The sequence below is a fragment of the Nymphalis io genome, chromosome 4 (genome assembly GCF_905147045.1).
Source record: "Nymphalis io chromosome 4, ilAglIoxx1.1, whole genome shotgun sequence".
In the NCBI taxonomy this organism is placed as follows: domain Eukaryota; kingdom Metazoa; phylum Arthropoda; class Insecta; order Lepidoptera; family Nymphalidae; genus Nymphalis; species Nymphalis io.
In genome coordinates this window covers 6,352,396-6,634,975 of record NC_065891.1, presented here as the reverse complement: position 1 = coordinate 6,634,975, position 282,580 = coordinate 6,352,396, and the positions used below count along the sequence as shown (strand labels likewise).

Below are 282,580 nucleotides of genomic sequence, written 5' to 3'. Positions count from 1 at the left end.
CATTTCAGTGGAACTTCGAGGCTCGTGTATTGACCGAGTCGAGGACAAAGACGCTTGCTTTTATGGCACCATAAAAGTAACTATTGTACGAGGCAGCCCCGCACGAAATGCATCGCGCTTATTGTTAAAACTTAAATAAGATCTCCATTTTTTTATTGTTTAGACCATTACGGTCAGAATTTGTACATATTTTGACTTAACGCCTTTTCAGAATTATGTCTTTGAGTTACACCGACTTTTTTTTGCTTCTTCGCAAAATTAGTACGTGCTTACGTTGCCCCTTGTACCATCCCTTAGGTCTCTATTGTTCTAACCATAATTCAACATAAAGCTAAAAGAATACAAAAAATAAAAGGAAAAACAAGCTCTGTTTACTTTTATTATCTAAGTATATCTTAAATTGCCGATCAAATGCTAAAAATAATGGCGTTTGAAAAGCAAGAATTATATAAACTGATTTATGAATATTTTACAAAAGCATGGTACTAAAATTATTACATTTATCGATACATATAATAAAGCACTAGAAACCGTGTGTGAGTACATTGAATAAGTTTATCAACAAACGAGTGTGGACGTTAAAAAAAAACGTATTTTTTTAATATATATATAAATAAAACAAGGGCACCAACTCATCAAAAAATAAATAAATATCTAAGACCCGCGAAGATCCAACGAAAGTAAGTAAAATTATTGAAAATTTTTTAAACGGTTTCTTATAATTATGAAAGTATACATTGTCGTACAAAACTATTACCAACCCTTTTTTTTTTCTCGCTGGAAAAACACATTTATGTGTTTCCCCCACATGAGGTGGGGGGGTATGTGGGACTCGCCGGCGCTGAAGGCGCCGGAATACCCACTAAAAAACCAGCGGTACCCACTCCATCTTGTCGGGGGACGTCCCGGGATCGCTTGCGCATACTACCGTGCTGTCCCAACGGTTGGCCCGCTTCTGCGGGCCTCCAAATCCTAGGGGGTACTCGGGGTACAGAGACCCCCTGGCCCCGGCGACACTCACGGCGGGAGGAGAAGATGCGCATAGCGCCGGCGTCTTCTCCCCGGTCTTCTTCGACGAAGCGGGTCAGCGGACGCACTCTCCTCGCGCTCCCGCTCCGCGGCCTCCTTCTGCGACATGACATTTTCGCAGAAGGAGACCATCTCCATCCAGCACCTTTCGCTACCAAGCATGGCATTTATCACGCTCGGCAGCGAAAGGTCTCCGCCGATTAAAGTCGCCAGAGAAAGGCGCTGAGGCCCCAAAGCGGCACACTCCATCAGAGTGTGGCATGCCGTGTCCGTAGGCACACCACACTCGTGGCAGGAGGGCTTTACCTCCCGCCTGACTATTCCGTGCAGGTACTTACCGAAGTACCCATGTCCAGTAAGCACCTGAGTCAGTCTGAAGGTCAGTGTGCCGCCTTTTCTCGTTACCCAGCGACTCAAGTGGGGACGAATCGCCTCCACTGTCGCCAGGCCTGCTGATGGGGACCTCAGATCCTCCTCCCACCTGCGAATCAGGGCTTGCTGGGCGAGAGTCCTGATTCGCAGCACCTCCTCCAACCCTGGACGGTCGCCACGCGACCTCACTTCCGCCCGGAACCGGTACACTTCCGCGAGCACCTCCGCCTGGAGCTCCCAAGGCGGATCGCCCGCGAGAAGTGTTGCCGCCGTCCACGACATCGTACGATATCCGCGTATCACCCTCACCGCTATGATTCTCTGCGGCCTTCGCAAGAGAACCTTGTTCCGAGCGGTGAGAGCGTCCACCCAGATGGGAGCACCGTACAGAGCCATGGACCGCACAACACCGGCGTATAATCGCCGGCATGGCGTTTCCGGCCCTCCTACATTTGGTAGGAGCCGGCTTAAGGCAGCAGCAGCGTTGATGAGCTTCGGGCCAAGTTGGACAAAATGCTGCCCGAAGCTCCATCTTCCGTCCAGGGTCAGGCCCAGATACTTCATGTGGGCATGCACCTTAATCACCGTCCCCTGGACGGTGATAAACGCCCCTCGAGGGGGGCCTCGACGTGGACCGTGGAATAAGAGGGCCTCCGTTTTTGAGATGGAGACCCTCAAGCCCAACATTCCTATGCGGTCCACTGTGAGCGACGTACCGACTTTGGCCAGGCGAGCCGCCTCCTGATAATTCCGCCCTGTCGCCGTGATGAGAGTGTCGTCCGCATAGCACAACACCCCCATTCTGGGAAGGACGGATGTCCGCAGGAGCCAGTCGAAGCCAACGTTCCACAGAATTGGGCCGAGAACTGACCCCTGTGGAACGCCACAGCCTACCCGACGCCGGACAAGACGCCCATCGCCCCCCTCCCAGAGGACTACCCGGTCCTGGAGGTATGCCCCCAACAGCCTCCTGAGATAGGAAGGCACCCCGTGGTATCGGAGTGCCTCCCCAATAGTCTCGAAAGGTAGACTATTGAAGGCGTTCGCAACATCTATCGATACTGCCAGAACTACGTCCCCTCGGGCCACCGCATCCGTGGTCCGGGTTTTCAGGGCGTCCAGGGCGTCGATAGTTGATCGAACCGCCCTGAACCCGTACTGAGCCTCTGACAGACCCGGCCCCACCTCGTCGAGGTGCTGAATAAGACGGGCAGCGAGAATTTTTTCGAAGAATTTGCCCGTCTCGTTCAGCAGCACAATCGGCCTGTATGCCGAGGAAGAATCTGGCGGTCGACCTTGCTTTGGCAACAAGACCAACTTTCCCTCTTTCCAAGGCTTTGGAAACTGCCCGCTGCACAGACATTGGTCGAACAGCTCCCGAAGCCTTACGCCTAGGTATTCCAGAGCGTCACATAGAACACGCCCTGGAATCCCGTCTGGGCCCGGCGCAGTATTTTTGGCCCTCAAGCGGCCGAAGGCCACCTCCATCTCCCGCTCCGTGATCAGTGGTGGAGCCACTGTGTCGTCAATCATGGAGCGAGGGACCATCTGTGGAGGGACATGCTCACCTGGATGGGGGAAAAGTTCCCCGACCAGGCGCAGGAGCAGATCCGATGACATTGTCTCTGTCACGGGGGCACCCTGCGTGCGGAATTTTCCACGCACACCGCGGAACGGACGCCCCCAGGGGTCCCGGTTCAGGCCCGCCAGTAGTTCTTCCCTAGCTTTCTCCTTGGCCTGACTTATCGCCAGCTGTAGGTCTTTTTTCAGCTGACGATAAGCGGCCAATAGCTGTCCCTCCAAGTCCGCATCAAAACCGTTGCGCCTCCTACAACGCACGTAAGCCCTTCGCGCCCGGCTGCACGTCGCCCGAAGCTCTGCTATTTCGGGCGACCACCAATACACCTGCCGGCGCGGAGCTCTATGCCGGAACCTAGGCATGGCAGCATCGCAGACCTCTTTGAGGGCACTGCGCATGTGGCCCGCTAGCTCTTCTGCACTGGTGCCCTCCCACCTTCCTGTGGAACCCCACCGCTGTACGATGGCAGCCTCCCTGGCCAGCTCACGATCTAGCTGGCTAAGAGACCACCTCGGAAGCGTGGTTGGCACCCTAGAGGGTTCCACCGACCTGCGAGAGGTAGAGATCTCAAACCGGATGTACCTGTGGTCCGACAGAGTCTCCACCTCCTCCTCTACTCTCCAATTCAACACTCTGCGTGCTACAACATGGGTGGCGAAAGAGAGATCCACCACGGATCCCCCCTGTGGCCGCACGCACGTGTAAACCTGCCCCCTGTTGAGTAGGGACAGGCTGGAGAGTAGTACCCACACCTGAATGGCCCTTCCTCGCGGATTCGTGGCAGGGTTGCCCCAGGCACGTGATTTAGCATTGAAGTCGCCCAAGACCAGTATTGGCCTCGGTGACTGCCTGGTCACCGCAGCTCTGATCGAGCCGAGATAAATCTCGAACTCTGCCAGGCCGCGGTTGGGAGAGAAGTACGTACCCACAACAACGAATTCTCTCCACCCTGCCACTACGTAACCCGAGCCCCTCTCAATGAGTGAGAGAGAACTCGTTTCACTCCGGGTAGTAACCACCACGGTGCCGTCCAAGTCTCCTAACCAGTTAGGTAGGGGAGGGACATAATATGGCTCGCAGGCCAGAGCCAGGTCGATCTGCCACTCCGCCATGGACTGCAGCAGCAGGTCCTGCGGCGCGGCGCAGTGGTTGACGTTCGTCTGGAGGAACTTTATGTTTGTGCTCATGTTGATATTGAAGCTTCCTCCTCGGCCTGGCGCCATCCGACATTGGTGGTAGTCTGGGTGCCTAAGACCACCGTACCCTTTGTGATGGGGGGGTTGCACTCCCCTGATCCCATCACGTGCCCAGAAGGCCTGCCAGCGTCTGCACACACAGCACAGCGCAGTTTCTCGGTACAGCCCACAGACTTGTGGCCATCTACGCCACACCGGAAGCATAGACCCCCCCGTTCCGCTTTGGATGGGCAAAGCACCTTCGTGTGGCCAAGGCCCATACACTTGAAGCAGCGCAAAGGGCGCTGCTCCAATACGAATACCTTGGCCGAGCTCCACCCTACGAGGAGGCGACCGGCATCTGATATCTTCTTCGCCGCTGTGAGAGGTCAGGTGACGCGGACCATTCCCATATATCCGGGACCACGCTGCAACACTCCGCATCTGACTGAGTCAGGGGAGCAGTTCCCTGCACGAGCAACTGCAGCGATCGATTTATCTTTGGTGACTGAATCATCCAATCCCGTCACCTTAAGGTCCACTCGCTTTACAGGTCGAACGACGCTTGCGACTCCATCCAGCACAGTGCGGAGCTTCTCAGCAAGCTTATCCGCCTGCTCCGCCTGTGCTTTCGGCAGCTCGAGGAGTCTGGCTCCCGTCGCCGATCGTCGAACCCTAAGGCCGCCACAGATTCCAATATCCTGAAGCTTAACGCCCTGCTCCGCGCGCTCCAGGATGTGAGTGTATGTAACGCCCTTCTCCTGCGCATCCGGCTGCAGAGTAACCATTACTGCAGCTCTGCGAGGAGCAACCAGCCTCGGTTTGGCCACCGGCGGAGCCTTCGCCACTGTTGATGGTACTGTGGCGGACGCTGCGGCCGAGGGGGAAGCCTTTTTCTTCTTTCTCCCCTTTTTAACCACGGTGGACCATGATGTCACCTGGGCCTCCCGTGGTTGGGACTCCGACGTGGTCGGGGTGGCTGATGGGCACGTAGTCGGTGCCAGCGGGACTGACTCGACTGCAGGCACCCGTTTCGGCGCCTGTGCGGGTTTCGGTGGTGGGGTCGGATGGACCACTTACGCGTATGTAGGTGCAGTTTTCTGCACTACAGCCTGTTTCTTGTCCGCGGCCAGAGGGGGACGAAGCACTTTCGCTGGAAGGAGACGGTCCTGAATTCCTTCCATTTGAGCTTTAATCATAAAGCCCACCGACGACATTATAGAGGCCTTAAATTCCTCCAAAGCCTGTGTGTCCCGCACAGTGCTGGTGGACGCCTCATTTGCCACTGCCACCGTGGTCCGCATTTCCGCAAACTCACGGCGGTGGGCTTTTAACTCAGTCTTGAGGCTGTCCACCTCCTTGCGCAGGCGGCCATTATCAGCGCGAAGCCTGCGCGTCTCTTCCGCCTCGGTCCTTGATGCCAGAGCATCTACGATGGACTGGAGCGAAGATGCAGATTCTTTGAGCTTCTTGATGAAGCCACCCTTCAGGTTGCTGGATTTCTGGGCAATCTCCAGAATAAGTGCTGCATTGGGACCAGCCTTCGCACGCAGCTCCTCTGCACCCAATTTTAGAGGATCCTCAATACGGACCTCCGAGGTAGAGGATTCCTCAGAGTCAAGCGCGATCACAGCCGTCTCCTTACGGAAAGCCCGACTTCTCAAGGAGCGCTCAAACGCCTCCTCCCTAGCCTCGGCGGCCTTTGCCTTAAGCTCGGCTTTGGCGCGAGCGAGGCCAGTTCCGCGTCCCTTGGAAGTGAGCTTCCCCCGGCTAGCACTGTTACGTTTCGCCACCGATCTGATTTCGGTCTCCATATCCGAACCGGAATCAAAGAGCGCGAGGCCCACAAGTGGGCGTTTACGCCCAGCATTTGCGTCGGACGACGACAACTCCGTGTCGTCGTCCATCAGAACAAAAAAAAAAAAAAACCAACGAACAATCAAACGAAACAAAAGAAAACAAAAATACCCTATATAAATTTAAAAAATGAAAATAATTGAACAACAAAAACAAATCAACAAACAACAGTGAAAACCAACATAACCAATCTCAAGACGAAACAACAATCCATTTGCACAGCCGAGTTCATAATATGTCACAACAGAAACAACAAAAACCCTTAAAGAAAGCCAAAGTAGTCGTAAAAACATCCACAACGCATAGATAACGCAGCCAAAGCCACGATGTTTCGCTTCAGTTATTATTCGTAACTTGCTTAGCAACATTCGCTCGAGATAACGAACACGTCCGCACGCTACGACGGTCAACGACGAATCAACCAAACTATTACCAACCCTGTGTAGTAATAGGGGTAACAAGTTTATAGGTATACTTGTTTCTCGTTTTAATAATTTATACGTCAGAGTTAATATTACACTCCTTTATGCTTTTACGAACAAACGCATGATCAAATACATATTGAGAAGCGAATTGATTTTTTTCACCAAAATTTAGGTACATTTTAACACAGGTAACAAATATTCTATAGGACAAAAATTATTTAATATGACATAAGATTTCATAGATCTTGCTAAGTGTTTGTAGTACTGAGATACGTCTATAGTTATTAGTTCCGAAGTACTCCCGATTAAGAAAAATAATAATTTCTTGATTGACATTATGTCAGGAAATACGCAAAAAAAAATTGTGGTAGGTCTTTGGGTAAGCCCGTCTGGGTGGGTAGGTACCACTCACTCATCACACATTCTGCCGCCAAACAGGTATAAATAGTATTGTGTTCCAGTTTAAAGTGTGAGTGAGCCAATGTAACTATAGGCACAAGGGACATAACATAGTAAGAAATAATTATTTATCATTTATTTTTTATTTACAAAGAACGATATGTCACTAAAATATGAGAGAGGACACTGATTTCTGTAATACAGGTCTTTGAGCCTAGCTCAGAAATCAGGGACTTCATTATAATTTGTTACTTTTTATGTGAATAAAGATTATTATTATTATATTATCATATTAGTTCCCAATGTTAATGACGTATTGGCCATGTAGATATAGTTAATATTTTTTACAGCTTCAATATCAATTGATGGTGACCACATACCTGATCTAATGGCCACCTGGTCCATTTGCCCTACAAAATAAAATATGGACTGTCACCAAAGAGATTCCGATAAGAGTTGCAAGATCCTGGAGCACCTTTCGAGCCTTTGTTCCTGGACCTCAATTCTCAGTGTCATCAGAATATGAGAATGAGTGTATAGAGTGCGTGTTTACTCTGTGTTTGTGCACACGTGCACATATTAGGTATCTAATGCGCAGTTATCTAGTCTCCGTTGGTTTTGTAGACCGAAATCAATCAAAATATATCTAAATCAATATGTACCTACAACCGCAACATTCATCTTATTGACAATTTTGCTTGCTTGTTTGTTCAGCAGTTTGCAGTTAGCATGAACTGTGTACTAATCGAAACATATAGTAATTTAATATTATGAAAGTTTGAAATTAACTATTTAGACAATATAGTAAGTTTATATATTGGATATTTTTTATGATATCGTTTATGTACCAAACCAGAGTAGCCAGAGAGAAGAGTTGCGCTTTCCACGTGAACGAAAAAAAAAGGGCAGAAAATAAAGTATAAGCAGATAGTCGATTTCACTCGATATTTCATACTTTGTGTGTATTATCTTTATATCTTATTATGTATATAAAAATTTCATTAATAATATACATATTACAACCTTACATGTACATTTGCGTTGATTTAGAGCGAATGATGAAAATAACTTTTATTTTTATAATGTTGTTTTAATTAAATTATTGATTTTTATAAAAAAAACATAAATAAATTAAAAATATTAATAATAACCCAAACGTACTCCTATATATCGACAGCTTGAGACATATTTTATAGCACACTATAAATTAGAAGTGCCGTAAACATAAATCTCGACTCACGTCAAATAACATAAAAAAACATGCTTTGGCTTTAATATTAAAAATCAACCTGCCGATGCCTCGGAACGGTAATTGAAAAATATAAATTATACGTAAATAACATGTCACATATGTATAGGTATCTAAATGTTTGCATTGCGATAGTACTTTTGTAATAATACCCTGCGAAATCATCGTAATTTTTTCGCCTCATTTTCATTTATTGAATAAGAAAAAGTTCAAAACGTCGTTTACTCCACGATTGGATTGAATATACTACTTAGATTGTTAATGATTATAGTAACTAACTATAGCTAGTAAGTAACTATAATCATTAACAATCTAACTGGGTAACCTGATTTAACCTAAATATAAAATACTTTATATTTGTCAAGGAGCGCTCAAACGCCTCCTCCCTAGCCTCGGCGGCCTTTGCCTTAAGCTCGGCTTTGGCGCGAGCGAGGCCAGTTCCGCGTCCCTTGGAAGTGAGCTTCCCCCGGCTAGCACTGTTACGTTTCGCCACCGATCTGATTTCGGTCACCGTATCCGAACCGGAATCAAAGAGCGCGAGGCCCACAAGTGGGCGTTATATTATGTCGTAATACATAATATAACTAATGGTATACGCATTTTTTTCCGAAATCATTAACAATTATTGTCATATTTCAGCCAATTTACATAAAATATTAATGAATTAAACTCTTAAACCTCGTGAATCACTCTATTCTTTGATAGAAACGGTATGAAAATCCGTTCGGTAGATTTTGTTCGCGTTCAGACAGACTGACAGACGCGGCGGGGGTAACTTTCTTTTATAATTTACGGTGATAATAAGCTAACATCGTTTGATTCTTAGAGGGAACGTTTTTGTATATTGTATGTTGCTGTTGCCTTACAACAAAATTGGTAAAAATAAAAGCTTAATAAATAATACTTATTTTAGTTTCTATGTTATAATAACAATAAATATAATACAGGACAAGTAGATTTAAGTTAAATAAGATAGGTTTCACTCTGTGCTGGTTGAAGAACAATTTATTAAATCTACTTTTTCTTAAATACAAAAATGTTTTAAGTTATCAATTTAGCGGAATGTATATGTATATTACCGGTAATCACGGAGGGTTAATTCCACGGAAATTCTTTTTTGATACTTAGCAATCAGAAATATAACTTGGTTTTTCAGAATTTCTTATATAATTTTTATCGATTTAACGTATATTGATTTAATTAATTGATTGTTTACCGGTAAGCTTACGTACTAAGATATAACATTATAAGTGATGAAGCATGAACTCAAGAGTAGATACTAACAATTTTGGTTTTTGCTTTTATTTTATTGGAGGACAGGAACTCACTATCCTTCATGGGTTGTTTAAATGACCTGTATTAAGGATAGCTTTTTACCAACCCCGAAATGGATAAGCAGTAAGCGTAGAGGTTCATATATGTAAATATTAACTTCTTAATCACAAATTTGTTTCTACTCGACACAACTCGTACCTCCATGATAAATCAATGACATCAATTTCCCAATGTTTATGGTATCTTTTATATTAATTTTAAATTGTAAAATATTATGTTTGTAAAAATGATAGATAATCGTCATTAATATAGTATATAAATAGGCAAAGACAATATAGTATAGTGGTTTTCTGTTTGTTAACCGATTTGCCGGTCATTAGTGTTAACAATAAATTAAAAGTAAGAGTAAACAATTGACTCTTCCAAACATAAAAAATCATATTATGTGTTTTCCTCAAATTTTCAACAATGACTCTAATCGAATTTCGACCACTGAGCGAACAATAGTAGTAATAAATCGTATAATATCTAATATTGATTATTATATACTGGTTGGTCACTTGTACAAATCGAAATCGAAATAATCACTTAATTAAAAATAAAAATATAACCCTGTGACATTATTCACGCACGGCCATCAGATCCCAAGCTACGCAGAGCTTGTACTTTGGAAAGTAGACAACTAATGTACTACAAATACTACTTTTCTTTTGTAAATACATACTTATATAGATAATTAAACCCAGACTCAGGACAAACAGACATGTTCATGCACACAAGTGTCTGTCCTGGGTGGGAATCGAACTCACAACCCTCGGCGTGAAAGGCGAGTATCTACCAACCACGCCAACCGGCCCGTCAACACGACTACCCCACCCCACCCACAATAGCCAAATAACTCAAAAGAAAAAATTATACCCAGTATATGTATACAATTATACACCCAAATCTGTCCAGGAATTTAATTAAAATTTATGATGGAATAATAAAAATCTCATACATACATACATAAACCCATACTACTTTCATGGGCATTCGTGTAAAAAGTTAAAACAAGCGCGTATGCATTGCAAGTTTATGTAAAAAAAAACATAATATTACGCCATGTTTGCTATATAATAAATGGATACTAATTTGACAGAGCAAATTAGGGAATTCCCATACAGTCTTATCAAAAATTTATATTATAATCAAATGTAATCATTTAAGATAGCAAAGTTTTACTCGTAGAATAGTTTTACCATTTCTTATTTACAAAACATAGTATGACTAAATACAGTTATATAATGCGCTATATGCTTTACTTCTCATAGTAAATTTAGTTCATATAGCGTCTCTGAAGAATGTCACATAGTATTTTTAACAAAAAACAAAAATTTTAAATATATAGAATCCTATTGTGAGAAATTCTCTCCATATAAGTCGCAAGTGAAAGCTCTTTTCACAAAAATTATAGATACCTACAGAAATAAATTAATATAGATATCTTACGAATAATGGATAATTATAGAACAAAATACGGCTTACGAAATATTTAGAAAATATTTAAATATGTGACGATGAAATATCTTGAAAAGCACATTAACTTGTCGTGTTAAACGATATTTGAGAGCCGATTCTGTTAGACTAACTTAGTCTAGTTAGTTTAGACTCACTTTAGACTAAACTAATTTAATATAAACTACAACGAAAACATATGTTTCTGATAGTAAGTCATATTAATTTATTTTGATCACTAGTTTCATATCATTCCAATTGGATGGAAAAAACGGGATTGGAAAAACAGGGATTGGAAAAAAAACATAAAAGACTGAATTAGATATTAATAAACTAGACTACGATTACCTACAAAATTAATATATAAAATGGTTGAGCGCCTAAGCGTGACCCTTAAGGCAGTGTCCCATTAAGACGATGCCAATTTGGTTATGTTCAATGCATCCAAGATGCAGGCGTGTTTGTTTTCCGCCAAAAAGAGGAAATTCCAGCTACCTCCCTCTTTCCAAAATGTGTCCGTATCTATAACTGACCACCCTGACCTTCTTGGCGTTACTCTCACGTCGACTCTAAATTTCGGCTCTCCAAAGTTTAAATAGCCGTTCGAAAGCTTGGTTTCCTGTCCAAAGTGAGACGTTACTTTACTCCAGAACAACTGCTCAGCTTATATAAAGCACAAGTAAGGTCATGTATGAAGTACTGCTCTCACCTTTGAGATGGCTCTGCTAAGTAACACCTTCTGGCTCTACAGTTAATTGAGAGGCGTGCCAAGAGGCTGATAGGAGACGACACATTGGTCGAGCCTAGGCTCCAAAGTCTCGAACATCGACGTGTGGTTGCATGACTTTCAGTCTTCTATCGGATACATTTCGGAAAATGTGCTCAGGAATTACACGAACTGATTTCTCCCGCCCCCTATTATCGAACGGCCAGGCAAACGCGAGCAAAGCGCCATATGACCATTCGCACTGCGAAGCTGTGGATTGCTTTGCCTGAGTCCGTATTTCTTGATAGGTACAACGTTGGTGTCTTCAAATCCAGACTAAACAGGTTTCTTATAGGCAAGCGTGCTACATCCTAGACAGTGTCGATGCTTAACATCAGGCTAGGTAACGGTCAAACGCTGGTCTATTAAGTGTAAAAAAAATAAAATGTATACCTCAGATGCCGAAAGCACGATGTCACTATTTTCAGTTTATAGGTTGAGCGTGCTGGTTTCATGATAATATGCTATAAGCAATTAAGTTTGTGTTCACTTAACAATATATAATTCATATTCACGACTCTTATTCGTGTAATCTGTAAAAGTGATTTTAATTTAATTTTTAATGATAATTATTAACAATCCTTAAATGTAATGAATATAATGTATTGTTTCATTTTCGTAATTACCTACTGAATATATCTGAAGGATCGATTCTACTACCTAGGTCATCTTGATCATCTTTTAAGGAATGGCTCCTTAGGTCTTTTAATCGTAAGAAGTCAAAGTACGTACGTAAATTTTATTTTAAATTGTAATTTAAAGTACCTATATTAAATTACAACATTATTAGAACCCCAAATAAAATGGAAACCTCTCTCTTGCTGCAATAATAATAATTAAAATATTATCTAAACCTATAAAACAAATCAATCATTATTTATATATAATATATATGAAAATCTAACTTTATTAAATACTTTTATTTTATAAACAAATTTAATATATAAAATCTCTTCTAAATAATATTTAGAAGAGATTTTATATATTAAAATGTTTCCGATTTAAATAGATAAAATTTACGAATTTTGCAGTTTGAAGAACATGTTACGGGGATGAAAATATTTGATAATATTTTTTACAATAACTTAAATCGTGTTAAAAGAATAAGAAGACAAACCATATGTATGCGAGAATTTACTTTTAAGACTATTATTATTAGTTATTAAATACATGAATGAAAGTACTTATTGTTGAATTTTTTGAAAATTATTTGTTTGAAATGTATCCAACAATAGATAATTTCGGGCGCTAAATTCGAATATGGTATTGTTTTTTTATCACTTAAGGGTTCTTAGATAAGAAACCATTATTCGACAGACAATTTTACCCATGCATACCTGTGTAATTGTTAACTGCAATGTACTGCATCAATAAATGAACGTAATATATTGTACAACTACAATATTTTTTGGTTTTGTTTATGAAATTTTATTTAGGAACTACTCTACTAGGAAAACGATGTTTTCGAAAAGTGTATTACCTACAGGCAAATTATAAATTGAATCTAATAAAAAAAGACACTATTACGTTCCTTTAAATTTAATTTTACAAGCTTTATAAATTTACTTTAATACCATATTTTAAGATTTTCTTGATTTTACGACGGGCGGCAGGCGGCACGTTCCCATATCGCGACTCATATCAACGCCTTGCTTCTACGTAACAAAGATATGGCTGTGACGAAGGGAAAGAGGATTAAAAATTCATTTAGCCGCTTTTATGTTCGCCGATAATCCAGACATTATCAAGATATCAATTCAAGAGGATTAAACTCGCCTAGTTAAATTGAATCCACGCGATAACAGCTAATTATCTAGTGTTGATAATATGTATTTGACAAAAATTACGTTTAAATTTTATGAATGCAAAAGAAAGACAAATACCTAGGGTATTTACACGTTATCCGATATGATGCGATATGCATTATAAGCATTAAAGTGATAAGGTAAATGTAATAATTTAAAAAAACAAAGCAGAAATGAGTTAATATACTTACTTTTTTTTTAATATTTTCGTATCTGCGATTGGTGATTTATAATAAAATAAATTATAATTTATTTCCTTTGTTAGAAAAATATATGAAACGTGTCTGAAAATATTACCTATATATTATCGACTAATGGTAATACTTTGAATATAAAATGCTTTTTGAAACATTCAACTGCATTATCTTATTGGTTTATATTAGACCTTCCTTGTTTTATTGAAATTACTGCTTGGGTTTGAACAAAAAGAACTATAATATGACGTAAAAACTTTAATGGTAATTGCATGTAGGTTTACTTGGTAGAAGCGCTCTGTACAAGCCCTCTATTCCGATATTCTATCATCAAACTGCAATACTAATCGTCAGTATTTTGGTGTGAGTCAACCAGTCACTTCAATCTTATCTAAAATCACACATCAGGCACAAGGGACTCAACCTCTTAGTTCCCAAGGTGTACCAACCAACATGGGCGATATAGGGAATTATTAATATTTGTTACAGAGGCAATGTCTATAGCCGGTGGTGCCAATTTACCATCACGCCGTCCATTAGCACGTCTGCTCACGTATTTTATAAAAAAAATATTACTACCTACCTACAACGAGACGTATAAAAAAGTACTGACTTTCTTGCTAGTTCGTTAAAGCTCTCGGTAGAATCGACAGTTGGCGATTTAACTTCATTTTTTATTTTTTATATATTAAAAAAATAATTTTTGAAATCAATAAAACCCAGCCAACTAGAGATAGCTCAGTGACTAGAACACAAGGACCTTAACCGAAGATTAAGACGCACTGCTGAGTTTTCATGTGCTTCATATGTATTTATAATTTATCTCAGACACATTCTACATCTACATTTATCAGCTTACATCTCTTTTGGAAATTAAGATCCAGAAATTAAATTAACACAGATAGCTACCGTTCCAGTGTGTGATGTATGTAGGTGATACACGCCAAGCCAAGTTCCGCGTTTTCTATTCACTTATCCTAATTCGTCTCGTCTGTTAAAGTCAATCAACATGTATATTGTTGTAGTTGAGTCTATACCTGGCTGGTAATAAAGAAATAAAGTTAGTTGTCAAAGAGGTCTATAATTTACAACTTGGTGGCAACGGTTTTGTTAAATATTAATTATTAATATATAAAATGTAAGAAGTGCGCTAAATTTATAAAAGAAACGTGTAAAAAGAATTACTTATTTTCGAGGAAATGTGATTGACTATTATAAAGCAAGATATATTTATTTCATTCAAAATGGAACACGCGCGACCACCATCTGAACTAAAAATGGACGGCGGAGGTCTCGTCAGCCGGGCTGGTGCACGGAAAAAAATGTGTTATTAAAAAAGTTTGATAGCCATTTTAATGTTAAATCAAATGTCACATTGATGAGATATAAATTTTTCTCTCAGCGCTGCGCCTTCTGAGTAAAAGTTGTGAATTCTTGACATTAGAAGAGCATTTGATCAAAGATCGAATTGTACGCGGTGTTCATCAAATTACGGCCAGGGATCGTTTACTGAGATGCGATGAGTTAAATTTAGAAAAAGCGATAAAGATTTGTCAGGCAGAAGAAATATCAAAGGAAAGTGAACGTCGAATGAGCAATAAGAGTGGTGTCGCGGGCACCGCGTACGTCGATCGCGTACTGAGAGGTCGCAGCCAAGGTGCAGTTCCGGGTTGGAGGGCTCGAGCGCAGACTAGTAAGACTGATAGCAGTTCGACTTCGGGACGCCAAAGTTAACGTAACATTAATGCGGGTAAAAGGTCTTGTTCAGGGTGTGGTTTTATATAATGTGAAATAAACGGTGAGTGTCCGGCGCGATATCTTCGGTGTTTTTCTTGTGGTAATCAAGAACACGTTTCGCGTATATGTAAGTTGTATCGTTTTTCAAACAATGCTCATAACAAGGCATGTAAATGGAATTGAAAATATCATAACATCTTCAATTTCTTTAATCCTAGTAACATCAAAGCCGATGATAATTTTTTAATTTCTGTTATAGCAGTTATAGACTCAACTACAACATATATAAAATGACAAAACTACTGTTTTATTGAAAACAAGTCACGACTTCTTGTAATTTTTGGATTAAATAAGAACGATGTACATCATAGTATAAATATCCGGTGCATTTTAATAATATCTACTACATTACATTACACCGGTAATGACTAAGTCTGATGATTTAATTAAAAGTATACTACGTCTTGTGTTGATATTGTCCACCAGTTAGGCGTGACGTGTTAACGACCTGCAAGACTGCTGTCAAAGAGCAAATAGAGTGAGGGTAAACACGTGGGTTGTGTTTGCGGAGAGTCGGGCCGCCGTGTGATCGTCAGTGAACTCGGCGGTGGTCGTGTCTGCGCCAACGCGTTTGTAATCCTACGCCTTTTAGGTATTCTCAGCTATTATATCGCGCTACGGATTATTTACAATCACCTTTCGATAATACCTTACTACACAAGAGCAATATATTTAAGATTTGCTTTTGAATCTTCTTTACACTGTTATTATTATACTCTAGATCTCACTCATAGAAAATAAAACACGAAGTATTTAATCCTACAAGCTACAGCGGCCTTAGGTAGGACTTAGCTAGGACGTGTATTAATACGTAGATATTTGTAAAATGTTATATACAGTCTTATTCATAAGAGTACCCTAAAAAATGAACAAATAAATAAATCGACTATACCCCCACCACAATATCAGTCTTTATTATTTGGTTAAGCTTAGTGCTTAAATAAGATGAATTTATAATTATTTTATTACATCTAATATTGCATCAAAATTCGTTATTTACCTTTTTTTTAATACATCCACAGGCTCAAAGGTGCCCGTGCCTTTTTTTAATTACAATTAGTTTTTTATATTTAAAGTTCAAATAGGTAGGTAATGTTAATCTGTTCAGATAATTATTATTTCAAGTTATTTTGTCATATTTTTATATGACGGTAAATTAATATTATGAAATAAAAACTTCAAGATGTAATCACTAAATATTTATTACGTCCTTGAAATATTTACTAGATAATACTATGCACAAATATACTATGTGTAAAAACTATCCTTATAGTAAAATTAAATGTTGTCGAACTTTCCTGTTGATTATTTTATTTATTATGATAAATTTTGATTTCTCGACGTCGACATAATTAACTGTCACGTATATGCATACATAGGTACATACACGTTTTAAATCATAAACGCAAAATCTAACTAACATTTGCGTAGAGATTTAAATATGTCTTCGTAGTATCTACTGTGTTAACTTTTATTATATATTATTGCGAACATATGAAAATATTGGAAGCCAAACAAAAACTTCTAAATTCTAAACTACAAATTAGGTAAAGATTAATTAAAGAGTCCCTTTTATTCAATAAAAAAAAGAAAGAGGTTATCACTCCCTTACATAAGTTTTATATTTCGAGAAAACAGTCTGCAAGCCGTCCACTGCAGCTTAAGTCCTGCAAGCTCATTTTGAAAGGAACATTTAACAATTTTGTACCACGCTGCTTTAGTTTGCATGGGCAATGAGGGCTTAGCGATGTTTTGTCTCTAGATGGATTATAAATAAAATTAAGCTTGTGAAAATTGACAAAACAAGTCTAAACAGTGTCTCTTGCTCGGAATAAGTAGCTTTATTATTATTTAAATTTTATAAGTAGGCTTACTATAATTTATCTTACTTTAAAAATACTTTTATTTTATTATTTCATTATACACTTACCCCATATAACTACTAAATACACATTTGAAACAATTAGTGACAACCGACGTAATCCCTTCAGGTAAAAAGTATTGTACACCAAACAATAAAAACAATATGGGCAGAATACAATTCCAATACGGTTTCTATGTCTTTCTGTAGTTGGAGTAAGCATCTATTGTTTAGATATTCAGCTAATGCTGAACGACACTTTAAAATATTTAAAGTCCCTTTAAAACTAAAAAGATTTTTTACCTGTTATCATATTATACATGTTTGTATTAGATATATAAGTTCGACATTTATTTGAAACAAAATATAAGTATTAAAAATAATTAACCTTTGCTTGTAATATTAGTATGTTCGTAGTTTCGTACCTACACATACTTATATATTATTGTTATGTTATATTATTTATTCTTATCAAATAATTTTATTATAAGTATGTATTTAGTAAAATTTAATTTAAAAATTACGATTTAAAAGTGTTCTCCAGAACCTAATTTAATAAAGTAATTTTTTTTTGCATCCGTTTCCCACACAGTACACGCATTTTGTGAACATAATATTTATTGTCATATTATTATTTTTAATTATTATGACATAATAATATTTCAAATTACTGATAACGATTTAATCATTTGGCGACGTATTTTCATTGAAAAATCCTACGCGGGAAGCGATGCGGCGGCACTTTTGAAGCTGCCTTCAAAATGCCCTCAATAAGCATCAGTTTACATATCAGTTAACAACATTCCTACGCGCCTTACTTCCTACTATTTAAGGGTAAGTACAAACCAAAGGAAAAAAATTAACAATTCGACACATAGTATAGTCAGCCTTTTATTCCACATCAAAATGTTTACAATTCAAATGTTTCTTAGTCGTGTTAGTATATTTTAACTTATTAATCTAGTGTTAGTGTGGTTAGTTATTTTCTTGTAATGTCGATACCGTTTGGGTGAAGGCCTCCTCTTTCTCCTTTTAGAATCCTCTATCTCTGACGAAAATCATTCAATCTTGCCCTGTTTTCTTAACAATATCATCAGCCCACCGTTTTGATCTACCGATGCTTTTTTTCCCTAATGGCCCCTTCCAACGCGTCACTATTGTTGTCCATCTATTGTCTTTAAGCCTTGAGATATGTCCAGCCTGTGTTAAAGCATCCGTTACTTTAGTTTTTTGCCTGATGATTGATCACATAATTTTATGTATTTTTCTAATGTTTGTATTTCTCTCCATTGATCTTTGTGTTAATATAATTGGTTACATACAACATTATTATTAGGAATTTTTAAAACGATAATCACAATTTATTTTAATTTGAATCATTATTATGAAATATTATTCAATAGTTATATGTCTCATTCAACAATCCACAATCATGAACTTCCACGTGTAGTTGTATGCCTTTTTTAAATGATAAATATGAAAATATTTCTTTGTAAAACCCTCAACGTTAACTTAGATAGCTTCCACGAACTACAAATCTGAACTATATAACTTATGATTCAAAAGTTAAATTTTAGTATATATTTTTATGTTTCAATAAATTTTATAATTGTAACGTTTAGGTACATACACGCTACATTAGCCATACAACAGAATTGGTAAACATCTGAAATAAAGGTCGACTTGGCTCTCATAGACGGAATTAAGTAGGTATTTATGAGGTATATTTGGTAAGTCACTAGTTAGGCAAGAATCGTTTAATATGCAGATCATACATAGATTAACTAAAGTAGCGGATGTAATACTATATGTGTGTAGTTATATATATATATATATATATATATATATATATATATATATATATATATATAGTGTACCTTGAATCTATAAAAAAAAGGAAGTATCACAAATTGATATATTATTCTCAGGGCCTCCATGGTCTCAAGGCAGCTTCCAAAACCCGTAGGCTCTTGTGTGCGTTGGTTACATTGTCAATGTTACATATTCTGAAACTGCTGCCCTCACACCTCCTAATTTTAAGTCTATATATAATTTAGTAAGGGTGCGCGATGATAAATATAATCAGTCAGTCAAATAAACATACATACTTATATAAATCGGACGAAAATTAGCGAACTCTAAGGATCACGTAACCACTACAATAATTAAAATTTATTTCTAGTATTATTTAATAATACAAGATTTAAAAAAATTTAAAAAAACAATGTCAACTAATCTATTAAAATAATAATTTATTTCACAAGTTACCTATACGCTTAAAAACGCGCGGAACAACTAGTTAATAATTGTAAGAAAAAATGATTACGTATCAACGTTAAGTCACCTTAATATTTAAAATATTATGTTAATAGTTATAGGTACGCGTACACGCGTTTTGATTAGCTTTACGTAAGTACCTACTAGTAACTAATGTCATGTCATGAAAGTCGAGTTAAACATACTTTTAATAAATAAATTGTACCGGTTTGAGTTTGCTAGTAAGTAAATTTATATAACAATACAAAATGGAACCAGGAGAGGGTACCTAGTACTTTATATAGAGTCAAGTTATTCGGACCAAGAATATTTGCGTACGCAGAAAAACTCGCCAAGATATTCATCACACTCGGATGAATGTTTCAGAAACGCGATAAAAACAAATATACAAAAAGACAATAATTTCTAATTATAACGATGTGTTATATATTTTAGATTTATATTCATATTGTTCTTCTTCTTGAAGGAAATGTCTTCATTTATATATTCCAAATATGATAAAATTAATAAATACCCGGGGGTTACCCCGACACAAAAAACAACTCTAAAAAGTAAAAAATGTGTTTGTTGACTCATTATCTTTATTATAAGTACCTAGTAGTAGTTATATTTTAATATACGCGTCGTCGCGTCGGGGGCGCCATTTTAAATCAATCGGACCTGTATTCGTTTGTAAGACCCCTTTTTCAAGTATTATGATGTATAATTATGATCTTCAAACTCCTCAACAGATTTTATAATTTACTGCTAAGAACAATATCGAATACATCAATCAGAAAAAACAGCATAAAAATCGGTTGATATATTGATAGTTACAATACCATCTATATACAGATGCCCACACGCTTACGTCGGAGTTTAAAAATATGAATGAACACGACAAATTAAAAAAATAAAAATAAAATAATAATAATAATAATAAACACTAACATTTCATTTACATTTTATTTTTCATGCTAAAACACAACACATGAATGTGGTTTTTGTATCAGTTTTGTCTTTAGTCGAAAAGAATAAACACCTTTTTCTACAAATAATGCACTACACGTAATTGACCTTGTAAGTCTGCGAAGCTTGTCTTTCATGAAATACCTACCTGATTTCTTGCGATTCACGTGAAAATAATACCGCTTTTATTCCCAATAGGTTTATAGCAATTTTCTAGTTTGTAATATATCCAGAAAATAAATGTTAACCGAAAATTATATTCAAAATTAGTAGGTACATATTTTGACTGTATCGGCCAAAACTAATACGTTAAGCTAATTGTATTAATGACGAAAGAAGAAGACCTACAGTGAGAAATCTTAATAGGTATGCAAAATATAATGAAAGTTTGCTTCAGTATAGCTTGTATGTACACGAATACAACAGTTTTTTGTTTCATTCAAAAAAAGCAAGTTGTTATGATTTTAAAAGCACTTAACATTTCTAATAATAATAAAAAAAAAACAATTCTGAGACTGTTAGCAAATATTGAATAAAATAAATATTTTTTACTGATAGGTACGACAGATGAAGTCGAGATGGCCCAGTGGTAAGAACGCGTGAATCTTAACCGATGAACGTGGGTTCAAATCCGGGCAAGCACCTCTGAATTTTCATGTGCTTAATTTCTGTTTATAATTCATCTCGTGCTTTTCGGTGAAGGAAAACATCGTGAGAAAACCTGCATGTGTCTAATTTCATCGAAATTCTGCCACATGTGTATTCCACCAACCCGCATTGGAGCAGCGTGGTGGAATAAGCTCCAAAACTTCTCCTCAAATAGGGAGAGGAGGCCTTAGCCCAGCAGTGGGACATTTACAGGCTGTTACTTTAGGTACCACAGACTTGACATTGTATTGGGTGATTAATAGAGGGAATGTTTCAGATTTATAATGTCTTATACTACTTACTTACGGTACTTTTAGTACCTTCTATATTTTAATACCTTTCACATATAATGTTATAAGTAACATTAAAAAAAATGATAAGGTGAATGATTGATTACTCTTTTATTAACTTCATATACATATTATTAATAAGCACATATATTTTCATAATATAGATAGGTGGCCATGCAAACGACCAAGGGAAATAAGATGATATATCCCTTGTAACTGTAGTTACACTAGCTCACTGACGCTTCAAACCAGAACACAACGAAACTATGTATTGCTTTGTGGCGCGAGAATATATTATGTACGCGCATAGTTGAAAGCTTATTTTGATATTATAACTATTTTTTGATAATTCAGAAAAAAATGAAAAAATGTGCAATGAGCATTAGAAATACCGATAACAAAATCATCAAAAAGTATAGTTACGTTACCAATTTAAAGAAGTTTATTAATTATTAAAACAATAACGGCCTTACTTATAAACGTTGTTAAGCTAATGATAAGTTAAACAATGCTGTGTCTTCGTCTTTAGAATTTCAAATCAATAATGACAGAAAGAGAGGATTCAGTATTCAACTAGGTTTAATAATTAAGGCCGTAAATCATTAATATTATAAAAAATACCTATCGGTAATATTGGTAAAATGAGTAACTATTTTGCTGCTCTTGTTTATTATTTATATAGGGATACGATGTTTTCAGGTAAAAATGAAAATAATAAAAAAATCGATTTACATGAATTTATTTAGTTTATCAAATGTGTTTCGTGGTGGTACATACAATACTTTTAATACTGTGTTCAAAACAATTTGCAATATTTCCAACGCAACATACTTCTATTACAACAAGCGCGATGCTACAATGCCCTGTGAATACTTTATAACATATTTATTCAACAATATTAGGCGTACTTGAAACTGTAATGTTAAAGATGAATGTAGCGCCAGAATAACATTGTGACAAGACAAAACGATAAACATAATAATAATATAAGTATTTTCAAATAATACCTACTACAGTATTTCATTATTTCAACAACACAAGAAAAGGTTCAATCAATCAAAATTAAATCAATTCTTTATAATAACGCGTGTGTTGAAAATTTGAAACCTTATTCCGAAAATTGAAAATTTATTCCGAGATAAAATTATATCTACTTTAAGCAATTATTTTCTAATATCTATTTACAGACACTTTAAACATTAGAAATAATCTCATTCAAATTAAAAAAAAAATGATTATATTTGTTTATTTCTCAACGCTACCGTGCAATAAATGTGCCATAAAATATGGTATATGATTTTATAAAGTTTAATGAGATTCTTAAAGGCATTTATAAATATAACGGCCATTTATTAACTATGTTGATTTGCCGATCTTTTAACAGACCTATATTTAAGCAAACAACTAGGCATAATTATATTCAAACTGTTAAGTAGTAACAGTTGCGCATACAAGTTTATATGTATTAATCTCATCAACGGCATTCATAACGTTGAGAAATATTAATGAATTTGAATAATACTTAAGGATTACAATATTATAAAAAATATAATTATCTATATTTACAGACACGGAAATACATTTTAATTAAAATAATTCTTATTCTACCTAGTAATAACATGCTAGGAAATCCTTACGGCGTGACCGCGTAAAAGGCACCTACTGACTTAAGTAACAGCACAGAAAATACAAATGAACTTTCACAACTCTTGGGTCTAGACTTCTCCCATTAAACACAACATAAGGCTACCATATCTCGGCGGAAAGAATCGTCATTAATGAAAAAGCCTAGAGCCCAAGGTGGTCTCCTATAGGAGTATAAGATGTAACGACTATTACTCAAAATAATAAAACTTACTTAACGATACTAGAATAAACTAACTAAGTGTATTTTCGCACGAAATATTCTTGTAAGAAAATTTCACTATCTATCACAAGACACAGAAGTCCTGTTGTGATCAGAGGAGAGAAACGGGTGCGACGCCCGGCACTAGAGGTTCGGCCACTCCTTGAAAAACCCCTTGGTGATAGTGATGGTGCATCATACCGTTCATCATCTGTTGATGATGCAACATTCGCACGAAATATTCTCGTAAGAACATTTCACTATCTATCACAAGACACAGAAGTCCTGTTGTGATCAGAGGAGAGAAACGGGTGCGACGCCCGTCACTAGAGGTTCGGCCACTCCTTGAAAAACCCCTTGGTGATAGTGATGGTGCATCATACCGTTCATCATCTGTTGATGATGCAACATTCGCACGAAATATTCTCGTAAGAACATTTCACTATCTATCACAAGACACAGAAGTCCTGTTGTGATCAGAGGAGAGAAACGGGTGCGACGCCCGTCACTAGAGGTTCGGCCACTCCTTGAAAAACCCCTTGGTGATAGTGATGGTGCATCATACCGTTCATCATCTGTTGATGATGCAACGTTTGCACGAAATATTCTCGTAAGAGCATTTCACTATCTATCACAAGACACAGAAGTCCTGTTGTGATCAGAGGAGAGAATCGGGTGCGACGCCCGGCACTAGAGGTTCGGCCACTCCTTGAAAAACCCCTTGGTGATAGTGATGGGGCATCATACCGTTCATCATCTGTTGATGATGCAACATTCGCACGAAATATTCTTGTAAGAACATTTCACTATTTATCACAAGTCTAATAAACGAGTAGTTAAAAATTAATGCACAAGCACATACGTTAACCCGATGGGGTATATTTTAATCACTGAGATTGAACTATGTGTACGTATCACTGTGTGCACAGAAGTCATGTTGTGATCAGAGGAGAGAAACGGGTGCGACGCCCGGCACTAGAGGTTCAGCCACTCCCTGAAAAACCCCTTGATGATAGTGATGGTGCATCATACCGTTCATCATCTGTTGATGATGCAACATAGTGGCACGGTGCAAATTTGCGTGTTGTAGGGATGCGTGATCACCCTTCTCCTTCATCGCGGCTTCTTCACGTTTTTTTACTTGTTTTCGCTCCTTTGCGCGGCGGTTTTGAAACCATATTTTGACCTGAAAGTAAATAAATAATTTAGAACGTCCAATTTTGTACCACACATAAAAGTTAAATATTGTATGAACATAGGTATACATTATTTAACGGTCGAAAAACAATATGGCAAATAAATTAGATAAGAGTTTGGTAAACACAGAATTGTTCATTTCCTATTGGTGTTTATGATTTATTTTAATTTTTATTTAGTATAAAAGACCGAGATGTAACATTTTAAATGCAATTAAAACGGACGGAAAAACAAATTTATTTTTGTATACACATGACTCACACAGAGTGTATTTTTATAAACATTATTACTTTGATGAGAATGTTTTTGTGGCCGATTGTAATGAAGATGCTCCGGCTCTTTATGAATATCAAACTGCGCACCAGATTTCATAGACCAGGCTTTTGCTCAAACCAGGAGCACTCTATATCCTAACTCTTAGGATCAATTCGTTTAAAGTCTTTCGAGGCACAGGAAATTTACATTGGGCCCCCTTTCTTGACAGAAAAATTCAATTACATTACTCGTCCCAATCTGGGATTATGATTTGCTTATCTACTTACTACTTACTAGTCATTAGAGCAACAAGCTAATAAGAATTATTATTAATATTTTAATGTAATTTTAAGCTATATGATATTGATGTACAATGTACATGTATCGTTTTATAGTAATTGATAAGTTGTTTGAATACTTACTTGTCTATCAGACAGGCTCAGGCTAATAGCGAGCTCAGACTTCCGTCGTACAGTGATGTATTTGTTATAGTGAAACTCCTTTTCTAGCTCCAGTCGCTGATGGTCACTGTACACCACCCGATATTTATCTTTTGTGCGTGTTTTCCCTGCAGTAATATATATTATTTTTATTAAATAACTTTATTACACACTCACAACGAAAAAAGAATAGACAAACACAAGTAAAAAATAAGAAAAACAAAAGTTCAAGAGAAGCGATGTTATATAAAAAAAAACTGTAGACCTCAACATGATGCGCGCAAGGGCGGTCTTATCACTCAAGTAGTGATCTCTTCCAGATAACCCTGCATTAATATGCTGGCAGGACCTAACGGGCGAGTGCATTGTACATACATATATAAATGTAAACAATACATACACAAAGATACATATATACATTTTTAAACATACAACATATATCAATACATATATACATAAATACATATATCTATTTACAATACAAATATTTATAACATTAAGAGATTTTTTTTTTATAAAAGAGGAAGAGAAGGAGCATATGGGCCACCTGATGGTAAGTGGTCACCAAACGCCCTTAGACATTGGCATTGTAAGAAATGTCAACCATCGCTTACATAGCCAATGCGCCACCAACCTTGGGAACTAAGATTTTATGTCCCTTGTGCCTGTAATTACACTGGCTCACTCACCCTTCAAACCGGAACACAACAATAATAAGTACTGCTGTTTTGCGGTAGAGTATCTGATGAGTGGGTGGTACCTACCCAGACGAGCTTGCACAAAGCTCTACCACCAGTAGTGGACAGATGAAGTGTGAAAGAAGTAGATAGGTTACAGAGATAGCTAATAGTTTTTAATATATTTCAATTAGTAAAGTTTTCTGATTATAAATAATACATATAATATAAATTCATGTCAATAATTTTTTTTTTTCATAAAGTTAATTGACTAATTCAAATCGACGTTTTTGTCCTTTGTGATTGTACTCGCCATTAAAGACTATATCTAAAGCCAATCAAGCGCAAATGAAATTCAAAGGATCTCATAAGGTGTAACCATTTACATAAGAGGGGAAAGTGTCCTCTCTTGGGCTCGATAACATTAATCCAGACGGTAAAGTACAGAGAAGCCGCGCACGTCGGCTTAGAATCATCAAGGGACCACACGGTGCGATTTACAATACTATATATTTTTGTATACCTTTAATTTTGATTATATATATTACATTTTTAGGTATATTGTTATTCTATTAATAAATAGTTATCTTTACTTACCGTTTACGCACTTGGATTGGTAATGTGGTAGAAGTAAGTTTTTAGTATATGTATAGTTAAACTTGTTTGTTTTATGAATTTTATGCATATTATGTTTCGTTTTTTTTTCTCTATATATTATCCAATAGAAGAAATTTTGAATGAACCTATTTCATTTGAGTGATTTGCGTCACAATAAAATAAAGGTTTCTACAATAATTATATAAATAAGGATTTTATTTTGTATGAACTATGTTTTTTGAATGGGTTTTCAATGTTTCATTTTTATGTTATCTGGTTAACTTGTAAATAATATCTGATTACATTATTTAAAAGCCCGAAAGAAATATTCATTTTTTAATAATGTATAGGTCCTACGCTATGGACCGTAATTTACACAAATAAGTATATAAAATAAGTACATTAAGTTGCGCCACCTATTTCTATTTATAAAATTTCCTCAATCTATCTAATTTAATATGATTGTTGTTCATTTTCATTCACGTAAATTATATATAACACATCTTGTGATCCATTTTTCTATAATATATTACGAAGAATACTTTATGACGATTAAATCAACTTTATCATCAACATGATCATCATATCAGCCGAAAGACGTCCACTGCTGGACAAAGGCCTCCCCAAGGATTTCCATGTTGGCCGGTCTTTATCAAATCAAAGAAATAAGTACATATGGCATAGTTATTAGTATTATTTTTTTTCTATAATCAATGCCGACTGATCAGAAATGTCGTGTAAATAGTGATTTACCATTAGGTATGTACTTACTTGTAGGTAGTGAAAAATAAATTCTTAAGATATATATATTATTTGGTTCCTGATTTAATTTCAAATTTCTCGGGTCAAACAGGTATATACTCGTAATAAACCATTCTTAAAATATAATGACATAAAAAAGTAGAGGTCAATTTCCACTACCGATGTCTTAATTTATCTACTCGTAGGGATTCTTTTTTGAATGGAAAAAAAACGAAAAAAAAAAACAAATAGAATTATCGTTAAGTATAGACTCGGGATAAGTAGGACTTATTATTCAATTAAAAAATAAAATCATTGCTGCTTACCACGATTGAGAATGATTACTCAAAACTACAATTACATATCTAATTATTTAAATGTATTCAAGAATGAAGAAAGTCGATTATGTATTAAAGAGTAGATTATTGTAGAGTATTGTAGAGTATTGTAGAGTAGAGTAGATGTGTTTCGAGTCAACATTTTAATGCCTAAAAAGCTAGATGATGTCATCCTCAGATTAGACAAGACGACAATCATAATTACTTCGTCGTTGTTATCCATTTGTAATCTAACGGTACGTACCGAGCGCTATATGCGTAAATGATCCTAATAAACAGGGAAATACATAGGATATTTTTACTATTCCGTCGAAAATGGTAATTTTTATTTACATTTTTTATCTTTACCTTAGATTTCTCAACAGTAAAATTACCAAGATACGTAGATCTGTTGACACGGCACTAAGACAGAGCTGAGGTGTCTGCTTGTATACTCAGAGTGTGTAAATATCCCTTATCTCGGTATTAGGGACTTCATAAATTATGTTTGTCACATACAAGAATGATACTTGAATTAGGTATAAATAAATGTTACGCAATTCTTTCAAACGTTTTATCTATTTTATTTGCCTCAAATAATAAATGTGTTATTTGTTAATGAATATTTAATTAAACTGCTCGAGCAATAATTAATTTTTAGAAAACAACAAAAGCAAAAATAATTAACCTTATATGTATCACCATATAGTAGGTAAATAACGTTATAAATAAAATTATCATTGCTCAAGTCTTGCGCAAGTTTATATATATCAATACAATTTGTTATGCTACCTCCTGCAAGGATACGTATGTCAGTATATCTCCGATATAAAAGGTCAAAAGTCAACACCGTGACATGTTTTCGTACGCGAGTTCGAAAAACTATAACAATATTGTTCATATAGATGTAAGGAGATAAACTCTTTAGATTTCCCGAATGACAGAAAATTATAACTTAAATAAATTTCCTGTTAAGAAAGCAAACAAAAGACGAACTAGTAAGTTAAACAAATATCCCTATCTATAGGCGATGCAGTGTTTGATAGGAGTCGTTAATTTTCGTGGTAAACAGTGGCCGGCCGGGCACCTTGTATCGTCTGCCCTCACACATTGCGGTGTGCTTTTGTAATCTCAACAGATAACAGTTATAATATTTATATTGTTTTGTTAGTTCATACAGGTCTTGTAACTGGATCGTTTCGATGTCAAATCCATATTCATTCTTTCAGTTAATTTCATTACATGTATTCTCACTATTCGAAAAATCAACTACGACCAAACCACATATAAAATACAGTCTTCATAAATATATGTTAACATAAACGTTTAATTACATGCAAGAAGGAAAACCAATAGCGAAACTAAAACTGGTTGAACCAGCTTCTGGCACGTTATTTAAAATAACTAGGGAAATAATAATTGTTCTTTGTGGTGACGAATTACATTGAGTATTTTTGACCTATTGACATTATACTGAAGTGATAACTATTAAACTAAAAAGCAAAGGATCGTAAGAACGACTGTTATCATGGTAGATTTAAAAAAAAAAATATTGTTTGTGGTGAGCAAACAGCGCGGGCGGGCGCGGCGTTCGAGGGCGGATAGCACTTTTAGTCAGCTGCTATCATAGACAAATACACTGCCAGATAAACCAGCTCGGGACGGGGTGCATTGTAACCGCCATTGTACAAGCCTCGATTTCATGTAGATATATAGCTAGATGATTACCGTAACAGCCTGTGAATGTCCCACTGCTGGGCTAAAGGCCTCCTCTCCTCTTTTTGAGGAGAAGGTTTGGAGCTTATTCCACCACGCTGCTCCAATGCGGGTTGGTAGCTAGATGATTAATTAATATAAAAACATAACATCTGTCCTAATTAAAATAGTAAAGTAAAAAGTAAAAAAAAATGGTAGATTTGATAGGATTTTTTCAATTATGGGGCCAAATATATTCTTTTGCTTTAGTTAACTATAAAGCTACAACTATGATAAATATAAAAAATTAACGATGCATAGGTACAATAATTAAAAGTACCAAAGCGTAGTGAATAGTAAAAAAATATATATTTACATAAACACGCTCTGTGTGATTTAAAATGATGAAGTTCAATATTGGTAAATAATGATCGTCGCTGATACACATATCTGACGATGGGATTACATGTGTTCATAGCTGATATCAAAATCAGGCGGCTGCATGTTGAACACGATGTTGAACACGATTTGTAAAAGGGAAACAATTACTAATCGACAAGTTATCGGTTACGCTCAACGCTTTGTCGGTCTGCCGAAATCCACGCTTACATTAATACGCGATAATCGCGACTAGCTTGTGATAGCGGCGCCTTTGAACATGTTGATCCAACAGCGCATATCGCTCGGTTACCTTCTTGTAAGCGCTTGTAATGCGTTTTTGATGGAGAGGGCGCGGCCGCTATCAAGTATCACGGCGATAAACTCGTTGGAGAACTATTGTGATATGTTTTAAAGTGACGCTGATCCTATTTTGATAGAATTGGTGAAGATCAGATTGCAGATATTGCAGGAATCACATCATCGGTTCGACATCACACGATATGAGGTAGCTGTCGAATTAATCCATAAAATTCTCGAGGGACGTAGGGCCTGTTTAAAGGGCTCTATAGGAGGCGGGTCGTAAAGCGGCAGTTCGGCAACTTTATGTACTGCGTTACGTTCATTTAGGGCTCGAATTCGACCCGACGGCTTCGGCGAGTCCATCTCCGCCTACCTAAATCGAGTTCTAATAGCCAAATAGTTATTTTCATATCTGAACATGACAACTTTGAATTTAATCAAAAAAAAATATTATGTGATACAGTAGCAACAGTAACAGCCTGTTAATATCCCACAGCTGGGCTAATGCCTCCTCTCCCTTTTGAGGAGAAGGTTTAGAGCTTATTCCCCCACGCTGCTCCAATGCGGGTTGGTAGAATACACATGTGGCAGAATTTCAATGAAATTAGACACATGCAGGTTTCCTCACGATGTTTTCCTTCACCGCCAAGCACGAGATGAATTATAAACACAAATTAAGCACATGAAAATTCAGTGGTGCTTGCTTGATCGTGGGTTCAAGCCCGGGCTTGAATCCACGATCATCGGTTAAGATCCACGCGTTCTAACCACTAGGCCCTCTCGACTCATGTGGTCTCATATTTCTCTTGAAAACAATACAATCAACCATAATATGTTTACAAAATAAAAGGCAAAAGATTAGAACCATTAATCAATCATTGTTCTTACGACAGACGTCACGCGTAGTTTTACACAAATTCGCAAACCAAATAACTCGACAGAAGAGATTGATGACGGATAATGGCTATTAATTATCCAAGTTTGCAAGCTGGGAGATAGTTGTCAGCGTGATGTCATAATACAAAAGAAGCGTTAAAACATCGATTAGTTACGAACTCAATTTACACAAACAATAATCTCCTACTGTTCGCTTCTGAATGTTTTTGGCCAGCTACTGGACTCCCTGCGGCGTAGACACCACGCGATGAAAGATGATTTCAACACTAATTTTTTTACTACCCATAATTTCAATATACCTATTAAAGGACAACAATCACAAAAGAGCGTATTCGTCATACCTTGGTAGGCAGAACGTCGATACACTCTCCTGCTGAGCGAATCCTCTACTTGAATTTGTAAATAGACAATACTATAGACAAAATATAGAGAATTATTTCCAAGAACGTTCCCGCGTTTGTGCAAACAAAACAAAATAAATAAAGACAGAAAGGTTATTGTATACATTAGACTCTAGTTATGCATTGTACATGTGGTTACATATTATAAATGAAAAGTAAATAAGAGAGATTATTGATATAACATAATGCATTGTTGAGATGTTATATTGAAAAGTGGAGATATATATATTGATGCAATAGATAATATGTACTGATTTTAATGTAACAAAGATAAAAGCTTGTTCTAGAACTACGTGTAAGTAGGTAACGTTCGAGCCTATTAATGTTTTAAAATCAAAAGTAATTCGAAAAATTTGATCCTTTTACCTTTTTTCCGGCAGTAATAATATATTTTAACTATTCCAAGAAAATTTTGCAGATGTGAAGCAGCGAACAAAGTAAAGACAACAGCTAAGTGCGATTACAATAGAGTGCGCCAAGCGAAGTTGGCAAAGATTTAACTTTTCTGTCCCGGGGGCGCCATTGGCGGTGATTGTCGCCGGGAGCAGCCCCGCTTTTCCGGACCCCGGGCTTCCGGGATTAATTGCTCTCACAGTGCACTCACTCCCTTGGCTCGCGTTAAAACGGAACGTTACAGTAAGCGCAAAATAACATCTAAGTAATGTTATGCCCAATAATAATTGCTGCGCATAACAATCACTCCAGCGGGAAATTTTAAACAGTGCAACATTTATAATTCCGTTAAATTACTTTTGCTTTAGTTTTATATTTAGTTTATTTATGAACATTGCGATGTTTTTTTTAATGTATCTTAAAAATTTTATTCATCAACTATCCCATAAGTTCAGCGTTCAAACGGATCGGGTTACAAAGCGGTACTCCTAGAAATTACATAAGAAACCCAAAACTTCACACTATATTTATTTATAATAACAACGTGAATGTACTGATACAAAGTGAACTTCGATATTATTCAGTTCCTCCTTCTATTTAAAGGCTGAGAAACACGAACAATAATAACAGCTAAGTAAGGCAAGAGAAACCTACCTAGAAACTAGAAGAAAGTGTACGTAATATGTATCGAAAACAATGATCGTGACTTATATTTTAAAATTAAAACCTTTATTCGTAAATAAACAGAAGAAATACCTCAGACCTGAGAAGATCCATCAGAAGAAACGTAGAGACAGAAGACGTGTATATTTTTCTTTGATTTATTCTATTTCTTTCTTTTATTCTATACATAGCGATTGCACACAATAAGAATCAGATCTTAGTGTATTTCCTTTTCTTGCAATTAACGTTGCGTGAAATAACAGCCTACTGGCTACTATTATAGTAAACCCACTATTCAATTAAAACTGATACAATCTTTAACAGTACATAACAGTTTATATATTTGATACAAATCTTGATAAATTAACATAATCAAATCGTGATGTTTAAATGTGTTAAACATTTTTTTCATAATTTATGCATAGTTCATATTTATTATATATGTACCTATATTTACATATGTATTTTTAGTAGTGTATTAAACGCGTAACTTCTTTCTTTATAAAGTATGTCAAACCAATTAAAAAGAAATGAATCGTTTTGTTAATATTAAATTCAGACTCCATTCGATGACATTGTTTTAACAAATTATGACAACACGAGAAGAACAAAGTTTACGAAAAAAACCTAACAAGAAACCGATATTATCTGCTAATTTACTTTGTAAACGACGAGTAAGTACCTATAGCAATACATTGTCGCTCTAAAAAAACTGGCGCTTAAATTAATTGTTCATTATTTTTATTTACTTATTTAAATTGTTCTACGTTTTTTTTTATTTAGGAGGCGCTGTAGCAATCTCGCCTAAAGCGCTGATAGTGCTAAAACCGCTGAGCGATTATCCACCCGCCTTGGTAAGCGCTATGTGAATTTGAAGTAGTTATTTTTATAATTATTTTTTAACTAAACCTAAACAAAACAGTATTCTACCTCATATTCCATGATAGGACATTTAATATTTGACGTATTTTCATAAATACCGCTTAGCCGTTTAAGCGTGATTGATGGATCAAAATCCTAACAAAGAAATAGATTACCTACAAGGTTCTGAGTATATTACTGGATAAGCCAACACAAAAAGAACTAAAGTAAGCAGTGTTACTCCTATTAAGCCTCGGAAAGTATACATAAACCCTTTGGTTCCCTTCTTAATCCCTCCTTGATCTCTGGTGAGAGTGAAATAATATAAGAGCGCACATAAGCCAGATTATATATTTTTGCATTATAATGTTATCTTTGCTTAGTTGTGGCAAAAAATGTTCAGTACGTCATCATTTTTCTTACCAATTATTAAGAAAAATAACATTTAAAAAAATGAACAAATTATCAAAAGTTTAAATCTTAACTAATCAACCGATCATCATGAAATACACGTACATTTGTATACACGTTGTCAGCCTTTCGGAAAAGGACATAGTTTCCTAACAACTCCCTGCCACCTCAAACGTGGACAAAGCCGCGACCGAAAACTAGTATAATATAAAACTCTACTAAACTTCTTTAAAAATTATTTTAAAATCGAAACTGCATATTAATTACTAAAGAATATGTTTTTACCGACCATAGTTTTTCCAATAATTCAAGAATGTTTAAATAAATAACTGCATATAATGAAGACCTCTGCGACCTGATGAAGCAATAAACACAAATTTGGGGTAACCTGTATAAGTGACCCACACATTAAATATAAGTTTTATGTACATGTACCTATTTTTTATTAAGACCGAGAGTATTTATTCTCACATTTAAAATTGACAAATGCATTTAATTTTTTTTAAATAATAGGAAACCATACATTTTTTTAATTAACTAGGATACAATATCTTCGTATTATATTATCGAGGTATTAAGGTAGGTATATAAATACGAAATAATATTTCTAACTTGGCTTAAAGTGTAAAACAAAAGGCAAAATTTAAGTGAATTTAAGTATTTTTATCTAGTATTGGCAATAGAATTATATCTATTAATTTTAAAATTTATATTAAATACCAGATAACGTTCACTATTTCACCTTTAAAAATAAATACAGATTAATAGCTGCATTCGATTCGGAATAGATAAACAATAAAGAAACAATCGATACGAAACGTAATATTTATATCTCGTTAGCATTTTAATCAAATAATTGTTATGCAGTCCGAGTCAAAGGCAATACGACCGTCAAAACATAGCCGGAAAAATTGCAATCTGTCTCGCAAAGCTCGTCTTGTCCGTTCTTTCGACCTTCCCAATCCGGTCCACATTCGAATGTATTTTAAGAACAAATCAAAATATTTACAATTACGTATTAGAGCGTAATAGTGTTGTTATTTGACTCTTATATAAAAATAAACCCTTATGGGAATATTAGGTGACTAGCTGACTCTGTTCTTGTCTTGTCTTAACTAATAGACAGACGGACGTCTGTCTATCAGTTAAGACATCAACATATTGAGCAAAGTTAAAAACTATCTAACTAGCATATATTTGAAATGAGTGAGTTGGAACGTCGCTCACGATGGACCGGATAGAAATGTTGGGCTTGAAGGTCTCCATCTCTAAAACGGAGGCCCTCTTATTCCACGGTCCACGTCGGGGTCCCCCTCGTGGAGCGTTTATCACAGTCCAAGGGACAGTGATAAAGGTGAAGGCCCAGATGAGGTATCTGGGTCTGATCCTGGACGGAAGATGGAGCTTCAGGCAGCACTTTGTCCAATTGAGCCCGAAACTCATTAATGCCGCAGCCGCCTTAGGCCGCCTCCTACCTAATGTGGGAGGGCCGGAATCACCATGCCGGTGATTATACGCCGGTGTACTGCGCTCCATGGCGCTATATGATGCACCCATATGGGTAGACGCTCTCACCGCTCGTATAGCGGTCAGAGCGGTACGAGGTTACCGTACGGTGTCGTGGACGGCGGCGACACTTCTTGCGAGTGATCCGCCCTGGGAACTCCAAGCCGAGGTACTCGCGGAAGTGCATCGATTTCGGGTGGAAGCCAGGGCGAATGGCGACCGTCTAGGATCAGCGGAGGTGGGGCGAATCAGGTCTGTAGCCCAACAAGCTCTCATTCGCAGATGGGAGGAGGATCTGGGATCCCCATCAGCAGGCCTGGCGACAGTGGAGGCGATCCGCCCCCACTTGAATCGCTGGGTAACAAGAAGGAGCGACACACTTACGTTTAGACTGACGCAGGTGCTTACTGGGCACGGCTGCTTCGGTAAGTACCTGCACGGGATAGCGAGGCGGGAGATATCACCCTCCTGCCATGAGTGTGGTGCGCCACTGGACACGGCACATCACACTTTGACGGAGTGTGCTGCGTGGGGGCCCCAGAGGCATACCCTAGCGGCGATAGTTGGCAGAGACATCTCGCTGCCGAGCGTGATTAATGCTATGCTTGGCAGCGAGAGGTGTTGGATGGAGATGGTCTCTTTTTGCGAGTGTGTTATGTTGCAGAAGGAGGTCGCGGAGCGAGAGCGAGAGACGAGGTCAGCCGCCGCTGATTCGCTCCGCCGAAGAAGACCCGGGAGGAGGCGCCGACGCTATGCTCACCTTCTTCCCCCACCGTCAGGGCCGCTGGGGTTAGGGGGGTACTCAGTACCCCGAGAACCCCCTAAGAATTGAGGCCGCTTGAGCGGGCCAACCGTCGGTGCGTCACGGTAGGATGCGCAAGCGATCCCGTGACGCCCCTTCGACAAGACGGAGTGGGTACCGCTGGTTTTTTAGTGGGTATTCCGGCGCCTTCAGTGCCGGCGAGCCCCACATACCCCCCCACCTCATGTGGGGGAAACGCATAAAAGCGTTTTTCCAGCGAAAAAATATATATATATATATATATAAAAATATAAATATATATGTATATATACAAATAATGTATGGCATTTGTGGTCTACGAGAAAGCCAAAGATGTCATATCGACTGGAGATATATCGAGGTACTGAGATGTCAGTACACTGTCAGTAGACTGTAAGACGAAGGCGATCCAACTGCGCTGAGGGGTGAGACAAGGGGATGTAATATCCCCGAAACTGTTCACCAACGCGTTGGAAGACGTTTTCAAGACGCTGGATTGGACTAGGTATGGAGTCAATGTAAACGGCGAGTACATCTCACACCTTCGATTTGCTGACGATATCGTCATCATAGCAGAGTCGCTGGAACAACTCACCGAAATGCTGCGTAGCCTAGGCGAGTCTTCCCGGTGTGTCGGTCTCGGTATAAACTTGGACAAGACCAAGGTCATGTTCAATAGGCATGTCGTGCCGGGACCGATATACGTCGAGGGGAAACCTCTCGAAGTTGTTAGTGAATATACCTACCTAGGACAGATAATACAAGTCGGTAGGAACAACTTCGAGAAGGAAGCCGATCGAAGAATTCGCTTGGGATGGGCAGCATTTGGCAACCTTCGTCAAGTGCTCCAGTCGTCTATACCGCAATGTTTGAAGACGAAAGTCTTCAACCAATGCGTCTTACCTGCCATGACATACGGTGCCGAAACGTGGACACTACTGCGGGACTAGTCCACAAATTCAAAGTCGCTCAGCGTGCTATGGAGCGAGCTATGCTCGGAGTATCTTTGAAGGATAAGATCAGAAATGAGATTATCCGGAAAAGAACCGGAGTCACCGACATAGCTTGCAAAATTAGCAGGCTGAAGTGGCAGTGGGCTGGTCACGTATGTCGTAGGACCGATGGCCGTTGGAGCAGACGAGTCCTAGAGTGGAGACCGCGAATCGGCAAGCGCAGCGTAGGGCGCCCTCCAGCCAAGTGGACCGACGACCTTAAGAAGGTGGCGGGCACCAACTGGATGCGGAAGGCGGAGGACAGGGAGCTTTGGCGCACCTTGGGAGAGACCTATGTTCAGCAGTGGACAACGATTGGCTGTTGATTGATTGATTGATTGATATTGTTGATTAATAATAATTAAAATACTTTTATCAGTACGATCAATAATAACAAAATAGGTAAGTTTGTCTATTACTATACCTATTATTATTTTTAAATTTTATATTTACCAATTATATTTTTCAAGAAAATAATAAGTATTATTTTTATTTTTTTAAGGCAATTACCTCGTAATGTAAACGTAAACTACATATTATTATGTGGATTTACTAACCACGCGTACTCGTAACAAAATAAGTAATGATTCAATCACTATTCCTCAAGAACTTCTCATATTATAATTAGAATAATTGGTTTGTCAACAAATTTGGAAATTTGGCATGAACCTATTTCTAATGTTCGTGTTTATTTGAAATTTTGCAAGTATTTCATTCGTATGACAAGACCTACCAAATCTTTTTTATATATTACAAAACTGATATATGGGACAAAGGCTAAGAAAGTATTTTTTAGATTTTTTAACATTAAGGGGAAAATTGGAGGAGTAGCTATGATGGATTTTACTCGTACTAACGTAAGTCGAAAAGGAAAACAAGGATAAATAAATCTTATTGTATCATAGAATAGATCCGACGATGGAACTTTAGCGTGTAGGCTATCTTGAGATACAGAGGCGTATATTATTCAGAGGCGAATCCAGGTGTGAGGCTAGCCAATACTCACAGACCAAATTATATAAATACCGAAATAATATTTTTTGAGAACCTTTTACTGACTGATCAATACATTATAATAATCTAATAAGAAATTATTATGATTTCGTCACCATGCCAAATATGAAGTACAACAAAAAAGGCGATATGCTGACGGCAAAGAACCAAGAAATTTAAAAATGGAATATTTTCAATGTCTACTAGTGAAGCTGTCGAGTTTGGGTCACTTTGTCTTGACTAGTTCTATAATAAAACATTAAACATTAATAGACATAATAAAACATTATACAGTCGTTTTTAATATTATTTTTAATCTTTTTCTTTAATTATTAACATTTAATTAAAATTACAATTGAACTAGATAGATATACTTCTTTAAAAAATATAATTTCTATACTTCGAAAAGGTTTCAAATTAATATGGCTTACTTTTTAATATGATCTTTTTGTCTTTTTCGGAAATTAAACTGTTTGTACATCACAATACAATTTTCAATTAAATTACAGTAATAGATCAGTATGTACCTAGAAAAGATACATATTTATAATACCGTTAATGAATTGCATACATCAATTTAAACAACTAGTAACTTGATATATTCCTAAATAATTCTAGTTTAAGCAAATAATACTAGAATAATCCACTACTATGTCTGGCCAGTAGTATTATACGGTAGTGAGGCATGGATTTTGCAAGCTGATACCCAGAAACGTCTAGAAGCTTTTGAGATGTGGTGTTACCGCAGAATGCACCGTATTAGCTGGACACATAAAGTTTCGAACGAAATTGTCTCCAGCGCGTCGACAGTAGCCGAAAGTTACTGCAAACCGTTAAAAAGGGAAAAGCCGAGTATTTGGGCCACGTCTTGAGATACGAGCGATACCAACTGCTCCAAATTATAATGATGGGCAAAGTAGAGGGCAAACGACGCGCTGGAAGAAGAAAAAAAAGTCCTGGTTGCGCAACATCCGCGAATGGACGAAGATCGCCAGCGTGGAAAAACTATTTCGCTTTGCGCGACCGCGAAAAATTCGCTGAGCCAACGGCCAACCTCCAGTGGTGGAGAGGCACAAGAAGAAGAAGCAAATAATTTTTCGATGACAAAAAAAATAGTTTGTTATTCGTATTATTTATATATTTATTATTAATAAATCACCAACCCGCACTGGAGCAGCGTGGTGGAATAAGCTCCAAACCTTCTCCCCAAAAAGGGAGAGGAGGCCTTAGCCCAGCAGTGGGACATTTACAGGCTGTTACTGTATTAATAAATCTATTATTTGGTACCAGATTGTAATATAAACTTATTAAAACTGTTTATAATTAATAAATATTTCGAACCAATGGTAACTTTAAAAGTAATTCATCTTGTAAAATGACGACTGAAATTGCTTATAGGAGATGAAAGAATAATTTGATTTCTAGTACGTACAGGTATGTAAGTAACAGTCTGTAAATGTCCCACTGCTGGACTAAGGCCTCATCTTCTTTTTTGTGGAGAAGATTTGGAGCTTATTCCACCACGCTGCTCCAATATGGGTTGGTGGAATAAGCTCCAAACCTCCAACCACACATACAGCAGAATTTCAGTGAAATTAGATACACGTATGAGGAAACCCTTACGATATTTTCCTTCACCGTCAAGCACGAGATGAATTATAAACGCTAATTAAGGACATTCAAATTCAATGGTGCTTGCCCGGGTCGAATCCACGATCGTCTTGGTTTTTTTTTTCGGGTGCCAAAAACTGTGTTCAAAAGCTTTAAATGAAATTTTATATGTAACACAGTATCTAACTAAAATAAATAACAATTTATATAATTAGGTACCTAATGAAATAATTTAATTGATAAAGTTTTATACTTTTTTTTTATAAATGGAGGATGAATTTGAATACCTATCTAGCATTGTATAGAAAGACAATTTTCTTAATAGGTAAAGTCTATTGCAATTATGTTTTAGATACATTACTGTATCTTCTGTTTAGATAAATTTAAAAGAATGTCAAGATGTACAATATTTATAATATATGTATACTATATTACATTCATTACGAATTATATTATTAAGAGTTTATATTCTATCAGTATTGTGTGTACATAATAGGTAATAATAACTTTATAAATAAATATTTTAAAGTGTTGGATAAATATTTTGGGTAACTTAATAACGGTCAATTATGGTTAATCAAGGTATGGGCATAAAAAACAAACCTTCATAATAAATCATTTATAATAAGTATGTATATAAACAAAGAAATATAATTATATCGGATGAAATGTTTTTCTAAGTGACATATTGTGCTGAAACAAGGGGTATGAGTTTCTTTTTTTCGGAGATAAATTATTATAATTCGTTAAACTTTGGTACCAATACCAAGATAATATATATATGCAATGATATATAAATATAGTTAGGGCCTAAAACTCAAGTTTTAATTCTTAACACTGTTTACATTTTTCTAGCTTTGTATATATGTCTAATAAAAAAAAATACAGATCCCTCCATAGTATTTTTTTTTAATTTCGTTGTGGATAACGTTTAATTTTCAGCAAAAGTTTGCTTAGGAATGTATATTGCAATGTAATAATTAATTATTCAAAGAACATGAAACATCCATTTTTTGTGTTTCTAAAATATAGGTGCACCTAGGACGATCATTAGAAAATTATCAGTGTGTGTTGGTCAAAAGAGCTTTTCCGAGTTCTATAAGATACCATATGCCTGTATGACTATACATACTTTTTTTAATAAACTTAAATATCCAAGGTAAATGGAGAAATGCCCACCTATTGGCATTGATATCTTTATTATATTGATACCTTGATATCTTTATATTTGAAACCTAACCTTATTTATTATCGTTTATAGACATATTGATAAACACAATTAAAAAAAAATTGATAGAAGGTAGATGAAAATAAAAACCTGGATTGGGTTGTGTCTGGTAGCTTTGTTTTTTCATCCACTGATAGGGGGACGTTGAATTAGCCGGCGGCTGTGAGGGCCTCGACCCACTGGATCCTGGACTGGCTAGGTCTCCACGGGCAGGAGATGGCATTTGAGCGATATCTCTTTCCCCTGGCTCTCTCTTGAAATGATGAGGATCCGGATGGGCCGGCCATTCGCCTCCCGCCGGAGTTCCGTTCCAAGCGCACCATTGTTGATCCTCAAAATTTTGGTGTTGCCACCCGTACCATCCCCCCGCGCCGTACTGTCCGCCCTTGCCCTGGTACATGGCGAGCGAATTAACGTAATTCACCATCTTTTGACCACCGTCCGAGCACCGCACATACACTCGCTGTCACAACACTACCGAGTCGGAGTACGGCTGTCTATGAAACGTTCAATACACAACGCGGGATCTTACTCGACTGAGGTGAGGACGGATCTGTCGACTATTGCGATACGGGCTGGGAGAGGGGAGAAGGGCGGGTGCCGCACGACCAATAGGAAAGCGCCTACTTTAAACCCGCCCCGATATCAAATCGCCCGCCGCGCCCCACGCTATCATTTAATTTGCCTAATTAAAACAAAAATAATGGACACCGCTGTAATGAACTCGGACTAAACACGACTGAAATATTTTTACTTTTATTAAGTTGAAATTGTATGAAAAAAATATTGTAACAGTTCATTTAATTAAAATAATACTTTTAAATTAAAAAAAAAATTACACATAACTAATATCAATTTGATTACCTACGTATTATTATAAGTATATACTTTAATATGGATAGTCTCTCTGTACGCAGACAATTATTAGATCTCTCTTTCCTATTTAAGATAATTCGTAACGAGATCGACTGTACTTACTTTCTTGAAAAGATATACTATCGTATTCCAAGGCGCAATGTTCGTAGTTTTCTGGGCACTTTTGATGTCAGAATATCAAAAACGAAATTAGGATGTAATGCACCAATGCCTAGATCATCACGGTTGTACAATGGTTTTTGTCAAGATCTATATATTTTTAATGACTCTGCCATGATTTATCGTAAACGGGCGCTAGAATTGTTGAGAGATGCAAATAAATAATAAATAAATAAATAAATAATAAATAATGTTATCTTAATTTTATTTTGTATTAATTAGTATATTTTTAGTAATTTTTTGTAACGTAAACTTTGCATGAATTCAATGAATTATTTAATTTTAATTTGTACCTATATCAATTCAAACTATTTGTGTTTTTAATTTTATTAAGTGCATGTTTATTTTTTTATGGTCTTTAATTTGTACCAATTTGGACTTATTTTTTTTTTTTTAATCTTTCTACTCATTTTGCTATAATTATGTGTTAATGTATTTTTAAAACAAATATTGTAATTGTTGTGGCTACTTTAAAAAGCTTCACATGTTAGCTATTTTCACTAAATTGTTTTACATTTGTCATTAAAACATGTAGTAGCTACTAGTGGTCCTTAAAATAAATAAATAAATAAATAAGAATATATATATATACGTATTTTAAGAAAACATGTACTATATAATATATAAAAAAAATCGAACTGGTGGGGTTTTCGAAGCCTTTAATTTAATTTTATAACGTTGATTTCCTAAAAAGGGCAGGTAGACACATAGTAGACTAAGGTTTTAAGGTTAAGGCAAACATTTTACCAGCTTTTAATTGACCAAATCCAAATCACTGAACCACCGGCCTATTTATTCAACAACAGTCACCGTAGACTTCATTGAGAATGTGTAGGTTGCGTTTTAGGATTTATGATAGAATATTTACCTATAGGCTGTATAAGTAGGTACCTATCTATATATAGATAAAGATAGATATTAAGTTTAGTTCCTTTTCCTTTACCTACTTAGTTAGATACTTACTATAAATGTAGATAGGTAGGTATAGTTAAATATAAGTAGATGGATGTTTACAACATCTCTACATTTTTTTAAATTTAGTTTCGCTATAAATTATTATTGAAACATCCAACGAACGAACACATTTTATTCCATTGACTATTTATTTGGAAAATTATTAGATACATGCACTCCTTTATTGCCCCTGGCCGCCAGAATTCTAAATCCGGCCCTATCGATTAGTTGTTGTTGCAAAATATGTATTTATTAGTATTCCAGAGCCAGTTGTTTAGATATTACTGGTGGTATATAGTTTACTGGTGGTAGTGCCTTGTGCAAGCTCGTCTGGGTAGGTACCACCCACTCATCAGATATTCTACCGCAAAACAGCAGTACTTGATATTGTTGTGTTCCGGTTTGAAGGGTGAGTGAGCCAGTGTAATTACAGGCACAAGGGACATAAAATCTTAGTTCCCCAGGTTGGTGGCGCATTGGCTATAAGTGATGGTTGACATTTCTTACAATGCCAATGTCTAAGGGCGTTTGGTGACCACTTACCATCAGGTGGTCCATATGCTCGTCCACCTTCCTATTCTATATAAAAAAAAAAGCTATTCTTTTATAAATACATCGTTATATAGATAATTACACCCAGAACAAACATGTTCATGCATACAAATGTCTGTCCTGGGTGGGAATCGAACCCACAACCTTCGGTGTGAAAAGCAAGTATCTACAAACCACGCCAACCGGCCCGGTCAAATCAGATAGAGTAACTTTAGCATTTATAACATTAAGTAGTAGGTATAGATAAGGTTATTGCTTTAGGTAGACTGATACAGAAATATCGGTGGATACGAATTATAAAAAGATAAAATCAAAAATCTTTTTATTTATTAATTTTAAAAAAGACTTAACTACCTTCTTAATTAGTTACTAATTCATGTTTATCACTATACCTACATATTATTTCAATATGCACCTATAAGGTATACATAGGTACCCATATCTACCTATTGTTAGGTTGGTATAGCTATATTATATGAACCTATCGAATCCACTAACGATATTATCAAAGTTGAAAGTAAATCTTTATTCAATATAAAAGCGTTACACTTGCTTATTGTTAGTAAAAATCTACCAAATTAAAAACATCCTGATTGAATAAGTACCTAACTGAAATTATCGTACAAGCGAGGTATCTACGCTACATAGGTAACGTACCGTTTTTTTTTTTTAAATATAAAGACAAAATAACAAATTATGTGAAAAATATTCACATTCAATAAGAATATGAAGTTATATTATTTATGTGATCAAAATTATATACCTATATAATATAATTATCAGTTTAAATTAAATGACGAATTAACCATTCATTAGTAGTTAATGTGCTTCAAGCCATACCTGTATACATATTTTCTATTTCCGTGACCCTAAAGATTATCATAGAGACACGAGAACGCAATTTAAATTTTACCTAATTTTACTAAATGACAATTAATTAATATAGGTATCTAGGTAGATAGGTACCTACCTACGTTGACGCATAGATATTACCTCTATATCGCGTAATTTTATCACTATAAATGCATAGATCCTGTCCTTATAGATAATTCGCTTAATATGCTGTCAATAATATATTCACTATTGGCGACAACGACGTTCGCATGATCACCTATACCTATTGCTTTCTTTATTCTTCTCTTCCTTTAGTCCTTTTTGTTTTTATGTTAACCTCATTGTACTGATTCATAACTACAAATAAAGAAGCTATTGTTATTTCATTTCAATGGTAAAATATGTATTTACAACCTAGCCAAACGGGACTGTCCTGTCTAGTGATGTTTTGTCCATAAATAATCAATAAACTTAATTGCTTCTCCTTTTGTTTTAAAAATAAAACAAACTGTCCCAAGAAAATGCAAATGTTATCTGAGTTTCGAACATTTCAATAGCAATAAAACATTTCAATTTTCAGGTAGATACCCATAATGTGAGGGTACGTCTTTACAATTCAATAACAATATGCTTTTTAAAATATTAATGTGGGTAAAGCTTTGATGTGTCCGCTGAAACGGCTTCTTAACTAAGCTTTAACGAGGTTGCCTTTGTAACTACTACAATTTATTGTATGTAAAAGGATACCTATTAATTCTATCCTAAAAACACATTACATTTTTGTGCAAGACTTGCGAAGATGAATGCTAAAAGTCCACGACCGAGATCGATATTGGTTAAGTTCAGCAGTCCTAGGTTGCGCGATGAATTTTTAGCAGCTACTATTAAATACAACAAAAATAATAGTACGGATAAACTTAACACTAGCCATTTGCGAATCTCTAATACCAAGAAAACTCCAATATATGTGGTAGAAAATCTTACACCAGAAGGAAAACTTCTGCATGCTGCAGCTCGCCGTAAAGCAAAGGAGCTGGGTTTCCGCTTTGTCTGGGTTCGTGATGGAAAAATTTTTGTGCGTAAATCTGAAGGTTCAAACTATGTATATATACGAAATCATGACACTGTCAGTAATTTGTCATAAAATAACGCTAAGTTTGATTATTGTATTTACTTTTACTTAAGGGCCCTTTACAAAATAATATTTCTCTATACTATCAAAATGTCAGGGGGTTAAGATCAAAGACAATTGATTTATTTAATAACGTAATCTGTAACTCATACGATGTTGTGATTATGACGGAGACGTGGTTGAATGGGAGTGTTTTTGATTCTGAAATCTTCGATAGTTGTTATGTTGTTTATAGACGTGATCGGGAGAGTAGTGGATTCCACGCTTCGAAAAATGGAGGTGGTGTACTCATAGCTGTATCTAATCAATACAATTCTTCGAGAATGTTCAGTTTCGAGTCCGAGTGCGAGGATCTTTGGGTTTGTGTAGAGGTATTAAACGCCCAAGAAAAGATTGAAAAACTTTACATCTGCGCTGTGTACATTCCACCTCCTGTACAAAAGCATATATTTAAACATTTCGTCGATAACTTGAATCGAGTACTAGAGTCCGTTACCGTTAATATACTTATCGCTGGCGATTTTAATCTCAGTAGCATTACATGGTCATTGGATCCACATAGTCATCTTTGTGCAGAACCCTCCAACAGTTATTTACAAAACCTTTTAACAGAATTTCTCTCATGCAATGAGTTGTATCAATTCAACTATATAAAGAACAATAAAAATAAAATTCTTGATCTTGTTTTATCGAACATTGAAATTCATACTACTTCATGCCTTGATCCTCTAACATGTGTCGATCCCCTTCATCCGCCTTTAATTCTTTCTTTCGATTTAACAAATTCTACGTCGCTCATCCCTAATAGCAACATTACAAAATTTTGTTTTCACAAGGCAGATTACGAGAATATAAAGAAAGAACTAAGCGAAATTGATTGGAAGGAAATTTTGAGTAAATGCCCCTGTGTTGATGATATGGTCTCATTATTTTATGCCCAAATTCGTAAATTGATATTAAAATATGTACCAAAAAAGAAACCCCGCAGTCATAAATATCCTATTTGGTTTACTTCGTGTCTGATTAAGTGTATTAAAGAAAAATATAAATATAGAATAAAGATTCGAAAATACAGCAATCCTCGCGATAAACTAACTTTTGACTTATTGAAGAAAAGGTGCGAAAAACTCTTGTCATATTCTTATTCTAAATATATAGATCGTCTTGAGTTATCTTTAAGGTCTAATCCTAAGTTAATTTGGTCATTTTTAAAACAAAAAAGGGGGAAGAGTTCTTATCCATCAAAAATTAAGGGCGACAACATAATTGCTTCCAGCGGAACGGACATCATTTTTCATGTTTCTTTTTACTTATCAAAGCTGAAAGGAAAACCTACTTAATTTGCTGTAAGTAGTCAAATATACCTTGTAGGTGCATTTAATTCGTTCACCATTTAGGTATAGTTCTTAAAGAAATATGAGCTATTATACTTATATTAAAAAGGTAGGTATTTTTATCGATTAGGTACTTTAAGGTAAGTATTTAAAAAATAAAAAGAATTGTTACATAGTGGTACTCAATTAATTAATATAATAACTACAAAAGTCTAAACAGTGGTTAGACTTTGTTGTACAAATGTGAGTTAAGTACATATTACAAAACGAAAAATAAAGTTTATTTAAATAATAATAAAAATTAAAAATAATATAACGAAAATAATAATAATAAAACTTACAAGAAAAAAAAACGTTTTAAATAAAAATCAATGCAAAAAATTATGTATTAAAAACAATTTTTTAAGATATTTTTTAAACTTCGATAATTCTGAGGTATATATATGTCTAAATCAGCATGATGTTTAGAAAGCATTTAAAAGAAAGCATAATATTGTATTATAGTCTGCAGATCCTTGTCAAAGCATCATAGTGTCCAAGATATGAATTAGATGTAGAAATATAAAAATGGTTGTAGACATTACGAGGTAAGCGCGAATGCACATTAAGGTTACTTTGTTGTAGCAAGGCCCTGCAATAAAAATAAATATAATTATATGTTTATACTATATGTCATTTATAGAAATTACTTATACAATTTTATCTTAAGTTTCAATAATAGAAATTTAGGTGGAAACGATTTTTTTTTATTACAAAAATATTTTGTAACTAGAAACATTTATATTTACATAAAATACTCTATGTGTGTCGCTAAGCTTGGAAGCATTCTAAATATATAATCTATAATTCTTACTCTGTGGAAATGCATGGGATTATTTGATCTACAATTTTACAGTATAGTGTCTTGTCGGCGTCGTTTATTTGGTTAATTAAGAGTACTTATTTATTAGTTTCATTACCTTTTACTATATTACCACGAGTATTTAACGTTAACTAAAATGTCTGCTGATAATATTGAAAAATTATATCAAAATTATGGCATTCTTGCTGATGCTAAAGATGACATTTCAAAGGTAACCTCATAATATCTTATTTAAATGATTCATCTGATAAATCTTTGGTCGTAATCATATTATATTCAATTATCTTGTTTTTTTATTAAAGCATGAAAAAGAATACTTGGAAATACTTGCAGCGGTAAAGGGATCAGATAAAGAAAAACGCTTAGCGTCGCAATTCATTGCAAAGTTTTTTAACAGTTTTCCTAATTTGACGGACCAAGCTACTGAAGCTCAGTTTGATCTTTGTGAGGATGATGATGTTGCGGTAAGTTGTGTTGAAATACGCAGCCAATATCCCTATAAAAATAATATTTTCTTTGTAGGTTATTTTGTTTTACATTTATCTAAAATTGTAAAAATTATTTCAGATTCGTAAGCAAGCGATCAAAGATCTACCTTTAATGTGTAAAAATAACAAAGAACATACTACTAGAATTGCTGACATCTTAGCACAGCTTTTACAATCGGAAGATACCACAGAAATTAATGTCGTAACTAACTCCTTGGTCACCATTTTAAAAAATGACCCAAAAGGGACTTTAACTGGTCTATTCTCACAAATTCACCAAAGCACGGATAGTGAGACACCCAATGAAGTTGTAAGAGAGAGATGTATTAAATTTTTGGCTACAAAAGTAAAGCAATTAGGTAGGGATGTTATTGATAAAGATGCCGAAGACCTTATTATATTTGAAGGAAAGAAAATCTTACAGGTTTGATATTTTATATTTAATAGATAGACTATATTGTTTTGATAGTAAATTATTTGTGGCAAGATCTCCTTAAAGTATGTGATTTTGCTGTTAGTGACTATTCCTAATACAATATAGTGTAGATTTGCTAAGAATTTCATACCGTAACAGCCTATGAATGTCCCACTGCTGGGCTAAAGGCCTCCTCTCCTCTTTTTGAGGAGAAGGTTTGGAGCTTATTCCACCACGCTGCTCCAATGCGGGTTGGTAGAATTCACATGTGGCAGAACTTCAGTGAAATTAGACACATGCAGGTTTTCCTTCACCGTAAAGCACGAGATGAATTATAATCACAAATTAAGCACATAAAAATTCAGTGGTGCTTGCCCGGGTTTGAACCCACGATCATCGGTTAAGATTCACGCGTTCTTACCACAGGGCCATCTCGGCCTTTTCGGAAATTCATAGTGATTGGTTAAAAAAATGCAGAGATGGCCCAGTGGTAAGAATGTGTGAATTTTAACCGATGATTCTGGGTTCAAACCCAGGCAAGCACCACTGAATTTTCATGTGCTTAATTTGTGATTATAATTCATCTCATGCTTGACGGTGAAGGAAAACATCGTAAAGAAACCTGCATATGTCTAATTTCACTAAAATTCTGCTACATGTGTATTCCACAAACCCGCATGGGAGCAGAGTGGTCAAATAAGCTGCAAAACTTTCTCCTCTAAAAGGGCGAGGAAGCCTTAACCCGGCAGTGAGACATTCACAAGCTGTTAATGAAAAATAAAAATGCTAAACACTATAGCTTTAAATAAATTTTTTTTTCTCATTTAGGATTCTGTGGCTGAAGAATTTGAACACATAATGGATTTATTAACTTGGTCGAGACTTGGAAAGACACCAGCAGGAAAAAAAGAAATGACACAGTTGATAGCTGCACTGGCCTTTACCCCAGGGGATTGGCATCCAGAAGATCCTGAATATGTTGACAGGCTCATCCAATGTACTCAACATGCAATACCTTTATTCACTGTAAGTATTCTTAATAAATCTCCACTTGACATTTTATCTTTGTTAATGAAATGTGTATGTTAGAGTCAGCACTCCTTTGTCACAACTTCACTAGCAACAGAGGGGCTTTTGACGTGGTTGGTAGATACTTGCCTTTCACCTTGTGGGTTCGATTCCCACCCAGGATAGATATGTTGTGTGCATGAACATGTCTGTTTGTCCTGAGTCTGGGTGTCTATATAAGTATGTATTTACAAATTAAAAGTAGTAAGTATATGTAGTATATCTGTTGTCTGGTTTCCATCGTACAAGCTCTGCTTAGTTTGAGATCAGATGGCCATGTGTGAATAATGTCTCAGGATATTATTATTATATTATTATAAAACTGTTAAAAATACTTATGATTTCCTTTATAGATATGCCATGTTAGATCTACTTCTATAAGAGAATTATTGTCACCTAATATTAAAGCGAATTTGAAATTTGAATCAATGTGGTTTTAAATTTTGACAGAATCAAGTGGACTCAACACAGTTTGTCAACATATTCTGCGACCATGTCTTGCTTCGATGGAATGAAATTGCAACCACAGGTGGAGGGACAGATCTAAAACTCGAAGTATTGAAAACCTTTGCTGAAATTACTGAGCACTGTGGAGAAATAGAAAATATTCAAGACAAAATTAATATTGTTTATGATGTTCTAATGGTAATTTTAATATTTTAATATCTCAATAGCATTATTGTACATTTAGATGATTTATAGAAACTATGTGTGAGGTTCTTCAATTTTGTATCAGCAACAAAGTCACATTCACATGCATTTTTATTGTCAAATATTGATCTTATATTATATTTTATTTAAAACCATACTGTACCCTAGCAAGCTTCAAAGTAATTCAGTAGCAAGACCTATCCACTCTTTGTTATTACTGTATTCCAGTTTGAAGGGAGAGATATCATTTACATCTGTATATGTTCCCAACAATCCTCGATTAATAAATCCTCTATCACAGTGGATTCACATTACTTTTCCACTTACTACATTTATCAACTTTTATTTTACTTCCAAAGTTCCTATAACAACTTGGTTGTCATAGAAAATTCCCTTTTTTATACTAATGCATTATGTGTGTAAGTATTCTATAGATTATTCTGATTTCGACCAATAATATCATGTCAAGTTGAGGTTGTAATTGTTTTTTAATCCTTAATGCTGCTTTTGGAATGAGCTGTACATCTCAAATGCCTATAAATATGGGTAACAGCAGGAGGTCGATTTATGCCTTTCTGTCATAATTAAAATATAATTAACTATATTGTGACAAAAGTGCTTTCACTAATTAATAGACTATTTCAAAAGTTCTCTATGACAATTCATTTCAATCAACTCAAGGTTGACCAATGTAACAAATAAAAAAAAATATCATTACAATAAACATACAAACATGTGTGCATAAATTATTTTTAATTTTCTTCAGAATTATTTACCTGAAGCACCAGTTGAAAATGAAGAAGAAAATGCTGTTAAAGGTGAAGAAATAGAATGCAAACCAGAAAACCCCAAATCTACAACAGCACCGTCATTACAATTTTCTCATGTTGAATGTGCACTTTTTGCCATTCACTCATTGTGTAGGAAAGCACCAGATGCTCTTGGAGCAGATACTGCACGACTAAAGACTTTACGCTTACGACTTCAATACACAGCTAGGCTTACTCAAGGGTATATTAAAAAACTAAAGGAAGTTACACAGGTAAACATTGCCAATACACACTTTTCAGCCACAAATCTATATATTCATATTTACGTTATATTATATTGTATGAACCTGTTTTAGAGCAAAAAAGGTGAAGATGACAACACAGAAGAAAATAAACTGAAAATAGCTGCTTTAAAAACAACATCAAATATTAACACACTTATTCGTGATATATTTCGCACACCTCCCAGCTTCAAGAGCAAAGTACATCTTTCATTCCAGACAAAAAAAGTTGAAAAAGAGGTAATGTTAAAATAAACTTACTGTTATTTCCAACTTTTGTAGCATTTATATCACAGTAATATGAATAGCATTGCAGGCCCAAAATTAGTCTACATAATCGTTGTTTATGTTATTCTTTTTCTTTTTTAGATAACAACATCTAATGATACAGAAGATAAAGATAAATCGTCATCAGGATCAAAACGACACAGACCCATTACCTTTGATAATGGTGAACAAAAGGAAGCATCCGAGAAGCGTGCCCGTAGTGGTGATAGAAATCTTAAAATGTATACACCACCCTCTGGAAAATACAGTTCCAGATTAAATAACTCTGGACGTTTCTCTGGCCCTAACTCTGGGAGAGGGAGAGGCAAAAGGGAATTTTGGAACAGGGGCACACCCTTTAGAAAGCGCTACTAGATTATTTAACACTTCTATACAATCCTAAAGACTACACCTTTCATTTAAGGACATGATTATAGAATTAGTCGCTCTTTAAAAAGAAAAACACAACACTTTTTTTTAAACGAAGTATGGGCTGATTTTTCAAAACAAATTTAACAATAAAAAGTTATTCTCTTCGTGATCAGGCGATCGGCGTTTATTTAGTTTCGTCATATACTTCGTTGATTAGTTCTGTTTTCAAAGTTTTTTAGCGGTTCCAGAAGAAATATTTTTTGAATATTTCTTATCTGTTGCAGTAGTTTTCATGGTACTTCCAGCTACACAGAGTATGTAGATTTTATTTGACAAATTTATTCGTAATATAATGCATGTTAATCGAATTAATATTATAAGTTCTCATCATCATCTTTTTCTTCATATGTAAATGGTAAGTATAAATATCTACAATTAATTTACTATGTTGGTGACTTGGAACTTCAGTATAAGCTGTAAGTATACTATTTTGTAGTATTTAAAATATTATATTAACTACATGGTACTACATATGAAGATGACATTGGCTGCCAACAACTCATGATTACGGTAAGTCATTTCAAAATGTTTTAATATATATCATTTAAAGGGGATGATCTATCAAATAAAGCAATTACTAGAACATGGCTGCAATTGAATATTGTTTCAGATCTGTTTGTCTCGCTTCTTTTTTAACCAAAGAAGTAACCACCTGGAATAAATTCATCTTCATATAATAAAATGATTTTTATGCAAACTTGTGTTATTTTGTCCCTTTATTTAACAATTACCATTATATCCCAATTAAAAATTAAGTACTGTGGTTATGCCTAGTCTCTTGAATAGAGTTTGTTTTGTTTTTTTTTTGTGACTTGTCAATATTTTTTTAAAAAATGCAAAAAATTTTGCAATACAATAGTTAATAATGAAATTGTATAACAAATACTCTTCAGGTGAAAATTTTAAACAATTTTTTTTTTAATTATACAATTTATAACCTTTATGTAATGAGCGAAATTTTTCTGGATATAAACTTAAAATATTAAATAATCCAAAACAAAAAAGTATGATTGACAATAACTGAATGAATTAGTAATTTATCGGCTTTCAACTATCCATACTAAAATACCATAAATGCGAAAGATACTATTTGATGTTCTCACGTCTCATCATGAAAATTTATTATTGTTAGATATGATGAAAAATAGCTTTTAAATTTAAAAAAATAAAGAAAACAAAATTACTCTTTTAAAATCATGTTTAATTCAGCTCTTGCTGTTGTATAAATACCATAATTACACTAATATACAGCTATGAAGAAAAAAGGTTTAGAACTTAGTAATTAGCCATATAAAATTTGAAAAAGTGTTTTATTAATATGCCATATTTTCCAGATTCACTTATCTCATATTATCAACTACATTACACATAATTCTATCAAGCTCATAACAGGGGTCTAGATTAGCACTATCAATTGGGCCACAGTCCATATGTTCTAATATCTCTGCAGGTACTTTAAAGTTGGATTCCATATCATTTTGATCTGGTAAGCTCTGAAGTGCATTTTGTAAAATATCCTGTACTTTATCCAAATGCTTTTGAAATCTGAAAAATAAATTCATATGTAGCATAAAAATGTAGTATGCAATTAATTTATCCAACAGTACAAGTATTTAGTTAGTTGAGCATTTAGTTAGTTGAGCATTTAGTTAGTTGAGCATTTAGTTAGTTGAGCATTTAGTCAGTTGAGCATTTAGTCAGTTGAGCATTTAGTCAGTTGAGCATTTAGTCAGTGGAGCATTTAGTCAGTTGAGCATTTAGTCAGTTGAGCATTTAGTCAGTTGAGCATTTAGTCAGTTGAGCATTTAGTCAGTTGAGCATTTAGTCAGTTGAGCATTTAGTCAGTTGAGCATTTAGTCAGTTGAGCATTTAGTCAGTTGAGCATTTAGTCAGTTGAGCATTTAGTCAGTTGAGCATTTAGTCAGTTGAGCATTTAGTCAGTTGAGCATTTAGTCAGTTGAGCATTTAGTCAGTTGAGCATTTAGTCAGTTGAGCATTTAGTCAGTTGAGCATTTAGTCAGTTGAGCATTTAGTCAGTTGAGCATTTAGTCAGTTGAGCATTTAGTCAGTTGAGCATTTAGTCAGTTGAGCATTTAGTCAGTTGAGCATTTAGTCAGTTGAGCATTTAGTCAGTTGAGCATTTAGTCAGTTGAGCATTTAGTCAGTTGAGCATTTAGTCAGTTGAGCATTTAGTCAGTTGAGCATTTAGTCAGTTGAGCATTTAGTCAGTTGAGCATTTAGTCAGTTGAGCATTTAGTCAGTTGAGCATTTAGTCAGTTGAGCATTTAGTCAGTTGAGCATTTAGTCAGTTGAGCATTTAGTCAGTTGAGCATTTAGTCAGTTGAGCATTTAGTCAGTTGAGCATTTAGTCAGTTGAGCATTTAGTCAGTTGAGCATTTAGTCAGTTGAGCATTTAGTCAGTTGAGCATTTAGTCAGTTGAGCATTTAGTCAGTTGAGCATTTAGTTAGTTGAGCGTTTAGGTAGTTGAGTGTTTAGTTAGTTGAGTGTTTAGTTAGTTGAGTGTTTAGTTAGTTGAGCATTTAGTTAGTTGAACATTTAGTTAGTTGAGTATTTGGTTTTTAAAAGCAGTTATATTTAAAGGAAGTCACTGTTGGCAGTAACTTTTGCTAGCTGCTAGCGATATCAGATCATTTTATTTATCAATTACACATAATCATCAGTTTGTGGTAAATAATAAAAAAATTGAGATATGCACAGTTGGAAGTGTCAGTGTCTGCATTACAAACATGGTTAAACAGGCAGGGGAGATGCAGCTTTTACTGGTAATAGGTCTTTGTGTAAGCTTGTCTGGGTAGGTACCACCCACTCATCAGATATTCTACTGCAAATAAGCAGTACTTGATATTGTTGTGTTCCAGTTTGAAGGGTGAATGAGCCAGTGTAATTACAGGCACAAGGGACATAACATCTTAGTTCCCAAGGTTGGTGGTGCATAGGCAATGTAAGCGATGGTTAACATTTCTTACAATGTCTATGGGGACTACTTACTCTTAGGTGGCCCATAGGCTCATCTGCCTACCTATACTATAAAAAAAAATGGAGGAAAACACCACAGGTACTCTATAATAATACTAAATGGTATTTACTTAGTGACCTACAAACATTTGTATACCAGCCACACCATCTTCTACCATTATTTCAATATGTATATTATTAGATTTATAGACATTATAAATTTACCTCATAGCGGTTTCCACTCTTTGACGCTTTTGTAATTCCATCATTACTCTTAATGTTTCTCTCGCCTGATGTGGCCTGAATTCATTTAAAAGGTGATGAATGTGTATAAATAATAAACTCAGATCTTCAACTTTCTCTGCTCTTTTAGGTGAATCAGGACAATGAACCAATAAATCTAAAAGGTCTAAAAAATTTGCTAATAATGAGTGGTTCAATTTCTTCAACTCTCGTCTTCTTTCAAAATGCATTGGGTAAAGGCGTCGAAATCCCTAGAATAATGTATGTCATGTTATTAAAAAAGTAATATATAAATGAATAAAGTTATTTGCAAGATCTTTAACATACCTGGCTTTCTAGAGATCTTATTATCGTATCATCAGCATTAAATGTATGTCCAAACATTTGGTAAGAGTCATGTATAGGCCTTGGAGGCAAAGGCGCTCTATTTCTTCGAACATTTTCATCAGTATAAAAATTAATATATTGCAAAGGAGGCAATGGTAACGAACTAACTTGAGCTGTTTCTGAAGACATTATGTACTTACAATACAGACAGAACGTTTTATTCTAACATAAAAATAATTCTTTATTTTGTTAATTTAGGTAAAACCTCAAGACCAGTGTCTAAAATAACGATTAATAATCACTACGACTTACGAGCGTTATACACATTCATAAATTATAATTAAAAACTCTTGTCAAGTTTGACTTGTCACTTGACATTCGTGGGCACAGATTATACTTCGTGAGTAGATTGAAGTTTTATATACAGCGGCTTAAAAGTACTGCCAGGTTCAAAAACCTTGATTTTATAAAATTATATGTATCTCAAAAATAGCTAGATTCCGGATTAATTACGTTACTTTTGACTAATACAAAACTATTTTGGCTAATATAAAAAGTACACAGTCATACAGAGGTGACAAATGACAACATAAAATAATAATAACGGTTATTTTCGGTCTTCGATCCTTGGGATACCTATCCCAAGCATGTACTTTAAGACCGTAATTTAAGCACCAACCGATGCTGTAACTGCTTGTGCCCACTACCTGCTTCCTAATCCTTGTTACTATCGTCGCTAGTTAGTATTTTTGGTGAAATAAGCGTATAGGTACCAAAGGTACCGAAGTTAAAATTACTCAATTATTTTTTCAGAATGAAAAAATATATATTAAATAATGTTTAATACATAGCTTTTTGTTTGTACAACTTTGATAGCTTGTAAACGCTGGTTTTCGATGATCATAAAAAACCACCTTTTTAACGATACAAATTAATAAAATATTATATTAGACCACAATAATTGCCATTATAAAAATACATGTTAAAATAATTATTTTCACTTACTTTTATCTTATATATTCTTTTTAAATGAATGTGCAAGAATAATTTACTGCTCTTTTTTGTTAAAGATATAGTAATATGCTTTTATTTATGTCATGTTTTTTATGCAATTTTAATACCTAATAATCTTTAATAAATATTTCCCATAATGTGAAAAATTACTTACAATGTTACGAATGTGGTCAATACATTGAGGATAATTATATTTAATCTAATTAATATAAAATTAATACCGTATGTAAAATGAAAAAAAAAAACAGTACAGAATGGTCTTTTCTTTTTCTTCTGAAGTTCTGAGATTTGTTTCTAATTTCGTGAGCACATATTATACGGACAGCTGTGTATTTGACAGTTCGTGAATAACTAGCTTTAATGAGTCTTGTCTATACTTGTAACTTGATTACTTGTTTTGTGATGTGAATAACTTTGGATATAGTTTAGGATACTGATTTTAACTTAAAAAAAACTATTAAATTATCTTTTATTGCTCGAATATTAAAGATATAAGTTGTATTACAAGTTCTTATATTTAATTTTAGTTTTTCTAATATCTTCATCACAGTAAATTCGGAATATAATATAATGATAAACTCATAATTTCCGTAGGTACGTATTTGTACATAAAGATTAAAGTTGTCATTATGCCTAATATTATTTATTAGCCGGTAATTTTTTTTGTTTATTGTTCGAATTGTTTTCTTTATACAAATATTGATTCAGTGTACTGAAAATAAACAATTATTGAAAACTACTAGTTTAGAAATGTATTTTTACATATTCTGACACAAACCGCCTGCATCATATGGCTTGTTTACTTTATATTTAAATATTCCGAAAGGATATATTTACTTACATTAATAGATATTATTGTGTTTATAATTAATTTCACCCAGGATGTTTTCCTTCATCGTGCTTGACGGTGAAGGAAAATATCGTGAGGAAACCTGCATGTGTCTAATTTCTTTGAGATTCTGACACATGTGTATTCTCTACTAACCCGCATTGGAGGAGCGAGGTGGAATAAGCTCCAAACCTCCTCCTCAAAAGGAAGAGGAGGCCTTAGCCCAGCAGTGGTACATTAACAGGCTGTTACTGTTACTGTTAATAGTTATTGGTTATTTTGTCAAAAATATATAGCTGTTTATTTCAAAGTTGACAGTGCTTAAACTTAGTGGCTTGAAAAGTACTTAGAGCTGTTGATCCTGGTCTTATTACACTTAGATCCTACAAGATAGCTAGCTCATTAGACTCGGAATAGGTAAGAAGGAGATTTTTATTACTTTCAAAATTGTTTTAGGAACAATGGCTTGTAATGAAGATGATGAGGTTATTCGACAGGCCTTTATGGTGAAAAGGTCTCAAAATAAGAAGATATTTACACCAGTCAACTACAAGGAACGCTGTTTTGTACTCACAAGAAAAGCACTAATATACTATGATTCTGATGGCCAAGTAAGACTTTAATTATGTTATAAGATAACATTATTTATTCCTGAACTACATTAATATAATAATTTCAAAGAGTTAAGCTAGATAGGTAAATTCTAACACTTAGAAAGGCAGAATTATTAGTTTTTTTTTAAAAAATATCTTGATGATTAGTTTAAAAAAAATATAAATATTTAAATAAATGACATCATTAAACTAGTAAGTAGTTGGTAGGAATGTGATACTAATTATCAAAATAAATAAATGGATGTTCAATTATAATTTATTTCAAGCATAAATATTAATATCAAGATTTATTTTAAAATATAACCAATTTTCATATATATAATTATTTATAATTTGCTTTATAATTATAAAACAAGACAAATGCATAAGCTTACTAGGTCAAATTTCACTATCCTAGTTCTCATACATTTATTGTATTCTCTGTACATATCTTAGCATACTTCCTTAAATAAGCAGTTTAAACATTTGAAATAAAATAATTATCAGAATATTAAAATAATTTAATGAAATAGTTAAATTTCACATTCATGAACTCTTTTTCAAATGTGTAAACATTTAATACACACATTTATTGTTTATTAAATACTCATGTACAAATAAATAAAATACTAGATACTTAAAGTTTTGTCTGTTGTCTAAATATCAGTATTGAGTTTAGTTTAGAGATAATTTTTCAGCAAATGATCTTGCATTTATGTCAATGCATCAAGGTATATTACATTAAGTGTAAATTTATTAATGTGTTATTATTAATGTTATTTATTGTATAGTTCCTTAAAGTAATGTATAATGTAGTGGCTTGATGTAAGGATGCAGACCCCGAGGGCCTGGGTTCAATTCCCAGGGCCAATAAAAAGTTCTGAGGTTTTTCGGTCAGAAAATTCTAAGTAGCAGATCAGTGTCTGGAATTTGGAAGTGTGTACACTCCCGTGCTTTGGAAAGCACGTAAATCCGTTGGTCCTGAGCCTGAACTCTTTCTGGTCGTGTCGGATTGCCGTCTTATCGGATTATGAGAGTTAGGAAATAGAGAGTGCACCTGTGTTTGTGCACACACTTGTGCACTATAATATCTCCTGTGTAGTTGGCTCTCTCTTGAGATTCACCGCCATGGCCGAAATCGGTCTGGAGAACATTATTATTAATAATGTAGAAATATGATTAACCAGCTGAATTGTAAAGTCATTTTAGTCTTAACATACTTACCACATTTATTACATTAAAAATATATTGTGATTTCAAGTGTGTCAATTTTAAAGAATATTTTGTGAAATTTAGTTTGTGAATTGGATTAAGAGTATAAAAGATGAAATGACCTTATATATATATTATATTAATCTTGTTAGGCTATTAAATAATTAAAAACTAAAACACTCATATTCACAAATAAGATGAGATTGAAATCTATTAATAAAACATTTTCTTTTTGCTGCTTATAAAAGAAAATGGATTTTTACAATTAAAAAAGGTAAGATATTCATTTATAATAGAGAACTTATATATTTTTTTTTTCGACGACATTTCATAACTTGTTTTTTGTGTTATTATTTTTGGTGAACTGAACAAATAAACCTTTTTTTTAACATTCTCACTATATATATGGTCTTCGTATTTCGGTTTTTAGATTTTTTAAAAAATAATTATCAACTTAACAAATCGGGTACTAAAATTAAGAACTGCAACAGGATTTTTGCAACAGGATCAACAATTATGGGGAGATGTTTCAAATTCGATGTATAAATTTCTTAAATGAATACACGAATTTGAAACTGTAGAGTGAACTGTTAATATTTCTAAAGAGGGTTAGTAAACGCATGCGCGATTTGGGCGTGTCTACTATCCGGATCGGAACCCGGCAGTCCTGCACTGCCGCCCGTCGTTCACCCGTTCTTCGCTTGCGTTATACGGTAACGATATTTTTATTACTTTAATATGATACAGACAAAAACTAAGTGCTCTGTTTTAAATTTATACGTTAAATAACTAAATAAAAAATATTACTAATTAATTATCTAAAATCATTGATTTGAAGGAAACTCAGTGTCAACCCACGCATACGTTCTCGCTGATAGATAGGCTCCATACATGGTCCCGGTATTTTCGAGTTTAATTGATCGTGTCTTTCGGTATAATTTTTAGTTTCTTATTTTAGATTAATTAATGCTATTTTCATAAGATTATGTATAATATGATTACGATTCAAACCATTAGCTAATTGCTTATCTCCATATTCAGCCATCTCGGTGTAGGCATTTCTTGTCTTCGTGTTATGCGAATATGATATTTGATGCTAACTTCCTATCCATGCTTCTTATATTTTGATACCTACGTAAACTATCAGTAAATCCAATATTAGTTCAACAAAACGTTGTTTATCCTATTACAGGATTTGTAAAACCTTCCAGTAATTTCGACATTGTGGTCATGAACTGCAGAATATTTTAATGAGTGTTATTTAAAAAATAAACGTTCGAAGAATAAAAGTAACGCGTTGTTTTATCTAGAAAATCACCTAAACTATCCTCACACGTAGTAGTAGTGTAGTACTCTTCAATCACTTACTATAATAAAGGGCGCGCAACCCTCATTCTTTAATGTATGTACAGTCACGCCGCGGTCTCTACTATCCCTCAGTGAGCGGTTAAAATGAAGAGCCCTTCGTGTCGCACTAATTGTTTGTAAAAGGCCTTCTCCATAGCAACAACTACATTCTTCTCGCAAAGTTATCACATGTGGTTTTAGCTTTGACGCGACTGTTCTTTTTTGGAATAAATGGTCATACAGTTGATATTCCTATGGAGTTAGATTATTGTGATTTATTTTTTCTATTGTACTAAAACAGTGCTTCTACGAGATTCGATTCAGTAGTTTTTGTTCATAGCTATGTTCAACAACAGAAACAAATCAACATCTTTGATAATGTTTGTTTTCTTTAATAAAGCTTTTTTGTTAGTACGATCACCATTCACCACCTTATATCCTAATTACAGTACGAAAAATTTTGGTTATCGATGTTCTAATTTCTTCTTTAAAAAGTAATTCAGAGTGTTACATAATCAAATGACAGTTTTTTCATTCGACCTATAATATATTGATTATAGTTTTCATTTTAATTGAAAATTATAACTACCCAAATGCTGCTGAACAACCTTAGTGTACCAACAGTGAATAATTATTATTGAGAAGTTTCCAAATTATGTTTTTAAAAGCAGTTTGATAAATTTATTTGAAATAATTTATTTTCCGCTTGAAGATTAAAATACTTTAATGTTTTTTTAGTATTTTTGATATATATTTTTTATTAATTATAGCATAATGTGACAAATATGCAAAAGAGTTAACATTGGTTTGCTTAATTAAATGCGGATAAACTAGTACGATTACATTTCTTTACCTAATATTGCGGGTTCACACCCGGCCAAAGACCTCTAAACTTACATGTGGTAAATTTGTATTTATAATTCAAGTCTTGCTTGGCGGTGAAAGAAATATCGCGAGGAAACCTAAAGTATAAAAGTCAAATCAGTTGTACCTTGTCAAAATTGTCTATTTCATGAGTTGTTTTGAGGCTCAAAAATACTCTCTTAGAATCGTATTCATCTTCTTTCTTTTGGCATCACCAATGTTTTTAACACTGTTATTTTAATCTACTATTTTAAATTTCTTAAATTGTATATTTAACAAATTTATGGAACTAAATGATATTTAAATTTATTTTTTCTAGTACTAAAATAAAATAAGGATTATAAGAACTTTTCAATTTAAAACCTCATTCATTCATCATCATTGATTTCTTTTTATATAAAATTACTTTACCCTTTAATAAACTCTATAATTAAATGGTTTAAAAGGCCAAAAATTATGATAAAATATTAGAGAGAGTGTAGTCAACGGAAATACCGTTTCACTTATTTCGGAATTCTCATAGCAGAATCTCATATGAAACAATGTATATACATTATGTTATAACAAATCAAAATCGTGCATTAACGTACATAGTAGAAATCATTTAGGACTATTTCAGCTCGAATTGGCAGTTTTAAATTGGCGACTACATCCGTTGGCACCGGAGTTTCGCAATGAGATCGAGTTCCTGCTATTGACGCGATCAACCTCCCGATAGGAAATCCTCTTAGGTTTTATTACTTCAATTGTATCAAGAGCGATCAGCTTCCTATACCGTTAGATTGAACCTTTCTGAAGTTAAATTGTTCTGTTTGGACTCTATAAAATATGTCAACAAAATTGTACGAATTCGTTTTTTTAAATTTAGGAATCGTTTCTCGAAATTGGGATTTTTAAGCAAAATAATAGTGTGCGAGCGTTTTTAGCATGTACTTATGTTCGTCAAAGTTTTTCTTGACTGGAAAAGAATATGGCTATGTTTATTGTTTATATTAAATAACGATGGGAGTAAAAACATTATGAACAACATAAACAGGGCTACTATGTTATCTCGGGATATAAAACAACGTTGCAATTATTATTATTAATTATTTGAATTCCTTAAAAACTGTATTATTAAGATTTCTATTGGCCAAAATCGTCTTAAAAAGCTGATCTTTTAAATTAGGTCCGGTAAACGTATGTATTTATCTTATCGTAAAACGGTAGACATAAAATTACAAAAGTGATACATACAGTAATATTTAATTTTATTTATTTCATTAATAATTAAAAAATAATATTTTTATGTTTGTCCTTTAATATAAACATATATGTACCAGTTCAAAGCCGAACCGGAGAACTAGTATATTTATAAAAAGAAATGTATCATTTAAATTAATTTTGTTTTGAAAATTCATGTTCAAGTAGATATTGCATTTTGAATAAATTATATAGTTCACGTTGACAACCTATCAAGTTGAACGAACAGAAACAAGCTTAATTAAAATTTAATAAAAATTAGAGCTGAAATGCAGCTCTCGGAATGACTTTAAATATTAAATTATTTCTACAATTTTAACACTGAAGTTGCAGTTTTCGTTTTTGTTCAGTTATTTTGTTACTGAATTTTCTTTCGATATTTTTCAAAATTTTAAATTATGTTTAAAAAAAAATGAACAGTTTCCGTATGTATGCATTTTTCTTTTTGCTGAAATGCTTATGCTATGATTTCGTTTGAAGTGCTTTGTCAATTAAAACATGTGTTCAAGTATGAACTTAATAATTAAATTATTTTAAAAAGATGACTTCTTAAAATAATTTAATATATAAAATGAATAAGTTCTATAAATAAGATAGTAGTTTTGCTTTTTGTCTTCATTTTTATCAATTTTCACTGTTTTTAATTAAAATTAAATTTAAAATGATAACTTTAATTTTATACATATTTAATGAATTATTAATAAAGGCTCAATTTAATACGATTTATAATGCCTAGGAGTAACAAAAGAATTATGTTATAATAATAAAGGCGAAAAATATACAACGATTCATGTCACGGGCTTTTCCTTTTAATAAATAATAAGCTTTGTTTTCAGAAACGTAAAGAGCGCGGACGTATACCAACGGATGCTATTCATACTGTTGAACAAGCGCAGCTAGGAGAGCTGAGTAAGCAAATACTGGACGGCGACAACGAAAAGAGTCCTGCCTACAGGTATCCCTTCCAGGTAACGCATTTAAAATACCATGACGCATCGCTCGCAGATGAGACGCTTTTTGTTTTTATCGTACTCCAAAAAAATAATGTTTCGACGCGTATATTTGTTTACAGATTTTTGGAAACAAAAGACTGTAATGTTTACGATGATTTAAATTAAACATTTTTGACTTAAAACAGACCTTTTTTTTAAAAAAAGAAAAGGTCAGCTGCAGCTTAAACCATATTTTTTAGACTGTCAATAATAAATCATTTAACACACTATTAAAATAAGTTAAGCTCCGTTTTATTTAAAGAGACACATGTTTTTTTTTTCTTCTTAGTTCCATGTATACTAATATTATAAATGCGAAAGAAACTCTGTCTGTCTGTTTGTTACTCTTTAATGGCTAAACCACTAATCCGATTTTGATGATATTTGGTGTATAGAAAGCTTAAACCCAATGACGTAGGCCATTATTTTATACCCAACACCTGATTTCATAGGCCGGTCAGTCATATTGATATTTTAAAATGTTTTAATAGCTGTTTAATTATTATTAATAATAGTTTAATTAGCTGAACGGCTTTTAATGGCGCTGCTCACATGAAAAGTCCCTTTAGAAAAATAAACTATGACTATATGGCGTTAGTAATTACCTCCTTCTTTTGATGCGGTTATAAATATGTATCCACGACTTAATATTGAATGTTCAAACTTACCACGCACGCACAAAGCATAAAAATTATCTTTTATGTTAAAAGATACGTCAATTATGATTACGTCATAAACGAAATAGTACAGTAATTTTTTTATTGGATCACTACACGTTACATCAATAAACAGTGCTCTAGAGCACAAGTATGTGTGCAAGCATAGGACACAATGTCTCATAGTACAATGGGATTAGGTTTGGCAAACCCTTAAATAAAGGCTCGACTCGAAATTAGGCTGGTCTTATCATACATTTTATTTAAATCCAAATGTTCTCTTTAAATGTCGAAAAAACGATTATAATCTAGACATAACACTAGACATAAACAATATATTTATGACTGTGCCATTCTCATTGGTATATTATTGACTAAAATATAAATGTTTCTCTAGACAAGATTGTAATAAGCCGAACATGTTCGGTATGGGGTGGCAATGCGTCATAACCGGAGACGCAGGAGTAACGACATCACGTGCTTTCTAATACACACAAAATAGTGTAGCGCTTTCAAATTCCTAGCTGAGAACATCGGCAACTAACGAATCGTATTTAAAAGTATTGAATATAGGTCTACTAACCATCTACCTAAGTTAACTTTATGTATGAACACAGTTGTAATGATTCAGGTTGTTTGCAGGTTGGTTACACGGAACAGAACACAGACTATACCTTATATCTTGCAGCTCGAGAGCATAGTGAAAGGTTGAGCTGGATTCACGAAATTAGAACTAGTAAGTTTCTTATTAAATAATTACATATATATAGCATTTTAATAGCCTTGATGGTCCCGTGGTGAGAACACGTGAATCTTAACTGAAGATATCGCGTTCAAATTTACTCTAGCACCACTATTTACATATCCTTAATTTGCGTTTATAATCAATCTCGTGCTCAGTGTTGTAAAAAAACAACGTAAATAAATGCATATGTCGAATGAAAATGTGACACATGTGCATTCACTAACCCCATTAGAGCAGCGTGGTGGAAAATCCTCTAAAATTAATTTACAATCTGTTACTTTTATATAACATTTGCTGCAATTTAGTATGTATACACTAAAATTACGATAAATAAAAATTAATGTTCAATTATAACATAACATACATATGCTTATACATACACAATCAAATATAATTATTATTTACTGTAAATATACTACTTATTAAAAGATAAAGATTAAACGTATTAGTCGCATGTCTAATATGAAGATGGATATTATTCGACCTTCTCTTTGATTTGTGGAACACGAACTATATCGCCAAACCATTTGTCAATATAAAACGGTATTAATTTTCATTGAAACCCCTTTCGAGAACATGTCTCCTAGTTGTATGAGTATCAGACATATTGCGGTTTCAAAAATATTGCAATAGATGAAAGGCTTGTCGCTTGAGTGCACCCGAGTACGCATACGAGTCGAGTTATTGACATGGACAAAGTACCGCGCGCTGCTTGTGAGTTAAATATTAAAAATCGTTTTGTATTAAGTCTTGTTATACCTTAAATTTCACTTTTTTTTTAACTTAACGTTTAATATTGTGTATTGAATATAAATAAAACAATTGAAAGGCTTCAAACCGTCTGTATTTTCAAGAAATCTGGACATAACAATATTACTAATAGAGTTCACCTTGTGATTATTCATTTTCAAAAACATTACAACTGGTTGTCATAGTTTGTATATCAAACACTCGTCGCGCGCGTTACCATCCTGAGGTTTGGTCGGCGCGACGCTGGGCTTGCTGTGACGCGGAGCGTCGGTCCGCACCAGGCTGCGCCCTAACTGCTATCTGGCCGCTACCGGAACCCGAGCTAGAGCTAATTATCCAAGATCACAAACCGAACAACGAAAACGGCTTACGTGAGTATATTTACAATTTTCTTTTAATTATATGTCTCGACAATTATAGCGCCCCTTTTTTACACTTATGTTATTTTGCAGTTATGGAGTATGCCTAATTTCATATCCATATTTAGTATTAAAATAGTTATAATTTGTTCGTTGGATAAATTTCCGACGAAATGTTATTTGATGGGTATTATGTTCTTTTCATTTATTACGTAAAACGACCCTTAATGGTACCCTTACTTGTAATTAATGACTTGGCTTTTTCTGTCACTATTCTCAAGGTTTATCGGTTTCATTATATATATATATATATATATATATATATATATATATATATATATATATATATATAGTAACTACCTATAAATTAAATTCACGTATATAATTATATATTTTTTCATATGCATATCGATAACTTCTAACTGAGAAGAAAGAGAGAGAAAGGGAGAAAGAGAGAAAGAAAAATTGGATTTTATAAGCAGCGCTTTATTAATAATAAATATGAATAATTAACACGCGTAACGTCTAATTGCATTAATTTAAAAACGACGAAACGGCTATTAAAAAAGGATGCATACTGGAATTATCATAATTTCCTTATAAAGAAACAAAACCGGATTGTAGTAGACCTGAAATATTTTATTTTTTCTTTAGTTATGGCCCGATTGGGTGAAATCATTGGCCAGAAACTAGCTGTCTCTCGTAAGCAAGAATTCAATGTTTCCGGTGAGTATTTCGCTAGTGCCGCAATGTGCTCTTCATGTGAATTGCTATAAATACCTGTAAGGTGTTTGAAATGAATGCATCGGCTTTCTAGAGAGATATAGTTCCTAGCTTTATTGTTAGACACGTAATTAAAAATAACACGATAAAATACAAGCAGACATGTTCTGCTGATTGTATGTATTGATGTTAATTTCAAGAATTAAAATATTAAAAATAATTAATATTTGTATACCGAAAATGGCTTTCATAAGTAATTATTATTTTTTTTAAAAATTTCGTTGTCTTATTCCATATTTTGAGAAAAAATTTGAAATTAATAAAAATGACATATAATAGCCCTTTCATTAATAAGCTGGATTTGTATTTCAATTTTGTTTGAAATGACCACGTTTAGTTCAGAAAGTGGATATTCATCTTATTAGGGAGCGATATGACGCGAAGCAATGCATAACTGATTTCGTATGACGCGGCGCTGACGTCGGTGGTATAAATTATATAAAGCATTCTAATTAGTCTATAATGAATCGTAAATATTACGTTATTAGATAAGTTTGTGTCGGTTTTTTATAAAGTTTTAAATAAGTTAATTTACGCTTATACTTTAATAAAAAATCAAATTCATTTATTCAATGTAAAAACATTAATTACACGTCGAAGTTAAAATTACCACTAGTCCGAAATATAAAATACTCTGTCCTGAAAATTAGCGCGATTTTTTTGTGTCTTTTTTTAATTGTTTACAATTTATACTAATATTATATACGAGAAAGTAACTGTGCCTGTCTGTAACGCTTTCACAACTAGAACACTAAACCGATTTTGATAAAATCTGGTATCATGCAAGCTTGAACACCGAGAAATGACATAGGCTACTTACTTATACCCCTTCCCACAATATCTGTGTGTGTGTTATCATCCATGAACTAATTTATCGCATAATAACCAAAAGCAACAGATTGATTATTCGTATAGCCGTCCGTTCAAAAATTGCAGCTAACTAAGCTAGCTTAGTTCGTTCCCTGATGCTACAGCCACGACGCTCTCTTTGCAAGCGAACTCAGTTTATATGAAGGTTTAAAACACTTTGAACCAGTAGGGGAGTAGTCTCTAGATGACTCACGGTGTCTAAGGATAGCCAACTCGGGGCGTTATTGATCGCTTTTTTTTTTCGTCGAAATACACACGATGTACTTGTTGGAAGTAGCCTCAAGTTAATTATTTGAACATAATTTAAAATATAAGAGGACGAAAGGAAGTAAATGTATAGGAACTGGGTCTAATAGTAATATGTATATGAAAATTCATTTTTGAAAATGTCTGCACAAAATGAAATTCTTAAAGGAAGTAGTATTCCACAACACAAAACAGGTAAAGGTAATGTCCCACTGTTTTCTTTCTGTTTATGAGGAGAAGGCTTGGAGCTTACTCCATCAAGCTGCTCTAATGCGGGTTTGTGGATACATGTATCAAATTTCATCCACCACATGCAGATTTCCTCACGATGTTTTCCTTCACCGAGGTTATTTATAGTAACTCACAAATTAAGCATGAAAATTCAGTCGTAGTTACTCGCCCAGTTTTGAACTCGGTAAGATGGCAACTGGGTCAACACGGTTCTTACTACTTTTTTTTACAACAAATGTTAAATCGTATTTTAAGTATTATATATTTTAAAGTATCAATTCATCCATATTATACAGTATACAATCATGTTTACAAGTTCAGTTATTCGTCAAAAATATACATATACCTACTTAATAGATTTCGATGTAAATCAACCAGAGCTATGCCATGATTAATAGTCACGGGTGGGCCTTTCCATTGTCCTTTTTCGAAATTATTAGATTAAAATTCTGTTTACGTACGAGTAGATAAACTTTGCAAAAATTGGTGGATTGTTTTTTTTTTATATTTTTCTTATTTCTATAACTTGTATATAATATGATATATCTTAAATTATAATGCTCATTATGAATATGAAGTCAGTTTTGTAGTTTACTTTAGCGATGTTAATCGATTCCTGTGCTTATTTTATGACTTTAATCCGATCATTAAAATGTATAAATATATTTAGTGGAATATTTTTTCTTAATTTATTCTAAAATGGTAAAGAATAAATATTTTAAATTATTTCTTTATAATTTTAATATAATAAATTTATATTAAACGATGCTATAATATGGCATAATTTTGAATAATTGCTATTCTTGATTATGATTAATGGACAATGCGTAATTGATTAAATGAAAAGTTACCCGCGATGAGTAATAATTATAAGTGGCACTCGTCTCAAAACCTGAACGACACGATCCCATTTTTTTTTGCCTTCACATTCTTATTTGAAAGTGAAATGAGTAGCGTTATTAGCAAATGCATATTGTATTGTTAAGTTATAATATTATATGATAGTTTAAAGTGTTCATTTTAATATTAATTATCTTTAGATCAAATCTGCTCATCTTCTAATTGATTATTAAAATCTTATATCGTAACGTATCTTCTATTTGTTCGTGTAAATAATGTAATATTATAGTAATAAATCCTTCTTCCCAAATAAATAAAAAACAAAATCATAACCATTTAATCAAAACTAAGACGTACAAATATGGTAAAATATTTGGAATAGAGCCTAAATTATTTTACAATAAAGTACAGTATTATAGAGCTGCTTCGCAAAAAAAATGTATATGTTCTTTTCGTTTAAATAAAGTTTTACTAAAGAGTGAGCGAGAGAGCTTACACTCGCGTTACGAATGGTGAATGTAGGCCGTACGACCATCTTTTCTGCTCTTACTCGCTCGTCTTGCGAACATAAATCCATGTTTACCATGACATTGTTTTAAAATAAGCTAAAAGTTTATAAATTTAATTTGTTATGAAATTAATGATTGAATTAAATGTTTTCCAAAAAATATTATTTTGTTTATTAATTTAAAATTAATATTATTTCGAATCTAAAGACAATTTCTTGAACACAAACAAAACTGAAATTAGTTATTATTATATTTTTCGCAAAAGGTTTTTTATTCGTTGATATATTAATTGTCATTGCCTCGTAATATAGCAATCGAAAAAAACGCAACAGATTCGTGTCAGCGCGGCTCTACGGTGTACTGTGTATCTCGCTTTAGCTTCGACACGGTACATTGACACGCCAGTCGGCAGTCTGTTGGCAGTGTCGCGCGCGGACGTCCGGCTGTGTTGTTCTGTTCCCATGTTGCAGACTAAGTCTGAAGACGAAACGATGGTTACCAAGAAGAAATCTAAAATACCATGTTTGTCGCTGTCGTCCTTCCTCCCGGCTCTAGAGGGTACGAGACATTTGGATTGACCTTTTTTCTGTGGCCTCGCAGCCACCGGTTGCGTTCACTAGTTGCACTCACTTTCTTGTCTTGTCAGGTGTAATGTAATGCGTTTGTGTAATGTTCACAGTGATTCGTATTTCGTCAATGTGCTTGTGGTATAATTTGATTAAATTTAATTATCCGACTTTATTAACATTGACGATCAATCAAAAAAAACAATCCTTGTTTTGTAGCGATGCTTTACAAGAATCTTAATGATGGGTAAATGACTTACGACTAATAATAACACATGTTTTTTTTTTATTAAATTATTATTTAGTCTAGTTTTTAATTAAATCTTCCAAGTTACAGGGAAATGCTCTTCTTATAATTAATTTTTATTGTTATCGAAGCTAAAATAATGTTATCATCAGTTAAGAGCGAAGTTCAATGAAAGTTGTTAATTCAATACCCACGCACAGTAAAAGTTAATGGTTTATTATTACTTTCTCTTCGATGTAATTATTATTATACATGAATTGCTTAACATTTCATTGCACTTTTCAATTCTCCCTCCTAAAACATTTTAATTTCATATTATATTAATAATGTTCTGTTGTCGTATTTTCTGCTTATTTTCATTTATATAATTATACATTATTTTGTTCAATTGTTATGTAATTTTTTGCGTAATAATGGAAATAGTTATTACATGGTTATCATATTAGGTAAAATTATACCCTAAAGTTAGTTAAGGCTAGATGTCGTCACGCAAACAATAATAATGATATATCCATTAAAAAGTACATAATATGAATTCAACTTGAAGACGTTTTATAATTGTATTGGCTAATATCGTGAAAAGTTATGTCGTATTAAGTCTTATCTATATTACAAAGCCGAGTTTGTATGTTTGCCCTAATCTCGGGAACTACATGAATGCATGAATAAATGATGAAGGTGAATTGCAGAAAATCATATGCTACATAACGCTGTAACACTACCCAAGGTTGGTGGCGCATTGGTGATGTAAGCGATGGTTAACATTTCTTACAATGCCAATGTCTATGGCGTTGGTGATCACTTACCATCGGGTGGCCCATATGCTCGTCCGCCTACCTATTCTAAAAAAAAAAGAACAGTTGCTATAAACGTCAATGTATATGGTAAAGCGAATGAAATCGGAATAAGTATATTTATAGTAAAATTTGATGCAGTCGAAACCACGGGGAACAGTTTATACTTACAAACATTATCTAATAACATTAAACGTATTTAATTATTATATTTTAATAAAAATTGATTCACTATTAATCACATTTGATGAAATAATGTGAATTTGTTTTAGTTCAATTATAATGTATACGACAGGATGTGATGCAATGCAACTTCCGTTTTATATGTAAATAGGAAGCTGAATTATGTATTGGATCTCTATATTACCTACCTAAAATAACAAGTCCTTCAACTTCAACTAATAATATGAATAATTATATTAACTTTTTATATTGTTAAGTTTTTATAACAACACAGTCAGTTGTTGCTGCTAAGCGGATACTGTATCGGATATTTTTAAATTAATGTTATTTTTCAATCAATTTTTCTGTCTTATTTTATTTATTGCTAGAGGTATGAATCTTGATGAAATGAAAAAATGAAAAAGTCTTGATGACTAACGTCTATTTAAAATAAGATCTGCCAGCGACGACGTTTTGTTCTGGATGGTGAGTGTGACTCTCCGACTCGAGGCATACATTGATGAAGTTCTTTGTCGTTTTCTTTGCCAAAGTCCATGGGCAGACGATGACGACAACCCATCCATATGCTGCTCGTCTGCCTTTTTTGGCAAATAAAAAACTCGTTAATAATAAAGAAACGTTTTTAATAGTTAGTGATCTAAACGCTAACATTTAATTTAGTTAAGCTACCAAAAAAGTATTTTATATAATAATGGGTTATGTGTTTATTTTTTGAATAGCGGTCACGGCGGCGGTCACCATGCCCGGAGGAGGCGGAATTCCTCCAGGGACTCCATCGGCAAAGCCTAAGGTAAAAATCTATCATTAATTAACCTCATTCGTATGTGTTAATTAAGTAATCTCTAGGTTATATTTAACGTAAACAATTTTTGTGCACGAAATATTATACTTTTTAAATTAAATTACATGTTAAAAACACATTAATAAATTATACTTTATTTTATGTGTTTTGTTTATAATTTTTGTAGTACCAATTACATGAATATCTGTTTTGCCGGCAATTAAGCTCGATTTAATTACACAATTTTGTTAGTCAATTATATAGGGATAAAAGTAAAATTGGACGGATTTTTTACCGTTTAAACAATTCTCTAAACATTGCTAAAATCTAACGATTGCATATATTTAAATACCCGATAAAAGGTTATTTAATTCTCCGAACAAAAACGATCAATAATTTTATGTTTTAAAAACATATAGAAACTTTTTACCTGTTTAACCCATTATCAGTCAATAAAACTAATTTGTAGACACTAAATATAAATAACTTTTTGTGTATTTTTTTTAATTGTGCTTAAAATCAAATACTAAGGTTGAAATGAAACATTGTGTTAATTTTATATTATTATCGTATTTTTAAAACCATGGGACGTATTATTAAATAAGATTTTTCTGGAACATTAACTCACGGAACAAAAAATAATAATAATAAGAACCGGTTTACCTTTTATCTCTTCGTGTAATGTAAATATTTTCTTTTACAATAAAATAATCGAATGTAAATGGTGACCTTCAGATTAATTTTAATGCGAGTCTTAATTGAATCAACATTTTGTTTAAGGAAAAACAAAGAACTAAAGTCGTGGTGGCTTTATACCCCTTCAAAGCCATCGAAAGCGGCGACCTTTCACTAGAGAAGGTAAGGTTTTTTTTTAATTGGTCAATACATCTTTAAATTTATCGCGTAAATGGCCCAATGGAGACGGGGATCTCAAAAGATGGCCGTGCTAAGCGCTTTTTTTCATGTGGATAGTTTTTGTTTTAATAATAATATTCTGAGGGATTTTGCCATACGACGTTATATATATGCATTGTGAGCATATTGCTTTTGAGAGGATACCTTTGTCTTTGAAAATTGCAATGCAATAAAACAACCAAACCAAAACCGTTATTATAGGATGAAAAGTTCGCATATCAGTTTTAATCTTCACTTTCTTTCCAGGGCGCAGAATATGAAGTAATAGATGATTCACAGGAACATTGGTGGAAAGTCAAAGATGAAAATGGGTTAGTTCGTAGTTATAATATTTCAAACAGCTTTCAAGTTTGTATGTAAAAATACACCATACCGACACAAGTCGGTATGGTGTATTTTTACATACAAACTGTTTTGTAACAGGCTTTAAATTTTATTTTCGTTTTTCAGATCTGTTGGATACATTCCAAGTAATTATGTCAAGGAAAAGGAAACTATAGGATTACAAAAATATGAGTAAGTTGTTTTTTTATATAAATAAATAAATAATAGACATTATTACTTTTTAATATATTTTTTTTTACTATGGTGAAAATTGTGTATGTGTATGGAGAATTTTTATTTATGCAATAAGCAAACTTAATATTTACGAATTATCGGATTGCACAAAGATATAATAATAATAATAATATCCTGGGACATTTTCCACACACGGCCATCTGATCCCAAATTAAGCTTGTACAAAGCTTGTGCTATGGAAACCAGACAACTGATATACTACATATACTATTTTTCTTTTGTAAATACATACTTATATAGATAATTACACCCAGACTCAGGACAAACAGACATGTTCATGCACACAAATGTCTGTCCTGGGTGGGAATCGAACCCACAACCTTCGGCGTGAAAGGCAAGTGTTCTACCAACCACGCCAACCGGCTCGTCAAAGTATATAATATATCTACAATATAATATGTTAATATAAGTAATGTTTTCGTGGATTTAGAAGGTCACAGTTCGGTTGAAGTAAGGGACCTTGATCCGTTATATTATACCGGTATATTTTAAGATAGAAGCAAAATATTATGTTAATATAAGAATAATTTTATGTCTGTTATTTAAGTACGGTAATATTTAAAAATATAATAGGAAATGACATTGAAATGTTACACTGGGAATCATATTTTTTTGTTCTTTGTCAAATAAAACGTTCGAAGTTGATGCATCGTACCCACCGTTCAAATGATAAAATTATGTAAAGAAATTTCCGTGTATGAAACTTGACTGACTTGTGGTGTCGCAATAATTTTGAAATCGATATATGAATAATCAAATTAACGCAAAAGAATATGTAATGCATACAAAAAAATAACCGTAATTTTTCGAAACCTGTGTACGACCTTTACAGTTTGTAAATTTGACTGAATGACCGACTGACTTACTTTGTTTTGCAGATGGTACGTGGGTGAGATGTCTCGACAGCGAGCTGAATCATTACTCAAACAAGAGGACAAAGAGGGTTGCTTCGTCGTACGAAACTCCTCGACAAAGGGAATGTACACGCTCTCGTTATATACCAAAGTGTGAGTCTCTTTGTAACGACTTCGATTTGAATTTTAAATTAACGGTTATTTTTTGGGTCGCCACAGATAAATATGGAATACTTTGTAGTCAACGTTACTATTATTTCTTGTGTATTCAGCCGAATGTTTTTTTTTTATTTTACGTTCAAATCTTTTTAATTGTTTTGGTATTGAAATAACTTTGTAAATAATGTAGACTTGTGTGATAGTCTAATATTACGATAAGTGCTAGGTATGAGTGCGGATTGCTACAAGGCTTTAGAGAGATCCAAAAGAAACAGGATTGATTGACTTGTGATGTATGACATGTGCAAGAATGTTGAATGAATAGCTGAGGATAAATTTAGATAAGTGGCAGAGCTACAGCACACTGTGTAAACCCTAAAATTCAATTTAGTATATATGATATTCTACCGCAAAACAGCAATACTTGATATTGTTGTGTTCCGGTTTGAAGGGTGAGTGAGCCAGTGTAATTACAGGCACAAGGGACATAAAATCTTAGTTCCCAAGGTTGGTGGCGCATTGGCTATAAGCGATGGTTGACATTTCTTACAATGCCAATGTCTAAGGGCGTTTGGTGACCACTTACCATCAGGTGGCCCATATGCTCGTCCACCTTCCTATTCTATAAAAAAAAAAAAAAAATGTTAAATAAAGTTTTTTTATTCAATCGTTTTCAGAAATCATCCACAGACTAAACACTATCATATAAAACAGAATATTCGAGGCGAGTTCTATTTATCGGACAAACATTGCTGCGCGAGTATTCCCGAACTAATAAACTATCACAAGCACAATAGCGGCGGACTTTGCTGCAGACTCAAGGCGACGCCTTGCGACAGGCCAGCCCCTCCTACGGCCGGACTCTCTCACGGTACGACATCTCATAAAGTACACGTTAAATGTTGCTGTTTCACAACACGTTTTAAATCCCTTGGGAATGGACTGCGATCTTGAAGGTTGCTGGAAGATTTCGATTTGATATTCTACCGCAAAACAGCAGTACTTGGTATTGTTGTGTTCCGGTTTGAAGGTTGAGTGAGCCAGTGTAATTACAGGCACAAGGGACATAACATCTTAGTTTCCAAGGTTGGCGGCGCATCGGTGATGGTTAACATTTCTTACAGTGCCAATGTCTAAGGGCGTTGGTGAACACTTACCATCAGGTGGCCCATATGCTTGTCCGCCTTCCTATTCTATAAAAAAAAGATTTAAAGTATCACAGGTCTACAAACCGTTTCTGCTATGGTAACTAGCAGTTGACGGTATCTAATGAATTCTTAGTTCCTTATTACCTACATTATCGCTTCGTGAAATAATTGAGTGACGGTTTAAGTATCGTAACGTTTTGATTCGGACACGACCTACCACGCTCACTAGAAAATTGATTTGTATGTTTATAAATATTTGTCGATATTTAAAATCCCAGTGGTAAGAACGCGTGAATCTTAACCGATGAACGTGGGTTCAAACCCGGGCATGCACCACTGAGTTTTCATGTGCTTAATTTGTTATTATAATTCATCTCGTGCTGGACGGTGAAGGAAAACATCGTGAGGAAACCTGCATGTGTCGAATATAGCTGAAATTTTGCCACATGTGTATTCCACCTTCGGAGCAGCGTGGTGGAATAACCTTCTTTCCAGTGGGTGAGGAGGCCTTAGCTCAGTAGCAGTGGGACATTCACAGGCTGTAACTGTAAATATTTGTGTATTCCGCCTTCCAGTCCAGTCGTAGAATAACAGCTTTACATTGTAACAACAATTTACGAATGTAACGTGAACGTATGTAATGTCCTGAGCGACTTAGTGGTCTTGAAGTCATGCGGAGTGGCAGCGTAGTGCGATAGTAGAGACGGTGCATGCGTGTCCGCAGACAAGTGGGAGATCGACCCCGGCGAGCTGGTGCTGCTGGAGGAGCTGGGCGCGGGGCAGTTCGGCGTGGTGCGGCGCGGGCGCTGGCGGGGCCGCACCGACACCGCCGTCAAGATGATGAAGGAGGGCACCATGTCCGAGGACGACTTCATCGACGAGGCCAAGGTCATGACGTGAGTGACGCCAGTATTTTATCACACTATAACGTTATATATTCTTAATTCAAAACTTTAAAGTATGGCAACACACACTGGTCGAAGACTTTCGACTTGAGACACTGCGGTATTTTGGATGAGAATATATCGTATAGCTTCCCGAACGCTGCCCAGCCGAGTTGAATTCGACGATTGACCTCTTTCTCGTAGTTGGACCTACCTAGTTGGATGGTCTGACCTAGGTAGACATAGTTGTCTACAACTTCGAGTGCAGAATTTCCAACCTTGACTTGAGTGGGTGCAACATGGATGTTCGACATGATTTTCGTCTTGTCCATGTTCATTTTTAGACCCACTTGTTGGGAAACCCTGCCGAGGTCATCGAACATTGTGCCGAAGTCTTCCAAGGTCTCAGCCATAATTACAATGCCATCGGCAAATCGAAGATGAGTGATGTACTCGCCGTTGATATCGATGCCAAGTCCGTTCCAGTCCAGAAGCTTGAAAACATTTTCCAATGCAGCGGTAAACAGTTTCGGAGATATCACGTCTCCCTGTCTTACACCTCTCTGCAGTTGGATAGGTTTTGAGTTCTGATCCTGGAGTCGGATCGACATGGTGGCGTTCTCGTACAAGCACTTTAACACCCTGATGTGCCGATAATCAATTTGGCACCTTTGAAGAGAATTCAGCACGGCCCAGGTTTCGATCGAATCAAAGGCTTTCTCATAGTCCACAAACGCTAAGCAAAGTGGCTATTCCTCAGTCTTCTGTATAACTTACCGCAGCGTATGTATGTGGTCTATGGTGCTAAAGCCTTTCCGGAACCGGCTTGTTCGGGTGGCTGGAAGTCGTCAAGCCTTTGCTCGAGACGTATTTGTTTATATAATTAATTATTATTCAGGCGAAGCGATTTCGTACACAATGTCAAAATTAAAAGTACAATAATGTTTATTGATTACTTTTATTGTATTATTAATTATTTATATATGTTGTCGTTCCAGGAAACTCCAACATCAGAACCTCGTCCAGTTATATGGAGTGTGCTCTAAGCATCGTCCTATATACATCGTGACGGAATACATGCGGCACGGTTCCCTCTTCAACTACCTGCGACGCACCGCACCCGACCAACTGGGGCCGGCTGTCTTACTCGACATGTGTATACAGGTTTGTTTAAAATTATTAAAAAAAACTTTAAAAAATAACTATTTCGAATTAAATATAATGAATATTTACTTGGGAGAGAAACGATTATATCAAATAAAACTTAGACGAATAGTATAAACAAAAGAAAATAACTATATATAGGATTGCATGGTCATATAACACAATACGCCGACGATACTTGCTTATTCTATTTCGGAAACACATTACAAGATATTCTACCACAAGCAAAATCTGACCTAGACACACTTTTTTCCTGGCTTCAACATAATCTTTTGACAGTTAACATCTCAAAAAGTTGTTACGTTATTTTTAAGGCTAAAAACAAATCAATAAAACCACACATGCCATTAACGATTAATGGCGTTACACTACAAGAAAAAGCCATTAATCGTTAATTTAAAACTTTAAAAAAAAAAGTTAAAACTTTAAAAAATAACTATTTCGAATTAAATATAATGAATATTTACTTGGGAGAGAAACGATTATATCAAATAAAACTTAGACGAATAGTATAAACAAAAGAAAATAACTATATATAGGATTGCATGGTCATATAACACAATACGCCGACGATACTTGCTTATTCTATTTCGGAAACACATTACAAGATATTCTACCACAAGCAAAATCTGACCTAGACACACTTTTTTCCTGGCTTCAACATAATCTTTTGACAGTTAACATCTCAAAAAGTTGTTACGTTATTTTTAAGGCTAAAAACAAATCAATAAAACCACACATGCCATTAACGATTAATGGCGTTACACTACAAGAAAAAGCCATTAATCGTTAATTTAAAACTTTAAAAAAAAAAGTTAAAACTTTAAAAAATAACTATTTCGAATTAAATATAATGAATATTTACTTGGGAGAGAAACGATTATATCAAATAAAACTTAGACGAATAGTATAAACAAAAGAAAATAACTATATATAGGATTGCATGGTCATATAACACAATACGCCGACGATACTTGCTTATTCTATTTCGGAAACACATTACAAGATATTCTACCACAAGCACAATCTGACCTAGACACACTTTTTTCCTGGCTTCAACATAATCTTTTGACAGTTAACATCTCAAAAACTTGTTACGTTATTTTTAAGGCTAAAAACAAATCAATAAAACCACACATGCCATTAACGAATAATGGCGTTACACTACAAGAAAAAGCTAATGAAAGATATCTGGGATTGAGACTGGATAGCAATTTGTCGTGGAAAACTCACATAGAACAAATCAAAGCAAAACTTTCTTCATGCATTGGTCCCATTCGTAATGTTGTTCGTTGTATTCCACGACCACTGCGCTATAACATCTATAACTCCCTAGTTAAACCACATCTTTTATACATGATTTTGACGAGCCGGTTGCCGTGGTTGGTAGAACACTTGCCTTTCACGCCGAAGGTTGTGGGTTCGATTCCCACCCAGGACAGACATTTGTGTGCATGAACATGTCTGTTTGTCCTGAGTCTAGGTGTAATTATCTATATAAGTATGTATTTACAAAAGAAAAGTAGTATATGTAGTATATCAGTTGTCTGGTTTCCATAGCACAAGCTTAGTACAAGCTTAATTTGGGATCAGATGGCCGTGTGTGAAAAATGTCCCAGGATATTATTATTATTATTATTATTATTGAGGTGTGGGGTACTGTCGCTAAAACTCATTTAGCAGAGCTTCAAATATATATAATAATTTTGTTTTGAATAAAACAAAATTATTAAACTTATTTTACGATACCCATATTTAACACCTACTACAAAAATTTATACAGACACTATGATACTCAAATTATGAATATTAAACTATTATAATATATAATAGTTTAATATTCATATGCAATATCTGCATAATAATACGCAAACCACTAAAAAAATCTCTCCATACTGACTTATCATTCACATTTAAACACGAAGTAACAAAGCGAAGTTGTCCCCGAGCTAGTTGGTTGGTACTCCCGAAGACTCGAACAAACTACGGTAAAAAAATGATTACCTTCGAAGGTGCGCAAATTTATAACAAATTACCCCCAATAATTAAAAATTGTAAGTCAATGCAAGCGTTTAAATCTAAATTATCACAACATGTTATAAAGACCTATTTTTAATTTTTAATTGTGTACACACCTACTACCAACGTATTGTTTACCACTTTAATTACTATTTTCTTTTGTTTATACTCGTAACGATACTACTTTTTTTTTTTCTTTTATAATTTGATTAATATTATATAACATACATAATATTGTATTACTCTCACAAAATTATTGATATCCCAAGAACGACGAACATAATATTTTCTTTAAATTGTAACATTTCTCATGTAAGTGATTGTATTGTCTTTTTTGAGGAATAAATATCTATAAACTGATAATAATAATTAATTAATATTATATACGAGCTAATCGCGATGCATCCCTAATCACCCCTGTTGCCTAATAAATCAGTGCGGGTGAGACGTTGTGCTCAATAGATCTGTGTCACTTTTCTCCGCAAACACAGCGCACAGGGTGTGCGGTTTCCACGTAGCATATTTATCGGATACGACCAATCCAGCAAAGTCAGCTACGCATATCAACTTCTTAACCTCGGTTAAGTGATTGATTATACGTAGCTTACGTAGCTTGCTAATAAACATAAAGTACTTAAAAAAGTGCCTAATACCATAAGCGACCTATAATACAATGGATTCATATACAGTAACAGCCTGTAAATGTCCCACTGCTGGGCTAAGGCCTCCTCTCCCTTTTTGAGGAGAAGGTTTGGAGCTTATTCCACCACGCTGCTCCAGTGCGGGTTGGTGGAATACACATGTGGCAGAATTTCGATGAAATTAGACACATGCAGGTTTCCTCACGATGTTTTCCTTCACCGAAAAGCACGAGATGAATTATAAACAGAAATTAAGCACATGTAAATTCAGAGATGCTTGCCCGGGTTTGAACTCATGTTCATCGGTTAAGATTCACGCGTTCTTACCACTGGGCCATCTCAACTCAATGAATCCATCCAATACAATGGATTCATATAGTATCAAATAATATATTAATTTTTTCGCTGGAAAAACGCATTTACGCGTTTCTCCCACATGACGTGGGATACCCACTAAAAAACCAGCGGTCCCCTAGCGGTCGATCGCTTGCTCATACTACCGTGACGCCCCGAAAATAGTATATTATTTAGTTTAAGGTATACAATAATAAGCTTGAATATTTTTCAGGTTTGCAAAGGCATGTCATATTTAGAACGACATAATTATATTCATCGAGACTTAGCTGCAAGAAATTGCTTAGTAGGAGATGAAAATGTAGTCAAGGTAAGCTAGAATTTGTTTAGTCCAATATTTTATTTGGAGTGAAACGATTGTTATATTTTATCTTTGAAATATTTTTCTAATTTTGATATTTTTTATTTCCAGGTTGCAGATTTTGGTTTAGCGCGATATGTCCTAGACGATCAGTATACAAGTTCTGGCGGTACAAAATTTCCTATAAAATGGGCTCCACCCGAAGTTCTCAACTACACGCGATTTTCATCTAAATCCGACGTTTGGGCATTTGGTACGTATTTGTATACATGACATATCAAATATTAATATTATCATTACATTTGTTCTTTAAAAACAAATAATTTCTAAAAATACTTGATTTTACATGAAAAATTTATTTATACTACATGCGTATTCCATCCAATATTAATATATAAAAAATTATCGAAATCGCCTTTATCACAGAGCTGAGCATGTAACATTGATCATACTTCTCCGTAATAAAAGTTCCGAATAAATATTTCATAATTATTATTTTATATAATTATTATATTTATCTTTAAGTAACCTTAAATTTAAGCATAATTTAAATGTCTAGACCGTAAAGCTACCACTAAAATTATAATAAAATTGATTTAACATAAAATGTAAATAATTTGTAAGTTTATAATAATATGTTTTTGTGATAATTACAGGAGTCTTAATGTGGGAAGTATTTACCTGTGGAAAAGTACCTTATGGTCGAATGAAGAATTCGGAAGTAGTAGAAATGGTCCAGAGAGGACAGGTGCTCGAAAAACCTAAAGGATGTTTAAATGAAATTTATAATGTAAGTGCAATTATCGGCCATATCTAAAGTACACTAAATCGTTAAAATTTCAAATGGGTTTACTACTAGATGTAATTAATTAATTTCTGAGAAAATATTATTTTAATCCCTTGATTATTATTATATTTATGTAATAGTTTTAACTTTTTTCTTTTTTAAATATAAATGCATAAAAAAATTGCGTTTTTAAATTTTAGTGCTAAATAAACGTTACATAGTTTAAATAATCGATATCAAAAACCTTCCTCAACTCGCTGCTCTAATGAGGCAGCTCCGTTTAAATAAAAAAACAAGTGACGATCGTCTATTTTTGTAAAGAGCTGGTTTTTTTTCTAGACATTTATGTGAGAACCTATATTCGCAGGTAATGAAAGCGTGCTGGAGACACGCGCCCGAGGAGAGGCCTTCGTTCCGGCTGCTGAAGGAGGAGCTGGCCGGCGTGGCGCAGAGCGTGCTGGCCGATTGACTGCGCCTGCTGCTGCTGCTGCTGCGCCCGGCGCCCCCCGCGCCCGCTCCCCCCGCGCCGCCCGCCACGGCCACGCTGCCGCGCGCGCGCCGCGTGCACGCCGCCGCGCCCGTGTGAGACCGCGCGCCCGCGACGACTCGTGCCCGAGATAATCAATACTAATTCATTAGGCATCTGCTCGAGCCCGGTGTTTGATATGTGAAATGATTCGAATCTGTCGCTTTAGTTTTGATTATCTTTTGCACGAGTCGTTCGATATTGGTCCCTATGAGACTCGATTTACATGATCGATTCGATTTTGATTTTAAAATTCTTACTTAATTTTTTATTTTCTGACTAGATGTATATTTTTTTTTTCAATTCATTTCATGCTTATCATTTATTCGTAAAATAAAAGTTGGTTATACATTCATCTGGTTAAGTCTTAGCTATTTTTACAACAAATATTAAATGGCGTACAGAGCATATGAGTAATTATTGTGACACTCAAGTCAATTATCTCTAATACTGTCAATGAAGACTCAGATGGGATTGCCATTAGATAATTAGACATGTTTGGATGTTATGAATATGATCAAGAAAATGATACCAGATTTTAATTATTGTGTAATTGAACATGCAAATCGAGTCCTGTCCTTTGTTTTAAGTTTACGACCTCTACCATCGTACCTTCGATCGAATCAAGCTTAAAAATTACCTTTTCAATTTTCATGCTTTCGATTGTTTACGATCGTTTTTAATTATGTTATATGGCTACTCGTGTCCTATTTACACAGTATGGAATTGATCGCGTTTATAATTACATCTTGAACAGCCTGGTAATTGTTTTTCCATTTTAAACATTTATTTTGCATTAATTTCTTTTGACAGTTTTTTTAATGTTAATAGATATGCCATATTAATCCTTGATTATAAAAGAGCATCACTACTCCAGCGAAACCTCTTTATTATTTGAGGTAATTAAAAGAATTGTTGCAACAGCAGCTTCATGATATTTATATGAAAGTATTCAGAAGGATCATTTTTAGATTATTATTATATTGAATCGATACAAAACGTCACAATAGCACAATATATATATTTCTTTAGTGATTTTGAGCAAAATTTACAAGTGAGTAAAAGTTTTACAAATGCACTAATGTGTCAATTTAATATAAATATTACATTAGCTTCTTACATGTAATTCAATTGATAGATTTACAAAAGTGCTCGTTGATTTATGAATTGTATAACGAAATAATTTCTCTATATGTTTAATAATTTTAATAGTTCATAAATGTAACATATCATTTTTTTATGATAGTATTAAATGATATTGTTTTATTCAGAAAAGTCATTTCCGCAGACAATATACATATTATTAATATTAAATTATACCGCTTTTGTGTTCTATTCATGAATGTTAGCATTTTTAATAATGATTAAATGAAAACAATATCATTTGAAATCATAAATTTATCTACCATGAAGAACTTTCGTTTTATATAAATGTAAGTTAGATAAAACAAAAATAAAAAGTCCAATGTGACGATAAAGTTATGATTTCAAAAATAATTTCGTTCTATGCTACAATGTCATTTTACGAAGCCTACTTACATTATAGTGAAATAAAAACAGCTACAGTAGTAGGTAGACATATCACATCACAGACGAGTTAAAAAAACCATAAGCGTTCCATGTTAAAATACTGCCACTTAAATAATTATTTTTTCTCAGTTATTTATTGAAGGCTTTCATAAATATCTTTATTGGTTTATAAATTGATTTTATTAAGTTGATTATGTAGTTACATACGTATATAATAAAATCAATATTCAGAAATAAATAAACCAGGCAACCAGTTTAACCGTCCACTGCCAAAATTACAATCTAATTATTTATAAAAACGACAACAGAATGCTTATTTGTCTATGTTTTTGTTTCGGTCGTATAGTGTTCAGTATTCTTAATAAGTAATATTCGATATATCTAGTCGCTTTATGTAACGCACATTCAATACAACTACCCCTAGCTATTGTGTATATGTTTGTTCAATTATTATTGTAACTTATATCATTATCCAATATAGGCTTTACTGTGTAAATGTAGGTTTCAATGTAAAATGACAGTTAATAAAAGCGTACTACGTTCGTCAAAACAAGCCAAGACATTTAAGAATATACGAACTATCATTATAGATGCCGCCATTGTTAGACCTGATTGTATTTTTATGTATCTTTATTTAAACTGTAAATTAATCTTAAATCAGCCTCGTCGATTAATAAAAAAAAAAAAAAATAGTTTGTCGTTATATATTCAATTATATAAATATATCGTTAATATTATTTTATCGGGTTAAATGAAGCTGTACAAATAAATAAATCGTAATGTACAAATACTATAAACAACGAACAGTAGTTTTGAAACATTACAACATAACATTGAACTAAGTTAGAATAAACGAAAGGGAAGACTAGGTTTCAATAAAAAGTAAATGTGTGTTTAGTACACTCTAGAAAATGAAAACTTAGCTGAAAGCATTTTTTCCTTTTTATAAAACTACACAAATTTATACTCTAGTTTAAATTCTTTTAGGGTTATCTGAAACCATTGCAGTTCACGAATTCGTATAAAATTAAAAACATTCCTGTAGTTTTGTAAAATATTCATTTGTGATTAAAAACCTAGTCATATTTTAGCAAATGAAAATAAATACAAATTTGGTTTTATATAGGTGAGTTGCATTAGGCACATTAGTAAAAGAATTTTGTTTGTCGATTTAAAAGTTAAATCAATATTAGATTCCAACACTTTTAAGCTTTCAAATATATTAATCATCACTGTCCAATAATTTACAATATTATAACATAAAGATTATATATTAACAATTGTCATTGTCGAGCATATCATTGTGTAGCACAGCAGTATTTAGTTATCGTGAGGCTTTTTATTCACTAAGCAGTTGTTTAGAGATTCAGAAGTAGAACGAGTAATGTATATCTTATATAGATGCTTATGAATCTCTAGCTAAATATATAATTCAAAGTGGATAAGTAAATACCGTCCCAATAAGGCAATGAGGAAAGATGATTGTGATAGAATGTTTATTGTAAATTATTGTGTTGGTTCGCGATTTACTCCACATTGAAAAAATCTCTATGATTTTTTGTCGGAATTGTGATCCATCACATTGTAGCGACACAAATGTGCCAATTATTTATATAGGTACTTTGTATTGACTTTATGTAGATATAATTTTAAGTATTTGCGACTGAATAATGTTATTTTAGTTTTCGATGAAAATATTTTCATATTGCGATATCTCATGTTGTAAAAATATAATTCTTCATTATCATATATTTATTTTATAATGTTAATGATTAATTTACTCATATTACGTAATTTAATGATTAATTACAACTATTAGGGATGCTTGTAATTATTAGAAATAATTATGCAAATATAATATGTATCTTTTATGCTGCATATTAAATTGTAATAAAATCGAATTAATCAGTCATTATCAACAAAACCATACAAAATAGCAATGCAACAAAAATATTTAATTTTAAAAATAATGATTGCTTTGGAATTGTACAGCAATTAATTTGTATACATAACAGTTTTGTAAGTAAACATATTATAGAAAATACTACAGCGTTATTTTATTGCCGCCATTTATTAAATCCAGTATACAAAAAAGGAAGGAGTTACGTAAAAAAGTCACGACAACTTGCAATATTAATTTATTTCTTAAAAATACGTCTTAAATTATTATCTATATCCACACATACAGATAATGATTATAAATATAAGTTATATCTAAAAATAAAAAGACAAATAAAACTGATATTATAAATTGTTAGTTCTTTGAATATTAGTTTTGTTACAAAAGTTGTTCATCTTTTTGACGACATACTTTCGGAGTATTACTACCACTTCGGAGGGTGTTTGAAGAACAACAGATAAGTTTTGACAAGTTTATGGGCTTGTACACAAAACTGCGATGCGACGTCGCATCGAAAAAATCTGCGAGCTCCCTCTACGCATCGCAAGAACTTGCGAATTGATTCGCATCGCGCATTCCTGCGATGTTGCGTCACATTTGTTGACGCCATTTTAGTTCGCTCAGGGACAAAATATGAAAAGAAACTCAAAGATGCAAGTAGGTCAGGGTCTGGATCCAAAAATATAAAAGAATACCATCTGTACAAACAATTACAATTTCTTAAGAAAAATTTGCAAAATGAAACACTACTAGTATAAATGAGTCAGAAAATGAGCAAGATAATCAAGAAGGTACATCTAAAATACGTTACCAAAGGCAGCCACCAAAAAGAAAGATGGTTAATAATAAATTTGAAGATGATATTGTAAGGATTTTAAAGGAACTTGAGAATAGACACATATCTTTTTTTAAAGGTATTCTACCATCACTTGAAAGATTAGATGACAATAAAACACTAATCTTTCAGAGCAGAGTTCTTCAAATTTTAACAGAATTGCATCAACCTCATGGCTACTACTATCCGAATAGCAACTACCAGGGTGGCTATCAAACTCAACATTTTGCGACATCTCAACAAACGCCACTGATACGTCCACAGTCATCTAACATACCAGATCAAATTGACTCACCCAGTAATGATTTTTCTAACTCAAGCATATTAAGCACACTTTCAACTGAAGAAGACTTTGATTTTTCGTAAATTTTATGGATTGTAATATTTTAAAAACTCTTTTCTCAATAAAAACTAATGTAAATAATTATTGTTTTACTTTACTTACCGGATAGTGAGGCCAATCATTTCCAGAGGCATAACAGGAATTCTCCCCTTGTACGATTGTTTCTGAAGATATGGTGAAAATAAACTTAAAAGCTCTCGAATGAAGATATGCTCATTCTAAAATACTCCAAAAATTTTTTTTCGTCGGTTTTCAAAGCTTTATATTTTTGAAGAAAATAGTTTCCATCGGGATTCATAATAGTAATAAATGGATGAACCCAAAATCTTCTTTGTTTCTTTTTCCTGTATCTCCTAAGCAATAATAAAAGTGCACACTTCTTTTTACGATCCATGTCACGACCTAGTTTTCAATTCAAAATACATTATTACGGTTAACGGTCGTCGAAGGAATGGTCACCCTGGGAGACGCCTTGCCGCACGAAATCGCATCGCAGCAATTCGTGTCGTAATTTTCTGCGTTGCGAATTCGCATCGCGTCGCATCACAGTTTTGTGTACAAACCCTATGTTAGCATATTTGGAACGGGAAACGATTAAAATTAAAGATAAAAGTGATAAATATAAACTTCTAACTTTTTTTAAAAATATGGTAATAAATATTTTTGGGCTATATATTTGTATACATTAAAAATATTAATTTTAATGATGAATAAGGTATATTTAAAAATACATTCTTTGTTACAAAAATGCAATATATAGTAAACCTATTTTTTAAAACATTTACTACAAATAACGGAATTGTTTATTTATTACTTTTAATATTTTGAACAAATAAGAACAAGCCTTGTGTATACCTCAGTTTGCAAACGCAAACATTAAAGGCATTTGTGCCTTTAATGTTTGTCTAATATAATTGTTTTAGATACATTACAAATGGACCGAGAAACATTTTTCTCAATATTTCAATAATATTATTAATCATAATCGTCGAAGTTATCTGAACGTTTAAATTAACAATTAAATTATAATGCGTTTAAAAATAAGGTTAGTATTTATATAAATAATTAAACTATCCTTGCAATAAATTAAATACTAGTGTTTCGCTTATCGTCAGTCGCTTAACAGAGCAACGACTTTCGTAGTTGTGAGGTATGAAGGGGAGCGAAGTCCTATCCAGCCCGAAACGCTTGCGGTACAAACCTTAAGCGGCCGTATTAGCACTTAAGGATGTCACTACACTAAAATCATATGCTTAGTGCATGGTTACAATTGACAACAAAAAATATTATGTCAGTTCAAATATGTACCGATTAGCATATAATATTAATCATGAAATTAAAAAGTATAAATTTTTATTAGAGATAGTAATGCAAAACTTTGAAGGGGTTTTTATAATTAAGTTAAAAACAAATAAGTCCTTCTTAAAATATTATATTATAATTCAATGAAATTAATATTATGTAAGTACTTATGTACAGCTCTATTCCACATAAGAAAATCTAGTATAAATAAAAAATGATTTTAATTATTTGTTTCTAAATTTTATATTATTTGGAATAGTAAATCACTCAATCAAATATCATTTCACCATACTAGATAATAGTACTTGTGTAAGTTGTATGCTTTAAACTAGATCATAATATTATTCAATTAAATAACGGCTTACCCTGTATTTCTTAGGAGAACAATCGTATATATTTTTTTATAATTAATGATTGTATTTTTAGCGTATATTACGATTTCAGGCGAGTATTAAACTAAAAATAAAGTATCAGTAAAGCTTCATGAACAGCAATTCTAGTGTGAAGTTGTTGAAACGGGTCTCATTTGACCAAAGTCTAAATTGTTTCATTTCATTATTAAGCAATAGAGTATTCGCTATGTAATACAATATTATCTTATTTAAAAAGAAAAACATTAGTTAAGTATGCTAATTTCCAACATTTCGAAATGGCAACCCTAATTTATTCATATACAGACAATGTGTGGCTGAATTTGTATTAAAAATAAACAAAACTTTTAACATTATTAAACAATCATATTATATGATGTAATTCAAATTGATATATTTTGCAAGATTTATTTTTATTGTGTAATACATTTAAGTTAAAAAAAAAGAAGTTTAGAATCATTATTTTCAATGATTAGTCTTACTGAACATAATCTCTTTCCCATAATTTCCTATTACTTTTCCTAGGCATTTTTTAATCTATTTATTTAAGAAAAAATACATTCCAATATTTAATGTTGGATACGAATAAGTTACAAATAGTTTTTATTAATATCATGATTTATTATCATTATAAAATTACTCTTAAAAAACAAAGTAATTAAAATGGCAAGAACTACATGACTATTTACTGTAATATGGAATTTAATAGATAATATTTATTTGTTCTTAGCTGAATAAATTATGAATCAATTTGAATTTAAAGTTAATCCTTTGGTTTAATGGCCTTCAGATATGTCAACAAATTAAATATAAAGTTAAGTGACTAGGCAATCATAATCTTGATATTATAAATAAATTATAGTATATATATAATAGAATTTGGTTCTGTAATGACACATGGTTATAGTTAAAATGTTTTTTTTGTTTTATATTTAAAGGCATTAATTATTTAAGCATCAACTAAAAACCCTATTTGTAATCCAGTTATATTTATTTATACAGATTTACCGTTTTTTAATTATTTATTACATTATTAATTATATTGGGGCAATTTACTTAAATGCTATGACTATTAAATAAAGTAGTCTGGTGTAACATCATTATGTTTTTACCTAAATGACAACTTCAATATATTATAAAAAACGTGTTTAACAAATATCCAGCTCTTTTATATTTTGTGAATTATGCAAAACTTGAAATTAATACATAGTCTCATAATTTACGGAATTAAAATAGTTACATATTTTAAAAATAGAAAAACTATAACAATTCTGCGTATTTTTCTACACATTAGACTGTTTAATTGGATCTAGCTTATATTTTAGGTACTCTAGCGATGTTTAAAACTATCAACAAAACCTTTATTACATATCGGTGGGTAGAATATCCGGTATCAGATACTGACAAAGGTCCATTTCTGAATTCACAAATGTCACTTTCCCCGCTGTGTTTTCATTGAGCCTACAAAAATATGAGAATGTAAAGCAAGGGAATTTGTACACATGAAGTTTGAATGTATGTAGGGAACTACTAGTTATATATTAAATTTAAATACCTATAGTATTAAATTTATATTATTGTATATATATGGTAAGTTGTTATTATTGGGTTAATATATCCAAGTATATAAAAAGTACAGAAAATATTTAATCTGGTATTTTTAAAATTAGTTTTGTTAAGAGTTTGTCGAGTTAAAATATTCTAGGTCAAGATATGCACTTACCATCCCTTTATAACCGCCCAGCATCCAGAAAAAAAAGTTGGTGCATTTATTATAAGACAAACACCGAGTCTCTCTGGATAATGTCTGCTCAGGAGCCAAATCAAATTCTTAAGAACTTGGTAATCCATACATGATAATGTAAAATTGCTCAAGTCAAATACAATGCATAAATTGTCTACAACCTCTTCAAAACATTTTTTGCTGGCATCCTCCTGTTAAGATATTTAATTTATGTTATATAATGTCCAGAAAAACATAAATATTTCGAAAAATGTGTATTTACTTACCAAGCAGTACACAATAAACTTTGTGAGGTCATCAATATTTCTATCATTAGAACTATGATTTTTGGCCGGAATGTAAATAATTGGTCTGCCAATAATATCTCTATGACGGAGCACTCTTGCCTTATTTGCATACTTTTCAATAATTTCTTTGTTTTCATGTAGGTTAGAGACCCCATATTCAACTCTCCATTTGTTGGTTTTTAATATTGCCTTAAATTATTATTTATAATTAAGATAAAATTTGACTTTAGAAACATGTTTTGTCCTTTCCTGTATTCTTAATGTAACATTTACTAATATTTAACAGTTGATTTTAAGGAAAACTTTGATGACTTATTTCCTTATTAACATTATATTAAAACTTAAAAATGAAAATTACATCGTAAAAAATTGCATTGTATTTATAAATTATTAATACTTATTAGATGGATCATTTCTTTACCTGGAAAGCATTATCAACTGTTTTAAAAGCTCGTAAATATCTTTTAAGGGAATACTCATTGTGGTATTGCGCTGGGTCCGCATCGGCAATTAATTTCATCCTTTCCTTTAATTGCCTGAAATCCTCTTCTTTAATAGCTGCTAAATCTTCTGTCATGGTCAAAATATTTTAAGGTCACTTGGTGTTGATGCCTAATTATTTATATTTATGAAATAAGGAAAACAAAATTACTAATAACTAAAAAACAACTGCACTATAACTTTATTTAATTATACAGGATTTGACATATAATCACACCTCACAATAAGCACTCATAGTCAAGAGCGTTGACATATGTGACGTTGACAGTTCGACATGTGTAATAAATATTGACATTATACAATGCTACCATTGTATATTTTTGAATTCCACGGACAGTTTTATTCAAATATTTTTCCCGCTGCTCGTCGCCAGAGATTTAGTGGGCGTCATTTGGATTAAATGCGAACACAAAACAAAGTTTACACTGTTTCGTATAATTTAATTTATTTTACAAATATCACTTCACAGTTTTATTAACTGAAAGTTAGTTTACTAATAAGATAAACAATTACTAATAATTTAACTAATTACTAATAGTTTACTAATAGGATAAATAATCGAGCAGCGATTTTTTTAAACAATATAAAAATTGTAACAAATAAAATGAAATTAAATTTAAAAATATAACTTATTTAAATTATAAAGGATTATAGATCCTCTAAAACTCGTTTTATGTAACCAACAATCAACTCCATTCCGTCACTTCCTCCAACTTACTTAATATTAATTGTTATTTTTTAAATCTAGAGTGTGTAAGCTGAAATGTAATTGTGCATTAGAAAGATTTGAGTCATACCAACATTACCAACAATATAAAAAATGTAATATACGAGCAAAAAGATTTAGCAAGAGATTCTTGACGGTGATCAGATCAACCATTATATAAAACTAGTGTAGTGTTTTGTGTAAGCTCGTTTGGGTAGGTACCACCCACTCATCAGATATTCTACCGAAAAACAGCAGTACTTGGTATTGTTGTGTTCTGGTGTATGTTTCTTACAATGCTAATGTCTATGGGCGTAGGTGACAACTTACCATCAGGCCCATATGCTCGTCCGCCTTTTTTTTAACGCTGGAAAAACGCGTTACTCGTTTCCCCCACGGGAACAGTGTGGGGAAGGGGGTATGTAGGGCTCGGCGGTGCCCAAGGCGTCGAGTGCGCCACGAACATCGGAATACCCACTAAAAAACCAGCGGTACCCTTTCCGTCTTAACGAGGAGCGTCACGGGATCGCTTTCGCATGCTACCGTGACGCTATGAAATATACTCGTCCGGCTACCTATAATATAAAAAAGAAACTATTTAAGTCCACCTGAGGCTCCGTTAACGTGTTAATGGCACCCCCATTAGGTAGGGCGGTAGTTATGTATACAAAAGTAGCCTATGTCCTTTCTTGGGGCTTAAGCTTGCTCCATATCCAATTTCATGTAAATCACTTCAGTGGTTTAGCCGAGAAAACGTATCAGACAGACAGATTTACTTAAGTATTTATAATATTAGTACAGATTACTATACATCATAATATTACAATATGACTTATAAATTTTATAATAACAAAAATAATAATTTTTTCAAAGTTAATAAAATTAATAGGTATTAACCAATAAAAAAATTAATAGGTAGTTAATAACCAGTACAATAACCAAGAAATGTCTTCAAAACAATTTCTTATTTAATTAGAACGAATTAATTTATAATTCCTATATTTATACATAACTTTGTTGACGGTGTAAATAAGTTTTGACATTTAGAATTAACAATAATATTAGAGAATTGAAACACTAAATTGACATAGTCAGCTAGTAATTATATATATATATCTATATTTAATAACTTAAAAATTTTTTATATCGCTGAAACTATTAAGATTATTTCGTTAGTAGAGGCACGAAACAATTTTTCGATCTAAAAAAAAAGACTAGCTGAGTGAAAGGCTATTTATAATTCTTGTTCTGAATTTTCAATAAAAACTCTATTTAGTATTCTGAACGATGCGAAAACAACAAAGCATCAATCAACAAGCTTACAAGTTAAAAATTAAATCGTTTTCTTTTTTAGAGCATTCCTGCATATATTTATGCCTATCTATTCGTTATAAATTCGGATATAAATTGATGTCTGCACTGTCTTTTTAGTATAAAATGCTTTCTTAAATAGGTTTAATGTATATTAAGTCTAGTAAAAAGAAATAAATATGAGTCTAATTTATTGTAATGTTGTTTTCCCTTGCTTTGCTGAATTTTCTACTTAAAGTTACAGTGACATGTACGTTGTTGCATTATTATTATATTTTTGCGAAAATGAGTTTCCAAAATTTCCTACGAGATTTAAGAAAGCATTAATGTGTATTGCACAGTCAGCTTCATATACTATATAATTATTGCAATTATTATAATTATTGCAATTTTTTTGTGTTATGCTTCCATCCTAGCCAAAATCAGTTTACGCGTATTTGCACTATAAGCACTTGATTGGGCTTAATGTGGACTCGATTTAATAGTTTTTTTAAATATTTTATTTAGCTTCAGTTGCCTATAGTCGTTAAATGACTACACGAAAAACTTAATATGACTTTTGTTCAACTTTTGGGCTTTGGGTCATATTACTTCTTTTTTTTTTGTTAATCGTTCTGATACAGTAATTATCGTCACTCTGGAAGTTACGCTACAAAAATAAATTAGCCCGTACCTAATCAAAACAAAAATATGCTATTACTTTCTCAACAGCAATCCCAGCAAGTTCTAAATGTTGTTGATTAATCGGTACATTAGTGTATTAACATTCTACCAATGATCTAATTAAAATGTTTTCTAAGAATAATATTATAACTGCGAAAGTTTAGGTGGATATTTGTTACTGGACAACACAATAACGGCCAAATGGATCTGGATGAAATTTTGCACAGAGATACTAGAGATAGTAAACTGGAGTATGTGCTTTTCCAGACTATAATCTTAGTCTGCAATGGCACAAAATGTACGGTTCCCATGGGATAGACATGATTGGGTTTTTCACAGAGCAAGGGATCGACACGATTGTGTGCATTTTGGTAGTTGAGGTTTATCAGAGAATGACATAGGCCATTTTTTAATCCGAAATCTTAATCTTAATAAGTAAGCGATCGACGCGATGTAAACAGCATAGTGGTAGTTTAGGCTTATCAAGGAATGACATAACTGATAAACCTCAACTACCAAAATGCACACAATCGTGTCGATCCCTTGCTCTGTGTGTGCAGCACGATTGTGTGCATTTGGGTACTTGAGGCTTATCAGAGAATGACATAGGCTATTTTTAATCCGAAATCTTAATCTTAATAATCTTAATAAGCAAACGATCGACGGCATGCAAACAGCATAGTGGTAGTTTAGGCTTATCAAGGAATGACATAAACAAGGGATCGTCACGATTGTGTGCATTTTGGTAGTTGAGGTTTATCAGAGAATGACTTAGGCTATTTTTTAATCCGAAATCTTAATCTTAATAATCTTAATAAGCAAGCGATCGACACGATGCAAACAGCATAGTGGTAGTTTAGGCTTATCAAGAAATGACATAAACTACTTTTTATCTCGGAAAATGCACGGTTCCCATCGGATAGTTATGTTTTTATTTTTCACGGAGCAAAGGATTAACATTATTGTTTACATAGACACGACATAATGTTAGTTTATATTTATCAGAGAATGACATAGTGCACTATTTATCCTGGAAAAATGCATGGTTCCTATGGGATAGCATGATAATTGTATCCTACAGAAACAATGTATTTAAAAGGAGTAACTTAATCATTTTTATTACAAAATAATAATATCTAAGCAATAACTTGGCACGATTGCAGATCTGAAACATTAACGTGACAAATTAAATGCTACGCGGGCAAAGGCGCTACTATCTGAAGGAGGGCTTAGCTAGTACCACATAAATATTTTTTTTATAAATGTAAGAAGAAATCTTAGGATTGTATTGTAATATTCGTTTATTTAATAATTAAGTGATACCTATTTGTTAATGTAAATCATGAAAATATAGTCTTTAATAAAGTACTGCAGCTTAGATCTTATGTTCTGTATTTAACTTTTAAATGCTGTTTTATATTTGGTTAAATTCGTACTTTTCCGATTGATTTTAAGAAAGAAGGCCATTAGATGCGTCGAAGTTTGGAATATGACCAACACGATTTCTGAAGTCTGCGATCGTGCAGCAGAAACTGTAGCCGATGTCTACGCGGTCAGGCTGCCAGTTGATCCAGTTGAAAGCGGCGTTATTACGACATCTGTCCGTGCAGAATTGTAATCCTCGAGCCTCAGCCAAAGTGTAGTAAGGGTTGTTAATACTAATAAAGGCAGTACCACGGCGTCTAGATGCATCGTAAGCGACCTAAGAACGTATTTTTTTTAGTACCAAATATTATTATTCAATAATAAATAAGCATAAACTATCAATAAGGACACATAATAAATAAAAATATCATTAAACAATTTTAAACAATACTTGCCTTGTAGAAATATTGAGGAACTGGCACTCGATTATTGGACTCTAAGAAAATATTTACAAAACGTCCATTGCCGTCACGTAATTGGGTTACACCGAAGGTACCAGTGTAGATGACGGTGTTGTATCCAGCTACGCCAATTCTTCGGCGAAGGTTCTACAAAGATACCACAAAATACTTCAATGATAACTTTATAACATAATTGACTATGTCGATGGTTTTCTATGCAATTATTTTCTTACTTTTCATTCTATACCATCACGATAAATAAAAAAGTTCTTAGAATGCATAAATAATAAACGTAATTCTGTTTGTTTCTGCAAGAAGGAATCAGTACAATACCTGCTCAAGGTTATTCCAGTTACCAGCATTGAATGGTTGCCATTGTGGCGCAGCGTTAATAAAGAAGAAGGTGGATCGCTGTGCAGATGCAAATACATGGTCACTTTTGGCAGTAAGGTGACCACGAGCCAAGAACTGAGTGGAAGTGATGTATCGGCCCACCATATTGGTTCCTACCAATCTTCCGATGATATTTCGTTGGTTATTTTGTGTGTAGACATTGTTTATGTTAACACCAGGGAAGAATGAACCCGCTGAAATGAAAAAAAAAATAGATCAGCCCTTATTTAAGTAAAATAAAATTATATTTTTTATAAAAAAAATTAATATTTACTTACGTAGCCAGCTTGGTCTGTCGACACCGGTTTGGTGAACGGCATTAGTAGGATTTTGGTTATACCAAACGTATAAAACTTCCATTCTGTTTTGGTCGAAGCAGGACCAGTATACAGTGTGAAAGACATTGTTAACAATAAATCCTGACCTACAAGGCGTTTAAATAATATATAAAATATATTCAATTTACCACTATATAGTTATATTTATAATAATTTAATAGGGATACCTAATGACAATGTTGTTATTAAAACATCTTTGGTTCGTTTGCTGGGCTTCAAAGAAAGGATGATTTGAACACGTCAATTGTCCGAATGCTCTATTTCCATTTAACCATCCCGCACCTGATACGAGATTACCGCTAACGCATCTCGCATTCTAAATAAAAAATATTCAAATAATTATATTCACTTCAAATATAATATGACGCATACTTAGAAAAAAAAGTAATTTCCTTACAGCAGTTTGAACATTTGTAATAATATTGGGATGACGAATGAGTCGGCCTGGTCCTGGACAGGATACGATGATTTCTTCATTAGCATTGAGGCGGACTTGACCACTGTTTCCAGTGGGTGCCAAGAATGTATTTCTTGATCTATGGATATAGACTGGCTGAGGCTGTCCAAGATCACCATTAACTCGAAAAGTGCATGCTATAAACAAAATTACTTAATAATGAATCACTTTATTTATTTTATACAGATTAGTCGCTTATTTATTTAACCACAAGTAAACCTTAAATGATTTAATGTTAAGCTGTTATGATATTACAATAAGACTATTTACCACTACGTGCTGTAGCAGCCGATGATACATTAACCCATTTCTTTTCTTCAATCTCAAGCCACTTATCAAGGTAGTCTTCAAACTCTTCTTCGCCTAATTTGAAGGCTAATTCCGCAGGGTTTGGTAGCGTGGCTGGAATGGCGCTCACGGCTATGGTGGCTGACACGATCGCAAGGATCAGGCGAAACATCGTCGTTCAGTTGTCGGTTGCCAGAACCAAAAGTAAGGGCCCGTCGGCGGCTTGTGTGCAACAGTATCACTGACACACCTTTTAGTATGATATTTATACGATATCCATATCTTTTTTAAGCAAATAGAAAAAGTCTCAAGATTTGAGAAGATAAAGAGATTATTTTTACGTAAATCATCATGGTAGTTGATTATGATAAATTATTTGGTAGGTTCTAAAGCATTTAATTAAAATAAATACATATCAAAGTCATATTTATCATACTACTCCTCCAGGCTTCACTCGCAGAAAGTTGAAAATTATATCTATAATAGAACACTATCACACCCTTCAGTCCCTTCGAGAGGTGCAGTAATATATATAGCACGACAACTCTGTTTACTACTTCAAACGAGGCGTGAAGAGGCATCTTGCGGGCCGCTAAGGCGGGGGCGGCTAGTGCAGAACATTCTTCCCGACTGTACTGGCCGTCGTCGCGTTTGGACTCTATTACCACTTACCATCAGGTGGAGTAGAGTCATTTGCCCTCCCGGCGCATATTTTAATGTATTGAGTGTTAAAAGAAATGATAGTTTGAACGGAGTAATTAGATAAGGTAGAAGATTGAAAGAATGCTTAAAGTTAAAATTTTCTCAATAACATTTCTTAGTGCGCCTTTAAATTATAATATCAATAGTAGATCTCTTCTTAATTTCGAGTCTCTTTTATAAAGATTACTTTGTATTAAAATTTTTTAACGTATTTCAGTTTTGTGCTCCCAAGGCTTGAATTCGTGTTGCATGTCTAAATGTGTGTTCGTTTTTATATAATATAATAATGACGTATATTCATGAAAGTTTCTCTCGCTTCACATATCTTTGTAACTAATATTTTTTTCTTAATTTAAAATCATAAATATCCATCAATTTCTTGTAACAAAACTGATGCAGAGATGTTCAATTGACTCATTACTTAACGTTGAATATTAGACTTAATATTTAATTTAAGTTGATACTACGACAGTTGACAACTAACACGCAGATTATTTGTCTTATTACGTCAATTATTCGATTTTTAAATATTTGTCATTAAGCTAAGGCTTAAATAGATCGTTGTCGTTTGAATCTAATTCAATTTCATTGTATAACTTCTTAGTTATGTTTTATGAATAGCTTGGTAACGAAATATAATATTTTTATAATAATTAGAAGAAAGAACCGGCAAAAAATTCAGTGATTACCTACTTTTCCAATATCTCAATTACAAAAGTATATCAATCAAATCTGCCTGAAAGCAAAAAGGAACTAGCTGTTAAGTAACTATTTTTTAACAAATTATTTAAAACAAAGTAAAATTATTAAAACATATATTGAGATTATAAATAATTGAAATTTAATGTGTTATATATTATTATTAAGCAATTAAGAAAAGATTAATTTTCATATCAAATCTTAAATTGTAAATTCCAATTGTACTTTTATATCTGAATCATATCTCAATCGATTACTCATGACAAATATATATTGACGTACTAATCTAATGCATTAATTAAATTACTTGTAAAATTATTTTATAAATATAAAATTTGTTAAAAATTATTATGTATTATTTATGTAAGTACACCACAGTTTACAAAAAATATATAGGTAATACAAAAAGAAAAACAGGTAAATTGCAAAGCATGCGGAGGCGGAGCGGAGCAGACCTACACTTACAGTGATCTTTTCTAGACAACTTTTTTTTTTTTTTTATTTATAGAATAGGAAGGCGGACGAGCATATGGGTCACCTGATGGTAAGTGGTCACCAACACCCGTAGACATTGGCATTATAAGAAATGTTAACCATCGCTTACATCACCAATGCGCCACCAACCTTGGGAACTAAGATGTTATGTCCATTGTGCCTGTAATTACACTGACTCACTCACCCTTCAAACCGGAACACAACAATACCAAGTACTGCTGTTTTGCGGTAGAATATCTGATCAGTGGGTGGTACCTACCCAGACGAGCTTGCACAAAGCTCTACCACCAGTACTTTTATTAAGTTAAATTATTCATAATGTATCTCAAAAATAAAAATATATTTATTATATATATTATAAATGTATTCATATATTATAATATTAACGATACATTTCTTAACAAATCTATTTTTTTTATAAATTAAGATCTAAAAATGTTGATTGTAAAACGACGAAACAAGCTCAAAGTAACCCACTGTGATACAGAGTAATCGATTTTGATGAAGTGTCGCGATTACTGCCTATCATATAAAAAATTACCAAGGTTTTACAAATATATTTTACTAATGACTACTTATTATTTTATGAGTTTTACATATTTTAACATATTTTGTTCTACATATTTTAGTTTATTTGAGGATAACGGATATATCCAAAATCGCCGACTGGCGATAACCTCGTGTTTTGTGTACAGATGTTCGTGCTACTCGTAGAAGGAGGTGGACTCTGTGATCTGACGTCATTCCAAGACGTTATAATTTCTACGGTATTTTAAATTTTGCTTACTATTACTAATTTAGGCCCACAATGTAAATTATTCTTATGTAAATAATGATTCGGCTCAATGGTTCTAAATTCATTGATTTTACGTTTAAATTTAACTATAGACTATAAAAAAATGCGCCGACAGCCTAGTGGTTAGAACGCGTGAATCTTAAACGATGATCTTGGGTTCAAACCTGCCTGGGTTTAGCACTACTGAATTTTCATTTGCTTCATTTGTGTTAATAATTTATCTCGTGCTTGACGGTGAAGAAAAACACACACACACATCGTGAGGAAACCTGCATGTGTCTAATTTAACTGAATTCTGCCACATGTGTATTCCACCAACTCGCATTGGAGCAGCGTGGTAGAATAAGCTCTAAACCGTCTCCTCAAAAGGGAGAGGAGGCCATAGCCCAGCAGTGGAACATTAGCACGCTGTTACTGTTCTGTAAATAATGATTCAATTTAATACATGTACATATAATAAAAAATATATATTGTAAAGTCATCCACTCTTGTGGTTTAGTCTGTCAAACAAGGTTTGGGTTGTTTTAATTCTGATGGTCACCACAAAAGCGCCCAGACTAACGATTTTTCATTTGTGTAATATTTGAACGATGTTTAATTAAGTAATATCAAATTTCATTAAACAAAACCCTATTGTATCATGAAATTCGTAAAAGGAAATTTCACTCTCCTCTATTCATTTACAACACAGAAAGTAGCTATAAGAATTTATTGTTATTTCATAGTAATCGATTCCGATGTTCGACGCTTAGTATAAATATAACGAAGCTGAGTATAACGACCCTCAGTAGGATATGTGGAAAACGTGAGAAGTAATAAACTCATAGTAGACGATTTTTTACATAAACCACTATGCGGGCACTGTAATAGTGATAACAAGTTTCGGGTACAACTTGTCGGCGACATAAACGTACAGGCGTTATATTTTTATTACATAAAATATTATATATACATATTATGTATTATATGCTATGTATATTATATACATAAATGCATGAAGGTAGTATTCATTGATTTTCATGCAGAAAAAATGTTAATTTAAATGCAATTAATCAATATACGTATGCAATTTAATTATCGGATAAATACTGAGTTTCTTGCCGACTCTCCTCGATAGTATCTCCATTCCGAATCAGTGGTATATTTATATTAAATTTATTCCTAAAAAATGACCATTTAAAAGTACTTGTTCTGCAAGAACTTGAATATCAGCATAAGAGACAGATGTAAGCCTGTAGTTTACATTAATGGAGAAAGTGTTCTGGGTGTATCGGAGTTCGTTATATCGTGATTTTTTCATCTTGACTTACCCCCACGGTAAGACTTCTGACTGAGGAACGTCCTCATCCACTTGAGTTTCATTTTAAACAAACAAAAACTTAAGATTACAAAATACTGTAAGACAATTATAAGAGGTATTGCAGAATTTGAAAAGTATGAAATGAATGAGTTAAAAAGTATTCTATACCTAATAGTAAGGCTGCCATCCGACCGGGTTTCCCCGGATTTGTCCTAGTTTGGAAGACGTCCGGGGAGCGTCCGGGCGGGGTTTAAATTGTAGTCCGGGTGCAACCCGGATTGAGAATTTATTTAAGTGTGTATTTATTTAGGTACATTAAGTGTTACCAAAAAGTTAAAATTAATAATTTAGTCATTTAAGTTTAAAATCAAATGTTATTACTGTAAGAGTTGCCAAATAATTAAGAAGTATTGTTTTATTTGATTTAAATATTGATTTAATTTAGTTACATAGATCTATGAATGAAAACAACAAATTGTATTTTGTTTCTTGTAATATAAAGAAATAAACATGTAAGACTGTTAAAATTGTTCCTTAGTCTAAGTTATTATAACTTTCTGGATTTGATTTAAGATTTAAGTTTTTTTAAAACTGAAGTAATATTGTTAATTGTATGGAAAAATAAAAAGTTATCTTTTATTTAATACCTAAGAAGGTTAAAAACAAAGCAAAATTACTCGCTCATCGTCACAAGAACGATAAAACACACTATTTCATGCAACAAAAGAGGATTAAAATTAAAGTTTTCTTCTATCAAGTACGGAATAAAATATATTTTAATCAAGATGTAAGCAAATGAAAAAAGTATTGAAATGTCCGGGGTGTAAGCTGCAAAATCCGGAGAACTTACGCTTCCGGTTCTGGGGAGCAGGTTTTAGAGATGGCAGCCCTAACTAATAGCAACAAAACTCGCTTAAATTAATTCGAAAACACTACGAAATGCGTATAGCATTTAAAAATAATCTCCAATATATTATAAATATGTTATAAAATCTATATGTTGTTAAAAAAATTCTCTGTTTTTTTCAACAAAGTAGTTCAATTTTACAAAGTAATATTGGCCGTTTCGCAGAAAATGTTCAGCTTCTTGCACGAAGAAAAATATTCACGCTACGTTTTTAATTATATTTTATTGAAACGAGTGTCTGTTCAAAGATTTGTTTTGTATTCATTAAAATATTATTTATTACTTTTAACGATGTTTGATATATAAAAGTAATACGTCGCTTAATATAAATTCTATGTAAGCTCGTAAAGCTTTTCATACCGTCTAACAAAATTGAAATATATTTCTTATTCAATAAGCTATTATTACAAGCTATTTTGAATCACCATTTTAGATCGTTTGATGTGAGAATGTTGAATTTAGCGAGAAGATCGGACAAGAAACTCAGAAATAACTCTTTTCATAGTAGCATTATAGTTAGACTTTCTTTTAATCGTATAATGTTAATTTATCACAATATTTAACAGCTCAGGTTCGAATCGAATCGGATATGTACCTACTTCCGCGAACTTACTTACTTCCTTTTGGCAAATCCGAAACAGAACCTTACACGACCCTGTACAGTTACTGAAAATGAGAGAATCTGTTTTAGATACATAATATAACGTTTAACGAATCCTGTAATTTATTGTATTTTTTCATATTAAAAATAATTATGTAAATTTCTTACAGATCTCTTCAATTCATATTATATTAGTAATAAAAAAAAACAAATTTTCAACCCAAGTTAGTATGTAATTTTTTTCTACTTTGTTACTATATTCATTTATATATCTAGACTTTGAGTACTTAGTGGGCGTATGTATCTGCACCGGTGCTGATAAATAGATTTTCCATCTTACTTACGAAGGTGTTCGGAATAAAGTACTGGTTACTAAGTAACAGTCTCATCATAGACGCAGATCATTTTCTTATTATTGCGTAGGAAGTATCTATCTGAGCTCCGCAAATACCTCAAATGCACTGTTGAAACGTGGCAGCTACAACAGTACTCTGAAGCCGTCATTACGCGTACGTCATTATGGGCTTGTGCTTATCACCTATATTTATATCACTTATAGGTGAACCTGTAAATTTTTTGCCAATATACGTTACAAAAATATGCTATCTTAAATATACAGTTAACTTTTGTCACGGGGTTCTCGTGTGTACGGGATTCGTTCCACCAAGACCGTTACATTAATAAAACTCGTCATAAAGATTATAAAATTTTAATTATAAAATTGACAACATAACAAAAACCAGGGGGTGGGCCGTTGACAGTATCTGGTCAATTAAGTTAACATTAAAACAATAAAATATTACAAGTTAGTTGTAGGTGAGTTGGCATCGGTTAAAATTAAGTGATAGATATAAATAAATAAGTAAGCAGGATAGTGCAAGCCCTGAAAGTAGTGTTACAATGAGTGAGCAAACAAATAAAAGTGCGAAGCAGCAAATAGCACCAGAGCAACAGCAGGCCACTGCACAAGCAGCTTCTCCTTCATAAAACAGCAGAGCCTTCAACAGCTCCAAATCGGCAACAATTCCTCGGTTGAGTCCACCGAACAATATTATATTACTTTGTAATGCAATATACAAAGTATATATAAAATTAAGAAAAATAAACACTCCCTCAGGAGTGTTTAAATATGAAATAAGGCAATATACGCCTTATATTGCACGTGGCACGGTTTTGATACAAAGAGGTTTGGTAACCCGAACCTCTCAAATAAGTTTTACAAAGTAGATTACGTAGGTAACCCTCCGTTAACATAATTTTGTATATAATAAAAAGGAATATATTTAATCGTTTAAAACTGACAGCGTCGTAAGCGACCGGCGCCTGCTCAACGATCAAAAGGACACCAACATGCTGCCATCTCTGAAACAGCATAGATAATAAATGTCGAAACAATGAATGCCGATTCGATAACCGTAATTTATTTTATAAACCGGTTAGATTAGGTAAAATAAATACAATATTTTAATAAAAATTAAAATATTGAAAAATTAACATTTTTAGGGTTACACTGTATGTAGTTTAAGTAGTTTCTACTAATGTATTGTTAACTACACTTAGATTATTTACCTTAATTTAAAGTTAAGTGGTAAATTAAAAGATGCCTGGTATTTAGAGCAAAAATTGTAGATAATGAAGATATGTATGCAGTGGCATAATTAAATAGGTTATATAATAATAAAAAGTAAAAGTAACATATTAAATATTAGTGCGCTATAATAAGATGTCCTCCCATTTTAATTAAAATAATTTTAAAATATACTAAGTATTTAATTGTTATTTTTTTATTATATAATAATATTTTTATTATTTTACACACAAATAAACACATTTTAAGTACACTAATATATATGTTGATTTATAAATGCATAATTAATTTAAAAAATATGGACTTATTTAAGTTTTTTCAACAAATATTATCACGTGATAAGCAGTACCTTTCACCGCGTATCCAGACAAGGGGAGGGGGGGAATTAATACAATTTACAATAAAAATAAAATCTGCGTTGTGTTTCGGAGGTAATCCGGGGACGGAGCAATGGTTCTAGGACATTAGAAGACCAGACGTCACCACTTGCTAAAAGGAGGTTTCGAACAAGTATCTTTAAAAAGAGCGAATAATAAAACAAATATAATATAAAAAAATGGTAAAATATTTCTTTAAACAACTAATATGTCTGAGGGTGAAGCGACGCCAATGTGCTCGTTTCTTAAAACTTATATATTATAATTTATGAGCTTTATTATGAGCGAAACTTGTTGCAAAAAGTTCTGTACAGTTTTATTAGATATTAACAAAGTAAGGTATTTATGATGATTAATCTTGACATGATTTAGTTTCTTGTTATAGGTATGTAATAAGAGTAGAGTATTGAAGTACTTTTGCACACTTGCATATAATGTGTGTTAATTTTAAATATAGTGCTATGTTCTCATGTAAATGAATTTGACTCTTATAAAAATAATAAAGATATAAACCAGAAATCAGAAGGGTATATATGCATATGTATGTATATACTTCTCTGGTTTCTGGTTAAAATTTTTTAACATATATACATATGTTTAAAAGTTCCTCCATCTTATCTTTCGTAAAAGTATTCTAATAAGTTATTTTGAAACAAAATTTTATCTTATATTTTTATTAGAGAAATAATTTTCAATTTGTATACATATATTTTTTAATCTATATATATATAGACGATGACAAATCAGTTCGGTACGGTCAACCAATAATTTGTGAGTCGATTTGTCGTAGAAGGAGGCCGCGGAGCGGAAGCGTGAGGAGAGTGCCTCCTTTGAACCGCTTTGACGATGAAGATCGGGGAGAAGACATCGGCGCTATGCGCATCTTTTCCTCCCACCGAGTATCGCCGGGGCAGGGGGTCTCTGTACCCCGAGAGCTCCCTAGGATTAGGAGGCCCGCAAAGGCGGGCCAACCGTCGGGACGGCACGGTAGTATGCGCAAGCGATCCCGTGACGTCCAACGACAAGACTGAGTGGGTACCGCTGGTTTTGTAGTATGTATTCCGGCGCCTTCAACGCCGGTGAGACCCACATACATCATGTAAGAGAAACACGTAAAAAAAAAGCTATTGACGAGCTATTGTTATTTATAATACAAGAAACAAGAAATAAAAATGAAATAAAAAGTAGAAAAACATTTTATATTTTTTTTTGGAATTTAAATTTTAAATTTAATGATTATGGTCAAATTCGATCTCTGGGCGAACATTCATTTTAATTTGAAGTTTCTCTTTGTGCTTTGCAACACTTTATATACATGATTTATTTTGCAATGGAAGTTTGATATAGAATCGTTTGTGTATCCCTTAAATACACTTTATTTGTAAAGACAAAAAGTATGCTAGATTTCTCTGAGTCAACTTTTTTTGTTCAGAGCATTGACGTCAGTGAGGTTTATTTCATGACCACCTATTTACTGGAAAAAAAAACGTACTGAAATGCAATAGACTAAGCATGATCGATAAAATAAAATTTCCAAGTGACGCAATCGTAATCATCATGCTTCGTTGTCATGTGGTTACTTTCACCGAATAAAAGAGTATATTTTTCTGAAGACTTCTAACGCGCTATCTTTTCACTAGATGTTTTAACAGAAGTAAGATTACGCTTTCGGCTTTACACTTCGGTTCAAAGTAAAACCTTTAGTTTTATACCTGCTATTAATCGACAAATGTAGTCAAAATATTTTTTTAGCACAAAATAATTCTTAATTATAGACCTTAACCATCCTCGTAAAGTAGTATACTACAGAGATTAGGATGATAATCAGACTAACGCAGCAGGGGACTTTTTATATTATACAAGCCTTAACATTACATTCAGTAACATTAGGTAGATATACCTATAGAATAGGAATAATTCCACCCTACAAATATAAATATTATTTTTTTTTTTATAATTTTTAATTTAACAATTTTATGTGCCTACTCGTGTCGTCTCTCCCGATGTCAGACAGTGCTTCTTGCGCCTGCCGCGAGATGTAGGACCTTCATGATTAGGGCAAGCCATCGGTTTCCGACATAGTCCGGTGGTCTGTGTCTTAAGTGGCCAAACTTATGTAGGCGGCTTTCTTGCAACTTATCCGCTACGTCTCTTAATTCAGAATATACTAATTTATATTATAATATACGTTTATACCAATATAGTATATATATACTACTTCGCCTCTTAGGGTTGTAGAACGAAGTTACATTTATACCACTTTCCTGAATCAGATTATTTGTTGTTGGAATTTGTGCCTTTAACCATACAAACTCTACTAAGCGTATATAATTAAATATATATTTAAATATATTTCAAATAAAAATCAATATAAGGCAGGTGAAGTTACTGCAGTTAACTGGGAAGGTTTTAAACAAATGCGTTTTACATTTCATTCGTTGTCATTATTGACGTTTTGGGCCGTGGTCTACGATGCGGCACCGGCCGCCGTGTAACGGCACGGAATCGCTACCGGGAGAGGCGCGGCGTCAAAAGCGTTATGATAGATGTGAGACATGTGGCATATTCATGTAAAATCTTTAAATTATTCTTTTATCTTCGAGGACAAAATTAAATACATTTAAGTAAATTCTAATCAAGAACTTGAATCTTCAATTAAGATTCACAATCAAGATTATTCAAGATCATCGAGCTATTTCGACCGAATATTTTCTAAAATCTATGCTATATTTCATTTAAATTTACAACATTTATTTAAAATTAAAGTAAATATTTTATAAATATTATTCTAACAAGAAAAATATATATAAACAAAAGCGCTTTCTGGTAAATAAGTATAGGTTGTAAAAAATATAATACAAAAGGTCTCAGACAAATTAATTCTTGGCAGTTAAATTCCTAGGTAATAAGCCCCTGGCGATGTTAATACAGCTCGAGACGTTCATCTGCAATAATTATATTGTGGATGATGAAATAATAAATAATATATTTAAGAAGTATCAACAAAATGCCGTAAGCATTTCGTGGCGGTAAAGTTTAACGGAGCTTTGCATAGTATATGTGTGGGCAAGCGCTGGTGAATATTTTAGTCCCCCACTGTCATAATCTGATAGAATGGTAATTCGACAAGACCGAAGAGAAATATTTCTCTCTTTCTTTAATGAAAAACAAACCCAATAAGTATTTACGGTTTCGACCAAGGGCTTGATCCCAGATCTTCGGGTTAATTGACTTTATAAGATATGCTTTTTTTTCACGTAGTGGCAACCTTCAGAAAAGTACCCGGCTCTCTTAGAGGGCGAACCGGGATTCTTACCCACTAAACCACTGTGATGGCCATTCTCGGCACGGATCGGAGAGGCTGCGGGATCATTTTGATATAACGCATCCGTGGCCCCTCTCGTGGCTCAGTGGAGCTCTTCTCAGGGGGCGAAGGTAATCTCGCCCCCTCGCACTTGCCTCCTAGTGGGCCGGCTGTAAAAGCCTCGCCCTGCCGGAAATGAGGATATTGCCGTCTGAAATAGCACACGCGAGGCCTCCACCTCGCGCATCCATGACCCCTGGGTTAAGCCCCGTGCGTCAGATCTGTGGGAGGGCCGAAACGATCTTGACTGCGTCTTCTCCGAGCAGGAGATATTTATAAGATATCCTAGACCAAAGGGCGTATAGAATATTCTTGGTAAGTGACTTTATTTCATATCGTTTGCATAACTACACAATAGTCTGACATGTCATCGTTCAAACTAAGTAAAGAATTAGATTCAAATATAATATTATATAACATAAACGAAAATGGTGTTTCAGTGTGCCTAGTGCGAGTTTTTTTTTACTTATTATAAATTTTATTTTAAGTAAAAATCTTTTTAACAGATTGACTAATCTCAAATACAATAAATAATGACTATTTAATTGATTAATCCAAAGACATGGTTGATATATAATCCATGCATCAGTACCATGTATGACGAATATTTGCGATAATGTTGTAATGTCTTAATTTCCGCTTCAATTTATAATTACGTGATAAGAGAAACGCTAATACAAAAATATACTTTAAATATAAAGATTTAATTGATAGAAATATTTTTATTTCCTTAAAATTAACTATAGGCTAGATTCTGTTTTTTTTAATTGTACAAACTTTTTTAGCATTGTTTTTAGATCATGTACCCATTTCCGATTGTATTTAAGAAAGAAGACCATTAGAAGCGTCGAAGTTTGGAATGTGGCTAATACGACGTCTAAAGTCAGCGATTGTGCAGCAGAAACTGTAGCCGATGTCGACGCGATCAGGCTGCCAGTTGATCCAGTTGAAAGCAGCGTTATTACGACATCTATCCGTGCAGAATTGTAATCCTCGAGCCTCAGCCAAAGTGTAGTAAGGGTTGTTAATACTAATAAAGGCAGTACCACGGCGTCTAGATGCATCGTAAGCGACCTAAGAACGTATTTTTTTTAGTACCAAATATTATTATTTAATAATAAATAAGTATAAACTATCAATAAGGACACATAATTAATAAAAATATCATTAAACAATTTTAAGCAATACTTGCCTTGTAGAAATATTGAGGAACCGGCACTCGATTATTGGACTCTAAGAAAATATTTACAAAACGTCCATTGCCGTCACGTAATTGGGTTACACCGAAGGTACCAGTGTAGATGACGGTATTGTATCCAGCTGCGCCAATTCTTCTGCGAAGGTTCTATGAATATCGAGAAAAACTTTAGTAGTATTTTTTAATAACATTATTTTTCCGAAACCAATGTTAAGCTTATTGACACATACGAGTATAAGGAAACCTCATTGTCTTTTTGTCAAAAATGTTTAATGAAAATTTTAAAACTTTTAGCATTAGCCCAGCAGTGGGACATTCAAAGGCTGTAGTATTGACTTTATAAGATAATACGAAACCGTAAATACTTATTACTTAGTAGTAGGCTATTACTTTACCAATAAGAAAAAAAATCATTATGCAAATTGTTAATAAGACTATTTGTATGTATAAGTAAGAATCCACAAAATAATACCTGCTCAAGGTTGTTCCAGTTACCAGCGTTGAATGGTTGCCATTGTGGTGCAGCGTTAATAAAGAAGAAAGTAGATCGCTGTGCAGGTGCAAATACGTGGTCACTTTTTGCAGTGAGGTGACCACGGGTTAAGAACTGAGTAGAAGTGATGTATCGGCCCACCATATTGGTTCCAACCAATCTTCCAATGACATTTCGTTGGTTATTTTGTGTGTAGACATTGTTTATGTTAACACCAGGGAAGAATGAACCCGCTGAAATTAATAAAAAATATAGATCAGCCCTTATTTAACTAAAATAACATAATATTTTTTTATAAAATATTTAAATATTTACTTACGTAGCCAGCTTGGTCTGTCGACACCAGTTTGGTGAACGGCATGAGTAGGGTTTTGGTTATACCAAACGTATAAAACTTCCATTCGGTTTCGGTCGAAGCAGGACCAGTATACAGTGTGAAAGACATTGTTAACAATAAATCCTGACCTACAAGGCGTTTAAATAATATATAATAAAATATATACAATTTACCACTATATAGTTATATTTATAATAATTTAATAGGGATACCTAATGACAATGTTGTTATTGAAACATCTTTGGTTCGTTTGCTGGGCTTCAAAGAAAGGATGATTTGAACACGTCAATTGTCGGAATGCTCTATTTCCATTTAACCATCCCGCACCTGATACGAGATTACCGCTAACGCATCTCGCATTCTAAATAAAAAATATTCAAATAATTATATTCACTTCAAATATAAAATGACGCATACTTAGAAAAAAAGTAATTTTCTTACAGCAGTTTGAACATTTGAAATAATATTGGGATGACGAATGAGTCGACCTGGTCCTGGACAGGATACGATGATTTCTTCATTAGCATTGAGGCGGACTTGACCACTGTTTCCAGAAGGTGTCAAGAAAGTATTTCTTGATCTATGGATATAGACTGGCTGAGGATTTCCAAAGTCACCGTTTACCCGCAAAGTACATGCTGTAATAGATCAATAAATAATAGATAACTTTAAATTTCAAATATATACACTTCTTACCAAAACTGGTAATTTGACATTTATTTACCATTGCGTGTTGTAGCAGTTGATGATACATTAACCCATTTCTGTTCTTCAATCTCAAGCCACTTATCAAGGTAGTCCTCAAACTCTTCTTCGCTTAATTTGAAGGCTAATTCCGCAGGGTTTGGTAGCGTGGCTGGAATGGCGCTCACGGCTAAGGTGACAGATGTGATCGCAAGAATCAAGCGAATCATCGTTGGTCAGGTGTACGTTGCGACGACCAAAAACAAAAGCCCGTCGGCAACTTGTGTGGAACAGTGTCACTGACATCATGTTTGCTTATGATATTTATAGGATATCCATATCTTTCCAAAAATTAAAAACAAATCTATGACATCGGAGACAAGATAAAGAAGATTATATGTAATTATTATATAGTAAATGATTATGATAAAGTCTTAGGATTTCATTTCAAAATTGGTGACATTTATAAATTGTATTTTGGGCATATTAACCTATTCACCTTCATTGACATTTACCTATTTCTGTAATTAAATTTGTAATAGCTTATTACGTGTATGGCTACGCGACTTTATCTGTGTGAAATGTTATTTCATTTTTGATTAATAGCTGTTTTAAAAAACGCCAATAAACGAACATTTACTTTTTATATATTTTACATTTATTTAAAAGGATATAAGGATTTAAAAAAATATTTTATTTACCATTTGTTTGCGATACTTTTTCCCAAAAGTTTTAGGTAAAAACCTTATGTTCCTTCGAATTCTTTCATACATACATCACACTTTTTTTAACTTATGAATTCCAACAAACTTTTAAGTTACTTTTCATCACTTTTTCTTAACATCTTTTCTTTTTCATAACTTGAATTTCAAATAGCGATATAATTTCGTTTCTTGAGAAGATAATACTTTAAGGAATATATCTCTTATGTTTTATACAAGTTATACAAACCTTTCACATAAGGGTTAAAAGTTTAAATTGCGGTGTTTTTTTAAGAAGTTTTTGGAAAATACTCGGGAAGTTTTTGGAATTCAATAAATGGTTCCTTAAGTTCACGCTTATTCACGCCAAGCATGAACATTTTTAGGGACACTTAATGATGAATGAAACAAGCAGTAGGACATATAAGCGTGGTTTTAAGGATTAATATCGCTGGGAAACGTGGAACATGGTAATACAATCATGGGAATGGAGAATTTCTCCCGATATGTGCAGGTTTCTCACGAGTTATCACAAATCATGGACGTGAAAACTTGGTTTTGCTGCTGAATTTGTGATTCTCTCCCTTCCCTCTCTCTCTCTTTCTTGGTCTCTTATTACTATGAAATTACGGTTGGATGGTATTTTATTAGTTATAAGAATAATTTTTAAATAAAAAAAATATATAATCATACGTAATTACGTATGATTATATATTTTTTTAAATATATATAGTTGTATATATATTAATACAATTTTAAATATTATCAATTAAAATACTTGCATTTTTTATCCTATTACTACCATTAATATGATTTAATTATATTGTTTTCATTAATCAGTATTGTATAAATCATTCAAACCTTAATATTCCAAAACATCTTATCATAATATATATAATAATATTTACATTAAAAATGTACAAAATTAAAAAAAAAAAACGGATAGTTAAAATTACATAATAAGTTCAAATTTCTTCTCTATTGTTTAGCTTAACAGGCTTTTAATCGTGACTTGTATTATATCTTACTAATCTTGGGATTATCGAGATTTGTCAGGGAACGTCGTCATGCGTGCCCATCAATTTTGATAATACAATGATTTCATATAAACACGCCCCCGGTACATGCTAATTGTTGATAATAAAGATAATTTAAAATTAATCGATATTTGCTATAATAATACATTTTTTATAATAAGTGTACTGACTGGTAAGGAAGACATAATATCATTTCAGTTGATTAGAAGTTATCATTTTAATTATTTTGATTAATTAAAAAAAACTTTTACTTTTTCTACTATTTATTCAAATGCATTTTTGAGCATCCGAATATTATTATTAAGTGAAATATCACTTCACTTTATTTCGTATTTATTTATTAATTTAGGATCACCAACATGACATAAAATAATTACAAATCAAAAGTTTAAAAATTAATAGGTCTAATAGTAAAAGTTGCTATACTTATAGTTAACCACGAAATAAAAATATATTCAATTCAAAAATGCAAATAGATATATACATATATCAAAATTAAAAATTAAAGGGAAAGGTGACAAGAGCACTAAGTTATAATGTACTAGTACGTTATAACTCAATGAATACTCACAACATTTTCCCGTTAAAGAGCAATTCAAATTCTTTGGGCCATTAATGAATCAGCCTTCTTATCACCAGTGGGGAGTGCCTAAGATGCCTCGCCTTGTGTGTTTAAATATTTTGCACTATTATGGTATTTAATGACTGAGTGCCGATTAACAATAACATAATATGTTTTATATAAATGAAAAGTTTTAAATATCCGAATAAATGACATTAAATAAAAATTATTTATTTAAAAATAATATGAAAAGTATAAAAAAAAGTCGAGATGGCCCTGTGGTAAGAACGCGTGAATCTTAACCGATGATCGTGGGTTCAAACCCGGGCAAGCACCACTGAATTTTCATGTGCTTAATTTGTGATTATAATTCACCTCGTGCTTTACGGTGAAGGAAAACATCGTGAGGAAACCTGCATGTGTCTAATTTCACTGAAATTCTGCCACATGTGAATTCTACCAACCCGCATTGAAGCAGCGTGGTGGAATAAGCTCCAAACCTTCTCCTCAAAAAGAGGAGAGGAGGCCTTTAGCCCAGCAGTGGGACATTCACAGGCTGTTACGGTTACGGATAAAAAGTATTTATATGTCAATAGTTTTTTTAACGAAATAATTTAATTAAGACCTTTATATGATTTTATGTCTTTTAATCTCGTTATACGCAGCTGATATACCTTTGAAAATTAAAATAAAATAGAATCGAATAATAAACAATATTTGGTTTAATAGTAAAATTTCAACTTTGACTACAAATATGAAGAAAAATTTATAAATAAAAAAGTAATTTGGAACAAGCTTATTTTAAGTGTCATTATTCAAAACATTTAGATCGAGATATTTGATCATACAAAAAATATACAGAATGAGATGAGCAGCGGAAAATTCCCTCGTGAGTAGATACAAGCATTAACTTGATACATAAGTCACAGTAACCATTTTCATGTTATCTCTTCGAAGTCTCTTTGATATCTAACGTATTCGAAGGGAAAATTATCGGTCTATGTGCTTTTCAAACGAATGCTGCCAAACTATAAAAGATGTAAGAAAACTTTGTAAGTAAGATTTGTAGGTTGTATAAATCTAAGAAAGTGAGCGTTTTATATTTAAAATAAATGGGAAAATAAACGTAATAATAGTAAGCGTATTTTTTTCAGACTTTTACCGTCTATTGCTGGACGAAAGCCTCCCCCATCGAATGCCAATCATCCCGATCTTGTATCTCTCTCTCATCTCGTACCTTTTTTAGATCGTTGGTCCACCTTGCCACAGGGCGCTACACTACGTTTGCCTAAGCGTGGTCTCCACTTAAACAAGTGTCGGATCTATCGGTCATCAATGCGCCTGGAGACATGACCAGCCCACATTTTCCATCAGTTCAACCACCGTTGTCCATCTCTTACATAAAAATAATGTATAAAAGTTTCATATCAATCGGATTAGTAGATTTTATGTAAATTCGAAAAAGAAACAAAAAACCGCTTTATAATGTTTTTTTTCATCCGAACGGTTGCTATACTATTAAATATATACTATTAAAAAATATTAAAAATCACTTGTCTTTTGTAATCTGTAAATCCCGAAAAAATTCGTGAACATTTTGTCACCGCAACAAGCTTTTGTTACAACGGGGTTTTGCTTTCTCATTTTATCGCGTGAGAAACTTTCAGGTAGGGATGGAAATATTTTGCGGAGATACCTATTGTAGAATTCCACGGGACGTTGTAATGCTAATATTTTAGGGCGAAGGTCAGGCTTCATTAGCTAAACAAGGCTATACCACCCCACATTGTTTATACCGAGATTAACTTGTTTCAGCAACAAAACTTGGATAAAGGTTTGTTGAATAAAAGATTGCTTTTTACCTTCGTCATGATTCACCTGAAAAGTTGATAAATTAATTTAATGTTATTTGATTTAGTTTGTCCAAGCTCTATGTAGATGATATTAAAATAATGAATCTGTCAAAACTATGAGAAAATAAATGTCATGACAATTTATTTATAATTCTTAAATATTCATGTGGATATTTTGGACGGTTCCGATTTTATAATGGGCAAAGATAAATCGACATGTTTTGAGTGAGATGTTTCTGTGTTTCTATGGTTTATTAATGTTTATTGGTGGAAAATGCGATTGAGAAGTAATGAAGGTTCTTGAATCGATTGCGAGTATATTTATAGCCTATATATATTTTTTAAATTTATTTTAGAAAGGCAAATGGTCCGTCTGATAGTAAGTGGTTATCATCACTCATAGACACCAATACTGGGAAGCTTAAACTTCTTACACTATCAATGCGCCGCTGTATCCCATGAATGATAGGATCTAAGATTACCTTTTCTTAGCTTACTAAAAAAATTTATTCAAATGTATTCAGAAGGTAGTTTTATAATAATTGATGAATATGATCTGCGGGAGTTAAATGCGAAGTTCATATTGTTTACACCAAATCATAATCAAAATAAATTATAACCTACTTATCGACTATTAAATATCAATTATATGAAAAATACGCGGTTTCATCCGCGTATAACTTAAATAAGTCACTAAGAGCAGACTTATAATATTTCAGTATATATAATGATAAAGCAATTTAATTATATTTTTGTTAATTATGTGTTTGTTTTGTTTTAATATTTATTGGTTTTCGCCGCACCCGAATGTAGATAGGGCAACATACAATTGGCCATGAGAAAAACACCATTCCTTTGTCTTTCCCTGTGCTTTATTTATTGTGACTGCAAACGATAACTTCATAGGAAATTGTGTTCTTTTAAAAACGAAAGGTATAAATTTAACAAAAACAAAAAAAAAATTGTTTTATCATTGCCATAAGTAATAAAAATAATTATTTGAAAAAAATAAATCAATCAATCGCACGTTATCGTGTTCAATAAATATACGTACATACATAATATAGGCGATTCGAATTAATCAAAAGTAAATACCTAAAGCTGAATGTAATGAATTGTTACGTTTAATTAATTACACTATTTAGTAGCTTACACTGACTATAGAGGTAAACTATTTAACGTTTTCAATTAAGCTAAAATTACTTGCTTTGTCAGTTCAGGAAAAAAACTCTTTACATTAATTCATAATCATTTAATGATAGGTATGGTACTATTGTCTTCGCTGATCCTGTTACAATAGTAGGGATTAATTTCCAAAGACTTTTGTGTCCGTGCGAAAGAACTTTTTTTATTGGTATACTAGTTCTTTATCCACGGTTTTGGTCGCGTCGTAATTTTACTAGTGGTAGGGCTTTGCGTAAGCTCGCCTGGGTAGGTACCATCCACTCATCAGATATTCTACTGCAAAACAGTACTTGGTATTATTGTATTCCGGTTTGAAGGGTGAGAGAGCCAGTTTAATTATAGGCACAAGGAACATATCATCTTAGTTCCCAAGGTTGGTGGTGCCTTGGTGATTTAAGCGATGGTTAACATTTCTTACAATAGGTTATGGGCACTGCGTTATGTCAACACGATGGGTACTTTTCTGAAGGCTTACACTGCGTAAAAAAAAGGATATATTATAAGGCGATGGAGACCACTTACCTACGGCGGTATTCTATTAAAAAAAATAAGAATAGATTAATACTAATTTCCATAGCTCTTTGTTCAAAAATGAAAGGTTTTTTTTTGAAAGACAAATTTTCATACTTATCATCACTACCTTCAGTTAAATAAATTAAATCCTTCCTTAGTGCTCACCTACTGTTTAAAAAGAACCCATATGCAAATATTTATCTGCTGCTGCTCTGCGTTGAAATCTCAGTCCTTTTATATATTTATAAGCACTGTCTATTTGGTAATAAGCTGATATGAATATCTCAATAATAATAATAATGTCATCCAGACCGATTTCGGCCACGGCGGCCAATCTCAAGAGAGATTAGCCAACTACGCAGGAGATATTATAGTGCACAAGTGTGTGCGCAAACACAGATGCACTCTCATGCAATCCGACACGACCGGAAAGAGTTCAGGTGCAGGACCAACGGCTTTACGTGCTTTCCGAGGCACGGGAGTGTACACACTTCCAACTTCCAGACTCCGGGCTGCTACTGAGAATTTTCTGTCAGAAAAACCCAATAATTTTTTATTGGTCCGACCTGGGAATTGAACCTAGGACCTCCGGATCTGCGGCCTTATATCAAGCCACTAGACCAACGATGCAGTATATCTCAATAACAGCACGGAGTTAGAAAGTTGGCATTGTTATATTACCGTGCCTCGGAAAGCACGTAAAAACGTTATCTCTACTCCTAATATATTTCCAGTCGTGTCGGATTGCCATCCCACCGGGTTTGTCCTTGAGATTTGTCGCTGTGGCTGGAATTTAATTAGACGACTTTATTAATAAACTTTCGAATGAAACATAATATAGACAGTTAATTAAATTTACTTTCTGGAAATAACTCTGTTCATTATATGTTTGTTTAATTTTTTATAATTACATTCTTTGAAAATGTATTGAATGAGAAACAAAATTCATGTAAGGTAATGTAAATATTTAATTATCTAATTCCCAAATGGGTTTCCTTAGCCACAGGTAGATCAAATAAAACGCACAGATTTTTATTGAAAAGGAATTTTCTTTCACTTTAAATAAGTGTAATGTTACTTATTATTATTATGAAGCAGATGTTAAAGAAATTGATTAAAATGTTGACGGTCATCATGTAAAGTGGTTTGTATACTAAAATTCAAATTCTTGATTTTCAGCTGATATTACAAGGTACTGATGGAAATATTCAAGTATTATATACTTTTATTAAAACTTAGAAATCAATGTGTAATAAATATTGATAAAAATTAAATCACATGATCAGTGCTTTAAATCAAGTTATCATGGCATGTTAATGTGATCGCGGTTGTAGTCCCAGATAACGTCTCAACGGTCTTCGTTCCAGTGCCAGGCCGTTACTGAACGTTGGTCGCTAGCTTCGCATATTTTTTCTGTCTTCAGCTAGAGGAGTTATTACGTCAAAAATTGATTTTAATATTGTAATATACCACAGCTACGTCCTTTTTCTTCCATTAAGTACTAATAGCTTGGTCTTAAGAACAGATTAACAGGTTTATTTAAGACGTAGGTAATCTAAACACAAAAAGCTGTTTCATTTTCTACAAAATATACAACAATATTACAAGGGATAATCAGAAAACGCATACTAACAACTGCACAGAAATATAATAAATATATATAAATAAAATTAAATAAGCAACGTATTTGTAGGTGAGCGCAATACGAGTCAAGTTTTAAAGTCTAATTTAAGAGCAACATAATATCTAATATGTAACATTCTGAAGCAAAAATGGGGAAAGATAGGTTTTACTTCTGGGACGAGTGAGTTTTAATAATAAAATGTGATATAAATGCATACTCTCCCGCTTCCTATTACACCCAAGTGGAGCTGTGAGGCAGTACTCGCAAATGCAATTATAATATTTAGTAACCTTTTTTGTTTCAAGTTAAATACTATACATTAATTTTAAATAATAAATATACATTTATCAACCGAAATTGACTTTGGCTTTGTTTTTAGCAACTTGTGTTGGTTTTCAATCTTCATATTGATTCGTAAATCTAACATTAGTTTTAAATAATAAAATAATCAAAGTAAATTGTTGCTATAAAAATAAATTAAAAAATGGTACAAGAAATTGCCTACACATTTGTATACGTCGTTTGTACATGATTATTTTAGTAAAAAACTAAAGGTACAAAGTTTTCAACATTCAGGAAGAAGAATAATCTGCAAACAATAAGAAAGAGTAATGTACATAATCATTCACTGACGTCGTATTGTGAAAAGCGATATACAAAATGCTGCCATCCCTCCTTAGCCGGGTATTTTTGTGTTGCGACTCCGCTATTCTGTGAAGACAAATTAATTTGATTTATTACAACCGCAGTTTGCTTCAAAATCAGCTTCTTAGCTCTTTCTTCATTCTTTATAACAGTTTAAAAAAAAACTAATTTTATATTCACGCTCGAGATAAAAATTTACAAAATAAATTCAACGCGTTACTTTAAACGATAAATATATTAATCGATTGATTTTAATACCTTGTAATGAAAAATATATCTTATCAAATACATATAATACAAAGGTTTATTTTCACGCACCGTTAGGCATCCTAATTAAAGATTGACAGCCTAAAGATTAGCCCTAATCGAATCAATCGAAAGTCTATCACGTCAGAGCCATGAATTAAACACGCTATCTTAACTTACTACATACTGAATAATTGAATGGTATTGTTTTATAATATAATATTATTATTTTATATAAAACTATAATTTTAATGTAGGTATTTTGTAAGTGATTTGAATTCGCCTTTTTTTGTTAAACGAAATTCGACCAAATATTCTTGATTTGTGTGAAACATCTTAGCCGTGTCTTAGCGCTCGGCAGGGGCAAACTGAGAGTTTGAGCGTCAGATGACGTCAGCGTAAGGTTTTGAGCGTTAGATGACGTCAACGTAAGATTTGTTATTGTAAGAGCTTTAATGTGGGCGTGTGATGAACTTACATGCTTACGCATCAATTCTCGTGAGTACCTTGGCACTCACACCATTTTGTGTGTCTGGCAATTCCTTCTATTTATGATTCATTCCCCCTCCTTTTTTATAAATACTTAGAAAATATATAATTCTATACAACTTTTATGAAGAGTTATTTTTGTTTGTTTGTTGGTTTTTTCACTTTATGCAGTCTGCTAATCGAAATGATAATTAATCGATATGAATGTTAATTACATAAACATTATAATAGGTCATCGTTTCAGAGCGGATAGGTATGGGTTGTATAATATGTTTATTTTATTATGTATTTTTTTTGAGATATAGCTAAGTATGTCAACGTCGTCGAAGAGAAAATTCTTGGGCGCTGTCCAAACAAACACTGATAAAACTTTACGGGATAAAAGATAACAACAACATATCCAAAATGTCTACAGAAAAAAACACTCTAATCATAAAATCAGATTTAGTATTTCAATAGTAATAGAAGCAATATACATATTATAAGGCAATGTGTACAAAAATATTATGAATTATTTAATTTTGTAAGGCTCCTAAAATTAAAAATAAATATTGAACTCGCCTTTATTTTTGGAAATTTATAACAATTACTATAAGGATAAGGTGTGGCTATTAATAATGACTAGTAAAGTAATAAATCATTTAATTTTGTCTTGAAAAATAACAGTTACAAAAAAAAATGATTTACAAAAATGGTGATAATAAATTTTACTGTATGACAAATTACTGTATTTGTCACAAAACGCTATAAAGAAATAAATAATATATTGATTTGAATTGAAAAACTCTCATTTTCCCTGAGGAAATTGGAACGAGTAGGCTATTAAATATTTAATATTTATCGTATTGATCAATATCCTTTTAGTCACTGAAACAAAAACTGCAATACTTAATATATATGTATATATATATATTATTTTATATTTTGTTTGCCATTACTAGTACGTACATACATGTATACGGCAATCGTGCTTAAATTTAATAATTAAATAAGGACCGTGTGAAATGATAACAAGAATTAGAGCAGCTCTCGTCGAATTACAGTTTCTCTGGAAGAAAAACCTGTTTCATTTTTCTTCTGCAATTCAAGATGTCTGCCTCTTTTTGGCAATGGGGCAACAAAGCGGCGCCAGTCACTATCGTGTTAAATCTTATGACATTTTGTTGACATTATTCAACTATGTCAGCGACAAACAAAAATATATGGTTTGAAATAAGAGATGAATATTTGTTTAGTTTGCCCACTACTAGATAGCGAGTCCTGCTCTGATAATCAAATCATACGATTATGAGATATAAAAAGAATCATTGGAATATTTGCGGATCCAAATTATTTGAATTTCGATAACCTTTAATAAAAAAATGATTTTGTTCTTTTTGACAATATTTTATTCAAAACGACATAAACAATGCGACAGTACCATCAGAATTCGACTAAGATACATAAGTTAAGTTTAACATGATACGCAGTTAATTTGTCGCTTACAGTAATCCCTTTTTACAAAATAATATATTTTAATGGAAAACTATTCCAACGACTTTAATGGAATTTTATTATACTAACAGGATTTCGATAAACTGATGTAAACAAGTGTCACCGAGAGAAAAGTTGGTCATGAGTTAAATTGACTACAATCCCAGTCGTGTCTCATCCAGCTTGTTGTTACTGTTAATTATTCTCTTTTCTTTAATAATTATTTTAATTTCATTAAAAAAAGAATGTATATTGATTTTTTTATTTAGCATAAAAACTGTTTTGTAGAAATCAATTTATTTAATAGATAATATCAACCTTGAGACCGCACGATATCGACGTTCGTTCTCATCATCAATTTGTAATTTCCCATTTGGACGTATATTGTAATCGGGCTGATTTATAGAACATAAATGTTGAATACATTGACGTATTGAGTTCTATAGAGTTTGCTTGTATTATTTAGAGAATTTGTGTGTGTTTTTATGTATATCATGTAGGCACATGTACCTATTGAAAACACCTCTAAACGAATTATCCAATCATGTGCTTATTAAATTTGAATAATGTTTTCTATAACGGGAAATACTTTTACTAAAGGAAGACGATCATTATTTGCTTCCTACATATTTTTTCATGTGCTTTTTGTGTTTATCAATTTTACTTTGTATTCAGACTACGTATCAACTTTAATAGCATTATTCCATATTTTATTAAATATTAAAAAAATATAATACTGTACAATTATATGAACGAAATGAAATTAAAAGCATATTTTATAATAAGCTAAAATTCATTGATTTTACGTTTAAATTTAACTATAGTCTATAAAAAAATCCGCCGACGGCCTAGTGGTTAGAACAAGTAAATCTTAAACAATGATCTTGGGTTCAAGCCCGGGCATGCACCACAGAATTTTCATGTGTTATTATTTAAAGCTAAATTGTGATTATAATTCATCTCGTGCTTGACGGCGAAAGAAAAAAATCGTGAGGAAACCTGCATGTGTCTAATTTCATTGAAATTCTGCCACATGTGTATTCTACCAACCCACATTGGAGCAGCGCGGTGGAATAAGCTACAAACCTTCTCCTCAAAAAGGAGAGGAGGCCTTAGCCCAGCAGTGGGACAGTCACATGTTACGTTACGTTACGAAGACTTCAATTAATTTGATTACCAAAAGTTAAAAATATATTTTCAATTTTATACAGCTTAGTAAAGTGTTGCAAAATTAACCTTGGTCTTAGGTTACTCAAAAGATTATATTTTATTTTACCAAAATTTGAAAATTATAAAAAAAAAATATTCTAAACCATTCACATCTGCAATTTGTATTTTAAATTTTTTTTGTTCGTTTAAAGCAATAATAGACGTGGGGGTTGAGCAGAAGCAGTCAAGTATTTATGACCCGTAAAAGGCGCATTTCCACACACTTGTTGTAAAATTTATATACGAAATAACGATAAAAGCTATGTAACTTTAATCGAAGGCTATTTTTAAAGAAAACATACAGCTCATTTTGTAAGTCTAATATTAGAAATCAAAACATTTAGCATTTATTTCAACATTTAGCATTTTTTTTTCTTCCGAAAATACGTTACGTATTAATGAAATATAATATATCGACCCCTAAATAAACAAAGAGAAAAGAAAAACTAATTGTAGTAATTAGTTTTAGTAAATATAGATTGTTTTTAATCCCCTCCCCCAGGCTTCTTTTCTCTTTTTAAGATTTATTTTACTGTAGGTACTAAATCGCAAAGACTTCGTTTGTGTTCATGACAAAGACTTGAATCTTGCGCAATTGAAGCTTAAGCAAAATAAAATCGAATTAAGCATCGCATCTTTCAGCTTAAGTCAGTTCCTCGATCCCTGTTGCGTCAGTTTATTTATGTAAAAGTACCGTCCATTCATAAAGAAAAGCGTTCAACATGTTACATCTGTTCGATTTTAGGCCTTAACTTACTTGCCACCGCGGACCCGCTTCGCCGAAGAAGACCGGGGGGAAGACGTCGGCGCTATGCGCATCTTCTCCTCCCACCGTGAGTGTCGCCGGAACTAGGGGGTCTCTGTACCCCGAGAACCCCCTAAGATTTGGAGGCCCGCAGGGGCGGGCCAACCATCGGGACGGCACGGTAGTATGCGCAGGCGATCCCGTGACGTCCCCCGACAAGACGACGTGGGTATAACGGCGCCTTCAGCGCCGGCGTGTCCCACATACCCCCCCCACCTCATGTGGGGGAAACACGTAAATGTGTTTATCCAGCGAAAAAAAAAGGCTTCAGGCCTTACTTGTAGACTGAGAAGTCCTGGTCGGGACAATAAAAAGTTATTGTTTTTTTTGGCGAAATACTCGCTTCATTCTTTTAAATTTCGTAGTGTGCAGGTAGTGGTGCCTCGAATAGTATCTACTTTTAGCCACTGATCATATTTGAACTTTTTCTGGTTTTGTAGGATTAGTGGTCACGTCGGATGATGAGAGTTAAGAAAAAAAGTCAATTGTGGTGTCATACACTTGGAAATACGCGCTTGGCCAAAATCAGTTAGGTGGTTCATTGTATCATACATGCATGTTAAATTGATTTTATTTACACACATTGATTGAATTGATTTGAATTAGGTACTGTTGCATGAATATATTAAGTTGCAAAAATTTGTTGAGAAAAAAAAAATCGGATATGGGTATATTAAGTAATCACATATGTTTTGTATCATGTATGTAATAAAAATTGTAATTTTAAATCATTGATATTAACAAAAAAAAAAAAACAATAAAAATAATAAAGAATATATTTTTATGAATACCTATCTACTTACTTTATTTCCGAGCACACAAAAAAGATAATGCATTGTTTATCACGGGTTATAAAGATGTTCAAGACTATTAAAAATAATAATCATGTTGTAACATAAATTTTACGAGGAGGGAGAGATTTAATAACATTTCGAATATACGACATACTCGTAGGTGCCATATTGAAAACCTCTACATAGACATGCGGCAGTTAACACCTTACATTTGCAATATTATGGTCATAAACAGGAAAAAAAATGTCGTTTCAAAAAGCTTAAGTACAGTTGTAGAGGTACCGTAAACTAACCTATTTATTTTTCGTATAACATTTGAATGCTCTGTTGAAAATATTTTGTGATGCTATGCTTATATTAACCAAGTATTTTTTTCCTGATTCACATGAAACGAAAGGGAATAATTATCCACTTCGTACCTTCGTATTTACTATATTTCATGTTTAAACCGCAATCCTACCCTTTTTATTATTTTGCCCAACATTTTGAAAGTGTTGCACGTGTTCGCGGTTAAACCCTGAATATAAAATGGATAGGAAATATACATCGCAAAATATTATATGTTAGAGCTTTTGTATTGTTATAGTATTATACAAAGACTCAGATACTAAGGTCCAAGGAGGTTATTGGATTTTTCTGTCGAGAATTTCTCGATAGCAGACTGTATGCATTCGTAGTGTTGACTACAATCTCGTGCTTCAGAAAACATGTCAAGACGTTGGTGCTGCGCCTAAACTCTTACCTGAATTGTCAGATTTGCCATTTTATCGAACTATGAGAATGAGGGAATAGAGACTGCACCTGTATCTGTGCACACATTTGTCACTATAATATGTCTCGCGCAGTTGGTTAATTCCCTTGAGAATGACCGCCGAGGCCGAAATCAGGCAGGAGCATGTCATCATACGATTTTATAAATAAAACACAATGTATTTCATAATTCATTTATTGTTTGCAGTGTACTTCTTCAAATAATGTTATTTAAAATAGTGAGTTTTTGAGTGCAAAAATAAGTATGATACAAAGAAATGAGTGCTCTCGAAATTACTTTAGTAAATTGATTTTTTAATATTTTATAAAAGTCAATGATTAATAATTACCTACTAAGTTCAAAATGGATTCGGATAAAACATTATCAATAAATTCTACGATATTATTTAAGTATCTACGTCTTATAACCAGTATTTAGTAAATTTTATTACTGTATTTCCACCATATTTGTAAATTCAATGACTTTGTACTGAATATAGGTTTATACACCTAAATCTTCGTCATGAATTATTTCGTCCGGTAGTTTTTGAGTTTATCGCGTTCAGACAAACAAATAGACAGGCGCGTCGGGAAACTGTTTTGATAATATATGTTATACTCGTCTTGAACATTGTCGAAAATTCTATCTTAACGATTCCTTTATAAGACGTAGATACTTTAACAAATATTTATACAAACTACAATATTAATTTAAAATGAATTAAATTTAAAATAAGTGTCAAATTTTATTTATATAAGTGTAACCGTATATACATAGGGAAAGTTTGTCAAAACGGCGTTTATGTTTTTTTTTTAAATAACAATTGTTAACAATTGACTATGATAAATTAAATAACAATATTTTAAAATAACACGAACTATAATATATAAGCTGTTAGGTTTTCAACCTTTCACAAATCACAAATTGAAAATGAAAATCACATTAATATACTTTTTTAATTGCCGCCTTTTATTTTTGATTGTACTTTAATTTTAACGTTAAGAAATGATCAATTGTTTAATATTCCTTTCATAAGTTATTTAGTTTTTAAGTTATGCGAAATTTAGCCGTAAAAATTTGGTAATTACTGTGAAAAAAATTACAAACTGGAATGCTGTATGGCTTTTCAAATGGTAAACATTTTTTCAGTATATATGTTTGTTACTTTTATTAATAAGATATTAAAAATGACAAACATATGAATGCACAATTTAATTTATTTCATTTAGAAAATGTAAAGATATTATTGATAAGTAATATAACATTGATATTTGTTACGAATTTTCTAAATGTAGTACCTGGATAAAGCCTATTGTTTGATAATAATTGACTACGGTTTCAAATTTTTTTTATTACTCCACTTCTTTCTTTCCAAACAAAAACAAGAATTAAAAAAAAAAAAACTAAAAGCTTTGTCAATGATTTGTTGAAGTTAAAAAAATTAAACTGTGCATCGAGTTTCGATTATTTCATAAAAGAAAAATTTCAATTCTCCGTTTTCAGATCATATCCTTAAACTGATATTAAAACACATATTTTATTAAAGCAACGATACATCTTTCGATAATATAACATCTGTGTGTATCTTCGGATTACTAAAACTATGAAGTATTTGACAATATACTATAACCTAGTGATATTAAGTTCAATTTAAATTTCACATAAGTTAGAATTTGGTCGAGAGAGTATACTAACATTCTAGAGTACTTTATAGTCGGTGTATATGTTACAGCCAAAGATATTAATACGGATATTATGTATAACATCTAACTATTATGCATAATATCTAGATAAAGTGAATAATTTATCACATTATCTACGAAGTTTAGGCATTATTCATAATATCTAGCGACCATGTAAAATCGCTAATAATTAATGACATTGTCTTTAACATATATACTTGAACCTTAACACGATGAAGGCCTCCAATACAATATTTACACAGACGAGTTATATCTAGTAGGAAAGTACCACTAATATAAATATATTATTCAATATTATTCATATAACGTGTCAGCGTGTTTGTAAGTTTAGTATACTAAATATGGAAAAAAGTATTTCAAATTTGAATTGATAAATTTATAAAAACGTTGCATTAAAAATACGTGTGGAAATAGGAAAATATTGCATTTTCTATTAGCATGCATCAATCAAAGAACACACACAGCTAGCACAACACAGCTCTTCATTTATAAGGTATATTCGTTTCGAAACTTTTCGTATTAAAATATGTATCATATTTTCCATAACTATAAATTCAAAGGAATTAAATGCTATGTTTAAAAAAAGAGGGATTGATAAATATTTAAGTCGAAAATAAAATTTAACTTACATTTACATTCTAATAGTAACTATACCTCGAAGGAAGATAATTCGCATGTATAGCAAATGCGATTACGAGACATAATTATGTACTCGTATGTACTTCATAGTATATGAACCTCAAGGTATATATCTACAACAACAAAGTATACTCACAAACGGCATTACGGTGTACAATCGCACTTACGATAATAAATGAACTTACTTTTTACATTAGATCAAAATTCTCACAGCTTTGTCTTTCATTGTTCGCTTATAAGCGAGTACGAGTAAATTCGTTAAACACTAAAACTATTCGGTACATCTAGTACGTAGAGGTATTCGATACAGTCACAATAATAAACACAGCAATGACACTACTCGTACGAGTGACCGTTAAAATCATGTGAGGAATAAACGCGAAACTGACCTTCGATAAGAAGAACTGAACCAGGACCAGAGTTTATTGCTTCAATATCGATTCAGTCGAGGGCTAGTGAGGATGGGGTCAAAGTGGAATTAATAGTCCTATATACTATGCTTAGTAACAAATAGCAGCTGGGGTTATCTGCATTATAACAACTCATACGATATTCGATTTTTAAAATAAGTACAGGAAATAACTATCTTAGCTACCATATTCGGGAGAGAATGATACACACGAAAAAATATTTTCTTCTCTACAATAATATAAATCAAAGTAAACAAATCTTGAGATCGTATAACTATGATTATATGTTATGTCACAAGTGATTTAATATACGACACGAATACTCAGTTTACAATTATTATTTTACAAAAGTTACATCTCAACGATTGGTAAAATAGTATTAAGTTATAAGGCTCACTTAATTTGTAATTACGTGTAAATTACATAATTACGTAACTACTAATTAAGACGAAACTACGTTTTAAAATAATTGAAGTGTATGTTTTTTTTATATACATAAGATATAACTACACAACCACACAGCCACACTACTATATATTTTTCAAAGTACAATTTTTAATAGTAACTAAATAAAAAAGCAGTGTTTTATTTTTGATTTCATAATATTAATACTATAATTGTATCTATAAGATTCTATACCGATACCTAAATATCATCATTTTAAATTATGTGAATCTCAAAATGCCTTTACGCTAAAGCAATGTAAAGGCCCCTAGGCACTTTGACATTTGAGGCCTTCCCATGCCGACGCGGTTGGAGTAAAATGATATTATTTTTGGTTGAGGTTATTTTGGGCCCTCGGCTGGCCTGGACAAGATGCCGATGCCATGTAAGCCTAGGCATAAATCCGGGCCTTAGTAATAAATTTATAATGTTTTAGTTTTGGATCGTATGATTTCATTAATTATTTTTTTTATTGATTATGACATGTCAGAAGCGTTCAAATAAATCATAAAAAATATGTCACGTTATTATTTAGAAATCAATATATGAGTACAAAAATAAAAGAAGTTTTGTCCATTTAGAAAAATATTCTTAAGAAATTCACATAATATTCGATTTTCAATGTAACAATTTAGGAAGTAAGCATATATCTGAATTTTATCTGTATTAATTTTAATTTTAAAATATACATATTTTAAGTAATTTTAATGAGTTTTACGAAATACTTACAGTGAAGTTTTATTAGTTTAAAATACATTTGTTATCGCGTAGAACTAAATCACTTTAATGAAAATACTAAAAGTGTAACTGCGATTTGAATTCTCAATATCACTTTGGTATTTGAGTATATAATCTTTATCGTCGATTTGATTTTTTAGCGCAATGAAACTGTCCATTTTTTCTATTATTAGAATGAATATTATTAACAAATTCACACAGGCGTTTCTAGATCTTCTGATACGATTTGGAAGTGCTCTTGACCTGGAACAGAAATATTTTTATACGAAAAGGCAGACGAACATACTGATAGCTGGAATAAAATAGGTATCACGTCATTTGAAATATTTATATAAGTATATAATATATCTGCAAACAGCGTGAAGGAATAATAATTTATTAACAGTTTAGTTTAGTCCGAATCATATAAATTAACTTACGACTGCGACCTTTACAGCTAACTTATTCTTTTATAATAAATATTGTTATTTTCGCCAGAGAAAAGAAACTACGCAAAATAATATATTTTCCTTCAATACTGATTCCAGCATGTACATATGTATTTTATAGTTTCTATTTATTCCCTAATATATTGTAAATATCGGGGAATTCATTCGGCACTGATCTCGTATAAATTATCATGAAAGCCAAAATATTTATTCTCGAGCTACAGTGTCACGATTCATACTCCGTGGGCGTCACATAAATGTTTTTATTATACCCTGGGAATCCTTTCAAGTTCTCCGAAAAAGTATCCTTAATAATTCTAATGTTACATCTTTTAAATGAAGCTCTAAAGAAATTCGTCCTCGATGTCGATATGCGAGGCTGCAATGGAGTACTTACTCTCTAAGTAGGCGGCCAGGTCGTGGTCGTCGGCGCGCAGTGCCAGCAGGCGCGGCGTGAGGCCGGCGCGGTCGGGGCGCGCGAGCGCGGCGCCGCCCGCCACCAGCATGCAGCAGATGGCGCGGCGGCGGTGCGCGGCCGCCTTGTGCAGCGCCGTCTGCCCGCGCTCGTTGTCTCGCATATCGAGGATGGCACTCGGCGCACTCGCTATCAGGTACTTTACGATCTCCTTGTTCCCGTAGCGCGCCGCAATGTGCAACGCCGTCTGTCCGCTCGCGTCGATCGACAGCAGTGAGTACCCGGCCCCGTGCAGCTCTTTCATCTGCAAAGTCAAAAACTCACTTACAGGTCCCGGGCGGGTCCTTTTTGCTGTATGTTCTGTTACAAAAAGGATTCCGGTTCTACTATCCTATTTTATCGTCGATGCAGAAATCTAAAACTACTTTATATCAATAGACTTGATATGTAACGGAAACAACGGTCACACTTATAAGGAATCGTTATTTTGAATTCTGAATTTTCCTACTGATCGGTACGAGTATTAGACTGAAAACATTAATTCATTTAATTTATAAATCTTTTGTACTAGTTAATCTACAGAGCTTGAACGGTATTTGAACGAGCGAACAAATAAACCGATAACCCTGTCCGCTCCACCGTCAGATTATAATGGATTTGAATAACAGTAGAAATGAACTATTGTTAACGCGTACCATTTTCAAGTCACCGACTTTAGCCGCTTTGAGGAGCGCGTCCGTTGTTTTCTCCAGTAAGTTTCTGAAACAATATTGAAGTTAAATTGCTGCCCTTTTGTATATATTGTAACTTTAAACATAACCAACCCATTTTATGGAAAGCCTAGAAGTTTTAATTCTAAAGTATGATACCCAAGAGATAACTACAGAAACACATCTCACCTACAGCCAAAAACGTCTTGATCAAATCCAAACAGTTTTTCGTGAACGCTGCATGCAATAGAAGAAAGAAGAATAGAGTGCAGATTTTAGGACGCGGAAGGTGGACATAGCTTCAATATGCTTACGGTGCTTTCTAAACTAAAATGTAACTACCATTTTAAAGTTTATAGGTTTTACACAAATCTATTTTTTATAAGAAGTGCTTTTTTCGATTCAAAACACACAATGCATTGTATTAGCTCTATTATATAATATTATCTTTCATATTTTTTAAACAACAAAGAGTTTAGAAAGGTCGTAACTATTTATTCATAACGGCTAAAATACTGTCGTGGCATATCATCTACTCGTATGACGAAATTGGCGCCAGAAGTAAGCGTTACAAAATTAGTAATTATAAATATAGCCAATATTTTATGTTTTAAAACTACTAAACGACTTTTACGTTAGCGTTCTATTTATAAATTTATTAAATATACAGTCCTCTTTTTTGGTTCGAGCCTAGAAGATAGGAAAGATATTGTAAGATTATTGTGGTCGTAAAAATTTATCGATGGAGATGTCTTAGCTTGTACTTACGTTTTAAATCGTGCAAGTGAATCTCGACTGGGCTGTAGGTCCTTAACTGGAGGACTAGTGCAGAGTGGTGGGGAATGGGTATCTTGAATTGAAGGGATTCTCGGAGGCTGTGGTGATGTTCTCGGGGGGAGAATGGATATTTTATTTGTGGAGTGTCCGCCCGGTAAGCCTGAAGGCGGTGTTTGAGGTGTAAGAGGTTCATCTGATGTCCGTGCTGGACTCCCCAAACCAGACTCACTGTTAGATAGAAGAATAGCTCATTAAATTAAAAAATATTTCTTAACGTTCTGATTATGTTAATACCATAATTAGATTTATTTTCGTTTTAAAATATAGAATAATCGCATCTGTTAATATTTTAACTTCGATTTTGATTTCGATCGATATTGGAATCTGTAAAATTTCAGTAATTATATATATTTAAGAAAATATCTTATTATTCTATTTTATAGGACAATAAAAGTCTATTACACTTTCATTAGAAAAAAAGAGTAACTTCGTTAACTTGCGCGCCTCGTGTTCCAATCGATGTGATTATCTAATATTTTGTCTATCGAGTATCGTGTCCTGTTTTGAATGAACTACAAAAGTAAAAAAAAAAATATTTGTTGTTTTTGATTTCCATTAATTAAATAAATGGTTATGACATTATGCTACTTTATAATTCGTTTTCATGGCATTAAATTGATTTCATAAATGTAGTTAAGATTAATTTATTTATTTTTAATTTAATGGATTCCATTACAAAGATAATATGGTAAAGTTTTATTTTTCTGTTTGCAGTGATAATCTATAAGAACTCGTATTGTAATTAAATCGTGAAATGATGAAAACCGACTTACGGTGATACGCTTTATTAAAGAGACTTAATGTAACTCGTATAAATTATTAAAAACAAATCACTTTTTGACATTTCACGACCGTGTTATGGTAAATATAGAGTTTGTTCTTTAGGGGCCCATAAAAAACCACATAGTGATTTTCGATTTCATTTATTTTATTTTATCAAATAGGAAGTTAACGTTATTTTAAGAAAAACTAAAATTATTGTCTTCTTGCGTGTATGAAAATACTAAAAAAACAAAATATAAAAAATATAGAAAACACCAAGACGATTTATGAGGTGGTCGTCTATTGATGTAGCTTAGATTAATTATTAATTTTGACCATTAGGCTACATTTTCAACATTACGCTATAAACTATCTTAATATTATGCAAGTTACATAGTAAGCAGATTAATAAATTATGCGTCTATCCAAAATAAAAATTAAATAAATTTGACATGATCATATAATTGCGAATAGTAATTCGGTAACTGCAAAATATAAGAGTCCAAGTAATTAATTTTGTATTTGCCTTTGCGTCATATGTTTTGTCAGTCGCTAAAAGAAAACTTTTTATGTAAGTTTACGTAAACAAAATAAATTGCAATTTTTAGAACCATCTTCACTGCTCAGCTAAAAGGATCATAGAAAGCTGTTTTCTCAAAACTTCCAAGTATACGAATTCATATACGAATCATTGAGGTAAAAAAATCGCATGTAACTCTTTCGCGGACGGTACAGTCCCTAGGGATTACTCGAATTCGCTCTTAAATCGTCACATACTTTTAGTTTTTGACTTATTCAAATGTTTTATATCGCCCTAGAATATTATATCTGAACTCGTCATACAACGCATTTATAATATTAAGTTGTTACTTTATACGACTAGAAATAAATGAATAATTGACTAACAAAGAAAAATAATGCTTAAAATAATAAAATTTAAAACATTTCAAAGAATTAGAATTATAATAATATCCTGGGAAATATCCTGGGACATTATTCACATACGGCCATCTGATCCCAAACTAAGCAGATATTGTACTATGGAAACCAGACAACTGATATTACTACATATACTACTTTTCTTTTGTATATACATACTTATATAGATAATTACACCCAGACTCAGGACAAACAGACATGTTCATGCACACAAATGTCTGTCCTGGGTGGGAATCGAACCCACAACCATCAGCGTAAAAGGCAAGTATCTACCAACCACGCCAACTGGCCCGTCAAATCAAATAAGTAATCTTCTTCGGTTAAATATAAAGCAGTATAATTGTACCATATGCACTTTAGACTTGAAGACGTACATATACAGTGTATGTATATCCAATAAATACATATATGTCTACAGCATCTAGTGATCGATCAACCTTACCTGGCATGAGACTCCGGAACGTCCAAAGACACGCCAGCACTCGGGGTGTCCACGCTCTGTGATATGTCCAGGGAGACTGAGAGGCCGGTGGTGGTGTCGAGGGAAACGGAGGGCGCGGTGCGGTCTGGGGAAGCCGTGGTGGTGTCGGGGTGCGCGGTCGACTCCGTGTCGGGCGTCACGGGCGCCGCATCCAGGATGTACACGTGCTCGTGGCCGATGTCAGTCGGGTAGTGGAGGTTCTCTTGCGCCTTGTCAATGCGGAAGAATCGTTCCGCGGTCACGGCTGAGAGTGTAATTATGTTAAGATTCTAGGACGCACTATACTATTAACTTAGGGATGTTCGTTCTTTTTATTTAAAATATATTTAAAAGAATTAACTTTTTGATTTTGTAGGCTAAAACGAGCTTAGTTTTGTCATTATAGAAAGAGTAGTATTTTAAAAAATGAAAAAAATTAAAGACTGCGGCCGGAGTAGAACTGTACTGTGAGTACTGGTGGTAGAGCTTTGTGCAAGCTCGTCTGGGTAGGTACCACCCACTCATCAGATATTCTACCGCAAAACAGCAGTACTTGGTATTGTTGTGTTCCGGTTTGAAGGGTGAATGAGCCAGTGTAATTACAGGCACAAGGGACATAAAATCTTAGTTCCCAAGGTTGGTGGCGCATTGGTGATGTAAACGATGGTTGAAATTTCTTACAATGCCAATGTCTAAGAGCGTTTGGTGACCACTTACCATCAGGTGCCCCATATGCTCGTCCGCCTTCCTATTCTATAAAAAAAAGAAACGATCATGGCTACGAGTTTCCCTCCACGCAATTTGTATAGACAACTTTTTTTTTCTGAAAATATTTTATTAGCATACACACACGGCCCAACGACGGGCTTTGGGTGTATACATTATTTAACATAAATAAAAAATATAAAATTCAACGCCGAACGAATTAAGTTGTCATTTTTGTACTTACAGTCGACGAACCACCAATCGACGAGGTTTGAGTATGTATGAGATTCTTTGATCATGTTCTGAATGAGAGCTCGCATTTGCTCCAAGTCGGCTGCCGGATTTACGTCCAAAGTGCCGATCCGTTCCGCTGGAATGAAGTACATTTTTTACAAATCGACATCAATAGGGAACGGGAAAGGACTCTTATGTACGTTATCTGGCGTTATCGATGTTTAAAATGTCGTCAAATTATTTGAACGAATACTCTGATATATTTCGCCTTTCACGCAGAAGTGTAATAACACAATTCTTCTCTCCAATTTGTATTTTTGAGTCTCAGGTGCGGTAAAATGGAGGATATAAAGGAACTGTCCGTTCAATGCGGTGTCGATAAAAAGCGTAAATTAGTTGTGTTATAAAAGTGCTGCGGGTGTCTTGTTATTCTGGTAGTACGTAAAGAGTATTTTTTACCTGTTTTCGCTAACAATTCCTTGTCGTAATGATGACGTTCGTAGTCCGCCATTGTTATGAGATTCACGGTGAGTGTAAGTTTATCAAGTGTTGTTTGTCTACAAAATATATTCGAATCAGTTTTATGTTAGAAAGCGTAAACTTATTAAGGTAATTTTCACAAGCATATTATTTTATTAAAATTATATTATGAAAAAACATTTCAATGGATTCAAATTGCATAATTAATTTAATTAGCATTATGGTTCACGTCGGCCATGGTGCTATCCAAAAGTTAATATTACTTTATTTAATTTATTTATAATAGGTAGGCAGACAGATATGTGATGAGGGGGTTACCCGGGGGCATGTATAAAACCCTATCACCAGGTAACTACTGGAATGTGACTCTTACATTGCAAGTATTCGTAAAAAAAATTATAAGAAATTACATGATCAGCATAAAGATATTTAGATTATTTATCTCTTGCGTAACTTACGGCACAAGAACTCTGCCGGGTTTCTTCTTTGCGAGCATGATGGCCTGGTTCAGTATACATAGTGTTATAACCGAGGGGGCGAGCCTGCACGCCTCACCGTCAACTTGCATCGGTATCACCTTAGTGGTCACGATCTTCGCAGTTTTACATTGCGTGATGCAAGTCCCGTGACCTCCCGCTTGGAGTAAAGGCTATACAATACAAACATGCGTAACAGTTACAAATTTTACTATTAAATATATTTATTCAAAATGGTTGACTTATATTAAACACAATTAATATTGTTTCATTTATAATTAATTTCTATCCCCACAGACTTTTGCCTGCATGCCGTTTTGAGTTTCTATTTTTATTGTTTTGATTTTTTTACTTTTATGGCTTCGCTGGAAATTATTATTATGTACTAATTACAAAGAGTACTGCCTGATTATTTGATGTAACCTTTCCAAAGTATATGTAATATTACACCCGTTAAAGCATTATAACAATCGGGTTAGTTAACTATCATAAAATATAGAAAATTATCAATAATGAATATACACGATCAATACACTTCATAGTTATACGTACATTAATTTCATCAATAGCCATTATCGTTGAACGCGTGACTAATCATATTCTAAGATTATTTTATTTATTGTATTTTATGTCCTGGTTTGTATAAATATAATGATTTGATTGATATGCTTATTTTATATTTATAAGTTATTTTTCTTTTATAATATGAGAGATGTGATGAGAAATTTCGTAAATAAACAAAGATTAAACCATAGGTAGGTTTAATTTTTGAGTCAGTTAAAAAATTACAATATTCTCATTTATAGAGACGAGAGACGAACAAAAATACACAAACCAGCAAAAATACATGAACACACAGAGAAAATCAATGTATTACTTAAAATAACTTCCAAGTGGAAAGTTAATAAGTAATGGTTGAAGTGCCTTTATATAAAATATTATATTTATTAATTGAAAAATATAAATAATTTATTCACTTAATATGAATTTATATATTTTTGTTAACATGTATTGATCGTATCTAAGAAGGATAACCTATATGTTTTTTTTAAATTTTTGTTTGGTAAATATGTGTGGCTGTACACATGATATATTTTTTGTGTTATATCGTAAAAAGTCAATTTTGATTGGATTTTTATTGCATCCGAAGTTAAAAGTAATCACATTACAACTTGTTTACGCAAAAACGTTGTTTTTTTATAATAAACAATGTACACTTTACTGTGATTTTCACAGGACTGATTATGTAACTTTTAGATTGAAAGGGCGATTAAAATCACACAGTCGAGTCAGAACAAAGACGCTACTGTGAGTTGATGTTTCCATTGAAATGATTTAGATTACTTTTTTTTTCAATTTATTATCTTTTGTGTTAATTAGCTAATATTATAATTATTTTTGACAATTAAGACAAAATACATTATGCCTCTTTGAGTGCAATAACGTTATTTGAATAAAAATCCGTTGTACTCAAAGTCAAAAGTCAAATATCTTTTTTCATGTTGTAAGAAAGGGTTGCGCTTGCGAAAGAAAATGACTGTATTTCCATTCACTCAATGTTAATGGTTTATACCGCTTAGGGTTTTGCTATTTGTTTGATGATAATTTTGATAAGTCTAATGAAATACGAATATAGGTACTTTGCTATCACTATTTAATGGAATACGAACATTATCGCAGCAATCCGCGTAAATATATTCAGATGTGAAGTTGTCTCATACACTTTCATATAGTTATTGGTCGAATTATTTAGTATTGAATGTTAATTAATATTGAATGTGATGAACTATATCATTCATTTCATAATTAAACTGGTTTTATGTCCTAATAAGATATTACTTCAAAATGAAAAATTTAATAGCATATTTTAAACTCATAAAACTTAATCATAAACTTAATTAAACCGAGCTTTATTTTTTTAAAGAGTTTTCATCATTTTATATGGTTACAATTTTCATTTATATTTTATATTTTAATACGATCAACCAAGGGACTACAAAAAAACAGTGGCCCTTAACTAATTTAATGTGTTTATATTTGTTGGTGTGACAAGTTAAAATTACTAACTTAGTAAATAATATGGGTTTACCAATTGGTAAGTTGTTAATCCTACAACTTCTATAAGACCATCTTCGGTTGAAGGTTCAGAAGTACCTCCAGATTTATTCCATGGGTGAGTTCCACCACCGTAGCTGCAACAATATTATTAACAACTTTTATTTTTATTTGAGATGTTTAAGCACAGTAAATTGAGTTGGTAGTCTAATCGATAAGCGCTACGCATATTATATTATAAAAATTAAATGATTGATCCCAGTGGTCTAACCTTGGAATGTTTAAGAACACAATTGCATGCACTTTATGTTCCCTCAACACGGGCGTGTAATCCTTGCCGTCACACTCCATGGTGACGAAGTCGGCCAGACCTTTCCATTTCCGCTGCATCAAGTCCTTTCCACCGGCAGTTCCGTAAAACAGCTTATTCCTGATCCGAGAGTTGAATTTTTCGGGATGTGCCTCTAAACCAATATTGGAAATTGTTTAATAAAATCATCATTATGTTACAAATCAAGTAAGTATTTTATTACTCAATTAAATAATTCTGCAAGAGAATAATTAGCATGTGTTTTGATTTACTGTCATCTGTGGCTAATCTTTCTAATTAAAAGTGACTTTCAATTATGAAATGTTAAAGAGACTCCGATATTTACCTCTCGCCTCGTGAAATTCAAGAGCAATATGCGCGTCAACGCCGAAGGAGAAGTAATTGTTGACGACATTAAGTGGCAGTTCCGGCTTAGCGTTGCTCGTATCTTCTCCAGAAGCCGCTTCGTTGGGCTCGACTTTTAACTGCCACCGATCCAACAATACTGTGTCACTTTCGCCGATATGGGCTAATATTTTGGATATTGGCTCGTCTTCGTAACCCTTTATACAAAAATACATACTTAATATACTGATAGCATATAAAACGACCTATGAAATATTAATATAAAAAACGCATGTATATGAAACCCAGTCCGCGCGGATAAATCACAAAAGATCTCGTTATGAACGTTATAAGAAAGTCTATCTAAAAATAAATCTATGATCGTATCTGAAGCCAAATAAATTGCAAAACGTCACTCGCTTTTCTCAGGTAAATATAAAAATAATTGTATTTTAATCATACATCATTCAAAAGAAAAATATTAATTCGCTTTTACATTTGCGTTTATAAATAGAATAAAAAATATGGACCGAAATATTCAATGATGATCAAGGGTTAAGCCCGGATAAGCACTACTAATTTTTCATGTGCTTTTGTGTGGGTGTGAAATATTATTTCATACTTGGTAGTAAAAGAAAACATTTTGTATTAAATGGATAAAATTATGAGACATGTTCGCTTAACAGGAGAAACCTTTGTCCAGCAGTGTTATATATGTATAGACTGGTATCGATGCTTGATATTAGTCTGAATATTGCGAGTAAATGTTGAAAATATGTTATTTTCTCTAACATTATGAAAAAAATAATAATAAATATAAATACACAATTTACATAAAATTACTCGTTTAATTATATTTCTGATGTGAAATTATCCGATCGGCTTATATTAAAGACTGAAATATAGTTATATGCTCAAATTAAACTATTTATACAAGAAATTTTAGTTGAACGATAATTAATTATTTCATAACTTTCTTTCCAGTCTTCGGCTAGACTGTTTAACAGTATTACTTACAGTCGCATAATTTTGAAAATTGCCAAATAAGATAGAATAAGCTAATAAATATACATAGGCGGACTGACAAATGGGTCACCTGATGAAAAGTGTTCAATATCACCTATAGACATTGGCGATGTTAGAAATATTAACCATTCTCCATTCATTCACTAACTTTGGGAACTAAGGTGTTATGTCCTTTGTACATGTAGTTGCACTGGCTCACTCACCCCTCAAGCCTATCCAGACGGGCTTGTAGAAAGCGATTTCGATGTAACTTTGGTATGTTGTTGTATACACACACGCGAACGTTTTAGATATAGTGCCATTAACGTACAATAGGTGGCACGCGAGTCGTATCCGATAATTATTTACATAAATTTAAAGAAACAATGTAATGCTTTCCGACCATTAGGTACATAATGTTTATATAGTAACACACAGCAACAAGAATAATAGATATTTTATATAATAACATAAATATCCATTACGTTCTTAAATAAAAACTTTGCCTTTTGAATTATTGCAGCTTCGATAAATTGATTTATAAATTCTATTAGCAATAGCTAACAATAGCTATCTTAAATGATACATATATATATCATATCGTTGTTCGATGATGCGGTTTAGGTAAGGCGCTTAACTATGGCCAAGAGCACACACCGTGATTTCCGCTCAATGCTGTAACTGACGTACAGATCCAACAAGAGGAACATCGTGGAATTTTATTATCAATTTAGCGCTGGTAAGAAATATTAACCATTCCTTACATCGCTAATGTGCCACGAACCTTGGGAATGAAAACTTTATGCTCCATGTGCCCATGATACTAACTCAGTACGGGTTAAACAAGATCTTTATTATTATTATTATTTTTTATTGAAAAAAAACCTGGATCCCGATTGCAGCGCCGCCAATCAGGTTCAATCTACCCAATACTATCAAAACTACCCTGGGAACCCTTCAAACACACACACAAATTTAATTAAAAACGGCCCAGTACCTAAACAAGGATGAGTTCAATGCAATTCATAAGTACAGAAGGATTTATAAAGACAAACGAATAGGCGCGGCCGTATCAGTCTACATATCAGTATCGTTTTACTGTTGTATATTAATAAATAAATAATGAAGAACGAACCCATGTATATGAATATCTATTAAAATAAAAGATTGGTAAATCACTGAAATAATAAGTATGCCGTCATTTTTTTTGGAAATCTAATATAATATCGACGTGTCTAATAAATACAAGGCCGTGCGTATAATATTTATGACAATATAAATCGAAAGGGAACGGTTTCATTTAAATTTATAATATATTAGCTGAAGCTTGATATGACAGCACATCGGCTCGTTTAACTGTGAGATTTTATATATCACTCACCCCGCCCCAGCCGAGTGCTCTCGCGAGGTCGTTTCCTGTGCCCAGTGGAAGCACGCCCACGGCTGGCCGCGACCCGATCCTGTCGAGCACGCTTAGAACCCATCCGACAGTACCGTCACCACCACACGCGAGCACACGCAAGTTGGGTACCTTTCGAAACATTTCCAATCTGAAACATTAATATAGATTAGATTTTTTATAAATAATTTTGAATCAGGATTAAAACAGAATTCATTCCACTTGTTTCTAGTTTTTACAAATTATATTTTATTACATCACCTCGTGACCACATAATTGAAAATCCAGCTTTGTTTCTAAATTTAATGCAACGTTACCAATTTATTTGAAACAGTGATATTAAGTTTGCTTAATAAATCCATGATTGAATATCTAAGTGTAATCAAGTAATTACTCTAACAATCCTAATCTGCATTTTGTTACAGTTTCTATACTTATAGCATATGTATGCTGGTTATAGTATATGTATTTTGTATGTATGTATATTATATGTTAATATTGTTGATGGTATTGCGGCGTGTGAGAACAACGAACACGTGTATTAAACATGAAGTTACTTAATATAAAATATCAAGTTAAGTACTTAAGCGGAATAATAAGGTAACAATTTTAAAATTAATTTTGTGTAATTATATATTTGCGTTGTCACGTTAGCAGGCGAATAAAAATTAAAATATTATAGAACTGAGTAAAAGTTGACACGGAATTGTATGAATATCTACAGCCATCAAAATTCGCGATTAGTCTGGATGAAATATTACTAAATGCATATTTCAAAATGACTCGTACAGTAAAGCCTTTCGATGAACTAGAAATCTCGAAGACAGTTATTGAACAACCATAAGGTATATTGATGACATTATACTTTTTTATAAAAAATAAAATGATAACAGAGTTATACAATTTCAGTAGTAGGATTAAGAACACACGTCAAAAACAAAAGTTCCAACTAGCTATAGTACTTATCAATGATGATGATGTACAATGCTGATGATGTAATACTTTTAGCAGATTAGGCTTTTAGCAGATCGAGGCACAAAGACGAGGTTGTAAGGAGAATCAATATGGACTTTGGAGTATGAAGTATGAAGGAAATACTAAAATGTACATTTGGATGTCCTATTTGATTGAAATTTTACACTGCAATTTATTATTAGTCTAATTATGTCCTTGACGGGTTTACTAATATTATTCAAAAGAGTAATTTGCCTTGTGAAATATTAATTGGTGAATAATTAACATTTTAGAAAGCAAATAATTATCTTCCAGCTAACAATGATTACCAAACGCGTGTGATAACAACCGAGACGAAGACAGAATGTTTACAAAGCGTTAGTTTGCACTTGGCATTATTAATAATACGGGACTTGAGAAACTTATAAAGTATGCAAAGTTTGCAAATGTGTCAACAGTCTACAATGGGAAACTCCAGCTTTGTTTTGTAACAGTTGGTCTATATCACTATTCAAAACAACTATCCGATGCAAAGATATTTATTTTGTGGATTTATTCCTTTTTACCTTTTGATATTTATTTAAATAGTGATATTTTATATTGGCTAACAAATTAAAACAAAAGAGAGCCCTAATGGAAGATCCAGAGCTCAAACTTTCCCAAGCAAACATTTATGTCTTAAACTGCAACGTAGAATAAGAATATAAAATTATAATTTTGCGTTTGTAAATTAACTTGGTGTCTTCTTTATTTTTGTTGGTTATGCTCGCATTTTGATATTAGTTCTGGGAATACCAGAACTAATTATACGCGCGGCCTTAAGAAGCTGTTTGTTGCTAATATGTTAAGCCATTAACAAAACATAAACATAATATTTGATTGCTTAGGTCGAGAAGAACTCGATACCCATTTGTTTGTTATTAAACATCACAAATCTATTCCTATTATTGTTGCTTCTCAGTTTTCCTTCAACGTTGACAAATGATTTTTCCCAACGAAAGTAATCAATCCACTTCATTTGAAAGAAATTATCAAATATCTCGTTATCCTGGTAAATTTGATTAAATATTTTTAGTAATACCCTTATAAATGGTCTGATTATGATTTATTATATGACTAGCTGTTGCCCACGACTTCGCTCGCGCTTAACTATGAGGGAAGGATAAATTATAGTTTTGGAAGTCTGTGATTTTTAAAGTAAGAAGCATGAAAATAATGTTAATTAATTAAAACAATTCAGGTTAGAAAAAAGTAAGGGTAAGGGGTTTTTTTATTTTTTGTTTGATGATTATTTTTATTAAATGAGCAAGCGTACCATTTTTTTTATTCTATCAAATTCAGGTTAAACAAAACTATTCAACTCACTAAAAACTTTATTTATAATTAATAATCGAAGTGCCTCTTTGTAAACGGTGGTAGGCTTTGTGCCCTACAAAGCCCGTCCCTAAAGCCCATCTAGGTTGGTACCACCCATTCATCGGATATTCTACAGCTAAATAGCAATACTTAGTATTGAATGAAACATTTGCTTCAAAATCAATAGCCGTTACATCAATAGTACGACTTTCACATTATTATATTTTTATACATTTAACGCATATTTTCATATTCAATTAAATTAGAATCAAAATCGATCTTATACAGTGCAAAGATATGTACATTTACCGATTAGGTACGTAAATACTAATCATACGTTGCTTTATGATAAAAAAAAGTTTTAGTAATGAATGAAAAAAAAGGAGAAAAGTAAACGTGACAGGAAACATTCAGGTACGAGTAATTAGAAGTTTGTGCGTCATTTATTATTACGGAGTAACCTAAAATAGTTTACGTGTATTTGACTAGCAAATTATTATCTATTCGTTTGTTATTATTTAAAGTGAAAACGAGCCATTAACATGTAACCGACAATTACTATAAAATAAAAGACATTTTATTCAGCTATAAAAGTATAAACCATCGGCAAAATTCAATATATAAAATGGTTACATTTTCGTAAAAACTGTATAGTATAATACAATTTGTCATGTCATATACACACACATAGTATAAACACAGACACGTTGATTAAGCCAACAGTTGATTAAGCCAACAGTTGATTAGTAAATATATTAAGTAATACTTTATATCACAAAAATAATCTTCAGTATTTAAACGCAGATGTTTTTTTTCTGGTAGCTCTTGACTTTTTTACGTTCCACCGTTACATATTTTTCCAGTTTTATTAATTAAAAATTAGATTTTAATTTTAAATGTGAATTACAAATAGTTGGAAAATGTAAATTTTAAAGAATAGCATATCATGTATTACAATGTATGTAGTGTATTTTTAGCGTGTACGGTTGTTATATTAAATCAGCTCTATTTATTTTCATACTAAGTATTTAAATTTTAATCACAAATTTTTCATTCTATTATAATTATATTTTATCAATGTTTTTAATTCGACACATAATATAATTTGCATTATGTATTAATTTATAATTTTGTGCGTGTAGTTGTAATTTTTTTTTTATTCTTGCGATTTTGCAATGGTGGATTTTATGGATATAAATTTTTTTGGAGCTGTAACGAAATATATCATACTTTGACGCATTATTGAAATAAATGTACAGAAGCGCTTCAAAGTTTAATAAACCTTAAATTATTGAGGGTTCTAAAAAACTGCTTCATTTATTATTTATTATATTTATATCTTCACCGACTTGTTGTTCGTGGCCTTGGTGCATTTTATCGCCAACTTGTATCAATGTTATTTAAATTTGCCTGTTTTATATTACCAAGCCGCGACGACAATCTAAATTTTAAGATTAAAAATTAATGGAAATGTCGTATTCATATGCAATATAAAAAGTGCCTCTTGAAAGGTTGCAAATTCGTTTTCCGTTTATGACATGGATTTAAATTTACGGTGTACCAACATATTTGCTGAACGTGAGCGTATTATGCACGTCTTAGTTATTTCCTGTAGTTCCAGCATAAGAATGAATTTCATGAAAAATTTAAAATATTTAAATTGTTAGCATCATTTCTATATATCTCGTGAGTAAAACCATTTGGCTGATACTTATTCACAATTTTATAGTGGTATTTAAGAGTTTATCTGTGGAGCGTTAATGTTAACGATAAAATAATAAGCAGATAACTATGTTATTCGTTTATTATATACTACGATTTTCCTCTAACTGTACCGTACTGTACGTTAAAGTTTATTCTTTTTAAAACAAATTAAATAATAATAAAGGCAATAACTAAATGATTTACCCTGGTCCCGGTCCGCCTTGAGTAAGATCGAAAACTTGTCGGGGATTAAGTAGCCATTGGAATTTCTGCAGCAGTCTCACACCTTGATTGCCTCCGCTCTTGGGATTTATAAAAACCAGAACTGGTTTCACATTGGCGGTTGGAATTGGTTTAATTACGAAAGTCTTTTGTTCGCCTTTGGAATCTTTTCCTTTTTTCTTTGCTGTGTTTTTCTTTTTTGGTGATTTTCTCAAAGAAGATTTAAAACTACCTCTTCTTGGCAGTTTTACTATCCACGATGGAGGCACAATTATATTAGATTGCGTACCTAAAAGTATTTTTTATTCATAAAATTCTTCAGAAATTAAAACTTTATTCGTCATCATCATATTCAACGTACCCAAGGAACATTCTTCCCCTATCCTTTGCAAATTGAAACAACTTTCTTTATTATGGTAAGCGTCTTTACACCAGGAGCAACTCAACGCGACGATTTCCTTTGAACTAAAAGATAATTTGGCTTGGAGAGACTGAAAAATAAAATATTATGTAATATTGTAATATACAAAGCTACATGGAAACAACTTAAGAAAGCAAAAAATATATATTAATAGAGTTAAAAATAGCTCCTAATGGTAGCAACACAGCAGGTATACGCACACTATCACCAATTTCATCGTGTAATTCTATAGCCTTGTCTACAGATCTTTGAGGTATTAGACACCAGCCACAGCAACTGCGCCGAAATGACTGTGACAACAAAATATTCATGCAACAAACATGCAAACAAATACTAGTTACAAAAAATAAAATATACAAAGCACAATATCAGCTTAATTTCCTCCAATTTCAGAGTTTTCGTTGTTCGATGGCAACGGTGACGCAATATGCGACCAACGAACGATCAGAATCTAAATTAGTTAATCTGACTTTAACAAGCGTTTTTTAATACTGGAGGGTAAGTACAATATATTATGAAGGTTGGTAATTTTTAAAGGATTATTTTATGTACTGTTATTGTCCTTTATTGCAAGAGTTATGCATATATGAAATAAGATTGATGTATATTAAATGAAAACAAACTCAGTAGTAGGTTGAAGTAAAAAATGTTAAATAATACATTGAAAATGTTCTTTTCCTATTTAATGGTGGGCTTTGTATACAATATGCTAACATGTCATTAAAAATGAAATTCTAATTTTGCTTTAGGGGAACCGGACAATGTTTTTTCGTGCCTCATGCAAGGCAAATGCAAATAATTTCAACTCGACAGAAGGGTTTGCCAGCTCAGACTCGCGAGCATGAAACTATATTTTACACTAGAATTTGTCGAGTGTGAAATATCGTATTATTTAGAGTTTAGACTATAATATAATACTTTATATTGAACAATACGTCAGCTTAATAATAAAATTTGTTTAGTATACATTATACAATCATTGTTTCGGCAAAATGAAGTAGATAGGATGTAGAACCAATTAAGAGCGCGCCTATTGAAACCAAAAATTCAGATTTCATTTGCGCATCCCTTATACTCCCGATCTCACTTCTATGCTTCTTCTTTCTACAATTAATGAATGATCAAGAATTCAGCGAATGTTTTAAGAAACAATTATAATTATGTTTGAAATAGGTATGTGTGACACGAGATGTGGTTTTACGCGGAAAGAAAGTGTAGTAAGTGCCAAAGCTGTATATGTAAAGCCAAAAAGTTTATGTATTTATAGAAAGTGTATAAATATAATGATTTATCTGATATTTGTCTCGATAATCTATATCATTACAATAATAAATTAGAAAAATGTAATGATTTCATTATTTTTTTTATACAGAATATTTTTTTAGCTTTGAACTGAATTAACCCACTTACAATATCAAATAAAAGCTTAGCAGTTTTGCACTCTACACACTTAAACATCTTTTTTTACCCACACCTATCTGTTGATTTTCTAATCCGTATGCTTCATATGGTATCGGGAAACCATGAAAACTAACAAGGGTTAGTTAGGTTTTCCACCGAGGGTTTGTCAATCCAGACCAACAGGAAAAGTCAACCAAATTTTAATTTAATATTTTCCGAAATTAATGATATAGGTACTAGAGAATGAAAACGGTTCTATTATAATTACTGTAAGAACTCATCATCAGAGCCAATAGATAAAACACGCGAATGTTAACAAGAAATATTTGTTGTAATAGGTAATTAGTTTAAAGATTTACCTCATTTTAGTAGTCAATTTATTTCGCACTAATAAAAAATACTGCTGAAATACCTTTCATTGTGTTACAAATTATATGAGCTGAGCAGAACATTCGAGAATTCGCAAGTTGTGTAGCGGATTAATTTTCGAATTTTCCGAATTCTCTTTGACTACAGAGGAGACATTATAGCCAACAGCGTTAAATTTTAAATTCCGGCTCTTAGTCTACATTTCTATTACATTTTATTTTAAGTAATCCTACATATATATGTATATAGATATAAGTATAAGTAATCCTACATATATATGTATATTAAAATATATATATATATATATATATATATATATATATATATATATATATATAGGTAACTGACTGACATATTAACGCACAGCCCAGCCAGAAAATTTACATCCCGTATGTCTTTTTATAAACTAGGTTATCACGAAGGAAGGACTTTTAAAAATTGAAATCTTGAGGTAATAAACGATAGAAATATATATGGAAATTGGCAATTTTGAATAATGTGAAGCCGTGGCTAAACATTAAAGCTACGAATGCATGTTTTATACAATTTTCTGATGCCTGGTCTAGACCAACTATTGTCTAATTAAGTAATTTTACTTACTTTTCGTAAGTCTATAAATGGTTAAAAATGTTCCATAACTGGACTAAGACCAGGCTGCTTGAGATGTTTTATTAAAACATATGAACATTAGGTGGTACTTTGCCTGTATTTGAACACACATGCTTCGGCTAAAATTTCGGTTCTAATCGCTGAGCCATCCCAGCTCTTGTCTATTTACTTTTGTAAAATCTTATCATTTTATACTATGTAGTTATTATAACCTTTAAAAAAGGCAACGAGACATGAAGGCTACAGCCGCCTTGTCCTGTCTTATTAATCCAGCGGAATTTGCCTTCACAATAATTATTACGAATACACTTAAACTTTAAAATAATTTACTAATTATTTCACCACAAACCTTTAACATTTAATGAACACAAGGTTGAAATAAAATGTTTATTTACACAGTTACTTATGTAGCAAACATCGCAGAACAAGTTTTTTAAACTATCTTGTTCTTCACATTTTATAGGTATCGAAGTATCAATAAATCAGTCTGCACATGTAACTTTCTATAGAGTTAAGTTAGCAAAGTTTGTGGAGAATCTTTATCATAAAATGAAGAAAAGTTCTATGTGTATTTTTTAATTCAGCGCCAAGAGGAGGAATGACAATACTTAGACTTTCTTGAACGAAGTTATCTTGTAATAACAGCTGGTAACAATTGTTAATCAAAAGATATGTAACTGGTCTCGAAAAAGAATTGTTATTTTAAGTAGAATAACTACATTTTGGATTTGACCCTTATACAAGGTATTATATCAATGAAGCAGACCTAGCGACAGTGACATTCACATTTACGCTGACCCTGGAGCTTACTCGGTAGGTTGGCTTTGCTAATTAATTACTTAATGTTCAAGTGGAAGTACCTCCTGCTACAAGTATGGCGCGCCTGTGAATAGACATTGGAGGCTCGCTTAGCAGGCCAGACTTTGCGGCGTAATGGTAGCATGTGTAAGCAATCTCGTGGCGTCCTACTATGACGGAAAGCATATCAATATATATAATAGAAAGGATAGTTGGTTATTAGGGGGTAGACTGGCAGTAAGCCAGGAGTATATACGTATAATGCTAAAGAGTTTTTTTACAGTGTCAAAAAAATATTACATGTGATTCATATTGCTAACATCAAAAGATTAATTTTTATAATAATTTACAAATGCTACATTTTAATTAAATTTGATTTATTCGATACATAAAGAGCACACATAATGCACAATTATAATGTATATATACATATATACTTATAAAGGCCTTAAGCGACAAAACATCAAAGTAAACGCAAAGTTCACCCGTGAACTTTGAAGGTTGAAGGAATGAAGCTGACCACAAAGCGAATCGCTTCATTGAAATATACAATTGAAAATACCTATAATATTAGAGGTGGGAAACGGATTTAAAACCAAATATTGTTTTAGTAGCACAATATTGATTTTTTGGTTTATTCCGAATAATATTCAAGATTGAATAAACTAGACGAATTGTAAATATATATCTTGGGATTCTTTGAATCGTCCTAAAATATCTTATTAACAATTGGTTAATAACATTTCATTTAGACATAGTGCCTATCATTGATTAAAAAATATATAAAATTCTTATATATAAATATTTCTCGGTACAATCAGGTAAATATAATATAACAAATTAAATTAAATTCAAGTACAACACTACGTTGCCAAAATAATTACGATTTGCAGAACCATGTTGAATAAAGATCATCAACTAGGCTCGTCAGTACGTTACAAATGAACAAATTTAAATAATCAACCACATGGAAACTAATCTTAATGGATGAAGTTATTTGTAAGCAATTTATAACGGAGTATAAATATTTAGCAACATTTTCTGTGGCCCTTTTTGCTGTATCATAATATTATAAATAAGTAAATATATTTTACAAGATAGTTGACATTATAAAATTATTGAGGAACTTAGAAATGTGAAAATTTGCGTAATAAACGGTTGTACGAGTTCAAATGAATTTAGATTGATAGTATTTAGAATATAATATTCGGATATAGATTATTTTATGGCGTCAGGTGTGAGCTATATAAAATTATCTAATGTCTTCCCTTCGGGGTTTAGACTTGCTTTACTTGCTTTGCTTTTTTGGCATACAAAATTTCATTTCATCAATTCCCAGGTCAGTCCAATAAAAAGTTATTGGGTTTTTCTGTCAGAAAATTCTCAGTAGCAGCCCGTAGTGACGTAGTCTGGAAATTGTAAGGGTGGACACTCCCGCGTCCTGAAAAGCACGTAAAGTAGTTGGTTCTACGCCTGAACTCTTTCCGGTCGTGTCGGATTGCCGTCCCATCGGATAATGAGAGTTAGGGAATCAAGTGCACCTGTGTTTGCGCACACATATATGCACTATAATATCTCCTGCGTAGTTGGCTAATCTTTTTTCTATAGAATATGAATGCGGGCGAGCATATGGGCCACCTGATAGTAAGTGGTCACCAACGGCCATAGACATTGGCATTGTAAGAAACGTTAACCATCGCTTACATTAACAATGCGCCACCAACCTTGGGAACTAAGATGTTATATCCCTTGTGTCTGTAATTACACTGGCTCACAAGTAATTAAGTAAAACATTATAGATTACAGGACAATCTAAGAAGCTGTTTTGTTATTATGTTACAATTAATGATTGACTAATGTTATGACTTTCCTTTGAAAGGTATTTCTATGATTATATTTCAATTTTTTTTTATACGTAAAAAATCTGTTCTTGTTGAATGTTCTACGACTGAAACGCTTTGGTTCTACTATATTTAGTTCGCAAAAGGGTCGCGAAGTGTCGCATATACATATATACCTGTGGCTTAATAATAATAAAACTCTCGTAGTCACCTTTATTTCTTCAAACATTTGCTTATAAATTACATTATTGATGTAATGATTGCATTTGCATACATCAAAGGTAATTGGCACCGAAATTATCTTTAGGGGAGCAGACGAGGAGCGGCAAATAGCGACTTAACATTTACATACATCGTCGAATTCGAATTGAAATTCTTGCTTGTAAATTTTACCAAATATATCCTGCTAAAATTCTACTCGGAAACAATTTGGGGAAAATATGATTTAACATCGTTTAAGTTTTTGTATTATAAAGTAAAAGAAAATAATGCAATGTAATGCAATTTTATAAAACACATCTAGTTATGACATTCTCGTAGTACATTAAAATTCACTGGATTCTTAAATAAAATAACTATTTAATTTGAAGTTAAGAATCGTAAAGTTTCTGTATATGTACTATACATCAGTTTGCCGTGAATTTTAATTTTATTTTGTTTTCTAAATTTGAAGAATATAGATTTGATTTAATGTCTTATCAATTAAGATATATTCCAGAAAATGCAAGCCAACATATCGTCTCATGACCAGCGAACCCTATCTAAGTATAAATTCAATTATGTAAATATTTTGAATGTAATGGTTTTATTTTTACACAGATACTTCCTTTCGCCAATTCCATGTAAACATAATAATATACTAAATATTTAAATTAAATATTATGGAAGAACCAGTTGCTGTGCAACTAATAATATAACGTAAAATTTATGTGAATTCCTAATCTAAATTTCAAATCTAACGTCTCATATGAGGATGATATTTTACTTGCAAAAGATATATGGTTTTAATGCATATATATGATTTGTAATAATTTTTATTTGAATCCTTACAATTGAACATAATACAATGTAAACTCATTTTTACAAGCTCTTAATTAACTTCACCTGTCAGTATATGTTGCAACTGAATTTTAAATCAGTTCCACTCAACCGGTTGTACTGAAATTTTGCACACCATTTAGCTGCTGGTGACAATACAAGCTAGTGTTATAAATATTTTAATTTGTCCGAAATGTTCACCGTATTAATGCTTGTTTTTTATATTAACTTATTTATTTATAAAACAATTTCAATTTACATAGCAAACGCATGGATGTGTGAATTACAAAAAATGCAGTGTTAAAATATTAAAATAGATAAAGTAAAAAACTATGAACACACAAATGTTAAATACAACAAAAAACAAAAAATACATCTAATTCAATTAAATACAAAAACATTCCACAGCAAACATACGAAAAAGGTTTTAATGTTACCTTGCCGCAAGCCTTGCACTTGCCCTTTTCGGAGCGCCGGTGGACCCAATGGTGGTGGGTCAAGGTCTGCTCTCTGTACTGCCGCACCCCCACATCTCGGAATGTAGGTTTGCAGGTGAAGTGAACGCGGTCTATGAGTATGTCGATGCACGCAGTGTGCGCCACGATTTTACACGCTGAACATTTCATTCGTGCTCCATGTTTCTGTTAGAAAAAAAAGGAAACAATATCATATATATTTACTTTATTCTCAATGCACTTGCAAGCATGCCTGCAAAAACATAAACCAAATTTGTTACTCTAGAATTTTATTCTAATAAAGACGTCACGAAGTCGAGATGGCCCAATAGGAGGAACGCGTGAATCTTAACCGATGAACGTGGGTTCAAACCCGGGTAAGCGAACCTCTGAATTTTAATGTGCTTAATTTCTGTTTATAATTCATCTCGTGCTTTTCGGTGAAGGAAAACATCTTAATGAAACCTGCATGTGTCTAATTTCCTCGAAACTCTGCCACATGTATATTCCACCAACCCGCATTGGAGCAGCGGATACTTGAATTGTATTACTTAAACGTCTAAGATCTGGAATTTTTCTAATTTTTAAAGAAATAAATATTGTTTAAGTACCTTTCAAGCAGATAATCTATATACATAGATAGAAAACTGTACATAAGATTTGTGTACGTGTAAGAAAGTTTATAATTGTTTAATTAAAATCAACTCAGCCTGAATAATTTAGTACATATGACAAGTAGAAAATGCTTTATCTTTACAATAAATAAAAATGAATGTTTGTATGTTTATTTTCGGTGTTTTCTTCAAATATTCATCCGATTGTGATGAAACTTTAATGAGGTGTCCTGCGTACGCCATAGATGTGCCATTAAAAAAATATATTTTCTTTAGATATTTGTCCTTCAACATAAATGTTTTATATAGATCCTTACTTTACCGCTGCGAAGCCGTATTCCAAAACGAGCTACCTATCCGGGTAGCTAGTTTTGGAATAAAAATACACGGTGAGTTAATATTTTAAAGCGTAAAATAAGCTCTGTATATTTCAATATAAAGCAATTGAGTTGAATTTAATAACATCATCGGCTGTCAACCTGTCGATACATGTACATTAATTTACGATAACATCAGTAAATATTATAAAAAAATAACATTTGTATCAAAATATATTGCGTGAACCGAACCAATACACTAAAGTATTAAAAATATATCTAAAGAAAATAACAACGTTTTGAAAAGTAGACATGTTTGTCAAAGTTTTTCAACTCATGTTAGGTGCCTATTTTCTTATATAAAAATACTATCAATTCTTTTCTTTCTTCGTCTGCTCAAAGTAATATATATATTAGCGCGTTTCATAATGAAAATCTACTCCTCAAAACGAATATACCCTGAATATTATTTGTCTTGGTGCGCTTAAGAGTCTTTACTACCCCAAGTCGAATTTGGTATTAGTATATATCCCTACTATATAGTATTTAATTGAAAAAAAATCATTGTTATACTGCATCAAACGTAACCGTTCGGAGTTATCCCTTAAAAGAATAACATTTTGAACGGGTCAATTGTGTAGAAGAAAAAAGGAGAAGAATTCTTTAAAAAAATCCTGAATCGGATGCATTCTCAAACATTTAAAACTATGTTTTATAATTTAGGATTCGCGTTAACAGCCGCAATCAGGATATTGCCATTTAAATATGTATTGAATAACAATCATAAAAAAATAAACTTTAGCAACGAGACAATGAAACGACCATAACGCTCCTTCCTTGCACGCAATATTATAACAAATAAACATTTGAATTCGTGGCTTCACCTTCGTAACATGTATAGCGTTATCTTACTTACGTCGCTCCGCTAACTTCAGATCTCAATTTACATCATGCCTGGGGTAACGAGGTAATCTTGACCCAGCGCTATTTACGCTCTAGTCGGATAATTACATTATAATGGGTAACATACCCATACGTAGGTATATATATATATATATACGTTTTCCGTAATATTAGAAGGATAAAGTGAATCCATTCAAGTTCATAGTTTAATTGTTAACGTCGAAACACCGTTTAGACCCTATTTTATGGGTCACGTTACCCCTGATAATGTCGAAGAGGCCCATTGTTCATATTCAGTTTGATCGAATTAAATTGACTCAGTAAACATCTCTGATACGCGTAATATTATAAAATAGATTTGTAATTAACTCCATTCATTACGCACTCGTAATATGTTTTTGTTTTGTCTTAATAACCGAAGACGGGAATAATAAGATATTCGTCAAGAATGGACTCGAGGTGAGCATTTAATCAAATGGAATATACCTAATAGGCCAAATGAATTAATACTGATATTTAAAAATATTAATGCTTGACAAATTTCACGTCACTATCTTATTTTTAATTTTTGATATAATTAAACCGCAAAACAGCAGTACTTGTTATTGTTGTGTTCCTATGTAAGCGATGGTTGACATTTCTTACAATGCCATTGTCTAAGGGCGTTTGGTGACCGCTTACCATCAGGTGGCCCATATGCTCGTCCGCCTTCCTATTTTATAAAAAAGAAATATATTTTTAGAATGTATATATTAGATGTTGTACTTTGTCATGCTATGTACATATATTTTAATTAGCTAGCGTTCGCTGTGTGATTGAACGTAATCATTCTTGAAAATTTCAGGAAAACATTTTTAAAGCAGAATGACCAAAAATGTATGGACCTTGGCCCAAATGTCCGGTCCACTTTTGGTCGTTCTCTTTTGTGTGTTTCGAACATTCAATATTATTCCCATTTTTATATTGATAACACTAAATCCCTTCAATAGCTACTAAGCAAAAAAAATGGTTGACAAACCGAAAACAAAGGCACTGAACTGTTTTGTCTTCGCCTTTATGAATATATATTCAATGTATTTATTATTTATTACCGCTGCTGCCCAATCCTATCCGTCTTTTCTATTAACTCAATCTATCTCCAGTTCGGAGCTTATTCCCCAACGTTGTTTCTTCAACGGGATATCTTACAAGATTAGGTCAGTTAGTTGTTAAGTCCAGATTTGGTCTACCGAATTTAACTTAAATCTGCATTAGTTTTGTATTTTTTTTTTTTAAGATATTATCTATTTTTTAATTTTTTATAAATTAATAGCGAAAATTAGTAATTAATATCAGATATTTTGTTTCTAAATATTCATTCAACTATATTCATATTATATGTCTGTGTGTAATTTTTTTTCATTGTTCATTGTTGTAGCGATGCCCAGTTGACTGGTAGAAATTTCCTTCAGGCACTAAGTCCGACTTTTGATCAATTTTTTCGGTCACACAAGTTTCTTTAAATATAAACTCATTTATGCTATTTTCTTTACAAATGAGTCGAACAAGTCGATTGGATGAAGTTAAATGTTTGAGAAAACGCCAACGCCATCCATAAATTCTTTATTTTACAAAATCGTTTCTTATAACGAAATACAAAAGTCTTCTCCATTTCACGTATCTAAGTTGTTTGAGCTGTGCTTTCGTAATCAGTCAGTCATTCATTGCCTTTAATATAGATATAACCATATAACACAATATGGCCTGTTTTGTGCGACTTAATCCGTATAAACTTATTCTCCGTGAATACAACTGTTCTCATCCGGGTGACAGTTTACCTTCAAGTCTTTTCTGTTTATTCTAATAATGTCCGTTCATTTTTCGAGTGTTTGTATCTTTGTTTGGCCTAGCATTTTGATCGCGAATGTCTTATTCATTACATATAAGTATATTTCACGATGTAAATGTTTTATAACGACTACAACGCGTTTTGAGTTGTAGTATCGCTGTTTCTGGTGGTAGGGTTTTGTGTAAGCTCGCCTGGGTAGGTACCACCCACTCATCAGATATTCTAACGATATTATAATATATAACGATATTAAAACAGCAAGCAGTACTTGGTATTGTTGTGTACCGGTTTGAAGGATGAGTGAGCCAATGTAATTACAGGTACAAAGAACATAATATCTTAGTTCCCAAGGTTGGCGACGCATTGGCGATGTAATCGATGATTAACATTTCTTACAGTGCCTATGTCTATGGGCGTTGGTGACCACTTACCATCAGGTGGCCACTATAAAAAAGTATATATCGCTCAGTGAGCGTTTCCATTCTTCGAGCGTAACATACACATATGTTTAAATATATAATGTAACAAGTTGTAGTCGCAAAGTTTTGTTTCGTTATTTATTTGTACTATTAACATGTACGAGCATCCTATAGCTTTTCATTAAATTTGTTCCTTACGCCAAATTACCTACTAACAAGCTTTAATTAGTTTTTGTTACTTGTTTGTCCCCAAAAGTCATGTCTCTAATGTTAATGGAGAAACGAAATGTTTCATGATTTCGTTTGAAAAAAAAAACAAACGAACGCTAACAAGATCTAAATTACAGAGTAGATACTCGTTTTTGAGAAACTTCAATCTTTAAAATTGTTTTTAGTGATTTTAATTAGTGTAGCATATTATTTATGTTTATTTTTGTTGTTATTTTAATATAATGACTACATGTTATAAATAAACTAAAGTAAAGTAAAGGTTATGAAGTTCGTTTTTTTTTTTATTTTGCTACCTTACCTTAGCTTTGACGTTAACTTACCTTACTATGACTTACCTTACCTTTGTCGTTAACTTCACTTTTGTGAATTTAATGTCAAAGGTCTTTATTATGGATTCGTTTGAGTGACACACCTGCCGCCGTCGATCGTTGTAATAATGTAATGACAAAGGCGTTTGACCAAAGTCATTTTATTTTTGTGATGGTGCTTATTAAAAGTGAAACACACTTATTCACTATCGGCCTTACTTAGAAACTTTGCTTAGCGGGTGTTAAATTAAACAGTGATTTATCTCATAATTGATTTGAATTTCAAATGAAGTAGACACAACAATGTTTTACTTATCAATCCCTAAACAACATTTATAGATATATCCGTTGACAACTGCCTGACACTTAGCTGCATTGAACATTATACCATTTACTAGATTATCAGCTCATTATATTAAACAATTTAGTTTATACTTGCAGCAGTAGATTGTTGGCATAAATATGATAAGAACACTTTATATAAGAAGTGAGAAAATTTATAATAATTAAAAAATTATAAAAGATAAAATACCACATTGCGGTACACCAATTACGTGATCAAGCTATTTTAAAAGAGATTATTAAAGTTATGAACACATTTTAAAAGTTATAATTATAATAAAGGTAATTTAGCACAGCCATGTTTAAGACGGGGGATGTATTGAAGTCTCCTATTCGTAAACCCGTATAAAAACCCTGTCCGACCCGTGAAGTGGTTATTAGGTATTGTTAGTAAGTTCTATTTATGCAACCATGAGTGACTTCACATGTGACGTGCCGACGTCCGTCCCACCGCGTCTTTGAAGAAACCGACACCGCCTTTCAGCATGAACCGGTGTCTCGCTTAACAAGGAGAAATTTGTGCGAACGAAAAGAAATAAATTATTGCAAGGTCGTGATAGTTTAGGGCAGTGTTCCATCACGCTCTAATTTATTTTCATATTATTTTTTCTTTCTCTTTAGTCTCTTATAAACTGTGTGTGTGTGGTTAATGTTATCGTTTATGTTTTAGTAAGTCATGGAAACTTGATCGTGTTATGTGTTAAATTAAAATAACATTTTTATATTAATGAATATTTGACTTTTAATATTTTTTTAGTAATGTCTATAACATATCAATATGCCCTTTTCGGGACGGACAGGGTTTTTTTGACACGTTGTATAAAGTGTGGCCTACATTTTTAAAACGGATCGTTCATGTAAATAAAATATAATAAATTTTTAATTTCATAAAACATCATATTTTCTATACCATTCCTACTTTAATGAGAATTGTTTTTTTCCTTTTATATTACTTAAATATATTGCAGAAAAAATAACGGTTAGTCATGGTGTTTCAAATGTTTATTCATTACGTAAATAGAGCGAAACACCGCAATTAGTAAATGATTGTCGCCGTGCACCCCGAGGCAGTCTTTTGTTGTATCGACAGTGACAGGTCATTGCGGCGTTAATGGTGGAAGCAGCTCATTAATCTTACATTCAACTAACGACCGCAAATACACAATAGATAGTAAACTCGATAATGGTATGACGAATTTATAATATCTTGGCCCTTTCTTAAAATTCTTTGACGAACATGAATGATACCCAATATGTATTTGTAGTGAGTATCCCGTAAAAATACGTTTTAGCAAAATCAAAAGGTATGAAAAACGAATGTACGCATAAGGTTACATTTTCAATGAGCCTTGTTATTAAAGGATCGAGAGAATTTGAAAACACGAAGCATATCAATTTTCAAGGGAATAAAAAATATTGTATTGTATGGAAAAATATATTATTTCTCTTTAAAAATTTATCCGAAAGTTATTGAAATTTAAAAAAAAACGGACAGCGTTTATATATAGGTATTATATTATAATATTTTATAACGTAAATTTACGTGCTGTTGCATATTTTTTTGCAACGTATAATTAAGCTGCTCTGCAAAACGCTTCATCACGGTGGTAAGCAAGTTTACGCATTCAGACAATATAATATACATATTAGTATTTTATTATATTTAAATATTAATTATCGCTTAATAAATTAGGGGGGTTCACAGTACCCTGGAAACCCTCCCTAGTGAATGGAGGCCCGCATAGACACCGGCGAGCCTCACATACCTTCCCACTGTACCAGTGGGGGAAACGCGTAATGCGTTTATGTTTATACGTTTATCCAACGTTAAAAAAAAATAAAAAATAGGGGTCTACATAAAACTTTTATATTGAAGAATAAAATATAATTAATATTGTATGTATTGTATTAGTGCATATGTTTGTCAATAAATTAGATTGTTATTTTATTGTTGCTATTGAAAAGTGTACTGTGCTGTAGAAATAGCATGTAGTTAAATAAATCACACAATGTTTTCAATCATCCAGATAAAATCATAGATTATTCTATCAGAAACTTGAACAAAACAAATGAATGTTTTAATATTTAATTTGAGTTAGTAACAATTTTACGGTTTCTAAAATCAATCGTATATCTCACAAAGATATGAATGTTTTTCAATGATTTAAGAAAAACTCTTAAACATATTTGAAAAGCACTTGAAACATTGGAACAAGAATAATAGTAACAGCCTATGAATGTCCCACTTCTGGGCTAAGGCCTCTTCTCCTTTAGTAAAAAAAGGTTTTGGAGCGGTTTGGCTGAATGTGGCAGAATTTCAGTGAAATTAGACATATGCAGGTTTCCTCATGATGTTTTTCTCTAACCGTCAAGCACGAGATAAATTATAAACACAAATTAAGTACATGAAAATTCAGTGGTGCTTGCCCGGGTTTGAACCCACGAGACGAAATCTGCATGTATCCGATGAAGTCATATAGCATGTGTATCCTCTGACCCTAAGCCCTCGTACTGCGTAGTGAAATAATCTTCATCACCAGCCTTTGAACATTAATGATCTGTTTTGGGCTACTGATTTGGGCTTTATTTAAAACGAAAGTAATTCCCGCCTTTTTTATTATTAACTTAAAATTATTATATGTCTCAATCTTTAATATATTGTTAAGTTATTATACCGCAATGTTTTAAATGAAGATAAACAAAAATTTTAAAATAATCCAAGAGATTTCCCCGCCCTTATCTAGACAGTCTAACTGCTAAAATACATACATCTTACCGCACGTCCTACGCCTTTATTTATTGTGTATCTTTTAAAGCTCTGAAAGTATCTGCTCCATTTTATAACGCTTAAGCGACATTTTTATTTACACAGTGCTTAGAATACAATAGATATCACACATATTTCAAGTCTCTTCTATAAAATAAAAAAAATACTAATACGAATATTTTTTTGGCGTGACTATAACAATACGTGTCGCTTATACTATATTACCTGTTCGCCAAAAAATTTTTAAAAATAAATCCATCTTAATATTATATAAATAGTTTAAATAGCGCCAACGTATGTTTTCTTTGTTATAAGAACATTAAATTAAATATTTTCTTTGGGATTCCATTTGAACATTTTGAGTGCATACTGAGATGTATAATAAAAACATTCACAAATGTTGTGGTTCTCATGATGCTTTATAAGGGTACTGTACCTGACATTCAGTTTCTCCAACATAGCAGCAATCTCCGGAAACGGAGGTTGGAGACCAGAGATGTTCGCCGCTGATGGCAGTGTCGCTCCAGTCAGGCGTGGAGCGCAGGACACGCGCCCCTCCGCCCGCGCTCTCGCTTGTGCGTCTGTTGCCAAATAGCATTTATTAATAAAGTGAGAAAAGAAAAAAAAGCATATTTAAAAATTGAAAATGCTTCAGATAGAAATAAAGCCCCCTTATTTACTACTAGTATTCGCCCACGTGTTAAGGGGAGACGTAGGGATTTGGTAAAAAAAAGTAGCGTGTCCACCCTGGAGTTCAAGCTTGCTTCATACCAAATTTTATATAAATCGGTTCATTAGTTTTTAGCCTTGAAAATGTAAAAGACAGACTGAGCTACTTTTGCATTTATAATATTAGTATATAGATTATTTAATTCTTTTGTAAAATATAATTGTGCCTCGCGAGGACGCCATTATTGGGTTGTCAAAAGTCAAATAAAAATATACGATTATTAATTATGTAAAACCTCAATACTGGATTTTTTCTTCACCGTATTTAGAGCGAAATAGTAAACTATATCTCAATTTTAGCAAAAAATAAACAAATCTTAAAACCAACATTAATTATATTAAAATATAAATGTGGCAGTTGATTAAAATATTTTCCCATAAAATAAAAAGTTCTACATCAAATAGTATTATATATACAGTATATATATACAGTACGACGAGGATTTTTTGGCGCTCGAATGACATTGATAGGAGCGTAAATGTAGACTTAGGGTTACTAGTTAGTAAAAATTCCTTATTTTTAGAAAATACCTTATACATTATTGTCTAATTGATGGTGTGGGATATTAGTTTCGACTTCCTGTTAATTCTGTAGAATTTGGTTTACAGTTTTTAATTAATAATATTTTTTGTATTCAGGCCTTCCCAAACCATTGTTTACATGAGACAGCGTCGCTTAAAGTCTATCTAGTTTTCTTTCATTACATATACTACGAGTATACTACTAATGCTAGGGCTCTATTTATAATTATACTAATATGATTCTAACCATACTATTCTATAGAGGAATTTCAGAAATATTTCATACAAAATATAACAACGATACTGATAGAAGTTATTTCAACTATGTAGAAATTGGAATGTGGTATATTAAATTGTTATTGCTTTAAAAGGCAAAAATAAAACATTTAAAGATAATAAGTTCAATCTAAACTATTAATAAAATATTGTCAAGACTGTTCAAATGATTTATTCAAACTATGTTTATTAAAAAAACACATAAATGTTTACAATCGAAGTTTACTTTATGTTTTCTCCATTTATTTTATGTAGAACCATTCTCGTTTTGGAAATTTCGTAAAAATTTGAAGTGTATTTTTAAATAAATAAAACCGATTGATTGTTTTAGTACGATACGAACGTAACTTGTGTATTCGCTGACACAAAAGGTCTTTGTTTGTAACTTTTACATATAAAACATTTCAAAAAACAAAAATAAAATAGAAACAAATACATTTAAATGAATAAGAGATGGCGCTGACATAAACAGAATAGAGGATTGTGCACAAATTAAGTGCCGCCTTTGTACAAAATATAATATACTTGCACGACTAAATTAATATACCGAATATAAACCGTTGAAAATTTTGCAGTGTTCTACTTTTCTGAAATGGCAACACAGGTTTTGTATTGCAACTTAGAAAACTGTCATAAGACTAGATAAATATATTTTATTTGTAACTCTAGGTAATTGCAGCTAAGCGAGGGTTGGTATATTAAAATAGAATATTATTTTTTTAAATTAGAAATAAATAAAAAACTATTACATGTCTTATTCAATCGTTATATATTAAAATTTTAGTAGAATCGTGATTGTTGTAATGCGATTGCAAAACGAAAATTCAAACACACACACACTAACATAATTTTAGTAAAAATACCATAGCACACATAAAAAAAAATTGGTGCGTTTGTTTTTATTAATTTTCGGAAAGTACAGTAGCTTTTCTCTTCTGTTTGTTATCCGTTTTTTTTTTTCGTTTGGTAGCCGTTATAAATGTTTGAAACATGCGAATTTATATATGTATTCTTCAAATTTTCAATATTGAACACTAGTATTATCAAAATAAAATTCGTCAACTCATTCAAAACAACATCAATTCAGAATAAATATAAATTATGGAATCTCGTCGAAGAATAAGGAATCAACAGCTCCCACAATTCTTACAATTAATCTTACGACAGAATTATTATATTGTATAAATAGCCAATTTATGGTATTAAAGCAAAGACCTTTATAATACTCTCTTCACCAAGTTCTTAATGGTAGCTTAGCGCTGGAATCCTTTCTAATGATAGCCATGTATTAAGAGAGTTAGCTAATGTACCGTGATATTTACTAAGTATGTTCTGGACGCTAATGAACATCGCATCTTGACTGGTATATTACTGTGTAATGCTCTACCGTTGTTGTTTTAATAAATATATTAAAACAAACAGAATTTCTTCAGGCTATAAGTTATTTAATTTGTTGATACCTATTACTACTATAAAATTAAATAAAAAAAAGTAACAAGAAAATATATATTTTCATGTTTTTTGCACAAAATTAAAATATACTTTATTCAAGAAGACTCTTACAAAGTCACGCGTATTTTGTACGATAATTAAAAATTCTGAAACCAGCGCTCTTGAAATTTAAAGAAGATAAGGTTCCCTAAATTGTCTTTAATAGACAGCGGCCTCGAACAATAAACAGGATAAATAAAAAGCCTCACGTGAACTCTATGATAAAATATTAATATAATAATTTGAGATACTGATATAATTTTTTAATAAAGTTTCACAATGTTGTGATCAATTTGTATAGGTAAGGCGCGTTTATATCATTATATTTTAGTCAAAGGTTTTACGAAAATTCAAAACATTTTATTCTGAATATAATTTTACATATTATTCTAATACATTTTAAATTTGAATCCATTCATCAGTTTAATGAATTTCAATTAAAATTATTATCAATACCAAGTACTAAGTATTTTAATTGAAATATCATATTGTAATTTTACTCTTCCCTTGTTATTTTTGCTCTATAAGAGTGGTTTTATTTAATGTTATCATATGTTATTTATTAATTATTAGAAAATGTTATATTATTAAGTACCTGGACGATCAGTTTTAATAATATTTTTATGTTTTGAAGTTTTAGCTGTCTTAAAAATGTTAATATATTTATATATAAAAATATTAGATGATAAAGAAAAATTGCCATAACTTTTTTTAAATAATTAAAATTTTATATTTTAGAATATAAAATTAATTAAAAAACTAACCTTATAATCTATATATATATTATAAATTTGATTATTTACAAGATGGTTTTGTGTCGTTGATTCAAAATTTTAGCTTAAGTTTTTATTTTTCAGAAGAGAATATTCAGTTTAGCAAGTTGTCTATCAGGGCATTATCTCCGTTATTTCCTCATCTATTTAGATTGGATGCCGATGTTTCTCTTTATTTATTTCTATTAATAGTAACGTTTAATTTTATTTGTCATTCAAGGTATACAGTTGAATATTATACAGCTGATTAGTTTGTTTATTCGTTTTAATACTAATCTCAGAATCAGTCAGATTTGATAATGTCCCTTTACATCACGCTACGAGCGAAGTACGAGCGGTTAAAACTGCAAGTATCGGCTATATATAAAATATCTTCTATTGTTCGCCACAATACAAATTAAGTACGATAAAATATTTTTATTGCTCAATAGACAACCTAAAGACAATTAGTGGTATATTAGACAATATATATAATATACATTAACCTAAACTAATAATGTCCTCCTGACCGATTTAGGCCACGCCGGCCATTCTCAGGCTAGCCAACAGTGTCTAACTTATTATATATTCCTTTACTCTCATAATTACATGGCCTGGCAAATTCAACATGACCGGAGTTTGTCTAAGCGCATGACTAACGGCTTTACGTGCTTTTCGAAGCACGGGTTTGTAAATAGTTCTACTCCGTCACTAAGACAATAAATTATGAGGTAACCAGTTCAATTAGGAGGCGGTTATATAAATATAATATACATTCATGAACAGACACAAGTATTTAAATTACTTAATTATTCCTATGAGAAAGCTAATAAATATAGAAGTTATTTTATTTGAAGGAAAAAAGAAATGATCTGTATGTAATTAATTCTATTGATTTTATTTTGAGTAATGTTTTAATTTTTATATATTGTTGTTTATATTGTGCTAAGTATTAAAAAATCGTTATATCTTGCACGCAGCGAATATGAAATTGTTTGCTAGTTAATATGGTTTATAACAATTCATTGTCTTTGAACTGCGATTAATTCCTTTGGTGCTCAAAATTCCAAGCCACGTTTATAGTTCGGGTCTCATATTAGAATCCTGGAGTAGTTTTACAACTTCTATTTGCATAGTAATACGTTCATTTTGTAGCAGGTTTCATTTAGAGGGAAACTTATAATATTTCATATCCTTTGTGTATTAGAATTTCTAATAAATTAAGATACCAATCATTAATTAAATAAATCTAAATTTTACTTTGCTTATTATAACAAAAACAATTGAATAATAAATGAACATCCATAAAGATTTTTCTTACCAAACGGAACGATAATTTACCTTTGCACTCTGAATAGACTAGAACCGAAACTTAAGCGAATCAACAACAGTTATACTCGATCATATATATATATATATATATATATATATATATATATATATATATATATTATATTATATATATATATATATATATATATATATATATATATATATATATATATAATATAATAAATAAAAAATAAAATAAATATATAATAAATATATATAATAAAATAAATAAAAAATAAAATAAATATATATAAATAAAATAGGAGGATTTTTTCAATCCTCCTATTTTTAAGTCGGCTTAAAAGTGGGATTAATAACTAGTCGCTGTATTGCGTAACATTTTTAAAAAAAAGTAGTAAACAATTGTGTTGCTGATATATTTTTAGGCGCTATAGTATTTTTATTTATTGTGCTAGCAATAATGTAACCTCATTCATCTTTTAGTAACAAAACAAAAGTAAATAATTAATATGAATAATAATAATATAAAATTATTATTTATTATTCATATAAACAACCTAAAATGTTAAAAATATATAAATTTAAAAATATATAATATATAAAGTGTTTTATATTTGTTAGCAAAAGAGAAAAAGAAGAGTGTTTTTTTTTCAGCCTTTTGCCGTCCACTGCTGGACGAAAGCCTCCCAAGCCATAGAACGCCAACCATCCCGATCTTGGGCAGTCCGTATCCATCCCGAACCTGCCACCTTTTTCAAATCATCGGTTTATTTTAAGAGTGTAATAGGCTTGTATTCTAATCGTTTTTATTTTTATTTTTTAAGTTTTATAAGGAATAATAGGGCATGGGGTTCATTGGGATTACAATGGAAATGACAAATCACCATTTTGCGGCGTCCACCATTTTAGCTTTAGAATAATGGCACTTTGCTTATCGCATACCCCTCATCAAACTAATTAATTTATTTCCAAATCATATGGGTTGTTTATAGTTAATCGTGCATAATCACAAGAAACAAACTTGTTTGTAAAATTCCAGCTCAATCGAACACCAGGAAGTTAATCATATTTAATTACAATTTCCAGCACATGAGAAAAAATAAAGGTTGTAAGTAGAATGATTATATTAATATTCCATTTTTTTAATTAAATTCAATAATATGATAAAGTAATATAAAATAAAATATTGATAATATTGAATTATAGTCTTTTAAGTAGCTGCAAATTTAATCCTGCGTTACGAGGGATAAAAACAATTTCATCTTTTTAACTCTTGTCTTTCGCATCTGTGACATGCTTAACTATACCCTTTATTTTTTTTTAAGGAAAGTAAAACGAATTACGAAGTTATATCCTTCATATTAATTTTCACTTGTCTTGTCACATACGTTATATTGTTAACAAAAAATCATATTAGTATTTGAATGTCAGATTGAATATACAACGATTTTGTTCGCGTTCTATATGTCGTTGAGTACTTTTGTATTGTTACGTCTAATATGAGATTGACTTTTTTATACTTTCCTGAAGTTAGTATTTCTTAAGCTGACGTCTAAATTATTCGAATAACAACGTGTATAAATCAAAAGAGCTGGGATGCATATTATTAATGCGATCGACGTGATTGATTAGTGTGACCACAGATACACAGGTACTTACGTAGCGTGTCTTCAGCTTGTGCGAGGTATAATTTTGTACGCATCCCATTTTTGGCCAACTGTGCAGTAACGTCAGGTGAAAAAAAAATCGCCCCATAGTAAGCTATTTAGATTCATCGGTAGATAGTTTTGTAATTATTCTATGAGCGATGGAACACTTAGAACAAAAACAGAAGAATGATGATAACTTTCCAGTCGGTTAAAATTCGCCATATTTTTTCAATGGTATTTTGTGTTTTCGAAAATAAAGTTGATATGTACCGTATTATAACAAACATAAATTTGAAGAATGCTTTTAATGAAAAAGGATCGGCACGAAGGGTACTAAGAATTTAGTTCCCAACAAAATGCAGCACGTTTTGTTGGATGCAATTTGATAAAGCCGGCTTAACTGGAACAGATAAACTATAATAGAAGTTTGACGTACGTGTGCGTTCCCAACACTAAATTGGTCTAGGAGGTACAAAACATATACAAGTTTTATTTATATACAACTGCCTTTTGTTTAGTGGTTCACTTCTAAGGTTGATTCCTTACGTCATGGGTCCAAACTTTTGATTGGGACAAGAGTTATAAGGTTCTTGTCTATAAAAATTCTCAACATCAGCCCTAAATTTGGAGGTTGGTGTTTATACTCTCTAAAGGGTTTAAAAGATAAAATTGTTTTTATCCCTCGAAAAGTTCTTAAGGTAGTTTTTTTATGGGCAGAAAATCACCGATCGGATTGTCGTTCCAACGGATTGTGAGAGAGCGAGACAGATACAGCGCGAAAATGTGCTTGCGCACATTTAACCACTCTAATATATCCTGCAGAGTTGGCTCCGTGTCCGCAATCATTCAGGAGGACATCATCATCAACACATGGGGAAGAAATAAATATGTACAATAAATCATGATTATAATACAAATATCTTTAATAATAAATAAAATTCCACAAACTATAAATCCTACTTTTAAAACACAAAATGTATATTATTTTATAAACATACTTTGAAATCGATTGTTTATGTCGACATAGTCAAAAGGAAAGCATTTGTAACGAGGTGACTGCCTTTGACATATGCTCGTATTTTAACTTTCAGAAACTAAACTAGTGACTATAAAAGTATATAGCAGTAAGTGAATATATAATATGAGTAATATATAAAGTACAATATTTGCTTCCAAAAAATGTAATTTTAAATAATTTATTTTTATCTTGAAACGTAAACAATAATTTCATATTTCAATATCTATCTTTCTATCCTTTTTTCCCTTAGGAATCATTTGATCGTACCCGGATCTTAGGGAGCCGGATTATGTGAAATTGGTAAGCATTAGCTATATATGTAATTCAAACATATTCTTAAATATATGCGTAAATTATTATCTCCGAAATTACTGGTTTAAAATTCATAATTTGGAACAGTAATTTAAGCTGCCTAAAATTGCTACTTTGGTATTTACAGTTTTAAAAACAGAATTGTTAGTTTTCTTTATACATAGACATAATGTTATCATAGTTTTCTCTGTCGATAGTTTAGTAATCTACAATTATTCCAAATAAAATTAATTCCACGAGCGTTCACCTGAAAACATGATCGTCAATTTTCTTTCAAACCATGATAATAAATATATATAAACTTTTATAATTTAATAAATCCATGTCAAGAAGATTAGAATTTTACGAAAAAAGCCGAAACAAATAAGCAAATCGCAATTCATATCAAAACACAGTTCTAGCTTTTTAGCTAAAATAAATTGAAGAAATATGTCATTGTTTTTGTTAACAACAAAATAAACTGTAAAACGAAGGTTCTTTTGTACAAATAGATATAAATCCCTTGTTTACTAGGTTCTTAACAATAGTGAGTTTATCCGCTCATTTTACTGAGTGTTTAACGGGCTCCACTGATTATTTGCGGAGTACAGACAGTGTTAGCATGTTGACCGTGAAATTTTGGATATGTGGGGTTTACGGATATTACGGATTCAAATTTTATTTGATAACAACATTCTAGATAAGTGAAAATCAGTTGACAGTGAATTAATTGATATGCATTTACAGCTTGGTAAGGTTATTTATTTTGAAATAATCTGTAATCATTTTCCTTTAGCAAAATAAATGTAGTTCATCGATTATGTATTCAAATTTAGACAGCATTATTATGTGGCATCCAATCGCAAGTGTATTGATGGGGCTGCATGGGGGTAAACCGACTCGTATGTCGTGACGGTAAACGGGATGACGCTCTATTAATATGTCTGTCTACATGCCCGCTCTTCGCCGCCGCTCTCTGTTTGTGTGTTTACGTGGCTATATATTATTATAATAATAGAGAAAAATGTATTTATTAATGATACTATGTTTTTTTAAACTTTATTCCATATATTTATTTCATGATTATAAATTATTTTACTAACTCTCATTTTTTATTTTGTCTGTAGAAGTTAAACTTAAGTTGGCCGATCCATGTGACTGCGTCTTTTCTTTTCATATCTTATACATAAAATTTAATAAGAACGAATTATTTAAGGAAATAATTACGTCACATTTATTTTAGTTCCAGAAACAGAAAGTCTTTAAAATCGCAAGTAACTAGCAAGGAAAAACTGCGAAATGCTATTTTATTACAACTGATAGTGAATGAAGGTCTTAAACCAGTTTCTTTTGAGCTGAGCCGATAACTCTGAAATAATACGTATTTTACTGGTAGCTTATTGACTATAACTGTAAAATAGCTGAACACTCCACCAGTTTACCTCCAAATGTTTCAAAGATATGTTTCGAAATCACAAGAATTAGTCAATAAATACATTTTCTTAATAAATTAAATATTACTTTTTCTTATCACGATAACCTTAACCTGAATGAATTGATATAAACCTTTTTTATAAAATTGTGTGGAATAAATTATTGAATAACATTGAAAAAAAAATATAAATATCAAAGTTAAAATTAATAAAAGTAAAACTTGTAAATATCTCGACTGAGAAACGACTTGCACTCCTATTAAAGATTTCTGAAGGTCTTATTCCTGCACGCTACTGTAATGCAGATTAGTATAGAAAAACATATGGAAGAAATAAATATATAATCATTACACCTACTTATTAACTGTCAAAAATCTACTACCGGTTTGGAATGAAATATCTGTAATAATAGTAAAAGCTTAGCGGGATTATTCATTATTTTTTTCAACAATTCTCGTTTACAATGTTTGTATTTGAAAGGACAGGAAAGCGATTATTTCATTCCCAATGTGTGTTACCATATCAAAAATTTCCTACATGTACATATGCAGGTTTTAATCAATGTTCTCTTTTACTGACGAGCACGAGATGAATTATATACAAAAGTGTAGCATATTAAAACGTGGTAACGTGGATTTCTTTAGACATTTCCTATATAAATACCAGCATTCGAATCCCTTACTTCCAGCTACAGTTTGACTTTTTCTTTTCAATCAGCGGTTATTTTTGTTATAGCTTCACTTGTCATGACACTTATTGACCTTTTTATTTGTATTTTTATTTGACCTTTTTATAGGCATTATTCGGAATTTATTCATCAAAACAAATCTTATTTTCTCAGGATTGAAAACATATTAAAATTCATAAAGCTATATTTCAAGGAGGTTCACCTGGAAATAACATCAAAACGTTATGAATTTTCTCGACTTCTTTATATACATATCTTTGTGGATCCCGAGCAGAGATTGAATAAATTTACTATTTCTCCCACTTGATTATTTAATATTAAACATAATTATTTTGTTCAAACTATTATCACAGAAAATTCAAAATTAAATAATTTACAAAAATATTACTTTTGTTAAGAACAATTTATTTTTTAAATGTCAGATTACTTGTTCTTGATAGTCTCGCGAAAAGAACTACTGTTTATTTCAATTAAACTATAAACAATGACTCACAACGCTTATTAAATATGGAGACCATATTTAATATACCATTTAAAATACATATAACTGATACCACTCACGTATCTTGGCCCAGCTGGTGATGAATAGAAAAATAAAAACACTAAAAACGCATTAGTTTGTTTATATACTATCATGGACGTACGGATTTACCTAGAATCGGATTTGGACATTAAAAATAATAATATTATCTTATACCCATCATGTTGCATATAAAATAAAATACTCACGGTAATAATAATACGTTTATACAATATGTTTTATGTGTAAATTCATGGTTTATAACTAAATATACGAACGAATATTTTCCTTACTTTTATATATAATAAATAGTATTTAGCCTTAAATGTTGTAAGTAAACCTAAACGAAAATCTGAGGGCTTTAAATTGCCGTGAGAAACGGAATAGCATGAAACTCTCCACACGAATTGAACTCGCACGGTTTTTCATACTTGCAATCGACTACTGGGACCACTCGGGTTGGAATATATAGAATAACGTTCTTGTGTATCCGAAGTGTCTGTGGTATGTGTAAGTATGTCTTTATCAAATATAATAGCATTAACATTCGGTATATATATTTTGTTTATGCTTGAAACTTGAATATACTCGTTTCATTTTGAATTTAAATGAATTCTATAACTATTTGATAATTCTTTGCTATTTTAAATAATTTATTGATTTATAGATTCTCAATTTTGAATGTAACCGAACTCTAGTAAATCACAAGTATTTCAGGGGTTATTAAATGTAATAAATAATACTTAAATCAGATTACAAGGTCTCAACATGAAGGAGCAAATCAAAACCAGTGCATACTACGTAATAATGAGAGTATGTAGTAATTGCACCCACAATGGCACGATGGAGGCTGACATAAAGTCTAGTGCTCAACAGTTAACCGGCTCGTATAACTTTGTTCGACAATTCCCTGCTGTGTCAACTGCAGAAGTTAATTATCTTCGGGCCGAGACAATTGCTTCACTAAATAATCTATGCATCTAGTGCCTCGAACCTTATAATTAATTGACTTTGTACTTTGTACACATGGACCTCAATTTTATTAAAGTATGCTTTGCTCGCCTTAATTATTTTTTGTCGGTCCAGAATTCCAATGTAATTAATTTATTTTATCTAAATATTCCTATATTATAATTTAATATGATTTTTGCAAGCATAATAATTTATATTTAAATACATCCGTGACTCTCTTAATCTTACTTTTCTCAGCTGGCTTATAAAGTCGCTTCCGTTCACGGAGATGTCTCACTAGAATAGAATGCGGTTTAGCCATTCCACTATTGCTCCTACAAGTCGCCCGCAGCGTACTCTTGATTCAAGATGGGGTGGCTCCGTACAACATATACTGTTATCTTATGTGCATATTTTAAAATATTATACATAACTAATATACCGTTGTTTTTACAACTTTGATAGTTTCATAGAGAATTGAGAACTTGGAGAACATAAAAACAACATTAATATCGCTTTATTACGTTTTGATTGAGGAGAAAAATTAATCTGAAAATAGGTTAATTTAAAAAGAAAATGTTGTTATTTAATCATTTTTTTAATAAAGCTGACAAAAAACGTAGTAATTTAGAATGAGTATAACTTTTTTTTTTTTATAGAATAGGAAGGCGGACGAGCATATGGGCCACCTGATGGTAAGTGGTCACCAACGCTCTTAGACATTGGCATTGTAAGAAATGTCAACCATCGCTTACATATCCAATGCGCCACCAACCTTGGGAACTAAGATTTTATGTCCCTTGTGCCTGTAATTACACTGGCTCACTCACCCTTCAAACCGGAACACAACAATATCAAGTATTGCTGTTTTGCGGTAGAATATCTGATGAGTGGGTGGTACCTACCCAGACGAACTTGCACAAAGCCCTACCACCAGTTTGGGGGTCCTGGTATCCTCGGTAAGTCGTATATCTGTGTTAAAACGTAGATACGACATGAGATGATTTCACTTTGACCAAGTCATGATAACTAAAGTTACTTTAACTATAATTTCTTAAATGGCATGTAATTTTAAAATTTCCTTTTATAATGCGAGTTGTTTATATTCTTTATAACGATGTTTACTAGCTAAATTAAAAAAAAACAATTACAAAAAAAATAATTAAAAAATACCGGGCAAGTGCGAGTCGGACTCGCGTACTGAGGACTCTGTTATACGGTTATTTTAATATTTAGAATTTTCACAGGTTTTCTTTTAATTTGTTCGTAAAAATTTATATCCTTATTTTTTTAATCATGTCCACGCGAACAACGTCATCGCAATCCTTTTTTGTAATGTAACTACAATTTTACGGTTTTCGGATTTTCCCATATACATATACATGCTACAAAACATTGCTTCTTGCCAAATTCAATGATTTTAAGTCAACGAGAAGTACCCTATATAGGTTTTGATTCTCTTGCGAGTGAGAGTGATATGGTGATATGCAGTACAAACGACCTATCCACGGGTATCATTTGTATGTACATTATAAGTATTTGATATCAATTTGAACTTGATAACACCACGCGTTCTTGAGAAAAAGAGTTTTGACAGACAAACAGACAGATACAGAAACAGACACTGATGTGACAAAAAATACAGTTTTTTCTATACTTGTGTGACAAGATATTGCTTCTTGCTAAAATTCATGAATCTAGGTCAACGGGAAGTACGGGAAGGTTTTGATTCTTTTTGCCAATGTATCGGAAATGCGACATGAACTGTCATATCTGTTTATTGCGTTGGTTTGATTTTTTCACAGCTCCAAGGGACCACAGATCTCAGTATTTGGTATTAATTACTTCATACGTCTTCTTGTTCCTGAGAAAGAGGGCCTTGACGGACAGACAGATAGGCGGACAAGGAAGTGATAAGGGTTTATTTTTCATTTAGAACTGAACCCTAAAAAAACAATTTAAATCAGGTACCACGCAGTTTAATTTCTTATGACCTTACAAACGAATAACATGATTCACTGAACAGGAGATGATTTAGCTAAATAGTTGAATCGATAATATTTATTTTTTATTGATGTTAATTGTGTAAAACCCGCTTTAGAACATAATGAGGTAAAACCGGTTCGAACGTGCCATGTCTGGGTTGAGTATTTGCACTGAGACGAAGGCTAAACCACATATAAAAATGACAATCTATATTAGGTATAATAATTATTGAATAAGTTTGTTTTATATATAATATTATGATATAGATTATACTCTATATGATTTAAAGTAAAATTAGGACAGAATAGGGTTAGAATTGTTTTTTTTAAATTTCATACAAATCTTTTAGGTATTATAATAAAGAAAACAAATTGTTCCATTTTTATGTTTAGAAGTTATAAAAATCTTTACTATTATTAGTTTAATCAATATAGTTTTAATTAAAGCAATAATCGCCACACTGTCAAAATGCATAAACGCTTGTTAAGTAGAAAAATAGAAGTTAATACCAAAGCTGCTTACAGCGCATCATAGATTTATATCAAAACATTTAAAATATATTTTTAACGATATTTTAATACAAGAACTTCAGAAAATCATTACGAAATGTAAGCATGCATATTATCCATAATCTGCCCTTATGTCATATAAAGTATAATAGACTACATTATTACAATATTTGAATTTGTCTGGCAAAACCACGTATCCGGTATTAGGTATTGTTGTGATCATTGGATATGCATAATTGAATGTACGCACACAAACATGTCGTAATAATATTCATACTGTGTGTACAATGTGGTTACAATGGCGGCGTATTAGGTCTGGTATGTTATGGATCTAAATGGATAATAAAATCAATTACTAATTAATTAGTAACGCGGTTCATTGCTATTTTTGTAATACTGATAAAATAATTTCTTATAAATCTCCCTAAATATTAAAACAGTATAACATGTTATGACGAATCGCTTACAGACCATATTACTATAATAATTATTACTAAATTTGTTTGCGCAACTGAGAATAGGTTGTGTAGCTGTATCGTAGCCTTATGCATAAGTTATGTATAATTATTTATGCACTTATATATATAATAATTTAAAACTAAGACGGTTACTGTAAATGTATTAAAAATTGTATTTGCATTTGTCATTGCCTTCATTATCGATTATATCTACTATTTATTATGATTTTATAGTACTTACGTACCTTAGAAAGCCCATAAAGCCGTTGGTCCTGCGCATGAACTTTTTCCGGTCGTGTCGGATTTTCATCACATCGGATTATGAGAGTGCGGGAATATGTGCACCTGTATATGCAACACGCAAAAATCGGCCAAGATGACATCAACAGCAGTACTTAGTATTGTTGTGTTCCGGTTTAAATGGTGAGTGAGCCAGTGTAATTACAGGCACGAGGGACATAACATCTTAGTTTCTAAGGTTGGTGGCGCATTGGCGATGTAAGCGATGGTTAACATTTCTTACAATGCCGATGTCTATGGGCGTTGGTGACCACTTACCATCAGGTGGCCCATATGCTCGTCCGCCTACCTATATTATAAAAATAAATAAAAATAAACCATCATCATCACATATTTGATTGATTGAAAAGAGTAACTACTGAGTTTCATGTTGGTTTTTCTAGGTACAATCTATATTTCGCACCGGCCCGGTTTTAGCCTTACATTAAATTAAATAAAGTGTATTTTGAGCTTTAATATACAATCTCAATATATTAATTTCGACCACATGCTATATTAATCATATAAAACCATCGTAGGTTGTAAACTGTTGTAAAATTGAGGACGGAATATTCAATTTATAATAAAACATTTTTTTCGATATTTTTTAATTTCGATAGTTTTTAATCTTTTACGTTAGACTAGTTAGCTGTGTTTAGATATTTATTACGTCCCGATTAAATTAAATGTTATTTAAATTATAAGTTTTTACTATATTAAGTTTAAAAGTTAATTTTCTATTATAGTTACAAGAATCAGCTTAAAGTCATTACGTAAGATGCAAGACTACATGACATCGCCTTAGGTGGTAAAAACTTATGAGCTTGTCTTTTTGAAATTAAAGTCAGAAAATGAACAAAGATAATGATTCTTTATAGTTGTACATTATTATATTATGGTGTAAATTTTATTTTGTGTACAATCTTAAAACCAAATTAAATCATAGCACTAATATACACGCTATCTTTTTTATCCCCAAACATTAGAAAGTGATAACAATACATACATTCATTCCAGTCTAACGACTTTAGTGCAGTAATTGTGTACAAAATATTCGTTAAAAACAAGATACAATTGAGATATCAAAGTTTTAAAACATTTCATCTTAATCTAATCTTGCTACTTTATAAATAGCACGAAGATAGTTATCGTATAAATAGTTATACGACCGCTATTATACGTTATACGAGAGTATCATGTATAAATTGTCATGTATAAATTTATTCACTTTTTAGCTGGCTCATGTATAATAAATTATGTTCACATATTAAGGTAAAGTTAGATACAATATGATATAATGTAACTGAGCAAAGTGAACTTTTCTAATATTATGATTCACGCATGTGATAAATTATGACGCAAATCACTAATATAATACAAAATTTGTTGACTCAATCCATTATCCGTGCAATCAATACACATAGGATCACACACGCTAACACACACAGATGATAAAAGCACATATATGTATTGGTTTATTTTGGAATTTTTGTATACTATGCAAGCATTTTAAAAAGTATACAAACAACTTGTCATTTCCTAAGTTATAAGCTATGCCAACCGTGAGTCCAGTTATATCAAGCAAATGAAACAAACAAACATTTGTGAGAATACGTCATATTACGCATAAAAATGTAAATTCCCGCCATGTAATTACAAAGTATAATTTAAATAAATAATCGCTAATTTGTTTACAATATTTACAATCATTTTATATAACTTTTTCTATGATTTTATTAAATTAATGAGTCCATTCTTGATAAATGTTTGTTTAAGTGAAATTAAAAAAATAAACCGAAGTTATTGAGGAAATTCTTGTGTAATGAAAATCTATTCTAAAGTCGTAATAAGTACCAAGAAAAGAGAGAACGTTAAACAGTCTTGATAAGGACATTTATAGACCGACATTGTTATAATAACGCAATTTTTCATATAATTCATCAGCTTATTCAAGACTTAATGTTCAAATTATTTAAACAAACTCCATTCGTAACTATTTTAGTTGTTAGCTAAGTTATCCGTGATAAACTATTGTCGTCAACAGTCATTTTTTTTTACCTACTTCCATAACAGCTATGAATGTCCCACTGCTGGGCTAAAGGCCGCCTCTCTTCTTTTTTGAGGAGAAGCCAAACCTTATCCATTTTATTCCACCACGCTGCTCCAATGCGGATTGGTGGAATACACATGTGGCAGAATTTCAGTGAAATTAGACACATGCAGGTTTCCTCACGATGTTTTCCTTCACCGTAAAGCACGAGATGAATTATAATCACAAATTAAGCACGTGAAAATTTAGAGGTGCATGCCCGGGTTTGAACCCACGATCATCGGTTAAGATGCACGCGTTCTTACCACTGGGGCATCTCGGCTCACCTACTTCATTTACACATTTACTGGAATGTTAAATTAGTCTTCATATTTAAATTTGAATAGCTGCTTAACAGAAAACAAATTTATCACTGGGGATCCAGTAAATTTTGCCTATTACGAGCTGAGTTGACTTTAGATTGTCTTTTAAATATCTTTCTAAATGCGATAGATTTAACGTTCATTTTTAGTATTTTACGCATGGAATTGCTGATCCGCATCGTTGTCACAGCGGCTTGTCACGGTAGGTAAGCACAAAGGTAAACGTTACCACAGAAAACATTGTACGCAAGCAAAGTATTGATGTATTTTTTTAATCATTTTTCTACAGCGAAACTATTGAAGGTAAATTTTATACTAGACATCATATATAAAAGGATATCGTTTCAGTGATATTATAACTGTTATATCCTCAAATTGTAGATATCGCCAACGTCTTGTAATAAACAATAGGAAGTAAAGAGACGGGCCGCGACGCGACCTTTTAATGAACCAATTTACGTTGTTGCGATTATTATAAATCTGTCAATTTTACAATTAATTATAATGATAAGTGTTATTGGTGAATAGGATATTAAACATTACAAATATAAAAACGTATTTTTTGTGATAGATTGTAATATCATCGATTCTATTTCTATCTGAAGATTTAAAAGATTTAGAAGAATTAAAAGAAAACTAACTACTTATCTATCTTTTAAAACAATTATCTTGATCTATATTTAACTACAAGTTATAACTAAAAAAAATACCTTACATAATGTATATGATGTATATGACAAAGAAACAATCCGTAAATTTCCCATGGGTAAATGTTCCTTTTAAGAAGAATAGTTGGAGCATAATCCCAACACGGTAGGTCTACATGTAGAAGAATTTTATTCGACATCATTTCATATAATCTGCAGGATTCCTCACGCCATTTTCCTTCTTCTTGTCGAGCACGGAATGAATTTTTATAAACCTAAACAGTACTTGTATTTTATGATTTGATTTATGTTTTAAATTGCGTGTTCAGAAATCTGATTACAATATTTTCCTATTATTTTAGTCTAAACAAGGAGTTCTGATTCCATAATAATAATTTAAATTTGGAATATTTAACAAACTTATCTAATCATTCTTTTTTAGGATCACGAACTTCTATTCTTTCTATAAATAATATTCGGAGTAGTAAAAAAAATAAGAAAACTCTTTGACACATCGTTTAAAAATTGAATTATTTTATAATAATAAGAAATAAATTGTTGTATTAATTAACGACACACTATAAATCGTTATATTATTTTTTATAAAATTAACATTATACATCTTTTATCATTGATTAATGCCGTTAATATTTTAAATTCATGGAAGTTAATTATATTGGCAGTAGTCGATGTTTAAAATATTCATTTTAATAATTATACAGCTTTTTAAGTAATGAGGTGGACTATGTATTTTAATTGATTTAAAAAAGTGAGGTTAAAATAATCTCGATCATCTAACAACTTTATTTAACTGACGTTTATTACACAATGAAGATCTATCAAATAATGTTTGTACATTGAAATAAAGTTATTCTTTTTATTACTATTTAAGAATATATAAAAAAATTAGGGGTATTAAATAAGTAGTTGCTGCGAGTGAAAATAGAAAAAATCAGACCATTTTTTTTTAAATATCATATTTTAGATCAATAGAAAATTTAATTTAATTAAAAATCATCCAACGGCGTCAGTATAATATTTTATAAACGCGTCATTTAATAAGAAAAACTTATTTACCACAAATGTCACGTATAGCTAAGTATGTTCGTATGCGACGTTTCTCGAAATAATTATTTGTAATTCAAATTTACTAAAGAGTGATGGTATATGTTTAAAGTTAATATATTTAAAACTTGATACGTATTATTTACTTAACGTCCGTAAGTATATCCATCCTTTCTTTTATTCGTATTAAGTTTTAAGAAATGTTTGCAAAGAATGTATGTTTGAAAGATTTAATCAGAAAAACACTCATTTAAAGTAAGTTATTTTGTTTACAAAAATATATTTATTAGTGAGATTAATTGTCATTCCAGAGATCCTGGGTTCAAATCCCAGTTCGGGCCAATGAAAGTTATTGAATTTTTCTATCGAAAATTCTCAGAAGCAGCCCTGAAGTTGGAAGTGTGTAAACTGCCGTGCCTCGGAAAGCACGTAAAGCCGTTGGTCCTGCGCATGAACTCTTTCCAGTCGTGTCGGACTGCCATTCCATCATTCCATGATTTATATGATGTAATATCAACGACATCTTATTATTACGCGCAAACGCAAGAAATGCCGTAAAAATAAAAGTACCATTTAAAACTGCTTTTATGTATTTTTCTCTTATCACTGATAACGCATCCACGTGGTTCAGATTATTTTCTAAACATATGTAATACATTCCTACATCTCCGCGCGCCGGCTCGAGCGAGAATATATAAATATTACAAATACCTGTGTCGCGTCTTGTTTTTTCTTTTGAGTTTGAGGTTAGGGCACTTTTTAAACACGGAAAACGATACACCTAGGAATCCCATTATCACATTTATATCACAGATTTTGAATATGTCACAAAGTATTTCGCGTTTATGGCAGGTGCGGTGTTGTGCGCGTGCGGCGTGACTAAGCGGTTAGTGGCGAGCGCGACGAGCCGTAGTCGACATTGTGTGGTCGCGGAGTCTGCGACCTGGTGTCGGCTCCGGCCGGCGCGGCGAGGTGGCGCGCGTCACCGCGTGCTCTGCGCTCGGCACGATGCACATCGTAGGATATGCAACGGCGTATCGGTACTTGTTCTAATGCGTTATTTAGTTCTTCGATTACGAATAGACGTGTTTACAATGATAATGACTATCATTAGACACGGGCTTATTTTTAACGAAGGTTTTTTTTATTATTATAAATGTATTTTGCATTAATGTCCTTTAATAAGATAAATTTTAATATAAAAAACAGTATACTTTCAAACGTAACTGTCATCCGCTTTCACCAGACTGTGTTTACACAGATCCAAAGGTAAATAAAAAATATTATAAATTAATTCGTACCATTTACCATTTATAACATTTTGAATGCGAGCTACAAAGGATGAATTCAACGCCTATAACGTATGACAAACATTCGACGATTGGTCGGCCGGGTAATTGTTTCACAACGTTTTACGAATTAAAAGGTTGACTGCACTGCACAAATAAAACACGTGAAGTATCAATGGAGACTATTCATCCGCTTAAATGAGACTCATTATGATCATTAGACAACGCAATGTAAGTTTTTAATAAGGCCAACGACTTGATCTACATTCTAAGCAAATATGTTTCTATCGATTGAGAACAAAAAGGTTTCCTAAATAAAAATAAACATCATTAAAAAAATAAGAAATTATTATAATATGATATTTATAAATTAAAAAGTGTTTAGATTAATAAGAAGATTGACTAATAAATAACAAATAGAATAGAATAGCATGTTATGAATCATATTTATTTATCAGATTGTATAGATACAGTCTTACTCTGTACGATAAAGCTAAAGTAGGTGAGATATTTGTTTCAACCCAAACAAGTTCACGCATATGCTGCATTATCAAAGATTCATGGCCTGGATCTTGATTTACCATATTAGCGATACAGTAAAAAATATGGTGCTTACCAACTTGGGTAAATGATCATTGTAGGTGTAACAAAAAGCCTTAGTATATCGTAATTCATTCGTTCTTATGTTTTAACGAACTTAGCTGCCTTATTTATCGCGATAAAATCATTGGCGGTTTTCTAAATAGGATGAGGTTAGCGGAGATAAATAGCCTGCAGCGGTAAATTCTCTAATGTATTTTATCTTTGCCAATTAATAAATTGAAATCTTTTGTAAAATCATAACATTAATAAATTAGGTATATTACTAGACATTATACATACGATATATAAATACATTTGTATTTTGTAAAGGTATCTACGTTTTATATATGATGAAAAAGATTAAACTACTGAGTTCCGGACCGATCCTACTAGGTAGAATCTATATTTCGAACCGATGCTAACTTTACATTGAATATGACCCCTGGTCGAAATTCAGACATAGTCATCATTCAAATTTTGTGGAAAACATTTATGTAATTACATGTTTCGATTATTTTTTCTGCGCTTATTGTTTCATTTGCAACACTAATGAAACTCCAAAGAACCAAACCGCCAAACAAACCAAAACCGTATAAGAGGCGTAAAGTAAAATAACGATTCAAAAGTGCTTGTAAACGCCTACATTAATATTAACATTTACATAACTCTCATATTAGGTACTTTATTATATTATATTTTTAGTTTTATAAGAACGAAAGCGCCAATTAGGTTCAGCTTGTAGGCGGCACAATTTAAATTGTCAGGTTTGTCATATTATTTCGTAATGAGGTGTTTAGTGTAGAATGTCATACGTCATTGTTTTTCAATAACGAATATGATGACGTAATGTAATTAAAATCACAATGACAACGTGTATCCCACGCATAGGTTGGTACAAAGATTCTAACTAGAAGATTGTAATTTTATAATCAAAATATTTACTTTATTCAAGTAGGCTCTTACAAACACTTTTGAATTGTTAATTTACGAGACATTGAATGTAATATTACCACCTATCCATTACTCTTATCCACCCATTATATAACAAAGTTATGTTAATAATTAATTATTAAAAATGATGTTCTATTACTATGAAAATGAATAAGAAAAATACATTTTGAAATTGATTTAAAAAATATTATGAACAAAATAATAGTATCATTTCAACGATTTATTTTACGTAATGGCACGGTGCTTGAAAAAATACTTTTATACACATAGATAAGATACATAAGAAACTAATCCGTATGTAGACTACATATGCGTACCCACTGAGAATACATTTCAATAACATCTAAGTTTTCCATCAGACGTAAAAAAAAAAAATTAATGTGCGCGGGCGTTGTCTCGGTTACTGCGAAAAAAATATTTAAAAATATATTTAGATTTATTATCATGTCACATGATGTAAATAATGTATTTTTAACCATTTGAAATACCTTTATGTATTAAAATACTGTGTTTTAAGCACAACATTTATTACATATTTGTCGAATTCAAATATACCGGTGGAAGTAAATATACTATTTTGTTTAATTCTAAATTATAATTCTGTAGTATGGAAATAACTTTTACACTAAATGAGTTAACACAGTAAATCTGATATGAAGATAAACCTTTTAACACGAAACAACTATTTTCACAAATAATAACTAAAGCTATTTTTTTATCAAAAGATTCTTTGAAAACTCGAAAATGGAGCAAAGTATTTTGACATGTGTTGCCAACCTAAAAATAGGTATTTCCTTAAATTTAACACGCAATGAAAATTTGTCTTTTAACGTCAAAACTGATTTGAGATATTTCTTAGTTTTTTAAGTTCAAATTTTCTTTTTATTAATAAAAATAAAACACGTGTAATTTTTATTATTAACAATTTACATAGAATAAGAAACTTACTGAAAAATGCGAATGAAATGTAAATACTTCGTATGTATATCTGACGAAAATAAAATCTTAAAAAAATAAAAATAACTCGCATTCAGCAGAATATTATTTACACCCGAAGAATTTGTCGCGTTAAGAAGACACCTAGTGTCACTGTCCGTGGAAGAGAGATTAATATAAACGTGGAAGAATTAGATAATAAATTGTTCATGATACATCATCCTCTTCCTTTCCATACCCTCACGGAAATGTATCGGATCATCACAGCCATCGGACTGCGTCAACAGGCTCTCATATACCTATTACTACTAGTGTAACCATATATCTGTAAGATATTTCATAAATCAGTCCAAATATTATCCCCATATGGTCAATGGTCAATTTGTCCCCCATAATACTCTTATCATCATAATAATCTTTAATCATCCTCATAATATTGTAAAAATACATGCGCGACTTGAGCTACCAATGTTATCTTTGTATATATAATATGCTATTTTTGTACATATACTATTCAAATAAAACGTTAATCAGTTAATGTTGATACGTGTATGGAGGTTTGGACACATGTATCACCATCAAAATATTTGATGTCCTCCTGAGCGATTTCAGTCACGATGGCTATTACAAAGGGAGACTAACCAACTAAACGGAACATATTTATAGTGCACGAGTGTGTGTGTGCAAGTTCAAGTGCATTTGAGTCTCTCGTTCTCATTACCCATTGGGCGGCAAATCGACACAATCGAAACGAATTCAGGTGCAGAACCAACTGCTTAATGTGTTGTCAGAGCCATGAAGATGTAACTACTAACTTCCAGATTCTGGGCTGTTATTGAAGGTTTTCACGACAGAAAAAGCAATATCTTTTTACTAGCCCGCTTAGGGATTTGAGCTCCTGGATTTGCGTCCTTATAAGCTAACCACAAAGGAAGCGGTCAACTATCATCAAACAATCAACAAAAAGTGACGCGCGACTGATATAGGATAGTTGTTCATTTTAGTACATTCGGCATGATTCAATTTATAATAAGTAAAGCGCATAATTTAAAAGCATACTAAAAAAATTTTGCGAAATTTTATACTTATATATCTTTAATTACATTACTTAAATTGCCGAGAGGATGGCGCTAGTTCATTTGTGATATAGATATATATATATACCCATATATCATTATTTACTCCAAAAAATAATTATTAAAAATTTATTATCTTAATAAAAACCTACAGATCACACAAATACGTTACCAGCATTCTTAAATTGCGGTTTACAAGATCAAATTAAAGTTAAAGTTATCGCTGGTTCGCAATATAGTTTGCACCGAGACGAAACGGCAAAAACTCAGTTATTAGTTTTTTCCATTAAATGAATTGTATAGGTATGTCAATTAAATATAATTATTATATATCCTGCATAAAATCAACTAATACCTTCTGAGTACACGCTTTTTGTCATCACTATAATCTTTTATTTCGAAATACGATTTATGACATTTAATATTACAGATATAAAACTATAAATGAAGATTTGGATAAGCAGAACAAATTGGTTACCGAAATTATTCAAAATTCAAAACACAATTATTACCTTAAAACCTTTAATACCTGCTTAAATAAGCCTACCAAGATGTGGAATTTAATAAAAAGTCTGTCTATCAATAACATCAAAAGCGTACTATCACCACTTAGACTCCAAATTGATTTCAACGTTATTGTTGATGAGACGGAAGTATGTGAACAGTTTAATTTGTATTTTTCTATGATTGGGTTAAATTTAGCGAATAAGATTATTTCACTATATCCTATACACCACACTCCACATTTGGTTAAAAATGGAAATGAAATTTCAAAATTTGAACCCGTTACCATAAATGAAGTGCAGAAAATAGTAAAGGATTTAAAAACAAACAGCATTTTTGGCCTAGATGGAATAAGTATTAAATCTGTTAAGTCTATTTAGCTGCTGATGGCCGATGAACTAAGTTGCTGCATAAATGTTTTGAAAATGGCATTTTCCCAGATAATTTAAAGACAGCAAAGGTGACACCTCTATATAAATCAGGAAGTAAATTAGATCCAGGTAACCAACCCATTTCTGTTCTACCTGTTCTTTCAAAAGTCTATGAAAAGTCAATCTATAATCGTTTGTACACATTTCTAACCCGTAATAAGATTTTATCTCAAAAGCAATATGGTTTTCGATAACACTCAAACACTCTTTCAGCCACAATTGACCTCATCACCCGAATTAAAACCAATATTGACAAAAAAAATATAGTATTAGGTGTTTTTATTGATCTCAGAAAAGCGATTCGATACAGTGAGCCATGATATACTACTGCAGAAATTATCTAATATAGGCGTAACTGGAAAGGCCCTTGAGGTGTTAAAATCTTACTTAAATAATCGTCACCAAATTGTGAAAATAAATGACAAACAAAGTAGTCCAAGACCCATTCTGTACGGCGTACCTCAAGGTTCCATTTTGGGACCTCTACTATTCCTAATATATATCAACGATATACAAGATATTGGGTTAAAAGGAGATTTGGCTCTCTACGCCGACGACTCTAGTCTTTTCTATTATGGTTCCTCTATTACTGACATTATCAACGACGTTCAGAACGACCTACAGCTTCTTGATATATGGTTTAAACGTTATTTGCTGACTATTAATATAGAAAAAACAAATTATGTAATATTTACTGCAAAAAACAAGAAGATAAAAAAAGCCTACACTGAACCTACTATTAATTCCGAACAAATAATAAAAAGACGTCGGAAAAATATCTTGGTTTGATACTCGATAATAAGCTGACATGAGAACCACACATCCAAAAAATCATATCAAAATTATCATCCTTGACCGGAGCTCTTCGTGTTGTAGCGCGATGTTTACCGCGAAAAATAAAATATCTGATATATAACTCATTGGTTCAACCACATATCGATTACTTAATTGAGATCTGGGGGACTGCGGCGAAAGTACATCTTAAGAAAATACAAACCGCTCAAAATAAATTGATTAAAGTGTTATTTAACTACAACTTCCTAACATCATCTGAAAAAAATTATAAAAATACTAAAATAGTAAATATCGCTCAAACATATGCCTATAAAACATGCATATTAGTACGAAAAATATTGAATAAAGAAATCCACCGTAACCGTAACAGCCTGTGAATGTCCCACTGCTGGGCTAAAGGCCTCCTCTCCTCTTTTTTGAGGAGAAGGTTTGGAGCTTATTCCACCACGCTGCTCCAATGCGGGTTGGTAGAATTCACATGTGGCAGAATTTCAGTGAAATTAGACACATGCAGGTTTCCTCACGATGTTTTCCTTCACCGTAAAGCACGAGATGAATTATAATCACAAATTAAGCACATGAAAATTCAGTGGTGCTTGCCCGGGTTTGAACCCACGATCCTCGGTTAAGATTCACGCATTCTTACCACAGGGCCATCTCAATCCACACAAATTTAAATTTTAAAACAAAATCAGCTATACAAAGAATTCAATTGCGTAACGCAGATCATATTACCCTGCGCATTCCTAGTACTAATTACGGAAAAAAAAATATTACTTTCGAGGGTGCTAAGCTGTACAACGGGTTACCGAGAGACATTAATGAGCCCACATCTGTGGCAAGTTTCAAAAGACGTCTAAGATTTTATATAACAAACAACATAGTATAATAAATATATATAAATGATAAAAAAAAAATGGAAAAAAAGGAAAATATATATTATTTCTGCATCTACCTTCTTTCTTATGAATTTTTGTAACACTGTACGCTTAGATTTTTATATTAGTTTGTAACTTTCTCATGTAAGTGAATTTCTGTAATTCTTTATGAGAAATAAATTCTTTAAACTTAAACTTAAATTTATTAATTGGCAAATAATAAGTAGGGTTTCATTTTAGAAACGAAGAGCTTACCCAGGGAAAGATGAATTGATTTTGCGAAAACGAAAAGTTGATGTTACAAGTTTGTCTTAAGTTATCATGTTTTTACGATTTCTGTCGCTATTTTATCAAAATAATTTGGTAGAAATACATAATTTCGTTGTAATTATAAGTTGTATAATATTAAACAAAATATGTAAGTATTCCAGCGTTCGTAAAAATATCCCGAAAGGAGTTGAAGTGTGATATTGTAAGAAGCCCGAACAGTTCTTTTCACAAGAATTCCTATTCAGTTTCTATATCTCAAACGATACCCAGAATGTAATTCATCATAAATAATGATACTATGAAAATTAATTTATTCTATTAATGGAAACTCGTTAAGCTCTTTGACTCAAGTATGAAGAAATAAGACCGAGAGAATTTCTTTTAATACTGTAACATTCAAAAGCGTTTCGATTCGTGTGCTACACAATCGAATGCTTTTGATAAATCACAGAAAACATCAATACTATTCTATGAATTCTCTAACGGATCATTTACGGCCTAGGTAGCTCTATTAAAGTATATCGATTAAGAAAGCTCCTAAAGCTAGCAAAATTTGAGAATACATTCGCACGTCTTTACACTTTCTTCACACGATCACATTCTCATGATTTTATTTTTATGCCTTTTCCATCTAAAACGGCAGTATTTTATTTCTTTTCATATTACACATATTTTACAAATTATTCAAAGTAATAATATTATTAGTTCTTCTAACTATAATATGATAATGTATTTTTTTTCTTCTTCTCGTCCCATCGTCGCAACAACGCCGCAGCGATTTATTTAAGAATTGTTTCTTGTCTTTGAGATATGTATGGGTGACATGCGAGAGATGTGGTTTTTCACGGAAAGAAAATGTAGTAAACGCCAAAATTTTCAGTTTTTGATCAGACAATCATTGAAAATATAATGTAGATTACACACAATATTTTATTTTTAACCTTGAACTGGATTATCCATACAAATTCAAATAAAAGGTTTTACATTTCTGCCCATTTTAAAACTTTTTGAATACCGCTTAACATATTCTGAAAAAGTCATTACTTCATACTAAATAATTCATACAATTTATTTTTACTTTTATGTATTTCAATTTATTAGAGTCAAATTTTTAGTCACTAAAAAAGATTTCATTTTAAATATTTTATTGTATTAATGTTAAAACAATCCTAATTCTTTTAAGTTCTGGAACTTTAGTTATTTGAAACATTACAGTATTAAACAACTTAAGTACTTATATATTACTTTACTTAAATAAATATTATATTAGTTTACTTAAATAAATACTTAATTAACAACTTTTTTTGGTTCAAAATATATTATTTTCAAGGTTTGATGACGTACAAATAAGATAAACTACTATAAATAGATTTAAATAACCTTTTCGTAAAAATAATCCTATAAAAACACGATGAAAGAAATGAAACAAACAAAAAGCTCTTTTTATTTGAATCAAAAGCTTTTTTAAACCATTTAACCCGTGATTCTTCAAAGCGGGTAAAGAGAGATAACTACTCTATATACGTAACATATATGTGATACGAGTATTCAAATGCTGCTCATTACTATGATAAGATTTGTGTATCAAAGATGATATTGTGAATCAGAGTAAACGAGATTAGAGGATTAATATTTATATAATTCAATATATGAAATTTGATCTATTTTCTATTTCAACGATCAGCGTCTTCGTGTACATATAATTGTATATATTTATATACACTATTATTGCATGTCATTTAGAGACTTTACTTAAAAACGTATAGGTTAGTGGCACTCAAATAACTACGAAATTAACAGATTATTTTGATCTGTAACTTTCGTATTGCCTATAAAGGTAGATAGAAAAACGATACATTTCGTCCTCTTTTATCGTGGATTATTGAGAAGGCAAATGACATTTTTGCCTGAAAATCCTAAGCTTCTTGAGATCCTAGTTATACTGAAATAAATGATTCATTAATCTTATATTATATACAGTTGTGTTTTCTCCTTTAATTTAATATAAAATACTGCTTTGTGTTCTTTAGACAAAGGATATGGAAAGGATGTTATTGTAGTTTTCTTACAATTAATACGTAACGAATAGGTTTCATTTAGTGTTACAATTGAATTTATTATTATACTTAGGTTAAATCGATAAGACCATGCTTATTATAAGGTGTTATGACAATTGTATGATTTTATTATTAAATGTACAAATGAAACTAATTAACGGTCTTATAGTCTCGAAAGGATTTTATTTCAAAGAGTTTTACAATCACATCTTGGCCAAATAATACACTCTCAAAATTGGTTGTCACAAGTAAATATTTACGCGGAGAATCTGCGGATATAAGCTAGTAAAATAATATAGTAAATTTATTTATCTTACAATTATGAACCTTACAGATGTCGTTGTAAAGGCCAGTAATAATTGATCAATTTATTATTTTTATTGATAAATTTTAAATCATTTAATTTAGCACCCGTAAAATGGATCATTACATTAACGCTCAATTTTTTTAAATATCTCTTGCATCTTTTTAGATTAATTGCCATTGTATTGATATTGATTAACAATAATTTTATGAAAACATAAAGTTTAATTATTTATATTTTATAGATAACAAAAGAAGTAAGCAAATGATTGAACTAACTAAACACATATTTTAAAACTCATGCACATAGTTATTTTTTATCTCTAATTAGAAAGAATTAAAAAGACTTACAATCTTAAACATTGTTAAAATCATCCAAAGTAAATCGCTGAAAAGTTCTAGCAGAAACCAAACGCTTTTATAAAATATTGCGGCGCAGACATGACTTATGAAGGCGCGAATTACTTGCCAGCTAATTTATGGATATAATGTAAAATAAATAAAATACAATATAAAAATACTAAAATATTTACAGCTGTCTGTCAAAAATAACATTAGCTCATATTTGCATCTATAATGCTACGTATTTTTTATTAAATATTTATAATACGCAATAAAATGGATTTACAGTGTTTGGTTTCAATAACACTAGTTTCTAATGTTTGGTCCTAAATAATTTGGTCGAGATCTTCTGGATATATTATAATATCATTATATAATGACTTAACGGTGGCCCATGAATTAATGTTAATTAGCAATTAGGGTTTGGTGTATAAGATAACATGGTTATAATTACTGCTGATTATGATCACCGTTAAAATTAGTATGTTCTTTAGTTTATACGTATTGCTCAATTAAACTTTTATTAATTTTAAACACTTTCAGTGATAACAGAAATATTTCATTTCAGTGCTTATTTTGAAAATGTCAATCAAATAAACATGAATAGTTTTATTTGTTTTTTTGTAGCCAGTTGTTATTGTAATCAAAACTTTATTGTAAATTTTAATAGAAATTTTGGGGGAAACGAAATATGATGAGGAAAAGTGTTGTTTTCCTCTCACGTAACATTTATATTACCACAACAGGAATGAGGTGTCAAGCTACAATTGCTTTCGAAATAAATAACAATTGTACCTAATTCACACTTTTCAAGAGTAACATATTGTCGGAGATAAAATGAGTCATTAATCAATTCTTACGACAAAAAGGAAATATTGCAAAAAATAATGACATTAATATATTTCTTTCGAGTAAATATTGCAAAGTACTCAATAATAATTTATCAGAATATAATAACTGGAATTGTATGATAAATTAAATAACATAATAAATAAGTTGAAATAAGTTGTGCAACAGTACTAACCGAGGTTACGCCTGCGTGGAGTTTAATTTTGTTGAATGTTAATAATGTATATTAATTTTAGAAATTCGAATGTAAATCTGTCCGTCTGTCTGTTACGCTCTGCCTTTAGCACTAAACCGATTTTGGTGAAATTTGATATAAAGCAAGCTGAAACCCAAGGAAATAAATAGAATTGTTTTTCATATTTGTATATACACCTAACACCTGCCCCCCCCCCTCCCTTTAACGCGCGGGATAACTAATTGTCTACATCTTCAAAATGCTTCATCCACTTTCTAGGACTAATATTTCAAACAGTTGTAGCCGAAATACTTGTTAGACAGCTTTGAATATTATAAAATAAAGTAAAATTTTAGAACTATTTATTTGTACGTTGGGTAAAGTTAAAAATTCTTTATTTAAGTAGTACTTACAAGCCTCTTTGAATCGTCATTCTACAAGATACTAAATGAATAATTTATTGATAATAATTAACTTGTAATAACATAGGCATGTTAATTAAATTAAGCTATATCCATTCTGCATGAAAATAAACGAGCGCGCTCTCCACAATTCTTATCAAGGTTTCGTATCAAGTTTATTAATTGGCAAAGCTAAAATTATTATTCTTGCATTCAAACATGTATACCGAGACAGACGAATATGCTATTCATTTTTGTTATCAGCCAAAATAGTCGCATTGAAAACGTACTTACATATATATTATAATTTAAAATTTTCCCGGGTATATTCGCGACGGATAGCGCTTATTTATACTAATATTATAAATGCGGAAGTAACAGACAAACAGTGTCTGTTACGCTTACGGCTAGAGCACTGAACCGATTTTGATGAAATTTGGTATCAAGCAAGATAAAACGCCGAAAAATAGGTTTTATAAGAAACCTTTTCCAAACACTGACACCTCTTTTTCTATCTAACATGCGGGCGAAGCCGCGGACGAATACTAGTATGATATAAAATCCTCTTATCGAATAAATGAACTTCATCGAAAGCCTGTCCAAACTGAGTCAACTTGAACACTTTTTTTCTAAAACTTCTTTTTTATTTAAAAACTTACTGAAGGTAATTATGCGTATATATGACTGATGATTCATTTTGCAAAGGATGTTCAACTTTTCTACATTTAATTAAAAATTGAAAAACGAATTCAGAAAAGGGAATTAATTAAAACCGTCTCTGGGCAAGCAATTTCTACCATAAATAAATAAAATACTTTTTAGATATCCAGTACGACAGCGGTTTTTAAGTATTTCAGAAGTGACTTCAATATTTCGATATTTCGTCCAATTAATTGATTTTAATATCGATATAAACTTTTTTTATTATTTTAAAGGTTTTGATTACGCAACACTTTAATTGTTTGATCTTACCTTAAAATAAAGTGGAATGTAGACTTATGCAACACATGTTTTAAAAGTTTTTTTTTTGATGAATTTATAAATTAAATAAAATATATATAATTTATTCGACATATGGATTTGTCGACTTGGGTAATTTACCTTTTAGGTGTTTTTACGGATATGGATACGGATACGGATATATTATCTAGCCAAACACCGACGCAAGTGACCAAACGTTACAAAAATGGTATCGAAATCATACATATAATATACTCAACTAGATGACGTCATTAGTAATCCGTTGACAAATTTACATTACAAATCGATTATTAGTCACAAGGAAGGTAGGTTTCTTTAATCGAGTATTAATTAAAACGCTTTATATATAGAAAAATATATAACTACACTTATAATTTTTAAGTTATATTTTCATTATACAAATGTTTTTGTTCAATGTTGAAAAAGGGACATCTTATAAGTTTTATATCCAAGAAAATAAAGTCGCAATTTGACACCATTAAAAATAAAACATTGAAAAGTATAACAACTGAAAATGAATAAAAAATAGGACAAAATAAAATGAAACATTCAAAAGTGAAATAATTATGGAGACATTAGACATGAAAATTAAGCGACTATGATCTTTTTTTTGTGGAAGATCGTAAAAGGGCAGAGAGCGCTATTAATTAAAAAGGATTAATTGCACGTTTAGAGGATTACGAGAAAATTGCGAAAAAAATAATTATATTAAGGTTAACGTTACAATTTACTTTAAATAAACTGCGTATTTAAAATCAAAACTAATTTGTACATTGTATTTTAAATATATAAATTGATATTGAAAGCTTCTATTGTTAGTAAAACATTTTTACCTATTGTAAATAAAGTTAATTATCATGAATTCGAGAAAAGTCCCTCACGGATTTATTAATACGTTTAAATTGTTAAGATTTTTTTTTAAATAACTTATAAAATATATAAGTCAATTGTATGTGCTCCTACTAAATAATACCAAAGTGTTTAATGATACCAATATTTCAATATCCTTGTTAATTTAAAAAAAAAAAACAAGAAAAAATATGTTAAATCTGTTTTTATATTTAAATTGGTGTTTAATTTGTACGAATTTCATTTTTTTTTAACTTACTACACATTAAGTTTGGTATATGTTTGGTATATGTATGTATTATTAAATATCCATATACATGTATATGAATATTTACCATGTATGTATTTTCTTACATAAATATAAATTAACTAACTAAGTTAATCTGTATTTATGTAAACTGCTTATTCAAAAACGCCTGCATCCTATTGTACATAAAGCCAAAATAAATACCGTCCCATTTTAATGTCGTGTGATAGCTAAAATGTGTAAATCTAACGTTTTGTACACGTAAAAGAAACCGCAAACAATATATTAAAATATTTAAAAAAAAAACCGAGTGCCAGCCAGTGGTAAGAACGCGTGAATCTTAACCGATGATCGTGGGTTCAAAACCGGGCAAGGCACCACTGAATTTTCGTGTGCTTGATTTGTGATTATAATTCATCTCGTGCTTTACGGTGAAGGAAAACATCATGAGGAAACCTGCATGTACCTAATTTCACTGAAATTCTGCCACATGTGTATTCCACCAACCCGCACTTGAGCAGCGTGGTGGAATAAGCTCCAAACCTTCTCCTCAAAAAAGGGAGAGGAGGCCTTTAGCCCAGCAGAGGGACATTCAAAAGATGTTACTTTACTATTTTACTAAAATACACGAACTTCATGAACAGTAGAGAGAGATTAAGGTAGAATATTTTCCAGGTTAGACCGCCTAAAATGTTTACAATACCAAAATACTATTTCAGCAAATGAGCAACATAACGAAAAGCACCCCACGTAGTGGAGGTCGCATGCTGTTATCCGCAACCTCAGCGAGCGTAGTGCAATCTCACTCCAAAACATTTCTTTTGTTCGCTCCACTTCAAAGTGTATATGGTTAATTGAAGAGTCTATTAACAAGGCAGGCAGACTAACCTCTAAACTCTAAACTGATGAGGCTATACGCAGCCGATGGTCTATTTATCTATCTATTTACTTGTACTCACGCTGGCTTGCTTTTTTCTCGCTGCCTTTTTTATTACTATATGTGAATTAAATGTATTCGATGCAGTGTCTAAATTAAAAAAAAACACCTGCGCGTTGTTATTCTTGTATGTTGTACGTGCGCTCGGAATTTGCTTTATTGAAGTGTGTTGATTTATGATAATGAAGCTATGGAATAACTATACTTATTTGTGTACCCAAAAATACATTTTAACATTTCTTTTAATATTCGTAAAAATATGAATATAACGCGTTGTGGCAATGAAGTATACAAATAAATAGTACACAATATTAGAAAAGTTCAAAAAATTTTTAAATATTACCTAAATCGTAAATTTGCTTGTGAATTGTTCCGCAGTCCACACTCGTTTTGTTTATGCAACTGAAGTAGATTAACTTAAACTATAATATATGCAAACATTTTACACTAGTTAGATATTTACCTACGTTCTTGTTGTGATATACATAAATATTATCTATTACAAATTATAACATTTATATAACTATGAATTAACTTATAACATAAATTAGTATTAATATTCAAAATTATACAAAAATAATTATTATTAGCTTTTAAAATTATTTTATTTTTTGGTTAAAAAATATCATTTTAATACGGCTTACTAAAATTTTTCTTAAATCAGTATCATAAGATATTTTCGCTAATTTGCTAGTCCTTCTTGAAAGTGGATTTTGAATACTGTACGTAGTGGATCTACAATAGTGACTATGTACATATATGTTAAAATAGATATTTTTTAATAATAAAGTATTTACTTCTACTTTTAGTAGTTTTAAATAAATAGCTGCAGAATATTTATCGAACTTAAATACCGACAACAGACCCACTCGTTAATTGTAATTTATTCACAAGGTTCAACAGACAATATTTTAAAAGATACTTTATATAAAAATACTACACGAGTTTAATTAACAGGAGTAAAAGCGGATCGCCAGTATCCGGTGGCACTGCAAAGGGGTGTTTGAACATCATTGAAAAGTGGTACTTTACATTCTTGTGCTCGTTCGTGGGGTTTGACAAGAACATCGTGCGTGGAACATCTACATCATTTACAATAAACTATTGTTGTATATCTTTGTAAGTAGGGCTTGAATAGCTGAGACGAGAATAGGATATAAACTTATGATTTTAAATAAATTTTCTATTATTCCGCACCAAGTTTTTTTCACTTGCCTTAAATTATTAAAATATAATAGTCTAAAATCTTAAACGTAATGCAACTCGCATTAGCTGACTGGCAGTAGCTGTCTTCAACACAAAAGGAAATTCTCAATTCGGTTGACTCTATTTTTTTACGCGACGTATATCTACGGCCATTCGATCCTTTTTTTATTAGACTACATACATATATAAATAAATTAATAAAGTCGAATAAAGTTAGAAAACTGTATTATACGTCCTTTCGCGAATGGACATACCCATTTGTGTCATAAAAACTATAATTAGCATCCGTCTAACATATCATCGTCTAACAAATACACTGACTTAAAAAAATATATTTTAGTTTACCAAAATTAAATTAGTAATAATTGTAATTACAATCAATTTAATCTTATTGAAATTGGACATTCAATCTACTAAATATTTGATCCCAATCCTTTTGCTATCTCATTCATATTTCGCGATTTTTTTCTAAATGTAATAAAAACACTTTCCAACAGTTGTAAGTTATATCACCAATTTAAATGTAGTAGTTTTGAATTGAATAAAAGGTATATATACTTCAGCATGTTTAAACTACAATTTTTAATAAAACAAAACAGTATATTATATACGAGTACCAGGCACTGTTTGGAAATTCGTCGAATCTTTTAATTTCCTGCCCATTCAACAAAGCTTAATGATAGAAGTTAAAAAATTATTCAGCTGACATAAAGACATACGGAACCCTGGGTGAGGCTCACAGTGCGACTGTATTTCAAATTTTCGTAAAGAAAACGTTCGTGATCGTATGTACAAGCATACGTAAATACATACATATAAATACACTACCAGATACATTTTCCTTAAAATCATAAAACTTTTTATGGAATGTTAAAAATAAACTCACGAAGGTATTTTAAGCTCGAGAAGTGGCTTCGACGAATTAACATTGGGTTAGAATTCATAAGAAAATGCTACCAGAAAAATTTCATAATTGCATAAAGACTTCGTCTTTGACTTAGTATGATGTGACAAATAAACTTTCAATTTCAGTCCGTTGACGTCATATTTAAGGAAAAGTACATATATATATATGAAATTTTATTAATCATAAAAATCGTGACACTGTCAAATGAGGTCAAACGACTATCTAAGTCGAGCGGGTCGCGAGATACAAATCCATAAAAAACCTATTTATTAAATGATCCTGAAGTCTGTAATATTACGACTCATAAAAACGTTTGAAAGCCAAAAACATATCACCGTTAACAATACGAATCAATAATGATATAACTTAATTACTCATAGGTAAATATAATTCTCACAGGTATATTATTTTTTATAATCTATTTGTTTCTTTTAAATATGCCTTATTATAATATCAGTATGAAAATACTTGCACGAGATGGCCACATCATAGAAAACGTGGACCGTACCTATCAGAACATTGCTAGCTCAAACCAGAGCACGCACCACTGAATTATTAGATTAAAAAATAAGTTAAAACGTTGTCAAATAAAAAAAATATATATATAATGATTTGATATAAATATTTATGTATACAATATTAGATATATAAATGTATAAACATATGTATAAGCTTTTTGCATCACATATGTTAATATTTCGTATTATAAAAAAATTAATAAACAACAACTGGCACACATTCGTTTCTATTGAAAATGCTATTATTTATAGTTTATTACTAACTAGACTCGACTAAGTTATCACTGGCTATTATCATTATCGATACTGATAGCTTTATCTCCATTAGAACAAAAGTTAACTTGTCTAATATTACACCGGCTTACTTATCCCTCGAACCAGAACACAGCAAAACGAGCATTAATATGTGGTGGTAAATCCGTCCACTCATATTGATGAGTGGACAGACCTGCACAAATGCTTATCACCAGGTATAAACTTAATATTGTTACATTTTATTAAGCAATATGTAATAATTTGCTTTATTATTCGGTTTGCTTTTATACATAAATCGACAGAATCATGTTAAAGTAATATGCAATATTGGCTTTAGGCATATTAAATGAGACGCATACGAGCAGCACGAAAGCAGTAATATGAAATAGACCGTTTTTGTCTATTAATGCAAATCAACGTTATATAGACTCATTCGGGATAATATTCGAAAGTAGACAGACACAGGCAGTGATTTTATATACCAAATTTGTATAACCGTAGCATACAACTCAATACTACACATGCGTACTTGATTGGCGGTACAATTTAATTTCCAATAACGCTGAATGACGTTTCAGGAGGGACCAACGCTATTCACATTGATTAAAGTTCACTTTAGCGTCACTCGCATAGTCAATGTCCACCACATATTATAATATAATCTACAATAAACTCATATACGACCGATTATTATTGCTTTAATGATTTAAATATTTTTTTTAAATATCATTCTTCAATATCATCTATTCTATAGAGAGAGATGGTTAAGAAACCAGGGTCACATTTTCGAGGCGAACTAAGTTTCTTACTATAACAGCGTATGTAATATGCTGTTAATAAAATTTCATGAAAGAAAAATCTAAAGTATACCTATGTATCTGACGGAAGAAATTCCGCCGTGTATCGTGCCCCTAGGGAATGTGATACCGAGATTTCCAATTACCGGGATCAGATCAGATATGTAAATTGCGTGGCTAATTGATATTGCCTGCATGTATGTATGTATATGGGGAAAATCCCGCGGGATACACCAGGCTTATGCTTTAAGAATGTAACGGAAAAGCTGTCAAAACTGATGATCGCTTAATAGAATGTCATAAATGCTATCATAATCGATGCACATCATTTTCAGTACGTCTCGTCGAACTGAGATGATCAAAAGCTGAATAATATTCGTGGCATCGAATATGATATTGTAATATCGTACAAAAGCATTCAATACAATAAAACCAATACGAGATTGTCAATGAAATGTACGTCACAAACGAAATAAATCTGTACGTTGATTATATAGATCATATATTATCAGAATATCACTAATATTATGACAGCTTAATTTTTTTTTTGTATGCTTGTTTGCTTCTTTTCCGATGTACACAAAAACTATGAATTCGAAATATGAAACTTTCATATTATGTAAATTTCAGATCAAACATAAGCTATATAATAATAATATCCTGGGACATTATTCACACAAGGCCATCTGATCCCAAATTAAGCAAAGCTATGTGCTCCATAGCACATAGCTTTGTGTACATCACATAGGTGTCCACACACCAGACAACTGATATACTACATATACTACTTTTTCTTGTAAATACATACTTATATAGATAATTACACCCAGACTCCGGACAAACAGACATGTTCATGCACACAAATGTCTGTCCTGGGTGGAAATCGAACTCACAACCTTCGGCGTGAAAGGTATCTACCCACCAAGCCAACCGGCTCGTCAAATGTTGTTTGTTTTGAGGTCTTAAAATATTTCAAGATTATTTAAAGATAAATGACGTGGTTTTTAAGGTGAAATTTAATAGCTCAGTATAAGCGGACAGATATTTTGACTCAATAATGGTTATATTATTTATATAAAGTCGCGGATAGCTAGTGATACAATATGAAGAGATATATTAAACTTTTTAAAATTTCCTAGAAAAACCAACTGGCATTATATATGTAACAATTAAATCAATCACTTAATTAAATTATTAATAAAATAATTTTTATATCGTCAAAGAAGCAGATTGATTTGATATTATAAAGTTACTAATTATTTTTAAACTATGATACGATAATCCATATCGATCTTCCAACATCCTATGGGGACTTGTTTTAATATACCTGAACTCTACGAGACTAAGCAATCACAAATCTCTCAAATTTCGGAATTCAAATTTCGTTGCGGAATTGCTTCCTCTAATCGTCACTAACCCGCAGTTCAGCAGTGGCTTAGAGTAAGCTCTAAATCCTACTCATTAACAGAGAGAAGTTGTTTACTCAGCAGTGGGTCTCATATTATTTGCTACTTTACTCTTATACTTAAATTGGCAAAAAAATGAAGTGATTTATTAAACTTTGAGATATTTTCTGCCTGCGAAAATTGGCCCATAATTGGATCATTGTTTTATCCATCAAGCTTTCCATTACCGTTTGGGTTATTGTTCCGATTTTACTAAATGTGTTACAAATTGTACCCTACTTAAATGTTTCTTTTTAATATACAAATATAAATTTACGTAGTTTAGTAAGACTAACATAAAGATGTTTTTGTGTTAAGTGCATCTATTAATATAATTAATACTTAGCGATATCAACCCACCAATAAAATCATATTCCTTATGGGAGTTATGATCATGGAAGCAGCGGACCGAGCGCACTGCGGCGACCTCAAATTAAAAGGATAACTCATTTTATGTGATTTTATCAAATACGTAATTTGAAACACAATGGCAATTTTTAAAATATCATTATATGATTTTAGTTAGCAACGTGCGATGAATTAACGTAGAACTTCCGAGTCATGTTAAAGGAACATAACCGCATTACTCCGTGTTCAACCACAATATTAATTATAAACGCCTATTGGTATATCCTCTACATATAATTATGTTTATATTTAAAGCTATGACAAGATTCCACAAAACTAAACAATTTTAGTTCTCAGATTCATATAGCAACAATAATTTATAAAACAACGCGTATACAATGTATTTAACAAAAATATTAATTATCTTAAGTATAAGATGTGCTCATAATGTGTTTCATTATCATTACTTTAATATATTCGTCATTATTCTAATTACTCAGAATTGTAATCTAAGTATAATAATTGTTAATATTAAAAAAAACTATGCTAATATTTTTTTAAAATATTAACAAAGAATAAATAATCGGATGTACAGTCGTTGAAGGTGAATCGCACGCTCGACCTGTTGCGGGTACGTGTCAGGAATGCTAACAGGCAGATCAGATGCCATTCCTCTTCCAGGACGACTCCCTATTATTACTATCGACGACATATTATTTGAATGCCATTTTTGCCGTTTATGTAGAAAACAATATAGGTTCCTCCATACAAATGTATACTACATAATTACAGGATACTAATAATTAAAATCTCCCAAAACATTTCAATTGATCTTCATTCTATCTATTATAAACAAGTTTTGTCAAAGATACTCATATTTTAATATTAAATAAAATCAATATTGTATCATATTCTATACAACATTTCAGAACCTACTTACTTGCTGCAACCACTTTCTGAATTTAGGGAGTTGGATATTTATGTCTCCCATTATTGTGATACCTTGTTCACACACGATTCACCGGCTATTCATTGATTGACCCAAATTGTCTAACAATATCGTTCGATGAGCTTTGTGACCTAAGACTACCTACTTGCATAATGCATCGCTTAGCAGTTTGAGGTATAGCTCCGCGTTACATTAAATTTACAAGTTATAGCTATTATTTAAGCGGCAAAATGTATCAGTTTATGTAAGAAAACAGACCTTGGTGCTCTGAGGGCAATCTTTGATTTTCGTTTGAGTTTTATGGCGTGTCGTCTTCGAGCACGAGCGACGGCGCCCGCGAGCAACGCGCCTTGGGAGTCATATTCGCTATCTTCCTCGCTGGAAAGTCCTTCGACTGGCACGGGCAGGGCAGGGCACCTAGAGCTACCCGCTCCACCTCGGCCCGTGCCCCAAGCGAGCATAGAACTTCTAAAAGATCTGAGTGCCTCCGTTGTACAGGCCCTCTCGTTTCGCTGTTAGAATGCAACAACATATCGCCGCGCCAGTTCACCAACGTATCCCGCGGTATATTCCAATCACACACAGTAAACACCATTAACCACGGTAAATTGTAAAGGAATGTCCTCGAATGACGCAACTACACTTTGTCACAATGAAGTTAAATAATTGTCTACCAGTCGTGAGACGCGACACAAAAGCACGTGGCCGGCGTTTCTTTATGTGGCCGGTATGCGCGCGCAGACTCCCGTCACCATTATCACAAAACAAACATGTTGGTATCTCGCGCACACATTAGCGGCGAACTGAGGCCCTGAACATCCGATCGTCATGCATGTGTCTATCATAAGGTGATATCACCTGCGCTATCAAATAAATGAGCCAATTCATTGAAGTACGTATTATAGTGTTATTAGGGTCATAATGTAAAAATCGATCAGAATAATGTTTGAAAGTATTCTAATCCCTACGAAGATTTATTATAATATAAACATTTTCAGTAATAATTAAAGGACGATAGACAGAAAAATTTAACAGAGTTCGGACTCACGGAGTTGACATTGGTCGAGTCAACATCGCGTGACCTTCAAAGTGGAATGTATTTAAATAGATACACATACACTAGAGTACCTATGGGACTGTACAATGTAAGTATTTATTTTAGGAAGCATATAAATATTTATTTGCTTTTATTCTTTGAGGATGTCTTAAAACTTTATTGTTATTTTTTTGTCACAGAATTTGTATTTCGTTGCTTAATACAAAAGTTTTTTTTCTATTAATCTACAAACTCTTCGACTTTTAAGCACAAATCACATAGCATATTTATTTTAAGTTACGTTTAAAATTAATTAATTATTTTGTCCAAATAACACTTCACTTTACACTATTTCTTAGACACAATCGAGTATATTATGACAGAATTTATAATGCTCGGTACGTGCTAGGTTGGGGGAACATACACGTTGACTAACTATACTCAAGAGGGCCTGTCGGGCCGGAGCAAGCGCGTGCGTCGCTGTTCCGTCTCGCAACGTGACATCGACGTAAGCGCCGAAATAGAAATACTTGCTATCGTCGCTCTGCAAGGATCTGATCGCATTAAAGAAGGATGATTTATACATGTGTTTTTTGAGTTCCACAATGAACTCACTCTTCTCAAGAGTCTCACTCTCACAGTTACAATACTTTAAATCAACAAAACGGTTTTAATTTTTTATTTTAAATTAAACAAACACACAAGGCAGAAATTTTTGAAAAAACAAAATTTATTAAGGGTTTTAAATTTACAAACTCATAAAGTTTTTAATTATCTTTTAACTCACAACTTAAATTTTTTTCATTGTTCAAAAAATGATATTATAATCAATAAGTATATCTACTTAAAAATAATTCACTGTTTATTTATTGTTTATATTATTTGTTAACTTTATAACGTTCAATTTTCGAATGGTATAATTATAGAATCGAATTTGATAATCTTTTGTATATAATTATGTATGTCGTAGAAACACAATATTTAAACAAATTAAAGTCAAAATAGTATAAAGCGTATCATCATCGTTCAACAAAATTATTCAATAGCTTATTCCATTCATTTGAGGAGAGCTTAGTAGGTTTAATTATAATGCAAGAAAGATGGATTTGGTATAGCCTGTTCCAACCACAAGAGGAGTAGGTAAATACAAATTGTTTATTTGTTGTTACCTTGACATCGAATTGACGCGATATCATTAATCGAAATCTTGATTAATCTATGATATATCTATAGTAAATATTCTATGGATTTATAAACAATGACGTTTTTCTTCTTGTTGTAATTGGAACTTTGGAAATAAAGTTAAATTATTTATAATTAGTTAGGTTGAATAGTGATATATTTTAAATAAAGGTTAATTAATCAAGAACAGTAAGGTTTGTTTGTCTTTACTCCTTCTTCGATTGGAATAGGGTATAGAATTAAATGGCCGCTTACCTGATGCCTATCATTCTTAGGCATAGGTAGTTTTAGAATTATAACTTAATGAGGTACATAAAGTTTTTGCGACTTCGACATTCAAAAATATAAATCGGTTATATATATATATATATATATATATATATAAACTGCATTTTATTTAGCTTTCCAGAAACTTAATAAACATAATAATAAAGAGTACAGATGAATACGAGAGATTTTTTAATGTGGCAGGACGACGAACAAATGGGACACCTGATGGTAAGTGGTCACCACCGCTTATATATGTTGGCGATGTGGGAAATAATAACCATTCTTTACATCGCCAATACGCTACTAGCCTTGGGAACTGAAATGTTATGCCCTTTGTGCCTGTAGTTACACTGGCTCACTCACCCTTCAAACCGGAACGCAACAATAGTAAGTATTGCTGCTTAGTGGCAGAACCTTTGATGAGTAGGTGGTAACCACCCAGACGGGCCTGCACAAAACCCTAACACCAGGTAAATTATATTTTATAATGCCGCTGGAATACTAAGGGACTAAATGTGAATATTATTTTAAAATAACTGTACAATTTCTAAGCTGTCCTAATTTATTTGACGAACAAAAAGGCAGGCACTTTAAACAGTCTTTAATAAAAATTATTTATGTTATTTTAGTATGTTATTTCCATTTTATAGCACCGGTCTGGTTCAAAGACATTCAAACGTGTATAAACAACCGAGCAAACAATGATTGACTGTAACAGGTCTAGACCCAAAAATAAAGTGTTACAACGCGAAGCAACGAAGCGCGCGACATTTTCGCATGGCGTACTGAAGTGCCGCCATTCGCCAACACATCTGCCAAGAGATAACTCTATTTATAAACAATAGTAAGCGCGTGATCAAACACTTTAGCATGATGGGCTATTTTAATCACAATAAATACGATTTAAGATAAACACGGAAGAAAATAGCTTCGTGCCTCGTTTTATCTGGCGCTCTACGATTTTAATTGTATAACTAGCTGTTGTCCTCGGCTTCGCTCGTGCTTAAGTAGATAAATGATTGCTTAGAAGTCTGTGATTTTAAAGTAAGAAGCATGAAATGTCATTCTGATTAGAAAAAGTATGTTAAGGGTTTTTTTTATATTTTTAGATTGATGATTATTGTTTTAATAATTATCAGTGAACTTAATCCCTGTAGAGTAAATCCCTGTAGTTTCACTTAATATATTTGACTTTTGACAATTAGTGACAATTGTTCCGGTCTACAAAATACCGCGGCATCTATCCATGCCGTTGGATATAGTTAATACTGTAAATAAGCAAGCTTTTCAATTTTATTTTAATCTATCAAACGCAGATTAAACAAAACTACACCTCACTGAAAACTTTATTTATAATTAATAATCGAAGTTCCTCTTTGTAAACGGTGGCGGGGCTGTGTGCGAGCCCGTCTGGGTAAGTACCACTCTTTAATCAGATATTCTACCGCTAAACAAAAATACTTAGTATGATTGCGTTTCGGTTTGAAGGATTAATAAGCTAGTGTAACTACAGGCACAAGGGACATAAAATTTTCATTCCTACGGTTGGTGGCGCATTAGCGATGTAAGGAATGGTTAATATTTCTTACATCGCCAAAGTCTTTGGGCGGAAATGATCACTTATCATCACGTGGCGCACTGGCCATTCGCCTACCTATAATATAACAAAACTATGTTTGCGGTATTTCCTTTTGGGGCTAAAATTACTAAGTTACTCGCAGAGATCACTCTGGAGCTGGCAACATAATAACTGTCTATGTGATAACAGTTCTTACTAAAATCAAGTCGGCCATGTCGTTAGATTGTCATGAGAACTACATACTTTGAAATCGAATGGATATGTTCTCATGGATGGTATTCTTGGAATAAAAACTATTTCTCGTCGAGTACATCCTAAAATAAATTGTAGGAATTGAGGTTTAGCTTCAATACTACCAATTAAACGGTACACATGACAAAAATGGAATACGTTTTCTTTACTAACTTTAAATACCACAGTGAAGTTTTTATAAAAATAAATATTACTTGCACCTCCCAAGGAGATATTATGTATAATACAGTATGTATTTCAAGTTTATTTAGCGAATATGACATCCAACATACAAACGTTCTGACAATTCAAACCAAAAATAAAAGAATCCTCCTCCTCCTCCTCCTCCTCCTGTTACGGTGGATTTTTAAAAAACTTTGAAATAAATGTTTATATATTCAATCAACAAACACATATAGTAAATTTCAAGCAGACCATACTATTTCTTTTCATTTTTATACTAATGTTTCCACCCTGTTTCTCCCGTTTGGGGTTGCATTTCTAAAAACGACGAAATACGTATGCATTTATTTTTTCTCAAAAGCTTTAATATGAAATATAATTTTATCTATTTTACCCTCTTAGGGGGTAGATTTTCAAAAATCGCTGAAATATATATTTATTTATTACTAACTAGAACCTTATATGAAAGTTCATGCCTCTAACTTTGAAAATGACGAGTTTTCATACAATCATTCATCCCTTATTTTAACTCTTTAGCGGTGGAATTTCCAGAAATTTATTCCTTAGTCGGTGTATACACTATAAAATATATCAACCGGCAAAATTTCAAGTTTCCAATCCCTGTGGTTTAAGCACTGCATTGATGAATCAGTCAAGATAAATCATTATATGTATAGATAACAACAAAAATATATATGTTAATGTCAGTATTTTTGAGAGGTTTATATAGAATATAATCATTTGTTTGTATTATGGTCATAATAAGTTTTGTACCTTATAATCCCAAAAACGTATTGAACATTTCCTAAACTGTGGTAAGAAAGTTGGAAATTAAATTTCTGGAGAATATTTAAAGCCAAAAATTTAGGCAACGAAATTTTTGTCACAAATTTAAACGATTCAATTAAAATTTTTTTTTAAAAAACATTTTTTTATAAAACAAAGCTAATAAAACACATAATTCGTTTCCTTTTTTTTATGTATTTCAACAGAAATGTTATCAATTTATGAATAAAACTATCTCACGTGATTAATCTTTTCAAAAATACAAAAGATATTGTATTACAATTTATTAAATCGATTTACTGTTAATAGTTTTAGTAGTTTTTGAACAATTTTATATGGTTAATATTTCTTACATCGCCAATGTCCATGGGCGATGCAATGGCATGGGCATTAAAATCTGTCCACTCTCTCAATCTATACGCACAAACTTTCCCATTAATAATATTAGGTAATAAAATACAAAACAGATACCTTACTATTTTCAATATAATACTCAATACAAGTTAAGTTATATTTCATTATTTTTACAAATATAATATTGCTCTTATGTATGTTGAATTCAGAAGTTTGTTGAAGATGAAGTTACATAAAGTTTTACATATATTACGTCCTGTATAAGTAATGTACGTTGTACAGGGAATGATGTTGCACATCGATTTTTCTCTTCCTATCATTACGAATTTTCTATTTAGAAAAAGAAACAAAGCGTTGTGTAGTCACTTATGTATTTATACTTTATTACGATAAACGAAGAACATACGACAAAAATAAATACAGAAAAAAATAAAATAAAATGGTGCGCAAAGGTGGTATCATCGCTTGTAGTATAAATACTACTGGTATATTATGTTTATTAATGAAAATACATTTTGTTGGTTAAAATTTAAAATCACCTAATTAAATAAAACTCAGGGAGCCATTATCGTATCCGAATATTATCATTTATTATCTTTGTAAATATTGATGTAATTTTAAATTAAAACTGCTTAAAGTTATTTTATTAAAGCTTATTTTGAAATAAAAAATTGGCATTTGTAAACATTTGAATATAAATGCATTCGAAAAAAGATCACGATTATTATGGAAGCATCTGCGTTGTTTACTATTTAAGGTCGTTATGAATTTGCGAAGTTTGAATGTGTGCCTTCACTGTTGAGGCTAACGTCAAGCGGACAAATTACATTAGATCTAATGTAGACTAGGCAAGAATACCTCATCGCAATATATTCACTGAATCTATACAGCCATACAAATAAATAAAATTGTAGTGTCAGTCTATGTTTAAAAATAACTGCCTCTTTTTATGACGATATAGCTATTGCGAGTTACCAATACACAAAACTAAATACACAATACACAAAATGTCTATAAATGGCAGATTTTGAAGGAGTTTCGTTACAAACTGAATTCCACATAGGCTAAGCCGCGGGTTTTGCTTGTTTGTTTGTTTGATTTATGTGAATTATACCAAGTTATAAAAATCTCGTTTTGTCCTATATTTATTATTATAATAGTTAAAAGTTGAAATCAAATTACTTTACAATTAATTTTATCGTTACAGAACGTATTCTGAAATAAGCCGTAGCTTATTTAATAAACTAGCGACGGCGATTCTTTTTCGAATATAAATATTTGATGATTCACGATAGACTGAACTTTGAACTTCGTTGTCGATTATAATATTTAGTCGTTTGGAACAAATTGCGAAAGACGTGTTCTTGAATGAAATACATACATAGCTGTTTACTTACAGCAAGCCGGATTTTAAAGTAAGCCTTAAGCAAATTAAGCTTGTGGCTTCACCCTTGAAGGATTAGCAACTTTATCTAATGCAACGTCATGCACAGCGTTGAGATTATCAGAAAATTCAAAAGTTTAAAATACTTAACGTCACAAATGTATTAGATTTTTTTTTATAACCAATACAGGCCATACAAGTAGTTTAAACTACAGCTTTCAATGTCAATACGCTGTTAACCTTGAGACTAATGATAACATGCTACTTGTGGGGAACACAGAATGTATATTATATAACTTTATGCTTCCATAATGTCTACAAATAAAGTGAAGGGGGGATTTTTTTTATCGTTATAGCCGTGTATTCAACTTTATTTGCGCACCATCGTTATGTAGGTACATACATGAAAATAGTTTTCATATTTTTTAAAGTGTATAAAAGTCATAGCTAAAACAACGTTTCCTGCCGATAATCCTGTTACTTTCAGGTGAAGTAATTTAAGGAGATTTAACTTTTTGTTAACGAGTAGGTGATTGCATAAATATTGAAAAATATTGTACATCATAAACTATACTTCAATGTTATGTTTGTATAAAATAGTTTTTAAAAATGTATAATAATCTTATATATAAAAATGGATGTTGGTGTCAGATACACCAACATCCATTTTTTGACACTGTTTGACCGATCACAATGAAGTTATAAATAAATACATGTGCACGGAGGATTTTAAAAAGCCGAGATGGCCTAGTGGTTAAAACAAGTGAATCTTAACCGACGATCGTAGGTTCAAACCCGGGCAAGCACCACTGAATTTTCATGTGCTTAATTTGTGTTTATAATTTATATTGTGCTTGACGGCGAAGGAAAACGTCGTGAGGAAACCTGTATGTGTCTAATTTCACAAAAATTCTGCCACATGTGTATTCCACCAACCCGCATTGGAGCAGTGTGGTGAAAAAAGCTTCAAACCATCTCCTCGAAAAAGGAGAGGAGGCCTTAGCCCAGCAGTGGGACATTGACAGGCTGTTACTGACTGAGGATTTTAAACGTTCTTGTGTCTCGCCACTAGATGGCGCTGCAGCATATCAACTTCTATACTTTTTAGCCAGTCGCCATTACAATTGATATACATTTGAACACGGAGAATAATTTAGCGTTAGTCGTATAGCTTATAAAAAATTCAAGAGGTTACAATACCCCTACGCATGCCGGACAGTAACAAGTGACATATACACTTTTTGTGGCCGTCGCGATAGACTCGGCAGATGTAAAACATCGAAATTGACGATTATTAAAACAAAAATTTTATAATTAAACAGGTAAAATAAATATAAACAAAACAAACGATTTGTTGTTATAATAATATTAAGCAACGAAATGTGCAGTGCCCGCGCCACGGCAATATAAGGTAGTAGAAGGCGGCAGACAAGGAGGACGGCATAAGAGAGCGTCGGTCAGCCACATAAGGCACATAATTTCTTAATTCAAAAAGTTGTAAGGAATTATTAAAATTTCTTAGTTTAAAATTAGTTTAAAATTTATTAGTTAGCAGGTAACACTTTTGCCACTCTGCGTAACTATTAAATATGGTCGTGCTCAATTGTGGGAAGGCTTATAAACAGGGCTGATTTATTATTATTCAGATAACGCTTCTGCACGCAACTTCTACTATTATATAAAGACTGAGACTTCTACTGATATATACTGATACCGATGATACTATAGTATTAGTATTAATATCAGCAGAAATTATTAGCAGTCCTTAAATCATTTCATTTATCAGGATAAAATATCCTTTGTATTAAACCAGATTATAAGCCAAATTCAAGTCTGTGTGCCAAATTTCATAAATCCGTTTAGCAGATTTTGCGTGATTGTGTAGCAAATATCCAAAAATAAAAACTTTTATATTTATGATTTATGTATAAGTAGGGTTAGTAAGATTCTTTGACTATATTTCAAACTAGCCGTGCCCGCGGTTTCACCTGCGTATAGCTTAATGAAATCACTAAGAGCAGACTTATAATATTTTAGTTTATACAAAATTTTATACAATACAGACAGAAGTTTACCAGGTCCCTGTTACCAGGGAGCGCCGTGCGTCTCTGACATACGAGCGTTCGCTGCAAAAAAACTGACTTGGGTCCAGAATAAGCTGAACACTATTTAATATGATTGATCATATAGATCTGAACTCAACTTACACTGGAAGAATCTAAATCTGGAAACTGACCATTTTTAACTTTTTTTTCTTCCTATAAACTTTAAAAAATCATCATTTTACAGACTATCATTTATACGCAAGTCAAGTTTCAGCCAAATCAACTGAACAGTTATTTTATAGCATTTTTATCGACTAAATGCTCGATGTGATTATTTAAATTGACATAACTTTTTTATTTATAAACCGATTGAAATAATACGAGCACTATAAGTGAAGTTTGCCAAAGTTTGAAAAACGCTAGGTGCGTTTTTCTCAGTTAAGCCGTTTCTAAAATTAGCGCGCACAAACACAAACAAAACAAAAAATTTAACAATTATTGTTTTGGGTTCTATTGCGTTTATAAAGACCCCCGATAATAATTTTACTCATATACTTTCCAAGTACTGCATTCAGTTGTCAATATGAGTCGACCAGACAGTATTTCATTTATGATTACAATGCTAGCAAGATTTTACCTTCAATTTTAACTTAATTATTATAAAACACTTTTAAATAATGAACTCAATACTGTATGACCAATGTTTTAAAATTTCATTAAGCTATGGAGAAAAACGAGAAAAATTATATTTAATTATACTAGGCCACCTCAAAGACAAGTTCTCTTTTATTTCTTTTCGAGTATATATTCTGTGAGAAATAAATACCTTAAAAGAAACATTTTATGGGAATGTTTTAATAAATTCAAAGTAAGAAATGTTAAAATATCCAAATATTAAAAAACCCATTACAATAGTGAAAACGTAAGGCGGAAAACGGAACAATTTAACGTTATAAAATATTTTTAACTTCTCATTATCTTTTATGAATTTCTAGATCAGATAAAATGTTTGTGGTTGTTTTTGTGTACATTTAATCGTTTAAAATGTGTTCAAATTAGGTTGTTGCTTATTTATTCAAAACAAAATTAAACAATAATCGCATAGTAAAAACATAATCAGCTTAAAACACAAAGTTATTTGCATAGTATAATATCATAGATAGTAAAATATGAAAATATATTTGAGGTTTTTATTATGTTAACTATAACACTTGAAAAACTCCTGTTATGTATTAAAAGCAATTACTTTTGCGAAAAATATAAAATTTATTATCATATAGGCTGTTATACAGTTAATTTTAAAGTTACTTTAAAGTCATTTACTAATAGTTTTACTGTTATTTTTATGAATTTAAATTAAATTGCAACTGTTCAATTATTTTGATGTAAAATAATAATAATGTTGTTTAAGAATTTATGCTTTTTTTATCTAATGTAGTAGGGCTAAATCCTCCTTACCTACATATAGAATCCCAAATCAATCATGAAGTTCGAGATATTTTGAAAATGTAGTAGTTCATTGAACAGTACTTCAAAATGTCCACGAGGGAATTCAATGATTTTTGTTAAACAAAAATGCTTAACAAAAATCATTATGTTAATTTTGAAAAAATATTTTTATAGAAGTGAAATTTGTAAAAGAAAATTCTTATAGTTATTTTTAATTTCCCCCGTCACTTGCAAGCCCAGCATCAAAAGAATGAGCAAGTAATTAATGCAACCCGTATCTTATCTTTATTATTACTAAACTATTATAAGAACTTGTTTGTGATATAAAAAAAATAATTTAAAACATATATTATATCACTGCTATTAAGATTGATCATCGTAGACCGTTGCTACGATGAGAAGGTACTTAGCAGATGTTTAGATAAACACTGACTTAGCTCTTTCTGACACTATTGATTTGATATTCGAAAGAAGAAGACACCATATTTGAACAAACAAAGGTAAAGGTATGCTAGTGCTTAAGTGTATGTGCAAATGCAGGGGCACTCTTCATGTCCTGACTCTCATAATCCGGTGATCAGACATGATTGGGACATGTACAAATTCAAATCACACACAGCTACGGGAAATAGATTAAATTATTTTAGTAAATATATAAAACCTTTCTGGTGTAGAATAGGTTTTTATTCTCGTTAAATAAAAAATATTTATTACATTTATATGAAAAGAAATTGACTACTTCTGAAAAGTAAAACACTTGATTTGACTTTTTTTTATAAGCAGTGTTCAAATTACTGTTAATCTGTTGTTATTAAACAACAGAAACACATATTAAAATCATATAGCAGTTATGTTCATCAGTTTCTTAGCACAACCACAAGCGTTCAGATACACTACTGCTGGTTGAATGAGATATGTCACAATAATGAACGAATTAAAAGATCCTCAATAAACAATCCATCCTACTGCCCATCAGAGTACGGAACATTGATGGATGGTCATCCAGTAAAATAACGCATTTATACTTAATACTAAAAAGTTTCAATGTAGGTAATACGAATGTTATATTTTTTGGCATAAATATATACTTTACCCGTTATGCATGACATTAATTTAATATTATTGTTAAATGGTATTTTTGTGTACCTATGTAAAATAAATAATGTATAAAGCTTATACCCAAGACGGTTTCAAATATTGTTTTTCTTTCTCTTAAATAAGCAATGAGTTAAATGATAGACAACTGCGTGGATCGTAAAAGCCACAGCAACTTTTCTCATTTCAAAGTATCGTTACGTGTAGTACTTACACTTCGTTTTTTGGTGTTACAACATAATTTATTTAATAATCATGCACATAAATAAACGTAACGCCTTTTTATAATAGAACTAAATTAATTAACTTAAAAGCGGAAAAGCACTTTTCATATAATATGAATACCACCATAAAATATTAAAGCGGAAGAGAGGAAATAAAAACAAAACGTAAATAAAAAGTTTTTATTGTAATTTTACAAATTAATTAACTTACCTGTTTTCTAGTGTTTGTAGCACCACAGGACTTGGTTGGGCTTCTTCGGGTACTTGGTAATTATGTTGCGGCGCAGCTTGAGTTGAAGTCAGCGCAAGTGCCTTGTAACGAGACTGTTCGGCTGTCGGTAAAACGATATCCACTGACCGCGAACGCAAACTTGATCCCGGTACTGTCAAATATTCGCCGCCTTCGCTTAATTCTTCGGCTCTTGCACCACCAGAAACTTTTGAAAAACAGGAATCTACAGATGCAGCACGATCACGTTTTAACTCTGGAACGGCTAAATAAATGTCATGGACTAAACTATCTCTTGGAGCATTGTTAGCACCTTGCTCCGAGGCCCGGACGTTCTCTAATGAGCTGCCAGTAGGTTCAACGAAAAACGCTTCTTGCCGTGATATGGAACGTCTTCTTTGAGTAAGTAACGGTGGTTCATCGATGGGTGGTTGAAGCTCAAAAGAAGGTGCACCTGGTGAAGGTGGAGGAGATTGCGGTGCTGGTGGCAATAATGTTCTTGTTGTATAAACAGGCGCGAGCAGAGCTCTTGGCGCCTCAATATCGCTATCATCATCATCGTCATCATCGTCTTCAGCTGAGGAAGAAACTGGCGGTCTTTCAGGTGTGGATCGTTCTTCACTGCGGCGCGCCAACCACGTTTCCATATGTCGACAGTGTACACATGGTGGTGGCGTACCCTTCCCAGATCGGCGCCGCGACCAAAGACGCGGTACCTGTCATACAATTTCACAAAATTAATTGTGTTAAGTTACGTGAACGTCTAAGCGTTTAATAAATAAATATAATTTTATAATAACAAAGTTTGTAGTATTGACCATTGCCTAGCAGCTCAATAATTTATTTTTTTACCTCCAAGTATGTGCCCGAGTCATCAGATCCGGCGGAGTCAAAGGAACGACTGCGCGCGCCTTGCTGAGGCACAGCAAGAAGTGTGCTTGCGCCTGCGCCGCGCGCTGCCTCCAATTGTATCTCATCGAATGACGCCGACCGGACCTACAAACGTCCGAATTTTTTAAATAAAAATAGTACATCCATACTAGTTTATCACAATTTGATTAAATAAACAACGATGATGGAAATCAGTGTTACACACATACAATTAAGAAGTAAATACGTAAAAAAACGTATTTAGTTAATGTCTTATGCTCAATTTACATATTAATAAATATTAAGTATAAATTATTCGCACACTATGCTCGATTAATCCTGGCATAAAAAAAACATAAACATTTCTCTTTACAGAAGTTGCCTGGAAGAGATCACTATAAGTGATAAGGCCGCCTTTGCATATTATATGTTCTACTTACAATTATATGTTATTAAATGTTTGTAAATTGTGTGCGATAAAGGATTTATAATAATAATAATAAAAATCAACACAATGAAACATAACACAATGAACAACAATATTTAGTATTGTTGTTTACCGTTGAAGGTTTAGTCAACCAGTGTAACTACAGGCACAATGGACATCACATCTAAGTTCCCAAGGTTGGTGGCACATTGGTGACGTAAGGATTAAGTAACTAGGAGCGCCAAGGCTCTATAAGATTTCTTACAGAGCCTATATCAACCGTTAAATAAGAAATAAATAAAATGCATACAATTGTCTTTGGATAATAGTAGATTAATAAATGCGAACACGCTTTAAAATTAAGCAGTTTTACATTAGTATTTTTAAATACACAAAATAAGTTTATGTCCCCTAAGTTTAAGCAATCATTAAAAATATCAGCGGAATTTTATTTTTGAAATGAATAGCTTGCCTGGTATCTAGCCGAGATGGTCCAGTGATAGAGATTAGAACATCTGAAGCTTAATCGAAGATTGAGGGCACAAACCTGGGCAAGCAGCACTGAACGTTCATGTATTTAATTTTTAAATATTATATTATTTGTAATTATAATGCTTGGTGGTAAAATTAAACACCGTGAGAAAAACTGCACATGTTCGATAAAAAATTGTCACTTCTGTACCATTGGTGCAGCTTCTTGGAATAAGCTCCTAACTGGAGAAAAGGAGGTGCCCTTACTCCAGCAGTGGAACATTAACAGGCTGTTACCGATTTGCCCGGTAATCATTTATAGACTTTGAGAAGAGGGAAGCATGTAAGAAATACAACTGATTCCTTATAGAAATATGTATGTTAAAACTTTAAATAAAATCCTCGACTAATACAAAGAATAAATACAAAGTGAAAAATAATGAAGCTGATCATAACTGTACAAAAAGGAATTGAGTTATAGAACTTTAATTTCATTTTAAGCTTGTAACTAAATACATTTTTGCGACAACTTCTCACTTTTCAATTTAATTCCCCCAACTTCGCAAAGGTGCATTCATGTATAAACATCTTTACTAATAAATAAGGATACGTTTTTTTGTAATGAAAAGCCTACTTAATTATAAAATATAAGTTTCATGTATGTTACATGAAACTTATATCAGACGATGCAGTGCTTCGGAGAAGTTATTATATAAGTAGTTGCGATTTGCAGTTTTTTTGTATTCAATTTAGACTATTGACGTGACAAGCGTGAATTTCGTGCGTTATAATATTAAAATAATTACCAAGCTACCTACATTTTTCGTTTCCCTTTTTACGAGTATCGTGTACATGATCTTTACGCTCCCGAAATTCGACACTTGGTAGAACAAATTTTGTGATTGCGACGGAAATGGGGAACAGGAAGCAGGGAGCAGCGCTCGCTTTTCATATTAATTACATTAAATGTTACAGACGATTGACGAATAAAAAACTCGTTTTTATATTATATATAAAAGTATGAGCTTCCTTAATAAACTGTTTTAATTTGATATATTTAAAATTATAATTTAAAAAAGTATTTGTTTTTACATGATTGCCCAAAAAAGGAGTGTAATGTTTTTATATGTGTGAGTGTTATATCCATTGACAATGGCTATATTTTTTTTAGTTTATTGGCAGATTGATTTTTTTTTTTTAATTTTTGACATCGTCGTAATTAGTTAAAGTCCGGCAAGGATATGTTGACGCGTCTCCAAAAACAAAAAATATTGAAATCTTGTTAATTTTCATATAGCCACTGCAACAGATAAGATAATTCCTAAGCGTAATATCTGATGGACTAAATTTTATGAAATATATTGTATAAATAGTAAACAAATACCTAGTACAGTAGTTGTTTATGTACTTTCTTGTGAAAAATATCTGAAGCAACAACCAGTAAAATTGTTATACCAGGGAAGAATAGAAAAACCAAGAAAGACAAACTATTGTTTAATAATCTTTGTATCGATATATACCTACTATATTGATTTCCATCATGACGATATGGAGCGAAAATGATGTGAAGGAAGACTTCGTTATGCGACATTTTGATTTAATTATTGCAAAAAAAAATTATAGATAAATAACCTGAAATACAATTTATGATTTTCTTTATATGAACCATTCCCTAGAAATAATAACTAATATATGTATTAAATTATATTTATCGGTCATATTTTTTTGTAAAAGCTTTAATTACAATTTGCTAACTAACTCATGAATATAATAATAATATATGTAGTGCTCGATAAGTCTACATGTTCTAAGATAATAATAATTAATATAAAGTAATTGATGTTTTTCAATCTCAACAAAGCAGGCAGGCGAACAATGAACTGAGGGCTAGTAAGTAGTCTCGCCCATAGGATATCACAGATCTTGGCACTACAAAAAGCTTAAGCTACTTTTTGTTTTTAATATAAGTAATTATTATATTACTTACAATAAAAATAATATAAGAGATTTTCCATGTGATGTTTTGTTAAGTATGTCCATGAATAACCATACGCCACATGGCTACTCTACTGCTACGTCCGGGACTCCTGAACTAACTAAGTGAACATTAGATTTGCCCCTGAATTATACATGACTTTATTACTTGGCTTCACATCCACGTACCGTATTAACGTCGTCTTCATTAACTAATCTTATAATGAAATGAACTTTCTTCAATAACTTCTTTTTCATAGTACAGAACGAATTAAAATTTAAGGCTAAGCGTTAAAATAAAATTAAATACGGTTAATTTTTTTTAGTGGGTTTTTCATTATAAACTAGACAAAGCATTAGAGAGATCATTCGTCACAGGAAGAATTTGGTTTGAAGTCAAATTTAAGATTTTGTTTAAGTAAGCGTACTCAAACAATTTTATAACCAAAATGCATAAACACAGAGACATTCATTAAATTAAGAATACACATGAACACAGACCTAAAAATTAAAAATCGAACTCCAGGTGTCTCAAAATTTAAATACTTCCGGACGTCCGTTTCAATTGAACAAGATTAAAAATACTAATTATTATACTTTTTAAACGGCATGTTGTTTTGTTTAACCTGTCTTAGTTTGTTGATTGAAAAATTAGTAAATATATGTATATTGTTTTTTTTTTTTATAGAATGGGAAGGTGGACGAGCATATGGGCCACCTGATGGTAAGTGGTCACCAAACGCCCTTAGACATTGGCATTGTAAGAAATGTCAACCGTCGCTTATAGCCAATGCGCCACCAATCTTGGGAACAAAGATTTTATGTCCCTTGTGCCTGTAATTTCACTGGCTCACTCACCCTTCAAACCGGAACACAACAATATCAAGTATCGCTGTTTTGCGGTAGAATATCTGATGAGTGGGTGGTACCTACCCAGACGAGCTTGCACAAAGCCCTACCACCAGTAAATACAGTACATTTATAATATAGTACATTTATGTCGTATTTATCTCAAATAAAAATTAAGCCAAAGAAAATGTTAATTCGTAATTAAACAGGTATCAAAAGTAATAAATAATATCACTATTAATGTATTATTTATTATTCCTATTTAATATTTATAACGTTTACCACTATTTTACCTTTTTTTAAGGAAAATAAAAAGTATTATCAAGTCTGATCCGGTCAGTAGTTCAGTTAATTAGAACTCTATCGTACTTCAAGTGTTCATAATTAAAACAATCAGTAAAAAATCATTAAAATGATTACCTAGGAGTGGCTTATTTCGTACAATTTGGAATCAATAACCTCGTTGATAGAATAATTTAAAAAATCTCATAGAGAAAACGGTTGACTGGGAGAAGGTTAAAGTTGAACCTCACGGCGCAAAATGTTACACTCAAATAGATTCTAGTTAATGGGACGAGTTATGAAACAATAGTACCGTAAAGAGACTTAGTGCGAAACATACTATGTCTAGTTTAATTTAAAATAATATTCTGGAGCTTCTTTCTTTATATACCTTAACATCGTTATCAATGTGAATAAAAATTATTATTTATATTAGATTTATACAGAAATATTGGTAATTTCAAATGAAGGTCTAATTTACGTCAAGGTATTAATTAAAATAAGTAAACTGATTCATTGGTTACAACTTTTTCAGAATTCACTAAAATCCACATAGAATTTCACTGGAAATAATTTAAGTCAGTTTGATTCGATCGGTTGTATCGAATCGATGGCCTATATCGACAACTCCATTGGACTTTCTGATTTTTTCAATTTCTCCTTTACTAAGACTTTTTTAAGAAACTCGGAAAAACAATAAGATAAGATAGCTGTACCTTCAGCTAGTATTTGACTTGTAACATATGCTGTTTTGTGTAAGGTACTTATATTTTCTATAATTTTTAGTCGACTTCAAAAAACATCGTTGACACGATTTTTTAAAGTGTATACTAGGTGACTTCATCGAAGATTTAGTTATTATTTTATCTAAATTACACATTTCGGTGTTATTTAAATTTGAATCATCAAATATCCTATTACAAAGGTTGATTACTCGAATATTGGTTATTTCAATTTTCATTTCATGCGATATGTACGCAGAAATCAAAATATATATATACTGTTGCGATTTAATAACATGATTCGCGAAGCAAAAAAATGGTTTAATAACTTACGAAGTGAGGCATGAAAAATTTATGAAAGAGAATTGAAACCGCAACATTTTCTGACATTATCAAGCAATTAATTTGAGTTTTCTTATAAATTTAAAAATAATATAGATTTATCATTTTGTTTCCGTTTTAAAATATTGTTACCATTTTTGCCGTCAGTTTAACTTTCCTAATAGACTTGTATAAAACTATTACTTGGGTTAAATTACATCTTTTCTTTAAGACCAAGGCATATATATATAATTTATATAATTAGACTTCCTTTTTTTTTTTTATATGCCCCGGAATGGCAAATGTCTCTACTCCACCTGATGGTAAGTGGTAGTAGAGTCCAAACGCGACGACGGCCAGTACAGATTCGATTCGCAATGACAATCAATAAGTCACAAGGCCAAACGATGTCCGTTTGTGGCTTAGATTTGGGCACACCATATTTAGCGCATGGACAATTATACGTGGCATGTATGTATATTCTCGGGTGGGCAAACCATCGAGCTTATTTGTGTTGGCTAAAGACGGACTGACAAAATATATCGTACACTCAATTGCTCTTCGAAATTAATTAACTACTTTAGGATAAAAATATATTTCTTTTTTTCACTTTACATTTAACTTTTAATCAAACAATGAATATGTTCATTACATTAACGAAATATATTGAATAGGGAAATGAATAGTTGGTGTTTTTTTGTTTTTATCGGCGGTCATCGTTTTATTCCTATTTCTTACATAGATCGCGTCCCCACACACAATAAATTCGTTACTTTTTATTTAAAAACCAAAATATTCTGTAGATATAATTTGTATGGCAGAACAACGTTTGTCGGGTTAGCTAGTAAATGGTAATAATCTCTTTTGATTCAAGTTGTGTTAGATCTGATCTTCATTTTCCTTTATTCTGTATTTGGATAGATTGATTAGTATTATTTTTAAATCCCAAGCTAGCTGGCTGTTCCTTAAAATAAATAAATCATTAATGTAATTTGTATACAAATAACCCAAGACAAAAAGATAATGATAGTTTTAATCATCGCCGTCAATCTTAATTCAAAGTTTTTCGAGCAGGAACTTTCTAGGCTCGCTACACAGGTATCTCTACACAGATATCTACTAAATTATAAAACTGAGATAACCCAACAAACGTTGTTCTGCCATACAAATTATATCTACTGAATATTTTGCTTAGATAGGTATACAGATAGGCTACGCAGATTATCCAACTGCAAAAAAAATGCATACCTTTTTAGCAGAATGCCTGGCTTTAGGAATTTTATATCATATGTGCGAGGGAATGATTTGGTCTCAATCTATATCTATGTATAATTAATTATTAAACAAAAGATTTCGAAGAAACAAGAGACATCGAAGAATATATAAAAAAGGAAAAATATAATATTAAATCTTTTATGATATACGATCGTCAAGATATTTCTATATATCTTATTACAATATTGACATTTCTTTAACATAAATTCGAATTTTTTAAAATGCAATTTTAAGCAGCAATCTCGGAAATATTAAAATATCTTTGAAAAGAATGGAAAGTTCGTACGATAAGTTAGACAAAGCAGCGCGAGACAGCCGCTAGATACAGACAAGATATGACATAGCGCTGTACCTAATGACAATAATATTTGCGTATAGAATATAAAAGAATATGTCCTATATTATCTTCAGTAGCATGACTTACATATTACCCGATTACATCGAAAAGCTTGTCACAATAATTAATTCACATAACATTAATTCTTAATCTGTCTGAAGGATTTTTGCAAATTTTTACTTTGAGGAGAGAAATGGATGGGGTGGGATAACTTTGTATGAAATTATTTGTACTTTAAAAATAGAAGCATGAAAACATTTTACCAGTGTGCAATGTACAAAATTAAATAAAGCATGAACAACTATTTATACAATATGTTCCAAACCATTGTATCTGAGATGTTATGCCTTTTGTGTTTGTAATTACATTGGCTCGATCACTATTCAAACCGAAACCAATTAAACACAGCAAAACAAAATTTTGATATTTGGTCCCAGAACAATTAATTACTGGATTGCCGAGTGTAAAATTCTTTAATGCATAAATCCTTTAAAATATATTGAGAAAAAATATGTGTACCGATGTTTTATTTTATTTAATACAAAATAAATTATATACCTTTATGATAAAGATTAAACCGAAATTTAATAATATTTATTGTCATCGAAATTGTAAATTCAAAAAAAATGTACCTACTTAAATATTGTACACTTTTGTACCATTTTAATCAAATAATTTACTTAGACCTTATTTAAGGTTAGTTAGATGTCAAATGCATGTTTCTCGACTAATATTTACGTTCAGATAAATGTGAATCTATAAGGTCCAGTCATGTTGTACAAATATAGAAAATCGATATGAACGAATGCATTTAGCACAATTTATACGAGTATACGGTTTTAGCTTATATATATTTGTAAGACTACAGAAAAATGGCGATATAAAATTCATTTCTCAAAACCAATCTAAGAAGGAAGTCATACCTATAATAATAATAGGAGAATATTTTATTAACAAGTGCGTTGTTAAAGCGAAGCGAAACGCAACGTTTCTATATAAGCTATATAAGCTATGTACGGTACTAAAGTTAAAGCTCTTGATCTCATTGCTTCATACTTAAAAGTCAAAGAGTTCAACAAGTTTTCATGAATGAAATTAAGTTTTTTTAAAAATAATATAGGTAGGCGGACGAGCAAATAGACCACCTGATTTTAAGTGTCATCGGGCGGTGATGTTCACATTGTTACTGTAAGAAATATTAACCATTCTGACTGATAAAAAGTTATTGGGTAAATATGTCGAAAATTTCTTACTAGCAGCTTGGAGTCTGGTAGTTGGAAGTGTGTACACTTCCCTCCCCGTTGGTCCTCCACCTTAACTCTATGCGGTTGTGTCCTGGTTGTGTTATGAGAGTAAGCGAATAGAGATTGCACCTGTGTTTGCACAAACACTTGTGCACTATAATATTTTCAACACAGATGGCCAGACTCCCTTAAGATTGACTGCCGTGGCCGAGAACATCATCATTAACCTTTCGTTACATTGCCAATTATAATTTATCATTAAAACACAATCAGTACTACACTGATCTTAATGTTACCCAAGCTACAGTGTTTTTAGGAATCACATTAGATTCGAAACTTCAGTGGAACCATCACTGATCATCTATAATAGGAAGACTCAGCTCCATACGCGGTTAGAAATGTTAGATAAATAAGTGATATTGACAACTGATATTGACAAAAGATTATAAATAGAATCTTGTAGCTCGAGAATTCTTTTGGGATATTTTTAATAAAGTAGGAATACTTACAGTTGCGTTACAATATATTTACAACAATATTATGAATATTCATATAATAACATAATCATAGAATTAGTGATAGTCACTATATCTATGATTACAAGAAGTAAGAATAAGCTATTGACGCCATGTTTCTTACTCCGAAAAGGTAATAAATCCTTCCTATGGCAAAATATTTGTTTTAAAAAAAAAATCCGCAGATATTTTTAACTTTGCTGATTAATTAATTTAAATCGTTTGTTAAAAAAACATAATACAAAATTATAAAAAAGCGTTAAGTTAGTAGTTGTTAACTTTTAGAAAGAATATATATCAATTTAAATATCTAAATAATATGTATTTGATTGAATTCCCTTATTTGAAATGTAGGAAAAGAGTAACCACTAAGTTTGTTGTCGATTTTTCTCGGTAGAATCTACATTTTTTTTTATATGCCCCGGGATGGCAAATGTCTCTACTCCACCTGATGGTAAGTGGTAGTAAAATCCAAACGCGACGACGGCCAGTACAGACGGGAAAAACGTTGTGCACTAGCCGCCTTCGCCTTGCCGGCCCGCAAGATGCCTCTTCACGCCTCGTTTGAAGGAACCCGGGTTGTAAGAGGAGGGGAACACGTGAGCTGGTAAGGAATTCCATTTTTTGGTAGTGCGACAAAGAAAGGAGTTGCCAAATTTCTTTGTGCGCGATGGAATTGATGTCACAGTTAGGCGGTGACATCGAGAACCAGCTCGCGTGGACTTAAGAAGGAAGGGGGAACCGGTGATAGCTTTACATTTAATATAATGTTGTAAAATAACAATTCATAAGTTCTTATAACAGCCTACTTGAAAAAATTATATAATGATGTGATTTGGGTAATGAAAAGGTGTAGAAATAGAGGTGAGAGAGGGAAACTTGAATGTTTCTTATAGTAGAATTATAACTATGAATAAGTTTTGCCTCCTAATCCCATACATTGAATTTTCCATGGTCGCTATCTTATATCTATTAAGATCATAATGGGTTCGAAACCATCACGATTTTGATAGAGACAGTTTTCATAGTTTAGGTACGCAATATATTTGAAAGATTTTATAAATTCACCTGCTTGGGCACTTCAAGGCTGCTCTGCGTCTTCATGTCCTGGGGAGTCGGTGTACGGGAACGCTTGAAGGTGGTTCGCAGTCGCTGCATGGCGGGCGGGGCGGGCTGCAGCGCCGCTCATCTCGCGGGCCCGCCCCGCCGCCCGCTCCGCGAGCCACTCTCAACACCGCTGTTACATACCACAGATCATTGAAAATTATGATATATAAAATGAATTGTTATTTATTTAGCTTTAAAAAATGTACATCTAATATTACTTCATTCTCAACTAGCTTCAAGTACTATAGTAATAATAAAAACAATAATCATTATAGGTCAAACTACTATACCTACATCATTTACTTTCTAAACAAATTAATTCATATTAAACGAACAAATTCATTTCTAATTATATTCATTAAATATTTTAATATCAAATAAAACTGATCACTGCCACGATGTTCGAATTCAATTATCATATGATCAACGGTAAAAAGTACAAAACTCCAAACGTTAACACTCTTGTTTCCTTTTTTGCTGTAAATATCTGAAATATTTTATGCATACAATAATATGATGAATGTGAAACTAAAAGTTGTATAAGTCACGCATGTTGCGAGGACAATCAACGTAAAATATTCATAACTTTTCCTACCCTGAGCTATTTACTTCAACAAGTCACCTGAATATGGAAAAGATAAAATTGGTACGAATTTTTACCGGAATTTTTCACGACTGCGACAAATCGAGGCAATTTTCATTTAGTCTAAAAGTGCGAAGAGAAATGATTGATCGATTTTTCACCTTCAGTTATACAAGTTAAATTGTCTACAAAAAGTATTACGCAATTGGACGAAAATAATTTTAAAATACAGCTACATACTATTGTTTCTTTATAGATAAAACAAACGTGTTTTTCTTTGATTTTGTAATATTTTTAAAAAGTAATATTTAAATGGGTTTTGTTTATTATATTTTATTGTAATCTTCTGTTCATTAGCCAACTGCTGCAAGAGATATAGTGCACCAGTGTCGGCGTATTCTCACAGTCTGTCAGTAAAAAGGTGCAGGATCAACGGCTTGGTCTGATTTCCGACGCATAGGTTGTTGTTGTTGTTGTTGTTGGTTGGTAGGTAGCACTGCATACTTCACAACTCCGGGCTGCTACTTGAGGGTTTTGGCAAATCCCCTGCTATTCTATTGGTTGAACCCAGGATTTCATAACTTGTAACTTAACAAGCCACCCTCAACTACCGTAAATGTTGAAGTACAACTTTCACTTATTAGAAAGAAATTCTACCATTAAAATTCTCATCTTACTTATATTCATTAATATAATATGTTGATACTCATATTTTTTACTCGATTTTCCGCTCATATTTATATTACTTTAATATTGGATATGTATTTAAGATTTATAATTATATTACATACTTACCCAAAATTTTAAGCTATACTAACGATACGAAAATTACAAGAATATTTTTAATTTAATAGAATCTTAGCATACAGTGTACGCAAAATAGATAAACCTAGTATATTAATCATATTTAGAATTAAGTCAACATAACTTTTATGTTTAAGCCGTAACTAAGGTGTAATTTGAGGAGAAGGTTTGGAGCTTATTCCACCACTCAAAAAAGGGAGAGGAGGCCTTAGCCCAGCAGTGGGACATTTACAGGCTGTTACTGTACTGTTACTGTAAGGTGTAATTTATACTTAATAAGGTAAAACGCTAAAAGTACAATTTAATATGACTCTCATTAAAAGCAAGTAAGGTTGAAGGTGATTTGTAAATACACGTAAATTTAATGGCGATGTTAAGCATTTTATTATTCTATACCAACATCGTATATAGTTAAACGTTTAAAATTACAGTCTTAAAATAAATATTAATTTTTACGATAAATTGTTATTTAAAAAGAGATGAAGAATAGAGCATATCAGCTAGTCGCAAGCTCATTTAGTCCGTTTTAGCCTAAACACACTTATTATTATTATAACGAATTGGATATTCATTTTAGTTATAATAAGCATCGCGTGTTACTGCTAATGTTATATGGTAAATTCCATATTATGCATGACCTGATGTAATTAAGAGCCGTTACTCACCAACCTGTAGGTAATTTTTTTCCGAAGAAAAAATAATGTAATCATACATATGAAAGGAAATAAATGCGACACTAATCAAATTTTTCGAAATTTTTATCGCATTTATTAACCAAGATGGCGATATTTTAATCTTGATATTTGAAAAAAACAAGCTCGTAATTCACGAAAGTTCTTCAAGTATATGAAGCAATTCCCATTTCCTTGTAATACTTTTTAATAAATCAAACCATATTTCAATTAAATCTACTCAGTATGGTTAAAGAATTATAAACTTTGATTTTTCGACTCTAAAAAAGTAAGACTTATATAAAATAAGTTTTAATTTGCTGTGATTGATTTTATTTTCATGTCTTTGGAAGTTTAAATTATTTCTTTATATTTTTTTTTATTAAATTTAGAACTACACTCAAGCAGTTTGATTTCAATATTGCCGTTTATTAAACGTTGTACTTTGCAGGTTGCTTTTTTTCTTTTAAATGTCAAATCGTTGATGACAGAGGGAGACATATCGGTGTTCAAAATCCTAAAACCTGCATTCTTAGAATATTTTATTAAAAATTGTCTGTAAGTAAAAGCTTGACTCAATTTTTCCAATTTAAATACCTTGGACATATACTAACCACCAGTCTCAAGAATGATAATGACATTGAAAGGGAGAGGAGAGCATTGTCAATAAAAGCTAAAATGATTGTCAGAAGATTTGCGCGTGCGTCAAGGGCTGTAAAAAACATTATTCCGCGCTTACCGTACCTCTTTTTATACATGTAGTTTGTGGGCTAATTATAAATTAAAATCATACAATTCTCTTCGTGTCCAGTACAATAACGCCTTTAGATTGCTGATGGGGTTGCCTCGCTCTTGTAGTGCTTCAGGGATGTTTGCTGAAGCGAATATAGACTGTTTTTACGCATTAATGCGAAAAAAGCGTGCATCCTTGGTTCACAGGGTGCGGGCCAGCTCAAACAAAATTCTAATCATGGTTGCTAAGAGACTAGACTGTATATTTATAAACCGCTGTTGTAAAGTTTCAGCTGGACCAGTACATTGTGTAAGTAGTAGATAGTAGTGTTTATTTTATTTTATTTTTTGTAATTTTGTATATGACAAGACTTTGTTACTTGAATAAATAAATAATTATTATTATTATAATTCTCTTTGTCACAATGATTAATCTTTTATTTGGCTCGTGTCAATATTCATTCAAAGAGCTGACTAGTTACTTTAACTGTGACAAAACACATTTGCCATGATAAAAAATGCGACGTATTTTGTTTTAACTGGAATTCCTTGCGTAAAGAGACTCAATTCTAAAATAAAACTTTAGCACACATCTCCCTCGGGGCTTGAACAATTAAATAAAATCTTTGCTAACATTTTGTAACAATGTAAGAGATTAAGAAAACGTTTGCTTTGAAATGAGTAAGTATTTTCCTTTTACTGTTTAAGTGAAAAATATAAACGAGTGAATACATTTTTAAATGTTCTCTTACAAAGGTAGACACATAATTCCAAAAAACAAAAAAACTGTTCGGTAAGGATTTGTGTTTTCTTATCTATTTTTCCAAAAAATTAATATTGACTCCAAGCTTAGGATAGATAGATAATAATCGAGTGTACTTTTTATAAGCCCTCCAAAATCAGATTAATATTGACTTAGAAAGTAGAATATAAACCTTTGTAGATTGTCTTTAATGATAACAAAGCCTTTGTACATCTCGTCAAAAAAAGGTTAAAATATTATTACAAATTTGTTGTATATACAGATTATTTATATTATATTACACTAGCTTCTGGCCGCGACTTCGTCTACGTGTGATCTAAAATAAGCAGGGTATAAGCTATATCTATTATATATATATATATATATATATATATATATATATATATATATATATATATATATATATATATATATAGTAGATATACCCTGCCATAATTCATAGGCTAAATTACACACACACTCATATATATATATATATACATTTATAGTATTTATAGAAGGTGAGAATAATGGCAGACCAAAGGTTTATATTTTATAAATAATTGATACATGACATAAATGCGAAACTTCTTGGAACCTAGACTTTTATGTATGGTTCACGTATTTCTGCTTAAAAGTAACGACGTCGATTATTATCCGTTTCAGCACACCTGGATATATTCGACTTTGTAAATAATATATACCTTCTTGTTATTTTTATAAAAATCTACCTGATATTTATATGAAGCGATAAAGATCACGGCTAAATAAAATAATTTGTGAGTGGCATAAAATCTCAAAGTTTCCAAGTACATAATTTTTACCGGAAAATTCTACACTAATTGCAGGAGCAATTAAAAACGAAATTTGTCTACTCTAGTAGTGAATAGAAGAGAAGATCGCATAAAATATGAGGCACTAACGAACGTAACACACTAGAGTCAGAATACTTGAATATTTTGTCGTTAGGATATGACATAATGTCTATTTTAGTTCCTTTAAAATACTCTCTATGTAATTTTACAAAGAAAGAATCTACTTTATTTTACTTTTTTTTTCAAAGTTTTATAAATAAAATTTCAACAGTTCCGACTGCCAAGACATAGAATACATAAAAAATGCAACGAAAACATAGATACTCTATACATATATAATCTACATACTTTATACTAATATCATAAATGTGAAAGTAACTTTGTTGGTTTGGTTTGTTTTTGTCGGTTTGCGGTTTGTTTTCACGACTAAACTGAACCCAATTTGATGAAATTCGGTATGAAGCAATCTTATATTATTATTATAACTAACACCTGGTAACCGCCACCCCCGGCAGTTTCACCCGCTAAAACGCGGGTGAAACCGCTGACGAAATCTAGTGTTAATGTAGAACATCATTATTGAATATTTCATATTATTTACTTGCATGAAGCAGCGGAGTGCAACAAGCTTTAAACCTTTTTGTCCAGCCGTGAAGCATTTACGAACTGTACTGTACTTCGTTTTTTAAAACCAATAAGCAAGAGTTCTAAAAATGCATACTCCATGACACAAGTTTTAATTAAAAGTAGAAATTAATATCCTTTTAATAAAAAAAAATGATAGGAATACCTCGCAACAAGCTTTTATTTCGTATAAAATTTAAAATTGTAACAAAATGGCGGGTTTTATTTAATACAATGTTTATTTTCTCGTTTTTTGAATATTTAAATAAAAGTTGTTTGTGAAAAAATGTTTTTTTACTATCCATTTATTTATTTATTATTGTGCTTTCGCAAAGCATGTTTCTGTGTCCTTTCATTTCAATGAATGCATCATTGTTTGTACTGTAGTTTGCCTGTTGATATACTACTTTAATATGGCGAATTTAGTTTCTTAATATACATAATATATAAATATGCAACATGGGCTTGCCCAGCACCAAGAAAAACTTCGAGAGTCTGTACTTCCTTTCATTCTGTGTACCGTGCAAGCCCAGCCTAATATAATTTGCAACATTCTACGTTCATCAGCACCGTGATTATGTTTTGCCGATAATTACAGATGTTTGGAATGAACAACGTGAACACAATCTTAGTTTAAAACGTACCATCACAATTGAATGTGTATACAAAATGTTGTGTCTCTGCTATTGATCGTATAACAGTTCCCCTTGTTGCAAGCCAACCTTCAGTGCAGTAGCTATATCATTATAGAACTTATTACTGGTTATCACAATTGAATGCGTATACAAAATTTCGTGACTATGCTGTTAACCGTTAAGGAATTTGCTCGTCGGGAGCTAACCCAAAGTGCTTTCATGGTGAAACTTAGAACAGGCTATAATTAAATATTTTATACGAAACGTCGTATCTGTACTGTTAACCGTTGAGTAGTTCCTTCGTCTGGAGACAACCCTGGGTGTAGAATCAAGACATTCTTACACTAAAAATGCATTGTCATTTATTAATTGTTTGTTGGGTTAGAACTAATTTAACATTAGAACAATTAAAAAAGTAAAATTTTAGATCCGTAGGTTAAGTAATAATAATAATACTTTTTTTATTGACACCCAAAAGAATCATGTACATAATTTGTTTGCAGTATTACTTAAATCTATGTGGCTCATATGCTGTCAGCCTACTTATTCTATAAAAAAAAATTACCTAGACAAACAAATATTGCAAGTTAAATCCGGAATGTAATTCCAGTACCTCATGATCTACAATAAACATTACGCATAGGTAAAAATGTCCCGTCCCCCCCGGTCCGGACGAATACGCGAACGAAACTAGTTAGGCTATACGCTATGTTAGTTTCAATTCCTGTTTACCTTCATGTTTTACTAAAGCTACAAGAATTTTAATATTTTGTTTATTAACAACAATAATTAATTTTGTGTAAAGTACTTATAATTAACGTTAACGTACGTATAACTTACACTTACAAACTTCGTCGGTAAAATGGTAAACCTGGTTAGCGCTACTTAAGTAATATATATTATGCGAGGTCATAGGAAGCCTTTCCTACGAACAAGAGGTGCTTAATCTTCTTGATATATTATAGTCTTAATAACTAATATTAACGTGATTAAAGCAACCGATAATTATTAGTTTTAAGTGAAAATTTCGTTTTATATTATTATATAATATTCTAACTACACTCTCGTTGGTCCTTTAAAATGCCTTTATTCTACCATGCTGCTTCAATGCGGGTTGGTAAACTCAGACTTCATATGACAGATTATCATCACTCAAGTGTCCTCCGTTACATCGAGCACGTGATGAATTGTAAATATTAAATGGGATTAATACAGTAATCTTTTAAACACTGTGTCATATTGGCAAAGTTCAAAACCATCATCGAAAATATATGTGTATCAAGGTTGCAATAAAATACCCTAGTACGTGTAATATGTGCCTTTGAGGACGGGTATAAAGTAGGAAAGTTACTGGTGCCGGTAAATTATAATATACCATAATTTGGTAATCATTATCTATATTATTTCAAATATACTACATAAAAAGATATTTCTTATGACAATCGTGACTTAAAAAAAAAGAAGAAGGGCTTTATATAATCTAAGTTATTATACATATTTTTTAAAGTTTTTACTGGTAACGATTAAAGAGAAAAGAGATTAATGTAGCTCATATAAAGCTATGTTACTTGTATCCACACCTTAATAAACGACTGAATAATGATTTATTGACGTTGAATGAATTGCCATCCTATTTAAATTTATTAAGGCTACCTCGTCCCATGTGTATCTTCCAACAATCATTCTTATTTATTATTAATTCTCTTTCAACATTATTTACTATTAATTTAAACTCACATCACTATTTACTTGACAACATTTCACTATTGTCAGAACGTTTCCATCCATCGTTTCGTTCATCGTTTTTTTTTCCATGTGAAAAGAATATTGTTAAACGTGACACGGTTTTGAATTTACAGGTTTTGAAGTTTATATACCTTGATCCGTTAATTGCACTAAACGACCGCACTTTAAACTAAAACACAACGATACAAGTTATTTTCAATTAATCATTATATTAATATTCACTTCATTAGCAATACCCGCAGCTTCGCCCTGAAAGTGCGAGTAAATAAAATTATTTAATATTTTCATTTTTTTTTATGTTTTCAGCACTGAAAATTTGTCAAATCCCAAAAACGGATAACGTTTATAGCATATTGGTATGCTAAAATAATGATACTTTGATCGTTTTGATTTAGATAAATTGAAGATTTTAGTGTGTTTTCATTAAAAATCTAGAGAAATCAGAGAATCTAGAGAAAGTTCTCATCCAGATTGAAATTCTCTGTCTTATAGTTTAAGCTTAATTTATAAGTAGGGTTTGATAGTCAGTTTATCAAGACGTTGATTTTTATATATTTTTCAGATATAGATTATTATCGATATCGACATCAAATCGACGATAAATTTTAACCTGAATTTATATTAATGGCATTCAGTATTAATGTTAATTATCAATTATTCAAGTCGTCAACAATTTACGAGTAAATTTCTGTTGATAATTTGCAACATTTTTTATCGTGGTTTCATTTATAGAATAAGAATAAAATATTTAATGAATAAAAATGGTTACATTAAATTGAATTAAACTTAACAAGAATGTAATAATTAATCCTTGATTTTATTTAACAATTACATTGAGTATGTTATAATTGAGCCAACTTTTCGTAAATGCCTATGAAAGGGGTTAATGCTTATATAAAAGTTACAATAGAATTCTCCCGAGTCCAGACCAGCTATTCGTCAGGATTTTACGTGAGGAATTCTACAGGGATTGTGAAGTGAACGTATGTCAAGCTCAGTGGAGATAACGTACATATAAAATATTGATGTGGAAGGGCGAAGCCAGTCTTATGTTTTATGTTTCAAATACAAAATGTAATTGAATATTGCCTAGAGGTACGAGTTTTTACTGCTATTAAATTAAGTATTAAGACATTGCAATATAAATAGACTCGAATAATAATTGTATTTTTTGGAAAAATAAATTACAAATGCTTATCCAGTACATTTCATATAAACATGTGAAAATGAGTAATGTAAATTACTCATACACAGTAACAGCCTGTAAATGTCCCATTGCTGGGCTAAGGTCTCCTCTCCCTTTTTGAGGAGAAGGTTTGGAGCTTATTCCACCACGCTGCTCCAGTGCGGGTTGGTGGAATACACATGTGGCAGGATTTCGATGAAATTAGATATATGCAGGTTTCCTCACGATGTTTTCCTTCACCGAAAAGCACGAGATGAATTATAAACAGAAATTAAGCACATGTAAATTCAGAGGTGCTTGCCAGGGTTTGAACCCACGTTCATCGGTTAAGATTCACGCGTTCTAGCCACTGGGCCATCTCGACTCATACACATAACTAACAAATCGCTTGTAGTCCAAAGTGGCAAGCTCTATTATCTCTATTATTAAGTGTAGAACTAATAATTTCTCTTCAAATATTCTTGCTATTCTTCGTACCAAGCGATTCCTCCCTTGCCCAGAAGTCTTACTAAATGTTTTATTTTTCTACGCCGTAAAAAATACCATACATATCATAAATATATTATGCGTTATATCTGTATGAGAAAATTACCAAATAAATAATTTATTAACGTATGGTTCTTATGTATTACTGTTGTTCAACGTAGTAATGTATTAAAATTTTATTTTATCCGATGGGATATACTAGATATAAGGCCGCAGATCCCGAGGTTCTGGGTTCAAATCTCAGGCCGGCTCAAAATAAAAAATTATTGGGATTTTCTGTCGAAAATTCTCAGTAGCAGCCCGGAGTCTGGAAGTTGAAAGTGAGTAGACTCCAGTGCAGTGTCGAAAATTCTATGTGCCTCGGAAAGCACGTGAAGCCGTTGGTCCTACGCCTGAACTCGTTTCGGTTGTGTCGGATTGCCGTCCCATCGGATTATGAGAGTTAGGGAATAGAGTGCACTTGTGTTAGTGCACACACTTGTGCACTATAATATGTCCTGCGCAGTTGGCTAATTTCTCTTGAGATTGGCTGCCTAAGCCGAAATTGGTCTGGAGGACATTATTATATAACTTATAAAATTCCAAAAACAATATAAAATACATAAATTAATTGAAAATACAAAACTCGTCTTTTAATTACTTGTTTCTACTTGACATCATATAATAATAACGATAATGGAATTCGTAAAATTCAGTTTCATTTATTTAAATGGAGAAGCGTTGTATTTACTAATTGATAGTCAAAAGTAAAAACTACTAACTGTTTTAAAAAGAAAAAGACAGAAGAGCCGCCTAAAGGGACTCGGCAGGTTTTTGATTTTTTTTGTAATTGTTAACAATTTTCAAGTAAACAAAGAAATAAAAAGGAGATCGTTTTAATCCCATGATGATGATGATGATAGCTCATCACCCATGACCTCACTTATTGTATAATGTTGATAAAATTTTCTACCCAAATATTACTTTACACTTTTAGTCTTGAAATAACAACAAAGGCAATTTTAACACTTTCGGCAAAAGTTATATAATCGTATATTAAAATCGACGTTGTCTGGTCAGATTCAGGATAATGTGTTAAACGAGTTATATATGAATGTAATTAATGTAAGTTAATCGTAATTCTGCCATAAAAATCATTGGTTTTGAAATATCCAGCGTAGTTAGTCACGACTATCGTTATTAGGTAACAAAAAATGAGTTTTTTTCATCCTAACGATATAATATCGTATTTTCCTCTTATCCAATTCTAGATCTTAGTGTTATGAGACCAAAACATTGAATTTTAAATTTATAATCTAAAAACAAAAAGCTAAAATACATTTCTTGTTGTTTTATTGGCTTTACTTGTAAGTCAATGCTTTATTTTATTGTCATACTGCAAAATAAAAATTTAAGCCGACATTAAAAAATTCCTGTTTGAACATTTAAACTAAAAAACTTTAAAAGAAATATTTATAATGACGCTGATAGAAATTACAAGAACATTTACAAATATATATATTTATAATACCTAATCAGATATATTTAGATTCGTTTATCATATTTTGTGTATGTCGCCTTACTTTGGCTATCGCACTACTTACACACAAAAATATCAGTTATTTTAGTAACCTTCATCTTTTTCGAAGTCGGCGAAAACAATATAAAGGAAATATCGCTCGGAAGTTATGCCATTGTGTAAGCTTTTATTCATTGCCTCCTGAGACGAAATGCTGACTTCGGAGCTGCTTACAAAATCCACTTACTTACTTACTACCTACCTATATTACAATTCGTTTACTTTTAAATTCCCTACATTTTTGTATTTAAGTTTTTTTTTTTGTTATTTATGCTAATAAATAACACAAAAAAACTTAAAGCGCCCGATATGTATTTATACAAAAAAACAAAATTTGTTTTGTTGTATATGATTTTTTTTATGTAAGAGCGCGCAAGCGAGTAGTTGGCTCACCTGATTGAAAATGACTACCACCGCCCATGGACATCTGCAACACCCGAGGGCTTGCAGGTGCGTTTCCTTATTAATACATATGTATGTTAATTGTTCTATGAATTAAATAATTATTAATACATTATTATAAATATTATTATATATCTTCATTTTCAAAACGCAATCAAGTCACATGGAACAGTTCTTTTATAAATGTTGTTCAAATAAAGTCTCGTATCTACAGAAAATATTAAAACTGATAAACATGAATTTGTAATGGTAAAGTTATTTAGTCACATTTTTGATTCTTGTCTACTCTGTACAGACGCCAATAATAAAATGTTTATATTATGTACCTTGCAACAATAAATAAACATTATTATTATTATATATGTTAAAAAATTAAGAGACTTGTATCTGACTGTCCTTCTATTCAAATACATTTAATATTTATTTACTTACTGTATACGTAATTTTAAATATTATGATATAAAATGATCTGAGATCGTCGAACAACATTAATATTACATGTACATTAATATTAAATATCCATACATCCGAAGTCGAGGGCATAATAGCAACCTGAGACAAAATTCGATATCATTTTGCCAATGTGAATCATATTATTATTACTAGTATTTGCGATTTCGCCATAGTACTGACAATCGTCTAATAAAAAAAAATAAGCCGTAATATTGAAGTCGCTTGCAAAGCGTTCACTAATTTATAAGCTCACAACTTGGTGCTGGCCTCGTTGCTTGGTCTACCAACAGACCCGCATCCTCCGCCAGAACAGTGAAAGCGCGCCCACTTCGAGTGCGCTCGAGGAATTGAAGTGGCAGGAACACCGGAGGGCTCTTGCGACGTGGCGCGACCGTCTCTGTGAAGAACGGTACGCACGCAAACGCGTCGTTGGAGCGATTCTGCCAAATTTCGAAGCTTGGATGAGACGAAAGCGACGAGTCACCTTCCGACTTACGCACGTAATGACCGGTCACGGTTGTTTTGGAGAATACCTGTGTAAGATCGGACGCTAATCGACGGCAATGTGTCACCACTGTGGCGCGGACCGGGACACTGCTCAACATACGTTGGAGGAGTGCAGAGAGGGAGATCCTGGTCGGGGCTTAAAAGATAAGCAAAGCACGGGAGAGGCCGCGGATGCGTTATATTTACACGATCCCGCAGCCTCCCGATCCGTGCCGAGGACGGCCATCGCAGTGGTTGTAGTGGGTAAGAATCCCACATAACCCAGTTTCCCCCCCCCCCATGGGAGTTGGGTACCTTTCTGAACGTTTCCACTGCGTGAAAAAAAAAACCTCGTTGTTTGTTAAAAAGAAGCTATGAAGTTCAATCCGTAACTGCACTAGCAAGGGTTGATGGATACATATGTGACAGTATATTATCCGACGCATGCAGTCTTGTTTACGACGTTTTCCTTTACCGCCGGATTGAATCATAACAATAATAAGGACCACACTTTCTATTCGCAAATAGACTGTCTACATCATTTTCCATTTCAGATAAGTTGATACATGATACAATGAAATAGGTACCCATGTCAATTTTCATTAATTTCGGTCTTTTCTACAAATCGATATGTAACTTCGTCGGGGCCGCAGACCATTTCCAATACATTAGCGCTTTTAGTATTATTGCCTAATAGACACCCGCCAGTTCAGACAAATTTATCAGTCCCCGTTGAATAAAATCTTAGAACCAAACCGTACATACACATGGCCGTTTTTTTATGTCCATATTTTGTAAATTGTTATTTTACATCAGTAACCGATCGTTTTTAAATAACGACAAGCCGTTAAAGCAGTTCGTTACACTAGTATATTTATTACGACTTTTTTTCTTAGCACTCATTTGTAAACAGCCTCATACATAATTCTACAATCCGGAAGCAAAATGACTCCATGTTTTGAAAATAGTAACAAAACTGTAGCAAATATATATTGAGCAGTTACATATTTATTTAATAATGAATATTTGTCTACATAATAAAGTAAAGTAGAGCAGCAGTACAGCCAATAAATATGCCACGGCTGGGCTTAGGCCTCCTCTCTGTGTGACGGAAGGTGAGGAAGTTATTCCACCATGCTGCTCCAATACATATAACGGGTAGAATTTTATTCCTCTCGACGTTTTCCTTCACCACTGGGTACGAGACGAATTATAAAGACAAATTACGCACATAAAAATTCAGTAGTGTTTGCCTCAAGTTTGAACCCACTTCTCCCAATTCTCGGTTAAGATTCAAGTATTTCTAACCACTGGGACATCGCTGTAAAATTTAAGTCAACGAAAATATATGTATAACTAACCCAGTAATACAGAAAAAGTATATAATCAAGCAACTCATAAAAGTAACAACAATTTTATTTAACGGTCCCACAAAATTTTCTATTTTTGAATGATTTATACGTTATAAAACTATATTGTTATACTTTTTATGTGTTTTAGATTCATTAGAAAATCAAGAACTCTAAAAAATAAGATAAGAGTTATATTATATAAACTAAGCAAAGTCGAAACAACATACCAGTAAGCTCATGATTGTATAGGTTACAAATTTACACACGCTCTGCTAAAGTAGTAAGTAAACACAATTTCGCTCACTAGAATTAATATATAGTTGCAACAAATTAATATGCTTATATCAAACAAATTATTGTAATTATACTTCCGTTCATATTAACGGATGTATATATTGGTTCAATTGTGTTAATTACAAGTTTTAACGTTTCTTAATTTAAGTTTGATTTTTAACGCAATGAGTATAGACAATCTTTTGGAAGCAAAGAAATATTAGCTATATAGACTTGATATAAATTCGATATTCGAAATATAGTTATATTCTAAGAAATAGGTGATATATTGATCGATGACACATGAATCCTTAAATTATATTAATTAATACAATTTTCTTATAATATAACTTAGGTCATTCCGTCAAACGCTTACTTATTCGTTACAAATCACAGCAAAACGTAAAAATACAAAGACACGGCAGTTAAACAATACTACTTAAAGAGTTAATTTGCTACGCAGCAAAGACCTTCCATCATTAGACGAAGCAAAATTCAACATTCTTCAATTATTACAAGTATACACATCAAATTAATATTCTGTAGTCAAGTAAGCTCTTATAAGTACTTTTGAACTATGTTACAGGATTAAATTAAATGTAAAGCTACCACCGATTAAAAAAATAGTTTCTCCTGGGAAAAACCGGTCTTTCCAAACAATTCTCCATCATTTGAGTGACATAAGTTTTTAATTATAATAAATACAATTTGATTAATATTTGCCCTGCATGTAGATGAACGAATACTAACTCCAATAGTAAGTAGTAATTAGACTTAGTTACTTATTTTATTATTTAATAAGTTTTATCCTTATATATATCTTTTATCATGATTTAATTTTATCGAGTTAAATATAGCAGCGGAATTTTGGAAATCGATCGTGAAAAAATTACTTAAAAAACCGCAAGAACGAGTATACAAGAAAATTCAGTATTCACTGTTTAATATGGAGTAGATTAGATGTACATATAAACCTACATATATAATATGAAAATTACTGAAATATAATACAAATTTCAAGCTTTTCATTAATAATAGTTTTCTGTTTCGAATAATATTATTCCTGGTATATAGAGGCTTTAAACTAATTAATTTGTCGAATGTAAATTTTCATTTTAATATATTTCATTTATATATAATATAACCCTAAAATAGACTTTAAGGGAATGGGTTGTTCTCCGATGCGACAAAAGCTGTCATCTGTAGCAAGAGTCGTCGCGAGATCATAGCGTCAAGTTACAAAAGTATTCTAATATATAAGAAAAATATATTTTTATTATATAAATTATTGACTCTATAAATCTCAGTTTCTGTCTAAGATAATTTAAGTTTATAGATTTTTGTTCGTTATTTTTTTGAGACTACAAAAAGCTACGATATACTAATTAAAACCATTGCTTTGTAAATTGTATGACCTCCTCCTGTAAAGTCAACTGTAAAGTCTTAACTACTCAATTAAGGGGTTAAAGCTTTTCAAACCAACAAACAAATAACTCACTTGTGCATTTATAGTGTCAGTTTTTTCAGGATTTCTGATGTTAAAATTTCGGGTTTTATTTTACCCATAAATTAAATGAAGCATTGAAAGTTTTATAATAATTTCAAAACATGAATCTAGTCTAGGATAGGATTTATTTACTCGATATTAGAATTCAATGATGTAATGCAATGAATATACATACGAACTAACCAGAAAGACGTCCAGCAATTTTGCCGTAAACGTTATCACAAATGACGTCACATTTCTGATTCATTAATGGTAGTCGTAATATTTTATAGGCTATCGTACCATATATTTTGGTTCACATAAATCGTCATTTATTCTGCTTTGGTTATAAAATACATACAGCAATAATGGAATAAAAAGCGCAACATCATCGCTGTAAATGAAAACGATGTAACAATAAGAATAAATTTAACGCACATATAACGCCCAATAGTCGTTATGTCTTCTTGTTGTACAACTCGCCTAACCGAAGAAAAGTGGCTGGAGCTTTACATGTTCCAGTTGTCTCGCTAAAAAGCGTACTCGATATTTCACAGTACAACATACGATTGCCCAATAATTTCATCGCAGTACAATATTTTAATCGAATAAATTTAAATTTTTTATAACATTTCCCTACGTAATCATCCACAAATTTCAAACATTACCGTTGTTTTCAATCGTATAAATAAGAATAGAACAAAATGTAGCATCACAGTATACAATATAAATCAACGCCGTTTCACATCAATGTCAGAAGATATAGACCAGCGCGTCACTGCACTAGCGAGGTCGGTTCTAAGCTTTGTAACGACTATAATACATTATCCTCATATCTGCGTAGACGTGTAAATGCATTACAAAGTTGTACCCTTAATAAGATAGATTTAAGTTTTATATTCTAATAAAATACCTCGAATATTACATTTACAATCATATTGAAGATCTTCAAGCTTTGTATTAAATTTAAATCATAGAGAACAAATGAGGTTATATTATAGTAAACAACAATTTAAAAAGTTTATTTTTATATTTTCACTATTCACTTTTAAATGTATTGTTAAGAAAATACTAATAATATTTAGCAGAATTTTCCCAAATGTAGGTCTCTTATGAGCTACATTCAGGTTCATTATGAGTACGTCTAAAACGACATACATTCAAGGGACGCGTGTATCGGTGGATCCGGTTTTAGATCTGCGCTCTCAGTTCGGTAGACAGACAAAAAGACAACAAAATGAAAAACCGGAAATGTATTTCCCGCCAATCCTAAATTGAAATTCGTTTTTAATTTAAGCTTCGTATCTTAAACCTAAACCTATTGTATTAATCCAAAAGAAGGCACTGCGCAAACTCAAAATATTCTCTGACTTAAAATGAAAAAGAGCATTGGACACAAAATGTCGGCACTGAAAGCAAACTAAACAAAACGGGGATAACGAGAACCTAGCTTTGAAAAACAAACAGCTAATAAAAAGTTTGCACGACAAAAAGCTTATAAAAGTTAGAAATTAAAATAGTATTTTGAGAAAAAAACGAAAGATTGAACAGAATGATTGTGTCTGTTAAATGACCTCACTAAAATAAAGTGATCGATGAAGTTAATTATTCATCAAGCTACTTACAACATTAAAACTTGAAAGAAAACGGAAAAAGGAGTTAATGAAATGACAAAAATTCGGTGGTTACAATTAGTTTATTACACATGCAATTTTTTTTTCAAAACACTTATTACACCTAACCGAATACTGCTGCCCCATCCAACGGCTTCACGCGACTCTTATTATGTCGTCAGTCCATCTTGTAGGGCCCACGCAGTATCTTCCGTTTCGTGATCGCTACTCGAGAACCTTTCTGCCCCAGCAGCCGTCAGTTCTGCGAGCGATGTGGCCCACCGAATGCCACTTTAATTTAGCAATCCTTTGAGCTTTGTCGGTTACTTTGGTTCACCTTCTTATTTCACCATTTTTGATTCGATCTCGCAAAGAGCCAGAGATCTCGCAAAGAGTGAGCCTATTTTGATAACTAATTTAGACCACGTCTCTGATCCAAAAAAGGGAAATTACAATTACAGAAGTAGTTAGTGATGGTATTCTATCTATTTACCTAAATAAAAATGCTAAAATTTTTAACTATACCAAATAACAATCCCTAAGTTGGTGAAAAAATTGAAACAATTCTAAATTGAAATTTAAGACCCATTTTACACATTCTACACAGACAAATTCGACTCAAGCACCAACATTTAATGTTTAATGACAAAAAAAATTGTTATTAAATGTTTATAAAATCTAAAATCATTATATATGAAAAATAAAGTGTTAGTTAATGCCAATAACTATCGTCTCCTAACGTTCACTTATGAAAGGAAAACAGTAAAATTCGATTATAAAATTGAAACGAAAAGAATTTAATGAAGGTGAATACACTTAGAAACTTAATACTAACCTTTCACTGAATGACATATTGATAACGTCAGCAGAGAGCTTACAAATAACTGGGCTTTGTCAAGCGAGAAATACGTACTTTCAATAATATAATATAAATAAAAACAATCACTTCATGTACTTCATGTACAACTTATCGATCTAATGACATTAATTCATTAAGATACAAGTATTAAACTACATCGCAAGCAAGAAGCTATTTAGTATTATAGTCACAAACTTATATATAAATAACAGTTAAGGATATGTCTAAAATAAGAGTCATATGAACGTATGTATCTTAAAAATTAACACTATCAAAATAAGCCGTAGTTTTGGGAGAGTGGTTTAGCTATGCGTGCGTTGTGCAGGATCTATAGCTATTTCTAAGACATTTTTTTTTTATTAGTGGTCCCCATTAAATTTATTATTTTACTCAGTACTACACCATTTTTAACACATGGTGACTGATAACACAATTTATTAGTAGTAGTAGTATTTAATCGTAACTTTACAATCACTTCCTGCAACACTATTCATTAAAAAAGAAATCAATAAAATGATGTATAAAATAGAATCTTAGTAAAAGGATTTTTTATGTATAATTTATTACTATTGCCAAATTATTGTATAACATTAATTCATCAGCATAATAAATAAATATAAAATTATTTGTTCCAAACATTATTCAAATACTAACATTATTAAATGAAAGCATAATTTTCAGTGTATTTTTCTGGCCAACTCAACGTCAACTAATTACGCTAAAGGACTTCATTTTTCATTTGTTAAAATTACATGTTAAATCTTATTGTACACGAAATTTGAATTTAAATTTAATAAATACACCAGTAGAAGTAATAAATTTTATTATTAGTTAATTTTAATATCTTTAATATAATAACTTATGAGATATTTTAAATTTAATTAAAACTAAATATCATATATTGTTAATTCGATGACAATCATTCAGTTCTCTTTTTTTATATATGCGCGGGAAAACTATTTTTTTAACTTTTTTTACCAAACAATACCAATGACGTTCTGAAAACGATTATATTTTCATTAAATCAAATACAATATAGAATATGTAATTATTAAATATATTAAGTGAAGTACATAAATAAGTATTTCTAAAAAATTGCTAGTTTAATTAGTTTCTTTTTTTTGGACAAGATCTATTAAACTTTAAATAAATCTAGAGGATGACAGCATTCTAGTATACTATTTGTTGATTTTTTTAACTTACCTTCAACTTGCTTATATACGCTTCGCTCACGTTGATATGTGCTGCAATTTCATTAGGTAGGTCGACATTGTAAAACTCGTTGAAATCGATTGATCATTGAATCGTTGAGACAATTTTTATAAAATTTTGTATCTATCGGATTCGCATTTTATTAATTCTTTTTGGCAAAATCTACTTATATGTTACGTACCCGTGGTACTTTTACATTTATATACTATTGGTATTTACAATTCATTTTACTGGCAGTAATAGAAAATCTTTTTAGGATAAATACAAATTACGAAAATTTTTTTCATGGAAAAGGTTTAATTTTTTTTTCATTTTGTTTATACTTCGTTCAGGTAAAAAAGAACTAAACATATAAAATACATTGTATACTTTAAATATTCACAATGTATATTTTCATTTTATATTCGGCGGAACAAAAGAGAACCGTATGATTTTAAGCCGCGATTATTTTCAAATTATAAAAGTACTCGGTATACCGTATAGGGTGCGAGGGTGCGTATTGTTCGATCGAGTACCGAATAACAGCAGTATATTTGTGAAGAGTTGAGAGACAGTGTCTCTAACTCCGTTAGTTGTGAGAATAGGCAAGAAAGACTATTAGTATGCCAAATTTTGCACTGTACGTTTCGTATTTTGTACTTTTATTCTAGCTCTTATCCTTCTTTAAAGAATTATAAAACAAATAAAACGACAAGAAATCCTATAAAAGTTTTTATAATTTTTGAGGTCTTAAATATTTAAAAAGGGAACTGAAATAATACTTCAATAAAAAAAAATTAAGTTTTAATTTATATGGATTATTAGTTATCTATTATAATATAAACTTTTTCGTTAAGTGCTACATCAGTGGCATCGCCGGTGATAAACAGTGGGCAAAGTTTTAATTACACACTTTGAGCTCTTTGACTTACAACCCAGATAAATAATTAACTAAGAACTTTTTCCATTTCCTATTTACTGCTATTTACTGAGAGTACATAAATTTTCTAAAAAGGTAAGTTCTTAATATGAATTAAAAGTTCAACTAACCAGTATTTTGTAAATATACTCTCTGCACGAATATTACAAATGAATTTTCTAAGTTTTTCTTGCAATACGTTCAAAACAATTGCGTAGATATATTTACGATAACTTTAGGTAGATTTCATACATATCTGCTTCAATCAACAAATCAATTATAAAAATTTAAAGCTACGGCGTTGCGCGGACTTCACATTCGTGACAACATGCACTACAAACGAGGAGATATTATATTGATTTTCTATCCCCTACTTTTCTTTGTTTGTCCGAAAAGAACCAGCTTATTTTTGTTTTCCTTAACACGAGAATCGATGTTAAGGATCATTGGAATTTAAATGTCATAGATATCACGTAATATTTATTGCAATTAATTAAATAAATATAAGTACTGACAGTTCTAGTTTTTACTGCTTGTTAATATTGCAAGTTTTGCAAGTGATCTTTTAGCTCAAACTTTTGCATATTTAAGGTTACAATACGTATAATATTATAGTATAAGAAATTTAATACCTTTAAAACGTGTTTTAAAAATAAAAAACTCAAACTAACAACAATCATTTTAAATGATTAATGTAACAAATTTAATTATGCCACAGTGTATTAAAAAACGAAACGTAAATATTGTAAGATTGGATAACGAATTAATTCTAGATGTCATTACCGATTTTTTGTGAATATAAGAATATATGTATCTATTTAGGTCATTAGAAAGATTTATAGTTTATGCTTACTTTAAATGTAAATAAAAATTAACTTTAAAATCATACATTAAAAAATTCTAAGACATGTAATGTATTTAATGTATTTTAACTTCTAAATGAAACGATTATACATGAAAGTGCTTAATGCAGCACGGCTATTTTCTTATTTTTTACTGTTTATTTTTTAAGTCCTCGATTCTAATTTAAACGCAACTACAGAACTCGTGCAATTCAACGGTGCAAATACCAAAACTGAAAAATGTTGCATGTAAACGTGACATTTTAGCGTGGCCGTCAAGAATTTCGGCAAACAACAATGTTTTCGTATTCAAGCCAAGCATTTTACTGACATGACACAAAACAAAATAAATAAGGTACTACTGAAACAATTACAAAATAAAATCGTTTTCAATCCCTAAAAAAACAAAGAATTAAAGTTCTGAATTCGAATCACATAGATAAATATATTATGAATGTCGAAAAACTTTTGAAACAAGCGGGAAAAAAATTCTTACAAAGTCGATGTAATTGTAATAATCTAATAATTGATAAAAATCAAAATAAGCATAAACAATACAATAACTGATTACGCCGCTATTATTACACACCACAATTAGACAAAAAACCAATACAAATAATGCATTATACATATTAAATGTATACGTAGATTCGGTGTTTTTTAACATTGAGTTCCGAACCTTGTGTATACATACGAATACAATGTTGTAGTTTTTCAACAACGGAAATCCATTAGCGATCCATGATTCATCAATTTAAGTAACCGAATTTAAGCTACGTAAATCTAAGAAAGGTATACATATATACTTATTAATCATAAAAAAATTTACAAACCAAAATATGTTTTGTATATTTCATTTAAAATATAAATGACAAAGACAAAACAAGTATTAAATATATTTTTATATCTTCTATCTTCTATTATGTCTTTTTAAAGAGGATAACGATACAAATATTAGATAGTTTCAATTACAATTGCGTGCAAGCATGTAATTATTTACGAAGACCGAAAAACTATAATTATATGAATCGATCGAATACTAACCAAAGCAATATGTTAACATATAAATAATAAACAAAATATTGATCTGTGAATTAATAATTATGATTACACGTTAACTGAACTACATGTTCATTAAAACTATATCATAGGCTCGAAGTAAATACAATAAATTTATAAGCAATCTGGGTTCAAACTATAAGGTAATTACTTTTGGAATAATTACAAATAATCACTCAAAGCTTTCTTATAAAGTACGACTAGATATTACACAGATTATGATATCTTTATCTGAAATGAAAATTAAGTGACGTTTTACTTACGTAAAGACAATTTTTTAATAGTTTAATATTTAAATAACATTTTTATAATCTACGAAAGATAACAAAATTAATTTATCTACAAATGAAAAAATCCTTTAAAAAATCGCACCAAAAAATTACATTTAAATATTTATCGCGTACTTCTCACAACTATGTTCTCAAGCACAAAGAAAGCGTTACACAAAACTTCAAACAACTGCATTACACTTCTAAATGGATGTTCAGTTTAAAATCCTGTGAAGTTAGCAGCGTTAAAAGTAAAGTGCCGTCAGCGTCAAGCGCATGTGATACAGTCGCAATGTTTTCAATACCGTTCTCGTCTGAGATCAAAAAGGACTGTGGACGACATTTTTCGTTTGTGCTTTGACAGGGTGTTAAACTTTAATTACTTTTACTACGGTTTTCACAATTTTGTTATGCAAATTTTTATTTTTATTGTGAAAGTAAAGTTTTATTATTACATAACATTTGTTACCGATAACATCAAACAACACGATACATTTTTAATAGGTTAAAAGGTAAAAAAAGAAATTTATTTGAGCGCGTGTAAATCATTCGATACACGTGATGGAAGTAAAACTTCGCGTCAATAAATTTTCAAATAGAAACGTTGCAGTTAGATTCGCCCAAGTATGATTTTTTAATGCAGTAAAATTGTAACTGAAAATAATTATTGCTTTTTTCATTCCACAATGTAATATAGGTAATATTGAAAAATAATTTTATTAGTGATGAAATCGATCCACATCTATATCTGATAACATCTTTCTAATATTACTATCTAGCTGGACCGGTATCCAGTATATACCGAGTATATAATGAGGTATATAATGAGTAAATTCATGCAAGGCATTGAAAGATAATTCTGGCAAATTGAGTTAAATTCATATACCGTACCGTATGAGCTACCGATATCGATTCCATCTTCAAATAATAGACAACCTAACTACAAATTACGTATTTTTATTGACCCTGACACTTACTATATTTCTTTCGATTTGCTTCCTCGGCAAAACATCATATATCAAATGCAACTATATTCAATGCCCTTACTGGTCTAAATAGGCAAGTAAGAAAAAAACATATATGAATCGCGAGTCAAATTTTATTCACCTATACTTTTCTTAGCAGGTGTTGCAGAATCGTAAGATATTTATACAACCTTCCAACAAGATCTTTTAGCTTAAATAGGGTAAGTTGTTGATTCTCAAATAACTTGGGCTTAGTCTTGGGTCCAGAAAATTTGCAATAGTCAGGTCACGCCTGAGGAGGTAAATCAAATCACTGAGTTATTCAAATTTCAGCAAAGCTCTCATTTGTAGCAAGTCATGCAATCTTTGTGCTGTTACATGTGGTGTTATGTGAATTTGTTATGTATTGTTATTTCTTGAAAAAGATTCAAAAGCTGCTGAGTAAAACATAGAGGGTATAAAATTTGCGCTCGTATCGTGATCAGACACATACATCGTCACAACCTCCACTATATAAAAAGTGTAATCCCATCTCGTGATATCTTACAGTAGATGATACACCGATAAATTCAACTCCTTTTGATAGCCAACATCTTGAGCTAAGCTCGAATGATTGAAGTGCCTTACGAGATGGCTAGTTGCAGTGATTAGTCTTGCTTTCTTCATCTATACTTTGGATTTTCAACCATCTGTAACGAAGAAACGAAAATCATAGCAGAACTCGGCTGAGTTTTTATACTCAAATACTGACCATATTGTTTATCGAAATACCGACATAGAGGATAGCCGAATGTCCGATATTCAGTTAATTTAACACATCAACATTTTGTAGTCTAAGTGTTATTATTGAATTAAATTGCGAATTACGTATACAATTACTAAACTACTATAATTTGAACATGCAAGCTAATCGACTTCAGACTTCGCCAAACAATTACCAATTCTAAACTTATATATACCCCAAACAAGACAACAAGCTCATTTTAGACAAATAATATTGTGTTTCATTTAGTAAATAATAGTGAGGTAAAAATAAAAAACATTTTTTATTTGACGTTAGATTATAATTATAAATCTATCTCCCAGCTCTATTAACGATTATTTTTATACATTAAATACAGATTTAATTATTGTATTTGGGCCTTGGCTTAGCAATTGACGAAAGCGAAGTGAAGCAACCTTCGTAAGAAGACTATTAGTAGTTGACTGAGAGCAGACGAAGAATTTTTTAATGGTCTTCTATTGAAGTTAAAAAGAGAACATTCAGTAGTCGACTGCTATATAACGTTATGAATATTATCAAAAAATACATGGGATTATTTAAAACAACTTATTTTTTTGGTGGTGGAAGTATAGTAATAACGTCGATGCAGGCATTAAGGGCAGATATGTGCAGAGCCATTATGGTAGGGAACGGGTAGGGATAGGCACGGAACCAGACCCCTCCCGTCAGGATATTTGGTACCCGACCCATTAACACTATAAAGTTATTATATTGAAGTTATCGATATAAATAAGATATATATTATAAACTTTTTACAAATAAATAAGGAACCATATTTTTAAATTGAGAAATAACTATATAGGTTTTTACTGGTGGTAGGGCTTTGTGCAAGCTCGTCTGGGTAGGTACCACCCACTCATCAGATATTCTACCGCAAAACAGCAATACTTGATATTGTTGTGTTCCGGTTTGAAGGGTGAGTGAGCCAGTGTAATTACAGGCACAAGGGACATAAAATCTTAGTTCCCAAGGTTGGTGGCGCATTGGCTATAAGCGATGGTTGACATTTCTTAGAATGCCAATGTCTAAGGGCGTTTGGTGACCACTTACCATCAGGTTGCCCATATGCTCGTCCACCTTCCTATTCTATAAAAAAAAAAGGTACAAACGAATTGTATACATGCCAATCCTGTAACCGTAGGTCGTAGTGCGAGTAAGGCAAACAAGTCGTTTAGTCGTTTGTATCCGGCCGTGTTTGCCGACTCATTAGTTCAGTTTTCGATTCGAGGCGGGACACTTCTAAACCCTAATGGCGGAAAACTTTAATACGATTTCGATACTACGTGTCTAATGAACGTATGATATTGAATAGCATAAGGTAAAGTTAAGTTACACATGTTTAAAAAGTCGTTATACATAATGATATATGCGTATAAATAATTTAATATTATTGCAGTATATGTAATATGACAGTATGTTATAATTATGAAATTATTGTTATAATTCCACGCCATTAACTATTATTTCGTTTAAATAGATTAATAAACACAATTAAAATACTTAACTAAGACAGGTTATAGGATATTTTTGTTATAAATATATTGCATATTAATGTTCAAAATATAATCAGAATTTCTTACATTTCCATTAATGTTTAAAATGTTGAGATTTTAAATTATGTTAAAATAAATGTTGACTTGTGACTTTCACTTTTCTAAATTAGAAAGTTTGTTTTCGAAGTTCCGGGACTTTGAAAATGCCGAAATTTCTCAAACTCCAGTCATTGTATAATTTTATAACCTGTATGTTGCGTTAGTCTTAAAGGTCGATCCACACTATAATTTCAATCAAAATTCGTTTCAGTCCGATTAATCAATGTTAGTCTAAGATACGTTATTAGAAATATATACCCTCATCTGGTATTTGATGATGACTTATATGTAGATAATATGTATATTGATAAATCGCAAATGTGTTGCCTAGCTAAAATCACGGGCCAACAACACTCATAATTAATATTAACTTTAATTCACTTTCTTTGATCCACTTCCCCGATTCGTTACTGATGAAAATTTAACATTAGTCGAGAGAATTTTACACAAGGAATTGGAATGTATTACAAGATACAAAAGGCGTAGTTAATATACCCTCATCAGTTATTTAATATATTTTTTATGAAGGTTATTTTCCCTATTCAACAGAATCAGGTTGCCTTATCAAAAGTGTGTCACATCCATGAACATCTAGATTTGAAATTTTTAAAATGTTTAAGCTTGAGCAGGGAGAGTGACTGAGAAGCAACTATCTCTCTACAGATAATCATGGTCCGAAAAACATTGTAGCAGAAACTTCTAAATTCTAATTTTAACAAGTGAATATTAAAAAGGCATATTCCATCATTTGAACATAAGCCTAAAGAAAATATAACAGAAGTCAGGGGTTAAAAAATATAATCTTAATAGAAGATTGCGGGTTTAAACCATTGCTGAATTTACATGTGCTTAATTTGAGTTAAGAATTTATCTAGTGCTTGGCTTTAAAGAACAAAAATAAAGGACAACACATGTGAAAGTAAAAATTTTACAGAAACATAAATAGATCAGGGAACTATCCCTTTTATATCTTACAACAAATATAATATAATTTAAATTTGAAATATCTTTAAATTTGGACAAAGTATAATTAATAAAGTTCAGTAAGACAAATCTATACGGTATGAGACTTTCTTCCGGCTTCTGAAGATTTTGAGACAAGCTCGTATACCTAACTGTATATATGTATGTATATAGGTATAACTTAATAAAATATAATACTTAGTCACTTTATAAAGAATATTATAACAATAGTCACTTATTTTGTATGTGAAGCTTTAAGTTGTCAATGTCGCATATTGACATCAAACTCCACACCACAAAAGTAATTGCTTTTATTATTGATATACTCTTAAATTATCTTAGCAATCAATGTTCGGAAATACTTTTGACTATGGTAATAGCATAAACACAATATCATGTCTTGTCAAGTGCTTGTCAATGATAATATAAATAAATGTATAAATGCGACTTACTTTGATATATAAAGACGAAAACAAATATAACTAAATATATGGACAATGTTGGATAACTCTTCGTATTCTACTTTTAAACAGCAATTCTTTGTATTGGACATAGAAATAATGTTTGTTCGTTTGCCTTCCTAAATATGTATTCAATGTGATATATTTTTTGTCTTTCATTCCTTTTATAATTTTATGCAATATAACATTTACATTCCTGTGTTTTCTTTAAGTAGATTAATAAGCTTAATTTGTTTCTGGTCGAGGAAAATTTAACATATGTGCTATTAAACTGTAATATGTCATGTTATTTTTCTTAGAGAGAAGAAAAATCAACAAAATAACGATCTATCGATCTGTATAACATCCTGAAGCGAAAGTTAGAACTCTTAAAAGCTTAATAAAAAGAAAAGTTACTATTATTAGCCATTTGTAGGTAAATATGTTCTTGACATTGTAGTCGTTATTAAAATAATTTTAAAAACTCAATATGTTTCTCTGATACGTTTTCTCGTTCAATGATTAACCTAATTTTACATCACTATTCACTTGGATATTAAATAAGATAATTCAAAAGCTATAATTTTGTAGTTAAAACAATTAAAAAATAATAATTATTATTATTTATTTATTCAAGTAACAAGACTCATATACAAAATTATAAAAAAATAAAATAAACACTACTATCTACTACTTATACAATAATAATCCGACAAATATGATTAACGAAAAATACCAATAACATAAAGTAATATTTAAAATACCTAAAAAAACTAAAGTATCAAAACTGCAACGACATCAACGTTGACCAGTGCAAACGCCCACGTAGTAAATAAAGGTATGTCGCCTACGGCCTACCGAGTAAATCAAAGAAATACCGCCTTCCACCTTGTCCATGCCACACTTGTGGACACGCCGTTTTACAAAATAAGCGACAAGTGAGACGTGCACTTACAATACTCGTTTTTCGATGGCTAAGCTTGTGTAAAAAGTAGTTTAAGTATTAAAGTGTTAAAATTCACTGTTCTTTAATATTGTATCAAAACCTGAATCGGGGCATCATTGAGTTATTGAGCTTTCCTGTCAAGAAATTATCAGTATCAACCAAGAGCACGGAAATTGCCAGTCCAGTTGTAACAGTGATAACACGCCCGTGCCTAGAAAATTCTCTTGGCCATTGGATTTGTCGGATTATAAGAGTGAGGGAATAGAGGGAACCCCTGTATTTGAACACAAACTTGTGCAATATAATATATCCTGCGCAGTTGGCTAGTCTTTCTTGGAAATGGCCTCAATTAGCCGAAATCAGTCAGAATGACGTCATATATTCAATCGCTTTTGTTATGCTCTACATAACATCCTCTCCTCTAATTAGTTATGGTACTCTGGTGTGGCAAATCTGCTCGATAAATTTATTACTGGCATAAATAAGTATCTGATGTTTTTTTAAGTATATAAACTTCATTTAACTGCGATTAAAAACGTGTGATCGCAGTAGTATTAATAGGTTTTATTTATTTGTTTTTCCAGATTTGTTTACCCAGGCGCTTTTCAGGCGAACGGTGACAAAATTATAAAAGTCTTTCAATAGTATGGACATAAGAATTAAAAAACTCCTAAAGTTTATATATATATGCGAATTAACATATATATGCTTCGGTTTTTACATCTTTTTATTGAAATGCTATAAAATTTTTATTTTATATTTTTTTTATAAAAATTATAAAAAAAATATTTAAACATACCATAAAGATAATCACTAGAAATACATTTTCAGTTTGGAACCGTAGTTCCAGAGCTATGTAAGCTATTATTATTTTTAAATTAAATAAAAGGCAGGATAATTAAAAAAATATTAAAGACCACATTTCAAGGTGATAGATTGCGTGGCTCTAGACTAATTGTATTACAATATTTGTTACATCGCATTATTTATCTGCAAAAGTTGAAGTGTGATACATTTAATATAATCCTTATACCTCGACTAATCCACTTGAGAGTTTACTATTGCAAAACCTGTAATTGATACGTTAGTCGCGAATCAAATACACGTTTTGTTTTAGTATAATTGTACCAAGTTTGTAAGTTTCATCGTCGTAGAGAATTCGCGACCTTTGAATCGTTCTTAATTAAATTTAATTAACAAGTAATTATGAACCAAAATAAATACGTAAGTATCCCATCGTACTTCTTTCTATTACATCAGTTTTTCAATAAATTTAATTTTTATTTAATATAAATATGTATTATTTATTAGACACAAATTTATTTTCACATTATTTCGGCTTAATTGAAATTTATAAGATACTCATTGAATATAGGTGGTTAGTTATTTATAGGGGATGATCTTCTTAATCTTATGTTGCTAATGGTGACTACCATTAGCAACATAAGATTAAGAAGATCAGTTACAATCAACACATAAGCCATCTTGACCCCGAAAGTTATTCATTACTCGCATTAAAATGTAGAACATTTTAATTAGTCCGGTCCGAGTGAAGCTATTTCAAATTCGAGGTGGGAAACGGTATTGCAGCTTAAGTCCCGCAGAAACTGAATAATAATACAATATTAAGCTTACACAACAAAATAGCAATGTATATGTTAGTTCAGAGTTATGTATTATTATCTTATTTTTTTTTTTATAGAATAGGAAGGTGGACGAGTATATGGGCCACCTGATGGTAAGTGGTCACCAAACGCCCTTAGACATTGGCATTGTAAGAAATGTCAACCATCGCTTATAGCCAATGCGCCACCAACCTTGGGAACTAAGATTTTATGTCCCTTGTGCCTGTAATTACACTGGCTCACTCACCCTTCAAACCGAACACAACAATATCAAGTATTGCTGTTTTGCGGTAGAATATCTGATGAGTGGGTGGTACCTACCCAGACGAGCTTGCACAAAGCCCTACCACCAGTAAAAAATATACAGCAATATTTTGGTTAAATTACTTTAGTACTACTATTAGTAATTGTGGCTGATATTAACTCCAACATGTGGTTAGATAATTTTATAACAAATTGTTATTCTATATTTTGTTATAAAATGACGGTATGAACGTAAAATATTAAATTTGTGCAACATATTCGAATATATTAGATCTCTTTTGACTACGCTTTCTGAAGAGTCAAATGTTGATATAATTTGAGAGTTATTATTGAATCCGAGGAGCCGAAAATTATGGATATGAATTCGGTCAATCACTGACTTTTTTTCTGCTAAATATGTGTTATAATATATCTCTAGCTTAGAAGAGAATGAAAGCATCGACTCAACAGACTGCACAGGTCAAAGGAAATTCTATTACTTGTCTAACAATGTTTTGAAACATCAGTAGAACACCGTAGAAGCTTTATGGCAAAGGCTTTGCCCATAAGTGGAATATCTACAATCTGTTACTCTACTTATAATATTTCGACTTAATTAAAAATAACTTTTTGGAGATTCATAGCTTTCTTAGTAGAGTTATCTGAAAATTGTTGTTGCATACCTCAGCCTCTTGACTAAAATATCTTAACTGAATACACAGCCAATCCTGCACATTCTAATAATAAGCTCTGGGTCCTTTAAAAAAAATATAAAATGCCATTAAGTATATCCCAATATAATAGGTAGTTATCGCTTATCATGTTGTTTAAATTCTTGCTTACCTCCGAATGCGAGTTAAATTATCCTTCTTATGTGGTGGATTGAGTATCGAGCAATACGATGTTGGTTATAGGAACAGTAAGGATCAAATTGTTATAAAAAAAAACAAATTATTATAAGTTTTTCGTGACTTAATATATTTAAAGAATAAGATAAAGACTTTACAACATTAAAATAAACCAAAAAGAAAACAATTCCTAAGCCACGGAGGATCCATGTTATAAAAATACATTTGATTGTATTATCACCAGCATCAAATATGTGTGCAAAGTTGTGCCTCAATCGGACACGTGAAACTGGCTTAAAATTCCTATGCAAATTTTTTGGACTTAAAACCTTGTAAATAAAACAAAGATGTTTAAAAAAATCAAATATCGTTAAATTTTACAAAAAATTTACACGCCTAGAAATATAAGAAAGGCCAAAGTCTCGTATGCAATAGTTTAATTTCCTAAATAAGTTTTTCCAAAATTAAATAAATACAAAAATATAATTTAATCATTAATTATCATCAGAAAATCATTCGCCGTATTAATATTTTTTTTTTTTTTATATTCGCCGGGAGGGCAAATGACTCTACTCCACCTGATGGTAAGTGGTAGTAGAGTCCAAACGCGACGACGGCCAGTACAGACGGGAAAAACGTTCTGCACTAGCCGCCTTCGCCTTGCCAGCCCGCAAGATGCCTATTCACGCCTCGTTTGAAGGAACCCGGGTTGTAAGAGGAGGGGAACACGTGAGCTGGTAAGGAATTCCATTTTTTGGAAGTGCGACAAAGAAAGGAGTTGCCAAATTTCTTTGTTCGCGATAGAATTGATGTCACAGTTAGGCGGTGACATCGAGAACCAGCTCGCGTGGACTTAAAAAGGAAGTGGGAAGCAGGAATTAGAGAGAATAATTCCTCAGAGCACTCGCCGTGATACAGTCGATAGAAAGCGCTCAGTGCTGCTATCTCACGACGCAATTGTAAAGGTTCAAGGGTGTTTGTGACCTTTACGTCGCCAATAATGCGTACGGCACGTCGCTGCAACCGGTCCAAGGCCTCAAGTAGGTACTTAGCGGAGCCATCCCAAAGGTGCGAGCAATATTCCACGCAAGACCGTACCTGTGTTTTGTACAGCAGGCACAGTTGTGGCGTGAAAAAGCGCCGCACCTTGTTCAGAACTCCGAGTTTCCGTGAAGCTGTTTTTATAACAGCCTCGATGTAATCCCTTGGACTAAGGTCGCAGCGAACGTCAATCCCCAGCATGGCGATTTTGCTTTGAGATTTTGAATATTCGACTACAGTGGCTACAAGTCCAATTAACCTTATTGTAACACCACACAAGGTGATTGACATCTTATGGGTTATACTGGTCGGTTGTCAAGTTGTGAAAAAAAATAAAAGACGGGTATTTTTATTATGCAGCCGACTGATGGAAATATAAAATATAATGGTTTCTGTTAGTAGCGCGTGTGATCGTTTGTCGAGCGACCCCCTTTGTCTCTTGGTCTCTTGCTCTCAGGACAGCGCCAGCGCCGGACGTGCGCACTGACTGGTTTAATAAAGTCAACATATTGGACGACAATGGCGGCCATTTATATAGCAATCCATTTAAATACGCGACATATATATCCGCGACATAATAATAATAATAATACTGTCCTCCAGACCGATTTCGGCCACGGCGGCCAATCTCAAAAGAGATTAGCCAACTACGCAGGAGATATTATAGTGCACAAGTGTGTGCGCAAACACAGGTGCACTCTCTATTCCTTAACTCTCATAATCCGATGGGACGGCAATCCGACACGAACGGAAAGAGTTCAGGCGCAGGACCAACGGCTTTACGTACTTTCCGAGGCACGGGAGTGTTCACACTTCCAACTTCCAGACTCCGGGCTGTTACTGAATATTTTCTGACAGAAAAACCCAATAACTTTTTATTGGCCCAACCTGGGAATTGAACCTCCGGGTCTGCGGCCTTATATCAAGCTACTAGACCAACGAGGCAGTCCGCGACATATATATAAATTATAATATGAATTATTATAATTTATACCCATTTTAACTTTACGAATATTTTCCATTTTCCATTTGTCTTCTTAACTTTGAGTGAAGTCTTATAAATTAATCTGTATTCTTTTAAAATCATAGTAGTTTTAGAGATATTGGAAATGCTCGATTTTCTGAAGTAATATATATAATATTTATACAATAAAAACATATTTGCTTTTCTCATAAAAGCTAAATCTAAAAGTTAATTAAACGTTAGTAAACAAAACGATAACAAGCTAACTACTTTGCACCTTAAAGAAAAACAAGACCTAAAAAACAACTTAACGATGACAATTAGGCGATGAAATTGATTGAAATAGAGCGCTGAAGAATTTTCGATAGCAATCAGTTTCGTTTAATAGCAATTATAAACACTGTATATGTATTATAGTACAAGTTATTATTTTGATAGCAGTGTTATAATAAAATTATTCTTGAATCGATGTTGTTCAATTATCGACATTATTTCGTTTCTTTTCTTTTGGATTAAAATCTCTACCTAATTAATTCATTGTAAATATATACTTATTTTTAATAATAAAATCATTCTTTTGATTATGATAAAATAGTAGCTTGAGCCGATGTACTCGAACTATGTATCAAATGGCGACGAGAGTCGTGTCGACATTCTCCCGTAAGTATCTTTCATTTTAACTGTCACTATTTTGAACTTTATAACAAATATACTGTACCGCCTCTTGTTTCAACTTCGGAGAGGAAAAAAAAGTAATATATGACTTCTGTGGAATAAAAAAATAGAAATAACTTGTTTGTATCCATATAATGATGTTAAATACAAAGAAGTAGTTATTATTTATTATTTTTAATCTGTTTTTGTTTTGTTTTTATATATAATTTCATTTACACCAAATAGTCAGAATATATTATTATGACTAAAGGTACTATGAGTGTAAACCGTCATCAAATTATTTTCATAAGAGGCCTTCACTGGAGTATCAGCAGCACCTTTCCGAGATGAGACGCTGAATTGCAAAATACCTTGAATTTCTAAAAGTAACTTCTGAGAAACATGAGTTTGCTATTTTGTAAATGTTAAATGTAAATATATATTTATACTATTGTTTATGGTATAGAGGTCGGAGGCTAACTTCCGGTAACCGAAAAAAAAATTAAACATTACTCTACTAACAAATATTCAGTTTTCAAAGCATCATGTTTCCTACATCAGTACATATTTATGTTAACCAGTAGCAATCTTGTTCCCCTCATAAGGATTTCTGCTTAGCCTAAAGGGTGACTTGCAGAGAATGCCTTCAGGCCTTAATTAAGTCCGCCTGTTGTTCCAACTACACTTTAAATAAATAAATAAATACTGACCTCCAGAATAAAATTCTATAATATATAGTGCACAAGTGTGTACGCAGCACAGGTGCACTCTTTACTATATTTCTATTTTCTTTCTAATAGCCCGATGGGATGGCAAGTTCGACACGACTGAAATGAGCCGCGGGACCAACTTATTTACGTGCCTTCAGAGGTACGGGAGTATAACACAACTTTCCTCACTTCGGGCTGCTACTGTAAATTCCTTGAAAGACCCATCCAATAACATTTTACTGACTCAACCCAGAATGCAAACCAACAACTACATTATAATGCTCGACAACAGTACAAGTTATGATATAATCATATAACGTTAAAAAATTAAATAACATTATCATTATATAAAGTAAAAAATTAAATATTAATTTATTACATCAGTCGGCATCTTGAAGGGACTAGAAAAAAATAAAGAACGACTTTAGCTCGAATACGGCAGAGTTCTTTCAACCAATATTGACGAATACGAAAATTTTTAAAAAAAACCTTCATGAAAAAAAATATGACTATATTTACACAATCACAATAAAAATACAGTAGATTTTTCAACACTCATTGAAATTAAATAAATATAAAATAACATTAATAGTATTGGGCATTATCATACAATGTAAATTAAAAAAATTAAAAAATATGTATATTATACTTCGCAAAAAGTTAAAACAAGCGTAGGTATATTCCACCTAAAGGACTGAAATCGACATGAGTGAATTGGAAAATACATTATGTTCTCTTCCGACGTTCCAAGGAAAATTAAAGCATTTACTCAGTAAAGTATAATATTTAATTAACAAAAACAAAATATTTATTGTTTAGTTAAGCAACTTTTCGCCTACCGGGTGACGGAAGAGTAATAATGAATTAAGTTAGTTCAGGCACACGTCCGCATTGAATAAAATATTAAAGTATACGCAGGCTGCGTATACATTAATGGTCTCATTTATTTTTCTATTGTGTATAAAACAGTCCTTTTATTTAAAAAATATTTTGCTATTTAATAACATAAGACTGTAATTTTTCCGAAAAACATTAGTGCGAATTGTATTATAAATAATTCATTATTACTAACATGTAAGGGAATATTACTTTATACATTTACAATGCCTTTGAAATTGTTTTTACTAGAAACGAGCTATTTATCAAGATTGTTTTGAAATATATTTGTTTATTCACACGAGCTGTACTGAATACGTATAAAACAATTGAATAAACAGCAATACATTTTGTTTTGATGCTAAGCGAATTGTCTTTTTTCCAAGTAGATAGAACATTTGTACATCAATCCACGAATTTTCAAATGAAACACTAATTATATATTATATGTTAATCTTAATTGATTTAATTATCCATTTAATTATATAACAATGTGTAAAGCATTTGTATGCTTTACACATTGTTATGTAATTAATCATCGGATTTTTAATAATATAGAACATATATTAAAAGATAACAATTTTAAATATTAACAGTTATTTATGTTTAAAATTACGTATAATATTTGAATTTCTATTACAATGTGTATCAGTTCCGTGGCGTGTTTTGCGTAGTGATGGCGCCCTGTTAAGACGTATGTGAAATTGTTAAGGAATTATTTTTAGAGCGGGCTGCACTCAGCTGGGCGAGCTCGGTTTTACATCGGATTGAATCATAAAGCAACATTGACGTCAGTGCTCTGCCTCTTTACCCACATAAACTTTCATCTAGATACTTGTCTCACACAGACCGACGTTAACAAAAGCTCCGTGCTATTTATACTATCCAGTTAAGGTAGCAGTCATTAGCGTCAACAACTAGCACATCTCTTTATTTTATGGTTCCATAGAATACCGGACCGCATCGTTTTATCATGTCTAGATGATTATTTTTTCATCAATCTGTTAATTTTTTTACAGTTTCAATTTATTCTACCTTAAAATTTGTCATGAAGTTTCATGCAAAGGAAAGAAAGCAATATTTTTTTGTTACCAGCATAGAAAAAATGTGTTACATTAAGAATATTTTATTGTTGCCTTACAAACTTAATTTATGAGTGTTTTTTTCAATTTTCAATATATATATATATAATATTTTATATGCTTCTATTTGTAATTCATATTTAATTATATAATATCAAATTCTGTCACATTTTAATCATTCAAACTCACTGATTGGTGATTGATGTAATGTTATATATTTCAATTCTTTTTTATTTATTAATATCATAGCATTATTTATTTTGTAAGTATCGGTCTTTAGTCACAATTATGTGTACACTATATAGGCGGTTGATTTATAATCAAAGTCCTTACAACAATGACTTTTGGTAACAATAAAAGTTTTCATTTCATTTAACATTTAAATAGATATTGATATTATAAAATGGAATGAGAGAAAATTGTACTCCAACTCACGAACAGTATCAGTATAAGTCCATAAATAAGAAGTGTTATCTTTGCATAGTAATATAATAGATGAATGAATATGGCGGTACATAAGAATCTACAATAGCTAATACGCGAGTAACGAGGTTTACCAAATCTTGTAGTAACTAATATTAAACGTGTAATTTTAGTTAACATTATATTATCCAGCAAGGTAATAATATATAAAAAAATATTGTATTAGTATTTTACGATAATAATTTTCTACGTTCGTTTTTTATTTTACGTATAATAAAGTACAATTTCATCAACATTAAAAATGATTGTCTTTTTACAACGAAAAATCGACAGTCGACAACGACAAGGCGACAAATCATTCAAAAACAAGTCACTTTTTTAACTGCTTTCCGTCGTATTTTCGCTTGGTTAAGATTTAAAGATGTATATAAAGAAGTCGTATTGGCTTAACCGATGAACGTGGGTTCAAACCCAGGCAAGCACCTCTGAATTTTCATTTGCTTTTCACTGAAGGAAAACATCGAAAATCTGCCACATGTGTATTCCACCAACCCGCATTGGAGCAGCGTGGTGGAATAAGCCCAAACCTTCTCCTCAAAAAGGGAGAAGAGGCCTCTTAGCCCAGCAGTGAGACATTTACAGGCTATTACTGTACTGTTACTGTATAAACAAATGTTAACATTTAAAGAATGTATCTGCAAATTCAATAGCGATCATCCGCCTATACACAGCTAGGTTACCGAACCATATATGATATATCGTGCCCGTTATATCAAACACATTTTAATATCTTTGAAACTACTGATCCTAGTAATAAAAGTTTCAAATATATATTTTTTTAAATCTTTAAAATTATAGAAAATCGTATATTATATAATCGTATATTGCAATAAGATATGATTAATAGTATATTACAAATTATAATAATTATAACTGAAGGTTCCATTCATTTTTAAAACGTATGTGGTAACAGTAACTCACCTTATCAAAAAATATATATAGTAACAAGAATTATTGTAGAAATTTCAAATATAATACTTTCATGCAAAAAATATTAGTAATATCTGTCAAAGTTTGGGAGTGCTTGCCAGAAAAACTCCTGGACTAACAATTTTCTCTCGTACATACACACAGCACATACACACATTGAAATATACTATATAGCCTTTGTGGACTGCAAGTTGTCATTATTTAATAAAATTAGATCTTTGCGCGAGTCCTTCACTTTTGTTTTACTTAATAATTATTATTTATCATCACTCATCATCATCATTATCACAAAGGCATGTACAAACTAATTAAGCCCATATATTAGTAAAAATAAACCTATTGAAACGTAATACAATATAATTATATATTAAACGTAATTAAGAATATTATGAGAGGTAACGTGATTTATTGGAGAGAAATTCAAAAGCATTCCCGTGTAGTCGTCAAGTGCCCAAAAGCCGTTAAACTTTATACAAATATGTTCGCGTTTCTACCATGTATTTATATTATAAAGTAATTTTTAACAAAATTAGTTCTGGGCTTGTATATAAAATAAAAAATATATCAGTTCTAATAATAATTTATTATTATAAGAATAAGATGAAGGGCACGTTTAATAAAAAAATGTGAATTTATATTCACCATTTTTATTTCTTTGGTTTTTCCTCAAAAAGAAGAATTTGTTATTAAAGAATCAATAATACATAGCTTTAAGGAAGGTCTGATTTTACTTAAAATATCACGAAGCTATGTAAGGAGTAAAAATACGACGACTCAATTACAAATAATGCGTATGAAACATCACAGTAGAATGGAAGCTATTAAAATGTTATTTACTATTTTATGTTTATGAAATGAAAGAAAAACCAAAACACATGTGAGATAATAAAAAAAGATGTAGGAAATAAGAACGTGTGTGGCTCGTAATGATAAATCTAAACTGTAATGTTGAATTTCTTGAATCTTTAATTTTCGCATAGTAGAAACAAGCTTATGTACATATCATTTTTTATTTGGTTAATATGTATATGTATGGCACACAATTTATTTATTTTCTTTTTAAAAGGCTATTCGTATGATATAGTATCTATAATATTAAATAGTTCAATAACAATTCAGTTTTAATCGAAACAATTCAATTATTTGTCTAGGATAAAACCAAAACTATTTTATATAAATATTATACAAAAACTAAAGATGAATTTCGGTGTCAGTAGAGCAATATAGGAAAAGCCTACGTCCAGCAGTGGACAGAGAACAATGGCTTATCATAAATAACTACTTTTAGATTAGATTAGAATCAGAATAACTGTAATATCGTATCCAGTAACATAAACTGGATCTCACAATTTTAGCAATGTAAATATTATATAGAAAAAAAAGAACTCTAACACAAACTAAGGAAAAGGAACTAATAATAGATGAAATCAAGTCAAAACAATCTTTATTCAAGAGAATAAATAGGTTCTTACAAGCACTTTATCATGTTCAAGGATCAAAGTTAATGTAAAGCTACTGCCGTTGGTAATGTAAAATCTACAGAAAAGAACTGACCATAAACTCAGTAGTTACTCTTTTCATCAAATGAAATACAAAGTCAGCTATGTACAATTAAACTTATCTTTTATATTCTGTATGGAAAACAACAAATAGGTACTTACTCCACGCTTTCTTGTCATGTATATATGCTTAACAGTTCACGAAATAAGTTATATATAGTCCAGTTGGCTGTATACAAAGCAAATAGTTACCATAAAGCACAGCAATAAAGCGTTGATGTCGGCTTATTCACATCAACACACGGGATGTAAACTACGTTAACAGAAATATTATATTAATGTCTGTTTAAAATTACCTCTTTGTAGCTACAAACTAGGATCATAAATCCTAATTTTCCTTAATCTGAAATGTAATTACTATTCAAGTAACATGACCATAAAGATAAATACGTCTTCATCCAATTATAGCAGCTTATAATCGTGTTTATATATTGTTCTATAAATGTACTGTTACGTAGGTAAAAATTGTAAATTACTAATATCGCACAATGAATGTTGTGTAGAACACAACAAGTTTATATGGTATTACTGAGTTATATGTATTGGTTTCTGCGACGTAAACCCGTACCTAAAGGTCATAATGTCATGGTATTTTTTTCGACATCCTCAACGATCATTGTAATATTTCAGCCAATTTACCAAACCTAAATGAATTACACAACTAAACCTTCCTCATGAATTATTTCTTCCATTGATGAAAACCGTATTAAAATCAGCTCGGTAGCTTTTGTGTTAATCGCTTTCAGGGAAACAGATAGACGCGCCGAGGGGACTTTGTTTTATAATATGTAGTGATAATAAATAAAAAACTAAATAGCCCCTTAGTATAGATTTGACTTGTAAAATCTTGAAGCAATCAAATTTGGCAGCAAGTGTAAGAAAATATTATATAATAGTATAATAAGTAAATGGTCATTCTGCCTGCAATTTAGGATAATACTTATTTAACTTGATTTATTCTCATCTCAGTACATCAAAGATTGGCTCAAAGAGCTCTGTTATTGAGATCCGTCTATCTACGCACATTTTCATTTTCTTATATGATTACAAATAAATATGATTTTATATCTTTCAAAGCATTATTCAATAATAATAGGCACATATTATTAGATTTAGTACGTACGAAACAACCATATTTGTTATCCAGAAATGCATGCTTTGTACTTATAACAATGACGTGAGAAATTTTTGCAGGCTGAACAATAGATCTAGAACCTATGGAAAATAAAAAGAGTATTCAAGTTAAATTGACTTACAAAATATGCTTATAATTAAAATGTAAACTCACTAGGCCGAAAATTATTCGTTTACTTGCTAATAATTATTGATTATTAATAAATTATGCAAATATATTAATAAATCACGTTTCGCTAAATTGCTAAACAATGGCTAGCAGACTCTTATAGTATCGACCGCATTATTATTATTCTTATTTTGTTTAAATGTATTGCCAGATGAGATATATATTATTCTGTGCAATATATTATATTAATAGCCATAAAAAATAAAAATAATTAATCTTATGTACATAATATATGTATGAGTTATTTCTTCGTTATAATTCAAAACTATCCACCTATATAGGCGCCCACAGAATTGAATATGCAGTAGGTTATTGCTTTTCGATTTACCCCTTTCCGATACAGAGAGGAGCATCCATTATTGCATTTTCTCGTGGTAGGATATTAGATTTTGGCCAAAGTAAAAGATTACTTAAAGCCTCTGTATCTACAGAATTTTCAATGGATCAGTTAGTACAAAATAATAAGTTATATTTTAATACAATATATACTCTTATAAAAAAAACATTAATATTATACGTTAATTATGCTATAACGGGCTTATCATTAAATGTGAATCGTATTTCATTAATGTAATAATGTTAATTATGACATAGAGGCTGAAACGATACATGAAGGAACCGAGATAATGTTAATAATAACAAAACTAACAATCCACGATCATCAATTAAGATTCACCTGTTCTAACTATTTGGCTATTTTGGCTTTTTACGTCGTTGATTTTGTGGCAACCTTTTAAGGTTGCAGATTCGTAACCCGAATTCCGGATAGGGCCATTAAAAGTTATTGAGGTTTTTTTGTGAAGAAATTCCACGAAGTTGGTAAAGCAGTGTTACTCTTAGATGAGATTAGACTTAGATTACACTTGTTGGGTGTCAGAGCACGTAAAGCATTTGGTCCTGCGCCTGACCTCTCTTCATTCACATCTGATTGCCATCCCGTCAGAACATGAGACCATTATTTGAGAATTGCCGCCGTGTCCGAAATCTGATGATTTACTAACAAAACTTCTTAATCTTAATGGAATGACACAAATTATACATTGACGATACGATAATATATATCATATTTTTGTTTTTATATATATTATTAAGCCGAGATGGCCTAGTGGTAAGAACGCGTGAATCTTAACCGATGATCGTGGGTTCAAAACCCGGGCAAGCACCACTGAATTTTCATGTGCTTAATTTGTGATTATAATTCATCTCGTGCTTGACGGTGAAGGAAAACATCGTGAGGAAACCTGCATGTGTCTAATTTCACTGAAATTCTGCCACATGTGTATTCCACCAACCCGCATTGGAGCAGCGTGGTGGAATAAGCTCCAAACCTTCTCCTCAAAAAGAGGTGTGGAGGCCTTTAGCCCAGCAGTGGGACATTCACAGGCTGTTACGGTTACCGTTACGGTATATACATTATTTTCATGTTACATGTGTGTCTCTACAAAGTAATATTTTTTGGTAAATATTTAATAATTCAATATATTTAATCAGTAGGAAGTTAATTTAATTTATCAAAATCTACGACATGCTATATACAAACATATGTTTGCATTTCTGAGAACAAATAATTATATCAATATAGGACCGCTTTAGGAATAGGAAGGTGGACGAGCATATGGGCCACCTGATGGTAAGTGGTCACCAAACGCCCTTAGACATTGGCATTCTAAGAAATGTCAACCATCGCTTATAGCCAATGCGCCACCAACCTTGGGAACTAAGATTTTATGTCCCTTGTGCCTGTAATTACACTGGCTCACTCACCCTTCAAACCGGAACACAACAATATCAAGTATTGCTGTTTTGCGGTAGAATATCTGATGAGTGGGTGGTACCTACCCAGACGAGCTTGCACAAAGCCCTACCACCAGTAAATCATTTACTAACAATAAAATGAATGAACAACTAACATTGTATATATGCTTATAACCTACCATTGATAAAGCTTGTATGAGCCGGTCTGGTTAAATACCTATCCATCAATTATTCTATCGAGAAAGATGTAATTTGTATTGATATATTCTGATTTGAAGGATGAATGGACTAAAGCAATTACAGGCACAAAGGATATTAACATCTTAGATCACATGGTTTACGGTGGATTGGCAGTTTAAGGAACATACTACTTCCAATGCCTATGTATTTGAATAGATGAACCTCTCTAGCTAGAGCTCCGGGTGAGCTGGAGTACATCTAAAGGAGCAGTCGCTTTAGGCACCAGGTACCAAAGTGCTACTGTTAATTACAAACGAAACATAAATATGTAGATTTATTAATCCACAGAACTGCATTAATCAGGGTCTTACCATTTTTGTGCTAGATAATGTGATAAAGATACAGACTGCTGCGATTATAACTCCTATCAGGCTAATATGGTAAAGACCCAAGGAACGCATTTCTGTTATAAAATAACAAAAAAAGTAGAATATGTGGACAAAATAAAAAATATCTTACATAATATCATAAGTACAATCGTACCTTTTTTATCCTTTGATCTATATATTATTTTCTCATAATGCTTTATCACTTTATCATGATTATAATGCGCTTACTTTGAAAATTCGCTTTTAGTTACCTTATAACTTATTCACTTTACAGGATCATTATAATGATACATTTTGATTTTGCTAATGCATAAATAAAAGAGTTTGAAATCTAATCACTCTAAAATATTGTGACTATGTTTTATGGATAATGAAAAATTATTGAACTTTAATATCTAATGGCGACATTTCCCATATATCTTTGAGGCTTTAGCTTTTAAACTTATTTTTTTCTATTTGTTAATTTTAACCATTAAAACGAAATGCATTCAACACATCGATAGATTTTATAATTTAAGAAAGTTTATGTTAAGTTATAGAAATGTAAAAAATGGAGCAATATATATTTGATGTAAAACACGTGTTGAAGAAGAAAAATGTTAAGCGAAATAGATGTTCGTATTCTTTTCTAAAAGATTTCAAGTTATAGACACCCATTTATTAACACTTTAAATCGTAAAACTTAAAATAACTATGTATGTTCTGCTATTATACGTGGTTAGTACACAACGACACTATTAAATCGTTTTCTAATATTAAACTTTAGAAAGGTTTTTTTTATAATAAAAAAAAGGTTTTATTTTTTATAATATAATATAGGTAGGCGGACGAGTATATGGGCCACCTGATTGTAAATAGTCACCAACGCCCATAGACATTGCCATTGTAAGAAATGTTAACCATGAGAACTAAGATATTATGTCCCTTCTGCCTGTAATTCTGTTCAGGACCTTCCCAATCCATTGAATGCGTAATCGCATAAAACAGATTTACATTATAAACGTCCGATGCGATTTGCTTATTGTTCGATGTAGACGACATGCGATCGCAATACCTGCGACGACATAGACATGTATATGTATGTGTACATAGGTACATATAATAGTGCAATAGTGAAAGTCTTTGTGCAATCGCCTTTCATGACAGCCGTCACAGATATAAATGAGATAATATATACTTGATGCCTTGAATCCTGCATATAATTCAGTTGATCGTATGATATTATGAGAGAAACACAATAATGTATAAATTATACTAGCTTATCACTAAGTATTAGAGAACTTATTTTGTACATTCAAGTCTTAGTGGAACTGTAACCCCTATTAGTTGCAAAGGCAAAGCTTCAAACTTCATTCGAAAAATATACGCTTAGAGAAAAGGTAGTGCCCTGCACTTTCATTGTCTCGTCTTGGGGGGAGCAAGATTTCTATAGGACTAATGCATTTTACTCGAAGTTGGACGCTTGTAGTCATTGTATCTGTTTCTGGGTACTGCGACGGTCCCAACATCGCATCCATCAAATGATAGATCAGAATCAGAAATGTTAAAACCTATTAAATTAAATTACTAAAAACTGGTATTTCAATTTCAACTTTTACGTGAGCAAGTTGCCGAAGTTATAATTAAATCGATACTATCGTTATATAGTTAAATTTAATCATAATACAAGGTTCATTGTTTCAAATAGCTTTATGTTATCATTAACTACGTAACGGTTGGCTTTTGACACTGAAATTTGGTATAAAAACTGATTTTATTGTTATAATCAAATCACAGAAACGCTGTAAGTTGGAAACTATCGTTATTCTTTTGTAATGTAAGCAATAAAAGTCTCAATTCTGTGATATATGAGATTTCTAAAGTGTAATCTGAACTTATCTCAGTCTTTGAAAGAGTTCAGTTCATAACAAAGAAATACTATAAATCTAAGTTTATAGTATTTCTTTGTAAGCTCAGACGATAAATATAGTTTTCAGTGTAGTACATATAGAATAGTTCAATAGTACACATAGAACTTAAACACATAAATTAAACATATTAACAAAATGTCGTATTATATATATAGTATATTGTGCTAAAATTGTTGGAAAACTCCATGTAAAGGACGCGTATCGAAAATATGAGAGCGTTAACGTGCAAGAAAAAAATAGTTCGTTCGACTTCTTACCTAACTGTCTAACATAATTTCCGTATTAGTTCTTTCAAAATAGCTCAAAATCACCCGATTATTCTACAATTAAATAACCCTGTTGTGTTTTGGCGTGAAGAGTATATGAACCCGTGTGTGTGAATTATAATCACAAAGTAGATCCTAGTTGGTATAGCATTTACACAATTTACGTAAACTATAATAACGGGAGACACGTTTGCTTGCCTTGTAATTATTCGAAAACATAGAGAAGCTTCGTGAACTCTTACGAATTATCTCAGAAAACTTACCACACAATATCACTTTCATTTATTAAATTAATACTTTTAGAAATAATTTATACAATTTATAGGCACAGTAAGGTACAATTTCGCATGTTATATCAGTTACACTATAATAATCTATTAGAATTAAATGACATTTTATTTTTCTACAGCAAATTATTGAATGTATGACTTGTTAGTAGAGTTGCATGTAGGGTTTGATGGAGGCCCATTTGCTAGTTTGCCTACATATTTTAAATTAAAAATAATACTTGGAATTTATTTATATTAACTGCCTTGCTTCACTACAACCTTTAACACTTTCGCACCACCTACGGTAGTTACATAATTGCCGCGGTACATATTTGCATAATTGATAATGAGCATTGAATCGAGACAGATAAAAATCAATGGAAACTATATTCCTAGAGATTTTACTAAACTTCCTTAAAAATATAATTAAAAAATAAAAACGGCTTGGTATTGAACGCACAACAAAATGGTTTATATAGAAATTTTTTTTTGAAAAATTTTGAATTTAAGCTAATTAAACATACACTTTATCATCGTTGACTAGTTTTAAATGAATTCAGTCCCATTCTTTCGTTTAATAAATAAAAGATTTTATATATAACTTGATTATATATTTTTAATTAATAACAAAGTTTAGAAGTGGTTTCTCTTCTACACTTGAACACATTAAATTATGTTAAAAACCTGAAGCTTTTGTTAATGATTTAAATAAACCTTTTATTTGAAAATGAATCTTTCTTCAAACAAGACTACTTAACTATCTTTCAACAACTTTATAAGCAACTTTTTCAACATTGAAATAGTAAGAAAAGTTATGAAATTTACAATATACTATTAATTTAATGTAATGTTCTTCATCTTTAATTCAAATACGGTAATTAATTTTTTCGTGTAACACATTATAAATATATCTTACGATTACAAAAGTTTGGTAAGTGGCAATAATACGTTTTAAAAATTTATTCTACTCGCAGCGAAAGAATTACAATACTTTTAGTTTTATATAAATTTATAAACATAAATTTACTTACCAGTGCAAGAGATGACGACACGTGAATATACCGACGATCACCCGGCGGCGGCGGCCGCGTGGTCACCGCCGCACATGGTGGTATAAACAAGCGACCCGTCACAGAGTCACCCACTCGAATTTGAATGGAAAAAATAATAATAATGTACAAGTGGATAAATTTAAATATTTGAAACCGAAACCGAATGCAAAACACAATTAGCGATGTTTGCGTTAACAAAGCGTGCGCTCCGGCAAGTCAAGCTAAGCGCCCACGAGGCTGAAGGCGACTGGCGCGAGCTTTGGGCGGGCAGCCGCGCCCCTGCGCTTCGTCCCTCACCCACTACTGCCTTTAGAATTCTTCAAATTCTGCCACATACTTTAAACGTTATTTTGCTCTCACGCTTCACTAACAGGTGAAGTCTGTCTAATCAGTGTCACAAGTTTTCAAGTAAAAATATTTATCACAATGGTACTGGAAATCCACTTGTAACACCAAATCAAGAATGAAATTATTTCAGTGTACGTATATACGATACGTAACATAAATATTCAATTTATACTCCTACATAAATTCTATAAAGATGAGCAAGTTTGATTATTCGCTATATAGTTAAGTTTAAAGTTTATTTATATTTTGGAAACAAAACGAAATGCTTCACGTTTCGCTTATTTATTTATTATAAAAGAAACTTGAGCAATTATGTTTTATGAATAGAACGGCCTGTAAAAGATCCAAAAATATTTCAATTTCATACATAAATTACAGCTCATTATAATTACAATTACATAAATTAAAATTACTTTTAACGAATCCAATTTGTTATCATAATAAGCGCATAATTGTAGATTGGTCTGAAATTTAATTAATTACGTTTAATTTATTTTATCCAATTCAGTTTTTTTTACTTTGTATACATAAAAACATCTACGTAAAATCAATAACAAGCATCGTTTTGTTATAATTTTAAAATTATAACAAAACGATAAAAGTTGCCTTATGTAAAAGCGATTTATTTTTTGGATAAAATAACCTGTCTACTTTCGTCATTGAAGTTAAACGTATTTGATATTAATAATAATAATAATAATATCCTGGGACATTATTCACACACGGCCATCTGATCCCAAACTAAGCAGAGCTTGTGCTATAGAAACCAGACAGCTGATATACAACATATACTACTTTTCTTTTGTAAATACATAATTATATAGATAATTACACCCAAACTCAGGACAAACAGACAGTTCTTGCACACAAATGTCTATCCTGGGTGGGAATCGAACCCACAACCTTGGGCGTGAAAGGCAAGTATCTAGGACGCCAACCGGCTCGTCAAATATTGATTGATATAATATTGATTTAGGCAATTGACTTACTTAACTTCAGGAGAGCTCCTAGAATTAAAAGTAATTTTCAAGAATACTAAACATCAATTTACACCGATAATCCACTATTGAATCAAACAATATCAGGCAATTTAATATTTAAGCCATATTTTCCAGTTTATTTATCTTTAAATTACATAAAACTAAAATCTAACAGAATATTTAAACATTATTGAAGTATTTATACTTTCAATCAGTGCCGGTTTAACCACATAGCAAGAGCAGCAATTGCTACGGGCCCCGCGCCTATTTAAACCCACTCATCTCTGCCTGAGCGTAATTTTTGAGTGAAACTTATTAAGACGTGGTACATTGGTACATTGAATTTAGTGGTATATGAATATAGAATATGATTTGCTCATAGAAAGAAATTAATACATATAGTATCATTCCTAAATTCGTCTACATAAAATCTAGTTACTTTGTAAAAGTTTAATATATAAATATAAAATATATACATATTCTAAAATATACCATTGATTAAATATAACATAATTAACAGATTACTTTGTAATAAATATAAACTTTTAAATATGTTTTAAAAAAAAGTGTCGTATTATCAGTTTTCAATTAGTAGTTTATTATCAAAATTATTCTAAATTGCCAGGCCAACTCATCTCTGGCTTTTTGTACTTGTCAGAGCCTATAGTAATCTACTGTACGATTAATCACCTACAAAAGTGTATAGATGGCAAATAAACATAATGAGATATTGAGTATTGAATTGTTTTTTTACCACTTTATACTTAAGAACCCATAACAGGTCAAGGGCCCTTCGGAAGAATTTGCTACGGGCCCCGCGCTTAATCTGTTACTGATTTTCATATAAAAACCCTCAATTGTCCCTAAATAGAGAGTATATACAAATAAGCGCCTGGCGTTACTTTTTTACAGTTTGTTTTGATTCGACGTTATTAAATCATAATAATATATATATATCATAAATAATATTTCATTTTCGCAACATATTTTGATTTAGAATTAAGCAACGTAAGCATTAACAAATTGTACCTGAAGATATTTTTTAAATATTTTAAAACTCAACGAGTGTGTTCAGAATTATGGTCATTTCACAATATAAATATTCCATGAAATTATGTCACGCAAACGGCGTAACTTGACCCTCGTTAACTTTTTCACACTTCTTTGAGAGCACACTACAATTTGGGTAGGGGCTTTAAATAAATATAACAATCCCTTTAAAAGTTAAAACGAATAGGAAATACGATATGGCCCAAATAAGGGTAAATATTTACATCCATGTTCCAACTTATATGCTGCGTTCGTATTTAGATTACAAAATTTAAAAATATATATAGTAGCCATTTTATTTCAACAATCTATTGCTATTTTGCTTCCACTCCATAAATATGATTCAATAAGAGTATCTTACCTGTATTAGATCTCCCTTGAGATAATTGTTTACTTGAAGTCTTTGATTGAAAGCGGAACGTGGGTTGATTTATGAATAATCTTACTCAGAAGATTTTAATATATTTATACACTTTACTAACAGTTTTACATATATTGTAATATAAATCTGACGTTTAAAAGTAAATTAAATTAAAAATATAATAAATTTTATTTTATAAATTTTTCATTTCATTTTTATTTTATATATTTGATTTCAATTTTACCATTTCTGAACCAAATGTAGGAGTAACGACAAAGGAATATCTAACGGAAAAGATAACAAACGAAGCAATGTGACAAACGTAAAATTCTTTTGAATTGATTTTACTTTCAATAATGGATATTTCCATGCGATAGACGCAAAGCATATAACGCTTATGAAATAAATTGTCCTAATCTTAACTCACCATTGGCTATTATTATCGTTTTGTACTCTTATTATCAGTAAACTGATGTCATTAATTATTAAAAAGGTAACTTGAGTTGACGATTTTTATCCTGAAATATTACCTAGACTAGATAATTTTTAATAAACTATATTGAAAGTAGTTGTTTCCTCAGTTATTTTACTGTTACATTAACGCTAAAATATTACTTACCTGAAAAGAAAAAAAAACATACATTAATATAACGCTAATAATTAATTTGTTTTTTTTTTAATGGAATATCGATATTTTTCATTAAAAATAATATGACTATGAAGAATGATATGTTTCATTTTAACTGTGTATACATGATTATAGTTCAACAAATGATAATAAAATTTAATGAAATAATTAAGTGCTTCAATGCTACTCCAATTATACGAGAGAAGCATATCATTTCCATTCGAATATTTATTTTTTATAATACAAAAACCTTTAGTTCTTATTGTACAAGAAAAATATAGCTAGCAAATCAATATATAGCATAATTTAAACTTAAGTAATTCAATATATCCAATGTGTAAGTAGTTCCTAGTCCTTACTTTAAGCTTTAAAATTTTACCGTAAATTGGTCCATTAAACAATAGAACCATAGTAGATGGATTTAAAACATTGATATTAAAGTATGATTTTTTGCCTATTTTAAAAAAGAAGTAACGAGCAACATATTTTAATACAATTCCGCTTGATGTCACTCACGTGGAATGGCCAATAAAACTTGTCACTGTTACAAGGAACGTAAAAGTACGACTATAAAGTGTTAACGAGCGCCTTTACATAGGTCGTCTTAAATCTACTTATCTACACAAACATCACTCAAATTGGAAACGAAAAGCGCTAAATAAGGTATATTGAGGGAATTACGAGGTAATATCTCACGTAGCAAGAATTGTTGTAATGTAGCCAATGTCTGGAAATGAATACGGTAACATTTTTATTGCTCTTTAACTTAATTTTAGGAACAGGCCTATGAAAAGTAATTTTATCTACATTTAATGACATAAAATATAAGAAATGACGTAATCAGCAAGCAACGAGGTAATAAGCAGGATGTTTTATAGTCGTGTAGGTGTATAGGTTTATGTGCGTATTCTACGGACTGCGGTGTTTCATAAATTTTTAAACTTTTCGCTAAGAATTAAAATTACAGCAATTTTACGCCCATGCATTAAGCCTGTTTAAAATGTAATTTCACATAACTGAAACTTGTTAGTTTCATTAAAATATTTAAAAAGAAATAATAAACGCTGAATGAAGCACGGGCGCGAAATTTTCCTTATTTTATCAAAACGATAACAAGCTAAACAGATAAGCTTTGCACTGGTTGCACTTTATAAACCGTGACAATGTGATCTTAACATTGAATGACGTCACAAGCACTGTGACGCCAGAGGACGAGACTGGTACATAACTCACGTTTCTCGTATGACGTCACTAGGAAAATGAACCCGGCATCCCAGTTTTGGGTCAATGGCCAATCTACAAATAGAAAAGATCCAATTTAAATTTACCGTCGCACTTAACGTGCTATTTCAAATCATATTTCGTGAATGTTCTTTTTATTATTCTATCGAGATTACATTTTTTTACGTTGTAAATTTGTGTTAAATTTCTTTATACTTTTAAGAAACACACTGTATATTGTAAATGAGCATGAATATTCACGTAATCTGAAATATTATATAACTACTCCTAATAAACAAATAACTGATGATGATAAGATTAAAATAACACATTTTACGCGTGACTAACTGTCGCATTAATGTCTCAAATATACTATAAAATGATTAATATTTACATATGTATTTTTTTAAATAACACATTTAAAATTTTTAAAACCAAGCCTACAAAAATTTAATTATTTTTTAATTATAAGTTATGCCTTAAATTATTATAACGTATTTATTTCATACAACATGGTAGTAGCATTTTTAACGAGAAATTATAATAATCTAATGTATTGAAGAGCATGTTATCTCTTAGCGTCTACAAAAAAAAAAAGTATTTTTGATATATACCCTTCATCTTCGTTCGGATCACTGTCAACCCCATTACAATCAGTGTCACTCATTTCAAATATTCACTATATCACGATCAGCACACTCGACCCAGTCTCTTCGTGCCAATACCGAATACTGTCATAATTTGCCCTTGGTAAAAGATTACCCTTACTGCAAGCTATATTATTAAATTAAGTGAAGTTAACTTATAGACAACATGAAGCATGCGCTATAGGTACGTTCGACGACACACAGGTCACGAACGCACGCTTAAGGCTTCCTCATAATCCCTTTAAAGAATAACTTGTTTCGTACACTGCTTTGAATATTTTTATATATAGCTTGTTTTCTTCGCACATGACATTACATAATTAAACTAGCTATCGTCCACGTCTGCATTTACGACATTTATAAATTATTTTTTATTAAATCTCAACTAAGACTATACTATCATCAGGTAGTATGCGCAAACGATTCCGTGACCGCTGGTTATCTAGTGCGTATTCCGAAGCATACTCGATGCCGGCGAGTCCCACATACCACCACATGAAGTGGGGAGGAATTCATAAAAAAACCTTACTTGTGATATTATGAAGCGAAGAACTGTCTCAAGGTAGAGTGATAATTACCGAGTGTTTATCTTTACTCGCAGCATCAATGTTTTAAACTATTATAAAATAATTTCCGCCCACAGCTTTGTGCGTGTGAGGTGGTTAGGTATCCTATGTTCTTTTCTGTACCCCTGAGAAAGTAAAGTGCCACCATGAACGCAAGGATGAGGTTCGAAGTAACTCTTAATCCTCCAATTCAATAAACCTCCGTCTACGGACTCTAGTCTGCAATGAGCACAAACCAGAATAGAAACATAACGCATCCTTCTACAACAAAAAAAATACCGAAAAACTATATATACGTATATCCTTAAAAGAAGTGCGGTTACTTCAAGATCTTTAGCCAGTGACGACTCGTTAAAGACACCCGCGGCTGTGGAGGATTCGCATTGCCTAAAAACGATAAACAGATATGCATTGGACATTAATGAAACGCATTTGATTAAGAAGTACAAAAATGAGGATGATCAAAATATCATCCTTAAATATATGTAGCATTAAAGAGAAAATGGCCTATATGCCGAGCTAGATAAATGGCTCAAGACTATAAGTTAACTAATTTGTTTCAAACATTTGTCATGTATCATTATAAAGGCTAAATAAATACTAGGAACAAGGAAAATGCACTTTTTTATTTATAACAGAGAACTGCGACATAAAGTAAAAAATCCGTTACTGCTCAAACAACTTACAACACATTATGGTTTTCGAGAAGCTGACTAAAGCTGGGAGTGGTAAAGTTTAATTCGATCTTACATCGCGTAAGCCTCGTTGATGAGTTTGTAAGTTATGTAGCGAATTATATTAGTCATAGAGAGAGTATAAAATGGAAATTTACACTTCCTCAACTCCTCTTGAGAGCGAAGACTCGTAAAACCATTCGTATCCCTCCAGAACGGATGTCTATGTAGTAAAGTAACGACAATATTAATTCTTTTTTCAAATAGTGTTCCTACAAACATATCGGCTGTGCCTTTCGTGTTTTTATTATGTTATAGGCAGGTGGACGAGCAAATAAGACACCTAATGATAAGTGGCCATCAAGTCCTTACCCTTCAAATTGGTACCACGCCGCAACAATACTAAGTATTGCTGTTGCGCGGTACCCACCCAGACGGATCTGCACAAGACCCTACCACTGGGAAAATCTTATCTTTAGTTTATATTTTTTTAATGTGTGTTTTTTTACCAGGCATCACAATTTACGTTTGAGGAATAAAAAAGTTATCAAGTGAAACAGAAGGTGGGCCAGGATAGCGAAAGAAATGTTAAGTGGTTACAATACAATATTTATTTAAACAGGCAGAGTAACCACCCTGCTCAAGTTCAACAATAATTATTATAATCAACTTAAATAAATATTAGGTTATTCTAAATTATATACGCGTTGGTCCTAGCGTTGAGTTTAACACAAGATATGGTATTTATTTTCAATATAAATATTGGTTTGAATTTGACATCGGAGAATCCAGGTCGATCCATCGAGTGCTCTGAGGAATTATTCTCTCTAATTCCTGCTTCCCCCTTCCTTCATAAGTCCACGCGAGCTGGTTCTCGATGTCACCGCCTAACTGTGACATCAATCCCATCGCGAACAAAGAAATTTGGCAACTCCTTTCTTTGTCGCACTTCAAAAAAATGGAATTCCTTCAAACGAGGCGTGAAGAGGCATCTTGCGGGCCGGCAAGGCGAAGGCGGCTAGTGCAGAACGTTTTTCCCGTCTGTACTGGCCGTCGTCGCGTTTGGACTCTACTACCACTTACCATCAGGTGGAGTAGAGTCATTTGCCCTCCCGGCGAATATATAAAAAAAAAGGTAACTGCTTCATTGATTCGGAATATGTGCCAGTTGACTAACTTGAAGGGATATTAGTTGTCTTCGTGGGATTCTCGAGTCCCACGCTTTGAATAGGTATTGTCTATGACTATCAATGCATAACTGCTTCCTTGTATTTAACGTGAAGTTAGTTGTGATTCGCTAGCGCAGCATCAATGACAACAAAATTACTTTTTTTTTGTTTAGAACGTACCTTTTTTGTGCTTTACTTATTATCTAACCTAACTATGTACCTTAGACACTTGTTGCAGAAAAAAAAAGTTTTTTGAGAAAAAGGAAAAAAACCATTTTGATATTTTTTTGTTTTCTTTTTAAGAGTCTATATAATACAGCTACCTCGCTTGCAATCGGCAGTCGACTAATTTCAATATTTACTCATGGCAGAATCGATTATTTATAAAAAAATATTATGCCGATAAACAATATTTGATTTTTTTATTGCGGTCGTATCTCATTCATCAATAGAAAACGCGCCACTCATTATACGCATAAATATGCGTTTGCGCAAGCGACACAAGCTCCCCGTTCGAAGCCCTGGCTGCAAATCAATTGCCAATTGGTTTGGCGACGCGGGTCGGTCGGTAGAAAGAATTAAGCGTATATATATATAACTTTAAATGTTTATCTTCATTTATCTTAAGTATATAACTGGTACGGTCCAAAGTACAACAGGTTTGTTGTATCTTGGACAGTTGTTGCCGTTTTTCCTTGATTAATAGCTTATTATTTTTTTTATAAATGTATTATATAGTTAAATAGTTGCTGTTTCCATATTCACTTATTTAACAAATATTAATTTATTATTATTCTTTTTAACGAGAATGTTAAATACATATTTAATTGTTCTTTTCTGAAGTCTTTATACTTGTGTAGTTCTAGAGTATTTGACATTTGAAAACCTTAAATAAGATACATTATATAGTAATATAATAAATATTAAAATATTTTAATAAAGATTAATCTATTAAATTGAAATTAAAAAGATCTTCGTCTAAAATTAGAATGAAATCTAAAAAATCAATAATACTTCGTGTGTTGCGTAACCTTTCAGTAAAAGACATGCAAAAGACATATCATCGAATAATTGTCCCATTACTCCCCATGAGACGCTTAGAAAGTAAAATAAGCTCTTCAATCAATTTAAATCTCTGCTTGTCCACAATGTTTTAATAGATTGCCTTCGATAGTAGCTACCTGCACTTACCGTAATGGCCTTGCGATTGTTTTTATAGATATCAGGCTTCGTAAAGAGTACTCTTCGATATCTTTTAGGAACATAAATTTATGAAAATTATCGATTTTTTACGTAACATTCTACGATAAAGAAAATCATTTAAAACGATTACTACTTTAATAATTAAATCTTAGCCAACTACATCAAATTAATCAAAATAAATTAATTATTATACAAAGAATGTCGAGGATGGGCAAAACTTTGTAATAAGTCCTTCAGAATTATGTTGACGACATAGGATTTCAATCGTTTCTTATGAGTTTAGATAGCCTACAACGGTATTGAGTTTTAAAATGCAGAATTAGTAATACTGAAGTGAGTAAATTAATGTGATAAGAATTTCTAGAACGAAAACCCTTTTAATTTAATGGTTTTATTTTGATTAAATATTTTAAAGATAATAAAAAAAGGAATAATAATTAATAATATGACTGTCCTGAATGCATAAATGAATGAAAAGTGAGTGTCACTCGGTATGATTTAAGATTTTTAGCGGTACCCCATCCATATATGTAAAGTAAAAAGTTATGGTGGAATAAATAACCTGACATACATACATACATACCTGCCTGCCATACCTGTACATGAACCCTGAAAACATTACACTTTTTTTTGGGCAGTAATGAATATGTTTCTATAAACCGACCCATGAGTACGACTAATGAGCAGTCTTGGGAGAAAACACAAACTGTCAGCGATATTTTGCTACTATGTTATATCTTAAACAATTAATTATGATTCGTTAACCTTATTATTATAACTTATGAAAATATTGTTACAATTATGCGATTCTAAGCCGTATGGACAAAAATAAACAGAGATATTTTTTTTGTTTTACTAATCTTCCGCTTGTTAAAAATGGATTGATCAGAAAAAATAAACGTATTAAAATGTATTTAATTCATAATTTCATCGTTAAAAATCACTCGAGATTATTTTGACTTATAGGCATATTTTGACTTTGAGTTGTCCACTATCTTATGTTTACATCATTTTTCAATACCGTATCAATCTTATCTCGTCTCCATCATATTTAGGTTACGAATTACAGTAAAGTACGCAAATAATTTTAAATTATGATTGTATGTCAGATGATAAGCAGTTAAGCTCGTTACTATTGACTATAATGACGTGTTATATCAACATACCTGTAAAATTAATTAAGCAAAATTGTACGTATATAAAAACCTCTGTACATAATTTATGCAAATATGTTTTCATTTCAGAACTTCTCACAAAGTTCAAGTGATTCTATATGGCTTCGCAGAAATACTGAAGTTATGTGTTTTCTCTTCTCAATTATGTTCAATCCAAATTATGTGTTCTACTTCTAAAAGCAATTCAAGTTCCTCAGTACGAATCATATTCGAATCGGTCTCTCCAATCCAAGAGATACAAATTCTCACTATTCTTTCTTAATTTTTAAAGATTCACGTCTTTGAAATTCCTACGAGCACCAACATTATATTTTAAATACGTTTTTATAATATTTTGCATATTGTACCCACATAATATATGCGATCTACCAAATATGGTTTTTTTGTTTAGTTAACTAAATATAACCTTATAACAAAAATAACAACAGTAAAGTGTTTAATTCTAAAATCGAAATGAGAAAGTTATTTAATTAAAACTTTAAATAGTTTATAAACCATACCAACTTTTAAAATGAAAATCCCTTAATATATTCGGAAAATCTCTAATAGGTTTTTATAAATAGTCAAATTTCCAAACTAACAGTAGCAAAGGTCATGATGAAATGTGTGCAAGTCTCTTTGATCCGACTTAACTATTCCTATAAGTTAAAACAGAGTCGTCTAAACATTTTTATAACAACTCCATTTTATTAACTTCACCTATTAAAATTTATATAATTTCAGTACATTTTTATGTCATAGGAGGAAGGGCAAATGGGCCACCTGATGTAGAGTGGTCACCACCGTCTATAGACTATAGAAATATTAATCATTTCTTACATCGCCAATGCGCCACCAACCTTAGGAACGAAGATGTTATGTCCCTTGTGGCTGTAGTTTCACTGGCTCACTCATCCTTCAAACCGGAACGCGACAATACTAAGTATTGCTGTTTAGCTGTAAAATATTTGATGAGTGGATGATACCTACCCAGACGGGCTTACAAAGCCCTCTAACATCAAGTTAATTAAATAAACACTTGTTTTTAAAAAAACATTTCTTTAATATCATAACTAATTAAATAACTAACTAACTAACATAACTAATTAAATATTTTGCATTTAAACGTTAGTTTGATTCAATTAATGTATGTGGTTTTTCTATTAAAAATCAATAAACAACAACTAACATTGTATTAAGTTTCAAACATAGTACTATTTTTCACCTTTGTATAGCTATTTGCAAAAGTATCGTTTATATCCGCAACAAAATCGACTACTTTCATAGATACAGTGATAAACATCATACATAAACACGAGAACTAAAGATAAACTTATAGCACCAAGTTGTCGCGAACCCAAAGTCAACAAATCCTTCTTGAGGTGTTTCGTTTCTTTGATATAAACCTGCAAATCATTTAAAATGTATCAATGAATACATTCAAAGCTCGTGTTAATAAATATGAAGTATTTGTTGATTTCCATAAAGGTTATTCATATTTAATTGTTTTTTTTTATTACATATATTAAACTTATGAAAAAGTAACTTCATTTTAATTGAGTACTATTGAGTTTCTTGCCAGTTCTTCTCGGTAGTATATTCGAAATCCGTGGAAAGTTTAAAAGCTTTAAATTTTATTGACCTATAAATTACTAGTTAGACTATAAATTAAAAATAAAGTACATTTTAAAATTTAATTTGATATAAAATCAATAATTGAAAAGGAATAAAATATTACTACTGTCTTATTTCAAATAAGCTGTTTATATTAAATTTATAAAGCAAAAATATTATTAAAATAGCTATTGGGACGGCTCAGTGGATAGAACACGTGGATTTAAAGTTCGCCAAATGATTTTTTCTTGTGCTGAATTATTATGATTCATTGGTGAGAATATGTCTCACTAGGTAATAACGACAGTACCGAAATGTCTATGGGATCGTCCTAATGTCTTTGATTATCTGATAGTACGCCAGAAGGCTGTGTAAGTAGGGTCCATAGCGGATACTCTTACAATAATAAATACGTAGGTATATAAAGTATCAAGAGACATATGAAACTAAACAATTATAATACATTTGTCTCGTGATCGGCGGTGATAAAAAATATCTTAAGGAAACCTATACATGCGCCTCTGCCAGAAAATGACGATATTTTCTTTTCGGCAACAAGCAAGCATTCTAAGGGTCCGTTCACACAGACCGGCTCGGAGAGCATCGGCCTGCTTTTTTCTTTTCACACAGACCGGGTCGTATACGCTTGGAATTGGCCGGAGCGGAGCCGCCAACTATTTCACATCGACCGGCTGGAAGAGATCTGAAAGCGGGTGCGAGCGAGAAAGAGCACGCAAGCGGAGCCGGTCGGCTCCTTTTATTACTTCACACGAAGCGCGTTCAGGCATTTTTAATGACAAAAAAGGTGCAAATGCAAAAATAAACTTTACTACAATCACTCAAAACACTGTTTCCAACGTGATAAAAATCTGCTCTCCTCTCCGAGCCGGTCTGTGTGAACGGACCCTTATGGAATGAATAAAGTCCATATCCTTCTTTTTAACTGAAAATATTTAAAAAAACAGACGGTTAAATAAATTCTTTTGGAAAATGCATTATGCAAATCCATCGTTTATTTTCTTAAAAAAAAAATATTTACACTTCAGATAATATAATTACGGATATGAATGTTCTTAAAATTGCTGATATCAGTGCTCTTATAATGACTAATAAAATAAAGATGCGAGTAAAATTGTAGTTGTATTACTCATTTTAGCATAGATATCTTTATCTACCCATATTAGCATTAAATGATAGGAAGCATCTTAGTCACTCGTAAATATGACTATATTTGGCCGACGCCCGATAGCGATACTAATTCATAGATTTATTTTTTACAAACTTTTAGCACATTTTGGAGCATTAAGTAATAGTACTGGGAGCAAGGTCTTGTCTTGATTCAATAAGCTGTTTTATGTTAAATAAATATGAAATGTAGTGAAAAGCAACTCTGTTTTCGAATTTTTATTAATAAAATTTTACTTGCGTGTTTAGGTTCGGCAGGAGTTAGGTATAAAAAAGTAGCCTTGAGGTTCAAACCTGCTTCATACCAAATTTTATCAAATTCAGTGGTTTAGCCATGAAGCGTAACAGACAGAGTTATTTACGCATTTATAATATTTAAATATAGATTATACTTAAACTGCTATAGACAATAATCATATAAAATCTGACGTTATGGTAAAAAAAAATCGTTTTATCAGATTTGAAGTCTCTAAGGCCGCAGTTTGAGTGCAGCTGACTTAGATAGTCCAGGTTTTCGCCAACGTTTGAAATAACGGCGAGTATACTCCATTCACTCCGATTGCGTTGAAACTTCTTACAGTTGATGTTGTTTATATACATGACGGTTACAGGCGTATTACCGGTACCTTACAAAAGGTAACCCGCTGGTCTTATTGTATATTTATTTTCCAACCTTTATATATTATAGCCTTTTAAATATTCTTAAAATTATTTTTAGCAATATTTTTAGCTACAAACTAATGATATCAACGATACAAAATATAATACATAATATATTTCTTACGTGACATCGCTGCGCATAATAAAATTGTGTACTTATTTGCTCGACCTTTACGTTGGTAGGTACTTTAAGGAAAATCTTCAGACTCACAAAGTCACGAAGGAAATTCTATTAAAGTCTAATTTAATAATGAGTAAATGTATGAGTTATTCGCGAGACGAGTGTGTGGAAATTCAGTAATTTTCTTTTTGTATTAAATCTCAAAGAATGTCATATTATTTTCGATGCGCCTATATCACGTTATGAATGTTATCAAAGTTACGCGAATAACTCATCATAAAAAATAAATTTAATTTCTATTTATTTTAATTTCATTCATATTTAATTTAGTTACAATTGCCGAAGAACAAAATGTACTTTACCTAATGTAAAAAATGGGAGAGGCCTTTGTCCAGCAGTTGGTTTATTCCTTTCGATAAACCAAAATTTTGTATTTATGAAAATAACAATCTATTTTATTTTGTTTGTGTTTATAACTGTATGTTTCTGTAACTCTTTTGGTGTGCAATAAAACACATTTTATTTTATTCTATTTTACATCTTTATCTCACATTTAAAAGATGTACCGTGTACGGTGTAAGTTACCACGCCTCGGTACAACCACGACAAAATCGCTACTTTTAGCCTTTGCTTACTTAAGCAACTTAAGATTTAAAAAAAACAAGCATACTCAATCTGAAATCACTATTTATTCAATATAATATTCGTAAGAATGAGGTGCGAATAATCAGGTAAAACCATGCATGCGAGAATGGCTTATCTTATCAATAATATGATTATTGGAACTAAAGTAAACCACGATAAATACTTAGATATGCGCTATATTGAATAATTTTACGTGGAAGGTTTTGTCTGTTCGTTATTTTACGGATTCACAGACACTTTAATATTTGAATGGCTTTTTTTTCTTTTTCATTAAAACTAAAAACATCAAGTTGTTTTCATGTGAATCGGACTAACAAATGCGTATGAACAAAATAAAAAATTTGGATCGACTAACTCACATATTAATGATAATACTACTTTTCATTTAAAAAATAAATTCACTAATTATACAAACTCGAATTCAGTTTTTCAAATGCTTGCTTTAATAACATAATTATGTAATTCTTATAATTGGGAACGTGTCAGAATGTGGCAGTAATTGTTAGAATAAGGGACGATTCGAATCGAATCGCGCCGCAGAGCATTTCACACGTGATAAACAAAATTTAGCCGTATACCCTAAATATAAAAGCCATATTTGCACGAAATGCGCACACTAAAAAACGCCCGCATGTAGCGGCATACGATTGAAGACGATGGTGTACCTAAATCCAAATTTGGATTTTAAATATTGTTTACACTTTAATTTCCTTTACATGTAAAATTAGCTGCGGCGCGATTCGCTGCGGCGCATTTGATATGAATCGTCACTAAGGGAGCGCTAAGAGGGCACCAATTGACACCTTGTAAACAAAGATTTTGACCTTTATATGGGACAAAATTATCATCTATATATTTAACATATATGATATTATTTAAAACCTATCGCAATTAATTACATTTATGACTAGTCAAATATGTTTAAGTCAATAACAACACTATTTTTTTAAACAGATATTTGTGATTGATTTTTTTTTTATTTCTAAGTAAAGAAAAAAAAATACTGAGGACAATTTTACGTCTTACACAATATTTCCTTTACATTATACATTACAATGAAAACAAGAATTTATACTAAATGTAATACTTTTACTAAACTACTTACATGTTAAATTTTGAACATTCCTTCAGGTCGTAATTACAAAACATTATTACTCAATCAACATTGTCTTTTTAGCTTGTGTTTTATAGAGATCATTTTCAAA

The 282,580-nt window shown here is 32.1% G+C and overlaps 7 protein-coding genes and 2 pseudogenes across 15 annotated transcripts; 3 read left to right on the top strand and 6 right to left on the bottom strand.

Annotated features, from left to right (window-relative positions):
- Positions 1 to 22,574: 22,574 nt before the first annotated feature.
- LOC126768264 (homeobox protein CDX-1) lies at positions 22,575 to 41,147 on the bottom strand. Of its 2 annotated transcripts, XM_050486277.1 has the most exons (4): positions 40,717 to 41,147; positions 25,164 to 25,309; positions 24,308 to 24,475; positions 22,575 to 23,479 (listed from the first exon to the last, which is right to left on the bottom strand). In XM_050486277.1, exons 1-4 carry the CDS (start codon positions 41,051 to 41,053, stop codon positions 23,402 to 23,404), a joined length of 729 nt encoding a protein of 242 aa, XP_050342234.1. In that variant the 5' UTR covers positions 41,054 to 41,147; the 3' UTR covers positions 22,575 to 23,401. The 2 variants fall into 2 exon arrangements, with proteins under 2 accessions (XP_050342234.1, XP_050342235.1); XM_050486278.1 differs by having other exon boundaries at positions 22,575 to 24,475.
- A 6,201-nt stretch (positions 41,148 to 47,348) lies between these two features.
- Positions 47,349 to 52,398, top strand: LOC126768254 (apoptosis inhibitor 5). Its single transcript, XM_050486265.1, has 8 exons — positions 47,349 to 47,540; positions 47,632 to 47,793; positions 47,897 to 48,241; positions 49,061 to 49,258; positions 49,751 to 49,945; positions 50,718 to 50,993; positions 51,078 to 51,242; positions 51,372 to 52,398. The coding sequence occupies exons 1-8, from the start codon at positions 47,466 to 47,468 to the stop codon at positions 51,642 to 51,644; spliced, it is 1,689 nt and encodes a 562-aa protein (XP_050342222.1). The 5' UTR covers positions 47,349 to 47,465; the 3' UTR covers positions 51,645 to 52,398.
- Positions 52,399 to 52,994: 596 nt separating this feature from the next.
- LOC126768266 (mediator of RNA polymerase II transcription subunit 7) lies at positions 52,995 to 55,580 on the bottom strand. The gene is made up of 3 exons (XM_050486280.1): positions 55,249 to 55,580; positions 54,904 to 55,172; positions 52,995 to 53,246 (listed from the first exon to the last, which is right to left on the bottom strand). Exons 1-3 carry the CDS (start codon positions 55,435 to 55,437, stop codon positions 53,042 to 53,044), a joined length of 663 nt encoding a protein of 220 aa, XP_050342237.1. The 5' UTR covers positions 55,438 to 55,580; the 3' UTR covers positions 52,995 to 53,041.
- A 1,082-nt stretch (positions 55,581 to 56,662) lies between these two features.
- Positions 56,663 to 83,512, top strand: LOC126768247 (tyrosine-protein kinase Btk29A). Of its 4 annotated transcripts, XM_050486255.1 has the most exons (18): positions 56,663 to 56,856; positions 57,548 to 57,702; positions 63,186 to 63,317; positions 64,640 to 64,733; positions 65,678 to 65,863; positions 66,506 to 66,577; positions 71,840 to 71,910; positions 72,682 to 72,759; positions 73,063 to 73,127; positions 73,267 to 73,332; positions 74,274 to 74,402; positions 75,086 to 75,279; positions 76,281 to 76,452; positions 77,439 to 77,604; positions 80,833 to 80,928; positions 81,031 to 81,172; positions 81,576 to 81,709; positions 82,074 to 83,512. In XM_050486255.1, the coding sequence occupies exons 2-18, from the start codon at positions 57,553 to 57,555 to the stop codon at positions 82,173 to 82,175; spliced, it is 2,049 nt and encodes a 682-aa protein (XP_050342212.1). In that variant the 5' UTR covers positions 56,663 to 56,856; positions 57,548 to 57,552; the 3' UTR covers positions 82,176 to 83,512. The 4 variants fall into 4 exon arrangements, with proteins under 4 accessions (XP_050342212.1, XP_050342213.1, XP_050342215.1 ...); XM_050486256.1 differs by lacking the exon at positions 66,506 to 66,577; XM_050486258.1 differs by lacking the exons at positions 56,663 to 56,856; positions 57,548 to 57,702 and adding an exon at positions 59,562 to 59,609.
- A 764-nt stretch (positions 83,513 to 84,276) lies between these two features.
- LOC126781905 (uncharacterized) lies at positions 84,277 to 86,912 on the top strand (annotated as a pseudogene).
- Positions 86,913 to 89,185: 2,273 nt separating this feature from the next.
- LOC126768265 (uncharacterized) lies at positions 89,186 to 91,281 on the bottom strand. Its single transcript, XM_050486279.1, has 4 exons — positions 90,966 to 91,281; positions 90,524 to 90,733; positions 90,237 to 90,448; positions 89,186 to 89,974 (listed from the first exon to the last, which is right to left on the bottom strand). Exons 1-4 carry the CDS (start codon positions 91,119 to 91,121, stop codon positions 89,878 to 89,880), a joined length of 675 nt encoding a protein of 224 aa, XP_050342236.1. The 5' UTR covers positions 91,122 to 91,281; the 3' UTR covers positions 89,186 to 89,877.
- Positions 91,282 to 95,175: 3,894 nt separating this feature from the next.
- LOC126768260 (uncharacterized) lies at positions 95,176 to 97,199 on the bottom strand. The gene is made up of 7 exons (XM_050486273.1): positions 97,010 to 97,199; positions 96,680 to 96,876; positions 96,450 to 96,598; positions 96,223 to 96,368; positions 95,885 to 96,138; positions 95,546 to 95,698; positions 95,176 to 95,427 (listed from the first exon to the last, which is right to left on the bottom strand). The coding sequence occupies exons 1-7, from the start codon at positions 97,197 to 97,199 to the stop codon at positions 95,176 to 95,178; spliced, it is 1,341 nt and encodes a 446-aa protein (XP_050342230.1).
- Positions 97,200 to 108,678: 11,479 nt separating this feature from the next.
- LOC126768259 (uncharacterized) lies at positions 108,679 to 110,798 on the bottom strand (annotated as a pseudogene).
- Positions 110,799 to 124,660: 13,862 nt separating this feature from the next.
- On the bottom strand, positions 124,661 to 267,281 carry LOC126768244 (eye-specific diacylglycerol kinase). Of its 5 annotated transcripts, XM_050486245.1 has the most exons (22): positions 267,129 to 267,281; positions 221,496 to 221,664; positions 211,993 to 212,136; positions 211,123 to 211,856; positions 159,283 to 159,427; positions 151,100 to 151,303; positions 144,807 to 144,896; positions 144,547 to 144,676; positions 144,168 to 144,474; positions 139,932 to 140,100; positions 137,547 to 137,763; positions 137,162 to 137,354; positions 136,925 to 137,027; positions 134,818 to 135,008; positions 134,339 to 134,436; positions 133,890 to 134,015; positions 132,923 to 133,205; positions 130,711 to 130,947; positions 130,132 to 130,179; positions 129,928 to 129,991; positions 129,215 to 129,536; positions 124,661 to 128,632 (listed from the first exon to the last, which is right to left on the bottom strand). In XM_050486245.1, exons 2-22 carry the CDS (start codon positions 221,583 to 221,585, stop codon positions 128,583 to 128,585), a joined length of 3,945 nt encoding a protein of 1,314 aa, XP_050342202.1. In that variant the 5' UTR covers positions 221,586 to 221,664; positions 267,129 to 267,281; the 3' UTR covers positions 124,661 to 128,582. The 5 variants fall into 5 exon arrangements, with proteins under 5 accessions (XP_050342202.1, XP_050342203.1, XP_050342204.1 ...); XM_050486246.1 differs by lacking the exon at positions 130,132 to 130,179 and having other exon boundaries at positions 267,129 to 267,279; XM_050486247.1 differs by lacking the exon at positions 144,807 to 144,896 and having other exon boundaries at positions 267,129 to 267,278.
- Between the last annotated feature and the right edge of the window lie 15,299 nt (positions 267,282 to 282,580).

Excerpts from the sequence above, each read along its gene's own strand:
- LOC126768266 (XM_050486280.1), bottom strand. The coding sequence starts at position 55,437 with ATGTCTTCAGAAACAGCTCAAGTTAGTTCGTTACCATTGCCTCCTTTG. Across the intron at positions 55,173-55,248 it reads TAAGATCTCTAGAAAGCCAG|GGATTTCGACGCCTTTACCC; the intron begins GTATGTTAAAGA and ends ACATTATTCTAG. Across the intron at positions 53,247-54,903 it reads AGAGTGGAAACCGCTATGAG|ATTTCAAAAGCATTTGGATA; the intron begins GTAAATTTATAA and ends TTTATTTTTCAG.
- LOC126768265 (XM_050486279.1), bottom strand. The coding sequence starts at position 91,121 with ATGACAGAAGATTTAGCAGCTATTAAAGAAGAGGATTTCAGGCAATTA. Across the intron at positions 90,449-90,523 it reads AGTTTATTGTGTACTGCTTG|GAGGATGCCAGCAAAAAATG; the intron begins GTAAGTAAATAC and ends ATATCTTAACAG. Across the intron at positions 89,975-90,236 it reads TGGGCGGTTATAAAGGGATG|GCTCAATGAAAACACAGCGG; the intron begins GTAAGTGCATAT and ends ATATTTTTGTAG.
- LOC126768254 (XM_050486265.1), top strand. The coding sequence starts at position 47,466 with ATGTCTGCTGATAATATTGAAAAATTATATCAAAATTATGGCATTCTT. Across the intron at positions 47,541-47,631 it reads CTAAAGATGACATTTCAAAG|CATGAAAAAGAATACTTGGA; the intron begins GTAACCTCATAA and ends TTTTTATTAAAG. Across the intron at positions 49,259-49,750 it reads ATGCAATACCTTTATTCACT|AATCAAGTGGACTCAACACA; the intron begins GTAAGTATTCTT and ends AAATTTTGACAG.
- LOC126768264 (XM_050486277.1), bottom strand. The coding sequence starts at position 41,053 with ATGGTGAATTACGTTAATTCGCTCGCCATGTACCAGGGCAAGGGCGGA. Across the intron at positions 25,310-40,716 it reads CCAGACACAACCCAATCCAG|GGAAAACACGCACAAAAGAT; the intron begins GTTTTTATTTTC and ends ATATTACTGCAG. Across the intron at positions 24,476-25,163 it reads TGAGCCTGTCTGATAGACAA|GTCAAAATATGGTTTCAAAA; the intron begins GTAAGTATTCAA and ends ATTTACTTTCAG.
- LOC126768247 (XM_050486255.1), top strand. The coding sequence starts at position 57,553 with ATGGCTTGTAATGAAGATGATGAGGTTATTCGACAGGCCTTTATGGTG. Across the intron at positions 63,318-64,639 it reads CCTACAGGTATCCCTTCCAG|GTTGGTTACACGGAACAGAA; the intron begins GTAACGCATTTA and ends GGTTGTTTGCAG. Across the intron at positions 64,734-65,677 it reads GATTCACGAAATTAGAACTA|TTTGTATATCAAACACTCGT; the intron begins GTAAGTTTCTTA and ends TGGTTGTCATAG.
- LOC126768244 (XM_050486245.1), bottom strand. The coding sequence starts at position 221,585 with ATGCAGCGACTGCGAACCACCTTCAAGCGTTCCCGTACACCGACTCCC. Across the intron at positions 144,677-144,806 it reads ACGATGAAATTGGTGATAGT|TCTCTCCAAGCCAAATTATC; the intron begins GTGCGTATACCT and ends TTTATTTTTCAG. Across the intron at positions 133,206-133,889 it reads CGATTGGTGGTTCGTCGACT|CCGTGACCGCGGAACGATTC; the intron begins GTAAGTACAAAA and ends TTACACTCTCAG.
- LOC126768260 (XM_050486273.1), bottom strand. The coding sequence starts at position 97,199 with ATGTTTCGCCTGATCCTTGCGATCGTGTCAGCCACCATAGCCGTGAGC. Across the intron at positions 96,599-96,679 it reads TTACAAATGTTCAAACTGCT|AATGCGAGATGCGTTAGCGG; the intron begins GTAAGGAAATTA and ends TTTTTTATTTAG. Across the intron at positions 95,428-95,545 it reads TTCCTCAATATTTCTACAAG|GTCGCTTACGATGCATCTAG; the intron begins GCAAGTATTGTT and ends ATACGTTCTTAG.